General features: G+C 44.8%; 13 protein-coding genes and 1 long non-coding RNA gene across 24 annotated transcripts; 7 read left to right on the forward strand and 7 right to left on the reverse strand.

Moving 5' to 3' along the window:
• Window positions 1-1,792: 1,792 nt before the first annotated feature.
• Window positions 1,793-8,686, reverse strand: adat2 (adenosine deaminase tRNA specific 2). Its single transcript, XM_035422815.1, has 6 exons — window positions 8,390-8,686; window positions 8,120-8,224; window positions 7,175-7,325; window positions 4,534-4,640; window positions 3,583-3,655; window positions 1,793-3,079 (listed from the first exon to the last, which is right to left on the reverse strand). Exons 1-6 carry the CDS (start codon window positions 8,486-8,488, stop codon window positions 3,051-3,053), a joined length of 564 nt encoding a protein of 187 aa, XP_035278706.1. The 5' UTR covers window positions 8,489-8,686; the 3' UTR covers window positions 1,793-3,050.
• A 96-nt stretch (window positions 8,687-8,782) lies between these two features.
• pex3 (peroxisomal biogenesis factor 3) lies at window positions 8,783-14,091 on the forward strand. The gene is made up of 12 exons (XM_035422813.1): window positions 8,783-8,990; window positions 9,518-9,649; window positions 9,832-9,913; window positions 10,005-10,048; window positions 10,148-10,269; window positions 10,369-10,435; window positions 10,828-10,882; window positions 11,019-11,169; window positions 11,543-11,613; window positions 11,810-11,932; window positions 12,240-12,336; window positions 12,427-14,091. The coding sequence occupies exons 1-12, from the start codon at window positions 8,918-8,920 to the stop codon at window positions 12,508-12,510; spliced, it is 1,101 nt and encodes a 366-aa protein (XP_035278704.1). The 5' UTR covers window positions 8,783-8,917; the 3' UTR covers window positions 12,511-14,091.
• Window positions 14,092-18,784: 4,693 nt separating this feature from the next.
• Window positions 18,785-21,382, reverse strand: LOC118229296. Of its 3 annotated transcripts, none has more exons than XR_004765641.1 (3): window positions 21,219-21,382; window positions 20,360-20,476; window positions 18,785-19,028 (listed from the first exon to the last, which is right to left on the reverse strand). It is a non-coding gene; the product is annotated as an uncharacterized LOC118229296 (long non-coding RNA). The 3 variants fall into 3 exon arrangements; XR_004765639.1 differs by having other exon boundaries at window positions 18,785-19,068; window positions 20,070-20,476; XR_004765640.1 differs by lacking the exon at window positions 21,219-21,382 and adding an exon at window positions 21,012-21,131 and having other exon boundaries at window positions 18,785-19,068; window positions 20,070-20,476.
• A 5,447-nt stretch (window positions 21,383-26,829) lies between these two features.
• atf3 (activating transcription factor 3) lies at window positions 26,830-32,506 on the forward strand. Its single transcript, XM_035420891.1, has 4 exons — window positions 26,830-26,963; window positions 28,607-28,854; window positions 29,728-29,835; window positions 30,188-32,506. The coding sequence occupies exons 2-4, from the start codon at window positions 28,615-28,617 to the stop codon at window positions 30,443-30,445; spliced, it is 606 nt and encodes a 201-aa protein (XP_035276782.1). The 5' UTR covers window positions 26,830-26,963; window positions 28,607-28,614; the 3' UTR covers window positions 30,446-32,506.
• Window positions 32,507-42,013: 9,507 nt separating this feature from the next.
• On the reverse strand, window positions 42,014-43,753 carry batf3 (basic leucine zipper transcription factor, ATF-like 3). Its single transcript, XM_035421235.1, has 3 exons — window positions 43,470-43,753; window positions 42,874-42,978; window positions 42,014-42,584 (listed from the first exon to the last, which is right to left on the reverse strand). The coding sequence occupies exons 1-3, from the start codon at window positions 43,533-43,535 to the stop codon at window positions 42,399-42,401; spliced, it is 357 nt and encodes a 118-aa protein (XP_035277126.1). The 5' UTR covers window positions 43,536-43,753; the 3' UTR covers window positions 42,014-42,398.
• A 418-nt stretch (window positions 43,754-44,171) lies between these two features.
• Window positions 44,172-50,528, reverse strand: nsl1 (NSL1 component of MIS12 kinetochore complex). Its single transcript, XM_035424302.1, has 6 exons — window positions 50,299-50,528; window positions 49,857-49,935; window positions 49,088-49,218; window positions 46,736-46,790; window positions 45,275-45,342; window positions 44,172-44,869 (listed from the first exon to the last, which is right to left on the reverse strand). The coding sequence occupies exons 1-6, from the start codon at window positions 50,479-50,481 to the stop codon at window positions 44,618-44,620; spliced, it is 768 nt and encodes a 255-aa protein (XP_035280193.1). The 5' UTR covers window positions 50,482-50,528; the 3' UTR covers window positions 44,172-44,617.
• A 50-nt stretch (window positions 50,529-50,578) lies between these two features.
• On the forward strand, window positions 50,579-58,511 carry tatdn3 (TatD DNase domain containing 3). 3 transcript variants are annotated; one of them, XM_035424298.1, is made up of 10 exons: window positions 50,579-50,914; window positions 52,462-52,494; window positions 52,756-52,829; window positions 53,347-53,431; window positions 53,555-53,617; window positions 54,791-54,903; window positions 55,160-55,215; window positions 55,299-55,411; window positions 58,098-58,178; window positions 58,287-58,511. In XM_035424298.1, exons 1-10 carry the CDS (start codon window positions 50,858-50,860, stop codon window positions 58,428-58,430), a joined length of 819 nt encoding a protein of 272 aa, XP_035280189.1. In that variant the 5' UTR covers window positions 50,579-50,857; the 3' UTR covers window positions 58,431-58,511. The 3 variants fall into 3 exon arrangements, with proteins under 3 accessions (XP_035280189.1, XP_035280190.1, XP_035280192.1); XM_035424299.1 differs by having other exon boundaries at window positions 50,580-50,914; window positions 54,794-54,903; XM_035424301.1 differs by lacking the exon at window positions 50,579-50,914 and adding an exon at window positions 50,921-52,123.
• On the reverse strand, window positions 51,587-52,104 carry LOC118230880 (myosin regulatory light chain 2, skeletal muscle isoform-like). The gene has a single exon (XM_035424303.1). The coding sequence runs from the start codon at window positions 52,079-52,081 to the stop codon at window positions 51,587-51,589; it is 495 nt and encodes a 164-aa protein (XP_035280194.1). The 5' UTR covers window positions 52,082-52,104.
• A 1,439-nt stretch (window positions 58,512-59,950) lies between the features above and the next one.
• On the forward strand, window positions 59,951-70,197 carry flvcr1 (FLVCR heme transporter 1). 4 transcript variants are annotated; one of them, XM_035424294.1, is made up of 11 exons: window positions 59,963-61,020; window positions 62,025-62,169; window positions 62,936-63,076; window positions 63,409-63,477; window positions 63,806-63,873; window positions 64,662-64,765; window positions 65,576-65,686; window positions 66,359-66,464; window positions 66,801-66,912; window positions 67,397-67,464; window positions 68,229-70,197. In XM_035424294.1, the coding sequence occupies exons 1-11, from the start codon at window positions 60,358-60,360 to the stop codon at window positions 68,313-68,315; spliced, it is 1,674 nt and encodes a 557-aa protein (XP_035280185.1). In that variant the 5' UTR covers window positions 59,963-60,357; the 3' UTR covers window positions 68,316-70,197. The 4 variants fall into 4 exon arrangements, 3 of the variants coding, with proteins under 3 accessions (XP_035280185.1, XP_035280186.1, XP_035280187.1); XM_035424296.1 differs by lacking the exon at window positions 59,963-61,020 and adding an exon at window positions 61,672-61,909; XM_035424295.1 differs by lacking the exon at window positions 63,409-63,477.
• A 3,435-nt stretch (window positions 70,198-73,632) lies between these two features.
• Window positions 73,633-94,012, forward strand: vash2 (vasohibin 2). Its single transcript, XM_035424297.1, has 7 exons — window positions 73,633-74,796; window positions 79,086-79,174; window positions 79,665-79,721; window positions 80,401-80,475; window positions 85,055-85,436; window positions 87,746-87,864; window positions 93,123-94,012. The coding sequence occupies exons 1-7, from the start codon at window positions 74,485-74,487 to the stop codon at window positions 93,190-93,192; spliced, it is 1,104 nt and encodes a 367-aa protein (XP_035280188.1). The 5' UTR covers window positions 73,633-74,484; the 3' UTR covers window positions 93,193-94,012.
• A 3,437-nt stretch (window positions 94,013-97,449) lies between these two features.
• On the reverse strand, window positions 97,450-104,910 carry angel2 (angel homolog 2 (Drosophila)). Its single transcript, XM_035420172.1, is given in 10 exon segments — window positions 97,450-99,223; window positions 99,514-99,680; window positions 100,772-100,826; window positions 101,051-101,168; window positions 101,438-101,713; window positions 101,715-101,887; window positions 102,617-102,686; window positions 103,321-103,535; window positions 103,770-104,254; window positions 104,706-104,910. Coding segments are annotated over 10 exon segments (1,758 nt in total). The 5' UTR covers window positions 104,753-104,910; the 3' UTR covers window positions 97,450-99,071.
• A 2,152-nt stretch (window positions 104,911-107,062) lies between these two features.
• galnt14 (UDP-N-acetyl-alpha-D-galactosamine:polypeptide N-acetylgalactosaminyltransferase 14 (GalNAc-T14)) lies at window positions 107,063-182,015 on the reverse strand. Of its 2 annotated transcripts, XM_035423281.1 has the most exons (15): window positions 181,650-182,012; window positions 167,112-167,281; window positions 141,192-141,290; window positions 136,983-137,050; window positions 136,732-136,797; window positions 132,750-132,871; window positions 130,973-131,060; window positions 130,021-130,105; window positions 125,657-125,760; window positions 121,928-122,054; window positions 118,312-118,404; window positions 117,826-117,909; window positions 116,315-116,459; window positions 110,076-110,195; window positions 107,063-107,996 (listed from the first exon to the last, which is right to left on the reverse strand). In XM_035423281.1, exons 1-15 carry the CDS (start codon window positions 181,779-181,781, stop codon window positions 107,838-107,840), a joined length of 1,662 nt encoding a protein of 553 aa, XP_035279172.1. In that variant the 5' UTR covers window positions 181,782-182,012; the 3' UTR covers window positions 107,063-107,837. The 2 variants fall into 2 exon arrangements, with proteins under 2 accessions (XP_035279172.1, XP_035279173.1); XM_035423282.1 differs by lacking the exons at window positions 107,063-107,996; window positions 110,076-110,195 and adding an exon at window positions 110,210-110,382 and having other exon boundaries at window positions 181,650-182,015.
• Window positions 182,016-185,066: 3,051 nt separating this feature from the next.
• Window positions 185,067-214,398, forward strand: ehd3 (EH-domain containing 3). 2 transcript variants are annotated; one of them, XM_035422459.1, is made up of 7 exons: window positions 185,067-185,283; window positions 185,759-185,956; window positions 188,824-189,000; window positions 192,061-192,158; window positions 206,339-206,751; window positions 210,262-210,426; window positions 212,741-214,398. In XM_035422459.1, coding segments are annotated over exons 1-7 (1,581 nt in total). In that variant the 5' UTR covers window positions 185,067-185,281; the 3' UTR covers window positions 213,269-214,398. The 2 variants fall into 2 exon arrangements, with proteins under 2 accessions (XP_035278350.1, XP_035278349.1); XM_035422458.1 differs by having other exon boundaries at window positions 185,067-185,956.
• A 28,471-nt stretch (window positions 214,399-242,869) lies between these two features.
• On the forward strand, window positions 242,870-263,455 carry stum (stum, mechanosensory transduction mediator homolog). 2 transcript variants are annotated; one of them, XM_035420614.1, is made up of 4 exons: window positions 242,870-243,209; window positions 256,943-257,122; window positions 260,704-260,712; window positions 262,400-263,455. In XM_035420614.1, the coding sequence occupies exons 1-4, from the start codon at window positions 243,041-243,043 to the stop codon at window positions 262,432-262,434; spliced, it is 393 nt and encodes a 130-aa protein (XP_035276505.1). In that variant the 5' UTR covers window positions 242,870-243,040; the 3' UTR covers window positions 262,435-263,455. The 2 variants fall into 2 exon arrangements, with proteins under 2 accessions (XP_035276505.1, XP_035276506.1); XM_035420615.1 differs by lacking the exon at window positions 260,704-260,712.
• Window positions 263,456-266,384: the final 2,929 nt, after the last annotated feature.

A 266,384-nucleotide genomic window follows, 5' to 3' on the forward strand; every position in this document is an offset into this window, starting at 1 on the left:
TGCAAACCTGAATACATTTTACAGTAAAGCTGATGCTGAGTTTAAATATAGACATTTAACTTTTAAATATTTAAAAGTTAATTGTTTCCTGTGCATCTACAACTTACAAGCACAGTACAATAATCAAGGGGTCCTCAGAGGCGGCATAATACAAACACCCCAACCTTTTTCACACAGATCTGAAGACGATCCAATGATAACCCGATGGAAATCTTACTGCTCTGTCGCACGGCCTTTTGAGTAGCACTGTCCTGATAAGCAACGGCAATCTGGCAGGGGAGGTAGAGGTCAAAGACGGAGATATCGGACGCTTTTAAGAGCAGGAGGGGTGCGCCGAGGGGCAGCCCGCCTCGCGGCGCGTCACATGAACACGCGCTGTGGCGAACAGCGAGGGACAAGCGCACGCATCCACATCTCGGCGTTACACCCTCCCCCGAAAAAGCAAAAGGCCGCCGCCAAAATCCATTCAGGCTTCGTCCGGCCGGTTGCCATGAAACGGCAACATGAGCAATCCTTGATCGAAAGTTGACGACACCGAGCGGGAAGGTGTACACAAAGCGCTGAAAAGCACTTAAAATTGTGTGTGTGGGTGGGTGGGTGGGTGGGTAGTGGGGGTGGGGGCTGTTTTGAGCTTGCCTTTGTGCCTCAATGCTCCAAATACGTATAAATAGCCAGCGCTGCCATCAGGGGGGACAATCATGTACGGGCCCTGGAGGAGGGGGGGGGGGGGGGGGTCACAGTATGGTCTGCGGTAAATATTATTGTCCCAGGCCCGAGACTAATATAATAACATATAATTTTGTCCCGCACTCTGATAATAGCAGAACATACATTACGTAGTGGAGTGATGAGGGATTTCAGGTAGTAAACCAGAAGGTTGCAGGTTCAAATCCCAAGTCAAGGACTGTCATCACACGCTTGAGCAAGGCACCTGAACCGCAACAAATACCCAGCTGGGTAAAGTTCACGGGGGGCCCACCTGCGTGAATAGCACGTGCAGAGCAGGCCATGGCATTCACGCCGGATGAGGGGTTCCTGCTAATAAATAATTCACCGTAGCATTCAGACTTAACCTTGTCCCCGCAGAGACGCTTCAGCCGTTAGACAGGAAAAACATACGGGAGATCAGTGGGAATTATTAATGCGGGGGGGAGGGGGGGGGGGGGCTCGGCGAACACTGCGTCAGCAGCTGAAGCAGAGACCAGAAGGGAAGCCTTGGCGCGAGAGCCGGTCTTACGCGATACAGGCGTTTTTTTTTACGTCAACCGCCACTTTGGTGCAGTAGGTTTTAAGTGTTACGCGCATCAGACCGGGGGGGGAGGGGCGGGAAGACGTCGGAAATTTGGCACCTGCGGCGAAACATGAAAGGGAACGTGGGAGTCCAGCTGACGGGGCGGGGGGTTCGGTTTATTGTACGACTCAGAGCACCTTCCTGTCTTCCCCCCCGCGACTCGCGTCAGTGGGTAACGCAGGCATGCGGCGGGAGCTGAGGACCTGGCGACGCTTGGCTCCCGGCCTCCTTTCCATCGCGGCGCCTTCCAGCTTCTCACTGCGATTGCTGAACGTTGCAGCATCTCATCCCAGAGCCTATAACGCGCGCTACCGCTATCTGTGCGTCTGGTTGCATTTTTTGACGAAGGCATCTAGATATTACGGCACACGCAAAATATGTTCCTTTCCGTTTTGTAATTTTCCCCCACGCACCAAAGTGACCAAAATAATGTCTCTGAAGGGAAAAATTACAAAATGGAACACACATTTCAACTGAAAATAATGATCAACCAAGGAAAAAAACTGTTTCATCAGATTGAATTTCTTTTAAAAAATACAGAGTATAAGACACATGGGCCAACAAATTGCCTGTTCACTATAAGACTGGCATTTCAGTGTAGACAAACCCACATATCATACATACAAATGTTTCGCCATTTCCTAGTCCATACAAATATCACATACACACTCATATTCTCAGAAAGGGTAAGGATCTGAAAATTTGACAAGAACAAAATCATGCTCATGGTATTGCTTTGATCTGTACAAAGGAAAATATTCCCAGTCTGTCTTGATGACATAAATCGTGGCCTGTGTAATCAAGACCTTGTGGCATGTTGTCCGATATGTAGGCCCTCTTCCAGGAAGATTTCTTTTCCCTTTCATACACATCAACACACTCTACTCCCAGTTCTGAGCTGGAACCACAGCCAGCGCACAGAAAAAAGAAAAAGGAGAGCGAACGGATAGATTAGTCTGCAGGAAGAGCGCAAGCTCATCAAACTGCTACTAGTCCGCCCGTCGGGCTGTCAAAGGGATGACAGACCGCGCCCGTTCCATCGCAGGAATCGAACCGGCAGAGAGCAGCCATTCCAACGATCTGTGCACGCACCTGCACCGTTACCAGGGGAAACGGAGGGAGCCGGAGCCTGGGATCTGGGTCACACGAGGACAGAGGGGGGGGGGGGGGGGGGGGGGGAGGCGGGAGTAGGCCAGAGGCAAGTCCACACAACGATTCAGTGCCCCGCCAATTTGTGTCAGAACCGTTACCCCAGTAAAGCTGATGGTCCACTCGGCTATTCCCACAGCCTTGCAGGAAACCCACATTTGAGAGAGGTTCACGTACTGTACAACGCTGCTCTGTACAAAAACCTCCTTTTCCGCTCTGCAATCAAATTAAAATCACGTCAAATTAGATCAGCACTGTATTACACTATATTTTATGCACTGAATTTATGTGGCCTGCACAAGCGGCATTAAGACTCATAGAACATGGCATGACACACAAAATGCAGCCACACAATTACAACAACAAAAAAGACTTTCACGAATATTACAGGATACATTCACGGATCTCAGATAAAATACAGAAGAAGGCCTTAAATCGTTTTTCTTAAAAGAATAACGAAGAGTGATTTGTGCAGACCGCGGTCAAATCAAGCCTTTTTTCCAGTTCGTTTCAGAGAACGCATAGCCTCCGAGCCGCATGGCCCCTTGCCACCGACTTCATTGCTTGATGACTAGAGCCCCCTGGTGTACACATGTAGAACTTTCCTTCTTCAGTCTTTTCTTGCTTTCGGTTTCGGGGCTAAAAGAAATACAAAATAATGTATATGTTCATTTAATACACCTGTGTGACTGCAATACAGTTTTGCATGTTTATAAGTGTAATCACACCACGCTTAAGAATTGATTTTATGGGCACACTATAAAAATATAACTATAACTGTTTCTCTTTCATGTCACAGAGGTTTGGCAGTCATTGAACACAGCAAAAAATACACTATACGACCAGAAGTATATTGAAGAGTGGCGGTTGTTACAGCAAAGGGTGGACCTTTGGATGAGATGTTGGATGTCAGGTGTCCACATACTTTTGGCCATGTAGTCCATATACAGTTTCTTTATAAAAAACTATACTTGGTTGAAATTTGAGTTTAAAGTTCAGGACAAAGTTAAACAGTGGTCAGATGAACTCACCGTCTCATTCTCCAGTAATACACTGTGCATGTGCTACATCGTTTTGAACGACACAATGAATGCAGTAATTGTAAAAAGAAACAATAGTCATAAAATGTCATAGGCTTTTACCATTTGGGTTTTCCTGCTTGTAAAACAATTTCAGCAGCTCCACAGCCTCCTCAGACCTGAAGCCCGATATGCACTGAAAGGAAAAATTCCATATTAGATTTCATATTTTACTGCGTTTTAGCTGTGCTGAAGCCATCTGATTATCCGCCTACATGCCTAATGTTTCTAAAGTTATGGATGTGTTCACCCTGAGCACAATATGATTGATGAATCAAGGGAAAATTGTACAAGTCAGCGAGGCACATCATTCCTAAAACACTGTGACAGAAAGACAATATAGACAGCCGTTGAAAAGTCAATGCCTTTTTCCCCAGGTACAAAATGTGTTTGAGCGAGTCAAACAAGAAATGACTCCAGTACTGCTGGGGAAGACTCCTCTCCGTGTAAAGGTGCCCTGTAAAAGCAAACACTCAAGACACGGACAACGCAAAGCACACATTAACTCCTCAGGCTACTCACAATGGCTCTGAACAATTTGCTCAGGCGCAACTACACAGTCGTCTGAAACATACATGCTCGCATGAGCAACCAGGATTTCTAAAATCTGACCACCTGGAGATGGGACGTGTGAACAGTGCAGGAAAGAGGGGCTGTTTTGGGCTCACCGGTCTCCCACATGAACACTCGACAACAGGTAGCTGGTAAAATGTTTAATTAAAAATAAGAGAATTAATGAATGAATGTGCCTACTTTTTGTGTGCTTAACCAATGTGTTTTGTTATGCATAAATATAATTACCCTAATTATCCTGCTGTCACGGACACAAATGTTTGTTCAGTGTAGGCAAAAAAAAAAAAAATTTGTTTTGCCAAGTAATTTTTTAATTAGGTTTTCATGTTTTGGTCCAATCAAATTCTTCATCTCCCAGCCATAGTATCTTCCACATTGTCTGTACACTCAGTGTCTATGGAAAAGCAATAAAATACCGGAGAGGCGAACGCGCCGCCGTACCTTGAATGGCGCTCCAGTGCGCGGCAGCTCGTCTGCCGGAACGTTCAGCACCGACCCGCATCCGCCAAACCGCTCGTTTCGGCACCCGTACACCACCAGGGGGATGTCTGGCTCACAGTTAAGGCTCACAGACTTCGTGCTGACCGATAACCCGATTCTTCCTGTATTCTTTTAAAAGCCCCCATGGTCCCAAAAGAGACACTCGGGAGTGAACTGGACATTGTTATTTTAGCATTGCTAATATTGATGACTGAGACATGCTCGATGTATGCGACACCCAGGACTGCAAGGTGCCTTGTCCTAGCACAGCGTAGGTCATCGTGCAACTCAGCTCTGAAAACCAGTTCCAAAAAACTGTACTTTATTAGATGCCATTGTTATTTTTCTTGAGGTGACCTTTGTGACCTTTCTGATGCTCTTTCCCTCTTTTCAAAGCGATGTACCCAGGGGTTTTGCCGGGTTGTCCAAAGCTGCTGCTTGCCTCTGAAATCTCTGGAAAGGCATCCAAGCACCCCTCTGTTATCAGGCCACTTTCCTGCTATCTAAACAGCATTTCCACAGAGCACACACTGTCTGGCTTTGTCAGCACTGGGATCACAGGAGGTAATTAGGATCTGGCACTGGCCAGAACTGCCGACTTCCTCCTGAAGTCGACAAGGATACCCGAACGCTGCAGGAGGAAGAGGGAAAGAGGACACCGTAAAAGTAAAACCGAATGCCAAGAGAAACAGGGTCAAACAAAAGACACACATTCGAGATGGATGCCAAACAACCACAGGGCTATTATTGGAACAGACGAGTAATGCAGAAGAAAACCTGAACTTCTGGAGGAGTGCACGGGCACTTGGCCATTCGATCTTCAGAACACGATACATAACACAGCTAAAAATCAACAGATCAAACCAAGGAGCTTCACAAAAGGAGAGCACAGCTTTAACCGCCTGATACGCTATCTATGGTACCTCGCTGTTTCCAGTGTACTACAAAACACCTCCACATCTGCCCTGAACCTGGGTTTTAGATATTTATATCCTCTAATAACACCATGAATATCGCAGTGGAGGATTTCTAACTGGTCTAGCGTCTCAAACACAAATGAATATGTCGTAAATACAGTAGCAATGTAGTGCAGCTGCAATTAGCAAATGGGCAACTTCACATTTCAATGGATTTAACGAAGGCAATGAATTACAGCAGAGTTCAGGCAGCTGGTAAAATGTTTAATTAAAAATAAGAGAATTAATTAATGAATACACCAACTTTTTGTAGGCTTAACCAATGTGTTTTGTTATGCATAAATATAATTACCCTAATTATCCTGCTGTCACGAACACAAATGTTTGTTCAATGTAGGCAAAATAATTTTTTTGTTGTTTTGTCATGTAATGTTTTTATTTGGTTTTCATGTTTTGGTCCAATCAAATTCCCAGCCATAGTATCTTCCACATTGTCTGTACACTCAATGTCTATGAAAAAGCAATAAACTATCTGCTCAATCTTAATCAATTAACTAAACTAACTTTCTGTTTTTTTTATTTTTATCATTATTCCCACTTTAAAATGTGACATGTGCTTATGTTTGCCTGCCACCAACAGCCCCATATCTGAACATCTGTGATTATAATTACCATTAATCCAATGCAAATTTGCACAGATTGCAAAACTGCAGTTTACTTGCATGCCACTAATATCTGTAATTGCAATTAAATCTACCAACAGATTCTCTTGTTTTTGGTAGAGGCTAAAATTAATAGTAGGGACTACTGCTTGGCCCATCCTGGTAAGACACTGGTCAAGAGTGTGGATATCCACAATGCCTGGCATGGGATCTACTGGCATGGTAAGGATACCAGCCAGTGCCAGCACTGACTGTGGCTTGCATATAATTACCCATAAGGCTGCACAAGGAGCTTGGGTCTCAAGCAGTGGGTTTGTCTATGTAGTTGCAATTACCTCTAGGCTATCAGGCGCTTGCTGTCTGCCTGCACCAGTTCAGTATTAACAGTATCCCTGCAGTGCAATGACTGTGTGGCTTAGCTACTGGTGTAAGTGGCAGGGAGAACATTGGTGAAGGGAAGAATGAACGGCTGCCTACACACTCTTGGATTAATGGAGGAGGTTGCAGCAACCCTGTACAGAAATACTTCACTTTCTGCCATTCGAAAGGTGCTCTTATCTAGAACACCTGCCAATGCAAACATGAGTGCAAAGATGAAAAACCAAAGAGCAGTAATTCCTCAGAAGGGGAAGGTATAGACCCAAGACAGACAGAAGTGCAGAATTGACTGACAACTTGTGAACAAGCCTACTGAACATTAAATGAAGTGAAATAAGCAAGAACACATTTACCCATTTGAGCATTAAACTACATAGAACGAACAACAGCAAATAACCACAGGCACTGAATCCTAGAGAAAAAGGAAGCTGCACCCAATCAGGCATCAGGGCTTGAGAGGGGCAGGGAGAAGAGCCAAAGCGCAGTCTTGAGCATGTGTAAAAGCTGGTCAGACAAAAGCTCATTCCACCACTGAAGGGACAAAAACGTGACAAGGATGTTTAGGGTCAAAGAGTGAAATTCAAATACACTTAAAAATTTTGAAATGAGGCAAACAAATTGGTTCAAAAAAGTATAGTAGGATACTCAGCAGCCGTAAGGCCCCAGCACACATGATGCAGGGTTCCACTGTCACGTAGAGGACGGTTTCCTTAAACACCTCCTTGGAGTTCCTGTTCTCCTGGTGACACCATTGCAGCACATGGTCCAAAGCAACCATCTCTGCATGCCGGGTGGCCTGGAACACATAAAAAAGAAAATAATAATGGCCTTTCACAGGAATTCCTGTCAGTCAAATTAGCTTTAAATGAAAAATAGGTTTGTTTCTCTTGTTAAATGAGACTCTTGGCTAAACAATAGTCTGAATGTGACAACTCTCTCCAAGACCCTTTTTTGGCATAGCTAAAATCATGTGCATGTGTTTTGTGACATGTCCTGAGTCAATCAACACATAACTATGCATCCACATGTGCAAAAATTAACTATAAACATCAATTAGCAGTTTTATTTCTGATAACTTGTCCAGAACAAATAGTAAAAGATAACTGTCCACAACAAGAGCTGTCAGCTGAAAATTGTTCATCAAAATCACCACATAATACAAATGTAAATGTGTAACATCAATCTCTTTAACATTCAGAAATGAATCTATAATAATTTTACTGGTAGTGCTCTGGAAACAACCACACGTTGACATTCTGTGCACTTGGGAATGTTTTGGATCAAGTGTTGTATTGGTGCAAAAGTTGAGGTCATAAGACTTCCCAAATTATTTTTCTCTCCATAATGACAAGCCAGTTGTTATGGTCTGTATTCCACCGTGGTTTACAGCTAATTGTTTATTGTTCGATTATGGCAAAATAGCAATCGATGAACACACAAGTCACAGGACAGTTTTCAATTAATTTATTGCTAGCTAGCTCCAGTTAATAAAACAGGCGTACACAGCTTGGTCAGGTAGACAAATTAAGATGATCGAGACTGGCCAATGCGGTAGATGTATGATCTATTGATTATTAGAATGATACTTACATTTTTAGTTTCATTCACTTCGTTTCTCCCTCTGCCTAGGACCTCGTTGTTGTACACCATGAGACATCCAACAGGCACTTCGCCGTTCTCTAAAGCTTCTTTAGCCTAGAATAATAGCAAAAGTTTGCTGTAGTTACGAATTACCTAGCCTACTATAGATGCAAAACGTTACAGAAAGAATTAGACGCCGGCATAAAACCTTTAGTAAAGTAAGCAAATAGCTTGAAACCGACCGTGCATTTCTAGGGACCCAAACCAAAACTCTCTTACCATGTCAAAAGCCTTCTGCATCCAGTGTTCGAGCTCTTCTGGAGATGGTTGAAAAGTGTTTCTGTGATCTGCAGGGTTATCATCGGTTTCTGTCCCCATATTAAATTATCTAGCGTTACAACAACTGGTATTAAAATTTCCACTGGTAAATATTCGCTCACGAGATAATACACTGTATCGTATCAGTAAAGTAACTGAGCTCACTTCAATTAAATTATTACCCCGTCCCCGACAGTAACTAAACTTAAATCTTTCAGATGAATGGTTACATGAGTGAACTTTCAAATATTCGGAACGGTTGTCCTGTAGAAAACAAGTGGGGAAGATAAAGAGTACAGGACCGTTCAGGCAGTTCAGACGATCGCAGAATTACAGATCGATCAATCGAAAAGCTCTTTGCATTAAGTCTTGCTAGCTAACGTTAGCTTCCCGTGTAGTTCATATCATGCGCAACTGTGTCAAATGAGAAAAACCTCATAAATATTCTGTATTTTTTATTTTACATTTGACATTTGTTGTAGGTCTGAAATGTTGACGTCCACGTGGAATTTCCTCAAGCGTCATAAAAGGAAATTTGTATTCGCAGGGGCTTTTGTCGGAGGTAGGTGGCTAGTTAGCTATCTTAACTTGCTTCTTAGCTAAGTTAGCTTGATAGTTCGCCCAGCATGTCTGTGTTTGCTAGCTTATTATAGCTTGCTTGTGGTTCAGGGTGCTCTGGTAGCGAGATGCATTGTGCCGTAGCTGTATCATTATTTCTAGTTGACGTTGCGTTAACTAATAGATTAGTAACCCCAGCTGGCCAACTAATCTGACTTCTTCACTTCCATGATAGCATTCGTTGGCTTGAACGTTTCCTGTACCGTAGTGCGGGAATTCGGCTTGCTAAACTGTAAAGTGCTAGCTTGACAGCTGTTGATTTCTAGACAGCTAATGTAATTTCTTAAAATTATTATTATTTTAGAGAATTTCAGCGGGTGTCGTCACGCAGCTGCCTTGTATGTGTAGCTTTCAAGATATGTCTTATAAAATAGCTGTGGCATACTCGTGTGTAAATTACATTAGTATTGTCGTGGGAATTAACCAATAATCCTTAGAGTAACAATCATTATTCGACTCTCATTCCTCAAGGTGTATATCTTTTGGGTAAGTATGCACAGTGGAAAATCAGAGAGATACAAGAACGTGAAGCTGCTGAGTACATCTCTCAAGCAAGACGTCAGTATCACTTCGAAAGTAACCAGAGAACGTGTAACATGACAGGTAAAGGAAACATTTCTGCAAGGGTTTTCCCAACCGTTTTTCAATTAACCAACCAAAATTTCTGCAGGTGAGAGGAAATGTAACATTTGAGGAAGAACTGGTTCTTCACACCATTCATCAAAGAACTGGTATCTGAGCCGTCTTCTGTATTCCGACATGACATTAAAGTTTTTTTATTCCAGTTTTATCAATGCTCCCCACTCTGAAAGAAGCCATCATACAAAATCTGAACTCAGAGAGCCTCACAACACTACTTAAGAACAAGTGAGTCATTTACAAATGAGGAAAAGCTATATTTAATTTGAGTCAAGTGATGGAAATAGATATGCAATGGTTCTTTTTTCCTCACTTGTAGACCAGCCAACAAGTTGGAGATCTGGGAGGACCTAAAGATAATAAGTGAGTGGAAAATATTTTTTCCCCAACCTCACTAATACTTTTTCTGTCTGTTTTTGTGTGATTTATATTTGCAACCTAAACTTCATGGCCTTTCACCAGGTTTCACAAGAAGCATAGTGGCTGTGTACAGCACGTGCATGTTGATAGTTCTCCTCCGTGTCCAACTCAACATAATTGGTGGATACCTGTACTTGGATAACTCCATCGGCAAGAACGGAATGGTACGTCCCCAGTGTATATTATTCAGCTGTGATAGTTGGTCAGAACTGTCCTACTGTACTGTAATGTAGTTTTGTTTAACTGGGTTTTGTTTCTTACAGGCCCCCCAGGCCCCCCCTGATGTCCAGCAGCAGTACCTCTCCAGCATCCAGCATCTATTGGGGGACGGTGAGTGACCTACCAGAGCAGTGGTGCCCAATCATGGGCCGTGTAAAGTGGAAATATGCAGGTTTTCTTTCCAACCAATCGCAACACCTGCTGATTTAGCTAATTAACGTCAACCAGAGAGGACAGAACTAAATAGAAAAAGCAGCAGGTGAAGTGATATGTTGGAATGGTCTTGCATGGTCTTGGCCCTCCATGGCACATGATAGGGCATCACTGTACTAGAGGCTGAACTAGAATGACTATGACTAGGAACCTGGGAAATTTCAATCTCATTTTCATTTGCACTAGATGCTACAGTATGTCACCTCACTCAGAACAATAGGGACTTTTGTTTGTTTTGTTTTTATATACTTGGCTCATCTTTTTTACCCTGTGCTCTCTGTTCTCTGTAGGGTTACATGAACTCATGACTGTGGTGAAACAGGCCGTGCGTGAGGTCTTGGGCGGGTGAGTCCCGCTCTTGATAACCTGAGATAGAAGCTGGTCCAGAACCCAGCATCCCCACTCAGGTATCTAATGTGGAATGGGATGCAGCTGCCTGTCTGTAGGTAACACAGTGTGTCTTTGGTCTTTGAATCCACAGGGTCTCCTTGAAACACAGCCTGTCCCTGCAGGAGCTGGAACTGCACCTGGACCAGGTCCGAGCGCACGTGGAAGAGGGCTGCATGGCCTCCCCCCGAAAACCTCTGTCCTGTTACATGATGCCGGACGAGGAGAGCACGCTGGCCGCCCAGGTACCTGCACACGGCCTGTTTTGCGGGAAAGCCTCCCAGTCACCTGTAGCCCATAATGTCCTTACATTCACAGTTCTGATCTTTCATCTCTTGTATGCAGCTGGAGGTGATGAACATTCATTTTAATGTGCTTGAACATTACTCCCTTAGTGATGTCATGTCCGAGCATCCTTTGCAGTAGACTGCTCATTAACTGTAATTCATTTGGCAATCCCTCGTTTAGTGATGTCATATTCTCATGTGTGTGCTCCTGATCTTTAAACTCCTGAACGTGGTTCTGGATGATTAACGATGGCTATAATGATCAGGAGCATCCCTCATCCTGTAGTTTTGTAATCCCCGAGAGCTGATCGAATGTATTGTTTACGGACAGGCCTGCGGTCTGACGGAGAACGACGTCGCCACCATAAAGCTGCTGAACGAGACCAGAGACATGCTGGAAAGGTGAGTCAGACATTTCAGCTGCCAAGCTCCTTCGGGGTTCTGAGTGCATTCGCAGCCCGGAAAAGAGTGATGAAAGCAGCACTTTCTGTCGGGTGTCCGGCTGAGTGCTTTTATGTGCTGTTACAAGAAACGCTATAATGGCAGCGTTCCTGGTCGAACACACGTCCGCTAACAAGCGTGTTCCTTCGGTTCCCAGCCCGGACTTCCACACCGTTCTCAGCACCTGCCTGAGCAGAGGATTCAGCCGTTTCCTGGACAACATGGCCGAGTTCTTTCGCCCCCAGCAGGGGGACGCTGCCCACAGCAACGCACCTGATAGGTCAGAGATTCTGTCCGTCGTATTTCTCATAAAGCGCAGTACGGGAGCCTGTCAGTAAATTTTTGGACCATTCAGCACTTAGGATTGTTTGTTGTTGTCTGCAGTGTTTATGTGACGTGCCTAAAGGTTGTCATAATAAGTAGTGAAGTTCGACAATGTAGTCATTGAATATTAAGGCTGTTGTATCAAGTTGCGACTTGTTCATTGAGACATTGTTTGTTACAGATGGATAATCAAGAATTAACTGGTTGTCACATTTTGAAAATCAATATATTCTATTAATTTATGATGTTTTTCTCTGTTGCAGTTTAAGTCACGTTAGTCTCCCGCTTGCCAAAATTATCCCCATTGTCAATGGACAGATCCACTCGATATGCAGTGAAGTACCAAGTCACTTTGTTCAGGTAAGACTCCCTGTGTTATAGATGCCTAAAGCTGTCGGAACAATGAGTGTTTGATTTCTAAGGATATGCATCGTGTGCTTGACCGCGCAGGACCTGCTGATGATTGAACAGCTGAAGGACTTTTCCGCGAACGTGTACGAGGCGTTCAGCGCGCCGAACGAAAGGCAGAAATGAGGACCGGGCCCCTGATCGACCGCACGCGGACCGCGCCCGACCGCACGCTGACCGCTCGGAAAACGGGCCCGTCCGCGACATTCCCGACGGACCTCCTCATCGCGGGGCGTTCCGAGTAACCCGGCATGACCCCTCTGTGCTTCACGCATTCAGCGCGCGGGGGGCGGGGGGGGGGGGGCAACACAAATGACCTGCTTCGGGGGGACATCCAAGAAAAAAAGCCCGCTGGAGCCTATGGCCTTCACCTTAGAAATGGTTGAAGTTACCATGTTCCGCTCTTGGATGGAGTCCCTCTGAATTGCTGACATCACCAGTGGGTCGAGACCTTCAATCTCAAGGCACTCTGAATACCAAGAACCCCTCTGCCCTATTTTGTGTCTTTTTTCATTATTATTATTTCGGAACCAGGACATTCTTGAAATGTGAAGCCACCCTTCCTGAAGTTAACCCTCACATAATGGCTAGCTCTGATGTATCGGTTGTTCGTGCACGCAGATGCCAGGAAGCATTTTCCCTATTCTTCCGTTGCCGGTGTACACACACATACACTACAGCGTCCAGCGCAGTGGTTCAGGTGTTGAGTCTGCCGTGGTGCTAGGTTGCAGTGGCGCCATTTGGTTTAATTTACACATCATGACAAATTGTTAATATTCCATGTTGATCTTTGACACTTTAAGCTCAGCTAGTCAACCTAGGATCACTGGTACAACCTCGTCCACAATGATGTAAGTATATTGGATGTAAATTGTAAACTGGTATTGAGCATTGTATAGAACATCTATCTTTTTCGTACAGCCTTTTGACTTTTCCTCAATATTAGCCTAACTAGACATCAGATGTGCTGTATCTACCAGTCAGAGATGGAGTGTATCGTCAAAGAATAAAAAAGCATGATGGCCCTTGCTAATGATTTCCCTTTATTTCAGGATGAGCTCAGCTGGCTAGTTTTTTCTGTTTTTCCCCCTGAATTTCTTACTGTGGCTGTCATGTAAGAGGTTTCTTGTAGCAGTCAAATCTGTTAGCTTTCTTTGAGCCGCTCTATTACAAATTCCTTCAAGCACTCAGTTTGAGCTTTTTTTTTTTTAAACAAAAAAGTACATTTTAGCATAATGTGATGTAACAAATAAATAAAACCCGAGAATATTAATTCAATTTCTGAAGTATGAATACATGTTTCAGAGAAATAGCAGGAATGAAATATGAAAAATAAGCTACAACAGATTAGCAGCTGTTGTTGTTTTAAAATGTGTCACTTTTCTTTAGCTTTCCTGGTGATTTTCTTTAATTGGTATAGGAATTTTGCAGCTGCTTGTTTTCTTGTTATTTGACACAATTAACACACCTTCAAAAAGAATGCCTTCAGAAGAATAATTCTGTTGCTTTTAACTTTTCATGTTACCTTTTCACTCATGACTTCAGTGTTAATTTATTATCAAGCATCTGAAGGTGGAGGGGGTGGTTCTTATTCATTAAATGGAGCTTAGTATCACCACAGAAAGAATGTCAAAAAATGCGTATGATATTTCACCGATTATTGTTTGTAATTGGTGCCTGTAGCGAATAAATGTTCCATATAAATCATGTCTTGTTTTCCTTCAACAATCTTGTGATCAAAACGAATCCCTTATTTGTCAACTGTAAATAAGCAATTGAACACATCTGACTAATCAGAAGCACCTGTGAAGTCATTTGAATGATACATGAACCATATATGAGTGAAGCAGTAATGTGAACATGTACAGATTCACACACACGCAAGTCACATACTAAGTAATTATTGCTTTGTTGTGGTTTTCCTATTTGTTAACACGCCACAAGGCGATTCGCTGACCTTTCTCATTTATCAACGTGTGTTGCTCAACAATGTGAAACCGCTTCTGAATGTCAGAGTATTGTGAAAGTGGCACCAGCATGGCATTTTAATATTTGACTCATAATGGAATTACATGATGCAATTGGAATTGCATTGTCAAAAAAAGAACATTGTATTTAGGGCTAAAAACCTCTCAGTTTTTTTTTCATTTTACTTGACACATATCACAACAGATATAAATGGCAACCAAAAATGCAAAATATAATAGCAAAGCAGCCCGAAAAAAGTTGCTAGGTTTTGTTAAGCAAATTTATATTAAATAATCAATATAATGCTCTCAAAATCCTGAAGATCCTCTCAACGACTTCACCTTCAGAAGAAGCATATCACCTTGCACAAACAGGTGATATATAATAGAGGACCAGTAGACTACATAGACAATGTAAACTCCTTATTTTCAATTTCACTGAATCCATAAAGTAGTTATTTAGAAAAACAGCAGGTGGCAGTATATCACATACATAGAACAGCTGAGGCTGTAGTACACAGAGAATTTCATGATTCATCACTGCAAACCCATAAATATTTTAAGACTCAAAAGAATCCTAATTTTTTATCATGTACAGGCTTTATTCAATCTACTCACTTTTAGGCAATGCCTGAAATAGTCAAAATAAGTCAGAATCTTATTAATATGAAATGGACAATTGCATTTGTAAATTATGTCTGATTTAGGTTAGATTTATACGCTTTTTCAACGCACAACTAGTGTTCAATGAAACCCTTGAAACTCTCTGCATAAAAACAAGTGATAAACTCAGTGTGGTATAAGTTTAACCTGTTGGGTCTTTCTCATCAGGAAACAACCACATGGTTATAATTAATTATTATTGTGTGGGTCAAAGGCTTCTTTCTACATCTCAATCTAGCACGAAGTTCATAGCAGCTGAAGTCTATAAGATGGCACAAGGAAGCACATGATTTGCTGATTAACTTGCACAAGGTTCAGCTAAACCTCTGACCTTCAGTTTTTCACATTCCACTTTAACACAGTTCACCCGGGGCAAATGTAAAATTATACCTATGAACCTTCAGTATGATGTAATTGGATATCTAAAATAACTGTGTGTGTGTGTGCCAGAGAGAGAGAGAGAGAGAGAGAGAGAGAGAGATCTGACATGATGGTGATAAAGCTATTGTTTTCCATTACCTGGAATATTCTGAAAATGCTTATCACAAGATTGTCATGCATCACATTACACATTAGATATACATTTTAGGTTCTCTTACAGAATGGTATTTTGAGTCAATGACATTTCTGTTTGTATGGGTGTGTGTGTGTGCGCGTGTGTGTGTGATAAAACATGTGTACTTGCCCAGTGTTCTCTTTCCCGGTCCTTGGGATACGGCACAGAGACTTCCTTACTACATAGGAGCTATTTCCCTTTCCTGTATGGTTAGTTTTTTCCACAACATAACACCCAATCACCTGCCTTCTCTGGAAAGTACCAAGCACCACCTTAGCTGGCATATTTCCTGCTTCCTGGACCTCACCTGGACGTGCTCTATCTGTACTTCTCACAGTCCTTTTGCTGTCCTCCCTCTACCCTAAATCACATAGATTTGTTCATTAAACCCAAATGTAATGCTTCATAAACCCACAAAGCTGGTAACACTCGACTTCCTGGTCTCACCAACATTGTTCTACTCTATTTTCTTGCCAAATCCTCATCTTTTTACGATCGTTCGATAAATTTGATTTGTTCTTTGATGTCCCTCTCTTAAACCCCAAAAATATCAGTGTTACTCTCACTGGCCAGAATTGATGAGAGAATCGATCTTATCTGCAGTGACAGAATGTTTCTGCAAGTAAAAACACATTATCCACAGCTGCTGGTCCAGACCCTTTATATTGAAGGTTGGGTTGTCAGTAAATACAATATTAAGATATTTTTAAATTATTTGATAAGAACGTATTATTTTGTTTAGGTCCATCCACTCTCTTGGTCCCTATAGCCAGTGTCTTTGCGCTCGACAAAAATATTTAAAGTGTATTAATATATTTTAACACTTCAGTCCTGTGGTCCATGTCACCTAGAGTAGTGTGGAAACACAACATAATGCTTAAATAGGTTAAAAATTACACTGGTCACATTTAGTGGAATATTGCACTGTTACTCAGCAGATTACACTCACGCTCACGTGCACTATGAGTCATGTGGTGGAATGGTACACTGCTTTCATGCCCCATGGGAGCATGCTAAAAAATGAATAGTGAAGCCTCTACATTAAGCTACAGACATGCATAAGCCGTCTGTGAGTCATCTTGAAGCGGCCACTACATATATAATAGGGGGGAAAATAATAGTGGAAAAACTTCAGAAGGTGGTCTTTCAAAGCCATGTGAGAAGGCTGATGAAATGCTGTGGTCAGGTTGCGCTGTCAACCACGTTTCAGGGCAAACAGAAAGAGGCAGTGTGGAGTTCCACAATGGCATTATTGTAGCGTAAACCAAGTAAATATGCTGACTAACCATGAGTGTTTATCTCTAAACACTCAAGTAATCACATGACTGGTGTGCTTTTTCTGGTCAGCTACAAAAAAAAAAAAAAAAAAAAATCCCACAGTCACATGACTGTAACCTGCGAATCAGTCCCGACTTTAGGCTTGTACCGTCTGAAATTCCAAGGTATTTCACACCTTTCTGTAAAAGGTTCCATGGGTTTCTTAGGGGGGAAATAGGCATCAGCAAATAATGAGGAGACTCAGTATAAATGAAAATTAAAATCCCTTTTCTTCCTTGTGCCCTCTATCTTAACTGTGTGTATGTATGAAAGGCACACATTGCAAACTAAAACAAACACTCCCTGTAATACAATGCAAATAAAAAATCTACTGAATTTTCCATGTTAGAATTTGTATATACTGTATGTGGATAAACTGAAAATGTAAATAACTGATTTCCTTACGATAATGTACAGTGTGTGTGTGTGTTTGTGTGTTTGTGAGTGTGTGCATATAGTTATCTATAGGTTCAATGTTGTAAATCTTAACGGTGAGTGGTACGGCACAAGTACAGTTGGCACTAAAGATTTTTATTACTTCATGACTCATACCATCACGCCCAGATTTTAAATGTCAGCTTATCCAGGGTTTCAAGGTGACTCACACCAATTATGTGCCCTGATTCAATCAAAAATCAAACATAATTTTTGCAGGCTAAAAGGTGACTGCATATTTTATGCTCAAGCTCACAATGGGAAAAAAACTGGAATAAAGAACACATTAAAGAACTTTACATGCTACTTTTCTAAACTAAACTTGCTTACAATAGCCTGCATGTTGTAATGCCATTTGCCCACATACATATACTGAGCCACTTCACTCAAGACTGTGAACTTGTGTCTAAACTGCGTATCACAGCAGGAGATGAAATGGGCACTCACTAGAACAATAAGATTGCACTCTCATTGGCCAGTTGAGTAATATCATTACCTATTCAACATGTGACTTGATGATGTAAGCTTCAGTCACACCACAGAGTAGTGAGGTGATGTCACTACACCCGATCAATCCGATTGGCTCAAGGCCTAGCGGTCTTCCACTGAAGGCAGTATCTGTTTATCATTTCTCAGATGAATTTACAAACAATCACCTGACTTGCTTGAAATGATGTCATCCTGCAGATTGTGAGATACAGAAAACATGACCTTGTGGTATATAAAAATGTAATTAATGAAACAAAAATGAAGGAATTTAATTTTTCTAATTGTTATTCTAATTGTTCTGTTCAATAGTATAGCACGTATGCAGGGCATACAATTATAGGATGCCTGAAACAGTATTCTTTATTTAGAGCATAATAAATCTCCAGTTTATAAATATTGTTTTTGGTCAATTATGCAGAAAAGTATTTTTAATTTACTTTCTGTATCAAATAATCAGTAAAAGTAAGAGGACATGTCTTGTCAAAGGACCTTCCTTTAATGTACAACTAGCTTCTGCATGTTTCAAACCAGAACTGTTTAAAATGCCCAACCCAGTCTAGAACAACGGAGGTATAGGAAATCACGTGAAGCTCCGCGCAGAAAATGCTGGAGGCAAAATGTAGTCAAGTCACAGTTTGGTATCTTTACATCATACCAAATGTCAAAAGCTTTGTGTTCAAGATCATCTAAGGACAAATGTTTAAGTAGTTATCCTGTGTGTGTGTGTGTGTGTGTGTGTGTGTGTATATTCATCTCTCGTGTCAGATATACGCGAGTATTCATATACTCCTGGTTATCTGCAGTATTGTTACGTACATGAACAAACGACTGGCACCTCAGAAGCAACATCGTTCATTAGCCTATATTTAAATATTCTGTGAGTTTAAACAGGCCTTATTAACAATCACTGTAAGTTTTGAGGTCCAAAGATACACTTTCCTCCCCAGCAGACATGGCAGTAACATTAAACAAATCCACTTTTTAAACCCATTTATTTGTTGCACACATCACCAAGCTGCATAGTTCTTCATAGGTTGCATGCCCTTCGTTTGTAAGGAGAGAGCCGGTTGGTATGCGTCTGCCATGCTTAAGCACCACTTTACACACACGTCCAAAATAACACACTACATGATGCGCTCTTCAAAAAGGAAATGAGGTCAGAGTTCCTGAGAGGCCTGGGAGTCCTGTCCGTGGCTTTCCCGCTGCCATCTGAATGCCTGAAATGAAAGTCCATTTGGTGGCGGGAGGTTGCTATGGCTGCAGCCCGGTAAACAAATACACAACCAAGTCTGCGTTAAAGGGTGAGCGAAGAGGCAGTGGACCAACTTTATCCTGGTTCTAAAATAGCCGTGACTTATTCTGTTCTGAATGGCATGAGCATAATAAAGGAACTACAAGGGTATTATTTAAAGGAAGTCCTATTGGACTACGCTCTGACGTAACGATAACATCAGAGCTAACTGTAGTATGTAATATACTGAGTCACTGTACCTATTTTTACACCAACAACTACTTTTCGCCTACTTCCTTTGTCAGCCCCCTCACAGTACACACTTATTTGAAACCCCAATTGTAGTCCATTAAAAGGCCGTAATCATGCTAAGTTCCTGAATAATGATCAGAAGGAAGTGAGAATAAAGGCTATTAGATTAAGGATGGCTTTCAACCAAAGCCTACTTTGTAGTATAAACATTTTTTGTTTTACTTGAAACAATGGTGGCAAAACTTTATTTGTGATCTTTGATAAAAGTGAAAATATTTTGAGGATTATTCAATCCTCTGCTAGAGGGTGATCTACAATCAAACATGAGGTGTTTTACTCAATCCTACCTCCAAATTGGATTGGGCTGAGTGGAAGTCCTTAAAATAAAAGTATATATAGCTATTCATTGTAGGCTACACAAATCATCGTATCAGCTGCTTTCACAGATTTCCACATTCCCAAAAATGAAGACGGTGACTACTGCAATTTTCACAAAACCTATTAACATCAAGGGACGCCTGGAATATACTTTTCAAAAATATTGAAGTAGAATCAGTTTATATACTACCGTTCAAAGATAAAAAAATACATTTAAAATACCAATACGAGATCATGTATCGCGCTTATTTGAAACAAATATCCAATGTATATACCGGCATATTGCATGTATTTGTTTATTAACACCTGAACTGTTCAATATTAAGGTAATTTGATCTAGAATATGGTAAACAAAAGGCTAGAAAAAAAGATTAGCCTAAACGGTGACAATACTTACCGTGATTCCCCTGCGTTAATTAAATGAAGACATAAGCGATAGGCTATTAATGCAATAAAAAATGCAAATATAGGTAACGAATGTTTACACTTACTTATCTAACTCTAGACTAGGCTATAATAAAGGCACATAAAGTCTATTACATCATGGACAACAATTCCTGAGGTAGGCCTACATGTTTATCGGTTTCAAGGATGAGTCATGTTCTTCGCTTTACTGGAATGTGATGTGTCACTCGGATCGAAAGAGTAAATGATCACCATCGATCTCTCGCTCTTAATTAGCCGTACCTGTCCACAACAAAACTGCCGTTTCCCTGATCCTACACGTTTTCCCATTTCTCAGCTTGTAAAATTATGCGAAATCCTGGGTGAGTCTTCACTTCCCGGAAAGGATGACGTGTTCTCCTTGAAAAAAAAAAAAAGATGACTTGATTTCTTAAAGACACAGTATCATATTATACCTATCACAACTTGTTTACTTGTTTTAAAAACACGACGTAAAATATATTCTTATAACAAATTACTAATTCTATACGTTTTTCAAAAATAAATATAAATAACTTCTCCGTAAAGAAAAGTTAAAATATGACTTCTACCACTTTGTGCTATTATTATTATTATTATTAGTAGTAGTAGTAGTAGTAGCAGCAGTAGTAGTAGTAGTAGCATTGTTTTTTGTTTGTTTGTTTGTTTGGTGTTGTTGGTAGTAGTAGCATTGTTTCTTCGTTGTATGTTTGTTTGTTTTTTTGTTTGTTTGTTTGGTGTTGCTGTTTGTGGTTGCTAGTAGAAATAGCAGTAGCCATTAACATCACCCTCATTGCTATCATTATGAATAGCCCCTCTTTATACCATAAAAGCTATATAAATGTTGTATTTAGTTGTAATCCTGTATGTTATTGGTTAATATAAGGGTAATTTAAAAGTTCCATAAATTCCTTACTCAAGCAATGGTAGACAGTCAGACTTGCACACCCCAGGTTAATTATTGCTATGGGTCACATTAGAGGTGCATGGAATTAGAAACAAAAAGGAAAGCTGTGTGTCGGCGTCAGTGTGAAACCTAACCACCTTTAAAAAACAACAGGCTAAATCCAGCCTGTGCTTGTGTGAGATGAAAGTCAACAAGAAACTGATGGGGGGAATGTACCTAGCACATGATAAAAGAGCTAGCGAACTGTGAGCAAGAGCCATGAAAAACACGCTCACAAGCGTTTCCATTCTTCTCAGACGGCGGGTGTTTTGGCAAACAGCCAGCTTCATTCTTCACAGTACTTTCAGGGTCAAAATCGGACGTGTTATACTCTGAACAGCTTTACCTAGGACATATGGTTAAAAAATAATAGATTTTAAAGACAGTCTTATAATAAAAAATTTTGATAGTAACAAAATACATTTCATTTGCAGAATTATTTATCGGCACTAGAAAAAATGAGCTTCATGAGTGTTTATAGAATTCACCGTGTAGCACTTAGATATGTAGGTTAATCGCTATTACTAAAAGATTCATGGTTTATTATTAGTCATTGGGTCAGGTTTGACTCACTCCTTTTTCAGGGTGCAGAATGACCCTAGACCTTTGAACACCTGTCAGTCTACATTGACTATAGAGCAATTACTTTGTGATGATCATATCTGATGAGACTGGACTGCTAAGATTCATGGGGTGATAACTGTCAAATTTGAAATCTCATCTTAGCTTGGTTCAAAGTAATATACTGTGTTGGGTGATTGTTGGTTCACTGAAAACCATTGGTAGAGTACAAACAGGCTGTATAACCATGTCTCCACATAATTTTTAAACCACAGTTTGTGTTTTGGTGTGTGACAGTAACTGTTTGTGACTATGTAAATTCTCCCTATATACTGTACATTACAGCACAAGGGTTTTCCTTGGTTTACATTTATTCAGTTTCTCCCCAAGACATTATCCCACAGCTGACCAGTAGCTGCTAACACAACATACGCCATTGGCTCATTACATTACTACTCAGTGTTTAGCAGACACTTGTATCCAGAACTACTTACAAAAATTTCACAGTATTCAGCATTAATTCAACAGAGCACAAAATCCTTATTGGACTCATATGTACTCTGTTGAAGCTGAATTAACACTGGACATTTTACTGTGTACATTTTTATATACAAATAATTTATGTAGCTGGATATTTTTACAGAAGCAATATAGGTTGTGTACCTTGTTCAAGGTTATAGTGGCAGTGCTGCTGCAAGGAAACTGCAAACCCACAGCCTTTGGAGTTGCAAACTCAGTTCGGTCATTATTGTATCACATCCCACCTGGCTTACATGTATCAGAGAAGTGTACACACTTCAGCTATAGTGCTCTTGCAGTAACTCAAGAACCACAAGTACCAATTCCAAATTGAGGGGAAAATTAGGAATGTTTTGTCCTTCATGGGTCTGAATGTGCTGTGATAGACAAAGACAAGACATGTCTAGTTGAACTATAATCTGTGTAACAAAGTTATTAGCTTGTCATTTTTTGTCTATTTGGTGGTTCCAAATATTTGATCCTGTTTGTGGCAGAGACCAACCTAGCTCTATGTGTAGTAGTAATATTTTTCTTTAACGCTCCTGTTGGTTTTGGCTGGACGGCAACAGCGGGGCCGGCCCCACAAACACAAATGTCTGTGATTGAGTGACTGAGTGACTGAGTGATGAAGTTACACCGTTGGTCGGCCGAGCTATGAAGTTACACCATTGGTCGGCCGGATCACGTGTGTTAGCTCCAGCCATATATTGGGTTTTAATCTGGTCTTGTTATATTATGCATACACCCCATGTCCACAGGGTCAAATGTGACCCATGCTTGCTAAACCCCCATGTGATAAAGCTTCTTCATTGAATTTTTAAACCCCAAATCAATATTTTTTATGTAAAACAACCTGTTATTCATACATAAATTGGTCAATAACTGTTTCCCTGCTTCACAGTCCAAATAGGTTGTATTTCTTCAGCCTAAACAACTCATTTTTTACTACAAATCACAAATCATTATAGATTTTTTGCTGAATTACATGTGAGGCATGAACTTGGATCATGACTTCTGATTTCATAACTTCAGGGTTTAAAAGGCTCATAAGACAATCTTTGTACCTTGATAGAGTACCTCTTTTATAAAACTATTTTAAAAGGACAATGTTTAATGTTTTCAAATAGTAGGCTCACTCCAGGAAGTGTCATCAAATTTCATGCTGAAAAAAATTATATTTTGGGATTTTCGCTGCAGTGAAACTCAGGATAGGGCTATTTTTTACCCAGAGGACGACAGGAGGGTTAATGGGTTTTTATAACATGCTTAGTCATGCCTTTTTTACATCCATCATCATCTGCTTACTTATTAGCTATTAGCACCTGTGAAACTATTAGCCTGGTCAGAAATACACAGGACATTATAGGGATATTAATGCAATACGGAAATATGCATTTTATGCTAAAAATACTAAACTTATATGATCTCAATTACAAAATATATATTTGCAATATGTATAGCTAATGGTTGCCGTTTACCTCTGCTATATAGCATTTAATAAATGAAAGTGTTAATCATTTTTAACTGAAATTTTCAGTTTCAGTTAAATATATTACATCTTAGAATGTGTTCTTTGGGGAACTTACATAAGAATGACATCTGATGAATAAAGGTAGTACACAGTGTCTTGTTTCTGAGAAGAGAAAACAGTAGTTTTGAGTTTCTTACCATTGCTTTCTTTCAACATGAAGGAGCAAACCAATAAGGTTTTGGGTTTACTGGTCAAACAGCATGTAAAATATTAACCAGTTCACAGTCTAATAAACTGTCATCCAGTCACTATTTAATTGTAGCCTGTTGTCCTCAACCTCCGAGTATGGAAAGTCAACAGTGCAATGTTGTGAATTATCCGACACTGCACCTAGGTAACGTCAAGTGTGTGTATGTCTGTGCGTGTACACAGAAAAACGTAACCTTTGGGTTACTTGTGTGGGCGGCGGCGGAGGGTGGGTCTGGGATGTATCGGACGTTTCCAGAACTCAAAGGTAACAACTCAGATTAGAAGGGGTGGCACACTACAGCTGAGATTAGCACTTCGCATTTGACCGAGGAGTCAGCCTCTGAAGGAAGGCATTGCTTGAAAGCGACAGCTAAAATACAGATGTATCCATAAGGTATATCTGTCTGTTTGTATCTATGAGTTAGACAGACAGACAGAGACATTTACATGATCACATACAGTACATACAAATAATAATATGAATGTCATTAGTATGATAATTTATTATAAATATATAACTTTATAATAGGTTTTTAGATAACCACTTTAGAGATTACATTATTCCTAAGTTACAGTAAAGAAAATAATCAAGTAATTCATCTTTTAAAGCACTGCAGTCAGGTATTTTAACCTTGATAAAGTTGACTTAATTCTTTGCTAATGGGGACAACTTAATGATTGCATTTCAGAAAGCATTTGCACACTGACCTCCCATCATGACAGACACATTGTTAAACCAGGAAACTCCGAAGGCTCACTTTATATTGAACACACACCAAACCTACACTATCTATATTGAATGGAAGGAGGGCCATTTTATTACTCATTCACATTTTCACAAGCATGCAAAGTTGAAGTTGTGAATACAAATTCATTGAACAAAATTCTAAATTATAAGTTCATTTTCCCAATTAAAAGTCAATGTAACTACAAAACCACAGAAAAACAAAAGACTACACTGAACTATAAATACTTTTTGAAGGCATGTTGTTTAAAACATACTAACTGATTTTTGACTGACTGAGTCTAATGTGTGATGGGATAAGAATAATGCGTAAAGTGCTGGTCCTGTAATGTAAAGGTCACAGGTTTGATTCCTGGGTTGGACACTGCCGTTCTACCCTTGAGCAAGGTACTTAACCTGCATTGCTTCAGTATATATCCAGCTGTATAAATGGATACAATGTAAATTCTATTCTACTAAGTTGTGTAAGTCGTTCTAGATATCTGTTAAATTCCTGTAATGAATGAATAATGATACTGCTTCCTCTGTACCAATAAAACTGCCAAACTCTGATATATCAAAACTGATCATACTTTTTTATTCTTGTGCGAGACAAGAACTTTGGAAATAAAAAATATCCTTTATCAGATAGCCGTCAGAATGAAATATGTCCGTCTTCTGGGTTGTATTGTATCAGCATGGCCTACTTTTGAAGTCAGAGAACTATTTCACAGATGTTATGAATTATTACTTTGGATTTTCCATTGGTTTTATCAAATTTCCAGACAGCTTTGATTGGGACATTTTCCACAACATTATTAGGCATTTTACCAGATACGATTGTCAAATGGTCGGTTTATGGCATATTTTCCCTTATTAAATTTTTTTTTTAATCTTGTTGCTTCATACCCTGTTTTTGCAAGGTAAGTTTTTTTAACTGAAATAAAAATATTCAAACAAATCTCAAAAAACATCCATGTTCATTTTGTAGTGTCCTTATTATACCACAGATGTTATCATCATTGATTGAATACTTAAAGCCCAAAAATAAGAATTTTATGAAATATCTAAAAATCTAGCTGTAAAATATATTTTGTGTTCTCTACAAACACTGGATTGTAATGTTTCTAATGGTTCTGTATTTACAAAATAACACATACTAATAACTATTGAGACAACTTTATTAGTTGGATATATTACAGGGGTACTGTACTGTATAGAAACAAGAATTATATTACAATTAACTGTTGACCAGAACTACTACAACTTGACACGACTGAATATACTTGTGTCATAGACACAAAAACTGGCAAACCTGAAGCCAAACCATTGTACCCTAATAAATGACTTAATTGAATGAACTGCTATAAATGTAATTAATTTTTTGTTAATTTGTTCATATTCATTGTTCAGTTGTCACTATGAACTAAAACATAACTGATGTCACCAAGAATAGCATATTCACAAATGTTTATTTATATGAGCACAGCACACTAACCGATAGTGGTGCATGCATCAGTTAAAATTAATATTATTAATTAAACATTGACTATGAAATCAGACAACAAACTACCTTGAAAAAAGTACTTATTGCCTTCCATTCATACACCTACATAGCAAGTAATATTCAATAATATTTGTGAAATTATTGTTAAAAGATATTTACTACTTTTAAGCACTCATTATCGGTCGCCATTGTCACAATAAAATTATTCTCAACATATCACCAGAAAAAAAGTTTTTAAATGTAAGCGCATTACAGTACCTTAACTTGTTCCTTGCCCTCAGATGACATATATGTTCATAGAACAACAGAAATAATAATAATAATAATAATAATAATAACAATAATAATAATAATAATAATAATAACTTAAGTTCTACTATTATTACTGGTGATTAGTGAGAGGCGTATTATACAACCCCTTATTCTACTACAATTAGAGTAGATCGACCCAAACTGAGATGGAGACCGAATGGATTGAATCTTTCTTTCTCTCTGAAGTTGTATCAGACCTTTTTTTAAAAGAATTACATTCAGTGATGTGGAGAATACCCTGGAAAGCAAGTCATTAACCCGGTGTGTCTTTATTGGCTCATTAGTGCAAAATGTTACAAGTTGAATTCCCTCTGAGAATAGTTCTGCGCCTGTCCTGTTATGGTGCGCTACAAGGGTCCTCTGGATTGCATCATCGGGAAATAAGCTTCCCTAGCCTATAAATAGAATGACGTCACGTATGACCAGCCTTCTTTACTACGACTCTACCCCATATAAAGGGGTGATGCAACGCTACGCTGTTATCTGTAAGTTTCCTTTCAGAGTAAAGCCCTCAAACTGGAACCGAAGTGAAGCTTTTCGTGTTCTTCAAATTGCCTTAAACGTTATAGTAACTGAAAGGTAGGTGCGATGGAATTTTATTGTGGGCAGACTGTTTTTTAAAATCATTATAAGGCTAGCCTACGAATTCTCGTTGCTTCCACAGCGGCAGTTAATGTAACCGTAGCAGGCAACACTACGGCTACGGCACGGCAATGCTAGTTCATTCATTAATGAAAGCGTGATCGAAGTGTAGCCTACTGTTTTCGCGAATTATTAATACTTATTGTTGTATTATTTAGAAGTTGGGTAGTTCATGAGGTTAAAATATTTTGGACAGCGTTGGCCAATTTTCATTAAAAAATAGAGATTATATGACACCGGTTTCTCCTATACTTGACCCATATACAAGACTATGTAGGCTATAGTATTTGCTGGTATAAACCACATGACAAGTAAACGTATACCAATTTTTGCTGTAACGTTAAATTCCTGCAGACTAAGACTACGATTTCCAAAATATCTGAGTTTATTCTATTTCTGAATATAACGCTCAGGATAAACAACGTGGAATAACCCACCTTCAAACTGAGCAGGGTTAGCTATGGGTATTTCGTTTGTAATGACATTGTCTCATTTTCTTAGTTTATGCAAATGTGTACCACAATGTAGCCGTGCGTGTCTGAGGCATTCAGGTACAGGTGGGTGTACCAAATGGTAAATAGAACGATTTCACACGCTTACACTGGCGGGTTCGGGAAACTTTACCGAGTAAAGTAATACATATACGGTAACACTGTGTTGTGGACGATTGAATTAATGTTGTATATAGGCTACAGTCGCGTGGTTAATTTACGGATCTGATGTCAAATTCGAGAGCCGTTTAGCTCCGGCTAAACTGGAGCGCTAACATCCCCTAACTGTCAGCAGTCGGATTGACTTGAACGATTGTCCTTTGCGGATTGGACGGTAGGCTGCTTAACAGTGATGGCTCTTGCCTATGCCCATGCCTATGCATAATCAACCTAAAACCAGTTTTATTAAACGTGTGGCCGACTAGATTATTGATGACGTATTCTGACTCCATTTTTTTCTTCAAACGCCTTGTCACGGTGGTCAGTAATCCTAATCCAAATGCATGTTATTACAATGTTGGATGTGGAAGTGTCTGAATAAAAAGTAGCCTACTGTGCACTAGTAAGAGTGTGAATCAATGTGAAGAAATGGGCTCCGTATGTTTCTGTTGACTAAAGGCATTATTTGTAAACTATTGAACAGGAAACATTGGTATGCTTGAGTATTTTCCTAAAGCTTTTTGGGGAAAAGCATAGCCTAGTCCCCAAGCAGTCTGACATTGTCCTATTGAAATACGACGATACTTTTTCCATTTGTTCAAGGGAGATTACCTAGAATTCATCCACACAAAATAACACATCTTATTACACCATCCCCTTCATTATCTATTAAATCAAATTTTGGATTTCCAGATGAACTCGTGTATTAAGATTTGGCAACATTTTAAACCTAATTTTATTGTTTCAGGCCAAACTTTTAAATTATAGGCGAAATAGTTTGTGAAATGATGACTCGGTAGTCTCAATAATCTGCGATCTCGTGGCTGATTAATGAGGATTTTCCATTATGACGCAAGCGACATGCCCTACACTTTTTTCTTTTTTTTTTTGTATTGCCCGCATATAACGTGACATTTCCCCCCTTTTTAGTCAACATAATGATGCTTCAGCATCCTGGACTGGGTCCTTCGGAGATCAGCGCGTCTGCATTGGTGCCCTGCCTGTCTCCACCGGGCTCGCTTACGCTGGAGGACTTTACGAACTTCACGCCGCTGGTGAAAGAAGAGCTGCGCTTCGCTATCCAGAACAAACGGCTGTCGAACGGGCTGAGCGCAGTCATGAGCGACTGCCTTAGCTCGTGCTCGGAGAGATCCACCGAGCCCCCAGTTAAGAAGGAGGTAAGAAATTCTAACTACCGACTGCTGGCTGCTGTTACGTTAGACACTGTGTTATTTTTTCGCTAAATCGGGCATACTTTACTCTACACTTTTTTTTGTAACAATAAAAATGGTGAAAAATGGTAAGCTAGCGTGATTTTGAAACAGTTTTGGGACGAACTGATTGTTGTCTATCGCATCCAGCTTTACTCCAATCTGCCTTGTAGCCTACCCTAGTCAGAAATAACTTGCCCAGACATGAAAGGAATGATCAAGGGCAATTAGATTATATTTTAATTTAAGATGATTCCGTAATTTGATTGAAAGAGGTTTCTAAAGCTGGTCTTGTGTTAGCATGTAATATAACACATATGTTTAATTTCCAACATACTTTGGCTTTTAAGTCCTTCAAAGGGTGCTTCCAAAGTTCACAGAATGCAAGAAAATACCTCTTCCAAATTACCTCAGACTGATTTCCTGTTGAAACACGTTCTTTTATAATGTAGTAGAGTTTAAAGGTGGCAGCTGGAGTTCATGTGTAAGTCAGTTTTAGCATGGAGTGAATTACATACTTGTTGCTTCTTATTTGAAGTAGTTTTTAAAGGAAAATTCCCACAGTACATGTAACATGTAGTGTTTCTTATAATTTGTACTCATATGAAAGGCAATTATTAGGCATCCCATTCATTTTTTTCATAATTTATTATTATTATTATTATTATTATTATATGGTTATGGAACACAGACTGTAACACAGGCTGAAGGTTCGATTCCCAGATCTGACAATGGTACTTGTATCCTTCAACCTAAATTGCTTTCGTAAATATCCAGCTGCCTAAATGGATTGTATGTATATAAATGCCTGAAATGTATGTGATAATTTATCTATTTTAGGCGACCCCAGAAGAAAGTGAAAGGAGGAAAAGAAGAAGAGAACGGAACAAAATAGCTGCAGCTAAATGTCGGAATAAGAAGAAGGAGAAGACAGATGGCCTACAGAAGGTATGGCTAACATTTTATTTATTACATTGCGTCAAGGGTGGAAATGTGAAACTAGTTTTTGTGTCTTTGATCACAAAGTCCTTGTTTTTGTTTTTTGGATATGTCTGGCCCAAGGGGCTATAACACACCTATTCTAGTTTATAACTTCTATAATTATCTGTGGGATATGAATACTAAAATAAACCATTATAGCAAAGCAGTGTTATTGGATCCCTTTTTGTTATTTCATATACACAGTAAAATGTCTGTTGTTAATTCAACTCTGACAGTGTACATATGAGTTCAGTAGGAACTATGTAATCAGTGTCCGGGCAAGGGGGAAGAAAGGCTAACTCTACCTGGTTCTGCTTAGGAGTCGGAGAAGCTGGAGTCCATCAACGCCGAGCTGAAGGCCCAGATTGAGGAGCTGAAGAGTCAGAAGCAGCAGCTGGTCTACATGCTGAACCTCCACCGGCCCACGTGCATCGTCCGCGCCCAGAACGGGCAGACGCCCGAGGACGAGAGGAACCTCTTCATCCAGCAGATCAAAGAAGGGACCCTGCAGAGCCTGATGGCGCCCTCCCCCGCCCTCACCTACCCCTTGGTGCCCACCTCGTGCGGGAGCCACTGACTCGCGAACTGAAAGGGGGAAGCCTCCTTCCCCCTGTCTACCTGCCGGTGAAAGCCCTTTCCGCCACAAACCGGGGCACCGCACTTTCCACCCGTAAACTCTTAGCGACTGCTGCCGATACGCTGGGACAGGCGTCACAAGGTGATCCTCCCTTCCACGTCCCAGGTCACCCCGTGACCACAGCACGTCAAGGAACTGTCATGGCACTAAAGAAGAAAAAAAGTTTAGTTTTTTGTTTTTTTGTTTTTTTATTATCATGAATACGATCTTTTATTTTACTTAACTTTTACACTGTTGTCTATGGTTACTCACCGTGTGTTTGTTTGTATGAAGTTTTCGCAAATGTGTGATTTCTGGCTGACTCAAAGAGCAAAAGGGCATTGGGTTCGCAGGTCAGATGATTGTTTACACAGTGGGAAATTGCCTGTCAAGTTATAAAGCAAGCACTACACTGGATGATCTTCCTAAGGAACACAGTATGTTTGGAAAGATTGACGCGTCCGTCCTGAGTATACTGTGCGAGATGACTGTGATGTTGATGACGATGCTGGTAATGATGATGATGATGATATTGTTGACTGTTATTTATGTTATTATTTGTGTACGTACGTGGGACAGAGAGGCCCGGTCTCCCCTTCAGGCGATTTTTTGTACGAGTTCTTGCCCTGTGCGTCTTGCCTGCTGTGTCCTTTGTGGCTTTTCAGTGGATGCTGCCTCACTTTGCCTATCAGAAGCTGCTACTAATCCCTCAGGAAGTCTGTGAGTTGTAGGGGCCCCAGCCACGGAAGAGACAGTAGATTCAGACAGTGGGATCTCTCATACGGCAAGAGAGCTAGGCTCGCTGGTCCTGAAGCTCGTGGGTCAGCACGTCCACAGAGCAGAGACCCTATCCTCAGGACCCCACAACACCACCACCACCAACCACCCCACCCCACCCGCCAACCCCACCCCGACCCCCCACCCCATGGAGTAAGTGCATGCGCATTGCCAAGCCAGTCAGTACTCTAGCTGATAGACCCCAGAATGAAGATATTGGGCCTGTGTCAGTTTATGGATCGTTAGTATTAAAAAGCTGCATATTACAGTAGTCTGTGATGTTGTCCTCCCTTTAGTTTGAGATTAAAGTGAGGACAATTTAGTCAAGGCTCCACAACAAGAAGGGAATTGAATAAAGTACATGTAGCTTTGTGTCAGAATCATAAATGAACTGCCAGCCATTATGGTCTATAACAAGAGCTTGTAATACATTTATTCATTGTACCGTGTATAGACTAACGTTTTGTTTGATATATAGCTATCATGAGGTATCAACTGCTGTATTTGTGGGCAGTGTTTTTCATAGCACGCGCGATGCTGGACTGTCAATCTTTTATTTCATATGTTGTGAATACAACTGAAATAAAATGGCTTCAGCCTCTGTGGTGTTCCCCGTGCCAGGGTATTGGCCCTCTCTGTAATTTCCCTTGACCTCTGTCTGTGATATCAACACTTGTACAATTACACAACTCAAACAACTTCTGAAACCGTTGAGAAATCCATCCTTCAGCAAGGTGGAAAGATTGCCTCATAGCTTAAAGATGTTCAGAAAATGACCAATATTGCTGTTCATCAGTTTGTTTCTATTATAATTGTACTCATGAAGACATGCAGTACAATTCTCCTGCACAACTTAATCGGAGCATGGGACTGTGTGTGTGTGTGAGAGAGAGAGAGAGCGATAGAGAGAGAGAGAGGGAAAGAGACGCAGGCGTCAGATATTATGAAAATCATAAATAACGTACTACAGAAAATGTAAAGGTAAAACCTGCAATGTGATAACACTGTTCTTTGTTTTTATGGTCCTTGTCATACCCTCTGTGCAATTATTTGTTGTTTTATTTAAGCTGTCCTTGTTAAAGTATTTGGGAATATGCTATGGTGCAGGCCAAGGATTTGAGTAAAAAAAACCCATAAAGATCTATTCAGGTACAATTCTCATCTCAAAATACATTAGTCATTTCTACTCTGTCTGTGAATTTGTTTTTGATAACTTTGATAATAAAAAAAACTGCATTCAACTTATGTTTTGGTGTTTCTTTTCTATTGTTAAAGACTGTTTTGGAATGGCTGAGACCAGAAACTATCTCTTCAAGACAAAGCCTTTCACATCTCATACTGACAATGAGATTTTTGCATCTCATAAAGACAAAAGTTTCAAATAACACACGGCAATCAAAACACCCTCTCTTCCTATTTCAGCGCAACAGAGGCTGCTCATTTGACATGTCTCCACATGTCTCCTGCCGGTGGAACAAGCAGCTTCTGGGCAGAAACTATAACAGCCTTTTTCCTGTTGGGATTAGTCACATGAAGAGCTGTTATCGGATCGGTTGAGCTGTAAAAGTCGTTTTATGTGCCAAAAGGAAAATCAATTAGACATGACAGGTGTTATTTGAGTCTCGTGAGCTAAGCTCATTTCCAATAACGTCCCTTTTGCTGTGTATGCGTTTAAACACTTCAGTGCAATGCAGAATGAGTTAATGTGAGAGCAAAGCACTCAGACCACAATGCAATTTCAGAAAACAGGCTTGTTGGGGCAACACTGTATCCACTCTATAAAGCCTTATGTTTCATAAACTTAATTTCATAGCAATTCACTTTAAGAACCAACTATTGAATTAATTATTGCAATAAATATATGAATCCAATCATTGCAATAAATATATGAATCCAATCACACATCGTAATGGGAAATTATATGCAATTTTGCATCAACATCAAGTGAACAGAATAATGCTTAGCGTAAAAATAATTCCTTTTTTAATGTTTTTATTGAGATTTCCTCTGAAATAAATGTCTCAAATAGTGATGAAAAAACATCTGGATTTCATCTTTCTCTGAGGGGTATGTAGAATGCTGGGTTTCCATATGGCAATTGGTCTTTCATGACTGAAGAACAAGTATATCTACTATGGGAAAATCTTGGATATAATCAGGAACCAGCCTGGCTGCTAAAATTTGATTTGTCTGAATGAGATCTTTGTCTGGGAAATAAAGTCTGACATATCCTAAACATAAATAGTGAAATTTCACCTGTCAGTATAAGGTTAGGTAAAATGAAAGGAAATGACATAAAACTGCTTCCATGCCTTTAATGACCTATATGCTTAGTTACATTTGCTTACTCATGACAAAGGACATTTTTATCTTTCCAAATCAAATTAAATTTCTTCAACAACTCAATCACCGTTTGTCTTTAAAATTGACTTTTAAAAAGTTTTATTGTGATTGAAACACATTTGGCCAAGTACATTTTTGTGATTGTTCAAACTATGATGTTAAGATCAAATCAAAGGCTTGCATCATGTGACCAAGACAAATCTCAGAATAACAAAATCCAGGCCCAAATTAAATAAAAAGTATTTCCTCCCACATTTTTTTTTATTTTTCATTTTTTTGCAACTGGGCTCTTTTTTTTTTTTTTCAACAAAACTGATTATTGTGTAACTTATACTGTAGGTCTCAGTGTTGTGTGGAATTGCATTTCACTTCATGCTCACCGTACTACAGGAAGAAGGAGTTCATTCAAAGTTGAGGTTCATTGCTTCATGCTATTTTGTAAGGCATTTAAGCATCTCCAAGCTGATGAAACCACGAGTACTTCTGCCAATTCTTTGAAATAAGTCTAAAGATTCAATGGCAGGAAGTAGCTGCCCAGAAAGCATTTAACGGTTTGCACAATTCCCCAGGAATAAACATTAAGCAACTGAAACTCACAGTTCCTTAGAAGATGGTCCTCCCACATCGGAGGTGGGCAACGAGGGCTGTAACTGTTTCCGGTCTCCATGCCAACTTCCGAACAGTATGACTGTGTTCAGTGAGTTAAATATTGTTACAGTTATTGAAGTAATTTTTTTGTAACATTGTTCAAAATTAGGTGTATAATGTAAATGAGATTGTTTCCCTGGATTAGACAGCAGTTTTTTATAAGTAAAGTTGAAGTTGAAAATGTTAATTATTGAATACTAGTACACATTGAGGTGCAGAACAATACTTCATTCAGATTCTTCTCTCTTTGTCACTTCCCCTGTTACGGTCAACAGTAAATCAGTCTTATGCTGTGGCAAACAGGTTTGACCATTTTTGAAAGTCCCCCCCGCCCCTTCCCCCAACCTTCTTCCGAAAGGACCTAGATGAGAACTTGTTTCAGTGATTAAGTGTAGGGACGGTCAACTCAATGTGTTTCTGAGTTTAGGATGATGCAAGAGATTGACCACGCCATGTTCTTCCCAGAAATGACTCAACACTCAGGCAACTCTGTGCCCCAAAGTTCAGGGCTATGAGATCAGAGGAAACACACCAGCTCATCAAGAAATGGTATCAGTGCCCAACAGAATTTTTTATTTAAGCATTGACCTAGCCATGCTGTGTTGTACATAATCTGGGTAAAAATTCAGGGCAAAAATAGGATTGTGACTTTTTAATTCAGCAAGAAGAACAAAAAAGGGATGTTGAAGACAGACACACTTATAAGTAAGGATTGTCATGGTTTCCAAGGTCTTGTCCCCTGGCACTTTATCCCTTTCTATTTCTATTTATTCTAGAAAAGGAAGTTAAAATTTATGAGCCTGGTTTCCAATGAAACAAATTTTTGTGATTTCATTGGTTTAGCATCTTTTAGCCAATGTTGAGCTACAGGTCATTGGCTGTTTTCATTTCCATAAGTGCTTCCACCAGTTGTCTCGAAAGATTATGATTCAGCATCTAAAGTAACTGCATATCCCTGCACTTTGGGCATACTTATCATACACCAGTGTCAACCTGAGCAAGCTTATACTACCATAAGTATATGAACCCGACAAGTGAGATTTCCTTTTCACCAGTAATTTAGTCAATGCTGCATCAAGATAATTACTCGTAAAAAAAATGTTTTCATAATATATTGCAATTTGTCACATTTTTGGGCTCTGGTAAAATTGAATTATGTTACATTGATAAACAGAATTTAACTGATAGAGAGCTGATATTTCCCCATAATCAGCATTCATAAAACAGTATTATTAATTATAATTGTATATAAACTTAAAATACATCATAACATTTTCCATCTCAATCTACTCTGCTTTTACATTATCTTATTAGATCTTGAGAATTACTTAAACTGCAGCAACTGTTTACTTTCAAAAGTCAGCAAGTAATTGGTGAAAAGGATTGCACCTTTAGGTTAACAGCTCATGTCCATTGTATGAACTCTGAGAGAAAAAGTGAGATGATGTCATTTTAATTGCAGCATGGAATCTTGGGTGTTGCCATATAAAACTAATGGACAATGCTGTATGTTTCTTTGACTAGGAAATTCAACTATTTCATGTATGACATTGGTATTTCAGAAATCTTTAGTTACAAGAAGACACTTGGCAATATGGTAAACAATAGAAAAGACTGGGATTTTTCTAACAAACTTTTGATTTAATTATATTACCATCACTAGCTCCATTTTACATACAAATTACCCCATATCCTGGCAGAGGTAAAGTCGTGATGACAAATGGTTTAGGCAAATGCTTCTACTATGAATGATTTTAGCAAAACAATAAGCAATTGCATTTAATGCTATTTGCTCTAATGTTCTAATTAAAACAGATAATGTGCGAAACATAGCTAGCTAATAGATGCCACATTATAATTAACCGTGGGTTATTTGTTACTATTTTTAATATTTTATGTGACTCATTAAAAGTAACATACTGTATTTGCAATTTATATAAGTTAAAGTGTGTCTTAACACACATAACACACTCTATTTTAAGACTCACTGCGCTCTTCAGAGGAAGACTTGAAGTTATGAAGATATGGAAAGTACACACGAAAACATTCCAAAGAATGTTTATTTATATTCCCTTTGGAATTAACTGGAAGTGCTGCATAACTCAGCATGAAGACTATGTCCCTTGGGCATCATATCTCAGTATGAAGAAAGATAAGGGAGTGAATATAAATAAATAAATATCGGTGGTGAGAAAAACTGAAAGTAGCACTACTGATTAGTTTAATCTGATAATCTTATTTTACAGCCTTTGAGCATTTGTGTGGGTTTACTGCTTACCTGTACTTGTGTGTGTGTGTGTGTGTGTGTGTGTGTGTGTACACGAAAGTGCAAATATACTTGTCTGCACGTGTGTGTGTAGCCATGTTTTACATTTTTTTATTATTCATTATTTTGGAGCAAAGTTCACACTATGAAGGTTTCCCATACTGATCACTGATGAGCCTTTAAATTGTAATTGTAATTGTAGACATTTTCCAATGGGCTTTTTAAAAAGAAATTTGGTGAGGGTGCATGGAACTGAAAACTTTAATACTGAGTAATATATTAATCATAAATGAAAATTCATCCTTTGTGGAAAAAAAACAGAAGAAATAATAGAATACTCATGATCTAATTGCTTGTACAAGAGGTTTGTATGCAGTATGTTCAGACTAGTACACCGGAATTTTCCCTTCTCATGTCTAGACAACATCCCACTTTGGCGAATTGTAAAACTGCTCCTTTTTGCTTTCCTTAATCTTCTGTGCACAAAAGGAAAGGCAACGACTTTGTTACGCGGAAACATCCGGTTTTTTTTTTGTCAACACTTCCACTGAAAATGTGATGTCATTGCCTCAGCCTGAAACACCCCCAGATGTTGCAGTCAGCACAGGAAAAACAAGTTATCATTCCTGGCATCAGCCATCCCGGGTCAAAGTTTCTTTTAAAAGGTTTCCAGGAAAAGCCAGGATTGGTTGCTCTTCATGATTCTCGCATATCTGATGCATCAGTCTTTATTTGGCAGGGCGGCGGTGTAGTATATTGGGTAAGGAACCGGTCTTGAACCTAACGGTCACAGGTTTGATTCTTGGGTAGGACACTTGTACCCCTTGAGCATGGTACTTAACCATCAGTATATGTCCAGCCGTATAAATGGATGCAATGCAAATGGTAAATTGACTGCATTTATATAGCACTTTTATCCAAAGCGCTTTACAATTGATGCCTCTCATTCACCAGAGCAGTTAGGGGTTAGGTGTCTTGCTCAGGGACACTTCGGCACGCCCAGGGCTGGGATCGAACCAGCAAACCTCCGACTGCCAGATAACCGCTCTTACCTCCTGAGCTATGTTGCCCCAAATGCTATCTCTTTGGATAAGAGCGTCTGCTAAAGACCCGTAATGCAATGGCATGCCCATCTACAGTTGTTAAGCCAGTCCCATCGTTGCAGTGTAGGCTATCCTGCAGTTTGAGAGGGTGAGATCAGGAACACCCACCATCCAAGGTGCAGCCAGCTGTAAGCACCAGCAAAGTTGTGCAAGTATTGCACCACGGACCACAGGGACCAGATCAACCAGGGTGCCCGTTATTGCATCATAAGGGGATATGGCACGCATGACCACCAAGCTTGACTGGAAAGCATAAAAAATGCAGTAGGCCCCTTACTCAAACAGCATTAAAATAAAAGGCCAGCGGTACAACCCTCGAATGCTAATGCTCATTGTCCTCTCTTTAGTTTTAAAATGAGACACACCTGGAGGGGTGTTTCACAAAGCAGGATTACTGAGTTAGCTGGATCAGTGTGCTGAGTAAAAACCTGGAACGGCTCTTTTTACTTCAGTCCATGATCCAGATTTGGGGGGTTCCAGGTTTTACTCTGTGCCATTACCTAGCTAACTCTGTAACACTGCTTTGTGAAACAGCGACCTGGGTTGATTAGTAATCAGTAATCAGATTAGTAAACCTCTGATTTATATTATGAATAGAGGGAAGATGGGACAGCAAAATTTTACTGTATTTGCAATGTAAGGGTTGTGTGATAAGCTGTTAACGCTTGGTATGATCTTAATTTCAATAATTTGGCATACAGACCTATTTTATGATATAGTAAGTATGAAGTTATGGACATTCTGAATAAATAATACACCTTCTGTATATGTGGGAAATGTGGCTTAGTTATACATTTAATGGGAATTTTTTTTTTTCCTGAAAATGAGTTGCATTGGACAGGAAGTGAAAGATGTACGCATTTAAGGTGAAACACACTAGTGTCTACACAACTGACATATTTTTTTCCATATTATGGAGGAGCCACTAGAGGGAGGTAGAAAATTAACTATCGCGTTTCACTGTGGAAGTCCGGGTGTCCTACAGTATGCAAGAATTTTTCTCACAGTTGATCCAGTTAACTAGGATTTATTATTATGCTAATTGGATGCCAATCTAGATTTTACATTATATCTACAATACATACTAAGGATGGAGTGTGTGGTTAGTGTCTTTCGTGAAGAAAAACTAAATGTGAAGCACCTATTAAACTGACATTTGTCTTAATCAACTTGATCATATGCATTAAACACTCAATAATTGCATAATTAGTGCAACTGACTGATTTTCATAGACATAGATTTTTCAGGGTTACGGCAAGTCATACGATGATAGTTATGTCGTTTGCATTTTACCATTACAAATTTTATTGAATAGCCTTGGGTACAGCCCTTATTTCTTCAGAACATATGAGTTCTCTTTAGGACAGGCAATGTACTGAAACATCATTTTTACACCCTCGGGGTTGATAGATATCTGGCGATTTCAAAGCGAGAGCACAAAAACTGGAAGAGAAAATAAGAAGTGCTCGCTCGTGCCTCTTAAAATGTACTCATTGCAGCTTCATTGCAGAAGTGAGATGCACCACAGAGCAATGGCTAATTTGTGGTCACGAAATACCTTGCACACATACTGCAAGGTAAATGAAGTGCACACGGACATGTAAAACAGTACTGCCAGATGCGCCTGTTTATGAATATGTGCGTTTGGTTGCAGTTTTACTCTGTATTTCGTGTGTTTCTGATATTCAAAAGCATCATCAGTCACTCTGGTTGCGACTGGATCAGAAGTTTAAATCTCGTTGGTTTGATAATCTGGAGACACAGCTAATTCTAGCATACCAGCTAAGAGACCTCCCCACATTGTGTGTAATTTACATATGATAAAGTTTGGACTCGACAAATGAAGAATGGTGATGGAAAGTGTAATAAATTCTACAATCATGGTTATCATTGTGCTCCACGGATGCTACTCCCCGTTGGCCTTAGGGACTACACACTGGTACTGATGAGACCCAACTTATTGCTCTCTTGCGCCTGGTGGCTGAACACTCACTGATGGAAACTACGAATGTATGAGTTACAATAATGTTAAATACCATTCATGCATCATATTCCTGTTCAGAGAGTCTATATCAGAATCCAAAGCCGCCAGGTAAAGGCTTTACTGTTGAAAAATATTCATGCTGAAGGCCCAGATACATGCACAGAAATGTCAGTGTCTGCACTTAACACATTGTTAGTATCTGTATGCCAAAGACTGCAGTCATTGCGTGTACTTTTGCATGACTTACACTAAAGTAGAACCTGGCTTCCACATAGCATGAGCCACAGTCAACTGCATATGGTTAACCATGCAGCTCCTACGGTTTGTGGTTAATGTACTGCTAAATTCATGGAAACCCTGTTCCGCTTTTACTTATAAGAAAATACTGCAAGTCACAAGAATGTCTGAAATAGTGCTTGGACAGTGTTTGAGTAAAGAGTCTGTGCAAAAGAAAAAGGTTGGTTTATTGGTGCTACGTTGATTTATTTAATTCATTAACATATTTTATGAAATATACAACACCTTTACCTTGCTATTTCAAATCAGCAGATATGTGGAAAAAACATACAACCGAAAAAGCTCTCATTGGGTCTCATTCACCAACCGTTCTTAAGAAGAATTTTCTTCTTAAATACCACTTACGCAGTTTTCGCAAAGATTCTGACATTCACCAATGTTTTCTTATTTGGGATTTGTTCTTAGGTAAGAGCAGAATCTACACACACTCAAGAGCATACTTACGCACATTTGAGTGCTGACATGTTTGTGCAAAATAATTGGTTATTGCGTTTTCTTCAATTCTACAGTTGTATAATATTATAGGATTTAAATTACAATTATATTTTTATCATTCATAATATTTTTGAATAATTATTTTCATTATTTTACAAAGCATTAAGGTGCCAGGTACCACCTCAGAGGGTGGTTGCCTCAGCGGGAGTTCATCTGTAAATAAATGATAAAAAATTAAAAAAACATTGTAGTGACCTTTTATTTTGGGGGGTTTCAATTATGCAATGTTTGGTCTATACTGAAAAAGCAAATGTTTAAATTTTGAATACAAACTAAGCACTTAGGTAACACTTTTTAAGCACGTGGACATGTTGAAGAAGAGAACACTTATTCAGAGGCGTCACTAGGGGGGTGACACCAAAATGACTCGCAATACATTTTTTGTGCAGTGTTTTTTGCAGCGACGGATTTACTCCGATGCAGTTTACTGCCGGTTGATTTAATTAGCGGAATTAATGTGACGAGAAGAGCTTTGTCGTTTGAATGCATAACACGCAATTCTTTGCGCCCACTCCCACCAGCATTTCTTTTTTTTGCCTCATATTTGACATCAAACCATATTTTTTACTTCATCAGTTGTGCGCCCTTCTCCGGATACAGCGTTCACTGAACGAGTAATAGCATCCCATGCATCTTTTTTGTGTTATTCTATATCCACTACTGACCCTACTAAATATGACGGGTCGTTTACTGTTCACTTCCCGCAGCAATACCTCCACTTCAGAACTACTTAAGTTTTTCTTACGTTTGGAGTCCGGTGCTCCACCCTCTTTAGATTTTTGTTTGGGCATTATTGACTTCGTTCGCTCTCAACTTTTCTTTTCGATTTCTGTGTGCACACGGCCCTACAGTCTCATGCCCTTTTATGGGGATTGGTGGGGTGTTTACCTATGCTAATTAGGAACAACTGGAACGCGCTTTACATTTACGAGGACGATGGGATTCATCATTTTAATAACACGTGCGAACAATTCTGCGGTTTAAGAACACGTCGTGAATCTGACGTAGATTTTTCTTAGGACCTTTCTTAAGAACAAATTTAAGAAAAAACTTACGAAGATATTGATGAATGAGGCCCATTCTTTTTTGGAATGCCTGCTAATGTAAAAAGGGTCAATTCCACTTCAGTCTAGACAATTCAGGAAATTGAGTTTATTCATTTTTATTCTAAGTCAGGACTCTAGAAAACAATTGTTTTCAATTACTAGCAGTGATTGTTGCATCAGTTTTAGAATGTTCAGTTCATCAATGTTCAGAACATTCTAATCACCTATATGCTTTCCCACACCTTAAAAATACTCATAGCACACAATGCCTATTTCTCAATGGATGAACTGAAGTTCACTTCAGTTTCTGAATTGGTCAAACTGAACTAAAAATATTGGATTTTCTGGGGTGGCCTAGGATAGTGAGGCCCAATAAGAGATGCCATCATGGGGCCCAAAATAAACTGCATCAACAGCTCTACCCCACTGCACATGAGCAGTTCATCTGTGAGAGGGCACCTACCCAGTAATCTGACCATATGGACACCCAATGATCAATGTTCAAGATGAAATACACCGTTTATGTCACCCAAAGGCTTCAATAAAAAAAATTGCCCATAGGTTAAAGGAGGCAGCTTAAGAGACTGTTTATTTTTACATCACCTTCCAAATATCTGGCTTTATTTACATTTCACACAACAGGCTACAAGGTTATGTACCTGTACATGACAACAGATTCAGAAGCGCGCACAATCTGAAAGCTTGCGAGATCACTGTCTTTCAATCTGGAAGCTTGCGAGACCACACCAAGCTTGCGAGACCCGTGGGCTGCAGGTTTTTACAGAACAGTCAAAACCCTGGAATGTTCCGTTTTTCCAACTTTCCGGAATCCTCCTGATCATAGAGGCAGAGTCAAATGCAGGTGCAGCCCACGCCCTGTGCACCTCAGGGGGGGAGGGGGGACTCCTGAGATCTGTGTAAGCGCAAAAGGTCAACCTTGGGCCGAACTGCAGCCCTATCTGGGGAGACAGCTGGCCATGACCTCTGACCTCGGGCTGGACACCAGTTTCATGGCGCAGTGCAGGAAGGGGCACAGCGGCTCGTGGGCCTCCAGGGCCTCCGTCAGACTCCTCTGTTCCTCCCGCAGGGCTTGCACCTCCTTCTTCAGCAGGCTGTTCTCCTGCTCCAGGCACTCAAACTCCTGCGACACACGAGATCCTGTATATAATACATTCAGCTCCCTTGATGCTTCATTCAGGTGACAACGGCGAGGATTCAATCAAACTCACAGTACTATTTCTTATTAGGCTTTCTGAACAAAATTAAAATCTAGACCGCTGTATGCTTTCAGAACGGTTCAAGATTTAGCGTTAATAAATCGGCTGGTTACATTCCCAACACTTTCTACTCCATTGCTTAATAAAAATGTGGAACATCTGACAGTGGATGATGTGCTAGTTGTACAGAGCTCTTGGAGAAGCGACGCTAACCTTGTGCAGTAAGTCGGCTTTCTGCGTCTGTTTTTTCCGACTCCTTTGCGCAGCCACTCTGTTTTTCTCTCTTCTCTTCATCTTTTTCCCATCATCCTCTGAGCTCTTTTGCGAAACGCAAAGCGCGAAAAATCACATTAGCTGGCAAGTCAAGTACATCAGCCAGTGTAGGCTGCTTGTCTAGGTGACAGAGTATGCTGATTGAATGCAAACTTAGTGCTAACTGTGAATGAAAAGTTCATGAGGACATTAGGATGGAATACTTTCAATTTCAACTACATGGCTGCTGTTTACAGCAGACACTGGAAATTAGCCACCGTTCTGACTTGTTCCCCAAGTCAGGCAAATGTTTATATTGCAATAACAATGTAAGTAATGCATGACTATTGCTTTAACTGCACATACGTCTCTTTCCTTTAACAAACGATAATTTTCAAATGCAATGTGTAATCAAGTATTCTTAACATTACATTAACAATTTCACATTTAATATTGTCGCATTTCTGCATGCTTTCGACTAATTACAATTACAATGTAAAAAAAGGACAGCTACAAGTAGCCTACTGGCCTTAGGTTAGCAGACTAACGTACCGTACCTCGCAACTTTTAAGAATGTGCATGTCGTTGTCTTTTCTGTGGAAAAAGTCGATTTGTAAGTCCATCTTCAGACATGCCTTTCATGAAATAACATAATTCGTCGAGTCAATCTAGCTGCACACATTTACTGTCCACGCACTTTAACTTCAGGTGCACACTATAGTAGTAAGCAACCCATGCTTTAACCGTGTTTACGTAATTAGGAACGGGAAGCTTTCTTTTCCTTTTATCGGTCTCGGTGATGCAATGGAGACCGCAGAGAAGTTTCACTTTTTCTTGGTGAGTTCTTGAAATTGTCTCCTAACGTTCTTTTAAGTCACGTGTTGTATCGAAGCGGTACAGTACGTCGCTTCATGGCCGTAAATGCATTAAGCAGCGCTGCACGTATGCTTGCAACCTTGGGCTAGATCACTTCACAAAAACATGCAGTTAAATGCAATTAAAAACAAACTGATGGCGGGTTTGTGAAGACTGTTCTGTACATGGTCATTGACAGAAATTCGGAAAAGATCCGAAAGACATTGCAGACGGGTATTTTTATGTATTCCACTTGTGATGGCAAACAGTATTTGCCAGTATGTCATCTCAATTGTAAATTGAGGGTTACATACCTTAACTTTGCTTTCAGATTAAAAATTTAAAAACATATAAACCTTTCAAAAGGACATTAAGTTCAATCCACAAAAAAATAACTACAGCGATACTGCCTTTCATTTTTTTAATAGACAGGAATTAGCAGGACAGTACAAATGAGCAGTAATGGATTGACATGCATGGAATATTACAAATGTACATTTTCTCATAGTAAATACATATCACCGGATTGTTTTTCAGATCCACATGTGCGTAAAAACTAGCTAGGCGAACTTTTTATCCTCCTCCTTGAAAACAAGCAGGGGGAAAGGGCGCCAATCTGAAATGAAGTCGCCCCTGACGACTTGAGACAGAGAAACCAAATGCATCCAAGAATGCAGAATTGAGGCCATCATTTATAGCGATATTTACAAGTTCCAGAATTCGGTACTTGGACTGCTCAACAATCTACACCTGCTAAGTGGAAACATGGGATGCCAATGCCCTCATTCATTCTACATTCTCGTGCAACAGTAAGAGATTGCTGGCTTCAGCCCCCTGTTGGAACGGACACTCAGGGCTCCTCAACGTTCGCCGCGGCGGGCGGTTTCTTGACGGGAAGGGCGTAGGCGCTGCTCAGCTCCATCTCCAGCACGGCCCTCTTCAGCGGTTGGCCGTTCCTGGCGATGCCGCCCGGAACCAGCGGCGCAGCCTCGCCGCCCGGCGCGCCGAAGACCTCGGCGTGGATCTCCCGCGACTCGGCGGTGGGCTGCATGCTCAGCACCTGACACACCCCGGCCGCTTTCTGCTGCAAGCCCTGGAGGGACTGCAAACCGCAAGAGAACAAGATGTGCCGCTCGGCTGCGAAGTCGACGCTCATCAGCGCTTCTCCGGTTCATGTAAACACGGAGGCACGGGCTACACCGAGAGCAGTGCGCATTTGAAATGCCGAAGGGACATTGCGCGATATCACAGGGAAAATAAAACACAAATAAACCTTCGATTTTAATTTCTTTATTTTAAAAGAATCCGACCTATTCCTAACCCCCCCGAGACTTCGCCAAACCCAATTATTTGAAAGCATAGTATTAATAGCTTCTGAAAATACTGAACTGAAATATGACGTTGAGGGCAAGGGGAAGCAAAACGAGCGGCCAGTGGGATGCAGCAGAGCGTTTTTGCGCGGGCGAAGTGAGGGAAGTTTGCGAGCAGGTTTTGACAGGGAGTGTACCTTCATCACTGAGCTGGCTTGTCTGGTAATCTTGGGAGCAGCCTCCGACAAGTTCATCATTATGGTTTCTGGGGAAAGGATATATCAATGAAATATGCTTGCTGATCTACATAAAAGCAAAGTCTGTAATGTAACAAAGAGAGAGAGGGAAATAAAAAGTTGTGACATTTTAAGAGATTGTGAAACCCTACCAGTGGGAATTTACAGTTTTGCATACCCACATAAGTAGCCATGAAAAACATGACTCTAAGTGGGGAAATACACCGGCACTCAAAACTAATTAAACCCCACACACAGAGGTGAATACCTGAGCAACGTGTTTTGACCTTTACAGCTGAAGGCTTGCCTGAAATTAACACAGACAGGAAGTGTCGGGGTAAACAGGATGTCACTTGTTACCGCGCTGGCAGTGTGAGGGTGTGGTTTTGGATCACGACCGAGGTTACAAACTGGCAGTCAATCTCCTGATCCCCTTGTGATTCGCGTGAGACCAAGCGCAACCAAGGCACATGACCACAACTCCAGTCACCTCCAAGACCGCAGTGCATGCTGTCCGTAAAGGACGACCGCAGGAACACCTCCAGACTGTGTTCAGCTGCATGCCAAGGGGATGCTCAATAGCCATTTTTACAGTATTATGAACAAGACTCCAATCATAAGTTCCATGATCAAGCAATGGTCTTCTCAAGCGAGATTGTCGGTATGACTACTATTGTCAGGTGGATTGATAGCGAAATGGCTACTCTAAATATTTCCAGTCTACATTCTTAGGACATGGAAAGTTATCATGAGATTTCTATTGCATCTCCCTCAGCACCCAGTACCCCAAACACAAGTTAAATCCCTTACTGAAAACCTTTAAAAAAAAGGGACCCGTTTTTACAAAGGAGAAACGAACCCAGTATGTTGAACAGACACTCCTGTAGCAAGGCCTTCAGATATCAAAAGAGGAACAGTGAGCTTAACCAACATTTGTACACCACCCTACAGGCGTGGAAGACACCACAAACTATTTCATAGAAATTTTGAAGTTTTGCAACGAACACAACTAACCACAGTCTCCAAGTTCCTTGAGGTGACTAGCTGACTATTGAGTTAACCTCAAGAAAAATGTATGGCTCCCAATTAATAATGATAAGGGTGAAAATTCCAAAGTGGAGTATAGAACTACTGTTTATATGTGGACACACAGTCGTCATTGATGCGAAGCACCACTCTTAGGTAACACCACCAATTTTCAGCTGCTTGAGCACCAGTAGCTCCCCCTTGTGGAGAATATTCAGCCTGCTAAACATAAGTGAGCCAGCGAGTTACAAGGCAGGTACCGTCATGAGGTGCTGTGCATGTAAAAACTATTGCTGGAATGTGCCTCAGCTAAAGCACAACAACACCATTTGACTGGAACAGTATAATTCAGTGATATTAAATAATTCAACAATATCAAACTGTAAGCATATTTACCTTGAACTGGATCTTTTTTCATCTCTTGGGGCTTCACAACTTCCTTATACAAACCCTAAATACAAAGTCAGATATTCACATTCATTTTAAAGTATTATTTGTATATAAAGCACAATGAATTTTCTCTAAAAGATCTGTCCTCACACTTAAAGTTTAAGTGAAGACAACAGAGACATCTAGTGGGCATCTTTAAAATAACCATGTGGCTTCTCTGAACAGTGCTATGATATACAGTGCCCTCCAGAATTATCTAAATGTATTTGTCAATTATCAGCTTGATCTTATATTCAAAATAAGAGAGAAATCTAACCTTTAATTTGGGAAAAATTATTCAAAGAAAAAAACATTAAAAAAAAAAAAAAAAACATTTTTCTCAAAAACACATGTCCACTATCGGCAGCCCTAGAAATTTTTAGGAACAAAATGTACTTGACATATATTTCCATTCATATTTAACATTTTTAAAGCACACCCGAGTCTTTAGGAACACTGAAGGTGACACACAGGCCAAACTCCCTTAGTCATCCATCACCAGGCAGTGAGATCAGAGAATACACAAATAGAATCAGACAAAAGGCCACTGACCTTCACAAATCAGGCAATGCCTATATATGAACTTAAAGTCTGAAAACACCCATCTCCCCTAATAGTGTAATAATTAAAAAGTTTCAAACAACTGGAGCTGTGGAAAACCAGCCTTCATTGTATTTTACCCCCACAGAGAGTGAGGAGGGAGGATGGTTCGAGAAGCAGAAGCATCTCCAAGGCTCACAGTTGGAGAATCGCAGAAGTTGGTTGCATCCTGAGGTCACCAAGTCTCCAGAACTACAGTTAAACACCACTTCCATTCCAATAAGTGGTGCAAACTGATCCAGAGGAACACTCAGAGTTTATGGCAAGACAAAAATGAGTTTAATCAAACTATCAAGCTGTCATTAGACAGGAAGACATAAATTGCCATGAAATCATCAATCATAAAAGGTTATCATAAAAGTTGTATTAAAACTAAACAGAGTAAATAAAATGTGTAATAGATTTCAGCTTAATCATTAATAAACTAGTAATTTATTTCACTAATACTTAATTTAATCAAATATAATGCTGAACTAGTCATTAATCAACATTATTCTGGATTTCCTTGATAATATTCCACTTCACCACAAGCTATTTGGCAGGCTTACCAGAAGGAAGCCTCTGCTGTCATCAAAGCACAAACGTAAGCACTTTGCAAACTGTCAATGAAACTTTGGAACTGGGTGTTCCGGTTAGGTGAGAATAGATCGTTTTGGCAACAAACACCAGAGCTGGAAAACAAATAATGGTGTCGCAGTGCAAAAAGTGTAAAACCTCAATGAAGTTCAAGGCACTCTCATCGGAGGAAGAAGAAAAGTTTTAAAGACTGTATTAGATTGGCATATCGTGCTCAAACAAGTTCCACGCCTACACATTTTGGCATATCAGCATTCATCGGGGCGTGATAAGCTGTCCACATTGCGTCCTATTTATAAGATGCACAATGACGTGATAAATTATGTACATAATCAATTATCCAAACGCCGGACGTGGGTTTGGCATAAAAAGAGGCATGGTCATGTGGAGAAGAACCTCAACTCCACTGTGATGTATGATGGAGGATCTGTGATATTGTGGGGCTGTTTTACTTCCAAAGGCCCCGGGAACAGTGTTAGAATGCATAGCATCATAGGCTCCATCAGATACCTGGAGATTTTAGATCAAAATCCGGCTGCCTCAGCCAAGAGGCTAAAAATGGGGCGCGTTTGGATCTTCCAGCAGGACAATGATCCAAAGCATAGCTCCAAATTCAAACAAAAATGGCCATACCAGTCCCCTGACCTAAAAACAACTGAAAACCTGTGGGGTGAGCAGAAGTGGGGAGTCTACAAAGCAAGGACCAAGGACTGTGAGACTCTGAAGAAGAGATGCCGTATGGAGAAATGGCCTCCGATTGCTTCGTACGCATTCTCCCACATCATCAACCATTATAAGAGAAGACTCAGTGCTGCTATCATGGCAAAGGGAGGGAGCAGAAAGTACTAAATGTAGTGGTGCCAATAATTACAACACACAGCTTTTTCAGAATAAAAATGATTTTGTGTTAAAGATGGGTTTTTTTCCTCAGAACAATTGTATCACAATAAAACTATGTCATTTTCTCATATTGCGAAGCATAGAAAACATTTGAAAAACAATAAAGTGAATGTTATCCAGCGTTTTTTTTTGTTGCTCATATTAATTGAGGGTGCCAATAACTCTGAAGGGCACTGTATGATTAAATAATAATATTATTAATAATAACAGTAATTAAAAACAACTAGAGAATTAATATCATACCATTAGCTCTCGCTCTGCTTTCAAAGACCGAACAACATAGGGTAGGATCTTTTTTGGGTAGCTGCTGCGTTTCATGGTAGTTTCCAAAATGTTCTCATCCAACAAATCATCTAAAGCTTTACAATCTTCCTCTGGGAAAAAGAAAAGAAAAAAAAAACATTATCAGCAGCCTACATTATTTGTTAGATTTTGATATAATGTTGTGAAAATATGTTAAATATCAGGCACAAAACAGCAAATGTTCTATTTTCAAGAACCAGTGAATTATCCATCACAAATAGCCTACAACAACAAAATAATAATAATAATAATAATAATAATAACTTTGTATTATTTTTACATTTTACATTCATGTAAAATTGATATTTTTTGTCAAGTCAAGGTTCGTAACATTTGTTTAACGCTAAAAAACTACTTCTGGCAACTTTTAAACCTCGAGGGGTACATTTTAGTCCAACTGCTTCATTAACAATTAGGAAGACACTCACCTGGTACACTAACATCAAGTAGGCCTACCTGCTTCCTCACAGAACAATCTTTGCTTTGTAGTCCTACCCTGCCTTAGATAGAACCAAGATATGTTTCTTTCACATCTGAACTAAGATGTCTTACAAAATAGGAAGTAAAAAACAGAAATTTAAATCATGGGTCAAAGGATGAATAAACTTTAAAATGAGTAATTACTCTGGCTGAAAACTACATTCTGCACTTTGTACATTGCCCAGGTCCTTGTCTAGCACACTTTTTTTGTTTTTGTAGTTAATCATACCATCATCACCCTCATTAGGTGCATCTTCCCAAGCTTTCCCATTGATCAAAATGTTTTCTTGTACACCTCTGTCAAAGTCCTGTGAAAACAACAAAAACATGAAGTCTTATGAGACATAACTAACGTTTTCAGACCCTCTGTCAGACCGGGTAGAACTGAAGTGTAAATCAGAGGATTACACTCAGATTGTGAAGGCTATTGAGCCAGCTGCAGGTCACTTAAAAGCTTGCATTGGTGCCTAGCGAACAGCCTTGCTAACGTTATATCGTTTTTGAGATAGTCAGCGTAGACTGGCAGGCAATCCAACAAATATCAACCCAATAATAAAGGTTAGCTAGAAATGACTCAGAAAGGTACCTCGCTAAATTCCCACATACGGCCAATTATAATATGAAAAGTTATTTTAATTTAGCTAGCTAGGAAAGCATATAACATCACTCACCCTCAGTAATTCCTCCAGAATTTGCTGCTTGACTTCTTCAGTAATCGTAGACTGGCCATCTAATAGTTTCTTAATGAGTTCTCGATATTTTCCCAATTGATCTGTAACAACTTTTTTAGACTTCAACTTCACCCTATAGTCTTTCTCTGTTTCCATTTCTGCAACTCCCAAATTTTGCGCCATTTACTTTAAATTTCAACTTGGAAACGGAAAAAGAAAACAATGGTGGTTGCTGGTTCTACCCCACGGAGGGAAACATAACCATAATCATAACGTTCCGTTTAGGGAGGAAAGTACATAATTTCCATTGCTACAGTAAATAATTGCAATTCTGGCACACGTAGTTACAGTGTACACAAAACTGATATCCTAATTTGGATTTTTTAAATATAATGATACATGCACTTTTTAAATTATATTTTATCCAAGCATTTTTTTTAAATTACATTTTATACATGCACCAAATGGAACACGGACGTCACACTAGAGCGCCCTACGTTGCAAGTGGTGTAAAAACTACAGTTCTCAAATAAGTTCTCAATTCGTCAAATGTAATTCAATGGACGAAGGGTTTGTGGATTGTCATTGTCATATTTCTGCTCAAGAGTTTGACGAGGTAACTAACTCGAAGTTTATGTTTTATAGCCCAAACAGATCCTTATACTAGCTGATGAGTTGGACAGGTAGGCTTAAAATCAGTTTGGACTTAAAAACAATAACGTTAGCTAACCTTGCAAAGTAACGACAATAGCCAGCTACGGTAGTGAATATATGTATTTATAGCTGCCTTGATAACCTGGAAAAGTATTAGGTTATCTAGTTTTGACATTTAGAACAGTCTATTAGTTTGTCACGAACATTTTTATTAATTGCTTTGTGAATAAAAGAAATCTGCCATGTTATCATTTTCACCACGACCCTATCTATGGTGTTGTGGTCTTGGGTGCCTGATCTAACTGAATTAGACCTTATGAATCTCCTTTACGTTGCGAACCCCCGCTTCTCATTTTATTGTTTTTGCCGTAATGATCTCAGCATCCCTCATGTTGTCCACCAAATATGAGAAACATTCTTGTAAGCGAAATACAGTTTATTTCAAATCATTATTTTATACATTTCATTTGGGAAAAAAAGTCTTAATGTTTGTACTCAAAAGCATTATACTTAAAAAGACAGAGAGAGAAGCCTTGGAGATATCAACAACGCAAAAATTCATGAACCGAGTCATTCGCACTCAGGAGGAAGGAAGTCCATTTTTTAATTTTAACAGGTGACCAGCGGGAAGCTGTTACTCTTCCTTATCCTCCCCGTGGGTGATGGTGTAGCTGATGCTCTTGTAGTCAATATTCCCTGCCAGGTCGGGCGGAAAGGCGGACCACATGTTTTTGATCTCCTCTTCAGTAAAGCGGTTGCACTGAGTCATCAGCATCTCCTCCAGGTACTCCTTTTTGAGGGTGCCCATGCCCTCGGGGTCCAGGACCCTGAAGGCAGCAGTGATTGTGTCCTCCGGGTCTGAGCCCTTCAGCCTCTCCCCGAACATGGTGAGGAAGGTGGTGAAGTTGATCGGCCCCTTGGCCTCCTTTATCATGGCGTCCAGCTCCTCCTTGGGCACGTTGAGGCAGCCCATGGCGGCGTAGGTGTCCATCAGGTCCTCCTTGGTGATCACGCCGTCGCGGTTCTGGTCAATGACGGTGAAGGCCTCCTTCATCTCCTGGATCTTGCTCTGGTCAAAGATGGTGGTGAGGTTGCTGGCGACCGCTGCTGAACGTCTCTTCGGGGCCATGGCTGATGTGCTGAAGGGATGCCGTTTCTTCTCAGCTTAAAGGTTTCTCTTGTGCCTGCTTCCTCCTTCATCAACGGGTTAAATATCTTGCAGCTCATTAACATGCGAGACCGAAAGTTTGGGATTCGGTCACATTTGTCATGCTGTCGGGACAGACACTAATGGTGGGAGTGTCCATGGGCATGGCCTCTGAAATAGACCAGTTGCCATTGATTGCCGGGACAAATATGGTGGCATTGCTACATTGACATGCACTCAGCTGTTCTCCCCTGGTGCATAAGAGTGACAGACCAGCTGTAGGCTTGTCCTCGGTTTATGACACTACATGGTTGCCTGCTGGCAAATCTTTTGTAATCACATTTTTCTTTTGTGGTCTGCAGGACTTAGATGATGTGATACAGAGAGCCAAACAGGTTTGTTGTCTATCATAGTTCAGAATACATGATTAAGACTACAGACTGTTAAGCTTTGACATATGCCATGAATCCATTTGCTCATTTTTATACAGATAGAATATTTCTTACTGTATGCTGAATATTATGTACTGTACATTTCCATCTGTAATTTTTTCCTTTATTGCAAGAGAAGATCTATTTTTGTATCATTGCAGTTACTTATGAAGGCTATTTGCTAAATAAGAACTAAAATGTTGTAAAATTATTTTTCATTTTCAGGCTGGAGTCAAGACTCTGGTTTCAGTGACAGAAAAGGCCAGTGAGTTTGAAAGAGTTATACAGCTATCTAAAATGTAAGCCACTGTGTTGGGTACTACACAACTGGGTAGATAAGTTTCCATTTCAATCATCCAATGATACTTATCTTGTTACACTCAGTTGTCATGCATGACCTGATTTTTAAATGATAATATATTGTCATTTCTTCAATTTCTAATTTCACATACAAAGATGTTTTTGTAAATTTTACAATAAATCTTGCTCATATTTAAAACTCTGTGGTCCATATCCATTTGAGCTGTTTTTAGATTTAGTTCCCATTTGGTTATGTAAAGTTTACTTTGGAATCCTTGTCACCTCCTTCTGTCTCTCTTCATAAAAGAGGACATCAGGCAGCCTCCAATCTGCACCTGTCACTTCAGTCACCTGTTCTGTTCTCTGTATCCAAATATAAACACTGGCTTTACAATGCCTTGTTAAGCTTGCCAGTATTTTACTGTTTAACGAATATGGCATCTAATTTTCAAGGCACAAGGTGACACAGTTAAAATACCATCATTGTATTTAATTGAGCGTATCTGGCTGTTCCAGCTACCCTGGTCTGGTGGCACCATGCCTGGGAATTCACCCTGTTCAAGGCCCTGGGTCCCAGGATCTGTGCAGCGTGACAGTACAGGTTGTAATTTCATTATAATCGTATGACCGAGCAACACCTACTGACTTTACAATTATCATGTGACTTATCATATTTAATAATATTGTTTAAAAAAGCTTCAGTAACCACGTTGTGTTTTATAAGGACTTGGAGCCCGCCCTTCCCCTGTTTCAGAAGTACAGGGAAGACATTGTGGCAATTGGTGAGGTATGTACCATGAGGACCTCTGGAAACTGTCTCTGCACAAGCTACTTACTTAATATTTTTTTTTGCTTTAGACCAGAGCTGCCCAACTCTACCGTCCTGTAGGTTTCCACTCGAACCCTAACAAAGCATACCTTGTTCATCGGCTAGAGATCTCGTTTTGCTGGTAATTCGTAGAATAAGGTGTGCCAAATTAGGGTTGGAATGAAAAACTGCAGGGTGATGGATCTCTAGGAACAGGGTTGGGCAGCCCTGCTTTGGACCGTGAATGCCCTATACCTGCCATTGTAAGGCCAGCAGGTCATCAGAAACTTCAGTGAATATTTAAATATCCTTCATTGCACACAGACACTGTCTGGGCCAATCAAAAGCATGCACCAAAAATGATATATCTTTTTTAAACCCCAAGAATATGAACTGTTCGTTTCATTAAAATTTAAGTTAAACGGTCATATTTTCCTCTCGCATGTCATGTGATTTCCAGTTCTGCTCCTTACCCCCTGACAGCATAGCCAAGTACATGCTGGTAGCACTGTGTGCAGAACTTTTAAAATGCTGTGACTCCTGTAAGCCCATGGATTAGACTCACAAAGTTGTCTGAAACACGGCCAAGCCACAGGGACTGATTGAACGGTAACGGAATAACTTCTTAAACCCCCGACCTTTCCATCCTGCTGGCTAATTCCCTTTGAGCGTTCTAGACTTTATGAGCTTTGGAAGGAATGCAAATCTGTCAGAGGTATTATTTCGCCCCCAGTTTAAAAAAAGGCGCACAAAGCCGGTTGTTATATAGGAGAAGGCTGAACAATGTCAACATTTTTTTCGACGCCGATGGTTCCTTTTACAATGCCGCGCGGTAAGCCCACTGCGACCGGTTTGTTCCAGTTTGACATTCCTGGGGTGTGTTTTTAATTAGGGCTGACCAGCAGGCCTGTGAAACCTTTTCCCTTCAACCACCTGCTGTCTGACCAGCGGACAGCAAAGTTTACCTTTTTCCCAGGTCTATTTTTCATCTTCAATTCAAACAATGTGTTTGGCAGTGATCATAAAATGTTCTGTGCTGCGGCTGCTAAGCTAACCGAGGACGGGCAATCAGGCTTCTGGCGCGGTGGTTCTGCGTGATGCCCTCCTCCTCTGGGTGCGAGTGTGTTCTCTGAGTTGGTATCTCCCTGCCAGCAGATCGGTCTGGACTTCACGCCGTGGTACGCCCCCCACGCCCAGCAACGTGAGGAGCAGCAGGCGGTGTTCAGAAAGCAGCTGCAGATATCCAAAGAGCTCGACCTGCCTGTGTGAGTCAAGCGGATGCGTGCTGGTATGCTCGCGCCATCCTGCGTGAATTCGGCTTGTTTTTTTTTTTTTTGCCGTGCCATAAAATGTGTACATTTGACTGGCCTCGACATAGGTGGAAGCCATTATATCACGGCATACGCAACGTTGGTTTTTGTTTTAAACTGTGACAGCAAAAGCTGGCATTTGATACAATGAGTGTGAGCAAAACTGTGGTCTGACGTGACTGACGTGAGAGCCATTTCCTCCTCTTCACAGGAACGTCCATTCTCGATCTGCTGCGAAGGTCACCATAGGCATCCTCAAAGAGCAGGGTACGTAGCTCAGACCATTAGCGTGCCGTTACGCTGTTGGCGTGCTCGCGGTGGCTCATACGGCGCCGTGGATGTGTTTGCAGGTATTACCCGTGCACTGCTGCACAACTTCGCAGGGAGGCCGTCAGTTGCCCTGGAGGGGGTTCAGATGGGGTATTACTTCTCTTTCCCCCCAGCTGTCTGCAGAAATGAGCAGGTTAGGACACAGTATTATTATTATTGTTATTATTATTATTATTGTTATTATTATTGTTATTATTACTGTTATCCAGCGTGGTTTCACGCTTAAAATTACACAGGTCCTCCATTTATAAAGCTGGGTAAGCAATCCATGTTTATGTACTGTATCTTACTCAAAGGTATAACCTCATTGTATATCCAGGGATTCAAACCCACGTTCTTCTGGTTGAAAAGTGAGGTTACTTACCACTACACCGTACCGCCAGCTTTCCAGTCTTAGCATTATTATTATTAGCATCTTTGTTATTATTACTCATGTAGTTTCACACTTAAAATGACACAGGTCCTCCATTTAGAAAGCTGGGTAAGCAATCCAGTTTATGTATCTTTTTCAAGGTTACAAACTCATTGTTATATTCAGGTATTCAAATCCACTTCCTTCTGGATGAAAAGTCAGGTTATTTACAGTACCACCAAGCTTCCTCACAGCCTTACTCACACCTGTGTCCTATCAGCCCATCCCTGTTAACACAGTGCATGCAGTAGTAACATGTTGTAAAAATGCCTTACCTTGATCTTTGAACATGTACATTACACATTTACGGTATCGGTTCAGCTCATGTGTACATACATGTGCACGTTTTCCAGTTGCGTGGCCAAATACAGTGGCTGTCCAATGTGCATATATCAATGTACTGAGTGAAAACATTCTGGCTGAATCGTAGCATTAACTATGACAAAATATTAAGCGTTAAACAAAAACAAATGGCTTGTGTTGCAAGGATGGCAAAATATATCGCAGGCTTCAGTGCATCCACGTAAATGGAACAGATTCCCACATATCCCCAAAATACAAACAGTCCAGAGGTTTCGATGTCACTCATTTTAACTGTATTCTGCTTCAGAAAACATGAAGGAAGTACATCACTCCAATGATAACATCACACTTTGTTCAATCAGATTCAGTAACCCACCAAAGCAGCACCAACATCTTCTGCTATACCTTGAATATGAGAGTACTTTTCAGTGAATTTCCAGCCTACCTCATTAAGGCTATTTCAGTCATCTGTCAGCTCTGCTCAGAATTATGCTTAGTATATACTTTGTACAGTTGACAGAAACAGCATACCTTTTTCATATTAGGAAGGTGAAATGAATCTAAGTCAGATTTTAAAATAATTATTTACGGTGAGTATTTTTGTGCGTAGTGATCCAGCCAGGGCCGCAATTATGGATTCTCAGGCCTGGGACAAAATATACCAGGGGCCACCAACCCCAATCCCCCCCCCCCCCCCCCCCCCCCCAAGTATATCTTGTAACAAATTAAAAAGTTACATCATCCAAGCATCCCTCCCCCCCATCTGCGGCCCTGAATCCAGCCAAAGCTCATTTCCATTTGGTGTTTTGCTTATTTAAATCCACCCTTTTCTTTCCATTTCTTTTTTGTCATTTCTTTGATTTCTGATGGGTCCTGGCAGGCAGAATGATACACTGTTACATTGGTACAGCCTTGAGTCCCTGCCACACTATTTGAAACCGGAATTGAGTTTGAGTTTTCTTTTATTAGTTAAAAAATTCAAATAGCTTTAGCTTATCTCATTTCCCTGAATAATCCTGTATCTCTCTAAACTCTTCAAATAAAGCCAATTGTATGGGAGGTTATGCCAATTGGAGTACTCATTAAGTATCCTGACATCACTTAACATTCCAGTGGGAGGAAGATTGGGGGAGTACAATATTGTAATTGTATAACTCCAGATAAGGTGTGTCATAAATGAATTGAAAATTCTACACCATCCTGTTGACTGCCTTCCCACGTGTACAAGCACTAAGGTTGTCCTCGTGATTGTACTGGGTTAACGTACAAAACAATATATGGTTTCTATATTTTTGTATGACAGCTAGCCCCCCTAGTATCTAACAATAACCAAAATACTAACAAAAGTGCTTTTAGAGAAACAAACTATGTGGACTAGAATACTACTGTACATTGTGGGAAAAATACAGTGGCTTATTGTCCAATTAAATCCAGCCTAGCATTGTAACATAGGAGCAATTAGTAATATTCATATAATTAATAAAAATACAATGAATAATAATTGATTCATATAATCAGTATTATAATTTTGATGTGACACTTTCAGAACACAAACAAAACTGTCTTAGAAAGAGAAATAAACCACCTCTTAGTTGCACAGACAGTAAGGCAATATGGTTAGTTGTGTTCATATCAGGGAGCAGTTCTACAAGCTTAGGACTTCTTAGGAGCCTACCTGTTGCGGTAGAAGCTGCATTCTGGAGTCATCCATTAACTCCTCAGTAATTGCTCTGGCTTTGCGATCTGGCTAATTATCACTTTGTAATCAGCCCAGAGGCAGTGGGAAGGGGGGGGGGGGGGGGGGGGGAGATATTGTTTAAAAAGCAGTACTTGGAATGTTAATCATTAGGCCATGTTCTAGAGCAGCGACTTACCACTGCTGGAGGCATCGCTTTTACGTATTACAATAACAAACAGTCCTTTTGATATGCATATACGACAAGTCATGGCACGTATGTTTTGTAAACGTATATGTAGATATATTGTGTCAAAGCCGCCTCACAATTAAGGTTGTTGGTGATTTTGCTCTGTGGTTGTTGATTCCCTTTGGTAAGAGTTGTGAATTGTATTTATTTATTTTATTTTTATTTACTTTATTTTACAGAGAGTCCGGCTGATTAAACAGATCCCACTGGAGCATATCTGCCTCGAGACAGACTCCCCTGCTTTGGGACCAGACAAACATGTAGGTCCCAGTGCGGGTGATCATAAGAATCTTAATAATATGATTACTACTGTTATTATACTACTTATTTTCTTAAATTGTTTCCTCTGACATCGATATCTCTTTTAGGTGAGAAATGAACCCAAAAATATCTCTCTGTCGTCGGAGTATATAGCACAAGTGAAAGGAATCCCACCGGAGAGAGTCGTCGAGACCACGACACAGAATGCGCTCAAATTATTCCCAGGAATTAAGACGAGCACACCGAAATAATTGTCCAAAATGCTAGAATTGAAGCTGTATGAATCTGTTTAGATTAATGGTATTTCTAATAAAATGCCTTTGTATATGTCATCATTTTTGTTACTTTAATAATTATATGCCCTGAAATAAGTGCAAGATGGAGGGGAACCCACCGACGAAACAGTCCACACGACTAGGAAATTATAATTGTTGCAAGCATTTAGTATTTTATTAGCTATCCGATTAACAAAGTGGCTAGCCAATGGTGTGAAGGTTGATGGCAGAAGTTCTGATGTGATCTTCACACTAAGTGTGTCCAGTCTGCAAGAATGAACAGAATAAAAACCATATTAATTGTGCAAGCCATATTAATTGTTGAATCGTGCACGAGGCCAAATGACCATGTAACGGCTGCTTACTGTTTTCTTCGAAGTGTTTCCTCTCCGGCAACCGGACAACGCCTCCTATCCAGGAGGAACGCTGATCTGGTCTCTGCGCATGGGGCGATTTAAAGTTGTAGGTAGTTTGTAAATGACAGGAAAAATGTCTTCTCTCCGTTGGAGTCCAGAATTTGCTGTCTGCCTCCACTCGACACCAAGATTCTCTTTGCGCGTTCAACTGGTACAATGCATCGCCTTTAGACTTGGACATATTGTCTCCAACCCAGTAGCAATGAGTGGAATAAGTGTCCAAATTTGTTACAACGGGGTCAGTCTGTCGTTGCTTTCCAGGTGTAACCCGAGTGCGGACGTCTCTATAGCAACACAGTAGCAGAACCAGAATAACTTGATGCTTGTCGCTGAGCATCTAATGTTAGAAAGTTCATGTAAAATGCTAATCTATATTTGCAGTATGGTATCTTATTTAAGTACCACCACACGAAGGAGAATATGCATTTAAGACACGGGTTTCTCTGTGATGCCTATGTAAATGTTGTAGAAACGCTATCTGTTTAGTTACCAGTCACACCCACACCATGAGAATACTAGGTTAAACTACTATTAGCGGATTAGGAACGGAGGACGAAGACGCCATCTGTCTGACCATAAAGTTCGTTTCTACTGATTAAACTGACCTTGAGTTTGTCAGAAGAATAATTTAACCTTAAGGCACAGGGTATGCACGTGCCTAATTAACACCCACAACAATGGTCAAAGACGTACACTAAGCCATATCTTACCAAATTGTGACATTCTGTTTAAAGCTGCAATATGTAAACTGTATGCGAAAGTTTAATGCCCTATCTTATGTTCAAAAAAAGTAATTAAATGAGCCTAATTAAACGGCAGACTAGAAAATCATTTTTTGATTTATTTAAAAACGGTTTTATTAATGAACATGTCATGAAAACTACGCCTACAGATAGGCTACTGAACACAACTAGTGCTGATCGCTTACATGAGGCATAGGCTAGCCTACTTATCTTTTAACCTACGAGCTACTATTAAAATGGGAGAGCTTCATTTACATGTGGCTTTGCAAGAACCGCCTCGTCTGTATTTGATTGGTGGTTATCATCATCGGAAGGCCTGTGTGTGTGCAGTATTTGTGCCAATCCCAGTTTCTTCGTTGCGTAGTGAACAAAAGCGGTAGCGCGCTAATACAGATTTAGTCGATGAACAGCCCGCGTGGAAGCAGCAGGCTAACTGAATAGGATTATTTCGTGCGCGCCCATTTTCATTATGATGGAACTGTAGCTTATAAACGGCAAACACAAACTCACTTTGTCTAGTTTTGGCAAACGTTTTGAAACGGTAAGTACGTTTCCAAGTTTGCCTTTGACCCGTCGCTCTCCTCAGCATCTTTAGTTTTCTTTTAACGGAACGATTGCTATCCCGTTTAGAATGTTATTATTATTGGCAATGTGGAATCGTGAGTGAGGGCTATTGAGCTGCGACTTTAAATTGGACTGGGCCTTTTTACGCACAAAGCGTGGTTATCTGTACGTTGCGGCATCATGGTCGCTGGCGAGCTCGTTCAGGAACATCTCCGGTGTAGCGACGCGCACGACGAAGATAACACAGGTCCGGAGACAGTGGAGAAAATCGGAACACCGAGTCAGTATTTGGATGTAACGGATACACCAGTCCATGTGACCGTGTTGGATTCTAGGGAGTCCGAACGGGAGATACCACCGGATGAGAGACAGGCTATGTTGCCTGGTGGACAGAAAGCACTCCAAACCCAGCTCTATCACAGAAGATTTGCCGTTTTAGCTGTGTTCAGCCTTTACTCCCTCGTGAACGCCTTCCAATGGATCCACTACAGCATCATCGCCAACATATTCACCTTTTATTATGGTGTGTCAAATGATAAGGTTGATTGGCTTTCTGTTGTGTATATGGTGGCGTATGTGCCTTTGATCTTCCCAGCAACCTGGCTGCTGGATAAAAAAGGACTGAAAATTACTGTACTTCTAGGGGCCGGCTTGAACTGCATCGGAGCATGGGTAAAATGCGCCAGTGTAAAACCAAATCTTTTTTGGGTGACGATGACGGCGCAGATTATATGCTCGATTGCTCAGGTATTCATCCTGGGACTGCCGTCAAGGATTGCCTCCGTGTGGTTCGGACCCAAGGAAGTGTCAACTGCTTGCGCTATAGCCGTGTTAGGCAACCAGGTGTGTACAGTGTTTGTATTACTTTATGGAACAGCATGCAATGTATGCCTAATAAAGGGATGTAATTTAACCTACTTATCAGTTTTTAACACAATTGATGTGTATATAGGAAGCAAAATTGTACGTGCCGGTAATGTGCGTGAAAATAGGTTTTTTTCATGACGCCATTTTATGCTCTATATGGATAAAATGCTTTTTTGAAGAAATTCTATTGATTTAAATCTTTACTAATAAGGTAAATACTAACACAATTCACTATAGAATTGCATGAATTAACGACAGAGTTAACTATAAATATAATCTGCGAAGCATACTATTTTGTGTTTGAAACCAACTCTACTTCCTGGACTACAGGATATTCAAATACTGTTGGGCGCTGTATTTGCACGGATCTGATCGGTATTTGCCATGAGTAACTTCCCTTTTATTTTTTGCTTATTGCGGAGCCCTTGATTCTTTGATTCTTTGACACGCCTCTCACACGTGGACGGGTAATTTATAGGTCAATATGCTTAAATTGGGCTGAATATTCTTTATCGATGCACTGTAAATAACTAATTGCGCGTGTCCCCGAGTGAGGCAGTGACGTGCTAATCTTGGGTGCAGGTTGGCATAGCTCTGTCGGAGCTGGACTCTTTCAGATGAGTATGCATATGCATTTAATTTTGTTTTCATATGATAAATCTATGATTACATACTTAACATGTAATGAAATAACATATTTACAATTAATACATTATTTTAAATCTATTTAGGGCTCAATTATTTTTCATACATTTTGCACTGTGATAAAAAACAAAAATAAACGTATGTTTATGTTATATGTTTTGCATTGTTTCATACTGATACTGTGATGGCTGCTGCCTTGGCCAGGTCTCTCTTGAAAAAGGTATTCTGAATCTCAATGGGTCTTTCTAGTTTAATAAAGGTTAAAGATGTTTTTTTTAAAAAGCTCCATTGTATTACTGTAGCCTAAAATTAATCCCTGTCTGTTTCTTTCTTAGTTGGGCTGCGCCATTGGATTTTTACTTCCCCCAGTCCTGGTCCCCAACACCATGGATGACAAAGACTTGATGGGCTACAATATAAGCATCATGTTTTACGGAACAGCAGTGATTTCCACCCTGCTCTTCCTCCTGACTGCTGTGGGTGAGTACAGATGTTTCGACTCCTGACCGCGGTGCCATAAAATCATGGCGGACAGACGCCTGCAGGAGTGCAGCACGCAGAAGGCGCGTCGTGTTTTTCCTGTATCGTAGTTCTGTGCGGAGAGCACCGATGTACTGGACTTGCTGTTACATGTGGACCTGAAATTACTGCTCTACCTAGGAACAGGGTGTGTAGCTTTATGGTGTGGTGTGTTGTGGTACAGCCCAAGCTGGCAGATTGGACTGCCACCAGATTGCCTCCGGGGCATTTAGCAAACATTCAAACATTATGGAGACCAGCTCACACATAAACGAAAGAGTCCTGCATTTCCCCATTTTAGAATGTTGCAGAGAGGGGCGGCAGCCTGTGTGAACTACCCGTCTCAGAGCGACTCATGCTGGCACTCGCCTTGGCAGGCGATTCAACTCGTCTAATCGCTGGCGGCAAGTCCTAGAACGCCGCAAAGAGTCACGAGTTGCAGCTCGTGCCTTCGCGAATCTTTGCTCCGACCTGCGGTTTTAAGGCTTGTAAACAGGAACTTATGGCGAACGCATGTTTTTGGCTGGACCACAACAGCGGGGCCAGTGCTATAAACGCGAATGTCTGTGACTGAGTGAGTGATGAAGTTACACCATTGGTCAGCCGAGTTATGAAGTTACACCATTGGTCGGCCGAGTTATGAAGTTACACCATTGGTCGGCCGGATGAAGTGTGTTTGGCCCAGCCATATACTAGGTTTGGACCTGGTCTTGTTTTTTTCCCTTAGTTATCAAAGACAGACCTCCGCTGCCCCCGAGCCAGGCTCAGGCTGTGCTTCCCAGCGGCCCTGCCGAAGACTACTCCTACAAGCAGTCCATCATCAACCTCTTCAGGAACAAGCCTTTCCTTCTTCTGCTCCTCAGTTATGGTGAGACGGCAGGGGCTCTCCGAGTCAGTTGCAGCTGTCTTTCAAATACTTTTTTTCTGAAGTGTTCAGTTGAGTGGCTGCTCGGTTTATTTTCAGATGAGGTGTAGGGATCAACCAGGGAGACTTCCTGGTTTGTTACATTACATTACTAGCATTTAGCAGACGCTCTTATTCAGAGCGTCTTACTTTTTTGTTTTGTTTTGTTTGTATAACATGCAGTTATTGATTAATACATCCCCCTGCAAGGATAGCACTGTTTTGTGTGACAGTGTTAATTGATACTTTGCTTCTATTTCATTCTGCTCAATTTCTGTGTCTATCTTCTGTCCTAGTGTTTTTCTTGTATTGTTTTAGGCACTTATCGGGCATGTCGCTCTGGAAAGAGTGTTTGCTAAATAAAGGTAAATGCATAGCTGGGTATTTATTGAATATGTTATTGACTGGACTGGGGTGATCTCCCTTGATCTCCTAATCTTAAGTGTTCCCTCTAGAGCAACAGCCTTGCGAGAATAACTGTTTTCTGATCAATGCTCAATATTGTTATCCAATGCCCAGTGAACTATTCATTTTTTTTCCCCAGAGGATATTTACTTCTTTTTAGAGTATAGAAAGTTTTTGTCACACGTCCTTCACAAAATTAACTAAATGTGTGATTCAGCTTAGTATGAGTCACCTGAGGCTAGTTATTGCGAGTTTAACTCCTCTTTAATTTTTTTTCCCTGTTTGTAGGTATCATGACTGGCTCTTTCTACTCTGTGTCAACATTACTCAACCAGATGATCATGACATATTATGAGGTATTCTGAACTTGATTTACCAGACTCTTTACCATCAGCTCCATTTTCTCAGTATTAATAGTGTCATACTGTCCCATGCTATCCCTCTGAATACTGTGAAAAATGTAGATTCTTGGGCCTGGAATGAAAGTTAAGTTGTGGAATGTGCTCTGCTTCGTTCTTACTAACAAGTTAGCTCAGCAGGAATTCATTGTCAGGACAGTAATGTTATGCTTCCAAAGGTTTTGCATATATGAAAATACAGAACCTGTTAATTCTTCAAAAAAAATAATGTTTAAGATGATCTTTGGTTGGAAACCCACGCAACCGTGTTTGCATGGATTTCCTCCGGGTACTTTGGTCCTCCTCCCACAGCCCAAAGACATGCAAGTAGGCTAATTGGAGACACTAAATTGCCCATAGGTATGAGTGTGTGAGTAAATGGTGTGTGTGCCCTGTGACAGATTGGTGGCCTGTCCAGAGTGTTTTCCTGCCCCTGCCTCTCGCCCTACGCACGCTGGGATAGGCTCCAGCACCCTCTGCGGCCCTAACCAGGATAAGCAGGTTTAGATAATGGATGGACATTTTCTTGTGGCACGTGCAACCTGAGACCACTGCACTCACAGAAAGGAGTACTTCATCCAGGAAGGCCATCCCCTCTCAGTTTTCGGATGTTGCTTGCCAGCTAAACGCGCTAACTCGGCATGAGCTGTGCTGTGTGGGGTGTGTGCGGAGGTGTGTGGTAGTGTGGTACGGTGCCCCCCCCGCCGCTTTCCTCACGCTGACTAACGCGAGGACACTCCGCCCAGGGGGAGGAGCTGAACGCTGGCAGGATCGGCTTAACCCTGGTTGTGGCTGGAATGGTTGGCTCTGTCATCTGTGGGCTGTGGCTGGACTACACTAAAACCTACAAGTACGTACCCCGTTCACCCCCATCGCTTGCAGCTTCCCTCATACCCAGCGAATGGTGGTCTAACTCATCGACACAACCTCTGTCTGTTCTCATAATATCTAATGTTTTCAGTGCATTGTTATTTGTGTCTGTCATTGGGGAGTTAAAAAGTCCAGTGTCAGGAATCAGGAATCTACTTTATGATGCAAAACGTATGAGCTTTGGTGTCACTTCACTAAACCACCAAGGTACATGGAACAGGAAGAAGCAGCAAGGAGAATGGGAAAACATCCAGTGATGCTTAGGGTTGAATAGAAGAAATATTTTATTGTCCAGCAGGTGTCAACAATTAAAGATGACTTTTTTCTTTCATCTGCAATTGTAGCTGACATGTTTTATCCTCATTTGTTTAGAACCTGAACTTTGTCTTGGTCTGTGAGTTCAAGTGACCAAGGTACTTGCATTCCGTGACAGAATCCCTCCAGTGTAGGTCTTAATTCAGGTTTGTCATAATAAAGAGCTCTTAATGCAAGCGATTTTGACCAATCAGATTTGGAAAGATTATTTGCATTGTTGCAGCCACTGTGCTGTTCTCTCAGAGTACCTATACAGAACAGATTATCCTCATTACGTTTGTACAGCATGACTTGATAAGCTGCTCATAACTAATGTCATAATAAAGATAGAAGGACCAATTATTCTTGCGGTTGATGCCTGGGCTCTTGCCAACAGTCTTGTGCTGAGTGATATTATATCCATTCATCTTAGTGTTCAGCAATGATTCATGATCCAGGAGGATTCTAAGGCTAATTTTGTGTTTGCTCCTTTAAGAATCACCACTGTGATAGTCTACATCCTGTCCTTCGTCGGCATGGTGGTGTTCACGTTCACCTTGGACCTGGGACATCTTATCTTGGTGTTTTTCACGGCTGGTGCACTGGGGTAAGCCTGGGCCTTTTGCAAGAATGGGCGCGAAGTTTCAGCTTCCAGAACGAACTGTATGTCCTCATAAAAGCATATTTAGTGCCTTAAAAGCCACTGGCTTTTCTGTGGGAAAATATTATCATGTTAATGTTCAACATGACAGGCAATGGGCCTCATTCACAAACCTTTTCTTAAATAATTCTTACTTTTCTTCTTAAAAATGTTCCTACGAAAAAACAATATGAGATTTGTGACATGTACAGACTTTATGTGCAATCCTGTTCATGTGATTTGCATAAGAAGATAGCCATGAACAAATACAGATAGGAATAAAATGATGAATGCCAAAAATGTTTTACGATCAAATGATCGTACGCACGTTTCTTGAATGAGGCCCAATATGTTTTGTTAGAAGTACCAATCACAGACCAGGTCAACAGAAGGACAGTACTGTAGCCTCCCTTATTTTCAGTGTTTTTTGTCTGGTGCCCTTGCATTTGTTCTGTAACTGGGTACAGCTAAGCCGTCTGGCTGACTGTGTTTTTGTGTACGGTGAACTTTCGTGAGGACACCCAGCATTAAATTAGGACATGGGGAGACAGTCCCGAGTTACTCCTTATTGCCTCTTTGAATAATGCTGCTTATGTTTGATTCATGTTATTTTATTTTTAATATGCTTTTCCATAACAGGTTCTTCATGACAGGTTACCTGCCTCTGGGGTTTGAGTTTGGGGTTGAAATCACATACCCTGAATCTGAAGGGACCTCGTCTGGCCTTCTCAATGCATTTGCACAGGTAATTGCCGGCAAAGTGACTTTTAACATTGCAATTCCAAGATGGCCAAGCAGGTTTCTGTCTGTCCACCAAGATGCAAGCCTTCCCAGCTAACGTTACATATGGAGAGATACTCGATACTTTGGAATTTCATTGTTTTGAAATGTGCAGAATCCACGAGGGCCCCTATAGGTGTGAAACGTGAGATGGGAGGGCTTCGGAAAGGGAGTCTATTTGACAAAGGGATTTAAACCTGTCCCCCTGTTTATCCCTGTGGTCAGTTACAATACATTTCCCACGTTGTCTTCGCAGTACTGATGGAGTTCTCAAACCCCCAAATCCTCTGTTGTCTTCCAGATATTTGGGATCATTTTCACGTTGATCCAGGGGAAGCTGACCACAGACTATAACCCCCTGGCTGGAAACATCTTCCTCTGTGCCTGGATCTTTGTGGGCATCATTCTAACAGGTTTATTTGGGGGGTTTTCTTTGTGGTCATTGTTGTATGAATTAATTTCTTGTGCTGCAGCAGCCACCATGCTATTATTTTTCATGCTATAACAGCATACTATATGATATTGTTATTTACTGTCACAGTTACTCGATCTTGTGAAGGACTGTGGGCTTTCACTCAGAAACTAGGTTTGTTTTCTACTTTCTCCTGAAGAAACATGGTGTGAGGGTGTCCTTTGGGGTATCCATATGGTGGAAATATTGCACCATATGCACCTGCAATGGCCTAATGAAGCTGCAAAATCATGTTGTGGTTACTTAATTTTATAACTGACTGTAGAGCCACAACCAATGTTAAGATATCTTCAAGGTCAGGGCATTAATACCGGGCCCTCAGAATGATTCTTTGTGTAGATTTGCTTTTTCAATGTACAGGTGAGGAAAATCTTGTGCAGTTTCTTCAAACCAGCAGCATAATTTTATTTTTCTGTTTTGTGCAGCCTTGATAAAATCTGATCTGAAAAGACATAACGTCAATATGGGAGTGGAAAGCAAACCTCTTCAAGCAGTAAGTAGTTATATAATTTGTGTTCTCGTGCAAAAATGTCCTTCAGGCTCTGCAAATTTTCCGCCTGAATTATTTCTCATGTGAGAGCTGGAGCTGATAAAACACAAATGATATGAATATTAGAAACTGTAGGGAGAAACCCAGACTTACTGGCCTTACTGCGAGCTAAAGATTATCCTAGTGTCAGAGTAAGGTGGGAATTATTCAATACTGAGGACTTGTATACCTTGTATGTAGTATGGAATTGGTCATTTTAGATTCAGTTTACCTAAACAGTAATAATGTAATATGGTTGTGCATCCTTTTATTGGGTTAATAAAATACACAAATAGAAAATACACAAGTACAGTAATCATAACACTGACGGGCGGCCTCTCAAGTTATGTCCAAGTATGAGGCCACATTAATGAAATTTTAGTTATATTGGCGGCTGTTTGTGTGCATTTATTGTGAAGGCGGATTGAGGTAGTTTCTTTTAGTGTTCACCCAATTCATTTCACATTTGACCCCTATTATTATGTTATTGCTGTTCTAGCAACAGGCACCTGGACAGCTATTGGCGTGTCCTTGACTGTAGGTTACAGGGCAGTGGTAAAATAGGCCATTGAAACGCAGTTGAGGCAAGAACAGGCATTAGATGTCAGGAGATGCATTCTTCAAAGAACGATTGCAGGGGATGGGGGACACACAGAAAAAAGTGTGTCTCTTTTACTTGGCCTTCTTTTCTTTTACTCTTTCATTCTTTATTTCTTTTTCTTGCCTAGGTCACTGCTGAGTGCCCTTCAGACAAGTCTTCCAATGGCGTCGTAGTGGAATCGTCCCCTGAGTGTTCACATGAGACCTCCCTGTAGAGATCGTGGAGTCCAACATCACATCAGTGAGGCTGTCTTTGCACCTGAGCTTGCTTCAGATCCCGTTTTATTCTTATTACTGTTTCTTATTTATGATGATATTTTAATGTGATCTTTTTTATTTGTAGCGAACCCACATTTTGTTTACAGAGGTACAGCGTGATGCTGCAAAGCCGGCAAAAAGAGAGAAGTAAATAGGCTGAACTTTTTTGGATTGTCCAAATTTACCTGGCCACAGTACTCAGTGTTTAATGATCCGTTCCTGTCCAGAGGTGGACACAGCAACACTCACCGAAACGACAGCATTTCTTTAGGTGATTTCTGCCTAGTTCAAATTTCTTTGCATAAATGGCGTAAAAAAAGGCATTTGCACTACAAATTTGTGATGTGTACAAACGTGTGTGCCAATATATATTATATATATATACTGTATGAAGGAAAAATTCCTTGGATCTTTGAACAAGCAACATTATTTGCAATTTCATTCCTTTAATGGTGTTATTCATATGTTGCCAGTGTTTTGTGGAATTATGGAAATTTGAAATATTTATGAGATTATGGAAATATGGAAGTGCTGCCAGCAGTGGGAGATACAGATTGATCTGCCATTCTTTACAGAAATGTAATATACTGAAAATATGTTGAAATATATTACCAAAGTATTGATAATGTATTTATTACATAACAATATACGGGCAGATATACAAATTATTACCAATTCAGATGTTACTGTATATTACACTGCTTTTAGCGCCCAGCATATGTGCAATGTTCCTGTGAGGAATTTCTCATGTACTGGGTGTTACAAAGATGCTGCTGTCTGATAAAGCCTGCCTCTATGTCCTTTAGCCTAATTTTCAAGACATTTTGAGTTTCGCACAAAACACATCAATTGTCCTTTGTCAGCACTTTATTGTAGTTCAAGTAACTGAAACATTAGCTCTGTTATCAGCATTTGTTATTCACTGGTATTAGTAGATGCTGATGCAAGGTAAAATATGGATAAAAAGCACAAAGACACTATACCATGAAGCACTGAAAGTCCAGTCTCATACTGGGGAAATGGATTGAAATTTTTTAATGTGCAATTTTTAAAATGTATCATTTGTCAATCACAATTTATGTTGAGTTGAATTAGGCAGAATTCTGAACCTCTTTGAGTTGTTTTCGACTGATTTTAGTTTGTTTTGTGAAGGTGTGCACAATCACATAAAATCTTTTTTTTAGTCTCTGCATACAATGAGGACCAACTTGTTTAACCATATTTTATTTTCCAAATTTCTTGATGCAATTCATTTCATTGTTTAAATTGGCTATTGAATTGTCAATTGTTTTAGTACTTTAGTGTTAGTTTACCCATGTAACATTTTGTACCTAATGTAGAAAAATAATTAACAAAGAAAGGGCAGTCTTCATATATCACTTAACATTGCTGTCTTTGACGTGTCACTCTCTTCATTCTGCCCTGAGCACCGAAAGATTGTTGATATGCATGTATGTTCATAACAGCACCAAACACTGGATCTGACCTCACCGAGTGTAGTTTTGTTTGTCATGTCCATAACAATAGTTCTGGAGCCAGCTAATAATAATCTAACGTGCAAACAAATGTGGTTTCAGGGCTACAGAAAATGGAATCATTCGAAGTCACTGGAAAACAAAGTTTCGGTTTTTTTAAGTTCAGTTAATGTACTGGTATTTATGTGTGTTTGGTTTAACCATGCAATGATACAGCTCATTTCTGTTCAACTTCTCTTGTATGGCGCTGTCACAAAGACACTTCACATGGTAAAAATCAGGCATTTATGGGAACGATCATTACACTTTCATGTCAATCATAAACAAATCTGGAAAAAAATTAAATGTTTATTGACGCATAAAATGTGTCCCCAGAGGTCATTTTTAATCCCATTTAAAATCACGGAACATCATTTTAAAGCCTGGTTTTAAATTGTGAAAAAATGTATTGAATATAGAGACACCAACAGCCAGATTAATAATCAAGTGTGAAAACAATCAAGTGAAAAAAAATGCAGCAGGGAAACATGCATACGGATATGTTCAAAGAGACTGTGGACCCAGGATTACCTGATACACACAGACACCCTCAGGACTTGCAGAGGATTTCTCACACCCTACTGTACCTTTTGACATGTCGCTCCAAGAGAGTCAATTTTTTGCTGATCGGTTATGATGTTACCCAGATCTCAAGTGGCCTATCATACTCCCACACTAGAATAGCATGCAACCTTCAAACATCAACCACTGGAAAAGGAACATGCTTGCATATTAATAATAGTCATATGATAAGCACAATAACTATGCAGAAAAGCATGTAGCGTATGCGAAAAAAGACCAATAACATGATTACCCATCTGAGCTGATTCACACCAGGAGACCATGACACAGAAGGCTTAACACACTGAAGTTTGACTTAGTTACATCATCTGCTTACGTTAAAACATTCAAATAATCACATGATGAGAATGGACCTATCAGAAGTGACACATCATTTGCTTTGCTCAAAACCACATTTGTCTAGAGCAGTTCTAAACATGGATTGTCCTGACCCTGAAACAAATGGAATAACATAATCTCATGGCTAGTGCTTAAACAGTGTTGCATGTATGCTGATTGAAACTCCACAGTGGTAGACTGTCAGGTGACATGACTGCACAAAGTAACAAAGGGCATACACACTAAGCAAAATAATGAAAGCCATTCAGAGTACGTCTTTCATCAGTGACATATTTCTTCAAAATAAATTCATAAATTTGACGTGTCACGTTCTACACCACATATCTCTGTTCAGTAAAACATTGCTTATATCCTTGGTGGGGAAAAAAAATTAAGTCTCAACAGAAGTAGCACTAAATTTCTTTAAAGGTTCCACATTCCCCTCTGCTAAATATAATTGATGGTCCCCTGGCGCCCCCTAGTGGAAAATAGTTTTTGTGCTTTTGTGGCAGCATTTCAAAGCAGGATTACTGAGTTAGCTGGATAACCGCACAGAGCAAAACCCAGAAGCCTCCCAAATCTGGAACATGGACTGAAGTAAAAAGAATTGTTCCAGGTTTTACTCACAACAGTTATCTAGTTAACTCAGTAATCCTGATTCGTAAAATACCCCCCTGCTTTGTGTAACACTCCCCCGGACAGCTCAATCAGTTTATTTTCAGCTTGTTGCCTAATGAGGATGACAATCCATCAAATGTTCAAGCATCAAAGTGTATTTTATTTATACAATCCAGAATTTGCAAGTGCATTGCTTAGACAGTGCTTTATAATTGACATCCATATATTAAATGCTACAATAATATATATATATATATATATATACACACACACACACACACTTAGATTTGGACACAGTACAAGCATGCTAAAATGCTTGCTCTTTGGCAGGGTGACAAAATGTCCTGAAGGGGGCAGAATTTGACATCTTAAAATGCAAGTGTTGGAAACCCCTCAGTTCTAAATTGCTTTGCAGTCACTCTGTGTTCCTTCATCTATGAAAAAGCCATTTTATATCACTTGAAAATTGAAAATCAGTTTTTTCTTATAAATTTAAACCATGTCAAAATTGTTTTATGGCTCAAACTGCCAGAATATCAGTTCAGCAGTTTCAATACATTTTGTTAAAATATTTTGTATAAAAGATCACGAGGTTACAATATAAAGATCAATACTTCAAAATGTCAGCCATTCAGTGATTTACAGTTGGAGAGTGCTTTGCAAAAACAGCAACTTGGCAACGTTCAGCTTCATAGCCTTTTTGAGTTAACCCTTGGTGCCCCTCAGAGCAAAAGGATTCCCTCCCTTGTACGCTCTAGCTATGGCAAAAGTCACAAAGTCTCACAGTTTTACTCCTTGCTACTACTGGAATATAGCACTGTTAGTGCTTTCGGGGCTGTCTTTATATATTTATTTATTCTATTATTTGTCACACTTTTTGTTGTTTGTCTTTTGACCAGGGGATTATATTGTTTCTTTTTATAGTATTACTGTATAGTATATTGTTCTCTTTTGTGTGTGACTTATTTTTTAGTATTTCCTGTCGTTGTATTGTTTTCCCCATATATTTCTGAAAATTGTAACAAAGTGCAAATCAGAAAGAAAAAGATAATGTGAAGATCAATGTTTCAGCCACAACAATTTTACTGGGTTTAGATTTTCCTGTTTAGCGAGAAGCAAATACATTCAGGAGAATTGACTTTCACTAAACGGCTTATTGTGAGACTTAAAGTGATGCACTGATCCCGTGTCTTTAAGCATTGATCCACAAAACAGTGAAGATGGAATGAAATGTAAAGTATACCTGAAAATGGCTTCTTACTATTGAACGTGCACTCCAAAACTGCCTCCCTACAGTACATCACCTCTCCAGGCTGCTCTTGGAAAAAGTTCTCAACCCATCCAATTGTACAAGATTATGTCTCCAAGGACATGCTCAAAGGTATGCCCTGTATTAGCCTACAGGTGCATCATTGGATTTGGTCCGAATTATTAATGCATGGAATTTAATGGTCAGGTCAGAGATACTAAGAATCCTTCAAGATCATAATCACCAGCAAAAATCTGAAACGTGGTTTGTGTTTTGGAGACACTGCTTATTGGTATTTATTTAGCTATTTATTTGATAAAGCAGAAATATTAGATAAGATATCAATAAATTTGTGGATGTCAACAGTGAACCAGGACAAGAGGATATTGCTGAGTCTGGGGAAAGCAAGGAGAAATGTGTGTGATGCCTTTGTATTTGTTCTAACGGTCTTACGTTTATTGCTTTTTTTGAATTATTATTATTCATAAGAAATATTAACAAAATGTCCCATGGACCACTTGCGCATAAAACTTTTTAGAAAATGCGACTGAAAAAGTGATACCTTGCTTTGGGGGAATTATTTCTTGTTTTCACAAAATGAAATTGCTTTTCCATTTCCCTTTAAATTAATGCTGTATTAATAAAAGTAATTACCTGTGGGAGGTTGAACGGTATATCAACAGATTAACATATTTCACGACCTAAAAATAAAGCTATCTTAGCTCGCTATATGTACTGTATAGCCTACTCTATGTTTCTGTCTAGGAAAAAATAATTAATTTTCGTTTTGAGCATATGCGCGCTGTCCACAGCATATCGCCATCTACGCTCGCTAATAAGTGATTTCGCTTCCAAAGCGTTCTATTTACTAAATTCACGCCTTTTTCCGGAATTACAGCCAATGACAATAAGAAGCGTTCTCCGCATAATGGATGAGCACAAGAAGACCCGCCTCTCTTTGTTGTGTAGCCAATGAAATTGACCAGAATCTGGTTGGCTGCCGGGTTACGGTAGAGAGAATAACATTATGAATACATTTAAAATTAACCATCTGATGAATTGTACCATACACTAAGAGCGGTATGTAATCATTGCAAGGAAACTGCCACATCAAGAAGAAATCCTCGATTTGAAAAATATGGCAAGCCAAAGGACAGTAATAGCAAGCTAGGTAATTATCCAGCATTATTCCTGTTACAAGCTCCAGGAGGCTGTCGCCCCCGCAGCGTTTTGGGAAAGGCTGTTGGAAGTTAGCTAGCAACAGAGTGTATTCGCTAGCCGAAGCGTAGGTTAGCTGGTACTGTGCTATACCTAGCCAGCCAGGCAGCACATTATTGAGTGTGTGAAGGTCCTCTGAGAAAAATGCTTGTGTGCAGTGTTTGTGCGGTTTTGCAGCTTCTGGGTCGGTGTTCTCTGGTAGATTAGTTACGCAATTGTATTAACAATTCAGTTTACGCTATTGCAGGATTTTAAAATTGCAATGTGTAAAATACTCACAATGACAACATTTAGTTAGCCAACACAAACAGGTTAGCTAGCTATAGCATATCATAACAATTTTGTTGTATTTAGTACGTTTGCCACCTACCTAGAGCTTTGCAAGTGATGCATGGTACTTTTAGATAGCTAGATATTGTTGTTTATCTAGCCCGCTCGCTATTTTCGAGGGCTAACTTGGTGCTTAGTTACCTAGATATATTTTTAGTAGTTTTACCTGTTGTGAAGGCGGAGATTATAACGTTAATTGATTGCAAAACAACATGGTTATAGTTAACTGTCTAACTAAAAACTGAGGAAACGCCACTGGTTGTCTGTCTGGACAAGAACAGTCTTCCAGGGTGAACAATGACTGGACCAAGCTCTGCTGGCACCAGCTCAACAGCATCTAAAATCGGTAGACACGGCCGCTCAAAAAGCACCAACAACTGCAAGTCCACTTCGGGTGCCGAATCAGCCTCTTCCAGCTCCACAGCCAACACTGGTCGGTCATCGGGAGAGGAAGAGGAGAAAGATGGAGGTGCGCTGTTTTATGTGAACAGAACTGGTTTTCCCATTGAAAGTGTCACTTGGGAAAGAATGTGGACTCATGTTGCCAAAGTGCATCCCGATGGTCAAGAGACGGTGGACAAAATAAGGAACGCCGCATACCTCCCTAAAGTAAGTTGCCATCTTGCTTAACGCCTCTGAAACTGACAAAATCATGATTTATGCTAGTGAGCAATATATATGTAACGTTAGTCTTCTGTAACACTAATATCCAGACATAGCCGAGGAGTCGGGCAGTAATAATAGCTACCATTGGCAGCCGCGCGCTACGCGCATTCAGCCGGAAACTGTTAGCTGTTACCGATACATTCTCCAAGCGAACTCCAAGATTAATTATTTATTTTGGGTTAAAGACCGTCTTCATTGTTCATGGCCAGTGCCTAGACCGAAAGAAACAACGTTGTAATTGCATTCCCCCCCTGCTGTGATCAATATTATCTGCAGTGCAACATTGATATTAGGACTTCTTTCCAGTGAGTCAACCGCATGGTAAATTAAAATGGATAGTTGGCTGACTACAAACGGGTATAGTTTCCTAACTGAACTGTCACTTTCTTTCACCCTTTCATCTGTTGTACAATGAAAACAAGCGTGCGCTGTGAACCTGCAATGCCATCTGCAGGAGGCTAGTTGTGCCTCAGGAACTTTAAGTAGCCTAATTCTGTGCATTGTCTCTGTGCTTCAGTGTTTTTACACATAGGCCTACTGAAAGGTCATGCGTGGTAGGATAGTACATTCCGTGATAGTTCCTCAATTAATGTGATGTCCATTTACTGTGTGCGTATTGTTCTTGTTTTTAAGTGTGCAGCCTTTCATCCAGGATGTACATATTATCCAAGTAATATTAAGCCCCACTATACTGCTAGGACCTCTGTAAATTGAATACAGTTCAGTACTAAAGAACAGATGCCTCTCTGTGAAATGCACCATTGTTAAAGCACAGCATGTGCTCTCCAACATCTGATATTAAATAGCATCCCACAGCCAATTCTCGGGCTGTATGACACCCATAAGGAAAACGCTTTGAGGAGAAGCATATTCCTGAAAGTCTAGCGTCTGACCCAGTTTGCGCGCTGAAATGTAGAATTTCTTGGCTGGCAGACTGACTCAGCCAGCCTCGGGCGTAATTCAGGACGCAACGTTCGTCTCGGTGGGAAATGCTATTCCCGGTCGGGCATAGCCCAGTGCTGCACGCCACCAAGCAGGACGGTCTGCAGATGAAGGGCAGCTCGGTCTGTGGCTCGACTGTAGAGGCATTGCACTCTCAAGACAGAGGTGTTGAAAACAACACGCAACGTGTGCCATTTTTTAACACGACTCCATTACTTGTTAAGGACAACACATTTTGTGTTACTTCAAACACAGTCTGTGTTAAAAAGTCCTCCCTTTGTGACACATAAATGGTATACTTTAAACACAAAAGTAGTAAGTTTGACACAAAAAGAATGGAACAAAAGTAACTAACACATCCTTTTAAAAACTGTGAGTTTCCTGGGGCACCAGAGAGACGGGCTCTAAGATAATAGCAGAAATGTGAATTGTTTAAAATGAGCGTACCTCTGATTGTTTGGTGTGCTTCAAGCTGTTTATGTTTCCATTTGTAAAGACACTGATGTGGAGTCACAGGGGCTAAGTTGCATAGTTTATTAGGCCTGCCTGTGTGAGAGTACTGTGTAAACTGACTCGGGACCAACAAGAGCTCCACTGAGTAGCAACTCCTCATGACCATTCGGTTTTTCTTCCATCTGGTTTTGTTAGAGATATTTAAATCGGCAGTTCTCAGTATACGTTTGTCTTCTGTCACTGTCCCCCTGATAGTTAATGCTAAATTAAAAGAAAATGGTCTGCACTTAATGATGAAGAGTTATCGTTCTGTGTTTATTTGTAGCTTTACCATGCTTTTTTAGAGACGCTTCGCATACAGGGGAAATGGAGAACAATAGGGAAAAGGGCAAAATGTCTGCGTGGACTGAAGAAAGCCCTCAGAACACACAGTTCTTGTCAGGGCGCTTGATAAATGCTCAGTACAAACTGCACAAGTATTCCTCTCAGCTTATCAGAGAACGTGTTTACGGTTTGTAGGCTTTCCTCCCAGCCCCTTGTAAATGTAGTTCGTTCCGACAGCTACATCTTTATATGATGTCCAAATGAAAATTTTTTTTTTTTGCTATATATTCCCTAGTCACAGTGAAACTCTGAGGAAGGTTTTCCGGATCGCAGCTGAAATCAAAGTTTGGAGTTCCTCTGCTGTACAAAGTTCACCTTGATAGGCAGCCTGATCTCCAGGTCCTAGATGGCAGGCTAAGTGAATTCGTTGAGGGGATTTGGAGGGAGTTAAAGAGAGCTCAGGGATGATCTCCAGAGCACGTCTGTGCAGACGTAAGCGGGACCTGGCTATGCAGCCCTGCCAGACTGCTTTAAGCATGCCTTAAAAAAGACCTTCCAAAAATAATGGTTACGTCATTATGTGAAGTTAGAGCAGAGTTCTAGAATAGCCACAGCTGTTTACGTAAAAAAAAAAAAACACCTTCGTGAGTTCCAAGGAACAGTAAGGTGAAAAGTGAAAAGAAAGAACGTTTCCCCTTCGTTTTGGACATATCTAACTTAATATCTAACTTAACTTACATAAAAAGGCCCATTCAGTAACGTAGCTGTCTCCACATTTTGATTATGAATTCAGTTACTGCATTGGGTTGTGTGAATTAATTTATTTGAGGTATGAGGGAGAGAAACAATCACACTGTGAAATTGGCTTTAATCCGTCTCATTATAGCTTTGTTTTGAAGGGCTAGTTTTTTTTTTTGAACAGGCAAGTTTTCCATTAAAAGCAAGCTTTCAGTACTCAAACGGCGAACCATCCCTGCATCTCAATTCAGTGCTATTGGAGGATGAGAATGCACACACTTTTTTGATTACGTTGACCAACAGGAAGTCACAACACATGTAAGTGTGGCTAAAGTTACGCCTCTGCATTCAAGCACCTGTCTGGAGACAGATGTCCGTGGAGCTGTGTCACGTGACCCCCAGGTTTTGTGTCCCCCCCCCACCCCCCCCGGCTGTGGCTGTGGATCGGATTCAGCCCGGAGGACAGTAGTAATGCCTGCCTACTTCTCCTCCCGTGTTCCCCCTTCCAACCCACAAACAAGTGCCTCCACACGGGGAGCAGCTGGGGAGGCAGTCCACCCCCCCCCCCCCCCTCCATGCAGGTGCCCACCCCCCACTGCCGGGAGACCCCCTCCAGCCACGGCCCATTTGCAGAGCGCTCGGCCCGTAAATCGGTTAATACTGGGCTGGAGCGCTGAGGTCTGCGCTCCCGAAGGTGCCGTTTTCCGCCCGCGTCGGTTGCTAATTAAACGGCCCTTTTAGCGAGGAGGCGGCTGCGCGCCGCGCTCGTCGGCATTCCGCAGCGCTCCTCCTCGCTCTGCGGGACGTCGCCTCACCGCCTCCATCGGCAGGAACCGCACCGGAGGGGAATGCTGACGTGGGAATGGGGACCGGAAAAAAAAAAAATCAGTTCAGATTTGCAGTGTAGATCATATGCATGCAGTGGATACAAAAGCTGGCATGAATGAGATGAGATTTTTAAAAAAATGTTTTGTAGCCATGTGATTTGTGGTAATATATGATGGCATTATAGCCAAACGGAGGAAAATCCAGCATTGTGCAGGTTCTCCGATCCGTGTCCTCTGTACTGCGCGTCTGCAGTCTTAGTGAACCTACAGTAAGAGAGGGAGAAAGCTGCATAATCACTCGCGGTTTTCTCTGATGCTGTACGGCTTCTCTCAGGAACGGTGGAGCTTGAAGCGATAGTGTGTGGGATTACTGAAAATGAGACCCAATGCTGAGTTTTCCCCCCCGCGTGTAGTCTCGTTCGATGCGCTTTGATGCGGAGCTGCTGAGAGGTGCTTTCTGGGATAGGTGGAGGAGGCGAGCGCGTTCTTTTTCCTCTTCCTTTATTTAGGATTTGCTCTGTATCTGCTCTTCGCCAGAGCTTGCGTTCCTGTGCGGGTCTCTGATCACTGATGTCTGGTCTGTCCCTGCTGGATGGGCAGGGTCTGGGGTGACAGGAAGTCATCTGAAAGCTTTGCGCGTTTCCTGCCTTTAATGCCGCAGCTGATACTGATGCCATGTGTCATAGTGCCCAGTCTTCAGAATGAGAGGTCAGGTGACAGCACACCTGATTCGACTGATCAAGGTCCTTACCAAAGACACTAGTGGTTGATTAGTAGAATCAGGTGTGTAAATACTTGTTTGGAAAGAAAGTCTGCACCCACACTGGCCCTTTCTGGATAAGCTTGAGGACTTCTGTTTTGAAGGAACGGGCTGTTCTTCCTTTACCCAGGCGAGCTGCGTATCCCAGTGTCCCTGTGCTGAATTTAACCGTACCTATTCTCTTTCAGCACCCCGTGCCGTCGTTTCCGAACTTCAAGCCCTCCACGTCCGTCCCAGACTGGCTGCAGGCCGTCCAGAACTACATGAAGATGCTGCAGTATCCTTTTCACAGTAATCCCACAGGCCTGTGCTGTCCCTGTGCTCCTGTAGCAGCTTAGAACGGGGGGCGGGGGCGGGGGCGGTGGAGAGGGGGGGATGTATGCATAAGAGCTCCTACGCGTCCTGGTTTATTATTTATTGATGTGGCTCAGGGACACACGTCACTCTAGCATTATTCACTTTGGAACTTAGAGTTCTCCAAGCCACTCTGCGGTTGATTTGTGTCGGTGAGCGTCAGTTATTTTAACGGGGGGTCAGAGGTCTTGGGAAGGTGTGTGTGTGTGTACACGTACCTGTTGCTGCGGCAACCTGGAGTTCCATGGTGATGCACTTTATCCGCGAGTGGCCCGCTTGTGAAGAATGCGATGCGAGGAGCAGATAGGGTATCAGGCGTGTAATCTGATAGGATCAGCTGGCCCATTGTCCACGTGGCGGTGCCTGCGGAGCGGACCGCATTCCTCTGAAATGACCTCCTTAACGGCCGATAGATACAATCACACGGGCACTCAGTTCTTTGAAATTAGGAAGACAAGACCTCTCAGTGGGTAAGTGCAGCCATTTCACTGCCATTTTCATCTGTTTGTTTTTTTCTTTATCTTTTCAGCCACCGTAGACGACAAAAAAAAGAGTTTCCTTTTGAAGGAAGCTGATTGCGAGGTGGAACCAAATGTTCTTTGTCGCATCCTACGCACTGTAATGCCAAGCAGGGCCTTGTGGCTATCAATGTAAACATTTAACAGTTGGGAGTGGTTTACTGGTTGCTGTTTGTTTAATTACAGTTACCGCTGAGGTCAGCTGAACATTCTGATTATATTTAGTATAGCTCCATTGTACTTTTTGCCCCCGAGCTATGCTTCGGATATAAGAAGACTCTTTACATAAGGGTCATGAGTATCTGGAGGACAGCTCCCCCATTCAAGTGAGAGCCTTTTAACTGAGACAGCCCATTATTCACGTCGAGTGTCGTCGGTTACAGTGGCGTCCAGTGACCTGGCACATAATGCCTTCAGAAGCTTTTGAGAGGAAGAGTGATGGATATCCCTTTAATTCCCCCCCCCCCCCCCCCCCCCCCCCCCTTCACCAGGCCATGTTTAATTATCCTGTTATAATGAGATCGTTACCTCATGAACCTGATATCTGTAACCCATCCAGCAGGCTTGGCCGCGTTTGCTGTTTTAGGGAGTGGTTTCTGTTCGACTGACTTTCTTCTCCCTTCTCCCTAAGGTTAATGGAGACGGCCAGGGAGATGATTAGGGAATCCCTCCCCATTAAATGCCTGGAGGCGGTCATCCTGGGAATGTATCCTTTTTTACGTTTGGATGCGTTCGTTTGGAGAGCGAGCCGCTCGGCCCTGTCAGGTCCGTGTGAGCTGTGTTTATTTTACAGACCTCCAGATGGGGAAGGACATTAACGCTGAAAAGCCCCCCCCCCCCCCCACCCGCCCCCCAACTCCCCCTTTTTCTTCCCAAAGGCTGTGAAATACTGTGCGGTTGCTAGGAAACAGAGTCAGAGACTCGGGATCGTTAACCCCCCCCCCCCCCCCCCCCCCCCCCCACAACGTGTGTGTGTGTGCGTGTGCATGAGGAGCGGGAAGCAAACTTTCTGCAGTGCGACGCGCGTGGTCATGTGACGCGGGGCGGGTAGGCGGGCGAGCTTCGGGGGGGTCTTTCGGACGCCGTTACCGTCACGCGGGAGCTCCGTTTGCACCCGGTGCCGGGAGATCTTCATCGGCCCCGACGGAGAGCCGCGGGGTTGGCGGCGGCGCTGGGCTTAGCTTAGCGGTTTATGTCTAGCGACTGCGCTCGCAGCAAAGCGCAGAACCTGAGAAAAGCCTCTGACGCTTCAAACTGACATTAGCGATCAGATCTATGCTGCATATGAAGCCCTTTCCCATCAGGAATCCTGTCGATGCACTTTCAGTCCAACCATGGCAGCTTTGAGCGTTACATTTAAGCAGCAGTTGATGCTTGCTTAAATTTGAAAGTCAAGGGTGAGGCCAAAGTGCTTTGCCAAACTGATTGAAAGGAGGAAATGGTTAAAGTTCAGGTTTTATACTTGTTTTGGCTGGTACCTGGATTGCAGTTGATGCTTGAGGCATCCTTGCGTGCTAGTTGTTTATTTCTCTGCGTACACAATGTCCCTCATCACAAACGACAGACCTGTCTTGGTGGAGCTGCATACCATCGCAACCACAAAAATGATCCTTTCATTACGTGCCACAAGTGCCATTTGTACTGTTTTTGACATTCCCCTGCATTAGATTCATGCTTCAGATTGTTGTCATAATCTGTTTACCACAGCAGTGAAGCACAAGATGGTGCCAGGGATAAAAACAGTGGGTGACATGGTTCTTGATTTTTGCAATACTTTGGCTCGTTTTGAGTTTTGAAGATGGGAAATGAGCATAGAAGTTCATCATTATGACTCTTATCATTATCATTATGCAGCGGAAAGCATAGATCATAGATGCAAGGCCAGCCTCGGCTCGAACTAAAATCCAGCTGATGTCTTTACTATGTCCTGATTCGGAGGTTTAAAACGCTGTGCCAACAGGAGGCGGGTTTATTGCCTGAATTTCCCAGGAAACAAACGGAAATGAGGCGTCCCCAAATGGCACGCGCTAATTACTCCAGCAGGTGTTCTCGAAACGCTCGCCGCTTTATTTAGACGGTGAAAGTTGCCTCTTCTGCGGGATGATTGACAGCTGCTCCTTCTCCGGCGAGAGGGAGCAGATGGTTCTGTCGGTCGTAAAGCGCGAGCCTTCCTCTTCACCCTGAAGAGGAACAAAGTGGGTCTTTTTGGGGTGGGGTGGGGGGGGGGCGTGGGTGTGGGTGTTCATTGTAGTGTGTCCTGTACAGAGGATGCGCCTGTGGCTGCCTCAGCTGGCTTCCGTACCGCCCGTCTCTGACCCCCGCCTGATGAAACGCCGAGCCGACCCGAAGCGCTCGCACTGCACAGATGTGACCGGCGCTGTTGGGAGCTGGGGAGGGTAGCCTCAGCTGGTGCTCGTCCAAGCCCTCGTTTCCTGCGCCCACCTCCGGTTTAGTGTGGCGGACGGGCGCGGCTCGGGCGTCAAAAGAGCGAGGGAGGGAGGGCACAGGCGAGCGAAAACGGCGGCGAGGGCCGTAGGCCGTCTAATCTGGGATGCTCCGGGTTCGTTTCCACGGCAACGGTAATCCTGGAGGGTGACGGAAACGTTTGGGCAGGGGGCAGATCAGAAGATCTTTGACCGGGCCGTCGGTCACATGCCCCCACAGCACCACCACCCCCTCTCCCCCCCCACCCCCTGTACGCGTGTCGTGGGTAACTTGATCCTCCGCGGTGTCTTAATGGGCCATCCCAGAGAAAGAGAGGGGGTCCAGACCCAGCTGCCGCGAGGCAGGAGCCGGCCTTCCGGATGTTTCCGGTTTGCCCTGGAAGGCCGGCTGTGGAAGGGGCAGGCCTGCCTCGCTGTTGCCTGGCGAGAGCCTGACTTTAATAAGCCTGTGGTGGCCCGTGGCAGTGCTCTGAACGATCGCTCGCGTAAATTGAAAAGGGGAATCTGAAAAACGCGCCGCTTGCTTAAAATTGCTCGCTCGGAATTTAGGAACAGATCCCATTGCCGGAAGCTTCCGCTAATTGGGCCGATGGTGTTGGCGGTGAATACAGGAATGCGCTGCTCTGCGTGTGATTATTTAATGAGTGCCATGTGCCGAAGGAACCGGGCAGGCAAGTTTGTCGAGCTGACAGACAGGCGTCTGTGTTGGGGGGGGGGGAGGGGGGGGGGCTCTAGTGGAGGAGGGTTCTCGCTGGCTGGCAGATGGCTGCCGGAAAGCGAAACGCCGGGGTGCCAGCTTCACCCGTGCGTCTGTGAGCGCGCTCGCAGATCCTCCGCGTTCAGGCGCCAGACTTCGGGCAGAAGCGCGTCGTTCTCCTGACGTACGGGTGGCGGCGGTTGCGATGATGACGACTGCGGTTTGGAAGCGCGAAGACCGAAGGTCAAACGTTGTGAGCCTGCTTTGACCTGGCGGGAAGGCGTTAGCCGTCCCGTTGGCGGGCGACCGCCCCGTGAACGCTCGCCGACCGTGCTCTGGAGCGCACGCGTGCGCCGAAGCTCGGACTGTCCACGGAGTCGCTCCGTGTGAGCTCTCCTCCAATGTGAGCCTTGCTCTCCTCCCTACGGCCTCGGTGCTGATTATTCAACATAATGAATGTACTGCATCATGTGCAAAGATGCTGCAGTCGATAACAGCCGAACATATGGCGTGGCGCAGCAAGATCTCAGTTTATCAAGTTCATATCTCAGTGCATATGGCCTTGTGCAGTTCTGTTGCAGTTGATCAGATCCCTTTCATGTAAAGGTTGAGAGGATCACAGACACCGTCTGGGCTCGTAGACGCTGTCTGGGATTGGATTGAGCGGAGCCCAGCCCGTGCGTCTGTGGGGACTGTGGAATCTCATTCCACGTCCTCTACATTTCAGTGTTTCAAGAACAGAGAGGCGTCTGTCCCCGTTTGGTGGCTTGTAGCTAATGTGCACAATTGCAGTTTGTCAAAATGACAAATGTCTATTAATTAATATTGGGAGAGGGATGTTCCGAATGTTGCTCTTTCTTTCTTAAAATTTTGCATGCAGTAGTGCTGTTACACAGTCAGGATTTGATCATCTCTGCGGCACCCTGGAGTAATCTGCAGTGAAGCCACTGATAATTGATTGGTCTGCGATTGGAGAACAGCTTTCCTGTGGTGATTGAGCGTGCTCAGGAGTCTGCTTTTAATCTGCAGTTTTCCCTCTTGAGACCCCCTCTAACTCAGTGATTGATTCAGATATACCAGGACAGAAACTTAGCTGGCTTCAAAGGCTTCAGTGTAGGGAGGGGAGAGGAAGAGCAATAGTTGATTGGTGGGGAAGTTACTTGATGGCAATACCGTTGGTTAATAGGTCCTTACGTTGTCTGAAGTGTTTGAATATTTGACCAACAGCTATTCCTTTAATTTGGCACAAACCTTTTTCTGTTCATTTACTGTGCAACACTGAATTCTCCCACTGAAAATTGAATATTAAATGGGACGTGCTATTAAAATGTAGTTACATACTTTATATTCAACCAAAAATCTGAAATGTATTGGATATTACAACTGCAGTTGAAGTATTCACAGTGAAATGCTCTTACATCGTTTTAATAACCAATGTGATATAGCCTGCTAAAGCCCCTACATACAAACCCCCTAAATCCTTAGCTTTACTTTTTTTTTTTGCAGATATATGGGGTTGCTTGGCTTCAAGAATGTTTTTTTTAAGAAAAAAGATTAATGTTCAAGCCAAGTGTTTCATCAGCGTTCCCGGTCTTAAGTGCGTAGGACTGCCACCCGACAGGCTTTGACGGCGCTGGTGTAGAACAGGACGCGGCCGACTCTCGTCCCAGTGGGAGTTATAAATCCGGGGACGGCTGTAAATTCGGGGCCCGCTCGTCGGTCGCGCTACAGAGAGGGCGAGCGACGGCGCCGATCTCCGAGCGTGACATCCTCCTGGAAGGAAGCGGACAGCCATGTTTATTTACCCTGACAGCAATTACCTGCTTTTTTAATGTGCGCTGCATACCTATTAATCCGTTAAGGTGAAGGAGTACTTTATGTAAAGGTTTGAATTTTCAGTTGCTACCCCGTAACTGGGTTCCTGAGAAGCATAGAAACCTTGGGATGAAAAGTTCACCTCTTGTTTGAATGTACACACTGAAAAAAGTCATTCAGAATTTGGTTTAAAAACAAAAAAAATGTAAAAAAAAAAACAAACGTCATTAATGAAGTTGAATAGTATTTTATTCGCGGGTCAGTTTTCAGTGTAGCGCTTGCGGGAGAAACGACATAGCATGACGCTAACGCCTTAACCGGAGCCCCAGCTACCTGACCAACGGGCTGACCTCGGTGGAGCGCTTCCCCATCAGCTTCAAGACGCAGTTCTCAGGGAACCACTTCCACCACGTGGTGCTGGGGGTCTACTGCAACGGGCGCTACGGCTCGCTGGGCATGAGCCGGCGGGCGGACCTGATGGACAAGGCGCTGACCTTCCGCACGCTCAGCGAGCTGGTCTTCGACTTCGAGGACTCGTACCGCCGCTACCAGCACGCCATCAAGAAGGTGAAGATCGGCCTGTACGTGCCGCACGACCCGCACGTCTTCCAGCCCATCGAGTGGAAGCACCTGGTGCTCAACGCCGGCCGGCTGGGCCGGGAGGACATGCGCAAGGAGCTGGAGAAGCACGCCCGCGACATGCGCATGAAGGTGAGAGGCGGGCCGGGGGGGGAGGCGTGGGCTGCCAGTCAGGCAGAGGGGGCGGGGCGCCACCAATCAGGTGCAGAGGAGGGGGCGGGGCACCAAATGGGGCAGAGGGGCGAGGCACCAAGTCGGGCAGGGGGCGGGGCACCAAACAGGCAGGGGGGACGGGTGCAAAGCTAGGCAGAGGGGCGAGGCACCAAGTCGGGCAGAGGGTAGCAGGGCACCAATCTGGCGGAGAGGTGAGGCGCCAAGTCAGGCAGGGGGCGGGGCACCAAACAGGCAGGGGGGCGGGTGCAAAGTTAGGCAGAGGGGCGAGGCACCAAGTCAGGCAGAGGGTAGCAGGGCACCAATCTGGCGGAGAGGTGAGGCGCCAAGTCAGGCAGGGGGCGGAGCACCAAACAGGCAGGGGGGCGGGTGCAAAGTTAGGCAGAGGGGTGAGGCACCAAGTCGGGCAGAGGTGAGCGGGGCACCAAGTGGGGTAGAGGGGCGGGGAACCAACCAGGCAGGGGGGCGGATGCCAAGTTAGGCAGGGGGTGGGGTGCCAAGCAGGCAGAGGGGGCGGGGTGCCAAATCTACATGGAAACCCTGCCTATGATTAGCAGAAACCCTGGGGGCGTATAGTCCTTTGGCAGTAAATTAAATGAAATTTTTTTGGCATTAAAACAATGAAAGCAGCACTTTGCTGAAAAAGCCCTATCATCTGTGGAAAGTTGCTATACTACATTCCTGAGGTTCAATAGCATTTTGATCCTGTCACAACTTAAACTTAAATATGTACGCGTATGTTATTGCTGTGTCTGTTAATGTTTGTTGTTTTTGCAGACTCGTTGCTTGTGAGTGAGTGATTTTGTATGCTTTTGCCAATGCATCTGTCATCTCAGCATTCCCTAATATCCCGTCTCGAAAGTGAGGATTTGCTTTGGGAAACTGACGCAGCTGGTTGAAATTAGGGTCAGTGCGAATCTGAGTAGGTCGGGGATGGCAGAGAATGTGCTGGGACCGCATCTCCCAGGGTGCTCTAGGGCTGTGGTTATCAGGAAATGTAGGTCATGTCTTCCCAGCTGTTCTTCAGCACAGCGGCTGTCTCGGCCTCTGCTGTTGACCCCAGTCAGCTGTGCATAGTTGGCATTTCCCAAATGATTAAAAAAAGTGCCCGTGCTGTAAATATATCTTACTGCATTATTGGAAGTAACCCTGCACCTCAAAATATTCAAGACCTATTTTAGTATATGGGCACATTCGGCTGTGAGGGTTATTGTTTTTAAGAGTAAATATAGAATCACTAGTTATTGTGAGGGTTGTTGTTTTTTTAGAATACATATACAATCACAAATTACTGTGAGGGTTATTAAGAGTAAGTCATTTTAAATCCTACTTAAATGTTAAGTAATCTTAAAATGTTCAATATAATAAGCTACCAGCACGCTGTATTTTAAGTTTGTGTTTTGCCATTATAGACCATTTGTATGTTGTGTATATTCAAGAAATCGTTAGAGGTCATTTGTATTTACAAAACGAGGTCAGAATCCTGGGAAGCCAAACAAATTTGTTTCTGTAGAAACACTGTCCCCTCCATAAGAAATGAGGTCACATGAAACACACCCGTGACCGACAAACGGCAAACATCATCGCATTCTCTCGGCTGTGTACTGACCGAGCCTTAGCAATTACTTCCCCGTGCCGTTCAGTTAAGGCATTTAAGTTTCTGCTAGATGTAACCACGGGGTAATTCAATTGCGTGACATTGAGTCCAAAGTGTCGCAGATGGGAGTCGAGTTTTCAGAATGGGTCCTCTATTGGTTTGATTGACTCCCCGCTCACCACCATAATGAACGCCCTTGTCTGGGGGAGAGGGCTTCATTAACGCCCGCTAGCATTCATACTAATTAGCGGGGTGTTCAAAGACCGCTCTGTTCCACCCTCCCTGCTGAGTACGGTGTGAAACGGACCCGAAGCATTTTTCTGTGGTTTGAATGCAGAAACAGGAAGTTGCATCCTTTACAGCTCATGGAGAAAATGGGAAGATTTCCCAATAGCAAAAGCTACGATTTTGCGCTGTTTAAAAATGACCTTTTTGCAGCATTCATAAATATCACCAGGGGCAAGGTCCTGTCGTACCGTCACAGGGGCACAGAACTCACACCAACGGCGACGTTATGAATGTTTTCCAAGGGGGAGTAACTGCCACTGTGTTTATAGTGTCTGTGTGAATCCTGCTGAACAGGATTTTTTTATTTTCCAGATCCTTCTTGCCTCGGGGGTTGATTTATTATTTAATTAAACATTTTTTTGTTGTTGTTTGTTTTCCCTCACAGATCCTGAAGTCGTCGAGCGCACAGTCTCCCATCAAAGAGCGAACGAGGGGCAAGTCCCTCTCCCCCCGCCGCCGACAGACCAGCCCCCAAAGACGACACGTCCACAGGAGAGACAAATCGTAAGTCCTGCTCTCGCAGTGGAGCGCGCTCAGTGGGGGATGCGTGGGTCATTAACCCGGTAACTGTCAGGTGACTGGCACTTTGTCAAGGGCCAAACCGACATCATTAAACCTGTTTAAGTTTGGCCATTGTCTAAGACAATGGTGTTATCTATCCATCTGTTTCATATTCCTCTCAAGAAGCCAAGTGGAAAAAAGTCCACACTATTTTAAATTCTAGTTTGTATTTAATTTTGCTACATCTTGTGACTTTAATTAAGAATCTTTTCACGGATGTCACTTTGCCTCTTGAGAGTTCAAATCTACATTTCCTGAATCCTTGCCAGTATTCAATTAAAAGTGCAGTTCAGTGCCATTTAAAAATATAAAATAAAACTGCAGATTTTACAAGTTCAGCATTAGTACCAGAAGATCCCAGGAGTATGTAACACACACTGATAAAAATGAAGGAGCTGAGTAGCAGTAATTATGGTGCTTTGATTTAACTCTCAGTTGCAAATGTGTGCTTCTGCACTACATTTTAAACAAGCTCTTTCATAATGTGTTTCATTTAGGATTAATATATATAATCCCTATCACTAAGTAACAAAACCCTGAGCACATTTCATACAAAACCACTCACACAGAGATAAAGAATGCATTTAAGCATTCCCAAAGTAAAGACAACTACACTGCTCTGTGCAAAAAGAATAATGATAATAATATTCATCGTCATCATCATCATCAACAGTTTAAATGAAGAAGCATTTGTCTTATGACCAAAGCACTATGCAGAATAAAACGTGTGAATAAAATTGCTCTAAGGATAAATCAGAGATAAGATTATTTCTATAGTAAAGCTAGGAGCTTTAACTGCTGGTGTTAAAGTCTGCTGCGCCTGAACGATCGATAATGTAAGAATAACACAGCTGCACGGTGACCAGTTAATATGAATCAGCCGTGGTCTTAGCATGGCTAGCTCTCCCAGTAATGGACCCTTTGTGGCAGTCAACAGTTATAAAAATGATAATGGCTGAAGGTCCTCCAAAATGCTTACGCTGTGAAAATGTAAGGATTCGGTAGGTCACGTGAAATGGGACTTGTCAGCAGTATTTTTTTTTTTCATGTTAATGAGGTTCGGAGAGCGTAAAACCGCAAAAGCTAATATGCACACAGCCCACATTAAGGCCACCAGACACCCCAGACAGTCTGAATAGACGTCCGAAGCAGCTTCCCCTGACGCCCCATTGATTGGTCAAATCAGCGGTGTTGTAGATAATGCTTTGTCCAGCTGCAAATGCCCCCCCACCGTCCCCCCCTCCACGGCCGGCTTATGCCTGGAGTTCATACAAAGTTCACGGAGCTTTGCATCGCACTTTACTCCACCTTCCGTATAAACGAAGTGTCGGCCTGCGATGCGCTCTGTGGGCGGAGAGTTCGGGTCTCTCGCCCACGAGCTTCCGCGTAGCGGGTCGTGAACCCGGAGCCCCGCTGCCTGTCTCGGCAAAGAGGGTCGATGGCGCGGTTCGATGCCCGCTCTCGGCTACTGGCTGCTGCGCTGCGGTCCAGCCCCTTGCGGCCTGGAGATACTGGGTATTTTTGCTGAGGCGGTTAAACCCCCCCCCCCCGTCTGATCCTCTCCAGTCCAGCCCCGATAAATGTGTGTTCAGTCTTCATTTCACCACAGATCAAGCCCTTATAACGGAGCGCAACCTGCTTCTATACAAGCACCTTTACCTGCGTTTAAGACTGCCTCTGATCTTCTGATCTATAGGCTCCTGTCTTTTTGGTGACGGGTGTTTTTGGGTCTGTAATCCAGTCCCAGGTGCCAATACAGATTTATTCTCAAATCACCTGCCAAGCAATCATTAGCAGTCATCATGCCATTCCATTGTTGTTCCCGAATCATCTCAATTAGTGCAGTAATGAGGGCTAATAATTGTAGCTGTAGCATTGTTCATAGCTATTAGCACGCGTCTGCCATATTTATTTGTATTCGCGATGCGTCAACAATACATTGTTTATAGGTAATTTGTCGCCTGCTGACATAGCTCGCTATAATTGCTAGTTGATGAGGCTTATCCGCGTTCTTTAACCAATCATCTGCAAGCGTGGGGCTGCAGGAAAAGGAACCCGACAACACCATTCTACAGCGGTCCATTTAGAGGGAGGCTGGGCCTGGCTTTGCCGCCGTGACATTTAAATACAGGCTAGAGGCTGATAACTGCCCAAAACCGCCCAACTTCCCCGCCGGAATGCGGCTATTCTTGACTTTATTCTTCGACACCCACTGTTCCCCATGTCAGTTCCCCTGAGTTCTTAATTATACGGAGCTGGAAGTGCTCCTGCAGTCTCCTCCGACTCTCTCTCTCCCCGGGGGAAGGCCTGGGCAGCGTCCACACTTTGTTTATCAGCGGGAGAGAGGCGGTGAATTTGCACTCCGATGGTCAGAGCGGCTCAACTCAACGGAGAGCTCTGAGGTGTGAAGGGCGGAGCTGAAGACCAAGGTTACGTAAGCGGCCCGTCTGCACCCCTCAGGTGACCAAATGCATTTTGGCACATTTCAAAAGCACGGCTATTTTAGTCGGTGGTTTTTAGTTTTTTTTTTTGTTGAGAGTGGAGAGCACTTTTCCCTGTCCGTTTTGGTAAGGGCGTTTTGGGATTGTCTAGCCGACTCGCCTAATTAACGACGCTTGCCGTTTCTCCTTTTGACGGGGGCGAGTTTTCGCGACGCGCACACATCCACCTCAGCTCCTGGAGAGGAAACGCGGTGTCGACCGTGGCTGCGGCTTGCGCACGTTCAGGGGTTTAATTATACTCTGTAAATGCTGTGAATGTCTAATAAACGAGTAAGCGCTCTGTAAAAGCCTGGCTCCGCAGATATACTGCTTACCGTACTGAGCGGCGGTGCTCTTGGAGACCCCGTTTAAAAGATGAAAGCAGGCTTAAGCTGGTCTCGTGAAGCTCAGGATGCTGCGGGAGTCGCAGCAGTGAGCGATCAACGCTGTTAACGAGTGATTGGATATCAGGACGCTGACCATCGACTCGCACTTTTGTGTACTGATAGTAGCAGGTGAATTAATCGTTGAGCTTGTCCCTTGATTGTAAGCAATACAAATAAATATTATTTCCTTAACGGTATTTCTGTGAACTAGAAGATGGTGCTCAAGCCTGTTGCCAGAGTCCCTGGATTTTAAGACCAGTGTTACTGATCTCGAGATTGTTTCTGTATGTCAGTATAATCTCCATAATGTGCAGGAATGCAAATGGATGATGGGGATTATTATTACTGTATCCCATTATCAGAATATCTCAGGCATATTACTGGTTCTGTAATTCTGGCATTGTGTAAATACTACCATTGGATAAAAGTCACATGAGCGATCGCCGCTTGGTGATGGATGGGGGCCATAACTCTCGATCTGTAAGAGGGATGCTTTTCGAAAAGGGCAGGTGGGAAAACTACAGGGAGCTGAAGAAGCGCGAATCTAAGCCAAACCCATCATTCCGCCCAGCCCTCCATCTTGGCTCAGAGTCGCCTCTCCGGCCCGCACGCCGCCCCGCAGTCGCGCCTGTCGGTGGGCATTCTCCTCAGAGCCGCGGCTGTCTGGCTCCGCTGCCCTCGGCCTTCGGCTCCAATCAGCCGGCCTGGCCTGAGACGGGCAACGCAGACACACGGAGAGCGTCCCCCTGTCATTTTACTGAGCTCTGGGGCCACCGCCTAGCGCTACGATGCGCAAGGGCACTGCGACGCTGACCGGACGCCATTCCGTTTCAGCCTCAGCGGACAGAGATGTGTCTTTCCACCGACTGAAGGGGTTGTTTAAGGAGCTTTTTTTTTTTTTTTTTTTTTGCTGTTGCGTAACCGACTTTAAGCTCTACTGACGTTTTCCCTCTCATCCTTTGAGACTGAGTGACAGTTTCTGAAGGTATTTTGACTGGCTGACTTGATTAAAGATTATCTGACATTTTCTCCACATAGCCGTAAATGTTTCACTGTGCTCAAGTGTGCAGACCACCAAGGTCTAGACAAAAAGGCAAATGATGATATGCATACTCTTAAATAAACTATTTTAATTAGTCTACATAATGATAAAGGGTTTACAATGTATTGAGCTTGTTAAAATGAGTTTGTTATAGATTTAATGTCTTATGCATTTAATATGGTTTTTATACCTTTCATAAATATAAATATATATATATATATATTTTTTTTTTTCACCAATTGTAAAGGTTTTTTTTTAACGATTCAGCAAACCAAATTAAAATGTGTAAAAGGCACCGGTATATAAGAGGAATGAAGGTCTCTTCGGCTCGGAGCGAGGCCTTCTCCCGGACACGCTCGTCAGGGGCGGATTGCCATCGATCTGCTGCAGGCCTGGGAGAACGATGCCGCCCTCGGCCGCGCTGTCCGCCGGTTCTGGAGGCGGGCGGGATGACGAGCGCGCGTTTTGGGCACCGCGCCCCCAGCACCGTGCCCTTTCGTTCCCGCTCCCCCCCCCCCCCGTCACAGAGCGGGAGAGACGGGTATCGATCGAGAGCGAGATGGAACGCCCAAAACGCGCGTGCTTGCCGGAGGGAGAGACGAGGGAGGGCAAGGCCAGGCGGGATGGGGAGAAAGATTCAGGGGCTTGAAATGACATAGAATGCCTCTCAAAAAGCAATTCCCCTCCTGGAATGGAAAACAGATGAGGGATCTCTAGCCAGATGTGAGGAAAATGAGCCCGTGGAGACTCTATGTGAGAGCTGTTCCACTTCGTTTGGTCTGCTGAAGTCTGCTCTGCAGTAGCTTTTTTAACCTCAGTATTTCTGCGGAATGATCTAGTGAGAATATACTGATGAGGACATTTTTCTTCTGCGGGTAGCTGGCTCTTACTGTGCAGGAGAGAGGCCATTAGCAGGAGTTCCAGCTCTGTGGTATTACTATAATACCGTACATGGTGTTGCTTTATCTAAGGATTAAAAATACATGACTCAGTGAATGTGGCGTGTTTAAATTCTCCCAGTAAGAGGAGTCTCTTAAACTGTCACTATGACAAAAAACTTCTGAGTTGAAGCAGATTCCTCTGGCTCCTTGGTTCAAGAATGAAAGTCTTTTGGCTCCTTGGTTCAAGAATGAAAGCGTCTTCTGGCTCTTTAGTTCTGGAATGACAGATTCTTCTCGCTCTTCAGTTCCAGAATGAAAGACTCCTCTGGCTCTTTGGTTCTCCTTTGCACAGATGTTGGCCAAATGGGCCTCGACCCTTCACTCATTGTCCTGCATATGTGTTTCTCTTCAGGCCTGCCGCTGTGGACCGAAAACCTGCCGAACTCAGTACCCTGAACGACGGCTACCAAATCCGCATCTGAGGTCCTCTTCTCTCCTCTTCTCCTCCCCTCTCCTCTCCTCCCCTCCTACCCTCTGTCACCCTGTCCCCGGGTCAGCTCCACAAAGCTCTATTTTAAATGTATTTAATGGACATTGTGTGTATTTATGTACATATGTTGCTGGGCTCCTTGCTCTCAGCAAGACAATTTGTCCATGATGGAAAAGCATCACTGGAATGTTCTGGACTGTATGTTGGGACAACATATCATGGGACGTTATCCTCCCAATTCTGTTATACCTTTCAAATAGTTTGACCCAGAGTTCATTGGCTTCACTTACAGCAGTCCTTTTTGATGTGTACAAGTCAGGGCTGTGGCCAATCCGGGAGCTTGGAGAATCCCCAAAATATCTTAAGATTGAAGATAAACACATCCGTCCACAACCATCCATCCCTGCCACGGTAGTAAACTTTGGGTACACAGAGATCTATTTTTTAAAGCCCTTGCGCGGTGATTTTTTTACTATGATGTAGCGTAATCTAGGGGCCCGTGTTAAATGTCCTCTTAAACACGGCCGTTATTAATATTGTGCCAGCGGGTGTCGCCTGGAGACGTGCAGGAAAGTCGAACGTATCGATTTCTCCTCTGACAGACGGAAAGCAGCATCATCTGTGGATTCCGCTGCTGCCGTCTGGAGCTGTGAGGGAATGTGAAGCTGTTTTCTTTTCACACGTTCGTAGCTTTTAAAAGACATTTTTTAAGCGCCCCACACGGTCGGACCCGGTCCAGGACGTCAGTACGGACGATGGAAGCCAACGTTTTGCTCGAGCGGTAGAGAACGGTTGCGTGAGGAGGGGGGGGGGGGGGGTACTGAAGGGCACCCAAAATCGATTCCCTCCCTGTTTCGGTCCTGATGGGAATTTTAATCTAGCTCGCTGCTAATGTACCTGATTGGATGGGGGGAGGGATTGATGGGCTTTTTTAACAGGTCAAACAAAACATTAAAAAAAAACAAAAGTGGTATTTAGGTGCGTCTCGATGCCTTACAGAGCAGACGAAATGTGTGCATTACTCTCAGCCAGCAGAGTGTCGGCCATTTTGTTTAGGACAAAAACGAGCTGGTGAAAAAGGTGGTGCTAAGTGAAGGAAAACCATTGCTTATCAGAATGTCCGATTACAGTATTTGGGTAGATCTTAAGATCTCATTTGCCGAATTTGCAGAAAACATGTCCGTGGGTTAATGCCTGAGAACGGCGGAATACGATGAACCCTGAGCTCAGTTTGGAAATGAGATGACCTGCTCCTGAAACAAAGGCACACATCAAATCTGTGTTAACAATTTCATTATCAGCTCTGCACTGTTAAGTGTAGTGAGATTCTTTTTTTTTGTTTGTTTTGTTTTTCGCTCAAATGTGAATAACCCCTGCGGAGTATCTCAGTCGCTGGTTAAACAGTATTAGATCTGTAGCTTGGAGGTGTGGCTGCTAATTAAGCTATGCAAACCAACATGATTTAATCGCGGCCCACAATAAGGACCCTTAAGAAAGTGGCTCTACCTGTCTCTCTCTCTACCTACAATCCTGGTCTTCCTTCATCCAAATCCAGCATCGATAACTTCGCCTGTATAATAAATGTCATTTCAAAAAATCCAGTGAGGAACAATGTAAATGGATTTTATTAACCTTTGTGTTTTGACTTAATTGTACGATACGGACACAGTCACTGCTTTCCCCTGAAGTGACAATGTTCGTGTGAAGAAGTATCACCAAAGTTCACACTCAAGTCAAGCTGCAAATTCCTTAATTGTACCAGCTTTCCAGAAGCTATTTTAAACAGAGACGTGCCAGCTGTTGAACTTCTCCTTCTTTGTTTCCCTCGATCAGTTGGAAGAAGCACAGAGCTTACTTTACCTTTTGTATTAACATCTATCTGTCTAATAAATTATCACACAATGTATTATGGTGAACTGAAATGGATACACTAAAGAAAGAAGCCATTTTGAACCTCCCATATTATTGGAAAGGCCATATCAAGTGTTAATTTGAAAGTTTTTTTTTTTTTTTTTTTACTGTTAAACTAAAAAAATGAATGAAGGTGGACAGGCTCCCAAGTTTAACCATTGTGTTCTTTACCCCCAAAGTAGACGAACATTACTAAGTGCAGCGAGTTTATCATTCCAATTTAAATCAGTCTGCCATATTCATAAAAAAAAATGCCTCGTATGACTGTCGAGTGTGGTCAAAAAAAGCACAGACTGCCGTTTGTCATTAGCTCTCAGTGTGGGGATGTTGAGTTAGTGTTGAGTTTTGTGTTGAGCTTGACAGCTCTCATCGATTGTAGGATATCATTTTAATTAACTGCGTATGTGCAAAATGGTGTGTTCTCCAAGGTGTCGAATGAAATACAAGAAACTACAAAGTTAAAAGAAAATGAAACCACTGTTTACTACACGATATAGCCGATATCTTGCAGCAGCAATGCATAACATTTTTGGGACTGTGCAGTCTGTTGTACCGATGTAGCAGTGTTGTATATTTACCCGTTTTTAAAAGCATGTTGTGAACCTCAACACATAATCTTGCTGTTTTTACAATCCAGTGCAATCTTGTATGAAACCTGTAATACAGTGAATTTCGCTGTTTATCTTGGGAATGTATGCAAGTGGAAATTCCCGTCATTCCCGTTTTGACTAAGAACAAAGGGGTAATTAAGGGTCCTTTTTTTAAAGAATGAAGAGGAATTCTTAAAAAAAAAAAATTTAAAAAAAGAATTCCTCTCCACTTGTCCCCCCCCCCCCCAGCAGAGTGACTACTCAGCATGTGTGTGTGCAAAGCAGTGAGAACTCTGGTAGCATTTTGGTATTGATGTGGGGGGTGGGAGAAGCAACTATGAGAGTCTGAAATAAGTGTCACTTATTTTAACTCAGTGAAGTCTGCAGTCACATTTTACCACTAGGGGGCACCAGAGAGCAAAATGTCCAGCTAACTAGTTGGAGCCAATATGAGCAGTGCCTGTTCAGCCAATCCTCACATTTCTCAAAAGTTCAGTCATTTTTTAGCATGACTTGAGCCAGACAAGACTCTTAAAGGACCGTCCATTATTTTCTACATAGTGGAAGATGATTTTGTAATGCGAATGTGGAGAAATGTACCCGAGCTGAAATTACTGCTGTTAAAATGGTCAAGTTGACTTATGTTTGTACCTACTGTAGCATGTGTTTTATTAAAACAAATGAAGGTTTTAAATTTCTTTGTTGCATTGATTTGCGAGTAAAAAGCCAAAGGGGTCTGCTTTCAGAGACATTGTGGTTTTGGATGATTGTAGTAGACCGTATTTCGAAATTTGTAGTGTGCGTTCTCAATTTTATTATCTTAATGAAATTCTAATTTCATTTTCTGTGCTTTCTGTTCCCTAATTGACTTATTTCAAAGCATTCTTGTAATAGGATTTTGGAACTTTATAACTAACTAATAAGCCTACCTACACAGGCAACTGCACCTAAGTTAGGAAGACCAAAAAGGGGGTTACTTTTTGTAACACAGACCAGGCCGATGGCATATGAACAGAAAGCAAAGCATAATGCATAGATTCAGAGCCGAAGATCAGAGCCATTCTGCAGTCTGCTGTGGTGGAGGCTGGCTGCCTCCAGTAATCTGCTTACAGCAGCAATATGTGACATACAGGCAGTGAAAGAGCAGATTTACTCAACTAATCCCTCATTTCTCATCTGTGAAACCACTTGGAATTCTGGGTAAAACCCACCTGGTTTTTTTCACATCCCTCTCTCTCTCTGAAATCAAGTCTCGGTGTGTCCAGAGGATAAAATATGCTGGTCACAAAGCAACTGGCACTTTCAGCAAAATCCTCAAACAGTTCATTCATGTCAGATTAATTACAAAGCAGCAGGTTGTCGGCTAAATATATAGCGTATCCACCTAATAATGACAATCAAAATACCTCTGAACGGTTGCCCACACAACTGAGAAGCACACAGTGCTACAAAAGCAAACACTTGGCAGAGAAATTCAGGTAAAATATCAATGAATGGATATTAAACGAAATATGCCGTGGACATGCTGAACCACAGCTTCAGACTACCCCAACGGCACAGCTGACTAGAGATCATACCATTGAATTGTGCTTCATACCAACCGTGTATTTGTGAGAAACCAAAAACATAGGAGAATCAATAAAACAGGAGTACTTAAATAAATTAAAATATTACATATGAAAATGAAACATCCAACTTTTTTTACAGGAACTGTGGGTGTGTGCATCTTGATTATTATTATTTTTAAAAATCTGAAGCATAGATTGTGTAGGAATCCCCCAAAGTTGTACAGATTGAAAACAAATGTATTTAATTTTTTTGGCAGAAATCTCACCCCGTACTTTAGGTCCAGCCCTCCATGATGTTTACGCGGTATGAGCTAGGCTACCTAGGTTTGCATGGCGTAAAGGCAGAAGAGAGAGAACAAACCAATGTAGCAATTATGTGGTTCGGCAAACGCCCATAAGATCTGCTAGTTTCCAGCTTAAATGGCACTGGGCGATGTACGGAACTACATTTCCCATAGGCCCAAGGGTGGAGTTAAAAATGTGTAGTCTGCTAAGTGATGCCGGCGAGCTTCGGGCTTATACGGGCTTGATCCGCATAAATTTCAGGCAATAACAAAAACATTCAAGCATGCTGGGGAGAAATTGCCTGTCAAGAACCTGACGAAGGCTCATTCTTCACCTAAACGCACAGGTATACTTAATGAGATTTTTTCTTGTTTTTTTAAAAATATTTTTTCTGCACTGAACTATGGGTTCTTCATGCTTGGTCTGTTCTGTACCCTGAATACATACTAGATTTTTGCACCAGATAAGATGTGTTCCCTCAGCATCATGGGAAACATTAAATCCAGTTCAAACGCTGTTTTGCTTCAAGGACTGTCCGAATCCTTGGTTCTCTGCAATTTAATGACTGGCAATTCAACCGGTAAACAAAAGCAGCAAGACTGATCTTACATAAAGTGGTGAAACCTGCATCAAATCTTCAAGACAATAATGATTCGGTATACTGGTTTTAAATTGATTCTGTTCCCTATTCAATACGAAGATTTTGTCATCTAACAAAGCAAAAAAAATTATTCTCCTGCTTAGCAGTGGGAGATGGAGGGGAAAAAAAACCTTTTCATTTTATAATAAATACTTTAATAAAATCGGGTTTCCATCAGGCATCTTTTCAAATCATTTAATATACATGTTGCTAGGAGACACCACAACATGAATCATGTGATAAATCCTTCCTGCCCGCCATAATGCCAACATCAGTAAACAAATAAATTTATAAAACCTTTAAAATCTCAGATCATCCGCATGACTGCATGTTCAAGTATTTCATGAGAATAAAAATAAAACCTACACAGGTAAACATGTAAACCAAATAAAATACAATGCAAGAAATATGTTTTTCTTTTTTTTTTTTTTTTTTTTTTAAAGCCAGAAGCAAACCAAAGCAATATCTACACACAATGCTGGCACTAATTAAACATCCCTATGAATCTGTCCTCATAGATGCACAACTGGCCAGTGTGAACGTAGCACTCCAGTTGTATACATCTCAACGCAACTCTTCCCACAATGTGCATTCAACGTGACGCACAAGTCCTATTACAGTAAGTGAATGTTTTCATTCCATTTTTCCTGACTGACACAGCAGTCCATTTTTCTCCTGTTTCCTTCTGTCAGTCCAACTGTAAAATAAAATAAACCACGTCCCTGTTTTTCCAGCACAGAGACACAGTAAGCAAGGCCTGTATGAGTTTGTTTGTGCTGGTGTGACTGCTGCTGTTTTTGGCTGAGGAGGCGGGGCCAGGCCAGGCCGGGGGCGGGGTCAGGGGCGGAGGCGGGGCCAGGCGAGGCCGGGGGTGGAGTCAGGGGCAGAGGCGGAAGCGTGTGAGTAGGGGGAGGTGGTCGGACGAGTTGCGCTCGTTGGGCAGGCCGTTGGCTGTCCACAGGTCCCTCTTGTCCACCAGCGCCAGCCTGGCCAGGAGCTGCAGCCCCTGCTCGGGAGCCGCACTGCATTCTGGGAGACAGACCGCACCAAGGTCACCTCAGCGAAACTCTCGCTCTCGATAATCACCCACTCCACGCCCTGCAGGGCCCGTATCGGCAAGCTTCCAGCCCCGCAGTACGCACGCACACACCGTCTAATAATAAGCAGCTATGGAACCGTGTAAGTGCAACTTAATCGCTATAGAAAAGGCTTATTGATTGAAGCGCGGTCGATCTAGCTCATTCGCAGAAAGAGCTCCTGCAGATTCGTCCCAGTCTATCGGCCACCTGCGTTAGCGTTAGCGATAGCGTGCCGCTTACCTGGCTGTGCCACCGTGTCCCCCCGCGCCGCGGAGTAGAAGATGTAGTCCACGGTGATGGCGGTCCTGGAGTGGCAGGTGGTGACCTCGGGCCTCCCGCCCTCCGTCAGGCGGTGGGCGTAGGCCGAGGTGAGCCTGAGGCCGTGGGCGATGCTGGGCCTGTGAGCCCTGAGAGACGGGCACAGCGCTCAGAGCTCAGTCCCGGCACGGCGGCCATCTTTACACCCCGCTCCCACAGGAGAGTGCAGGCAAACGTGACCTCTTCACACCCGGGATGTGGAGCCTTAAGAAACTATCCTGGGATAAAATATAAATCCCTTCTCTGCATTCACACAGCAGCTTCAAACTTAATTCCAACTTAATTCGCAAAACAGCACATCGCGCTGAACTCAAGCAGGAGCGCTCCTTTATGGTCCACTCTCATTCTAGATACCCCTTCATTCTACATCCTGCACTGCATTCATTTTGTTCTTGTATTAATGTCTACTTAGCCCAGCAAAATAACCAGGTGATGTACATGCCCTTAGAAGACTCATACTTCTCCCTACAGAAGCAGGCAGCACTCAGTCGTGAAGGGTTTGCAAATGAAAGCGTTTGCATAGAACTAGTGACCTTCCTACGGTCGATGGCTCTCTAAGGGCGATGAGGAGACAGGGAAGGGAAATGGCTGACATTCGGCGACACCCCTACGCCTCGGGGCAGCTGAGGAGGCGCCGCCCTGTTGCATGGGAGGGGCTTGCAGAGCAGACAGGGCAACGAGAGGGGGGCGGAGCGTTCTCGTCCATCCCGCTGCAGACGCCAAACCGTTAGCAGTCCGGTGACCGCGCGCCTTCATAACCTCGTCCAGAAGCGTTAGCGCCGAGCCATCAAGCGGGTTTATAAACAAGACCTCCTACAGCAGGGGTCTCAAACTCCAGATCTGGAGGGCTGCAGCCTCTGCTGCTTTTCATGATTTCCTTTCAATCAGCAGCTAATTCAGGCAAGGAGTGCACACTCTTTAGCCAATTACTTAAATTAAGTAATTAAGTGGCAGGAACACATCAAAAACCAGCAGACACAGCAGCCCTCCAGGATTTGAGTCGAAGATCCTCATCTCACAGAAAACCTCTGGACACTGAAAAAAACAATAACAAAAACAAACAACAAAAAAAAAAACCTGCCCCACCACCGGATGGTTAATACCAGTGTCACCCAGCAACCTCTAAAAACACATTGACTCCATAGCTTCGGTTACACCCCTTATATCCCGTACAACTTACTCGTTGTGTGGGGCGTCTGTTCCCTCTGTGAGACAGGAGGCCTCTCCCTCAGCCTCTGTGGAAGAAGGCAGAAGAACAGACTTCACACTGATGGAAGTTAAGGAGAGCTTCTCTAGCCTGGTTTTCACCAGGCTGAGCTACTCGGCCTGCTGCGGTGCCACATGGTCTGGTGCTCCAGGCTAGGGCGTTCCACCTCGATATACAGTGCTTTGCAACGGCAAAAGGCGCTACATAAACGCTGGCGGGGTGTGCTGGCATCGGCATGGAGTGGCAGGTTACCTGCATCCGTCCCGGGCTGGCTCTCGTACTGGCAGTGCTGGCTGATGCCCACGCTCCGGGGCCAAATGGGCACGGGGAGGAGACGCTGCACTCTGTGGCTCTCCTCCTGACCGGACACCTGTAATCAAAAACCAAAACCAAAGCAGTGCTCACCCCCAGTGTCAAAGGGCATTAGGAATAACCCTCCCGTTCCCATAATTCATTCATTCTTTCAGGAACTAAGCTTGCCTTTCACATGACACCACAGACACTAGGACCAGCCCCTATAACTGCTGGATGAATGTGTCCATTAGCATTTCCCCTGTCCCTGCAGAAAGTGTGGTGTCAGTCATGAGGGTCCCTGGCAGATGGGTGTATTATTTTGGGGGGGAAGCACAGGGCCCTCACCATCCCGATGGGGATGCCCTCGTACTCCAGCCAGCTGTCCCGGATGAAGCTGTAGAGGGGGGACCCGGGCACGGAGTTGAAATCCCCGCAGAGGACAACGGGGCAGGCGCCGCCGCCCTCCAGACGGGACACGCGGGTGATCTCCGCCAGCAGCACGGCCAGCTGGGCCAGCTTGATGTCCCCCCGCCGCGGGTTGTACAGGAGGTGCGTGTTGGCCACGCACAGGACCTGCCCCGGACCGGGGGGGGGCGCGGGAGCCGCGGGGGCCGGGAGGGCCGAGCGGGCGCAGCAGGAGCACCAGGCCCACGTTGTCCCGGTCCAGGGTGGGGACGTCCCGCCGGAAGTACTCCACGGGGTGCCCAGACACCAAGGAGAAGCGGTCCCGCTTGAAGCTCACCGCACAGCCGTCCGATTTCCAGCCCGTGCGCCTCTTGTACTCACAATGGTACCCTGTGAGAAGAGAAGGGGACGGGCGGGACCCAGGGAACACGGTGAATCTCAAATATTACAACGCTGTACGAAACACTGTGCTACTGCGTGATTACAGGTAATAAGGAATACATTATCAGCTAATGAATAAAATAATTTGGTTATTTCTAAGCATCACAAGACAAAAAACTTTAGCCTAGTGCGCCCCCTAGTGGGAACATGACATTTCCTGAAAACCACAGACCTAAGGATCAATTGTGTCCACCTGTATCAGGTGGTAGGCCTTATCGGTTTCTGGATTTCAAGCACATTCTGCTCTTAATTATTTAATCAGCCCAATTACTCACATAATCGGCCATTTTACCCACATTTCTTGGCAAGCTCATGAATGACAGCTGAAGACTTTTCTTGTGTTCCTATAAACAATTTTACTGTGGTATAATTAGTGAGTGAACTGCTGTTGGTGCATACAGTTCATTAGCAAAATGAGCCAGGGTAATTAATAGAAATTAATAGAAACAAAAACCTGCACATACTACCATCCCTTCTCCTTGTCTAGAGGTTGCTGCACCATTCAAATAACTACATTAAAAGGTATAATTACCCAAGTGGCAAACGCAATTCAGATTTACTACTTTAATATGTAGTACACAAAGCACACCAAAATATTAATTATTTCTTTATAATTTGTTTTGTATCCATGGAGCTTTTGGCAACTAGAAAAAAGGAGGAAAAAAATAGCTTCAATACCTAAAGACTCTAGACTGGGTTTGAGCTGTTTTTGATAGTGGTCCTCTTGCACTTCTTGTAGACACAATATCTAAGGAGAAAAGGTTTTACAGGACACGAGAAAATCAAGTACAAAAGAACATCCGGTTTTGAAGTTTAGTGATGTAGAAGATCGATGACACCCAGCGTTTAACTCATCATTAACAGATATATATTGTATATATACAAATGACCAAGTTTGAAAGAATAGAACTAAAGTTGTTCGGAGAAAGATTGTGCGGAAAGGCCTTTGTGTTTGCAAACCCCGGCTTAAACTGAAGGCAACGATACAGTATTTGCCAGTTGTCGGTAAAAGATACACCTTTTCTCTGGCTAAACGTCAGGCTGTCTGCAGTGCTGGGTAGCCTGTAGGGCGTGAAATAGTCACTGGCTGGTGGGTGACTACAGCAGTGCACTGAACAGTGTTTTTAGCAAAGGGAGCCGGTAGCACAACAGTAACTCAAGACCAAGAGAGGGAGAAATGCATTTTACAAATCAAGAAGAAAACAGACAGCTCTCCAGCACCTGTGTTAAGCACAGAGTAGAAGGAATGTACTGATGGGACTGGGGATGATCTTCACTGTAGTTTTTCTGGCCTAGTTAACTCACCAAAGTCGGGTTCAATACCATATACACAGCGGCAAGCATATCCCTGTGGGAATTACATAAATGACCGTTTCACTTACATCTGCATTATGCAGCTCAAGTTCCTTCAGTATATTGGGGAAGCGGTGGCTCCAGTCAAGTACAGATGAAGGGCAGTGTTTGTACAAATAAGCGTTTTCCTGGAGGAGCTGCTGAGACAAGATGTTGTACGACATCACAGAAAAGTCAAAGGGCGGATCTGACTTTGATCTGCGCTTATAAAGGTGAGAAAAATCCTCCCACTGTCTCTTTATTTCTGCAAAAAGACAAAGAGGTATACAGTTAGCATTTGGACACACTGTCTATATGAAAACACGCAGGATGAATCATATTGTCTGGGTCTCAAAACACTGCATTCCTCTATCTCCATTTCCATCCCTACTGAAATCTGGTGAACACTACACTACTGCAGCAATTTTATCTTAATTGTGCATGGTCCCTGCTAAATAAAAAATGAACTAATGTAAGCAAAACTTGACCGCATAATTACCTGTGGGCGGTCTTCTCTTCGGAGGACTTGTCTGAATTTTCCACGCAGAAGGGTCATTTGGAATCGCGCTATTTGGGCTCTCTCGTGCTTGCCTCTCGTGACAGGGAAAATGACTGGGTGAACTTCGTGGCTTCTGCCCGGCCCTCTCGTCATCTGGGCTTCTCCTCCTCTTGTGCGGAGGATCAGTTTTTGCATTATCCATGATTCCGTGGGAAAGATGTAAGGCCCTTTGAAAACCAGTGAATAAGAACCTGGGGTGGTCTGTCGCCAAACCTGAGGTGCTTCGTCCCCAAGTTCCGATATCTCGAGCGCCTGGGTTTACCAGCAAGTTCCTGTTGTGGTGAAACTGCCGAGGCCAGGGGGGGTGCCCCATCCACCATGAGGGATTGAACGGGTACGGAGTCCGCCACCACCCCAGTGATGCCTGTGCGGAGGGAGACCAGCCGGAGCCCAAGACGTTCAGGTGCCGAGTAAACATGGGGAGGCTGTGAGGAAAACAGGTTGCGAGTAAGTCCCCAAATGTGAAGTCAGTGCTGGAGAAAGTCACCGAACGAACGTTATTGTTTGCATCTCTTAAACATCACGTTCGCAAGCTTTAAAACAGCTGCAGAAAGGAGACCGGAGAATACTGCAGTCTGCAGATGTCCCAAGTCGTTTGCCCCTACACCTGAACATTATTTGTTAAAACGTTCCCACAAGATTTATTTGAAGCGCCGATGTTAAGTGCTGTATTGTCTCCAGTCTCGGTCGCTGGCTAATTTATACTGCCGTAAGTAGTGCAGGCAACTACAGATGGTAGCATAAGCAGCTTCAAACAATACAATTTGCAAGCGAATAATACATAATAAATCAGCGGGAAAGAAACTGGCAACGTAGTCAGTTGTGCATATTGAACGAACGAACTCAAAATATCAAAACAGCCCATTGGCTACTTACTGGGGTGTACATGGATATTCATAATTGGAGTTGGGGCTTCGGTACATGTATGAAAACCAGCATAAAAAGATAACCTCTTTGGCTCCAATTTTACTTTTGTGATGCTCCAATTTCTGATAGCAACAAATTTTAATAGAAAAATAACAGATTCCCAAAATTATATCGTCCGCGTACCCAGTCCTACAGGCCTTATGAGTCCTGTAAATATGACGTCACACACTCAGGATTTGTTAGTTTCCAAATATAGTAGCTAATGGGAATTGTAGTCTTTACTGGTGTCCATCCCAAACTTTACAAACGGCATTTCCAAATAGATTAAAGGACGCTATTTACGGGGTCTGACGTGGTTTCAGATGTCTTAGCCACGCAATCCCCAGTTAAACGAACTATTTGGTAACAAGCCGTACTTTCAATATCAAATCAGATTACTGGAAAGCTAGCAGGCAAGCTAACACGTTACCTAAGTTAGCTACATAGCAGCGATTGAGGCAAGCCAGCTAGTTGTACGGACAGTCATGGATACAAGGTAGGCAGTTTTTGTAGGTAACATGGTAACGTCTGTCTGCATTTAAATAGTTGCATTCGCCGTTAACTAGTTCGGTTGTTAGATACGTACCTGCGTATGATTCTTCTACTTGACAGGATAGAGTTACAGAAGCAAGCAGGTAGAGTAGCGGTTACTTTAATGTGCAGCTCTTCCAAATTAATAGCGTTCTCTCACGAATGTAGTTTTGTCTTTAGCATCAAATCACAGAATGCATTCAGTCGGCTTCACAGCGTCCCTCCAGCGAATGTGGACCAGTAGCCGGTATTACAGGTTCTGTGTAATTTTACTGCGTTCGACGCCAGAATAGCCGCTATGCAAGATGTCGCAGTCTCAGCCGCAGGGTACTTCAATTCAGGGGTGAAATCATTTGGCTTTTTATACCTAAGTTGAACTCTCAGACGTTATTTACTTTAGCTGTGCATTTTATAAGATCAATGGCAAGGTATCGGTATCGCCATGAATTATGACAGTTTATGGACATTCACCTCCAGGGTTTGTTATTTTGAAGGGCATGAAAACAGTGTAGGCCTACAGCCCATTTACTGTTTGGTAAATGCACAATGACTGCAGGAGCAGATTTCTGGATGACTTCAAATGATGACAGTGATCGGTTAGAAACTTATTAGGCTGAAGGTTAATACGCCACCAGAGCCCAGGACCACTAACAGGAGAAACCCAATAAGATGGTAAATGGACTGCATTTATATAGCACCTTTATCCAAAGCGCTTTATATATATATAAGATCGCATACATTTTCTGAATGTTGGACATAAAGAATGTGAAATTCTGCAGTTATTAAAAAGTCTACATTGTCATGGTGATTGTGACACTAAGAGAAAAGTGTGCCATACTGCAGTCTTATTAAAGGCTTATTAACAAACATGTCAAATTCATTTAGTACTGAAGAAATTGAGAAAAAAGCAAAACCAGCATTAATATTACTGTAATTAACAAGGCGATAGTAATATAAGGTGGGGGGGGGGGGGGGACGGGGGGGGGGGACTTTTTGAAGGATTCACAAATAATAATAATAACAATAATAACTTTAATGTAAATGGTATGGGTTCCACAATGTAAGAATGTTTAAGAAGCTGAAGAATGAAGAAAAACAAATGCTGGTTATAGGGTGTGGCTCTTTAGCCTGGTCAATTTCTGTGGACAAAGTGACTAAGATCTTTTCCAAATAGTTGAAATAATCCGTTGTAATCAGCTGCAGTTCCTGTTTTATGATGACAACTGGTAACCATGGATTAGACCAATAAGCAGAGTAGCATAATGTCAATTGTGAACAGACCATTTAGCCTTACTGAAACCTGCAGGTTTCTTTGCATATGCTATACAATGTCGAAGGCAATACAGAAGAAACTCAAAAGATACAAACCTCATATGAACTTACTGGTCAAATGAACGTAAAATGTAATTTGTGTAAAATGCAATTCTGCCTCATTAATGTCTAGATCTTTACAGTCACTAGTGCAGCCATTAATCGTTTAATTATCTCATCAATCCCAGTCATCTTGCTTCCCCATTTCTCTGGTTTACATCCTACATTGATTATATCTTAGCTATTAATTTCTTTAGTTGTCTTTGGCTTTATTTTTTGTTAGTATAGTGGTATTATAATTAATTGTATGTTGGTGTGATGGATTATTTAAATGTATGGAACACCTATTTACCAATATGGCAATTTTTCCCATTTCTCACTGAATTTCCTTTGGCAACTTCCAGGGGAGCTAGAAACATATTATTATTGAATTGATATATACATTAAGAAGGTATACAAGTTCAAATATATTAGCAGACAAACACTTTTTTTCATACTTTAATTTTAATTTCTGTAACCAACACATCCATCTGCAGTGGATCAACATCGCCATGGAAAGTCTGTAATCTTCATGGTATTCAGGAGCCAGTAGAAAGCGAGTTAATGCACGTGTCACAAGTCCTCGTTTTAAAAAAAAGAAAGAAAAAAGAATCACAATCATGATAAGCATTCAGGCACATGGCCAAGCCTGTTTGATGTCCTGTAAGCCAATTAAATATTCCCCCCCTGACTGAGTTCAATGTAAATTTCAAACCTAAAATGCATGTCAGTTCTTTAACCCACCATAATGAGCCACTTGTTTAATGGCTTTTCACATTATGGTTGACATCCACTACAGGACTGAGGCAGCATTAATTCTTCCTCTTGCTGGTAATTAATGCCGCAACAGATTATAAGACTTATAAGGCTTCAGTGACCACTGCAATGAAACACGAAATCTCCCGTGTCTTCCTGTCCTGTGACATGACACGAGACTTCAGTCCCGCTAATTACAATGTTGATTGTAATCGTAGTAAAAGAGGAATCTCTCAAGTATCCAAATCACACTCTTAAAATAGTTAGAAATCTCTGTCACTGACAGAGTGAAGGAGGAGGTATCCCCCCCCCCCCGCGTGTCGGCCATCTTTGGTGTCTTGTCCACTGCTTCCCTGGCCTCCGAGTCTCCACCAGCAGAGTTCTGAAGCCAGGAGAGTGTCTTTTGGTCCCGCCCCTTGCGCGCGCGCGCGTCTGACCGCGGTGGCGTTCGTCGACCGCCTGCGATCACGAGAAGGGCACCTCCCATCTCTGAGTGTAGGCGGACAGTTCGCAGGGGCTTATGACGAGCATCTTGCTGCTCTCGATCCCGTCCAGCGCCATCTCGCTGTCCAGGCAGTAGTGGGAGGCCAGGTGCTCGATGTGGGTCCCGGACTTCTGCCATTTCTGGGGAGCGAACCACAAACAGGTGCGCAGAATTACCCGGGTGCCAACTGGGGCAGTTTTGCTCAACTGGTTTTTGGTGTTTTGTGTGCCTTATGGCCAATGTGCTGTTTTCTGCAGGGCGGTGTGTAAGTGGATGTATACTAATGTATAGTGTTATCCAAGGAAGGAGTGCTTCAGTTGGCAGGCTCTCCCCGGCTGACACAAGACATTCTCCCAATGTTACAGCAATGTAGTGGCAATGTTATAACACCGACAGAACATTCCAGTAACATTGTGAGAACATTTTGTCTTAGCTGGGGTCTAGTTAGTAAGCTTTGAGGGCATTGCATATTGTACACACAAGCTACTGAAGGTAATGTATGGTGTAGTAACACGGCCTATGGATTTATGCCATCATTGTCACCCCTAATGCAACCACTAGGTGTCTCTGTTACCTCACATATTCACACATTTGTGCACTGTGTATAAACTGGGTCGTGGGTTTACAGGTAAATCAAATTCGTACATTGTCTGGGTCTTAAGATCTCGATTTTTAATGCTAAATGTATCACGTTAAAAATACAAATAGAAATGACATTTTTAAAATCATCTAGAGCTGCAGTTGCTTCAGCAGTTGTTATTCTCCACACATTTTTACTCTCTCACTACAGAAAATCTTAAACCGATTCATCTTATCTGCAATATCTACCTTGTGCCTCTGTCTTGGAATAACTCCAAATAGATTATGTAATGCACAAAAAAAACAAAATCACCGTTCACCGGTTTAGTTTATGCATATTTTTTAGAAGTAACTGAATAGAAACCAACGCTCCGCTTTTGTCCCTGATCAAAGAAAATCCCTTCAGATTGCCATGACACATTCATAGCAGTGGGAGATCGCTTCTCTAATTGAAAAAGAAAATAGTTAGAGCGAAATTAATTAGTATTCAGGGCTTGGAGGGCCTCAAAGTCATTCTTGTTACTGGCTGTTGAATCGCAAATTATATTGAGACACGCTCTCGGGCTCTACCTTGAATTCAGACACCGCCTGAGGGATCATATAAATGTAGCTCTAATTAGCTATCGCTGTACAGTTTCCAGTTTCCCTCTGTGAGCTGGAGAGAGCACACTGCTACGGGGAGAGCTTTTTTTCCAGCAGGGGAGATGCACCTGAAGAATCCACGGCTGTGTGAGAACCGAGCCCACAGTAAGCAAGCAGGAACTGTTTAAATTCGACCGCTGAGATAGTGTTCCTGGCAGCGCCGGCGAGAGAAAGCTCATCTGCAATTCAGAAAAGGTTAAACGGAGCCCTCCACCTCCAAGCTAACCGATCGATTCGAAGATGGTTTTGAAAACGGCGAAATGATAAATATGTCCTTTCGGCAGCGATATACGATTAAATGGCCCAGATTTATCCTCAAGGTAAGCCCTGAAGGCCAACGCCACCAAACACAAACCTGCAATTTGTCGACTCGCATATGTGCGAGCCTCCAGGTTCTGCCGATGTAAACAGACAACTTAAGAAGGTTAGAGACATCTCATTACCTTTAATTTAACTTTCTCTCGCTCGCCTCTTGTTTTCCCGGCTGAAACATACCAGCAGACAATCAAGCCTCCTTTTTTTCTCCTCCAAAACACAGTCATGCCTAATGCATAAACACTCCCACACACACGCTGATGGATTGCGCCAGCAGACGGTTCAATTTATTCCAGTTTTTAAAAATAAACAAACCCCCTACGTTAACCGGCTTCCTTGAAAGTCGTGGCAGCCTTCTGCTACCTCTCGTTTGCGTTCTGAAACGTACAGCAAATTGCATATATAGGTGTGTGGCCAGAGAGAGAGAGAGAGAGGCAGTGGGAAAATGCAGTAGCAGCTGCCTGCAGAAGCCAGAGGACAGAGAGCTTGCAGGAACGATCTTGGGGGGGTGGAGGGGGTGGAGGGGATTTCTCGGGCAGGCAATCAGAGGCTGTAAGTGAAACTTGATTTATGGGTTGTCAGAAGCGTCTTTCTGGGTCTGTGCCTCTGGGGTGCGGCGGGCGTTAGCGCGCGGCGCGGAGCAGAGCGGCGCGGTCGCGGTTTTCGCGGAGCCCCTTCCTCACCTGTTTCCCGTCGCCGATGTTGCAGGGCACGAGCAGGACCTGGGAGGCCGGGAAGGTGGTGGCCAGGGAGAGGCAGTGCTGCTGCTGCCGGATCTGCTGCCCGTGGGTGTACAGCCACTCCTGGAGGGGGGGATTATAGAGTTAGCACACTGCACTATGCACTCTGTGGGTGTACAGCTACTCCTGGGGAGTATTATTGAGAGTTAGCGCACTGCACTGTGCACTCTGTGGGTGTACAGCCACTCCTGGGGGGTATTATTGAGAGTTAGCGCACTGCACTGTGCACTCTGTGGGTGTACAGCCACTCCTGGGGGGTATTAGACAGAGTCAGGGCACTGCACTGCACTGTGCCTGTGACTGTAGATCCAATCCTGAGGGACATTACCCAGTGTTAAAACACCTGCTGTGCAATGTGACAATCTATGAGCCTACACACATTCCTGAGGAACATTGCAGTAATAAAAGACTAACTGTACACTGCCACTAAGAGTGTAGAGCCACTCCTAAGGGTTGTTACACACCGTTAACACACTCCACTGTACACTGTGTCCGTCTATGAGTGTAGATCGATTCTTCAGGAATATAACACACTTGAGTACTCCGTGGACTGTGACTACATAGTGTGTGTACATGTGCTTCTGAGGACCATAATATTGTATATATCTATGCATCTCTGTGCCATGCTCCTGAGAAGAAAAACAGTGGGCACATTCCTTCATCACATACGTACGTATGTACCACATAGATGGCAGGGCTGCTGGGTGGCTCACCCCGCTAAGGCCCTGTTCTCGTGTGTTGCGGACGGGTTCTGCTATGGAATCTGCACTGTGTGCCAGTGACTGGCAGCCGCGCAGGGCGCCACCTCGCCCGCGCAGGGAGCATCTCGGCCAGCCGGGACTTCGTCAGCCGCGTCTCGTCACGCTCGGGCGCCGGCGGCCCACGCCGGGCCGAGCGGCGCGCCCACAGCCAGCCTGTCGCGCTCCGAGCCCCCGTTTCGCGGACCGCGGCACGAAAAGAAGCGGCGCTTTGGCATCGCACCGCCTTAGGCGGAGAGCATGTGCTCGTCCGCGCCACCCCGGCTCGGTAAAAATAGCACGCTTCTGAGAACGACGGGGCGTTCCAGATTGGGAGAAAGAGGGCCAAAGCATCCAAATAAATTAAAAATAGTCTAGATACATGTTTTTTGTCATTGAGTCATTGAATTGGGCATCCTTTTCTAGAGAACATGCCAGTAGGGAAATGGGTAACTTCTTTGGGAGGGGCCATAATGCAATAAACAAGTCAAAACAAGTCATGCAAGTAAGACTACTGTGGTCAGCACCAAGCCCTGTGTGTGCAGCATTTTTGTGCCTTAGTTCGAAAGAACTGGGATAATTGGCTTGCACACAGGATTTATTATGTTGATTGGATCCACAAGGATCCAATTACTTACATATATTAAGCCACAGTGTAGTGTTTAACACTACAATATAAGGCAGAAAGTCTATTGTGAAGACACCGTGATATATTTTCTAAAGGAATAAATGGTTTTGTGGAAAGCCCGATATTCCTATGAGATTCTGAGACTAATGTTTCCATGGCTATGCACAAGCATTAAATCACAGTAAAGCAGTAAGCTTTCCCTGATAACATATATTATTATACGCATTATGTACGCAATGTACACGCACCCATACATTTAAATATACATCTGTAACACCTATCTATTAACGTATTCCGCTTCTCGAAACATTTATTCATATAATTACCTTTTGAACAATAAATCCCTGCCTGGTGCAACTTCCCATTAGAAATGTGCGGACAGCCAAGGACACCGGAGGCCATAAGCAGACACGCAGATGATAACTTGAACGTAATTGAAAGCAATTAGGCAGGCATCTCCTGGACCCGAAGCAGTAATGAGATCCTTCCCTTCTCCTGCACCCAGGCTTTTAGCTGTCAGCAAGGTCAAACAGTGGGAGTGCACCCATGGCAACTGCGTCTACCGGACCCGGGGGTTGCTTTATATTGCCGTGGCCCACGCAGCGAGCGTCTGGCGCTGCGGCTCTGTGATTACGGCGCTCAAAATCCGTCCCCTCCCGCCTCAGTTCTGGTCCTGTTCGCGGAGAGGGAGACTTCATTTCCGCATCACATTTTCTACAGCGATTTACGGCTTCAGCCGTCGCCGAGCGCCGGGCAGGCATCAAATATTTAAATGCGTCCTGGAAACGGCTCGGGAAAAGGAGGGCAGCGTTTCCGTATGTGGGTCAGCGGGGCTCTTATCTCAGGTGCGTTCAGCCCGCTGCTTTCCGACACATTCTCCTGACGGTCAGGTGACCGAAAGTCTGCGCGGAGCCGGGTCAGCCGGGGATTTACAGTCAGCGCGCAGGAGCTCCTGTCTGCCAGCGATGCAATATTCACACTCTTTTCAAAGATACTTTACTTTAAGTATTAAAAACTTTCTGAAACCCCAGGAGAGGGGAAAAAAAAAAAAGTGCAGGAAAGAACATTCTAGAAACGTAAAAAAAAACCGTCAGGACGGGACTCGATACCGCAGCGGGAACGCGATACACCGCGGCGCATTCGTAATTAATTCAGCGCCTCATCTGCCTGGCGTTCGCTCGGAGATCCGCGCTCCTGAGAACGGAGCGCACGCGACGACGCACGTCCGCGGGTCGCCAGGTCGGCCGGCGCGCGCGGGGGGGGGGCTCGCCGCTCTCTCGAGGCGCCACGGTTACGTAGGCGTTCAGCTCATCGCGCGCTCTCTCGCCTCGCCTCGCCTCGCCCGGGAAGAAAAAGAGGGGGAAAGGCTCGGCGAAACGGGCCGCTGGAGACGCGTCGGCTCGTCCGCCGCCCCGGGCCTCGGTGGCGGGGGGGGGGCTCAAGAGGCCGCGGCGAGCCGGCGGCGTGGGCGTTCAGACCGAGCGGGCCCCGTTAATGAGACGCGGCGGGATCGTGGGATACGCGGCGGGTGGGCCGCGGCGCAGCGGGGCGCATTAGAAGGTCAACGAGCGGGAGGGCGTTAGCATATCTCTGCTCTGAAAGGGGAAACGCGGCCCGCGGTCAATATAATTAGGCCCAGATTATAGCCCTGCTTTACGACTGCCAGCGGGGGCAGGGATATATTAATTTAATGTGGGTCTGCCCAGCTGTGTTCCCGGCTGCAGCCGTTCACCGACAGTGCCAAGCTCTGGTCTGCGAGTGAGGCCGAACGCAGCACGGAGGACAGTCACGCCTCTCGAATGCTCTTATAGATCCGACTCGGTCAGCAGACCTTCTGCTCCGCCCACTAACCCGGGGGTGTCTTCATCAGGGTCCCCGTCAGGGGTGGGGGTGGGAGGGGGGGGGGGCATCAATCGGGTGTGCTGTCCTGGGCCCTGGAGGGGGGAGGGGCCCATTGGTCCCATTTAACTTGTGTAAATATTACTGTACTGTACCCAGGAATGATATAAAAATATAATTTTACCCGGCAGCCCTGGTCTTTGTTGCAACATCGAAAACAAACAGGTGTCAATCATCATTTCATTTCAATCAAACAGCAGCTGTGACCCTTCCTCAGAAACAAGTTTTATCAGTGGTAAGCATAGTGAAATCTGTTTTACTTTTAGCTTTTGGATTTTTTTTTTTATCTTCCTGATTTCAGGCTCTCAAAGTAAAATTTTAAATGAAGAAATTCACAGTTCTTATCTGTACCAGCATGAATGTTATGGTATTTAGTCTCTCATCTGTACCAACATGAATGTTACGTTATTTAGTACACTAGGGTACATCCAGTAATATACACAAACATCCAGTAATATACAAAGATGCAGGATATTATGCAGTTTGCTTAGCAAATACTAACAATGCTGTTTAAGCCATTATAAGCTACCAGTACTACTCATCGCAGAACAATGTCTTTATTTCTGTCAGTATTAGCCATAATAGCAATAACACTGCGAGCAACAGTACGATCCTCCACATATTCTCTCATTCTGTCATATCCATTCAGGAAAACAAACTGCAACAAACAACAAAACATGTTTTGTTTCCTAAGTATATGGAGACAGCCCTTTCCTTTGTGTCTTTTTTCCTCCCATCTAAGCCACTGCCAGTAAAAGTGGCTTTGGGAAGGGTGGTAGTTAGAGCGCGGGGTAAATATCTTGCAAATGACCACTTAGAGCAGCGCCGCCTCTCCAGCAGACAGCCGAGAGAGAGAGAGAGAGAGAGAGTGGGTGAGATGAACTACATTCCGAAAGTACATTCCGAACTTTACTCTACGCCCTCGGCTGGGGTGGGCGGGCGGGCATGCTGTTTGGGATTCAGCCGATGCATTCCTCTACAGTCTGTAAGTTCAGTTGGTGCCACTCAGACGCTGGACTAGATTTCATTATCCATCCATCCATTTCCTAAACTGCCTTTTCCCGGTCAGGGCAGTAGGCGGAGGTTTGGGGCGGGGGGGGGGGGGGTGGGCCGGGGGATGGGGCATTGGGATAGGAAGGCGCTGGAGCCTATCCCAACTGACATTGGGTGATAGGCAGGAACACACCCTGGACAGATCAGCTAGAGTCTCCAATTAGCCTACGTGCATGTCTTTGGACTGTCGGAGGAAACTGGAGTGCCCGGAAGAAACCCACATGGACACAGGGAATACATGCAAACTCAGAAAGGCCCCTGGCTGGGATTCAAACTCTTACAGTGAGGCAACTGTGGCTATTCACTGCACCACTGTGCTGCCCCTAGACGACATCATCCACATAATATATGAACAAATGTGTCGTCTCATCTTCGGACCTGCTGAAGACTCTTAACCTCATAAAACACTGTATGTGCTATTTGTTTTCCATTGGATAAGCAAACGTTTAAAGTGATATCATCGCTGCAGTCGATTTTGTGGTAGGTGCCATAAATGCTTCAAAAGGATGTGTTATCTGTCGGTCACCCTTTTCCTTCCTACCACAGACTTCACAGGGTCCAGGTCATTCCTGCAGATGACACAGTGTTCTCATTTTCATCAGCAAACGTGGAGAACAGAAAACAAGACCACGGCATCTTATTAAATTATCATGCCCAATTAAATTTTTTTCCATTTCATCTTTCAGAAAAAGAAAAAAAAAAAAAGGTGTCCTAATTAGGTTGCTTGGTGAATTAATTCCCATGGTAACACTGTGACAAACAAGCCTGGCCGTCTGAACCTCTCGCTGCCTCTGTCATCGCCCTTCCGTTTCACCAGTGTCTCATTTGCATCGGCTAATTACCCGTCAGCAGGTGGAGCGCAGGTCCCGGGCTGGAGCGGAGGAACAAGGCCTTTCTTCTCCACGTCGCGGGGATGTTACATTTCACTAGGCGAGCGGGGAGATCAGCGCGGGGCCCGCGGGCGGAGCGTGATAGCCCAGCGCGCGGGGGAGGGGGGGGGGCCCTGGAACGGAACGGAAGGCTCGACAAGGCGGCTGACATGACAGACAGCGCTCCGGAAAATGCGCTTATCTGCAGAACTAGCGATCGTGCGTTCGTCTGGCACGCCGCGCCGCAGCACGTCTGGGCCCCGCCGGCGACACTGACGGCGGGGAATCAGCTGTTTTGCCGGGCGGAGCGTGACGGCGGCGGCGGCGGCGGACGGGCGGGCGGGCGGCGGGCCTGTCGGAAAAACCGTCGGCTCCCGTGGAAACTCCGCCCGGGCAAGACTCGGAGCGTGACATGCCAAGGGGCGGAGGCGAACCGCGTCGCTCACTCCTGAGAGCGCTCGCTCACTCCTGAGAGCGCTCGCTCACTCCTGAGAGCGCTCGCTCACTCCTGAGAGCGCTCACTCACTCACTCCTGAGAGCGTTCGCTCACTCCTGAGAGCACTCACTCACTCCTGAGAGCGTTCGCTCACTCCTGAGTGCCTGTTCAGCGTTTGCCGTGGCAGATCACTGATCTTATTATGAACAGGATGGGATGATGTTACGCAGGCGAGCACTTTACATCATCCAGATAACATACATGCACAGCTGCTTACCTTCTTCAGGCTCTTACTGCCTCATAAGACATCTTGAGTTCCAAATGTGTTTTCATATCTGTGGGTAATGCATTTTCTTCATAATAGACTTCAGAGGGCCATGGTCGCACCTGTACACAAACTGTGTGTGTGTGTGTGAGTGTATGTGTTTCTCCCTTTGTACTTATGCCTTTGTGTGTGTGTGTGTGTGTATATGTGTGCATGTGTTTGTGCATGCATGTGTGCGTGTGTGTATGCGTGTATGTGTTCATGCGTGTTTGCGCGTGCGTGTGCTGTGCAGTACCTGGTTAAAGGCAGGCACCGCCTTGGTGCCCATGCAGGGTCCCAGAGTCAGCACAGGCAGGTCCTGCCCCTCCACCTTACGAGACTCCAGGCAGTTCTGCCTCTGTCGGATTACGCCCGTCTTGATGTCGGAATCATCAGGAATTCTGGGAGAAAGAGGAGTGCTATAAAATATTCACACTCTGCTAGGCAGAGGTACAGCATTCATTAAACTGAATATTTATTAACTTTACAATAAAAGTTGTATTAGTTTTTTTTTTCTTTTCTCCAGATTTTCAATGGCCAATCACATTTCTAGGCCCATCTCGTCACTGCCTGCTGCTAGCTCTTGCTTCTCTCCACACTGCAGTGCACCAGTGAAGGTTGCAGACATTTTAGAGGAGTGCACTTCATGTGCAGCTGGTGCAGGCACCCAATTGGCCGGGGTGCAGTTGGTGCAGGCACCCAATTGGCCGAGGTGCAGCTGGTGCAGGCACCCAATTGGCCGGGGTGCACAGCTGGTGCAGGCACCCGATTGGCCGGGTTAGTCGATCTAGTGCGATCAGACAATGACAACCCAGCTGACTTATACCAACCTTCCGAGGACCACGTTACGACCAATCACACGCTGCCCTGCGTGGGCGAAGGCCACAGGCGGCGCTGACATAGTCGCGAGCGTAGCAGGATACGGCTCGCGTCACGACGGGCTGCGGGAGGCGGCGTCTTTTAAAAAACGACGGGCGCAGCTTTTCCGCTCATCATCCTGACGGACTCATAAAGCCGCCAACGCCGCGCGCGGAGAGGGGACAAAGCGCTTAGCGGGCGGCGGCGCGCGGGTGTCACATCGTCCCGCCGTCCGGCCCCTAATGTTTTGTCAGATAGCGGCGGCGCTGAATTACGGCGCGTATTAAAACGCGGCGTTATGAATCGCGCTCCGGGGCGGACGCATCCATCAGCGGGACGCCCCGCGCACCGCCCCGCCGGGGAGAGAGAGGAAAACTCTGTGTAAATAATGAGGGAGCTGCCAGTGCGCCCCGCTCATTCACTTACTCAGCAGAGAGGGTCCCGGAACCGGGGGGGGGGGGGGGGGGGGGCAAATTCATCAGGCACCCCCCCACCCACCCTCTCTCCAAAGCACAAAGCCATTTTTCATTTTCTATCAGCATGCTGATGATTCCGCAGTCAACAGACTCCGCTCCCGCGCTACGGCTGGGTCAAGCTGTGCACGCAAACACACACCGGGGGGGGGGGGACCGTCCCCCCAGACACAAAGAAAAAAAAGAAAGGACGACGTTCATACGACGCCAATCAGACCGCCGTTATGGATGAACCAATTTCACCAAGCGGCCACAATTTCGCAGGGAATTCTGGGAGATCTATTGAGCCATCGACCGACCCGGCCAGTGTGAGTGTGAAGTGAAACGACAAAAATATATAAAATATAAATAAAAAAACGGCGAAAAAAGATGAAAGGAGTTATTCTGAACGCTTCGTAAACGGAAAGCGTGTGTGGTGCAGCGGGGGGGTCCTCACTTCAGCTCGGGGTAGACGTTGTCTAGATACCACTTGAAGGATTTGCAGTTCAGGCTCCTGCGTAGCTCCTCTCTTCCGTGAACGCTGATAAAAACAGGGGGGAGGGGAGGGAGGGCGAGCAGAGTGAGGGAACAGCCACTTCCATAACCCGGTCCACCTCTTATCATACAACAGACAGCGGAGGGAAAAGGAGAAAAAAAAAATAACAATCAAGACAAACCACGGCAGCGGTCATTGGTATTCCACGCCAGGCAGAGAAGCGCTTTCTTTCTTTTTTTTTCCGGAACTATCTGGCCGCGTCGGTTGGAGCCCCCGCACCCTCGGCTGGTTCCCCCGCTCTTTCATGTCACGCTCGCTAATTACGTTCGGTAATCAGCGGCGGGCGACACTGCCTCCGCCGCGCCGAGTGTCATTTCGCCACGCTCTCCGTCTAAGGTTGAAATTCAGAGGCGTCGCGTAGAGAGTCGGAGAGAACACGTCACTCACTCGCCGTAAGGCTTTCCCCGGGCGGCCGGTCGAGCCGAGTAGTAGAAGAGCTTGAACTCGTCCATCCACACCTCCGCCGTCCGCCTGGTGTTCCTGAAAGAGAACGAACAGCAATGAGGGAGAGGCCTGGCCTTCGTTTCCTGGTTCGGGTGAGTCTGTGGACCTGTGGTCTGTGGAGCTCTGCACCTGTGTGGATGAAAATGGCTTCCCAAGCTGTGACTTTGTTAATGTCTCACATCCATACTTAACAGCCTTTAAATGTTACAATTTGTTTGGCTGAAATTATGAAATGGAAAAAACAAAAAAAAAAGGTTACAATAAAAGCTATTTCCAAAGCCCTGGCGCAACCTTTCCTCTACTGATACAGAAGTGTGTGTGCAAGCAGCCCGAGTTTTCAGTCCCAAGGCTCTGAACATCATGTACTGAGCTGCAGCGTGCTCACAAACATGGCCTTACCCGTGGTCACCCGCCGAGACTCGACACGCGTACACACGTGCCCTTAAACCAGCTCCGCTACCACTATTTACGATAGGAGAGGTAACTAAGGCTCCGAGGTCCAGGAAGCACTTCAAATTCCATTTCGGTAATTCGAAAAAAGAAAAAAAAACGGGCTCCAGTTTCACTTCCTTACAGAATTACGCTTTGCCTACGAGGGGAACTCATGTGCGCCTCCCCACCTCCCCTTGTGCTCCCAGGGCTGGAGTCGCATTTTCTCGACTGAGACGCAACTGCTGTGCCGAAATAACCCCCATCCACCCCCCCCCTCGCCCACTCAGGCCAGTGTTTACGCACAACAAGCCTTCTGAAGGCCCTTGCTCTGCTGTGCAGGTTTTCATAAAGGCTTTTAAAAAAAAAGCAGCGTTCCATTAGCCTGGATACAAATGAATAGGTGCCACGTTTAATGTGACGCCAGGTTGCAGGGGGGGGGAGTAAATAATATTCGCACACATAATAACCTGCTTTATTTCTTTATTCTCCCCCCCCCCCCGGATGCAGAAGCCTCTCAGACAGTTAGCCGCGTAGCCCCCTACTCTCCCCCGGGAGAGACGCACAGATCCTGTTAAACGCATCGAGGGGCACGCGCGTGCCTCCGTTCGCCTTCTGCTTGGCCCTGGAAAGCTAATTAGGCTAATTTTCCTCCTCATACCCCCCCCGATGCTCGCAGAGGCGGGAACAAAGTTTCTCCCGGCCTCCCTGCCGACCGGCGTTCCTTTGAAGCGCGCGACGGCTCACTGCACCTCCGACTCTGCCGCGAAGCGCCACGACACACCGCGATACGCCACTACGCGCACAAACCTACGCCAGCGCCACGCCCGGCGAAACAGGTGGGCTCTGCTGTCTAAAGCACCTCGTTTTCACAAATAAAAGAAGTGAAATGTGCCAAATAAAGCTTTTAATGTATTAATTCCGTGTTCATTTGGTATGGTGATCAAATGTAAAGGGTCCTTTTCTCATACGGTTTTCTAGATTTCAGTTGAGAGGAATCTATATGTTATAACATGTTTATAAGAAGGTTCATTTACCATATAGCATATATAGTGCAGTGTGTAAGTGTTTGGACAGTGGCACAATTTTAGTTTTTTTTTTTTTGGCTCTGTGCTCCAGCAAATTGGATTTGAAATGAAACAATGAATATGAGTTTAAAGTGCACCAGACACTGGATATCTTCCCTGATGATGCTCTATCTGGCCTGTACTGCAGCCATCTTCAGCTCCTGTTTGTTTTAGGGGCATTTTGCCTTCAATCTTGGCTTCAGGAAGTAACATGCATGTTTAGAAGGATTCGCGGTGGCCAGTCAGAGAACATGCCACGTTTTGAAAGTCCTTGGTTGCTTTAAAAGTTTGAGGTCATTGTCCTGCAACAAGGTGAAGCACTGTCCAATGAGTTTTGAGGCAATTGGTTGGGTCTGAGCAGATAAGATGTTTCTGTACACTTCAGAATTCATCCTGCTGCTGTCACACCATCAAATGAAGACAAGTGAACCAGTTCCAGTCGCTACTGCTGAGCTCGCTAGTGTGTTTTTGCTCCTTAACAATGAACCAGACAGTTGGTTTTGACACACCCAATGTTTGGTCTGTCTCTGATTGATTTATATGGATTTTTCAGCCTCGTGATAGCCAACTTTACTGGCAGTGACACTTATTTAGAGAGAACAGCAACAGCCTCCAAATACGAAATCCACACCATTAGAAGCAACTCTAGACCTTTTGTAAGCTTTCTTTTGCATGAACTAATGACGCAAAGACAAGACACACAGCTGGCCAAGAAACAGCTAAGCAGCCAACTATCCAAATACTTTTGCTCCCCTAAAATGGGCTCTATGTCTTAAAAGAGCTTTAATTCCTACACGGATCGCCCAATATGGATGTAAATACTCTCATATTAAAGCTGACAGATTGAAATTTAATCTCACATTCACTGTTTTATTTCAAATCCAATGTGCGGGACTAAAGAGCCAAAACAACAAAAATTGTGTCAATGCTTGCGTACTGCTATGTATATATAACTTCTTCATGTTACATATATTGTCAACTGTAAACTTTGAGATGTACCTCTTTCTGCCAGGTGAACTGATAAATAGGCAGCTGGCAATAATATAAAACCTTTCGTCCATTGTCACTTATGTCAAGTGATTATTTCTGAATTTATGACATATTTGGATATTTTCAGAATATATTTAATAACCATAAAAGGGTTGGACACTGCAAAAAAAGATTCTTTTTCATGGAATAAAAACCCTCATTCAAATACCTGCTGCGACAAAAAATTCTAAGTAGCCTAATACATGATTTAAAAATAGGTTCTAATTCTGGCCCACTTATTTTAAAAGGTTGTCACCTGATTATAAGAAACCATCACAGAAAGGAATGGTCCTTTTAAAATATGATTTAAACTCTCCAAGTTCTTCAGAACGTCATTTACAAGGTTGAACTCTTCAGTAAAATAGAAACTTCCTCCAAAAATACACTGAATAGAATGGGTTTGTTAAAGTGAAATTATTGTTCGTGCATTTCAGGGCCTTGCTTAAATTTAATTTGAGATTTACATAACAAATAGAATACAGAATTACCTTCCATGTTCTCTGCAAGACTTTCTACTCGTACGCAAGCTGTGCTACTTAAATCTCCTGCAAGGTAGTTTTACATATAAATATGAATTACGACAGATATACAGTCCAAATTCTCCTCTTGGAAATAGAAGTGGCTCCATTCTGATTTCTCCCAGAGCGCACAGTTGAACAGGGCAGACTGATAAGAACAAGAACAACCACCAGCAAACCGCTTCTCTTTCTCAAACACGTCATGAGCGGTGTTACGCATTCATCATTTTTGCTGGCTCGTGACTGCCCCACAATGCAATTTACTCTACACAACAGGACCATACTTTGTAGTTGCCCTTGTTATTTGCACTTGCGATGGTGCTGTTCGCCATAATGATTTCTGAGAAAAAACAAACATCAGCCAAACAAATACATTTAAATGTGGAATGTATATCTTGGGATAAGACTTTAATGCTTTGCTGATACTGCTTTTTGGATTTAGGCACCCATCTTATTCTCTTGCTTTCATGTGGGCTGGCATTGTGCCGGAATAGAGGGGGGTACAGCCAAACTTACTTGATGTAGGTGTTGGCGTTCCCCTCCGGAAAGATGTACGGGTGCTTCTTGCGGAAGACGTGGCCGACCCTGCTGCAGGGAATGATCTCCAGACTCCCTCCGCACATCCACACCCGGAAGGAGATCTCTGCAGGGGACCGACGCGGGAGAGAGCAGCCGTTCATTACCGCCGTTATAGAGACCGGCGCGGTCAACACCCTCGCCATGCCGCGCGGAGCCCAGGCCTGCGAGGGAACCAATCGGGAAGAGCGCAGGCCCGTTCTCCTGGGAGCACAGGAAGGGGGTGGGGGGGGGAGTGCATTTACTGCAGCATCACAGCAGGTAGCCAGCTCGCCTCCCCCACACACCTCTGTGTGTGAGCAGTTTAAGTTTTTCTTCTTAGGGGATATGTGGGCTTTAGAGTGTGCTAGATACTGGGAGAACAAGTGCTTACATAATGAACAGGAAATCAATGGAAATCTATCCATCAAGTAAATGATCCCCTCGAAAAGAACTCCAGGTAGATTTTTCTGGTCCAGGGTTAGCTAACACAACTCTGACCCCAACTGTAACTACCATGCAAACCTCTGATGCTGATCCCAGATCAGTATTTATGGATAAAGTCTACCTACACCTACACAAGACTTACATTTAACAGCTTGGAATATCAGACCACAATTCTCCATGGCTTTAATATTATGTAGCAGGCAAACAAGGGCTTCCTTTAATGACAGTAACACAATCGCAGTGCTGAAACCAGATACAGAGAATAAAAGGAGAAATTTGTAATTATCTGGTCTCTTTCAGGTTTCAGGCATTACTATGTGTGAAGAACACATGGCCTGTAAGGTGTTAGAATCTCTTAACACACATCAGGCTTTTTGATTAATATTCAGCACTACTGATTACAGTTCGAGACACAATGACCTGGATAGAGATGGGTGTTCCACTGCACGGTGTGATCCAGCACCACACACGCGTACCTAATTTTTCTCTACAAGCCCACATAAAAGAAGTCTATCTGCCTGGCAGGCTATGTGTAGCTTAGCAATCTGTCCATTTCCGGAAAGTTCTCCACTACATTCTGTGCCTTTTCCACCCTGGGAGCTGTATGCATCCCCATCCGCAGAGACACAGAACATTCTGCAGTTCTGTCTGCTCCTCAGTCTCTACCTGTGACTGACACATAGATCAGCCAAACGCTCATGCTCACGCGCAGGCACAGGTTGAGTTCCCCAGAGCCCCCCGATATTTTCCTCAAGATAGGGGTTTCGAGGGGGGGGGGGGGGGGGCGTCTGTTCCACAGGAGCCGGCTGTGGAAGGATGTCCAAGCTCTTTTCTGAGAAGGGACCACCGGGAGCCGTGAGCCACAAGCATCCAACAACAAAGACGCCAGAGAGAGCTCAACATGAGATACAGGGGAACAGAGAGGGAACACAAACCAGGCAACAGGACGACTCCAACTCACTGTGCTTCTGGGCTTATTGTGGCAAGACGGTGAATTGATACTGCTCGCATTTCTGGATTTTACTCAGGAATGTGGTAAAAATGTCTGTTCACCAAACACAACGTCAGCACCTGATATATAAAATTTTAACTTGAATAAATCTTACGTTCACAAACCCATTTAAAAATCGAAGGACAGGAGCCCGTCCTGGTAGGATGTATCGGGGGCACGGAGGTCACGTTCTAAATTGCTCCCTAGCAACTAGCCATCTTCTGCAAGCGATCGTTTGCACACTCTCAGAGAGTGATTGCATGGGTGGCCAGGGAGTGGGAGTGTTGAAGTAATGCACTTTAGTATTGGCACTAAGCAAAAAAAACATTTCCAGCGAAACTATTCACAGTATTGAAGAAACAGGTGAAATGAATCTCTTTTTCTATTCTCGCTCATACGCAGAAAAAACCCAGAACCCAGGGCCCAGAATTCTTAAAGTGGGTGTGTATGCAAGTGAAACAGGATATGACATTTTTCTAAAGAATCCCTCAAGCTCTCAGCTTGAAATGAATCACTTTAATGTCCAATTAATGTGCCGTATGAACTGATAAGACTGAAAATCCAAAGTCTGAAAAGTCTGTTTGCATTTCTGAAAGGGTAGCATCAAAGTCCTATCCTTCCTGAAATGTTAAAAGATGCATGCAACCAAAAATATTCCTAATATCTGTGTATACACATCATTGTTAGGATCAATTCCTTATTTTCTTACAACTCACATGTATAGAATTTTTAGAAAGACATTCAAATATAACCTAGATAAACTTACTGTAACACTGTCACCAATGAAAGTAATATCCACAAATCAAAATGACTGTGATATGTCTGAACTAGCTTTTCTTAGTAACCAATATCTGCCTCACTAGAGATTAAAAGATTTCATTTCAAACCATGAGTCACTTGCAGTCCCACAGACACCGAAAAAGCAAAAAATCTTGTAAGAGCAAAATTTTTCCACATTTTCTATCTCACTTTCTGGCAACACAGTTTTGATGTGCTGAGATTCAAAGCCAAAAAGAACATTTCAGGTCAGACACTGCGAGCTAACTGCAGAAAAATCTCCATTAGGGACCCACTGTTCATGAGTACATCCATCAAAAACACAATTGCTCCAACAACAAACCAAAATCTCTCTGACCTCAAAAATTCAGTGGAAAAAATCAATAAAACCATAAATCACAATCTAACACAAAACAAACTCTTCTCTAGTCCAACCTAAAAGTTCTCATTAATAAAAAAAACTCATTTTTAGAAAATCGTGTAAACAAAAAAAGTGATTGCTTACGTTCAATGTTATCCATGTGCCAGTCGGAGGCACTTAAAATAAATATAACCCAGAAAACAGGCACTACGTTTTCAATACTTGAACTCAAAAAACTACCAGCGCTCTCAAATGACAACAAATTATTCTGTGAAAATGATTTGGCAATCCCTTCAATGAGAATCTACAAGAGCGCAGACAACGTTGCGCAACAACCTTACAGCAACGCTCTGCAAACATTTCAGAATGAGAAAATCCAACAGATTGAATACAAAGTCACTCGAAGAGCACGCCTCACCCAGCACAGACACTGACACAAGCTTGGTCCATAACCGATAATTATTTTGCATCCCTGTCGATCTATTCATCACATTAAGCGCTCGTGGAAAGCGGTAATGGATAAACCGTCATTTATTTTGGGTCACCGCACAGCTTTTAAACCATCTGCGTCCGTCTTTAACCCCCCCCCCCCCCCTCGAAAGAATCGCTCGTTGGCACTACGTCTCTCCTTAACCGCTGGCAGGAGAGTAACTGAAGTGAAAAAGAACAGATTATCGCTTCTGAAATGGATCCACCTTACGATAAAACCGTCCTCTCCCGCCCGCAAATGGAAATCCTTTCATAACCACAGTTATGAATATTTTCTGGGAATCGCTCGCTGAGTGAACACGCTGGACAGTGGATGCCCTGACGTAACGTGATACACCCTTTTTTTAATTTCAAGATTATTCTTTCATATCAATTTCATAGCAAAATTCACTGTTAATTCAACACTTACATCATTTATATGAGTCTTCTAAGGATCAAATGTACATACATTCATACATTCTTGACATAGAATGCATTCATACAGTAGAATGTTCTAATAGCATATTAACATTCAAGGCATTGAAAGTTATTGATCGTGACATTTTAAGCTGATCGCCCATAAACCTCTCTCTCTCTCTCTCTCTCTCTCTCTCAAAGGGGGCTCGTGGACAGTCAGGCAACTCACCAAAGTTCTCACCACCCCAAATGTCCATGGCAGTATCATATTTCCCCAGGTGATTAAACCAGGACTTGTCAATCACGAAGAGGCCTCCGGCAATAATGGGGGTCCTGTAGGCGAGAGAACTCGAAATACCACACTGGCTCGCAAAACACATGACTAATGATTTCTCCCCTACTCAAATGACAGGACCTTGAAAGCAGCTCATTTCCAGCAGCTGTTGTCTCTGCATTGTAATGTTTTACAAGCCGCAGCCAAACACATCAGCAGTGTGAACGCATTGGGCGCTGAATTTGTAAACAAATAGAAAAACACAGGGCACAAAAACATACTCAACCCGATCAGAGCCTTTAATAGCTATCATAATCATAATTAGACTGAAATCCAAATCTCAGTTGAACTACTTTGTCCAACATGAATTTTTCATAATTCTAATAATTTTGATTCCATTTAATCTTTCAACATTAATCTGCACACAGTTCTATTCTACATTTCCCACGTTCCTCAGTAAAGCCAGACACTCTCGAGCACTGAATGAAGTGTAAATGATCTGCATCGTAAGGGCCAGGCTACGCTACAGGAGCACAGCCAGCAGCGCGGGGCTACAGAGACCTGTAAGAAGATACATCCTCATTATCCGAGGACAGAAACACGAGCCTTTCTCATTCGGCCTGAAACAGGGCGGACACGCCCGGGGCGTGGGACGGGCGATGCTCTTCGGGTCCCGTGCTTTTATTCCGTCTTTTGCAGACAAATAATGCAAAATAAAAGCCCTCGTCTCCCTCCCTTCACCCGAAAAAAATCCGCTTTGTTCATTCACGGGCGAAGAAAGCTGCTCTTACAAATTCATTTCTTCACACGTTTTTTTTTTCTTCTTCTTCCTTTCTCCCTCCCGCCTCTCCCCGTCTTCGCTGGCGCGTCTCGTTCGGACCGACCAATGGCGTCGGGGGGGGGGGGGGGGGGGGGGGGAGAAAGAGCAGAAAGAGCGGGAATTGATTCCCGGGGCAACCGCCAACCTGGCGTTATTTATAACTCCTCTGGAGGAGTCCGGGGGCGATACCGTAAAAGGCAGAAACTAATAGACACATTGACATCTGATAAACTGCCAACCCCCCGACCGTACAAAACATGAACTTTGCCTCCGTTCTGAGGGGGGCTGGAGACAAATATACGGCCTCTGCCCCCCCCCCCACCCCCCCGCCCCCCCCCCCCCCGCCTCCCCCCCCTCGGTTCTGGACGGTCCGTTTGTAGAGCTGACCGGCGTAATGGCTCATTAAATTAGACCGCCTGGATACCGAGCAGCGGTTCCCCGGGGCAGCCGCCGCTGCTCCCGTCGCTGCTCTGACACGGGTAGTGGTGCCGCGGCCCGCCGCTGTTCCTAACAAACGCCTCCTTTGTTCTTCTCTGCCACGCGTGTGTTTGCCAGGCTGAGCACAAAAAAAAATGCCCGAGTGTAAAAATACAGCTTTCAAAAAGGAGGCCAAAATAGCAAAAAAGCTTAGCCGGGTGCCGCTTAGAGACCCGGGGGGGGGGGCTGAATGTATCACGAAGCTCACGCCATTTAGAGTTGTTTTTCCCATTTGGAGACCCTACTGCAGTGGCTCATGGGAGTGGAACAGGCACGGTTAGATCAGACAGTGGGGCATGTATGAACAATTAAATAAAAGTATTACATATAAATTAAAATATGTAATAATTATACAAAAAATTATGAAAAGCACAGCCTACAACAGGGGCATGACAGGGCTGTGCAGTGGAAGATGAGACCCGACTGTGCTCCTGAAGCCAAGACTCTGCACTTGATGCAAACTGTTCTCCTCATCTGGGCCGAGCTCAGTTCTGTGTTATTAACCACGACCATTACTTCAGCTGGAATCCGAATGTGGCTAAATGAGTCTATCTACCCATCACTTCCCCGCACACATTAACCGCAGTACGAACGCACCTGAGAATCGCTACTGTAAGAGGAAGAGGAAACCTCTTTCGCTGCGGTGATCGTCGCCTGCGCTCCTTCGCTGAAGGGGGCATTAAAAGCGTACTCTGCCATCCCCCGCGGGACTGGGACAACCCGGGAGGTGGGCAGAGCGCCAGCGGAAAGTCTTACCGAGGGTGAGAGCGGCTGGCGAGCGGCTCCTCCAGACGCGCGCGCCGTTCTCACGGCTCATCTCACCCCGCGCGGGCGACCGCGCGCGCATCTGTAGGCGTGCGAACGAGCGCACACGCACACGAGCGCACACACACACGCACGGCACACACACGCACGCACTCGAGCTCCGAGCCAGCCATCTGTGCCCCCTCTCTCACGCTCTCCCTCCTCCCTCCACACTCATCCCCCGTGAGCTCGTCTCAGTCACGGCCGTGCCAGTCTTCCCCCCGGCTTCTGCTTCCTTCGCTGATAAACAGCCCCGACTGCCCGCCATTCCGCACCAACTAGCCTCGAGCGCTGGAGCTGTGGGGGCGGGGTCTAAACGTGAGCTGTGGGGGAGGAGTCAAACGTGAGCTGTAAACGTGAGCTGTGGGGGAGGAGTCTAAACGTGAGCTGTGGGGGAGGAGTCAAACGTGAGCTGTAAACGTGAGCTGTGGGGGAGGAGTCTAAACGTGAGCTGTGGGGGAGGAGTCAAACGTGAGCTGTAAACGTGAGCTGTGGGGGAGGAGTCTAAACGTGAGCTGTGGGGGCGGGGTATAGATGTGAGCTGTGGGGGTGGAGCCTAAACGTGAGCTGTGGGGGGAGGAGCCATAATGTGAGGCGTGGGGGCGGGGTCTAAAAACGCTCCGCAGTCGAGCTGCTCGCCTGCCCCTGCTTTTGGCGGATTTTGTAGACACACCGCCGGCATCACCGTGGAGCCGGTGAGGGAGCGGAGGGGGCCGAGGACTGGGCTGGGGGGGGAGGGGCGGGGGAGAGCAGGCAGACCAGGGGACGGAACCGGGTGTGGCAACGCCTGGATTCGGCACGTCCGACGGATGGCAGCCAAGGCACGTCCATGAGGAACCGAGCGGCTCCCGGTAACGCGCCGCGGCGTGGACGAAGATGAGCGTCCGAGCGATGGACGCGGCGGCGGCCCATTTCTGACACGGGAGCCGAATGCACCGCAGTGCCCATTTTTTTCACTGACAGAGAAATAAACCACCACTGTCATTCCCATTCAGACATATAAATGCACCATAAAAAAATCACTCTCTCTCCCTGCCAGACAGAGGAATGCAATATAGCCCCATTTTCCCTCTGACATAGAAATGCACCATGAACATCATTCTCTCTGACAGAGAAATGCACTATAACCTGCATGCTCCCGCTCACACAGAAATATGCCATAAACACGACTTTATCCGACAGGAAAAATGCGCAAATATCCCACGTTCTTCTCCCGACACAGAAACACAGAAATCCACCGCGGATATCCCTCTCTCTTTTCCCGATACAGAAAGGTGCACTTAATGCCCCCTAATCGGAACTCTCTCTCTCTCTCTCTCTCTCTCTCTCTCCGTGACCATCCGGGCTGGATGAGCGACGCTGCTAATCCGCAAACAGAATCAGAAGGATCAGTGTCCGACGATGTCATGAAGAGGGAGCGGGGGCCGGACGGCTCTCTCTCTCTCTCTCTCTCCCGCGCGGAACCGCTGTCGTCGGCGTTCCGCAGCGCCGACAGGATCGCCGTGACTGACGCGCGCTGTCAGGGGGACGGCGAGCCGCGCGCGGTAAGCAATCTCGCCGACGAGAGACGGTCATCCGCGCCGAACGCCCGCCATCCTAAGCCGTTCGGTGAGCTTCGCCTCCCCCCCCACCCCACCCCACCCCACCCCCCCGACGAGGATGCCTCTGCTTTCCCGTACGGCTGAGGACTAACCTGCCCCCCCCTCCTTAAGCGGAATGAGCCGGCATTAACCGCGTCTCAAAGGAAGAGGGTAATAATCAAAAAGAGGCGGGGGAGCTCAGTCAATCGTGCCGCGGCTCAGGCCTCATAATCAGACGATGGTCTCCTGCGCTGGCCCGCTGTTTAATAGAACGGGGGGGGATCCTGGCGTCGGAGATATTGAGAAGCTGCTTAATTGCCTCTCATTTCTTCTCGGGTGACTTTTCTCATTATGCACCTTGGTGTTCCTGCCAAGATCAATGGCCATGCCGCTTCTTCCAGCTGCTTTTCTTTATCAAACTTCTCCATCCCCGGCGAGGACTTTACATCACGGTGTGGCAGTTTGGAAAAAATGAAGGCTACTGGGAGAGGATTTATGTCGTTCTGGTCTAGTTTTCGTAAAAAGGCGGGATTGGCCCCTGGCTGCTCCCCCCCTCCCTCCCTAAAATAAGGCCGGGATTGGTTTTGGCCCAGCAGCTGGCCACTGAGCTGACAGTCTGTGTGCCCTCACTCACTTACCTGATGGGTTCGGTGGGGTCGACTCTCCTGGCTTTTTGTTCAGCAGACAGTTGCTCCCACTTGAAATGCAGACTCCAGTCAAAGCCTGCAGTCGAGAGGGATGGACCGTTAGAGCCAAGATTCAGGAATGGAGAGGGCAGACTAGGGAGGAGGGATTAAATCCACTCAAAGCCAAGGGATTATGGGAAATGGAGTCTGTGACCTAGGTGATGAGGGTGTAATTGCAGAGAGACCACACTTCATCAATCACACGGTCTGTTAATCTCATGAAGAACATGACCACAAATTAGCACAGGCCATCAGCTAAAAACAACTTTTCCCCACCACACAGATAGGCTTTTAAAGTGCTAATAATGAATCCCAATACTTACTTTTACTCATTGCCTGTGCATTTTAGACATTCAGGGGACGCCCATACTGAGAGAGACTTACGCAGCTTAAATCCGTTTAGTTTACAATCCATTTATACGGCTGGATATTTATTGAAGCAATTCAGGTTAAGTACCTTGCTCAGGGGTACGACAACAGCAGCCCACCTGGGAACGGGATATACACCCTCCTCGTTACAAGCCCATTTCCCTAACTATCACGCTACTCAGATCACCCCGTATATTTGAGGAGCTCCGCTTTATTTGTTGAATCGCTTAATTAAGCGCTTAATTGAAGATTTCCAGCACATCTGGGCGGCCGGGGCGGGCTGAATTTTTGATTGGCGGGAACGCCGCGCGCTGCAGCAGCAGGGATCGACGCCGCACCTCAGGGGCGTCCATGCGGCACCATCGACACCGAAACTTTTCCTCGTTACGAACTGAGACGTCGTGAATAATTGAGAAGTTTGCGCCGAGAGTGGCGGGTTGGCTTCCTGGAACTGCCTGTCCATCACTACCGCTGTACCATGTTGGCAGGGGAAGGGAGAGTTCAGGGTGGGGGGGGGGGGGGGGGGCGGCTTTACCTCCACGCAGGTCTGACGAGGCCGCCACATAGGCAAAGGAGTCCATGTTGATGATGTCGATGACCGGGCTCACGACGCACGTCGGGTCCTTAAACATGCAGAACAGAGGAGGAGTCACCAGCGTTTCAAGAACACGCATTAACCCTTCAAGGCGTGAGGTCACAAATATGTGATTAGAATGTCCGTAAGTGAACACTGTAACGCTGATGTAACAATCACTAATTGAAAGCAAAGGAGTTCTAGAACACTGACTTTTACATTTAACGTGTTTTTTGAAACATCCTAAAAACCTTCAAAGAGTTAATGCTTGTGCACCATTATACAAAAAAAAATTTTGAAAGGAAGGTTTTGGTCTAGGCATGGAACACACTCATCTATTATGGGACATCATTTTAATTAAATTTCTACTTTAAGTTTTTCCCCTTAATTATACATCTGCAGAGAAGACAGCTGATAGACCTTTATCGTCAGCCTAAGCTGAAGACCGTTACCCATCAATCTCAGCAAAAATAGAGGCAATAAGACAGAATCAGATTATGAATAATCTTGACACCCGCCATTGAGTCAGAGCACGAAGCGAGAGAGGGGTGCAAAAAAAAAAGCAAAAAAAAAGCCTTTGACGGCAGTCGGCAGGACAGCTTGAGCCGGCGGCGGCGGCGGCAGCGGGAGATAGCCGCGCTCGGCCAGACTCCGCCCCCGGCTTCGCCAACGCTCCCGAATTAGACGCGCCAGCCCTCCTCTCCTCCGTTGACATGCTCCGCCCCCACACCTCTACCCCACACACTCAGCCCGCGAGCGCGACGGTTGGACGCTCCGCGTCTTTCGGGCTAATTAGGCGAAGACGAGCCCCGCTCTTCGCCGAGTCGGCGGCGTCTGGCTGGCTAGCGGGGGGGGCCCGTGCCAAACCGACAGAGGGGCCGCCGCCGCGTGATCTGGAAGGTTCCGCTCGCAGACGCGACGTCAGCCGCGCCGCGCGAGAAACATGTTGCCGTGGGAAGAGCCGTCGGTTACAAAACAAGGGCGCGTCACGCTAATGATGTATATGTGTTTGTGTGCGTGCGTATTTTTGCGTGGGTCGATAAATAATGCGTACAGAAATACACGTGCGCGCGGACACTGGTGCATAACTCCTTGGTAAAAATCAATGCCTCTCACTCTCCACATTATCGACCGCTCGAAGAAAAAGGGATTCCTATAATAACGCATAGATTACACAACTTGATAGTTTGACAGCGATGCCCGGCTGCGGGAAATTAAAACTGATGTTCGAGCCACAGTCAGATCAGCTTGAACCAGATCCAGACGTGACTTCGAGAAAAAGGCTGAAATGCACTCGTTAATGCTTGCGCATAGGCCTCACCTCTTGCACTTTTTTTTTTTAAAACAGCATTTTCCAGAACAGTCCACAGCACAGGCTACGGATTATAAAATCTTTTCTGTGGACTGTACCCTCGTCATTTCTACACGGCAGGGTGTGTTTTAGTTCCTGGCCTGTCAACAAGGAATGAAAAATGACTGCGCTGCTGCAAATTGTCAGAGTGCTGAATATTGTCAGTCTATTCCCATCGCAGTCGGTTTCTAGAAGCTACTATAACTGCGATAATAGGTCTCTTTCAAGTTTCGGGAGATGGTTTACTAGTGGCCTGACAGCCAATCACGAATGGAAAGAAATTCTGGAAAATTCTACAAGTAAAAACAGGCCTGGGGGACAGCTGCTCAGAAAAATGTCCAATTGTCAGACGCTGAGGGAAAGGGGGGGGGGGGGGGGGGGGCGTACCTCTTTTATTCTGTGGAGCAGTGGGGGCAGCCAGTCTTTGTTCACCTCGCAGTGGCTGTCCAAAAAGGTCAGGACCCCGGCCCGAGCAGCATCCGCACCTCGAACCCTGGACCGGATCAGCCCTGGATGTGGCAAGAGGTCAAAGGTCACCTTGTTCTTTTTGCTTCTGTGTCCGCAATGACATGATCTACTGCCCTGCCCTTCCATGTATGCGAGCAAAAACATTATTATCATTATTATTATTCCAAATAAAGAGGAAATCATTAGCTGTGGACAACACGGTGGCCCTGCTCGCCCCATGCATTAACAAGATGTGTAAAGGTTGTTTGCATCTCATTAAAAGAAAGAGCAATTAAGGATGCAGGCACAGAACCCATCTAGAGGACGCAGGATGTTTGAGAGGGCTGAGCGATTAAAGGCCTTTTTGCTTTGGATTAAATGGTTAGATCAATAGTTCCTTGCTTTGGTGGGAAAGTCACTGACGAAAAAAAAAATAAAAAGCACAGGACTTGTCTGACGTTTTGGCACCACAGTGCTACTACAGCCAATTAAAAAATCCCATCGTTTCATCCTCAATAACACTTTATTCTTGGGGTGGGTAAATAACCCCCCCCCCCCTTTTCGCAGTTGCTAGGTGAAAGCAGACAGCGTTCAGAACGCAAGAACAGAGGAAGGCCTTTATTAACTACATTCACCTCCAGTTAATAAAGGCGTGCTGTACGTGGTATTAAAGAGACAATCCGTTTTTAAATGGCTTACGCTTCTCCAGTTCTGCAGCTCAGCTGAGGCCTGTGGGATTGTTTAAGTGCACACAGACATCAGGGCGTAAGCGTACCTCCCGCGCGGCTCAGCGACAGAGACAGCTCAATCAAACCAGCCACAGGACGAGGACGCCGAGACAGGTGAACAGCATAATGATGTCCATTATTTACGCGGGAAACCCTGCCTTGGGTACGCGGGACGATACGATCAAATTAAGCTGCTAATGATTTTTATTTTATTATTTATTTATTTTTTACAGCTGATTTGAGACAAAAGCGAGGCTCCTCTCCGAGGCACGGAGCATGCGGATAGCGTGCGAGAATGCAAACGAACGGCTGCTATTTTCGACCGCCGCAACGCTGCAATTTGTCGAAATTCCTGGCAATCTCGTCCCTACCTCATTATAAATCGTGGGTACGCACGAGCGAAAACAATCCTGTGGCGTTTTAACGGCTTTGTGTGTTTTTTTTTTGCGAATCCCCGCTTAAAGCCGCGTTATCGTTTCGGTCAAACCCGCCCGGCGCGATCTAGAGCCGACCGCGGCGAAGAAATGTGGAAAAAAAAAAAAAACAAAACGACAAAAACAAACTCTATTTAATAAAAGCTCATTTTATAACCAGCACGCATCCCAGCTCATTTGACAGTCGGGGAGTCACGCTGGCCCCCTCGAAACCGCGGCGTTCAAAAACACCTCAGACCGAAATGAGAGGACGCGGGGAGGCCATCAGTAACGAAGCGGCCGACCCGCGGAGCGGCGACAGCGCCGCGGAGAGCTTCTCAAACGGGGCTTTCATTAAACTGTAAACAGTGTCGTACATTAAACAAAGCCCCTCCCCAAGGCCCCGTCCCCCACGCAGGCCCCTGATCTAGCGCAGAAGGGGCCGGCCAACGGAGAGAGCTGCTGAGCATTTCTTAAGAGGGCCGATCGATACCGTCTGCAGATGTGCAAGCTACGTATTTTTTTTTCTTCTTCTTCTTCTCCTTCGCCAGACTGTTATTGAAATGCTTTATCAACTGATTGATTTTTTTTCCCATACCGTGTGTCCTAATGCCCCCCCCCCCCCCCCCCCCCCCGGCCTTCCCCATACAGGGGGGTTTACAACATAATCCCCGCCCCGCCCCGCCACACTGCGGCTCCGACACCAGCGTTTGTCCGCCTGTGATGTAATCGAGATTTATTCGAAGGGGAGGCTTCCCCTTAATGAAAGGCGCAGATCAATCTTTCGTGGGCACAGCTCATAAAGCGCAGGATTAAAACTCATCTCCTGAGTTCCCTCCTGAAATAGCATCCTGTCGATGTGGGCGGGGGGCGGGGCGGGGTAGGCAGCTGCGTCAGGAGTCGCCAGACTGCGGAATCAGCGCTAGGCCTGGAGTTATGAAGTTTAGAGACACAGCGTTACTTTGCATTTCAGCTACATACAATGTAAGAGAGCATCTAAGACCATTCGTCAGAGTTCAATGAAGTGTCCGTCCAGCCCAGCAACATCCCAACAGAAGCATGCATGCAGGTTCAGTTCTGTGCTAGGCAAGAACCAGGATACTAAACCTGAGTAGGCCCTATGCAGAGACAGTGTCCATAGCAAGCCACAAAATGTGTCGTTATCTTAGTTTGTGAAGGGAAATTTCAAAGCTGAACTCACACATCCCTTTTACACCGATCTCCTTATCTGCGTAATACTGACTATCCTGAGATAAAACATGCGTTATGTACAGAACACTGGATAGCAGCTGCCAGGCTACAGTGTGCTGGTACTGCAGCTACAAGTAGCTGTAAAAGACAAAGAAGAAATTACTCCTGCTTAAATACAAATTAAATACAGAATGGCACTTTGTGATATTATAAGTTGCATCAACATACAAATACAACTAAAATATCATATATAAACATCATGACATATTCTCCTAAGATGCGGCAATTCATTTTTGTCCCCTGTAGGGAATCTGGTCTCAATCTCAAGAACCATATATTCTACTATGCTGAAACCTTCACTATAAATTGACATTCAATAAAAATGAAAGAAATTATATCTTTGATTTTGTCATACAAGACTCTTGTATTATGTCAAAAAAAATGTAATACTTTAATTTTTTTTCTGCCGGGCCTCAGACGGATATACTGCTGCAACATCGATGAGGCGAGAAAGTTTTCAGCTGAGGGAAGTGTTTCAAGAGAAAGCAATGTGCTGCTGCCAACGCAATGCCATTTACAGACGCTTCGTTCAAAATCGATGTATTGACACCGATCCACAGACAAACCGTTCCAAATGCTGACCTTGCCTTCTCGTGTAGAGGCTTAACGGCGCTGACTGCTGACGCATCAGAAAAGGCAGGACCGCCGCCCGTCAAAATCAGCGCTGCCCCGTCACTTAGTGGAATCCGTATCGACACGCCGCACTACGCCATCTTCAACTTTTAATCGAATCAGAACGACGGACTTCCCGGATTCTCTGCCAGCATAATGAAGGCAACTACAGCAAATTCAAATTTAGGTCCTGCAATTTAGGTCCTGCAAAACAACTGATCAGAGCCAGCAGAGGTTTTAAAGATATTTAAGAACAACGAAACGGACAGCCAGGTTTACAACCATTATACATGCGTGCCAACTACAAGTGTTTTGCAGCGAATTATATTCATATTGTGTAACGTTAGTATTTTTACAACATAGATCTTTTTTTTTTTACAAGCTCATATGGTGACTAACTATATGAATATGGAACAGACCAGGGGTGGATGTCCAGGTGTCAGACAGTCCTGCCATGTGTTACTGCCACCCATGAGCTCAGCCAGCTGATTTCACTAATTAGCTCTACCTCCTGGCAGAAGATCTAGGGCAAATCTAGGAGACTGGAACAAAATACTGGGGAGGACTATTTCTTTCCAGACCTGGATTTTCCAGCTGTGGAAATAACACTGACCCCCAGGGCCTGACTGAAGCCTGATACATGGGGACTGGCAATGTTCAGGGTTTGGAAATGGACACAGGGTGCTTAAGCTGCACCTGATCACCGCGGGCCAGGTGGGCTGGCCCAAGCAATGGTTAAGATACCACAACATGCGTGGTGTCACTAGCTAAACAGACACACGCATGTAGAGATCTATATTGCTGGGGCATGGTGTGTTTTTATGTAAACAGACACACAGACACACACATACACACACACACACACACGTGCACATACACAAGCCCAGCGCACACACGCTCACACATCCATTTGTGTACCTTCTCGCCGCTCATTCCGAAGACACTTCACTTTGGGCAACTTGGTGAGAAGAAGGCAGTCGTCAGCTGAAAGAAGGCATCATTCAGAGTGAGCGTGACGTACACATCGCACGTTACACGCGAACGTTAACACAAAAGACGCAGAAGAACCGGGTCCTTTTATTCGGCGGTTGACTGAAGGGACCGTTTCATGTGAAAGATAAAGATGTTGTAACAGTGACAGATCTTCCTCAGAACCACAGGCTACTCACGGTCTTCACTGAAGTCGTCCACCAGCAGGATCTCGTGAATTAGGTGAACGGGAGTTCGATTGAGCACGCTGTAAAAGAAGACACACAAAAACCTCAAATATATTACTTCATTTCTAGCTACAATTACGTGTGTTCAGTAATTTCTTATTAAATAAAAAAAAAACTTTATACCATTTTTTTTAAAGCATGTGTTTCTTTACTGAATCAAGAAAAAAAATGCGTTCCCAGGATAAATATATCAAAGAAGAGAAACAAATATGCTTAAGAAAAACGGGCATCAGTTCAATGCCCTCTTCGGAAACCATTTTTTAAAAGAGAAAATTGAAGGATTAACCTGAGGCGTCCTTATTTCGAGAATAAATAACTTCCTAAAGGAGAAGAATGTTCTTTTATTCAGCACACATGAACAGCAATCATCTGCAGGTGCAGAGGGAGGATGGGGAAGTGGGGGGGGGGGGGTGAGGATGTAGCCAGAGGTACCTCACCCCAATTCGAGTTTCAAAGCCCGGACGCCCCCACGGCTCCTCGATCCCGCATTCCATTTAATTTTTCATTCCGCGTTCGCGTGAGGCCGCTCGGCCGCAAAAAACTACTTTCGCTTTCGGCCGACGCGACTTCCTGGAAATTGCCGGTGTGTGAAACAACGCGCTCGATACCTCGGCGATCGATAGCGCAATCCCCCCGACCGCTAATAGGCCAGAAGTACGTTAGCGAATAGCGAAATAATCATTGGAACATCGCGTTAATTGCAAAGTTTCTCTGTAAACATCGGCGGCGATTTGCGCGGCTGGCTGAAGCCGTCTCCCCGCGGTCGCGCGGTGCTCGCTCGGCGCCCCCTGTCTTCGTGAATAATCGCGCGGCTGTCAGACGTGCGATTCCGCTTTTTTTCCAACCGCCATGCAGACCAGGGACATTCATCATTTCGCCTCCCTGTGTCCCTCTCTCTCTCTCTCTCTCTTTCTCTCTTTCTCTCTCCACCGTCAACACACTCCATCACTCCTTTAGTACCCCCATGCCTTTATTAAAGCCCCTGACAGAAATCCTTTTCTATTGGAAAAAAGGGGGAAGCGTCCACAGTGAGACAACTATGATTTCAGCTCTTAATTACCGGACCAAACGTTGCTAGGCAGCGATACGGTAACGTCTAATGGCGAAACATCTGACGATTAAAAACCAGGCCTTTGGTGTCTTAGGGTTTCTTCACTGGTTCCCATTTCAAAGGAACATTTCAAAGTTTCCCTTTATGTTAATGTTCATCATAGTTTCTTATTGAAAAGACACTTAAATATACATCCACAGGGCAGCACACAACTAATGTTGTGGATGCAGTACAATCACGCTCAGCTTCAATTCAGCATATGAAAATAACTATAACTATATAAAGCAGCGACGAAAGAAGTACAGTATGTGATCCACAGAGCTAGCTGCGAGCCCGAGGTCGAGCGCTACAAAAAGCTCCAAAGAAGCTATGAAAAAATGTCTCACTTTCTGTTCTAACAAGGTCGTTACAGCGATTTCACGCGGTGTTTATTGGCCTACACGCCACTCGGTGCACTGCGACTTTGAAGTCTTAAACTAATTAAACAAACAGAGAAAGGGTCTTTGACGAGCTGAAGTGCTTCGGTTTTCAGATCAGACGCGTTCCCAAATTAATTTGATTTGCGAGCAATTCCGAGTGGGAGGCATTCATTAGAACTAAACGTTTTCACCGCTCTTCCCCGTGACATGTGGAACAAGCTCTCCGCAAAGTTAAATCTAATTAATGCATTAGTTCACTAAAATATAGGGGATTTTTTTTGTGCCAGGTAATAGAATTAATCCTCAAAAGTGTGGGTTGGAAACATTACGGAAGTTGACCCCCCGCTTGCTAATGAAGCCTTCGCCAACCATTTGCTGGAGTTACGGTCACCTTCTGGCCCGTAACGACACTTAAGCAAAGGGACCTCCGGGATCTCCAAAGAGAAAAGTAAAATATGGCGTCCCTCTGCAGCCCGTGACAAACGACCGCACGCCCTGTTCATATTCCCCGCCCCCCCCAGGGAGCGAGAATAAGGGCGGGCCTCCGCTCTGTATTCCTTCAGTCCACCGCAGTTATCGGCGGCCTTAATCTATGGCTCCCGGTGCTGAGTGAGGAGCCAGGCTTTCCAAGGATTTCCAGGCCGTGGCCCCCCCCCCCCCCCCGCACCTCTGGGGGCTCCGCTGCGGTAATGGCCTCTGTCAGCGCTTACACAAATCAAACTGGGGCCCGGGGCCCCGTATCTCAGACCTATTTTACATCACGGCTCGGTCCTCCAGTGTCCCCGCCGCCGGGGCGAGTCTAGGGGACGGCGGAGGTCGCGGCGGGAGGATCCGCGGGGCCCGGGCGCCGGGGGCCTCTAGCACCCGACCGAATCCCCGCAACCCCTCCTCTCCCCGGACCCAAGCACGACGGACGGACAAACAAACGGACGACCTGTGAGAGACACCTGGAAGACTTCACGTTTTACGCAAGAGAAAAAAAAAAACCGCGTCGTTCTTTTCTCCTTGAGCTGAGTCACCGGCGGCCGCCGCTCGCGGGGATAACATAATTAAAGTCGTGTCACACGGCGGCTGGCGTGACACAAATGCGCCGGGAGCGATGAGATTGAGGGGCTAATTAAACCCCTCCCACAGAGCCGCCGCCGCCGCCGGGCCTCGGGGACCGCGCTACCTCAGGAGACGCTTACCCACAATGCCGAGCGGGTCCTCGCATGCGGCGGGAACGACTATGTATAAACACACACACACACACACACACACGCACACACAAACTAAAGTTACAGAGACAGAGAACCAGACAGGGAGGGCATTTTCAGCTGAGCGCAGGCGTTTTTTAAAAAAATGTTTTTTACAGGAAACCGCACTGCGTCACGCCGCAGCCCAAAGACTTCCGAGTTGTAAAATCGAAAAGGGAAAGCAGCCCGCGGACGTGTCGGGGGGCTGTAGGCACAAGGCACTCTTCCGCGGCGGCGCAGGTACTTGAGGCGGAGTGACAGACTGCGCCAATAAGGATAAGCCATCCAGGAAACGGAGGCAGGAAACCAACTGGGAGCGGTGGGGTTTTTAATCGTCCCAAACTGCCTGGCCGCGAGACGGTTTCCTGGGCCGTTTCTCACTCGGGGACACTCCGCGCTCGTAAAAAGATGTGGTCTGTCTCTAATGGCTGCTAAAGGTGGAACGAGGCTCAGCCCGATGCAGACAAAAAGGGCTGATTGGCAACCCTGCCGATGACACCGCCGTCGCCTGAGCGCTTAATGAGACTGCTTGAAGGGGTCAAAGGTCACGTTGCCGTCTCAGCGAGGGTAATTAGAGCATATTACAGTACGCATCCGTCAGCCACTCAGCTCTGTACTCTTAACACTGACAGCACTCTCCAGTCTCCTTTCTCTCGGTGCAAAAAAAAATTCAGCCCTGTTGAGAAAAATACACTACATGGCAAAAAGTATGGGGACACCTGACATCCAACATCTCATCCAAAATTATGGGCATTAGTATGGAGTTCGTCCACCCTTTGCTGCTATGGCCTCCACTCTGCTGGGAAGGCTTTATACCAGACGATGGAGCATTGCTACAGGGATTTGCTTCCATTTAGCCAGAAGAGCATTAGTGAGGTCGGTCACTGATTGGGCGATTAGGCCTGGCTGGCAGTTGACTTTCCAATTAATCCCAAAGGTGTTGGATGGAGTTGAGGTCAGTGCTCTGAGCAGCCCAGTCAATTTCTACAGCACCGTTCTCCACAAAACCATTTCCTCCAAACTGTTGGGGAAGCACAGAAGGTGATTGTATGCTGTATCATTAAGAATTGGAACTGGAACTAAGGGGCCTAGCCCAAACCATGAAAAACAGCCCCAGACCAAGGGGTGTCCAGATACTTTTGGTTCGATGGTGTACTTGATGCATCTTTTAAAAATGTAATAAGGGGAGTGACCAAGTCCAGTTGCAATGCATATTGTGAAACAACAGAAATTTCTGTTACCAACCAGAACTCTCATTGGTTGAGAAAAAGGAGGGACTGAAGAAATGCAGGAGATGACCATCTAGGTAGACTATTATCATAAAATTTGATTTACCCTCAGATCCTAGCTTTAAAGCTTACACAGACAAACTCTGGTGGAGCCTGGGAGACGAAACAACCTCATATGGGATGTGAAGGTGGAGATCTGTGACACATTGACATATTAGCTGCCTTACCTCCTTACAGTGCGCAGCAGTGTGGATCTGGCCTCATTGTGGAAGGTAATGATGATGGACGTGGGCGGCAACTCCGGCCCATAATGCAATGCGCTGCACCTGAAACAGACAAGACGCAGCCTGCATATTAATCCAATCGCAGGTGGGGGCCTCTCCTCGCCCCCGCCCAGTGTGGAATGCCCAACTGCGAGGTGTGGACCCGCCCCGCCTCCGGAGCACCCTCGGTCGATTCAGGAGGGCGTAGTCCCAGCACAAATCTCCTCAGAAATGTGCACAGTCAGCTACTTCTTCTTTTTACCCTGCCATTCAAGACCGGAGCTGCTACACTTGCTAAAACCCCAGGGCTGCCCAACCCTGTTCCTGGAGATCTACCGCCACTCCAACCCTAACAAGGCCACATCTCGTTCAACAGCTAGAGAATCTCCCTGAGCTGCTAATTAGGAGAATCAGGAGTGCCAAATTAGGGCCAAAATGAAAGCCTACAGGACGGCAGATCTCCAGGGTTGGGCGGCCCTGGTCTAGATGAACCGGTGAACTGCGACGGGCTGCCTCCAGGGGGCGCACCGCCGGCGAGCCCCGCGGCGCTGAATATTAATGAAGTCTGCATTTTTTCTAACTGACCTGGCCTCGATGCTGTTTCCTCCCTTCCCACCTGTGCCTCCCCCTTCCATGAATTAATTTATCATGCAGAACAATAACGACACAAAATATCAGGTCAGGCTCGCCATAAATGCCACGGCCAGAAAGACTGGCGCGGCTCACCGCGAAACGAAAACCTGCCTTTATAATTGGGAGCACTGTTGCCGGGGTAACAAGACAAAAGCATCCCGTCGCGTAAGGATGGAACAAATGTGTGATAAGAATGATAAAGGAAGGTTATAAATTATAGATGAACGCCGGCTCATTAAAAAAAGAGAAGAAGGAGGAAAAAAAACGATCACGCAACCCGTGGTAACCTCTGACCGCGAGCGGTGTGGGAGTTAGCGTCTGCCCCCCTGCGTCAGGAATATTTGGCTCGATGCAGAGAGGGCTGCTACGCAAACAAGGCTGGAACACACACAAGAGATCGGAGCAGCACTTTAAAAGACAATTTGTCGATCGTTACGCAGCGACTGCTAATTCATCATATTCACAATTCATTCATAAGTCAATATAAACTGTCATGTCCAGCAGATCTAATGGATGGTTGAAACGGACTTAAAGTTAAGTGGAAACAGCACTTTCTGCACGCGCACCAAAAGCCTTGCAATGGTCATTTCAAAGCAGCCCGATAAGCATGTAGCATGTTCAATCAAACCCTTACCATGGGTTTTACTGTTGTAATAGCATTTGTGTTATCAGAAACATACTACAAGCAGGTCACAGTGAAGCTGTGGGTCCCAGACACCGTGCAAAGCCAGTCTTTCACTGTACCGAGTAGTGTTGTGATATGACAAATGTGCACATTACATGGATTTTTTTATTTTATTTTATTTTAAAAATGTATTTAACAAAACAAATGTATTGATACAGTGATCACCTTTGAGAAAAATGTGCCCATTTCGTCTGAGAATTAGACTAAAGCCTCAAATTCTATGATGATTCTCAAGGCAGGCTTTTGAGAAAGACGAGCTAAATACCGTCATAAATGAGGCAAAAGCATTGCCGAAATATTCATCCTTTTGTTCTTAAAATCTGATCATTCATGAAATGTTTACATTGCACTGGCATTCAAAGAAGCAATATTAGCTCCCTTCTAAATACTGACTTCCCCTCCACACGAAATTCTCATTCTCTGAATAATCCATCACAAGTGGATGTTTTCCTTTCCGTTTCCGAGCAGCCTTGGGAGAATTTGTTTGGCTTTCAGGCGCAGCGGCAAACCGGAGTCATTCATATTTGATCATTTGCGTTTGGGGGACAGCGATCCGTTTCATCTTTTTTTTTTTCGCAGGACTTTTGAAGCTGTTTAAAGATTCGCCTCGCGGTGGGAAAAAAAACCCGCGCGGATCAAACGGATCAGACGACGCGGCGTCTCCGGGACGTGGCGGTTCGGCTCTCCCAGCCCGTTACGGGACCCTTTTCCCCGCTCCTGCCCCGTTTCCGCGGGAACCGCTGGCAGCTCGAAGCGCCCGTGCGGAACACCTGTCACAACCTTTGTCTCCGCGGAACGGTGCCGTCCCCTGGCGATGAGGAGGCCCGCGGATGCTGTCAAGATTTGGGCTACTCCCCCCAAGCAGGGCGGCGGCGAGGAATAGAGAATGAGCTTTCTCCTCTCGGTCCTGGAAGTCAGCTCTCTCTCTCCCACACACAACAACAGCACCTTCGCTCAGCCATTAGGGTTCTGCAAATTGCTCTTCTCAGCTTCCTGAATAGGGATTTTATTTTCTCTGCACTCTTATTTTGAAGGTGTGAAGTATGGTGAGATGGGAAGAGTGAGGTACATTAACCTCAGAGGCCTGTTCCAATGCATAAATTCAGCCAGAGGGTGGAATTTCAAGATGGGGAAAACCTCTGCCTTTTTTCCTTAACCTGACCCGATGGCCAATCTCAGATAGAAGCTTCCAGAAAAGTAAAAAACCGAGACGAAGTAATTAAGGTGCCTTGTGCCACTGCAGAATCCCATTTTGGGTCTGGCACTTTTACGGGCTGAGTGGCACCGCAGTTCAGGGCCAGGGCACAGAGAGAGGGGTGCAGGTAGTCTCAGCTGAGAAACGGTGCCCCAGAAGTGGGCGCAGGTCCGTATCAAAATTCGGCCAGTTCCAGGACGGGCCGTTGGCACACGCCGGACGCTCACTCACAACAACTGCACAGGAGGGCTTCCAGATCAGATGCTGGCATCTCACATGAGGACAGGCCTCTTCAGCTGGGTTTTTCTGAGCGAGATCATCAGTCTTTGAACGGACGGCCTTCCTGGAGGAAACCGTCACCAGAGGGCAAAAGAGAGATCGGCTCTTTGTGGTGCATCATCATTAGATGATCTCTTAGCGCAGATTCATCGCTCGCAAGAAAAAGTCCCTCACTCGCTCTGTTCTCTATGCAGCTTTCAAAGGTAGACACAAGGCTGCATACACAGTGGAGACAGAAAAGCCTGAAATCACTTTGCAGTCAAATCTCAGTCAGAGGTGCATGTCAGGGCACTCAATGGTTTCTTTAATATGCCTATGCTTCAACATACTCGCGCACCTCTGTCTGCAGTTTCCAATAATTCCTCATACATAACTCATACATGCAAAACCAGCACGCAGCACATCTCCTCCAGGTCTGACGTACCATCTAATCTGAAATCATATTAATTCCCTCGTTCACAATGCAGAAACGTCTACGGCGTGACATAAATAATTGCATTCCCGCAAAAAGCGAAACTTTCGACAATGCGAATTTCCACCAATCGCAGCAGCGAAAGATAACGGCTGTTTCTCGACAGCGGACATACAGTTTCGACGGTCTGACCGTTCCATTTAATCGCCTGCTGAATTTTGAGGCGCAGAATTTGGATGTTGAAAAATTGCGAGCCACGGGAGTCAACCTTCCAGCTCCACGCCGCAACGATCCTCTGCGTTCCTTTTTTCTGCATCTGCGCACACGTGTAGTGTCTGCTCACCAGAGAGGTTTGAGGATAGGAGATACAGCGCTTTAAAGCATTATTCGCAGCATGGGTAAAGGTAGTGGAACAGGATCTTTATCAAGACCGACTCGCTCGGGCCTGAGTCACAGACAACACAATCAAATTCCACAGGGAATAGCTAAGAAATAGTTCTTATCATCCATCTTGCACTTTAATGGTATTTTAAACATTCATTAAAATTCACAGCTGCTCTCGACAGAGAGCTGAAATACTGATTTATTATCCGCGACAAGTGGCAAAGAATGCCGTCCTTTGGGGACAGTGCCACGGATGTATCTGAAAAAGATCCATCTCGGAAGTTGAATGATTTCTATGGCGGCGGGTGATATCAAAGATGTTCTAAACAATGAACAGATATTCAGTTCCTGTGTTCTTATGTGCTTCTTTATTCAGAAGAAGTTCTGGTTGGTAACAGGAGATTCCCGTGCTCTCTGTGTTGCTCTGCTCATAATGGATGCTCTCTCTTCAGCCACGCCCAGCATGAATATTCATAACAAGCCAGCCTACCAGAAAACTCTGATGTTCAACAATGGCAGACGCCAGAACGTGAGAACATTACAGCTTCACTGGGTAACTGAATTAAAATCCACAGTTATTAGTGAAAAACATGTAACAATAATGAGATTTTCCAAGCTACTGAAACATTTTGCAACTGACTATTCCTTGGATGAGAAAAATATTGGCTTGTGTTATTCAGTGATGAGAGTTAAAGGTCAAAAAATGGGTTTATACATGTAGGTTTATACATTTTTCACTCTTAGAAATGTGTAAAAATATCAGCATAATCTGTAATCATAAAAATTTGAATAAAGAATAAAGTCTTTTGAATAACGTCTACTGATAAACAGTTACTGTTTGTGGTCACAACTGTTCCATCTGCACATTATGGACAAATACATAATTCCTTATGGACTTATGGATTTAATTTGTTTATTTGAGAGCGCCATTTATGACGTTTTGATGTGTTTATTAAAGTCTAATGCATCTCTAAAAAGACATTACTGGGAGAATAAAACAACTGCATTGGCTGAAAGTTCTATTAGATTAGTATAAATCCATCCTGTCCAGTTTCCTGTCAGTTCGGCTTCCATCACAGATAAAGTATTGCATTACAAATATTCTCATTTCAAGGAATCGCCATGGGGACGCCAGGCGGCAGACGCGTCTGATCATTAAGCAGAGTAAGCTTATATTTACGCCGTCAGAAACAGTGTTTGCAAGGCAATTCTTACAGGGGCATTAGAAATAGAAAAGTAATAGCAAGTCCCAGTCATGATTTATAATTAGCATATAAAAGAATCAGTGATTCTTTATCCAAATGTAAATACCTTTTACCAAAATGCCAAAGCACTTTTTACTGTTACCATGGAAATGTACAGGAGCACAGTTGGCTGTTTCTGGGTATCATGAGAATGGCTTCCTATGCAGTGAAGACCATTTGGAATCATGGCGAACTGTACAGGATGTGAATGAATAAAAACAATGCTAGTTCATTTTAGCTTAATACTGTAGAGAGGTATACACTGTACCATGTAATTCAGAACACGATTTCCTGGCGAAAAGATAACAGCACTGTGCTACCATGATATGGTTTACTGCTTCTTTTGGTTGCTTGTTTTAAGGCATACTAACTAACATCAAATGGTAGCCCTAATGAGCAGATTCGATACTCCAAAAATGCTCTGTATTTTTATTCAAATTGATAGATTTTAAATAGATAAAAACACACTTGAATATATGAAAACAGTTCCATACAGTATGCTGTGGAACTAAATAAAACTAAAGAACTTCAGGCAATGAATAATTTACACAAGACTAAAAACGTAGATTGTATAACAGAAGTAAAATCCTTGGACTGAGAACTGTCTTATTTCTCAAGTCTAACTACTATGCAGCTGGAAGGCCCAGAGCCTGCTAAATCAAGGGGCATTAAACGATTTCCGAGCAGAATTAAACACAATCTACAGACGTAACATTCTCAATGAACTGCTAACAAGCCAGTAATAACGACACAATACACAAATAGTCATTTTAATTAGTAATGCCACACTAATAAAACAGCAAGAATGGTTCCCTGCACTTTAGGAGCTGAACACGCTAAAAAGCCTTGAACGCTGAACTGCAATTAGCCAAACGAGACAGCCATATTGCGAATGCTGATAGACAGCAAGCTGCAGCCAATAAAAGCGACCCGTAAAAGTCTAATCTTTACGCGATGGCCGCTCGAACTGTGTGCGCACATTATAATGCATGGAAAACTGCCCCATTTGTGTCCATCATACCTAGGATGCCAGCACAGGAGCGGCGAACGAGCGGCGGACGGGAGAGGCGGAGAGGAAGTGACAGTTGGCTTCGCTCCAGTCGCCGAAGACGACGGCGATGAAGGAGCGACTGGGGAACCGGAACAGATCATTACTCCCAGGCGCTGCCGAGGATCTATTATAGATGGGGATCTTTTAAATAGTATCCATACAGCACATAATGAGAGTCTTCGTCAGCCAAAACATCTGTGCAAAGGAGCGCGCCGCTACGTGAATGGGATTAACGCAAGGATTGGCTGCTGGAAGCACCCTGAGGCGTGGGACAGTGCCATTTTTGGATAGGATTTTTTTTTTTTTTTTTTTTAAATGACAGGTTGTTATGTTATGCCCGTTCTCGTTTCAAAAAGTAGATTTCTGAGCTTCCGCTATCCCTATCTTAATTTGCGAAGTTGTGTATATACGTAATCCCATATGTTTGGAGAGAAAAAAACATCCGCATGTACTCAGCTGGTAGATGCGAAATTGGATTCCCACAAGGAAAACGTGTTTGATCCACCATCCGAGCATTCAGAGAATAACATCAATATTTGACTGAGAAATGGATGGAGACGGCTGCCTATTATTTCTAATTATCGACATTCCGTTCGCTGCCAAACTGGCGCGAAGCTTAACATGTTGGGGTTTTTTTTTTTTGCCGTTGTGTTTCGGCGAGGAAGGCGCTATGCGTTACAGGCTCATTTTACACCTCATTAAAAAGGAACACCTTTTCTATTAATCAGGTTGCGCCATATGTTCTGTTTCTAAATCCGTTGATGCCTCTCCCTCTCTCTCTCTCTCTGTCTCTCTCTCAAGGACGGGTTCGGATGCTGCGCCGACGCGGTCGGGGTCACGTGACGGACGTCAGACAGCCTCAGCTGAGGGAACGTGGTTTATAAGGTGAACGCGAACGCTCTCCCTTGCCCGTGCCTCCCTCTCTCTCTCTCTCTCTTCCCCGATGCCTTTTCCCCCGGCTTCACACGGAAGATGGAATCATTCCCCGACTCCTCCGGAGAGACGGGGGAGCAGACGTGAAAACCGAAAGAAGAAGCGAGCGGAATGTTCCGGAGAGGACACCACCAGGGGAAAGCAGAGGCGGGGGTGGGTGGGTTGGTTTGGAATTAGCCTGGTCTGGCTTTCTTTTGGGGGGGTGGGGGGTGGGGGTGGAGGGGGTGAACAAAAATAAATAAAACAGCAACGGCCTTCTCCGCGTGGCTGGCTGTGACGAGCCTCTCTCCTGGCTTGCTGTTCACCGGGCCGGGCGAGGAGAGAGAGAGAGAGAGACAGAGAGAGAGAGAGAGGCAGAATGAGCGAGCACCCAGCTGGGAACACCGGCCATTCTCTCCCCATCTGTCACCACGGCGATGGAGTCCGCAGCCCAGAAAAAAATAACCAGCCCTCACAAAAAACGCGCCAGAGCACGCCGCTGCGTTTAATTGCGTTAGGCGGGACCCTCTGGTTAATCGGCCCCTGCCATCCACTGCAGCCGGAGCCGCCCGCACCTGAAAAACAACCGCGCACAAGCCACCCTTTCTGTTCCGCGGGCAGGTACTGGCACGGCACGGGATACAGAGCTCCTCCGTTTCCGCGCTGGAACGGAAAAATACTGGGAGCGAAGGTTTGAAAACACATTTTCCTAAATGTGTAGCCTACTCAGATACATACACAAACACACACACCCACAAAAACACACACACAGATATAAAAACAAGTGCATACACACACACACACACACACACCTCGGGACTGACAGCACAACTAAAACAATTAGCAACAGATTCTTCTCGCGGGTGTGTCGATTTTGCGCCTCCGGTTTTTTTGTCTGGTCTTATCTGACAGCTATTGGTTTTCTGACAATCACTCCGGCGCTGCACAGAAAGCCGCTTCCTCCCCGCGAGGCGTGTTGCCGTTGGCCCCTCCAGGTCATTTTTCCTTGTTTGTTTTCCACACATGCCTCCACTCAGGAAATGGCTCGCGGACAGACAGAGGCTTTACGTTTACCAACACCGACATTATCGGAGGTCTGGTTCATGGAAAAACGTTGGCTCCTGGTTGCCATGGCGCTTCATTGGCACGGTTTCCAGATTGGGGTTTTACTCCCCACCCCAAGTGTATAGTAGCTTACTTGTGAATAATGCAAAAGTGCAAATATGCAGAGTCAACAGCAGATGGAGGATTATTTAAAGGGTGAACATTTTGGGGGGTATCTGGCAACACTTTTCCTGGGGGACCTCTCAAACTTTCAAAACAGCCACAGCATTCTTTAAGCAAGGCTACACATAAATACTGAAAATACTGACTGAAATGACATAGTCTGTGCATTTCATTTCTTACAAAGAAAATACCAACAATGCCATTCCCTTCCCCCTATCTGCTCTGTAAATGTTGTGTTGCACCAGGTTTGCTGTGAACTTTATCTTCATCTTCATCTGTGAAGACACAGCGTGGCCCTGCATGTTCGCTGCCCAGCTGAAGCCCCTCTTCCACTGTTAAATGTGAATCAGAGGTTCTGACAGGCAATCTCTGCTGAATCATCCAATTAGTGAAAATGTCACCACCGGCAAAAAAAGAAGGAAAAAAAAAAACTGTCGGACGGGAAGCTTGAACTTAGAACGCACTCTGAGTGTTTTTGTCTCCTCGCTGAATTAGATTGCCATTTTAACCCGCCCTCACCCCCCCCCCCCCCCCCAACACACACACACACACACACACACACACATCCCCCCTCCACCCCTTCCCGCCATCCGCTCGCTCCGGCTTAATGGTGCTGTCTGATGGAGGGGCTTAGCGTCAGATTCTCCATTACATTAACCACCCCCACGCTTCAGACAGCATCCCCCCGGAGGGCCAGTTCAGACCCACACAGCCTTGTCCGGCCTGGAAAAAAAGAAAAAAAAAGTGTCAAAGACCAATAAAATGTTTTCTTTTCTTTTTTTTTGTTGCCCTAATTGAGATATCGCTTGCGAGGAGAGACGGTTCTCTCCAGAGCGTGACTAAACCGCTGCGTTTCTCTGGAGCTTTCGTTCGTCCCCTGGACTCTCGCAACAGCGGTTTGCGCGGGTCATTTGTTGAGCTTCTTCACCGGTTTGTTACTGTCGTTTGTGCTGTTTTTTTTGGCGGTTTGCGCGAGTCGTTTGTGCTGGTTTTTTGAAGGTTTGTGTGAGTCGTTTGTTGAGCTTCTTTGGCGAATTGTGTGTGTCGTTTGTGCTGTTTTTTTGGCAGTTTATGAGAGTCATTTGTGGCGCTTTTTTGGCGGTCTGTGGGAGTCGCGTGTGGAGCTTTTTTGGCACAGTCTGGGATCCTCATGCATTACACCGCCTGTCCTGATTTAGTGGCCAGTCAGTCGGCGAGCCGTGTCTCTGCTCCCTAATTGGGCCCTGTCAGCACACTGAAGCCTCCCTCTGCCAGGCCTTTGATGTATCTGCATTGACAAAATTAATTGGTAACCAAATCCAACGCTTAAACTGTCCATAAGGGAAGGCAGAGGGGTGGGGGTGGATGCTCGGCACTAAGTGGCCGGATGACCATTAAATATAATTTGCCGTTCTGTTGAGAAACGGGTCCTGACAGCTATCAGAGCTTCATCCCTGAACAGATGCTGAAATCAACATTAGGTCCCGCACTGGAACGGTGCCCGGGCCTGAGACAGATGTTTGCTGGCCAGCCTTTCGGTCGACACCGTCCGCCACTGACATCCAGACTGCGGACCCGCCTCTCACAACACCCTGCTGAATGACTGGCCAATACCTGTGACCTAAGCAAGCGCCTTCCAGTTCCACCACACCTCCTCCACCAAAGCAATGCACGTAATGCAGCTAACGCTAAAGCAACATGCCGCGTTTTTTCTAGCGTATACATTCTTAGCGTGGTGTAAGTACGGGTGGATCTGTTCCATTTTGGCACTCCGCTACGATCCTGACGACTCCCCGTCGGCCGAACCCGACAAGAGAAAGAGAGAGACGCTCAGCTCGTTGGGCGAAAGCCGGGAAAACAGCAGAATTCACAGACTAATTACAAAAATGCACAATGCGAGACGTGCGAGGCGGCGGCATGCGCAGTGAACACCGCGCCGCACTCGTCAAACGCTGCTTTGTGCATGCTCGTCGGGGCATGGAGACGTGCTCTCCTGTAGCTTATGAGTGATTACATCCCCCGGGGGACGACTGCTCTATGCAGTTTTTTTTTTTGCGCCGAAGAGCTCGCGTTTCTGTCAGCGCTGCAAGGTCTGGCTTTTTTTCCCCCGAAAATAAAGACGGTCACACCTTCTTTATAGAGCAGCTCCGAGCCTTCGGCACGGGGCCCTCACCCCCACCGGCAAGACATCAGCGAGTGACAACAGTGTCACAATTTCACCTTTAAATTCGCTCGCTTAAATTGCTTAAGGTTAACTGCTTAGTTCCCTTACTTGGAAAAAGAGTAAGAAACTAAAAAAACAAGGCACGGTCCTACCTTCAAAACGTATATTTGTGGGTTATAAGGGAGAATGTTGGTCAAATCTTAGAAAATTCTATTATATGTGCAATACCAATTACTTGCATAATATGTAAAAACATACGTACTGCGATGTATGTATGTAGGATTGAGCATTCCAAGCCACATCATATAAATAAGACCCCAAACTTCCTCTTCCATTGATGATGCAAGTCAGCTTGACAACTAGCCAGAGATTCTCAAAAGAATGAGTATTCTTTGCACGACTCTTGTTTACTAAAAGAAGCCTAGAATCATCTACACAAATGCCTTGCGCATGTGTCAGTCGGGGTTCGTGCAAAGTACCAACTTCATTGTTTAGAAACTGAGAGAAAAGCAGGCTTTCAGACTTCACTGAGTCATCTGCCATTAAAACTGCCAGCAAAGTCTTCTGCTTTTTGCCTTTGTATTTCTACCTTTTCACGCGGCATCATTTGAAATTTGGCCAGCACAGCAGTACCACATAAGCCCTCATAAATGTGTTGGTGCAGCTGACAAGTTGGATTGCAGTTCAAACCAATTGTGTGTCTCCTGTCTACTATTAACCTCCACTGCATTAATTGATATTTAATTGGTCCCTTTGGTCTTGCCATTGGACAAACTAAGCCAACAAATGAAAACATTATGCCAAATCCCTACCAATCCTGCTCTGGATTCCTAGTGAATATTTTTCATGTTCAAAAGAGGGATGGTGATGAGAGGCATTTCTTTCAGACAAAACATCCATTTAGTGTTCCTTCTCAGGTATGAATTATGGATGTGTTTTGCAGAGAGAAGCCGAGGCACCGACAGACTCAGTTAAAGCCACGCAGAGGGATTGGTGTGGAGTTTAAAAGGAAAGTTTCCAGATGTCAAAATTAACTTTCTGAGAAAAACATCATCAATTAAGTATTAGCTAGCACCGCACCCTGAATAATGATATTCAGTCTCTGAGAAGCTTCAGTATGAAATTAGGCATGGTATTAGGGGCTAGGAAATATGCCCCAATAAATACCAGCCACCATTATCACTACTCACTCCTCTGCTTAAGACAGGTCAAGCAGTATATCAGAGAACCATAACTATGTAACTTCTGTTCAGTAGTGGGCAATCTATACATATGCTTGTCATCACAGACAGCATTTATAACCCATCATGACTAAGTGTAGCGATCTCTCCGTGATCATTGTGAGGGGCATGAGCAGGCAGGCACCCGGTGAAGCCCTGTAGCCAGAAGGACTCTGTCCTCCACGGCATCGGCACCATTAACGTTCAGTCCGCAGCGATGCCGGCAAAGGTTAGGGACCGATCGGGGGGGTGGACTGGCTTTGCCGGGCATTCATGCGTAACCAGCGCCCGCGAGGGTGGAGGAACGTCTGCATCTCTGCGTCCGCTCCTCAGTGAGTCAGACAGCTGTCTGGGCCGATTACGACCCAGAATGCCTCGCAGGGCCAGCTGAGCCGCCGGCCGCATCAGTGAGTGTTTTCCTGTTAAGGTCAACGGAGCCAGAGTGATAGGGCTGACAGGAACACATTCGACCCTCGATGGCCAACCGTGGGGTGCTTCTGGTGTCCTTTGTGCAGTGGAATGCGACTATGTGCCCCCTGCAGCTCCAGGGGGGTGAATCACTAGCCTGGGCCTGGTACTCAGGAGATACAAGGTATCTACATTAGAGGTGGCCATTTCCGGGTCCTGGAAGGCCAGTGTGTATGCAGATTTTTGTATCCACCCATTACCCTGGCTAAATGAGTCAACTGGCTGTATACACCAACACGGGTTCGCTCGTGGATTAGATCACAGTAAATTGTTTCATACAGGGACACAACAACGGTCTTTGGCTCTCGTTCATGCAATCACCAAGAAATGTAGCTAAAATGTCAGATGGCATAATGGTGAGAGCAAATGAACTAATTAAGGCCAGAAGTTGGCATAAAAACCAGAGACACACACGGCCCTTGTTGTCCACCTCTGGTCTACAGCATCACAGGTGGCAGACAAATGCCTGCTGAAGCAGACTGGGGTCCAAAATGTCTGCTTGTGCTTCTAGAAACGCGTCAAATAAACCCTGCTGTGTGGCTCCCAACTGTCAAGCCATTCTCACCGCCTTTAAACCTGCTCTCCTCTGCAGGTCTGAGGGCAAAACAACCCCCGAGGCATCCAAACTTAATCCAGGGTCCTCTCCACTGGGAGATGGTATTTAAAATCACAGGACTGCACGCAGAATGGGAGAAGTGCTGGATCCAGTACCACCAGTGGTTCAGAGGTTGTGCAACTAGACCTTTCTCAGGTTGGCCCTCGGTCCACAGTCACACCTGTAGCGGGAGTGCCTACGGTCAGGGCGTCCTTGGGATGACCAAGAGACACACAGAGAGGAGTGGTAGCTGAACCCTGTTTACGGTCACCGAGGTTATGAGCCAGTCTGGTTATTTCCACAACAGGGAGTCATAAAACCTACACACAACAGAAATGTCACGAGTCCTAAAAAAGGACTCAGGAGGCACTCTACCTTGTACAGGGGAGAAAGTCTGTAGTCTAAACTGTAGAAACTAAAACTGGAGCCTAGAGCTACAACTAGAACTGCATAGTTTGTCGGTGGTACAGTAGTTTTGCTCTCCTTCTACATTGAGGAAAGCACAGGGAATATAACTGCACAGGTTTACGTTTCCCTTCAAAATATGATGGAAGCAAAACACAGTGCGGCACTGTATCCATTCAACAAAGTCCACTTTGTCCGTGTCCATTCAGTTAGACTGGGCTGTACAACCACGCCCTTGAATTTACAGCAGGTCGTCATTTACTTCCTGTTCAACCCAGAACACAGCAACATCTTCAGTGAAACATGAACTCTGATAGTACTATCAGCCCTAATAGAGTGCATATTGTCCCTACTGTGGTCTGTGTTTATTTAACACTAGTAATGTTGCTGTGAGACTTTACAGAGCTTTAGCGTGTGATTTTAGCCGTTCGCGCTTGTTGAGTTTGTATTCGAAGACATTATACGCACAGGTAGAATGCTGTCAGCTCTAGCTTCAGCAATGTCTGAACTGTGTCTCAGTAGTAGACTGCTTTCAGACTGCTTGCTTTTACCTATGCATTGGAAAATGTCAAGCTCTGTAATTGATATGTGCACCTGAATAAATTACATCAATTTACTTTTTATTGCACTGTCTTCGAATTGTTAAAAATGGTCCCCCCGTTCAGCATAATGGTTTCCTATCATTAACGAGATCTATTGATTGCAGGCAAGCAGGACACCGTATTGATTTACAAATTTAGAATTTCACTACAGCCGTGTAGGCCATTTGGACGCCATTAAGTAGTCCAGTCATAACTTACAACATAATTGGATCAGAGGGCAATTTCAAATGCTTGTGCGGGGGCTCCAATTGAATTCTACATTCATCAATGAAAAAAGAGATCTCACCGTATAAGATTTACAGGATTTATATCCTCGCCTGTGTTTAAATCATAGAAAATGTTATCCTTTCACCCAATAAAGCCAAGACCGATCGTTCCGTCCACTACCAGATCCTATTCCGGCTGACTTAAACGATTAGGGGAATAATTAGAAAGGAGAGCGGCCCAGCAGGATACATTCTCCATGGGCTGCTGACGATGGCCTTAATACACTGTTAACTGCCGTTTAAAAACGAAACCAAAAAATTCACCATCTGCGGCAACGGGAGGTTGCCGACACTTAATTCAGAGGACAAGTCCACCGGTTCAGTGGGTTAGAGAGGTCGGAGCGCCGCCTTAACTCCATTTACGCATTTAAAAATGGCTTCGGAGACGTGGCTGGTCACGTGCGGAAACCACGCCGAAAAAAAAATTCAGGAGGCGATTGTCTGCCGAAGAAACGCCGGCTTCAATTAACGGCACGCGCGGCTCCCGGTGACCGCGCGGCTTATCAGTTAATAGCCCGAGAAAAGGTGCCTCCCTCCGTGGGCAGCCACGCGCGAACGCTGCGCTCCTCCTGCCTGCTCCTCCCCCCCCCCTCTCTCTCACGCCCTCGCGGCGTAGCCCCCATAGGCTGCACCATCTGACACGGTGGCGAGGGGTACGAGGGTGCCGCGGCAGATGTTCGAGGAAGTCTAATTTTGCATGTGATTTAACACTCCGCTGGCTAACCTGCGGCCCGCACATTTATTATATCGCTCCCGTGTGAGCAAAAGGGCTCAGAGACACGGAGAGGAATGCGCATGCCGTGCTCCAGCGATTACGCCGAATTTATTTCCATAATGCAAGTCCCGTTCTCTCATCGCGCTGTAACCCTTTTAGGATGTTGGAATTAATATGTTAATTTTGATGACATGTATTAACTCTCCCATCAGTACGACCCACTTAAAACACGTTTTAAAATTCAAAAGCTGATTTTTTAAATGTGAAACTATCAATTAACTGGAAGTGGGCTATTTCATACAGTGGTACATCTCTGTGTCTACAATTAGAATCATTCATACTTTTACATGGCTTTTTAATTCTTCTTGATAATAACTCACCAATTAGGCCTAGTTATTTTACATTGTTTGTGTTTTCAAAAAGCATGCATGCAAAACTGTTGAGTTTTGCATGCCAAATTTGAAAGTACCAATTTTGAAAGTACCAAATCCTTTTGTACTTTCAAAGCCAAACGGGCACCACCATGAATGTTTATTTATGAATACAGTGATGTAATCTTCTTAATATCTGATCTGAAAGCAGATCCTAGCCTAGGAAAAAAAAAGGTCTGATTTATTTAGGCTTGGGCAGAGTAACCCGTCCTATCCACAAGAAGTGACAAATCACTTAGAAATCTGACACCCAGCCGTCGATGCCAGCAGCAGCACCGCCTCAGACATGGCGTTCGGCGAGGCGACGTGTCTGAAAGAGGCTTTTCATGTTCCGTGACGACTATTCCCACTCACAGTGACTATTCCCATGACCCCGCCACCGCGCCCGAAGTGCGCTTTTTCAGACTCCAAATAGCGTGTGCTGCACGTTGCTCCAGATATTCCTTAGCTGTCACTTCCCATTTTGTTAATTTAGGGGGTTATAAACATTATCCTGTGCAAAGATCACTGAGCTGGAACATGAGAATTTTAATGCAACTGGAAACTATCAGCAAAAAAGACATTTGTAAAATGTAATTTTTTTCCCCTAGTACATTTATTTGAGACATTTTTTTTTAGTTCTCACTTTGAACTATACCTGCTATTTGTAGCGAAATGTAAAAAAAAAATGCCTCATTTGAATCTTGAACTTTTGTTCTCTGCAAAAAGGCTTCGTCGGCTAAGAGGCATCTTTTTTTCCGCTGCATTTGACAGTCGTCTGTCTCAGCTGCAGCCCCGGCTTATTATTGTAAATCAAACGCACGTGCTCGGCAGGCTGTGAAAGCGCCGAACGCGTGGAGCTCCTTAAAGCGCATTATCAGTTGACTGTAATCCGTTTAAAGGATGCAGTCTCGTAGACAGCCTCGCGAAGGACACAACCGAGACAAACTCTCCTCTTTCGCAGGACGGATCTGTAACGGGACGGGAGTGCAGGCTACTCGACAAAAAGCGGCTAGGAGTTGAAGGAAGTAATCTTTCACATCGATCCCATCGAAACATGTCAGAATGAAAAGATCTGTGATTTACCCGGAGATTTGGATCTTAAGTAGCTGGTGCCGTGCCTTACCTTGTCTTTGAGGGGGCATTGAACGTTTGTTGCTTATTGGCAGCAATGCAGTGTTCACGGAAACGGATAATCATCCTTACTTTAAACGGCCACTTATATCAGACGAGCTTCGCCGCTAATCACGTTGGACTATTAGGAACGATGACAAAGTGACAGACTCTACATCCTGGATTCAATCAAGGTTTATATAGCGATTTCACAACTTGTAAATGCAAGGGGTTTATTATTTTCTTCACAAATCCAGTTTGATGAGTTCATTTTGGTGGGCGTTGAACTCGCCCAACTGTACTGGTCAAATAATTTCATTATTATCATTTGCAGGTCTAGTAGCATAGTGCAGGTCTGATTGTAGCTTTGCTTACCACTAGGTTTCCTACCCTTGTTTAAATACACCTTCTGTGAGTTGCTTTTTATAAGCATCTCCTAAATGTCTAATCTGCACATAAAAATAATTAATTACGAGTCAAAGTTAAGGAAGAATGTCAATCGAATGTAGGCCGGTATTGTAATCGCGTTCCTGGCCCATATCTGACCCTCGGTTTCCTGGGTATTCACACTCCCCCTCTGCCTGGGACTCTCCCGGCCTTCCCCATCTGGAGAGGGTCACAGGGCGCCTGAGCCAACTCACGGGGAGGCGGCCGTCTGTCCCTGCGGTTTACGTAGAAGGCCAGAAGCCCCTGAACCCGACAGCCTGACGCTCGTATGGTCTCTTCCATAACAAATGTAAACAGTACAGAGCAGGTGGTCCGAGCGCTTTATAAAGTCAACTCCGTGACATCGAGTTACAACGATTAGCTAAAAAATAAAACATAGCGTTGCAAAGATGCAAGAATTCTGCAAATACGAAACGTTACTTTCCGTCAGTTTGGCCAACTCGCGCTGAAGTCGCCCCCGGAAATGCTGTCGGTTTGTGCGAACGGGCGGTGAAGTGGGGGGGAGGGGGGTATTAGGTCTATTCTGAATTCAGAAAATCGGAGAGCGGCGACGACGGCGCGGAGTGCCGTCGGGGGAAAGCGTAAACGCGGGCCGGCTTTATCGCACATCTCGACACGGCGAATTCAGGCGGGCCAAACGGAGCTGAAAATTGAATACACATGACGCATAATGCGAACAGCCATTGGAATATGCAGCGGCGGCCCGTGTCACACCGAAGAGCACAATGGATTAAACCGCATGTTCGCCTCTCGAAAATAACTTGCAAATAACTCCGGTGGCGCATTAATATTTATAAGCTGTAAAAAAAAACGACTTGTCTGCGATGGGTCTGGGCAATACAGGTGCTAAGCCATGTCAGCACGCAAGAAAAAAGAGTTTAAAGTTTCAACATTTCACTGTTTTTTTTTTTTTTTGGTTTTTTTACCAGACTGCCTTAGACTCTTAGTTGGTAAACATGGCATAAGTTTGCAGCGTGAATGTCACACGGTGCGTTTTAGACGCCGATTGACTCGAGTTGTAAAACGGTCAAGTGACTGAGGCGGCAGTTCCTGTGGCATTTGAAGCAAGGAGAGGAATAAATAGAGCGGTTCCGTCATGGAGAGCACAGGAATAGCAGAGGACCTGTGGGGTTGGGCGTGAGACGGCAAGGCTGTAATTCAATAGGCCTATTAATGCTTTGGCGATGCCCCCCGCTAGACGGAAAACGATCTTCCGGCGCGACCCGAGGTCTTTTCGGGCGGTCCCCCGACCGACATCCAGGACGTCGCGTGCATTCCTGCGGCCTGCTAATGAGAGTTAAATATACGCAACTCCGGCCACACACAACCCGGCAGCTATTTTGCCGCACTGGCGTAACCGTCCCTGAACTTACAAAACGCGGCTTTTCGACCGGGCCTGAAACGCTCCTGCAGTCCCGCCCGCCTCTTTTTTAGGGCCGCTGTCCACGCCACATAAATTACGCTGTTAAAAAAGGGGCAGTGATCTCACAGAGGAGACCCTTAGATCTCCCGTGTGCTCGGACACGGAAACGCTCGCTTGTTCAACGATTGCCTGTCAGGGAGAGGGGAGAGATAGGAGGATGTGAAACAGACACCAGACAGGAGGGAGGAGGAGGAGGAGGAGGAGGTGAGAGACACCGGGCAGGGTGTATATCAGCCCACTCACGAACCATAACGCATCCCTGGGATGGAAACGCGACAACAGACGCGACCAGCCAGTCCAGGCTCTACGGGAGGCCGATGCCCGAAGGCAAGCCGCTCTGGACCGCTAAATGAACACGATCTAATGTAATGCTGGTGGTATGCTAACCTGCTGGTGGTAAGACCTGGAGCGGCTCAAACCGCCATACATTAGCAGTGCTATTGCCATCTCTGTATCTGCAGCATAGACCAAATGAGATGCCAGGTTCTCTTGTTTCAAACTGCTGTGTGACCCAGCACTGTGCGTGGGCTCTACCAGAGCTGGGCGGATCTGGCAGCCCAGACCAGGGGAGCCACAGGTCAGGCCACACCGGGCCAATAACACTTGACCCAGAAAAAGGGGGAGGAGATAAAGTCAGATCTGCAGGTTTGGCGATGGGTTGCGATGGGACGGGTACAAGCCGACACTCTGAAAGGGGGAGTGGAAGGGTTATGTGACCCCCCTGGTTGGCAGGATGCCTGAAGGTTTCAAATAAGACCGGCTGGGATTCTACACAGGACTTACACTATCTCTCACTGCACTGCAGTAACGTCTCTATCAAACAGACCACTACAGAATACACTTGACTGAACAGCTGTCTTTGGATCTCCGTATGGTGAATTGAAGGACACTACATTTTTTAAAGCAAACGTAAGATACTGTGAGATTTAGGGAGTCATGAATATTATATTTGTGCTAGCGATTTGATTAAATGGACATCATACAGGAGCTGTTACTTACATTTCCAATAATTGTTTTGCAAAAAGGCACATTAGATCATAACCTCATACCTTATTGATTTTTAAAAAAATCAAAGTCAAGCTGATATTATTTGGTTGTGCTTCAACTACTGCAGCTACATCCAAGAACTGAGCTGCCATTAAATAAAGTTGTTTAGTTGTTTGGGGAGGTTGAAAATTACTTTGTGTTTCCCCGAAATCAAAAAAAAAGAAAAAAAACTCCCTGGCTCACTAACTGCCCATAATCTATATACTAACATTATATAACTCAACTTAATAACTGCACAACAGCACTACTGTTATAATAAAAATCCCCAAAAGGTTTAAAATGCCAGGCAGTAAAAACGTGTGATGCAGGCCGCGGGAAAGCACGCGACATAGATCAAAGCGGGAGCGCGCTACCGCCAACGCTAAGGCCGCCGAAGCCTCCCGCGACTGCGGGGGCGGGGGAGGGGAGGGGGGGGGAGGAGAGGCGCTCGGTCGCTCCACCTCCGCTCCTTTCATCTGGGGAGAGCTCCATTATCCCGCGCCTCCTGCATGAATTATCTCATTAGCGCTCCGAAAAAACAGAGACGGGTCGAGGGGCCCCCGCGGGAGCGCCCCCCCTACGCCTCCGCAGCTCCCCCGGCAGCGCAGTGGAGTCCCGCTCATGTACGGGGGAAGGGGGGGAGATGGGGGGGAGGGGGGTCACGTTCGGGGCTGTCTGACCGCTGTGGTCATAAAGGCCGCTTCGCTGATCCATCTTGCTGTCTCAGCCATCTTGAAAGTCAAACAGAGACGAGAAGAGGCCCGAGGTGCAGGGGTGACTGCAATGACTGGTTTGGGCCAATCAAAGTGTTTCATTTTGCAGAGAATTATGATTGGTTCTGAGGTGCGGGGGGCGGGAGACGTGTTCAGTGCTGTGCCAGTGCCTGCTCTCCAGGTCTGGGATCAGAGAAAGGACTTTAGGCCTCTGGCTGCTTGACAGTTGTCATAAGTCCATATCCTGAGCTAATGAAATTACTTTGGTGTCCTTCAGTATAATCATTTCCAAATTCTTCTGTACATAATTAAATGTGTACACAAATAAATATGTCAATAGTTTAATATTTTAGTTGATAAGTGTAGATTGCACAATATCATATGTTGTAGGTGAAAAACTGTTATTTAAAAATAAATTACAGTGGATGTTTTAGGAAGATAGGTACTAGCGTTCAGTATCACAAATGCAAATCATAATAGGTATAAACGATTGCCTTTCATGTCACACTGAGACAATTTTGTATTCAGTCCTTGCAGCCAAGTACCCAGCATGCATTTAACATCCCAAAAAATCTTTCCCTTCTATTCTCATAAAAAGAGCAGGCGGAAAGAACAGCCAAGGAAGAGATTTTTAACATGACTAATCTGTATACGAGGGTATTAAAAAAAAATCAGCTTAATAAGGCACACAACGCTTCAGTGATCCCGATTTTAATATGCCTCTTTTTTTTAATCAAAGGTGAAAAACGAGCCACCTTAAAAAGAATGTAATCCCTTCAATCTGTCCCCACTGCCTTTTTAATCAAGTCGACAGAGCAAGGAGCAGGAGCAGTTTTACCGGAGCTGTGAATGATTCATACTTGATTTCACGTACAGTGGACCACCGGTTTCTCAGAGGACAAGACGGTGTGCGGAGGGGGGAGTGATTGATTGGCCTTATTATTATTTCTTTATCTTGATTCCAGTGAGCTGTGGCTTGTTTGTACAGACTGTAAGTGGTAAAAAACCTGGTGTGATTCAAAGCTTCATTTAGTTAAGCAACAAAAAAGGAGAAAAAAAAACCCAGAGAGGCAGCGAAAGTGTAATTATCTCTTTTCCTGCACTGTATTTTCTCCACAATCACAAAACCCCTGAGGCGTAATAGAGATTGGTGTTCGCCTGAAAAGCAGAATGAAGACTCGGGGAAAAAAAAACACCCAAGCACAAGCACTTCCTGTGAGAAACAGCTCCAGGAACAGTCCTAACCGAAGTATGAAATATCTCGGTACATGCTGCTTCTACGAGGGAGACCGAGGACGAGGCGGTGGGAACAGTCGCGAAAAGACTTTTCGCGTTTTACCGTACGCACTTCGGGAATCTCAGTTCGATTTCGGTGAGGCGACCACAACTCCGCTAGCACGTTTCCCCGCGTCCACGTTCCGTGTGCGTTGCCGGTCTAAATGGTGACTTGCAGCCGTTCTTGGACTCCTTCTCAGGAAGAACGCGACGCGGCACCTGTATGAGGAAAGACGCATCGCGGTGACGGGAACGCATCGGACGAACAGACGAGGGTCCCTGTGGCCGGCTCGTTAAGGCTAGTCATGCCGCAACACTGTGTTGTGTCTTCGGAGAGGAGGCTGGATATTCCAAATTGGCTCACCGTCAAGACAAATATTACAGCGAAGGGATGCTTGCCAACCAGCGGACAGATATTTCCAGCCTTGCTGATGAGGCACGACAAGGGCCGACGTTTCAGTTTTTTCTGCAAATACGACTTTTTAAACAAAGGCCGCGTGCCAAGAATGGTTTGCTAATCTCTTAGTCCCTTTCGCTGGGAGCAAAAACCCGTTGGCCCTAACCCTGCTGATCAGCAGGGCTCGAGCACCAGGACCAAAAGGCAGCACAGCGTGAGCTTTCCTACCTCATAATCAAACCTGGATTTCAGGAGAATATGAATGCACTGTCGCGTCTGACTCAGGAACGCAGGGGGTAATACTAGGTGTCACCAGATTCGCAGACAGCATCAGGCCTAGTCAACAGGAAGGACTTCCGCAAAAGGGGAACTTTCCCCTTAAGCACAGTGAAGGGGAGACATGTCAGGCCAGATCTATCGTGTGCATTCACTGATTGGCTTCAATGACTGGTTTGGGCCAATCAAACAGATTCCTTTTGCAGAGAATTGTGATTCGTTCCTATGAGACAGTGACTGGCAGCGTGTGGTAGCCCCGTACCCTACTGGGTTTGTGATGCCTCACTGTCCCAACACGAACTGTTAACCTTTGACCTTTTCTCAGGGGAGCCCAATTCCACAGAGAACACTTGGCAAAAAATTTTTTTTTAAAAACCGTCTGCCCTTTCCAAAGGGATCTTTGTTTACCTTCGTAAAACACTCGAACCGATGAACCGATGCTCAAAGTTCATGTTTGTTGGTCTTGAATGCAAACAATGGGCAATCTTGAAGAACACTACTCCTCTTTCTGTAAATATGACACAACTTTCCTTTATTAATTTTTAAACCCTCATTTCTGTTTTCTCCCTGAAGTTCAGGAAGGTGCAAACTAACACAAGTGTCTCCCAACCAGGTGGAGTCAACCAGGCCACCAGCTGAGCTGAGCTCTGGGCTGATAATTCCTGCTAAGACCAGCTAGGATTCTGAGCTGGTTTAAGCTGGTTTAAGCTGGTTAAAGCTGGCCTATGGCTGGTCAAAGCTGTCTGTAGCTGAACAAAGCTAGTCAAAGCTAGATAAGCTGCTAGACTAAGTCGGTGGTCAAACAGGCTGGTCAGCTGGTGAGCAGCAGCTCAAACCAGCTTAACCAGCTCAGGCTGGTTTAAGTCGGTATTTTCTCAGCAGGGCTTGTTACTGCTCTGGAGACCCGCTGCAAGCAGATCACAGATGTCTGATGGGCCAGAGGAGTCAAATGCGACCAATAACCTGCTGACAGAAGCCCTCACTCCCAGGGTAACGCTCTCGTAAATGATTACCACCCCGCAGGGTTTGCTGGCCTCTGACAGGACAGGCACATTCTGGATAGATGCCAGTGAGACTCAGAAGTGTAGGCTGTAATGCATATTTAACTATCATTGCAACTCCCTGAAGTGAGAGAGGAAAATAATAAATGCCCTGTTAGAAAAGGTCAATTTATAATTCAGTTTTTAGATCCTTCCTTTCTGCCACTATCCAATGCGCTGGCATTAGTGGCACAAGAAGGAAGCAGAAAATTTGTCATTAAAATTTTTTTTTTCTTCGCCCGAGCTGAATAACCCCAGTGGGGTACCGAAATGTATTATTTCGTATGCAGCGCAAGATGTACGAAACAATACTTTGAGAGAGAGTGATGCTTTCAGAGTGCTTTCAATCTGGAGCTCGCTGCTGACAACTGATGTTCAAACTAGCTCTAGGCCATTTCAGCAAGTCAGGGACAGGAAGTTATCATTAAAAGAAGTAGGCCTACTTATACAGCTATATTGTACAAATTCCCGAGTTGCATAAGGGTTATATTCCTGGGACCGCATTTATGCGTAACTCTAAAATTAATGTATAACTAAAGGCACTATGGGTCAGAAAAAATTATGAACCTTAAGTAATGTAAACCACAACCATAGCACAATATTTAAACCAAATGCAAATGCTATTTTACAGTTGGAATAGCAAGACTTGCTTAATAACACAGTATGAAGGAACAATATGAACACTATTACTACAGTACACATACGCGTGGGGAGGAGCTTTGGGCATCTCACCACGCTCATGTTCTGTGAGCTTAAGCTCCCACACAGCGACGTGTTGCTTCTCCCGTATTGATTTCTCAATTTCTCAGAAAACAATTTACCTACGTGCAGATTTACATAACTCGAAGTGACGTAGGTCAAGGGCCTGTCAGAGCCCCTTAAAGAGGACCCACGTCTGATCTCACCGGGGTAAACAAAACACAAGTTGACAAATTTTTAAAATGGAAACAAGGTAAAAGGCACTGCCCCCGCGGAGGCATGCGGCCTCCGATGAGACGGGTTTTTAGCAGGACGGGAAGACAACGGCGGATTAGAGGCCGTGAATATTTGAACAAATGTCTTTGCAGCAGCCGTAAAATTCACCTTGCCACAGCACATAATCTACAACGTCCCGTTCACCCGACCTCGCACAGTCAGGCTCCACCATCCCGCTACGATTTAAACAGGGGTGGGGGGGCATTAACCACAGCTACGCCTCGCCCACGCTGGTCTGGGGGGGAAGGTGGGAGACTTTCCAAAATCCACGCAGGGAGTCCGCATTCCTCCCACTCATTCACGCAGCCTGTCACGGGGCAAGCCGGCTCGGCTTCGTTATAGCGAACTGAAAGGGCGATGAGTACGAACGCGAAACTCACACGCCGACCGGGGAGGGCAGAGAGACGTGGTGAGTCTGGCCTCCGTGCCAGTGTCGACAATGCAACCCCACGTCTCCGCCACCAGGGCGGCGCCATTAAAAGACCGCCCTTTTTTTCGCCCTTCCTGCTTCCAGCCGACCCCCGGCCGCTCGGCGCAAACTACGCGAGCGGCGGCTAATGAGCGGCGCGGCTAACGAGAGGCTCCGAGCACTCGGAAGACGAAGACAGCCACAGCCGGGGAAAAATCAATAGAGACCTCCTGTTCTCGCCCTTTCAAACCTGACTCAGCTGATTGTGCACGGAGCTTTGGGAACGGCATCTCGCCCCCCCCCGCGCCCCCCCCGCCACTCTGTTCTCTTTCAGCGAGGGGGGGCGTTAGGCTGACCCTCTGAGCCTCATCTCCAGCGGATGAGCACTTCCACGCCCACGCAGTCGACGGCACACTACCTACCGACTCCCACCAGATCCGGCAGACACCCCGGCCTCGTCTCACCAATTATTTCAGCATGTGCAGCCACAGCGCCGAGCCCCCGTCCTCCATGATCGGCGTGGGGGCGGCAACAACAGGAATCCATATAATCGCATTCATGTTCAGCAGACAGCGGGGCCATCTCGTATCATCAGAGTATGATGGACAAGCATGCTTTCGATTCTGACACGCATCTGATATGCGCAGAATCAATAAACACCTTTTGCATGGGTAGGCCTACACCAGCAGGTGTCAAAACTGACACATTCTGATCCCAGGTCCAGTACCCGAAAGACTGTGTCACTTTGACTATACACCAAGAATAGAACAGCACCTTCGCACACATGACTTTGCCATCAGTAGGAATTACAAGGAGCGTACCTTCACATTACATGCAGCACAAATATTTCCAAGCTAACTTTAATTTTTTTTGTGTGTGTTGATGCTGTTAGTTACACGATACATTTAGAGAGATGCTAATGAAGTGCAATCTAACTGTAAAATAAAAGGGTTATTCGTTGAGCTACAGTACATGTACATGGTCCAAATGTACAGTGCTGGGAATAATGTCCTCAAGAGTACCGAGGCAGAACACAACTGGTCCCCAGAATGACTGACTACGAGACCATTAACCCCACCATAAATGTCTCACTTAGTCAGCACTTAGTCAGCAAGTTGAGCGCCCCTCGCAACAGACCCTCTTTGCATACAGTCGGCTTCCTTGTCAAGCGGGGCAGATTTTTTCTTTTTTTTTTGGGGGGGGACTACAGCGGGGTAGTGAAATGTGCAATCATTTCCACTTTAAAATCTGGAGGAGCGCGGTTCAATCGAGGGCATCAGGATAAAAGAAAGTTAATGAGGAGATGGAGCGAGGGGGTGCTGTATGCACACACTGGTGCGCGTGTGCCCCAATTATCTCTTTCCACGCTCGTGGCGTCAAGCCACGACTTCCCCCCCGACAGATAAATCTGCTGTCATCTGTTAAGAGCTATATCCTCCTTCTTCAGCTGAGCTCGGAACAATGTGGAGAAACAAGCAATCCTTCAATTCAGAGGCAGCGCGGTCTGGCAGCCTGAGAATAATCCGGAACAATGCGAGTCATTTATACAGCGACAAGTCTTTCAGTGGAAAAGGCAGGGATTCGTACTTGTGTACACAGAGACAAATGTGCAGATTCAACAAGACAAGCCCACGCACACGAGAAAGCACTCAACGGCAAAAGCGCACACGGACGCACGTATACAAAACACCGAACAAACACACGCACGCGCATACACAAAACCACTCAACAACAAACGCACACACCTACACATTCACGCAGGCGCACAGATGCATGCATAACCACACAAATACAGGAACACACACACAATAAAGGTACAGAAAAAGCCAAATTGATAAACGATTCAATTGCAGATTTCCGTTTTTGCACAACTTCCTTCCTGTTCCACGCCGCAGAGCCTGCGACGCAGCCTCTCCGCGGCGAGAGCGCTCGCCGTAGCCCTACCTGTAATGGCGGGTGTCTCGGAGGGCGCGGTTGCTAGGGATCCGCTCGCACTCGCGCTGATTGAAGGCGTACAGCCTGTAGGGGTCCTGGCCCGGCTTCCATCTGCGGACGCTGAGGTAGTGCTTCTCTTCGAACTGATCCAGGAGGTCGTCCCATTCGGCTTCAGTGAGCTGAAAAAGGGAAAAAAGCAAGGAGATGCCATTGCTGTCCGAGAAGAAAAAAACGCCAAGCCGAGACTCACTCAAGCCGTCAGTTTTATCTTTTTATCGGGTTATTTTGTCAAGAGGGAGCGATGTCTGGGTTATGGTCTTTTACAAGACCTGCAAAACTATAATGCCTCGAGATATCGTCTCACTTGAATTAAGACTGCAAAACATTGATCGACACCTTTTTTTCTATTTCAGCTTTTAAGGCGCTTAAATACTGCATCTGACACTGTAGACACCCGGTTCTGTAGCTCAAGTATTTAAATGCTGAATTAAGGAGAAAAAAACAAGAATTGTGTATGTGAGGAGAAACTAACCGGGGGAATTGTAGGATTTGACTCCTCATTGACACCTCTCATGTCAAACCGTGAAAAACCATAAAATGACCATCCTGTTTAGAAGCAGAATGTTAAGATAATATTTGTCTGTGACATTCGAGTTCATGAACGTCTGTCAGCGTACTCAGTTTTGACAACGCGTCTGTTGTTACGGAAACTGCAAGCAAGCTGCTTACACTTTGAAAATTGGCTGTAAGACACGAGAGGGTGAATAAATAACAGCCTGATACAAACAACAACGCCGGGCTCCATTTTCTGCAAAGACAGCAGCTTAAAATCACTAATAAACTGAAGCATCCGTCGCCAAAGTGCCAAAGAGTCCCTCCTTTCCTGCGTTTTGTTTCACTGATGCAACACATTTTATATCAGGGTCTATTAACAGCACTAGCAGCTGACTCCAGCATCCTGGCGGGCTACCGCTTGTAATTTACCAACTAACTGGTTCCTGCTTTCCCCCTGGTGACTGTTAGAAAGTGGGAGTAATGATGACTCCCCGCCGAAAACCCAGAAGACAGGAGCAGTGCATTGTGGGAAAGGCTGTCAAGTCCCAACGCCGGCTGCTGGGAAACAAAAGGCAGCCACCCCCCCCCTAAACCAAAAGCCTAAAGAGAACATGAATCATCCCCCCGCTGATGTAATGTGATTAAACTTGATTTTCATGCAACGCTGCTTCGGTCGAGCTAATAGCCAGCCGACGACATAATAGTAATAAAGGCCGCTAATATGTTCAGTCGGGTTGTAGCAACAATACACCTCAAACCTAATCCACCTGCGGGAGGTTCTGCTGGAGGATGCGGCAAAGGTTATTCTCTCTTCCCCGTCGGAACGGCTGTGAATTTCATTACCTTTTCAGACATAAGTCCTTGGATTATTCCGCTCGTATGGGACAACGGGACCGCGATAGCTTGCTGGAGAATAATGTGCACAATATAGCGTTCCACACTGTCTCCTTTAATATATTTTCACTCCTTTCTTACATTTATGACACGTAATGCCTTGCCGAAGTCTGCAGATGGATTATTTTCAAATCACGTTTTCAGTTTCTTTTCTAATGATGCGCTGCAATGTTTACCTGCTTTTTCTCTCCCTCTCCGGCCCTGTTTTATCAGCCACAAACCTGGCAATGAAAGCAATGTCTTCACGGTCGTACAGAAATAAAGTTTCACTTTTTGTATCTTTCTTATGGCGCAACACATCAGTTCTGCAGTGTCAGCAATAGAGGAATTGATGGCCGTTATTACCCGAGAGCAGATGTGACCCTTCACCCTTTCCTAAGAATAGAGGGGAGGACTGAAGTGAACTGAGCGAGTTTGTCATTATTTGAGGTTTCTAGATTATTACAAACCTGTAGGAGCTGCAAACTGCACTGGGGCTTTTCACAAAGTTTTGATGACTGAAAGAGATTCAAATTCACGTTTCTCATAAGGATTGCGCAAATGCGGCCGCATTAAAATGAGAACACGCAGCCAATCAGCGTCAAGGCCTCTTCAAACCCTTCGTGTCATCTGGTGCTGCTCTCATATTAAAGTCTGTCTCAAGGAGCCCTCTGAGGAAGAAGCCATTACTGCGTTGAGGAGACGCAGCGTGGTCAGAACAAAAACAACGCCGGTGATTCCGCCGCTTGGGATTCTGGGCGAGAGTGCGATAAATCTGAAGGTTCTGGCAAAGGGGTCCGCAGGCTCGAGCAAACTGCCAACACCCAGTCCAGCTCGCCGAGAGGAAAAAAACACAGGCCTGGCAGAAGCCTCCGCATTATCTGTGACCAATATGGCACAGCCTAATGTTTACACAAACAGTGTCACGGAGGAAGTCAAAATGGAACGGACGTGCTTGATGTAAACACCGAAGCAGACACAACACATTGCAAGCTCGAGTAATTTCAATCTAGTGTTTTCTCTGACTGCTTGTTTATCATATCGCTAACACTACAGAAAGGCAGCAAGGTAGCATGCAAATTATGCATTTAGAGTTGCTGACTAGTGAGGATCAGAATAGCTCGTTTTTGCTACCTATTTGGCTAACACTGTGTCCCAATTATATTGTTGTTAATGACCATCCACTCACACACACCCATTTTTAAAACAGTAATTTTTGTCTTCATCCTCTTCAATAATATAAATCTTCTCCTATGGAGAGAGAAAGAACTCCTCTTCAGTTACTGAGATAAATCCAGTAATATAACACATTTTTTGCCTTTTTGTCCGGGTGAGGGGCTCTGAATCAGCAAAGGTTGAAAACCCCCCTGCTGTAGGATAAAGGAAGAAAGTCTCCTTTTCTGACTCCACAAAACAGCCCAGGCAGATAGTTTCTCCATCTGAGGCTGCGGTGTGGGAATCAAAGATGGTTCCCGGGAGCTTTCGCGGTAAGACATTCGCGAAGGCGCGTTCGGGGTGCCCCCCAGCACTGACGACGGGGCCGCGGCGCAGCGGGAAGCTCATTAGAGCGCGCGTACAAACAGCCACGCGCGGCAGACTGCATCTGTAGGTCCGCGCGGGCGCTCAACGGGGACCACAACAGGGACCACAACGCACGGCCGCCGCGTAAACCAAGCGCGTCGGAAACGCGACTTCCTTCTTTCCACGTTCTTAAAAAGAGCAACGGTAACGAGCCCCCCCCGCCACCCCCCACACACCCTCCACCCCCCCCCCCCCCACATCGAGACTACATTAACGGGGGTTTCGGGCCTTCAAAGCTTTTCTGCGCCAAGAATCCTCTACCACTGCAACATTCACTGACCCCTTGAACCCCACACTGAGATTCATCACCGACTTTGGCAGAAGTTGCAGCAGAGACCTCTGCCAAGAAAACATGTCTTTCAAAGAACGTGGACGAGGACACAGCATAACGTTGTGAATTTAGCCGATTTCGTGAGCGCACGGCCTGGGCTTCCATCAGAAAGAAACAAAGAGGAGGTGACTGATTTAAGCTCAAGAGCAACGGTAACGGTAACGGTAACCAAGCCACACCCCCCCCCCCCCACCCCACACCCCCCGCCCACATCGAGACTACATTAACGGGGCTTCGGGTCGGCGAAGTTTTTCTGCGCCAAGAATTCCCTTCCTTTTCGGGCGCTGTCAATCAGAGGCAGATGTCATGCCCTGCCGATTTACAAGAGGCCCAACACCGTCCCCGCAGCCCGTAATGGGGGCTGGTAATTGCAGACGTCTGCTTCTGAAGATAGACTGTTTAGCATGATAATGGTTGGAGTGCGGCAAGCGCCGGCATAACTTATGCCAGATGTCTCTGAGTGCTTTCGGTAATGGAAAATATTAATAAAATGTTTTCGTCGCGGCGCTTCATTATCAACCTCCTTCTGCAATAAAGGAAACAAAAAACTACGCAACGAGAACATAGCAACGAAGAGGTTTACGCGTTAACGCGGCGATAAATTAATTCTATACTGCGTTCTCCCCGTAACAGAATTAACTAAGAGAGTAAGATCACCTTAAAACACCTTTAAACGCTTTTCAAAGCTTTAAAAGACTACGAATGGCCTCGAAATGCCTATTCCTGATTTACTTTGTAGAATGCTGAAAAAAGCGTATAAATGAATACAGACGAGCACTGCGGAAGCACATATTCACTTAAGAAATGACAATAAAGAACATTTTACTGCTCAGCTGCCCATTTTGGCACACCAATGGCCTATTTAGAAAAAAACAATACATTTTAGTTGTGGTTTTTCTCATGCATAAAAAACATTACATTTGCTCACACATTTATCCATAATCATTGATTACAGCATGTTGGAAGAGATGCATTTAAAATTTTCTAAATCATAAAAAGCGTTTTATAATTTTAACAAAATCTATAACACTGGTGTAGCTTAATATATTGGCATAAGATCGTAAAAGTTACAATTGTACTCATACATTGTGAAGACTGTTTAACTTATTTGTCCTTAGGGTGAGGATGTGTGTACGCAGCTAGTACAGAATGATTATTTTAAATTTACACGATTGGTCATTCACTGTACTCTACTGTGTAAAACCTAATCAAGACAGGAAGACAGGGCGTCAAAACAATTTATAACCTGCTCTTCTAGGAGAGGCTACAGATTGCATTAAAAGTATTTTTGCAACACATGTCAGATCTTGTTAAAGATTTACATTTCCTGATTTAAAGCACAGTGCTGGGTTATTTAAGGGAGAAAAAAAATTGAAATATCGGCATGCTGTGGTTGCTTGGCCCTGATGGCTTTTCATCAAAATAATTTGCAACCACCCCTTATTCAAGGTGACATGGCTGACTTTTTATACGTCATTACCATTTTCCTATTTTGTAGGCTAGACATTCACTGAAGCTGGTATTCAGCTAAATATTGATGGTTCAGGTTACCTGCCTAACTCAAGAATATGTACTGAACCACCAATGAAATAAACCCATAGGTCTGTGACTAAGGGCCCAGTTCTTTAAAACAGCTATTGTATGCCACACGATCCGGATTGGATCTGATGCTTTGATAGTGGAAGTCCACAAAGTGACCAATACCCAATGCAACTTCAGTAGTTAAGGATGGTTAAACTCTTGCATATAGAGCTCTGTCTCCTGATTATATGTGTGACCGGGACATCAGCAATTTGACAGAACCCCCCCCCAGCAGCCCCTAAATCCCCTGCCCCCCCCCCCCAACACAGACACACACACACAAAAGAAAACACACACACTCACTGTCACATTCACTTAGCAGACACTCTTATCCAGATTACACTCAGGATTACTTGCGCTCTCTCTCTCACACTCTCTCTCTCTCTCTCTCTCTCTCTCTCTCTCTCTCTCTCTCTCTCACAAACACACACACACACACACACACAAGCACACTGGAAACCGTCACACATGCGTTGGAGCACATCATATGACTTCTTAAGGGACCCCTTACCATCGCAGTCCTCTCTGTCCGGTCTTTCCATCTACCTAAAAAAAACCAGCAGTGCTGTCGGACGTCAGGCCTGCCGATCTGCCCACCGGCCTGCGACACGGACCGCGCCTCCGCCGCGCCACAGACGCCGCCGTACGGACCCGTTCTCCCCTCCCCTCCCCCCCCCCGCCCGAGCTGCTCGGTGTAACCCGCCACCAAATCAATCTGAACAATCTCCGCTGACGGCTACGAGCTCCATGATGACACCGCGCAGAAAGCCTGAGCAATAACGCGTTCTGACTGTGCCACTCACTGGCGCCCCGTGATCTACGGCTGGTCCGTGCGTGCGCGATAGCGGAGCGTGACAGTACGTCCAAGGCCTCGGCTGACTTATCGTTAGCCCGATGACAGCGTCTTCCAGATGCTTTATTGCATTAGGCGGCTAATGTTTAAGAAATGAAAAATAGCAAATTCCGTGATGCGTGCCAAGATGTGCCACTGCAGTTTCATCACAGACAGCTCAAATTTTTCTTTCACGACAGAAACACAATTTTAACCCTGCCCTTTGGACACAAACCTTCTGAAGGGATGTTTTCTCTCAATATTTTTTCCAATTCTTCCACCTAAGGCTAGTCAATTCATCTTTTACTTCTAAGGCTAACAATAAGATGCGCATACAGTTACCATCACGGCCAGACTTTCCCCTTCTGTGGAGCAATTGTACTCTCTAAGTTAAATAGATTTAACTTAGGAATAGAAAATAGATTTCCCTCTCCCAGAATGCAGTTCACAGCACCTTTCATATCTGTGGCCTGACATAAATGTATTTTAAACTCAAAAGCTAAAACTAGTCAGAACGACCCACTTGCTCCCTCAGTTTCTCCAATGTCACGATTTCTCTACCACTGCAACATTCACTGACTCCTTGAACCCCACACTGAGATTCATCACCGACTTTGGCACAAGTTGCAGCAAAGACCTCTGCCAAGAAAACATGTCTTTCAAAGAATGCGGAAGAGGACACAGTGTAACGTTATGAATTTAGCCCCGATTTTGTGAGTACACGGCCTGGGCTTCCGACAGAAAGAAACAAAGAGAAGGTGACTGATTTCAGCTCGCTTCCTTATTTTCTACCCACACTGCTGCAGATAACAAGGACAAATCAGTATTGGTGAATTTAATCCTGCGGAGAAATTAAACCAGCCAAGAGACTGAGAAGACTTACCAATTAAGGGCAGGGTAAATGTATCACTGCCAAATTAACAACCAGTTTTAGATTGTTTTCTGTTTAAGCAAATTCATCTATGTCCAAGCGAACATAGATGCACGCGAGTGTGTGTGTGCGCGTGTGTGGTTGTGTGCTGTGTGTGTGTGTGTGTGTGTATGTGTGTGCGCGTGGTGTGGTTGTGTGTGTGTGTGTGTGTATGTGCGTGTGTGTGCGGTTGTGTGTGTGTGTGTATGTGTGTGCGCGTGTGTGTGTGTGTGTGTGCGCGCGTGTGTGTGTGCGCGCGTGTGCTGTGTGTCCGTGTGTGTGTCTTTGTGCAGTTCATTGCCAGTTGTTTGGCTGCTATCATCTTTACCCAATAGGGTTCATCAACCATCTATAACTAAAGCAAAATGAACAAGTAACCTTTGTTTAAGCAGTCTATGTCCTTTAAGTGTATTTGTACCATTTCAGTTGGTTAAAGTGCATTATTAAACTGATCTTGTGATTACAATTTACTTATCCTTGTAGCAGACGCTCCAAATGCCCTATGCTACTACCCACGAAAAGGGAAATACGGTATTAGTTACTGTTTCCGGGCACTTAATTTACTATAAATAAACACAGTTCAAAAGTTGAAATGCTTGAAATAAAATGAATAAAATCTAAAGTAATAAATAAGCTAGTCTGAATTTAATTTGGTCAGGTGAAATTTGCCATGATATGAATTTATGAGATGCATGTATGATTTTATCTGTTATTATTACACAATACACAAATGTGTCTTGTTTTACACGTTTACAGTTGGAAAAGTGGATTGCCACACACTGAACTCCTACACAGTGAAATGTCCTGTGTTAATTAAACTCTGTAAGAGTGCATATGAGTTCAATATGGACCATATATACTCCGTTAGAGCTGATTTAACACTGAACGTACTGCACAGAAGTCATGCTAAACAAAATGTAGGTTCATGTTGTACAGTAGGTCATCATCACCAGACACACAGGTCTACTGTGATACTCTGAGAGGGAAGGTGGCACAACAATATTTAAAAGGTGTATGGAATTGTTGAGTGCACTTATCTCTGTGTTTCCGACGATTAAAAAGAGAAATTCTTCTCACTGCAATGCAGTAATAACAACATATCATGCTGGCACATCCATATGGACAACGCTACACAGACAATGCAATCTTGCTGCACGAGAGAATTATACAACCTGCAGTACCTACTAAATTCAGCACTACAAGCTGTGCACCCTGATTTGCATGGAATAAACAATCAACATCATGTTAATGTCTCACATAAAAATATAACCAATTAATGGTGTACCGAAACACATATCCATGCTTGGAGGTGCATGCGCAATCATTGTACAGGTTTATGTAAATATGCAATACAATTAAAAATTTAAATGATATAAAGCAAAGCAGATATAATATTGATACGATAACACACACAGGCTGAAAATGAAACAAGCAGTGAATATGAAATATATGACTGCTTCATTTCTAGAATAAACAATGAATTCTTCTATTATGAATTATAAATGAACAACAGAGTAATGATCTTGCTTTTCACATGGAAGAACCAAACATCCAATACGCATTCTAATCAGCGACCAGCGATTTAAAGCAGTGATTTGCCATGGTCTTTCTGCGGCTTTTTTCCTGAAATCTGAGTCTTCACTTGAATCACAGATGTGGTGGTCACTGAAATCAACAAAAAAAACATTATTCATGAGAGCAGCCACAGCTGGTACAACTGCACATAATAACCCTTTTTTTACCTTGGAGGTAAATGCTGTTTGATGCTGACTACGCAACCGAAGTTCTACCTGCACAGAATGTAGTTCACTTAATCAAAGCTATTCAGAGATGTGTTCCAAGTCTGCTTTCCCTCTACCTCTGCTGAATATGTATGACCCATTCCTCTCAACTACTCTTATAAACACAGTCATGTACATGGGTTGTAAGCAAGAAATATGCTCCCAATATTCCCTCCTTTCCTCAGGTCATGAAATAAAACAATAAAAACGCATTAAACTTTCTCGGCGCGATCAAAGCAATCTTGGACTTGAAATTCTGTGTGTCTGGCTGTTGAAGCAGCTGCCTTTGTTCCAAATTGAATTATATAGCATGTCGTTCAGCCGAGGGGGAAAAAAATAAAACCACAGAAAATAACACGCCCCACTGACACACGCACGCACTCACACACACACACACACACACACGCACATATACACACGCATGCACACACACACACAGACACACACACACACGCACATATACACACGCATGCACACACACACACAGACACACACACACACACGCACATATACACACGCACCCACACACACACACAGACACACACGCACATATACACACGCATGCACACACACATAGACACACACACACGCGCGCATATACACACGCACGCACACACGCACACACAGATGCACATATACACACGCATGCACACACACGCACACATATGCACACACAGACACACACACACACGCACATATACACACGCATGCACACACACACACAGACACACACACACGCATGCACACACACACACACACATACACAGACACACGCACACGTACACACACAGACACACACACAGACACACGCTCACGCACACGTACACACAGACACACACAGACACACAGACACACGCACACGCACACGTACACACACACACATGCACACACATGCACACACACACACACACACACACACACACATGCACACACACACAATCTACCCGTGCTTCCAGCAGGCCCGTGAACATCAGAGTAGAGGTTATCAGAGCGACTGCAGGTACCGGTGGAACCTTAATTACTGGAATCGCCTTCTCTGTGAAAGCAAGCAGCCGAGTATTTTTTTTTTTTTTCAGCAGAAGCCGAGAAGAAATTGATTCAAAAGCAATAAGCTGAATACTGCTATTACCACAATTCCCAGAAATACCAGCTGACGCGGCGGCGTAGCCTGTGTGCATTTTTGAAAATCCCTTTCATCAGAGCAACACCTAAGACACTGGACTGATCAAACGGGAAAACCTCTGCTTTGTTTTATGTTATTTTTCTCCACAAAAAAGACACACGCGCTTTGGCCCTCGCCGGCACCTCTGACACTGTGACATTTTCATTACGGCTTTGACAACACACTGCCACAGCAACAAAAGTAACCCGCGAACGGAGGAATTGATGGAATATTAAAATACCATAAAATAATATTCAAATGCACACTAAAATAATTGTTAGTGAAAACGCATCTGTAAGGCACACGTGTATATCTGTGTGGTTGTGTATTACTGTGTGTGTTTGTGTGGAGACCTCTTGTCCGTTAGCCCAGTTCAATGACATATAACACTGTATCATTTATGTTATAATACCAATCTTACATGACACAATATATGAATCATTAGATTCATCTATTTAATTGACCAACTGAACAAAGATACAATAAGGATGTTTTGCTTTTAAGCTTTGAAAGGACACATCCCACCAAGCTCTATCCACAAACACACAGGTTGCAGTGCTACAGCCTATTTTCATGTTTTGTTTTGTTTTTTCATCCTGATACTGTCCCGCACAGAAAATCATCACTTCGCTTCAACAGCTGTCACGGATAATTTCAACAAATTCATGAATTCATAAATATTTCAGCCTTTTATTGTGCCGCTGCTGCAGAGTTCTGTCGTCGCTCGCATTATTACACGGCACCGGCTCTCCCAAAGCGTTGCATGTTGAAGGCAAGGTTTATTGACCCGTTCCTCACAGCGAGAGGGAATTACCCCTAAGGACAGCATAATCTCAATATGACAACTGTTCCGAAGCACTTAGCGCGAGAGTTACAATTAAGCAAAGCCCTTCCTTCGCCTCCCAAATTGTGACGAACAAACAATTAGCTTTAAAGTGATAAGCGATGCGTGGAGGTGTTTTCTCCTCGCTGGAAAGCAGCTTTATAAAAGCACGGCGTAGACGAATATTAAACAGGCGCATATTTTGCTGGAAGGCTCCGGCAGGTTTGAACAAGGACTAGATTCCGTGAAACCAGATTCGCGCTAAACCGTAGCTGCAGGGTACGTGTACTTTCTGAATGAGTGAGCACCACCCTCCGCAAACTGCCACATTACACTTTGGCCACATAGGAAGCTGCTAATTGTATGCTGTACACAGTCCACATATGTTACAACACACCAGTCTTTACTGTGATTGCACATGGCGGGGAAATATGTGCGTGAAAATGATAGACTACTGTCGACACCTGTGAAGACTGTTGGCCCACTGAAGCATATTTTGCTTTACAATAAGTCAAGCATGCAGCGCCCACGTTCCCGAAAATGCACATCTGCCATAAGAAAACAGATGGATTCCTCAAACTTGCTTATCCTCTTTCTTTGGGTTTGTAATGGAAAGCTTGCTAACATCCTTTTGCATGTCTGACAGTCCGGAAATCCAACTGTTGCCAGGTTGCACCCATAAACTGTCGATTGGTTCATGGTCCCTAAAACATAGTGATCATCTTCAGAATGTAAGACCACCAACGCTAGAAAAAATGTGCTTTCTTTCAAAGGAAAGCATTCTTCAATATATTTCATTATTCCCATTGGATTCATATCCTCATTCCCCTTGCATAAGAGCAGAGACTGATGAGCCTTATTGATTGAGAGGAGTCGATATTGAAACTGACCACTGAAAAAAAAAACATGTTTTTTGGTGTTGCCAAAAGCATTATTGAAAAATAGAACCAACGAGAGTTTCCCTCATTCAAAGAGTCAGCTGCCTATTTAAAAAATGAGTATAAATCTTTAAACACCATACAAATGTGAGCTTTTTGAAATTCCACTTCTGAATCTGCAAGATTTTGAATTATGTTACTGGTAAATTGTAGCCTGCAGGGCAAAATGGTTTCAGTAACTTACATGCTAAAAATGCTTTTCATATTCCGTTTTGTTCTGTCAACACATAAACGCAGTACTGCTGTAGAGAACAGGAATAGCATTTTGTGTTGCGTAAAAAATGAATAATTGGAATTGTGTCAGCCGTTTGAGACCCATTGGTGCTGTGACACACAAGCTGAACACGGTGATTGGAACATCTATCTTGTTTGTTCACAGAGCAAATGTTCCGTTGAACAAAGATGTGACTTACGAAGGAATGTACAGGTTTTGACTGCTGGGGCAGCCAGAGAAAGCAGGCGTTTGTGCCAGAAAACAATTTAAGAAGCAGACTACTGTTGAGACAAGCGCAGGCAGAATTTCATTGAAAGGTCACGCCAAAGAAAAAAAAAGAACATGAGACCAAATTGATCAAGGATAGCAAACAAATGGCTAATTGTGAAGAGGGAAACAGATCTTCAGGTATCAATATAACACCATGAATTGAGCACTGCTACACTGAACAAAGTGAACTGGCCTAGTTCAAATAGGACAATGACAAACATTACACAAGTTTCACTTCTACGGCCAGATACCGTCTCACATTTAAAAACAAGTCTTTTCTATATCCCTGGTCTCACAATGCCCTGATCAAGGCCTTTCAATGATCTTTTCTCAGATATTGAAAATCTATCTGCAGCAGCAAAATCAAAGCAAGCAATTGCATAAGTTATGGTTTCCACCAAAGATTTACCTCCTCCAATGTACCACCAAAATACAGGAAGAGCTATCATCTAAAAAAGCTAAAAAATAAAATAAAATAAAAAAACATTGCACAAAACCAATCACCCCAAGTATTACCACAAAGTACTGTTGCTCTGGCAGTAAAGTGACTACGACCGACTGTAACCCAGTCAGCAAATCATTCATATGCTTCACATCTATGCAGAGTGAGGTTTTAAGAATTTAGATATGTAAAAAGTACCCACTGCACAGAGCGCAATGAAAATTCACCATCAGAAGACAAGACATTCAACCCTAGAAATCAAGATATTCAACACAAGGGTAACCGGAGGTGGCTATAGCGAAGCCCCCTCAGCCTCTACAGACAGATTCACCAGTGATATTCTTAAAACATGACCACCCTGTGCCCAATCTGATTCCGATATCACTGCATCTCTGGATCTGCCGCCACAATAAATAGCACCCTCTACAGTCCAGTGCAGGAAGGGGAAGCAGGCTGTGATCTTCAAAGGTGAGCTCGGTTCAACGTCTGTTATGGAAATGCACACCACTTTTACACCTTGAATTACTGCCACGTTATCACCACTGTGCTAATATGGAAAATGATGTATGCTGCATGATGTTTTATGATGTTAGGACTGCTTTCATTTTTGAACAAATTGACGCAGTCCTAACATGCACACGCGCGCACACACACACACACACACTTTTTTTTTAACATGCTAGCTCAATACTCTTCATCTTAGTGTATTTTAATGGTTTCTACACTCTAACACATTTCCATATGGACAGCCTTATCTTTCCAAACAGAAAGAAATCTCACATTAAGCAAGGCCTGTCTTTAGTTTTTGGCACCAATCAAAAACTGAGGTCCCACTTCACACACCCAACATTCCATCAAGCCTATGCTTTAAACTTTTAAGCACACCAACAGAATGCTTACTTTAAATATGTTTACTAAAATATGAAGGTGAAGCATTTGGTGAACTGTGCATGAATCCTTACAAATGAGTAATATTCAGGGAAAAACAAAGTATTTATTAAAGAATGAATAGAATTTAATGTACCACTTTCAGACCACTCAATCCTCCAATAGGCCGTGCACAGATGAGGACTTTAAAATAAATACTGCAACGATTATTCTCTCTCTCTCTCTGTGTGTTTGTGTGTGTGTGTGTGTGTGTTTATTTCATAACAGTCCTGTTGTCCATCTCACCAATAGAATTGTCAGTTCCACCGTAACCTCCTAAAACCTGGCAATTCATTTTTGTCCCCTGTAGAGGACAGTCTAGTCTTAATCTCAAGAACCATATTTTCTACCATTCTCACACCTACACTACATAGGACATTCAATAAAAATAAAACAAATAATATTTTTGAAAATATTTTCACTGCAGCATGTTTTGTCTTCCAAGACACTCGTATTATGTCAAAAACATTAACATACTTTAACTTTCTTTCTTCATCGGGAGGATAAAAGCATTAGAACCACCCATATTAATTACAGCAACAAACTACTGAAATTATCGTACTAACACAAGATCTAAACGTTGACCGAGCCCTCAGCCACCCTTGATGCATTTACAGGTGCACTTAACAATACTATACAACTAATAAATGCAACACACTTAGTTGTACAACTAAATTTAGATCATTCTTGCAGTCGCGTAATCTTTGGTACAGAAGGTCTTCTATGACACTCACACCAAAGAGGACACAGTCGTATCGTGTAGAATTTATAGAGCGAGGCTGTTTTTACATTTTATGTTTGCGCAACATTTAACTAAAATGTCCAAGAGCGATATGTCCCACAAATATCCATGAATTGCATTTTAGTGCTCTCTAAATATGCATGTATGAAATGATACGTGAAACGCATACCTGGACATCTACATTTAAGAATAATTACAAGATCTCTTCCATCTCCCATTGGCACTGACACACAGATTCCAATAATGAATCAAACAAGAGTGTTCGGCTCAGATGTGTTTAACTACAAAGACCGTCAACACGTACACATATTTTCTATAAACACAAACTTTTCAATGACAGCTGGATTGCGAAGTGAACGTAACCCGTCGGTTGTATCCAATGTTTTAGGTAAATAGGAAATTGCCTTAGGAACAGTCTATAGTCTATTTAGCCTAAATGTTTTATAACCTGTGTTAACAGATGTCAGCGTGCCAGAATGACGAAGATAATCACTGATCTCACCTTCAGCAAATTCGAAGTTACGTACTAGGCTACATGCAGATGGAGAAATGTGTTCGCGCAAGTCAGCTTGTTAACGGTCTTACCTTCCTGTCCTGAGCGTCTTCTGTCTCCAGATCAGATACTTTCCTTCTACTTAATAGGAGTAAATACAGTAGAGCGGCAACCCAGAACAAAACTGCCAAAGCCAAAGTCAGCTTTCGAGAAAGCCTTTTCATTTTCCAAAACGTGTAATATGTGCTGTACAAGCCCCTGTATTGGCGGGGCAACCTACGAGTGATTCATTTCGAGAAGAAAGCTTCACCCTCGCACGTTTCTCCGTAAGTCCGCAGCTCTCTTCCTTTGCAGCGCGCGCTCGGCGAGCGACTACAAGGCGAGATTTCCAGAGCTGGAGCGGGACCTGACTGCGTGCGTGCAGCGATGACCCACTGGAGCTTCGAGGTACTGCGCTGGAAGCCGTCCAGTTTGATTAAAATCACCCAGTTTGGGATACTCGCACTGGTGGGTTTAGCACCACCTACCGTGGAGATCAGAGCACGCGGCGCCAGGTTCATTATAGATACATCCCAATGTGTCCGCGATAAAAACAAGTCATTAGTAACATTGGAACAACGGCCAGGTTTGTTCAAATTTAGCACGATTAAATTAGTTTATATTAACCTAAAATCTCACGCATAATTGCACTCGTTTGCATTCAAATGCAATATTATAGCACCCCCAGCTGTAGGCTACAGGAATGTGTAGGCTAAGGTAATTTAAAACCTATCTTGCGGATAAATTACCTGTGCTGTGTTGTTCCGTCTTATCGATAACACGCATCTGTTCGTTCACGTCTGTATGTTTGGTGAGGAATTTGTGGACATATTGGACTCCGTGCGCCCATTCACGCTTATAATGTATTTCAGCTCTTAAATTTGCTGTTTAAAATGCTACAACATGAACGTGACATCATTAGCCTACATTAGAGCTTCAGACCTCAGCTCCACTCTCCCTGACCTCCTCGAGCTCTTTTATTTAGCTTTCGCGCCTAATTAGGTGTAACTTCTCATCTTTTCAGCCTGGTGTTCTTTGTCGCTGTTCATTTAATGTAGTTTAATGCTTATTATTATCGGGTTCTTTCTTGGTTTTAACACTTAGTCTAATGTTCAATAGGGTAGTTGACAAATTGTCAATCTAGTCTGCACTTCTTGTACGTACTATCTGGGGCTATGTTTGTATTCTCTGGGTTATTACTGTGTTTCAATTCTTGGTCCTTGCACTTGCACCTGATGTTTCCAATGTAAATCGCTCTCGATAACATTCGTCTGCTAAACGGCAATACATTATACTGGAGTATTATTATCCAAATATATGCTGTTGATTACTGCTAGCATGACAATAGAGCACTGTGCACGTTTTTTTTTTGTTTTGTTTTTTGTCACACTACTCGTTGCAGGCTTTATGAATTTGAATGTTTTGCGAGAATGTGTGTCCCTGTTATCTTGCACAACTGGCAAATTGACTGTTGTTCTATAGCTCAGTGATGTAGTGCAAATTAAACCTGACCCGGAGAAATCGATGCTCGGTGGCCTAAGTGACATTAACATTTCTTTCAACGGGGTTTAATAGGGTTACTGTGCAATAGACACATTTCCCAGTGGCAATTAGGAGTAGTGGCAACAAAGTGTGTTTCATGCGAGGCATGTCTGTTTCTGGAACAGCTGGTAAGATTTTACTGTAGTATGAGCACATTCCTTGTGTACGACACATTTGAGGTGTGCTTATCAGTTGGATGGATGGATGAAAACAGAGAGGTAGAAAGCCTGATAATACAAGAATGATGTGAACTTGCACGGTCCTATAATGTTAGATGGCGTGCCCATGTGGAAAGTTATTTGCAATTTAATCCAAAAGCATAGCACAGACTTATTATACTGTAAGTGCCCTGGGGATGGAAGGAAGAGCATGAAAGAAAGCTGAAAAGCAATTCCTGATATTTTTTTAAAAACATATGAAAGGACATAAATTCAGGTTGAATTTTAATCCACATGCCGAGCCGAATTTAATTTCTTGAGGGCGTGAAATAATGAATTCAGGGGCTGACTTATATGTCATGCATACTTTTTGTAATCAGTGGGTTATAATAGGCTATACATGCAATAACATGAATTTAAAATGTAATAAAATGTTAAAGTAGGTACAAAGTACTCTGTGGACTGGACAACAGCGCGGTCCGTCGGCGCCCTCTAATGGTTAATTGTAAGATGCAATCTGAGTGGGGACCAATGATCGGTAGCCTACAGTGTCAAAGCTCAGTAATAAAACACAAAATAAATTTTAAAACATATTTTAATTAATTTAAGGAGGCTGGGAAGCCATATGGCCAAATCTGCACTGATGGTCCTGTGGAGCCGTATTTTTTGTGGCGAAGTGGAAAACTGTAGCAAGTTTGCTTGATACATGTGAACTGCTTGGCTTAATTTTTACAATGTTCCATTTTTTTTTAAATTGATAATGTTCATATTATTTATTTTTCTATTGTAATAGCAAGATCTAAATTGTTACGTTGTTATGTTTATAAACTATACCAGCTGCTTGAAGACAGTACTAGGCTTTTGTGGGAAATTTTGACATGGCCTTAAGAATCATGTTTTTTCTTTTAAATTAAGCAATTTAACTCAATTTGAGAGTTCGCATTTTATGTTATCAATTATAACAGAATCTAAAAAGTGTAGGCATGCTATGCACAAGCACTATTATGTGCATTATGAATTGCCTCCAGCAGGTGTCGTCAGGATGCCTTAAGTGAATTTAGAAATCAGAATTCAAGTAGGTCTAAATTATCAATACCGTTATTTTAAAATTATTTACAACAAAACATGATCCTTACGTCTGCTTTGCTTTACTGACCCCAATAAGTAAAAATGGCCTCAAAATCTATAGGACAAAGACAAGAAGCACAGTTAAACGTTCAAACACTGTTCAACGTTAAAATTCCAATAATTACACCTACACTGATTCAGCAGCTTGCCGTTAAGCAATGACAAGCAGGCACATATTAATTTGTTCCAAATACTGCTTCTCCACCGATGTGTTGACCATAAACCACGCCGGCGCCATCAGATGATTCACAGGGGAAAGATTTAGAATACAACTTAGTCATTGACTGTCATGCTATTATTTGGACAATGGGTTGTTGGGTAATGTAATGAGTGCAAGATATGGCAAAGTATCTGGTTTATGACATCAGATTTAACTGGCAATACTAAGGTGTCTTTATTTTATTTCTCTTATGGCGCAGGTTCTGGAGTGTATGTGGAGGGAAACAAACAGTATTACCGGAAAAGGAAAAGTACTGGCATGCATTTAGCTTGTCTTTCAACCAATTTCAAACTCGCACATTCGTAAACGCAGTCGTTACAACGACCGCTGGGGGAGCCATACATAAATCGTCACGCTTGTCTACCAAGATGGCGCTGCCATCACTGACTTCAGTTCCTCCGGTTGTTGGGTGGGGCTTTGCCAGGAGTTGGGCATTTCCTTTCGGGTCAGGTTTCTAGAAGGGCTGGCATTTAAATCTGCTGCAGTGAAGAAGCCGGGGAGACCCGTGGTCATCCGAAATTTCACCCTGCAGTAGGAGTATCCGTTTTATGACATTTCTTTTTATTGTATCATTCGTAAAAAAGAGAAATCAGCATTTGGATAGTGTTTTGTGTTGAAAAAGCGCTTCAGTGTTCCAATGTAAGAGATCTTATTTTGATGGCTAGGTAGCAACGCGCATCATCTTGTGGGATTCAGCTAGCTAACGTAGCAGTTTGAATGAAAAGCCTCCCTTAGGCATCTAGTTAGACGCCATGAATACACGCATGTAAATATCAGTATGAGTCGTTGATACGTGCGAAGAAAATTTGTTTAAAAAATTATTCGAATGTATTTTCGTTCTTGCTTGGCCTTGAACACCCTGGGAAGATATCGCTTCCAATGAAGAGAATTTCTGATGCAAAATGCTATGACTGAAATGAAAAACATCTAGGAATTTCCGTCTGCTAAAGCAATTGTAAATTTAAAAATCCACGTTAACAGAAAGCAGGTTGTAGATAAACACTCATATTTTGTAGAGCATAAAACACTACAGTCTACAGATCATCTGTATAAAGTATTAAGGTTATCGATTATCGAACTGCATCATGTTCAGCTGGTTGGGTACCGATGACAGGAGGAAGAAGGATCCCGAGGTCTTTCAGACAGTCAGCGATGGACTCAAGAAGCTGTACAAAACCAAACTCTTGCCCTTGGAAGAGCACTACAAATTCCACGAGTTCCACTCGCCCGCCTTAGAGGATGCCGACTTCGACAACAAGCCCATGGTACTGCTCGTGGGCCAGTATTCCACTGGAAAGACCAGCTTCATCCGGTACGTTCATTATCAAGCTTATTGGCTTGCCACTGACCGGCGGTGTTCGCTGCTGAGAACCCCGGTGGTACAGCCTAGTTTTCCGCCTGGGTGTTTCCGCTGTCATTATGGAAAGTTACAGCAAAATACAATAAATTCGTTTGTTTGATAATTGTGGTAAATGGCGAAGATGTGTGCATAATAGGATCCAAGGTTGTTTTGGTGCGCAGTATGTCAGCTATTTGTAAACAAGGTTGAAGTGCTAATCGGATATATTAACAAGGGAGGAATTGTGAACATTTTCTCATCAGCGTCTGCCTGCAAGCGGGCTGATGTTTACACGCAGAGGGCTTGTTTGCTCTCTCAAGTACAGCGTGCAAACTTGACATTCCTAGAGTCTGGCATCCCTTTTCATATTCTATATTCCATGCCATTATACGCGTTGACACGTCCTGAATGTCATTTGTTAGAGAAAGTCCCAGCGATGAGAACATTCCGGTACATAGCCTACTGTCTGTAGAAAAATCAGCGCGTGCAATCAGTCGAAGCAGAAATGTCATACAGTGAGATAGCTAGTCTGGGAAAACGCAGGACCCCTACGTTTAGAAAAATATGCCAGGCCAAATTCCTGGAGGTCCCGATGGGCTGGACAGTCGCATCATGACCCCCTTCCGTATGTTCATACAAGGACTGGAACGTAGGCATTCTGTAATGCCAGGTTTAACATTTTTATTGCCTAACCCTGTGGGGAAATAAGCTATATACTTTGTATTTTTTTGAACATTAAAATTAAATTATGCTGACATTGAAGGTCACACAGTTTTATGTCATTTGCGGTACATTGTATATTTCAGAGACAACAAGCAGGCAGTCTTAAAACGCTTATAAAACAGTCGAAAAGAAAAACTACTGTAATAGTAAGTTAGTCACCGGGCGCCGTTCGCAGTGAGGTGCTTGTAATATGATACCTCGTCTCTTATCTGAAACCAGTTTACTGCGTTTCAGTCTGCAGTGGACCGGCACTTGGCACTTTTGGCTGACATCTATACATTGACACTATCTCTGCACTACATACCTAATGTGTGTGACAAATGTTCCCTGGCAAGCTTTGTTAAAATGTTGAAAGTATAGGAACACACAAATTATAGCCAAACATATGCTAATATCAATATTTGGATTTTCTGTGGCTCATATTTCACATAAATTTGTAACTGACTCCACAAGGGGTCCAAAAAGCATCACAGGCTCCACGGCGTGTCTCAGAGTTGTTGTCGGGGTGCCCCCGCGAGCTGTCCACCGTGTGACTGGTGTGCGTGAGGCTGCGCAAGGGGCGTGGCCTCTCTGCCTGGACAGCAGCGTGGAGCGCGCCCCCTTCAGCCGCCGAACACCGTCCGTTGCCGTGGGGACACGTAGGCCCTGCTCGCCGCGCCGTGAGCTGACAGGCCATCGCCATTAAACCCCGTGTCTTCACCGTGGCCGGTCTGCTACTGCTGCTGCTGCTGCTGCTGCTGCTGCAGCTTCCCCTGTTTCTATGGCAACCTGTCGCTAATAGCTTCCAGGAGCTGTGATCATAAGAGAAGCGGGAGATTCGCCGGGACGGGGAGGCGGGAGCGCGGGTCCGCAGGCGTGCCGGCGAGCGCTCGTTATCTCCGGTCAGGGAGCAGAGCGCCACGCAGGCGTAGTCATCGTTTCATAATCAGAAAACTTTTCAGAATAACAAAAACTGCCCTGTTTTGGGCACCGGATTTCCAATACGTCAATTCTTCAGGGAGGCAGGATCAGCGGCGGGTCTGTCTTTCTCTGCGTGAACAAATTGGGCCAAGACGCACCGGCCAAAAATACCTCGTGTGACCCGAGAGTCGATGGGTTCAAGTAAATATGAAAGCACGAGAGGCAGCCATGTTGAAGCGGCCTTTCCCATGTGAAATGGGTGTGTCTCTCTTTAAAAGAAAGAAAGAAAAAAAAGAATAAATTTGATTCAGCTTCAATATCATTCTTTGGTTGTGAGGGACGGCATCCTGTCCGGTGTTTCCTGGTGGCGTGTCTCGCTCGCTGGATGGGGGCAGTGGGACGGAGGTCTGGCTTGTTCTTGTGCGTCTGCGGTAATGCTTGTGTGAAAATGCCTGTCCTGCTAAAGAGGACCGGCCGGGCATCTCCAGTTTCCTCTCCCTTTTCCTGCGGTGCATTATTCATGTGTGACTCAAGGGAGGCCGTCGCGAAGCTGAGGCCCTCTCCGTCTCGGGTCCTGCGCTGTCCCGCGAAAGCAAAACAGCCTCTCCTTTCCCCCCTCCGAAATTCCTCCTGTGTCCCAGGAGGCCGCGTTTAAGTTGTGCATCTTGGACGAAGAGCAGCACCCCCCTCCTGACCCCAAATGGCTCTTATCATATAGGGCTGCTTCTCTGTCCCACGGACCCCATCAGTAGCAAATGGAGGGAGTAAACATTTGGGTGTGTGCTCAGTTTCTACCGCATGATCTTTCTCTGGTTTTTATCAGTGCTCCTGGTTATCGTTAGAGTAATGGAGGAATGACAAGGCTTTAATCTGTTACATAAGAGCAGGGAGAGTTATATGGGCCAAAATATTAGGAGTGTCCCACTGCGGAAATTCATTTTTCAAATTGATTCCTTATAATACAAGTACATGGGTTATAACTTGTATTATGCATTCAATATGACATGTAGCCTACTTGAGGAAAAGTATCAGTATAATACATTACTGTTACCGTAATTAGTAGGGTTTATAACGTTGTATATTTTGATGTATGTAAGCATGTTATCCATATATGAAAATTGTGTTGTTTTTTTTTATATCCATATTGTGTTGCCCATATTGTGAATGTATTTATGCTTTGCCTGAGAACACTCGCCTGTCTCCCCGCCTCCCTGCAGGTACCTCCTGGAGCAGGACTTCCCCGGCATGCGGATCGGGCCGGAGCCCACCACGGACTCCTTCATCGCGGTGATGCACGGCGACGTGGAGGGGCTGATCCCGGGGAACGCCCTGGTGGTGGACCCCAAAAAGCCCTTCCGCAAGCTCAACGCCTTCGGCAACGCTTTCCTCAACAGGTGATGCCCCCCCGCCCCCCCTTAGCCACTGCCCAATCCGTCGCTCTCTTTACTCTGTGTGTTGGGTAAACCTAGATTTAACCTGGAAATCAGTTGGACACCATGTAAGGTCCACACGCATAGATAATGTTTAATTAAGAACCCCTTAATTTCATACTAACGTGTTCCTGGCTTCCTCAACATCTGTTTGTTGTTCTACTGTGTCAGGGAAACATCCCAGGCTAATTTCTGATCAGGAATTTCATTTGATGACTAGGGGATAAACAGAACGCTCAGATAGAAAGTGTGAGAATTTGACTTGAATACTCATTTAAAATGTAAAAAAAAAGTCATCCAGTTAGGCTATGTTGAAAGTTTTAAAAGCTGGGGTAAAATTCTGCCTTAGCTGACAACCAGGGGACCAGATTTATGCAGGCATGGTCTCAGTTGTTTTGGCATTGGGAGCAGTATGCAGTTCATGAATTGCTAGCAGAGCTGGAGCCCGTCCCAGTTTTTTGTGCTGAGAAACAACTTGCGTCTTCAAATGCCCTCCCTGGGCAGGACACCCGTCCTTGCTTTTAACTCTGAGTGCCAGTCAGGCACTTTTTTTGGCAGGCGAGTTCACCCCAGGTTCAGGGCAGCTGGTCTAACCACAAGGCCAGTGCACCAGTTTACACACCGCTTTCAGTTTTTAAATTTTTATTTATTTATTTAAATTTCTGTATGTAGATTTATTTTTTCCCCCTCAGCAGTTATTGAATGCACTCACTGGTCCTGCTGAAATCCAGGCAGTGTTTGAGATTTATATGGGAAATCAAAGCACACTAGCTGGGAGTATGAAAGGTATAAAATATGTTAATCCATTGAAAGGCTTGTTACTATCGGAAAAAACGAATTTGTAGTTTTGTAGCTTATTGACGCTGGCAGCTTCCGCAATGTACTCTCTCACTCTCCCTCTCAGAGCCTTTCAGTGCTAAAGCTTGCCATGCATACAAAGGGGCAAGATTGTTAGGGACACAAACATTTGGCAAGTATGTGACAATCGGTGGTACCAAAAGCAGATACCCACACGACATACTAGCCAAAAGGAACAAACCCAGCTGTAGCAGCCGGTGATTTCCGTGATTCATTGCTGAAGCATGGCCTAGGGGGGGTCTTTGCTTTTTCAGATTAGTGGTCTGTTCAAATTCCTTTGTTTGGCCGTGACTCACAGCTCGCCATAGTGCCCCAGAGTGAGAAACACAATGGGAAACGTGCTGTGGTCCCCGCACACAGAGAGGGGACAGGGTAATTACATGCGCACGGGCATATCCACGTTAAGCGTTGATGACCACGCCCGTTGTAGCGGGCACCCGTGAAAGATTCTCAATGCCGTGGGTGTTCCCCTCACTTATCCACCACTATACGCCAGCCCTCTGTGGTACCGTGTGTCTGAGACAGACAGAGACAGGGAGAGAGAGACAGAAAGAGAAAGAGAAAGAGAAAGAGAGAGAGAGAGAGGTACTTTTCCACGGGACTGTAGCTCTACTTGGGCTTGTTTTTTTTGTCACATTGCAGGGTGACATGATGGCGTAGTGGTGATTCTTGAACCTGATGCGCATTCCAAAAGCTCTTTCTTTGAAAGAATTTCCTTACTGCTGGTTCGGTTTTTCCCTTTCTCTCTCTTTCTTTGTGTGTGTGTGTGTGTGTGTGTGTGTGAGAGAGTGTGTACTGTAATAGCATGGCAAAAATTGTACATCCCAGGTCTGACAGTCGGTAGATGTTCATTTGATTTGATTACAGTAAAGGAGGCAGCAAATTAAGAATGAGAATGCTGTACAGAATTCCCCCAGAAGGATGTAAGGTTATGTATATATCTAATGTCTTTGCATTGGTTTGAGAACAGTAAGGAGTGGAGGACATGGACTGAGTGCGAGTTTGTAGTGCGAGTTTGAAGTTTTGCTGTATAAATCATCCTTGTGGAATCCTGTAATTAAACACAAAGGTTAGACTGGCAGTGCCAAAAGTTTGCAAAAGACAGCTGCGTTTAGTAATAGTAATGTCTAAAGCCAGCAGGCCTCGAGAATGCAAGACATTTAACTTATTCATCTTGAAATTATTATCTTTAAACGCTATGTTGACACCATGTTTCAGAAACTGAGTGAGGGAAAAATGTTCTGTGTGGCATATGCATGAGATTAACATGGCATTATGGTAGTCAGTGCCTTTATGATGTGTAATAGTGAGCATGGTTTTTTCAGTGAGTTCTCACAGGAAGTTATCACCAGACTATAAATGAATAGTGGCTTTATTTAACGCTGCCCTAATGGCTGTTCCCTTGCTCAAGGCCACTGGTGCTCATTCATGTGCCATGGAGGGCTGAGACTACAAAGGTTTTCAATCCAACCAATCACTACACCTGCTGCTTTCACTGATTAGCTCCCTCCTCATTAGCTCCCTCCTCTCTGGCTGTAATGTAATGTTCCCTCCTCTCTAATGGAATGTATTGCAGGTGTGTTAATTAGTGAATTCGGCAGGAGTAGTGATTGGATGGAATGAAAACATGCGTACACTCCGTGGCCTGTGACTGGCAGCCACTGGGTCTTTCTCTCCTAGGTCACGTGACCTCTTGACCCCTGACGCCTGCCTTCAGTGCACCCCGCAGAGCCTGGCCTCGCTGTGTCAGCAGGGAGGGAGAGGACGGTCCTAACTGCCCGGGCGGAATGTGCCGGAGCTTGTAACGCTGATATGGATTGTGTCCTGTGCTGTTTGCTTTAGGGGAGATGTGACCAAAGGATGCTGAGCTTCCTTTTTATGCCGTGGTCTCATACCAACCTATTGTGTTCAGAATGCTGAAAGAGTCTTTGGTAATCGTGAATTATCCCCCTTTTTATATGTCGGGACGTGTTGTGCATCATGCCTGTAAACCGGCTGAATTGAGTGGGATGTTCTCCTTTTCGTTCTGTTGTTCCATGGACCTTCTCCCCTGTAGTGACATCACTGAGAGAGGGCATGTACAGCACAGGCACAGCATGACTGACTGTCACGTTTACCCCCTCCCACCCCCCAACAACACCCCACCCCCCCCCCCCCTTCTTGCAGGTTTGTGTGCGCCCAGCTGCCCAATCCCGTGCTGGAGAGCATCAGCGTCATCGACACCCCCGGCATCCTGTCCGGAGAGAAGCAGAGAATCAGCAGAGGTAGGAAACCCCGCCCTCTCACCTTTAGTGCAGGAAACGAGAGTGCTTCCTGTATTAGCATACATGTGTGTGTGCCCATGTGTGCCTGCCTGTGTGTGTGAGTGCACGTGCCTGCATATATGTGAGTGCACGTGCAATTCTATCCTGGTATGTCATGATAAAAACAAAGTCTTCATGTGAAATGTGTCTGTTACATATATTATATATCTATATAACATGCCTGTACCTGTATGTATAGTATATAGTTGGACAGGTAAACACACAGCAGTTCACTGCAGCATAACATGCATCTGTAAAGCAGAGTGCAGACATCTGTCTGTCATCCTCTCCATTGTGTTCGGTGTGGGTGCGGGCGTGTGGTTGGAGACGGTTGTTTACCCCACGACAGAACATGGAAATCCTGACACCTGCGCCTTTAGTGACTAAACCCCTTTTCGCGTCGAGGTTGTCGTGTTTGGGCAGGGGCGCGGACGGGCCCTGTCCTCAAACCGGCGCTGACCCCGTCCGTCCCCAGGGAGGAAGGCCCGGTTTGAGCGTCAGCCGTTTTGTGCTGTCGCTGATTTCCGCCTTCGCCTGACGATCCCTCTGACGGATATTAAAGCGTGGGAGACCTGAGATTGCCCTGCTTCTTATTATCCCGAGTCCAGAAAAAAAAAATCTCTCATTCAGGAATCTGTAAGCCGTTAAAGGTCAACAAGCCTCCTTCACTGCTCAGCCGGTCGGATAAGCGGTGAATAATGGCTCGGCCTCGCGCGCCGGGTATTACACGCTACTCTATAACACGGGCCTTTTATGAACGGCTGCCCGCTGGAATGGCCTGACATCACGGTCGATTTGTCGTACCAGGCTCTTAAAAGCTTCGCGCTTTTGCGCTCGTCTTGTACGTGCTGCGAAGTTCGAGGTTATCGCCTTTCCAAAGGGCAGCTTGGAGAGGGGAAAAAAAAAAAAGGCTTCCGTCTCAGACTAGGTTTCGTTTCCGGTCGTGTTTAACGCGAGCGGTCTGTGCTGGTGACTCCGGTAATGTCGCTGAAAGCGTCGTTCATCGATTTAAAGATTTATACCCGTCGTGTTTATGTGTGCGTTACTGAGTATGGGAGGTTATGCGCAGATTATTTTGGCTTCGAGGAGGCGAACAAAGAATACTTGCGCTGACAAGCACGCCATCTGTTTTTGACTAGTGGACACAAGCAAGCCAGCCAGCCGGCTGCAGTTCTGCCGTTTTAGCTTTTAAATAGACAATTTGCCTCCAGTGAACCGTGTGCGCGTTAAACTTTCATGCAAAGCGAGGCGGGGTCTTGTGCCTTTTCCTCCGGGTTTGATGACCTCACTCACTGGAACCTATTTGCATAACCAGTTGAGTACTTGTGTGTTTTTGGGTGCTGTGAGTCATACTGTGCCCCTATACTTGCTTTTTAAGTAAGGAAAGTATTTTACATTCCTTTCCCAAGTGCCTCCTCTGTTTGTTGTGAAAATAGCAAGCAAGCTGAGCATACCGCACTTCTTGGCGACATATTTCTGGTGACGACAAACGCCCTTACATGGAACTGAAGTTGGAATACCCTTTTTTTTATACATCAGATTTAATATCTTTTAATATCCATTTGTTGGTCTGATTTAATTGTCCTCAGTTCATGGGTGTATTTCTGTTTTTGGGTTTTTATTACGTGCAAGTGAAAGTAAAATATTCGCAGCTGTGTTTGCTGTGTTTGGAATGTAAGCGAACAATACAGGTCATTGTGTCCCGTCTTCTCCCAGGAGCAGCAGAACTCGGGTTTGAATTTGAATTAAAATTCTGCTTCTCCCCTCTCGATCCCGAATGGATAATGTTTCCACATTTGCTGTGCGAAATATTCACGCTGCAGTCCATTCCCTGTAACTGCCAATGTACACCAACCTATCTGCAGCGTAAGGATATGCAGCGGCGCAGAAGGAATTTGTATCAATGGGTGTCGTCACCTAATTTTTTTTTTACCGACAATCACGGCTTATTTTGGATCATTAAGCAGAATTCTGGAAGCGGTTAGCGTCGTGGTGTAAATCCTGTTCGAGTGCCGGGCTAGCCGTTGGCAAACACGAGCCGGCACCTGAACCGCCTGGCTGGAGTTGTATCGTCGACAAAAATTTGTATGTTTTTCTCAGATATGCTAATGCGAATTTTTTTGGACGAATTCCAAATCGCGGGAAGGCAGCACAGCTGCAACAACACGCGGCCCTGAATTCAAGCCATCCGGAATTCGATTCGCGGGGGGTTAGCGGGTAAGAGTGACGCGTAAGCGAGCGCTGTCTGCTGCGCGACTGTTTTGTCGTTTTTCAAACGTAAAAGTGAATATTCGGCGGTAAAGCGGAAGGCCTCGCGCCGCTTCTGCATCTCTCTGTGTAAAGTAAGAGATGGCGGTAAGCGGCGTTTCCTCCTCTCTAGAGTGACGGAAGTTGGCTCACTTGTGGGTGAAGGGGTGGGTGCCGTTTCCTGTGTGGCTACAGGGGTTCATGCGAGGGAGGGGGTAGCTGGTTGTTGTTGTATAGAGTATGTTGTTGTGAGTATAGAATGGAGCAGCCCTATTCTGTGCCCTTATGCCAGTTTGCTTGTCATAGCTCTTTAATTAACAGAAGAATCGGAACTCTGTGGTGAACAGATAAGGGCCTTATCGGCTCACTATTAACCCCGGAGGGGGTGGGGTGCAGGGCATGCGGCTGGTCATGTGACTGCCTGGGCGGTCTCAAGGTTACAGACGAGGCGCCAGATCAGGTTTCCTGGAGAGTATATTGAGCATATTATTATTATTAGCATTTCTCAGGTGTTCTTCTTGTTTAAACGTTTGACCAGCTCGAATTTAAAAACATTTTTAAGAAAAGGGTAATTTAGCAGTGAAAACCCTGTGCTTTCTGGCTGGTCTGCACAGCTCTGTTTGTTCAGAGATCTTGGCCTTGCATCTCTGTCTCACTGTGCGGGATGTGGATGCAGTGGACACTAATGAGAAGGAAGATAGTATGCAGCACGGAATCCATTGTGGCTCGAAAACAACTCCGATGCCTCAGAGGAAGAGCCTCCGATTCATTCTCATAAGACAGGAATGCCTGTCCCTGTTCCCGGAGTTCTACTGCCCTGTAGGTTTTTCACTCCGGCCCTGACAAAGCACACCTCGTTCAAACGCTAGAGATCTCGTTGAGCTGCTAATTGGCAGAATCAGGTGAGCCAAACCAGGGCCGAAATGAAAACCTTCTGGACGGTCGATGTCCAGGAACAGGGTTGGGCAGCCCTGTCACAAGGAGATAATCTCCCTGACCCCAGTTGAACCTGCCTGCTCATATTCCTCCCACAAGTCACCTGCTCCCACCTGCTGACTCTACAGGAGCCTCTGGGGGGAGGACGGTGTCGGGAGGGACACGCGGGGGAGGGAGGGGGGGCTTGTCTGTGCACGCGTCGCGTTTAAACCCTTCCCGAAAAACAGCCGGGGGCACTTCCCCCCCCCCCCCCCCCCGCGGCCCCCTCTTTCTCGTCGCCCTGTTTGTTTAGCGAGCGGTTACTTCATGTCTCGTTGGGCGAGCCCGTCGGACGGCCAGCCGGCCGCGGTAATCGCCGGCCGCGCGGCTCGTCAGCACTTTCCATTGGGCCCGTTCGTCCGCTTCTGCGGGGGGCCTCTTGAAACAACATCCACCCGGAGGCCGGCCGACAAGGCCCTGGGATTAGCCTGCATTTAGACTGGCCCCCGCTGCGGGCCCGGGGAGGCACAGGAGAGCGGGCCCTGTTTTAGGATTCATCAACACAGATAAGCACTGGAGACGCAGTCAGCCGACTCGGCCTGTTTTCGGCTAACGTGCACTGAGGGCTGCGTACGTGATTCACAGGCTGGGAATCTCCTTTTCCAAAAACATGCCCCTTATAAAAAAAAAAGAGAATGAAACCAAAAGTTATCCGAGGTGAATTTGCTCAGTTGAAGAGCTCACATTTGATTATTGGAATTGGCAGGATTGGCGATCATGGCTGTTCCTCTTTAGTTTACCAAAGAGCCAAAAATGTATCTTTTTCTTCCATTTTAAGGTATAGCTGAGCTGACAGTGGTGTGAAATCAGCAGGCAGGCAGAGCAGGCATGAGAGGAAAGAGCTGTTGTGTTTGTGTGAAATAAAGCCCTCTCTGGAAGAGGTGAGGGCCTGAAGAGACTTGTGCAGTAAACATTTCCACACAAGCGGTTATCTTACCCGGCCTTAGCGGGAGAACACTCCAGTGCCTCTGATTACAGGTTATGGGGTTTGTTTTTTTTTTGTTTTTTTTTGCCCCGGACCCTTTAATTTGCCCCTGTTTATTATTGCAACTTGTCTTTTTATTCACACCCTCTGGGCCTTAATGACAGGAAATGGGTGTTAACCAAAAAAAAAACAAACAAAACAAAAAGAAATAAAAAATAAAAAAATGATTTAGTCTCCCGCCGCCCTTATCCACAGAACTCGATCCTGCACCCTCAGTGTGAACTTTCGCGCCGCTGCAGAGGAAACCAGCGGGATCACATAAAATTCAGAGAAGAGGACATGTTACGCGTAGGGTGACGGTGCGGGACGTGACTGTGGCTCAGCGTCTCGTCGGTCCGACGTTTTTGGAACGCGACTGTTTTTCACTGGGAAATGAAATGCAAATCCGGGGTCGGCCGAGTTTACCCCGTCGTTTACCCCGTCTCCTCTGCCCCGGGGGCGGGGGGGAGGGGGGGTTGAGGCAGGGTGGTGCGTTGGGGTGGGGTGTGGCAGGGGTTAGTTCCCTGTTTTCCAGCTGAGTCATACCGGTTTACCCCCTCCATTCACTCTGCAGTCGTCCCCGTGGCGTGTGACGCTGGCCTTGTTGAGGGGCGTTCGTTGGCAATCGGGACCCGCTCTTCCTAGGCCCTGGGTGTTCGGAATGAGCTCCGTCGTTCCGGAATCCCTGGACGAGCGAGCGCCTCGTTTGTGTGTCGTAGTGTGGAAATGCTGCTACATTCCCCCCCCCCCCACTCCCACCCCCCCAGGTCTCTAATGCGCTGCGTGGCGTTCCTGGCAGGCTCCCCCGCTGTCCCGTGTCCCTGGGTCAGGACGCGCTCTCATTAGCACGGGCTCGTTACAGCCGGATTTAGCGACGGGGCGGACCCCCGGCCCTTAATGAGCGAGGCACACGCCCCGCCTACGGAGCCCCGGGCCCCGCTGGCGACACGCCGCGAAATGCTTCTCTCAGACACCGGGGCGCGACGGGTTTCGCTATCCGGCAGTCGCTTCATCGGCGCCCCCTACAGGACGAGGCGCGGCATAGCGTCGCCGCGGCCGAGCTTCGACCCTGAGAGGTTTTCTAAGGCCCGTGTCTGTTTCAGGGTAAATGTAATTACAGCTTGAAAATGGCGTGTGTGCCTGTCCAAGACTGCTCACAAGATGAAGCTTTGAATCGGCTTCTGGGAACACTTTCAGAACCTACCAGTTCAGACTTCAGAGCCCTGTCTTGCCCTTTCTATGAACTCTGGGTAAAATATGATGCTGTGTAAGTTTAAATGAAGTTCATTTCAGGTGTAAGGTTCATTTAAAGGTGCTTTAAGCACGTCGGAACCATTCAAAATAACGTTTCTCTCATTTGCTATTGTTTGTCACCATGAAGCGAACGCTCTTGTGTAGGCTAAGCCAATTTAGGTTTTTATAAATCAATGTTAAGCACTTTAATGTCCGTGTAATGCTCGGTGTTATTTCTCAGCTTCCGCTCGGTCTCCGTGTAACTGGCCCATCGCGTGTCACCGTTCCCGTCGGTCTGGAAGCGCTTCGCGTGTAGCCGTCTAATGCGTCTTGCCTTAATAGCGAGTTACTCCGGGTAAGGCCGGCCGCATAGTAAATTATAGTAATAATATAGCGTCAGCTTTGCAGTGGCTGTTGAAATTAGCGATGCTGGGTAATGTGTGCTTTGCAGGTTTGGCAGAGGCACTGTTAGCTGGCTCTGCGCACTAGGGAGTGCAGGGATGTCCTAAAGCATTCTGGGCATGGAGAGCTTCTCTCCTGTGGTTCTTCTTTACAGTCACTGAGCGAGTCCTCTCTGCTGGCTCCTCATTCCACATTCTCAACATGTCCGTTCATTTCCTGCGGGAGTACGCCAAGTAACTCCAGTCAGCATTCAGGTGAAACTAATTTTAAAAACGGAACATGATAAATGACACTAATTTACTGCTATATATATATTCCGCATTGTATGTAGAGTGTGCACTTTTCTAATCTTCCTATTGTGGATTTAGCCTTTACTTTTGCTGTCGATCTGTGGTGCGGTGGAAGTTTTTCTCTCTGTTTTGGTGAGAAGGTTGTGTTATGTGTTGTCGCGTGCAGCAGCTGTTTTCCTAAACAAGTGACTTGACGAGGTTTGATTTAATTCATCTCATCGGCCAGTTCATATAGGAGGTTTGAAATTTTTTTTTTTCCCCCGTTTTATTTCAGTTCAGTTCCCCGATGGCTAATTTGTTAGCAGTCAAGGTAAAAAGGCGTACATGGATAAGTATAATGGCACGCTTTAGATGAACTTGAATAAATAACTTTGTGACTGAAACCGGAGAGGTGCAACATCCTGTTGGTTACCTACAGGAAGCGTTCTGTCTTTTGTCTTTTGGTTCTGCAGAAGTAGGATCGTTTTTGCTGTGTAACTTTTCATACACAGTCATGACCTGAACTCTCCAAATTCAAAAATTATCTCCTAAATCCTCTTATCGGAAATACCCATAATCCCTCAGGCTGTGTCGGAGCCTCCCAGACTGAGAGTGCTGTTAAGGCCTAGTATAGAGGGAGTCTCATGCTCATTCATCACGCTCACACTCTGTGTGTCCTTTTGTGACACGTGTTCGGGGAAGGGAGTTGGGGGGGGGGGGGGGGGGGGGGGTTGAGGTTGAGGAACGTGTCGACATCAGTAGCCAAGGTGCAGCCATCTGTGCTCTGGTGCTTAGACTCATTAAGACTTATTGGCCTAGCACAGCGGCCAGCAGATTGAAATGACTCTCATCTGTGACCCCAGTTAGGGCACGTATCAAGGCCATGAAGGTGAGAAATTTACAATACACACACACACACACACACACACACACACACACACATGCACACACAGACAACACACTCACGTCCACACAAGCACACACATACACACACACACACACACACACACTCACTAGCATGTGCACACACACACACAGAAACACACTCGCGTGCACACACATACACACACACACACATACGCACACTCACTAGCATGTACACACACACACACACACACACACACACAAACTCAATGTGGATGGAGGTACGGGGGGGCATCAGGACGCTACTTCCCGTGCTGATCTCCTTTAGGTTGCAGGGGTGTTGTTTTGCGTCCACCTCGCCCCTCTCTCTGAGCGTCTGGCTATGCAGCCCGTTACAGACGGCGTTAGAAGGGAACAGGCAGCTGGACGCTGTCGCTCCGCCAGCTCGTCTCCCTGGAGACCCAGCTCTGCCTCGCTTACATTCCACCAGAAAAGCCAGTGCCTTACGGCCGCTTTTATTCGTCTTTTTTTTTAACCATCATTTTAAAAAATTGCTGCTCGAAGAAAAGAGCCTGGTACACGTTTTCCCCCACGTTGTTCATGCGCATGGCGGAAGTCAAGGACGCCTCGTAACCGCGTCTGCTTTCGCTGCGCTCGGATTCACAGCTGGACGTGCACTGGAACCGTTCTGCTGCGGGACGGGCCACGGAGTTTAAGAGCAGTACCCCACCCAGGGTTCACATCTGTGGGCTTCCGCTCACAGCTGGGCTCTCCAAACTCTCCTGCTCCGCAGCGCTGGCTGCAGTATGTCGCTGCGCAGAGTACCTCCGCCTTTCTGGGGGTTCGTGGGTCTGACGAGCTTTGCAGCTGTGTGGCTGTAGGAAGAGGTTAGGAAGATACCATTTTAAGAAAAAAGCTTTTTTTGGGGTGGTGGGGAGGGGTGTCGCATCTGGTTACTGTGCTGTTTGTAGTGGTTGAAAAAACTGTCTTAATTCAGCAATTTGAACAGAATGCTATGACTGCCGCCTACACTTTAAGAACCGCTCATCGCTGTCACCAGTGTTCACCCCTCACCTATATTTTTAAATTCCACCATTTTAGCAAACATTGCAAGAGAAGCTTAAAAAAAAACTCAGTGCTTGTTTGCAAACACTTGCATTGCTGGAGTGGAAAGGAACACATTGCAATACATTTATTTGGCAGACGCTTTTATCCAAAGCGACATACAATGAGTGCATACCGAAGGTCACTGGAACAACTACAAAACACGGGTTCGATAAGGTACAATACTCATTATGTAACAGTTACTCATAGCCATGAACCCATTAAGCCCAGTTTACACAGTAAGCATAGGCTAGGTCAGAGAGTAATGTCAAGTCAAAATAGGGGGCACGACAACAAGCTACGACATCAACACAACGATACGGACAGATGGCACGACGAAGAAAGGCAATGATATTTCACTCGTGGAGCTCTCGCTGACGCAAATCTACCCTGACCCTGACCGAAAAATGAACAATCGTCCCCTTCTGCAGCGCCCTTCTTCTGTTCACGCTGGGCTACCAGCGTAGCACAGGGCCTGTGATGGCCTGACTGTGGTTCACCGCCCGAGCTCCTCAGAACTGACTTCACTGACTGAAGCTAATTCACTGTTTCTCGCCTCATGCATATTGAATATTAGCCGTTATTCGCATTAATTAATGAGTGGAGGTATTGATGGTACAGTCTGGCGGTAAATGTCCTAATATAGCGCAAATGACTGTTTAATCCCAGAATCCTTTGAGGCTGGAATAAATTTCCTTCTGCTGTCGGTTCAGTGGAATCACTCACCCAGTGCTGCCGGGTAAGATTCCCAGCCCCAAGAGAAAATTATATTATCATATCATTCCTGGCCTTGGACATTAATATTTACCAGAAGTACATAGACTATTGCCCCCCAAGTGGCCGTGCACTCACCAACCACAGTGTATAAAGCCGTGCATTACTTTCAATGAATCTGTGTTTCTTTAACATCTGATTGGTCAGGGTTTGCAGTCTTCACTAGGGCACTACTGGTATAGGAGTCATTATGAGCTTGACTTATGAATACTTTATTCTCACTTCATGTAGGCTATCATATGTTATGCTGCGTAGTTGTATCCGTCCACGTTCTCCACAAATAATAACCAGCAGCATGATCTGAATGTGGTTACTTAGGAGGGGAGAAAGGACCTTTTGTTGCCGGAACTTCATGAATAATTACAGTCCTAATGTGAATGCGGTATTGTAGGACAGTCCTGGGATTCAGAGGTCAGAATTGCAGGGCTACGCTTCTGTACTCCGTAGGTGGCTGTCCAGGGCCTCTGGGTCAAGTTGCAATCAAGGGGCTTTGTGTCGAGCAGCGAAAGCCTTTCAGATCCCAGACGAGTAAACAAACCCATGCGAACTTCTTTTTTTGTGAAAGAAAAGAATGTGGGATGATTTTTAAACCAGGTTGCTCCCCACCCGAGTGAACAATGGCCCTCTTTCACAGGGCTGCTCTCCGCACCGAGCGGATTACTCGCTCGATCGCTGTCTCGTCTGGTAACTGAGAGGCCGAGCGTTCATATCGGCCAATTAAACGATTAGGGCTCCCAACGTCCTGATGGCCCTGCATTCCATTGGAGGGAAGTGGACTTTCTCATGGAGAAAGGGTACACTTCCCTGCAAAAACCTTAAATGTTTTATCTTAAAACTTTTAGTCTTGTAACGAGACTTAAAATCATTTTTTTTCTTTAGAAAGTGTTTGATTGTTTTAAGTTACCGTTTGCTTGTCAAGTGAAATTTTCCTACCCTTCTGGCAAATCATGAAATGAGTCAAACTGTTTCACCTCACTGGCAAACTGTTAGCAAAAAAGTAATGTAAATCTTTAAGTGTAAATATAAGACTGAAATACTTTGGGTTTTTCAGTATTCATTCTATAGTATCTAATGAGCCAAAAACAAATGCTCTCAGAATCTCATTAAGCAGTGCACGGGTCCCTGGATGAGAGTGTCTCTGAGTCGAAATGTTTTCATGTAAAAAGGTTTTTTATGAAGTCTTCAGCCAGATGAAGATGGGAGGTGTGCGGTGTTCCTGTTGGCGCTGCTCCAGGTGTCCGCTCACTGGTGTGGAACCGCAGGCAGGTGAAATATGGAGGCGATATTGGCCCGAAGCTCCAGAATGAGGCCCATGTCCGCACCACCTGACCATAAACAGCTACATTAAACATTTCCCATTTATTTAATGGTTAAACTAGCCAGACATTGTGTCCCAAATAAACTCTGCAGTCAAATGATCTTATTACAAGCCTAAGATCATGTAGCCTGTAGCATATACAGTATGTATGGCACACTTTTTTGTTTTAATAGCCTAAATCGGTCAAGAAATGCATACATTTTTTTGATCAGCTTATATATTGACCAGTCTTATCATGACCACCTCAGTGCAGAGATTAGTTGTCATTTTCTGTACCGTAACATTCTTCCTTCTGAATTTCAGTTCAAAGCGACTGTCAAAACTGTGAAACATGCGGAGAGCCGTGTTTGTATAACCAGGACTTTTTACCCACTTTGCGAGGCACAAGGTCTCAGAAACTGGCGCGTTGCCACAGTAAATAAACAGCGCGCCCCGTACGGCCTTTGAATGTGTTTTGATTGAGCGGCGAAGCCCGGCTCGGCGGCCGCCCCCTCTCTCGCAGCTGTGTTTACGCTGACACGGTGCCGCGGCGCGGCGCGGCTGGCCTCGCGTCCGTCTGAGGCCCCGCCCCCCGGAATGTCGACGGCGCGATTCCGTCTTTGTGTAGCGCTGCCACTTCAAAGGCTCTCTGAGCTTCAGTTCAAAGATGCACTTCCTGGTTCGTGTTCTCCGGCTGCCATGGCGATTGAGTCTGTCGCAGGTGGAAAGTGCGGCAGACTCAACTTTCAGAATGAAATCGCTTTAATGTGAATCTTGAATGAAAGGTGTTGTTTATTTATTGTATGAATTTTCTAATTTGCATAGATGATAATTAGGCTGTTGGTCACCTTTTGATCTGCACCTTCGTTCTCCTCCCTGAATGCTCTCTGACAGTGTTTAACGTTTTACTTGTAAATTCTCCCTGCTGCGGAATAGTCCTTGCAGTGAAACAGCATTGCACGGAAATCCGATTTGTCTGCAAGCATAATGTCAGAAACCAGAGTTCGCACAGGAAGTTGAGTCACCGATTCAAAGCAGACGTACACATTGCCGGCTCTCTCAGCTGGACCGGTTAAACCCCCTTTCCCTTATTTTTCAGAAGGCGAGCACCTGAACATCGTCTATTCATCTGCCGTTTTCATTGCTGTTTTGTCTTTTTTCTCCCCCATGTACAGCTGCCCAGGAAGAGGGTTTTAGCTTTCTGCGTAAATGTCCGTATGGAGGTATTGTACTGGAAGCCAAATGCTGAAATAGCCCTTGCTGTGTTAACACCCGCAGCTTGCCAACAGAACCTGCCCTGAAATAACTGGGTCCCCCGACATTAACACAACCTGGCCCCAATTTCAGTAATCACTGCTGTAATGAAAGCCCCCCCTCCACACCCCCCCAGTTTCACTGCTCATATTGTCCTGCCTCATTCAGCACGGTGGATCTTATTCAATGCATCCCACTTATCAGTTCAGCGAGACCTTCCCCACTGATCAGTTCAGCGAGACCTTCCCCACTGATCAGTTCAGCGAGACCTGCCCCACTGATCAGTTCAGCGAGACCTTCCCCACTTATCAGTTCAACAAGACCTTCCCAGCTTAGCAGTTCAGCGAGACCTTCCCCACATATCAGTTCAACAAGACCTTCCCCACTTAGCAGTTCAACAAGACCTTCCCCACTTAGCAGTTCAGCGAGACCTTCCCCAGATTCTCATCTGCAGTAGCTTAGCCTGCTGCAGAACTCTATTCCCGGTGAGCAAACGACCTGACCTCCTTTAGCCCTGGCACTGCAGGCCGCAATACAGCCCTCACGTGAAACTGCCAAATCGAAAGGGATGAGCGTTCATCCCCGTTAGCGCATGGAATCCCCCGAGGAAACATGGCCGCCGACGCCATATTCCATGCCGCTGATTTGAAGAATTAACACACTAATTCACCCCCCCCACAACTAAATGAGCACTTGTTGAAATACTCTGTGACTCCCGTTCTCTTGAATGGTTTGCTAAATTGCACCAAGGTAAGGATGCATATCAAAGGGTTTTTTTTTTTTTTTTTTAAATAAGAAAACTGCAGGAAAGTGCTGAATGTGACAGGCGGTCACCTCAATTGACCGAATCACTTGTAATTTGAATGAATCACGTTCAGATACAACCCAGCGTCGAGGTGAAACGACGCGGTGAATTTGATTCACCGAGTTTCCGCACCCCAGCTGTAACAGACTGCCCCGCGGCACGTTACCGCCGTCAGGGCGGGGCAGGCCCTTCTGTCCCGTGGTCTCCACCTATTCGACAGCTTTTCACGTAGCCACGGCGACCAGCGGCCACGTAACCACGGAGATCAGACGGAAACATTGTTTTCCGTTGAGATCAGGAGCTGGTGCCGTTTGGTGCGGTTTTAAAAGCCCGTCTGTGATCATCGCATTGGAGTGTGACATTACTGGCCACGCCCACGTGATAGAGCGCAGAGCTCCAGGACGAGGTGAAGATTTTTTTTTTATGGGGGGGGGGGGAATTAATTTTCCTCACTGGTTTAAAGCCAAGGAAAGCACTTCAGCTGTCACGAGTAATCCCCAAAAAGGAGAAAAAATGTAGGGAGATAGATCATCGATTCAAGGCCTGCTTTCAATCAGGGCTTGCATTATGAAAGTATGAAGGAAATGAAATTCCATCACACTCAAGCTGAATACACTTTCTGTTGAGACGTCAGACATTGAGATGTTCCCAGTGCCCGTTAATGTGCGTAATATTCATAAGCACATAATCTTCTGACAGAGATGACACTTACGGCTATTGAGTCTGTTTTGACGGTCCAGACTTGCGGCGTTTGGGGTTAACTGAAATAGAGTTAGCTGAAATAGGGCGTGTTGCTTGAACGTGCGCTGTGGTGGCTGTTTCAGAACCATGTGGCATCAATTTCACAGAAGTAGAATGTGACGGTTACATGGCTGCTGTGCTTACATTCCGAACTGTTTTATAATTCACATCGGCTATCGCGCTGCAGCGGCTAACTGCTTTATAATGAGCATTTCTCATTACACTGCAACGGCTACATTCTGGACTGTTTTATAATTAGTATTGCTTATGACAGATGTTGGACATATCTTCATTTTTCAAAGAAATTCGAAATAAAATGTATTCGTTTTTTCTTACACAATGTTTGGACCGTCAGAATAGAACCAATTATGTAAGGGACAGAGAAGTTTATTACTGTGTGTTACTTCATTCTGCTCAAGTTAAAGGCTTTGTATTAAATTCTGTTCCTGTTCAATCAGCAAGATGACCAGTTGTCTCTCTGAGTCATGCTCGGGGTTCACGGCTCGGTCTCTGTGGTTCCTGTCGGTGTTACAGTAATGTGGTTCCCCTCCATTTGGCGACGTTTCATGGTTTCTCCACAGCTGCGAGAGGAGCAGGCCCCTGCGTCACGCGAAAGCTGTCGGGTTCGCCGCCATGTCGGCTGACTGCGTTAACCCAGTCCCGCGGTCACGCAGGGATTCGAGAAACGAGTCTGCTTTCTGCTCTTTATGAGTTGGGGGGGGGGGGGGTTAAAAAAAGAGAAACCTTGTCAGGGTGCAGTGACAGGCGACCTTCAGGGAGAACTCCCCACTCCATTCGCACAGTGCGAAGATTCACGGGAAAAAGGAAGTATTGCTTCCAACCGTTGCAGCAGTACGGTAAGGGGGTTTGAGCCGGAATGGTGACGACTGTCACTCAGGCGTCACCGTTTCGACGCGAGCGCCGAAGTCTCCCACGGTCGGTTTGGCTGCTCTTGCAGGAGCTCTGGCAGTTCAAGTGAGGATAGTCTGCTTCCTCTTCGTACTTCCCCCTAAATTAATGAACGCTGTTGAAAGATGCGTCCAGTAATGAGCCTCAAAAGTTCATTCCACTCCATTGTTTTCTTTACCAGAAGCAGATCCGTAAACATGGCTGTTTCCAAGGACTGGTCGTTAACAGAAAAATGAGTGCCCCATTGGGTTGTTGATTGTTGACCGCTCTCACCCCCCCCCGCACCCTCTGCCCCCCTCCCAGGTTACGACTTTGCGGCGGTCCTGGAGTGGTTCGCCGAGAGGGTGGACCGCATCATCCTGCTCTTCGACGCCCACAAGCTGGACATCTCGGACGAGTTCTCCGACGTCATCAAGGCCCTGAAGAACCACGAGGACAAGATCCGGGTGGTGCTGAACAAGGCCGACCAGATCGAGACGCAGCAGCTGATGCGCGTCTACGGCGCCCTCATGTGGTCGCTGGGCAAGATCGTCAACACGCCCGAGGTCATCCGCGTCTACATCGGCTCCTTCTGGTCCCACCCGCTGCTCATCCCCGACAACCGCAAGCTGTTCGAGGCCGAGGAGCAGGACCTCTTCAAGGACATCCAGTCCCTCCCCCGCAACGCGGCCCTCAGGAAGCTCAATGACCTCATCAAGAGGGCGCGGCTCGCCAAGGTAGGCCTCAGTCCAGAGCCTGACTCAGTCCTGCGTCTACACACGAGAGCCAGTGGTTAACACAAACTCCATGCCATGACCTATTTAGCCAACTGACTTGTGATCTATGAGCAATGATTGGAGTCCCATCTCACACAATGTAACAATCATCCTTCGTTGAACACCATGTGACTCATCAATTTTCACCAGCAAATTGGTAGTCTTGCTATTTGTCTTTCCTCTTGCATTCAAGTCATCTGTTAGCTCAAGTCAAAACATCACAACACAATGAAATGTTTGTGACACGGAGTACAACGTTAGGCAAAAATCAATACTCCAACCAGGTGCATGGGTGAAACATCTTTTAATGCTGGAAAACAACAATGCATCTCACTGATCAAATTCTATTTTCAATGACCCAGAACTGACATTACGGCGGTGTAGTAGGTAAATATTCAGTAATGTACTATCAGATTCATTTAATGAACAGGTATAAGGGAACTGTGCTTTGACCTATTATGATGGAGTTTCTGAGAGTTTGTTTACTGTTTTCCACGCAGAAACGGGTGAGGGATTCGAGTGAGAAAGTCGTGTGAAAGTCGGCCACATCGTTTTGGTTGCTGCTGCACGAGAGTCATTTTGCAACCCGTGTTAAAAATCCCCTTCTTTATAACGGTATGATGGTGAAGGGGAAAAATCCCCTTCTTCAGAACGGTACGGTTCCCACGGCAGTCAAAATTACGTTGTGCTGGTCTCGTCTTTTACGTGCAGCAAACCCTTTGTGGCTGCTCTGCAAGCAACCCTGGGACACCCTCACTGAACCCGCTCGCCGAAACACTTTACCCCCCCCCCCCCCCCCCCGCCAATACCGCCACCGCTGCCGTAGCTGGGGCCTCCTCCGCAGGACGCTCGCGCGGGGCTGTAGCTCGTCAGCGAGCGGCGCTGTCGTCCGCGTCGCGGCGGCCTGCGTGTGGGCGGGGCCTTTGATCAGAGGCGCGGGGGGGGGTCTCGTTCTCACAGCCGGCCCGCCGAGAACCGGAACCCCGCCCCCCCTCCGAGCTGAATCGATCCCCCGCGGCTGCAGCCCGAAAAGCCCATCGATTGGCGTGGGGCGTAGAGAGAGGGGGGAGGGGGGGGTCCTACGTGCGCTCAGTCGTCAACTGCCGCCGCCGCTGTGGGGAGGCGGGGGGGGGGGGGCAGCTTGTGAAGGGCCCCGCCCCGTTTTAAAGGCATCTGGAGGAACGCTTGTGCAGAAACGGTCGCGCTCAGCCGTTAGCTTGCCTGCTCCGTCGCCTCTCCATCTGTTAGCTCTCTGAACTCCAAGGGCCTCTTTCAGGTCTGAGCTGTAGAGTGAAATATGCTGAGGGGGTTTCGAGCTCCCTCACAGGACGGGGGGGGGGGGGGGGGATGGTGATGCTCCCCCAGTCATTACAGTGACTGCTGGCCTATTGAGACCACCCTCCCCCCCCCTTCCCTCCAGCGTCAGGGCAGTGGTTATATGCGGGGGATGGTTATTTAGTAGTGTGGCCCAACATGCACACTGCCCAGGGTTTTAACTAACCTCTCAGGATCAGCAGGAGTCTACCCCCTCGCTCTCTCTCCACCCCCCCTGGCCCTGGCCCTGTCCACGGCCCCCCGCCCCCCGTCCCCCGCCCCAGGTCGTGCCTCTCCAAAGCAGCCCAGCTTTAAACGCGTTTTTCTCCGCAGTAAATTATTGCAGCTTTTAAAGGGGGGTTGGCCAGCTCTGCGCGTCTGTCTTTGACCCGTCTCTGCTGATTGATGAGCATCAGAATTCCGGGCATGTCTCCCGCCTCCCGCCTCCATCCCGGCCCGGAACCACACGTCCACACTTCGCCACGGAGGGGGGGGCGGACCGGGGGCGGACCGGGGGCGGGCGGAAGGGTGGCCCACCAGGCCGTCATCGAGCTCCAAGCCGAAGGGACCTTGAAAGGCTTCGGGACTCGGTGACATCAGCAGTATTTGTTCCTGCGGAGATGAAGCAGGGCTCCAATTTCAGTCCCCCCTGGCTCCCCTTTTTTCCCCTCTCGCTGTTTGCGGAGTAGATGATAGACTTGGTTATTGTAGGCCTCACTTTGCAGTCCCCTGTTCACGACACGGTATCGCCTGCCTCTCATCCGTAGAGGTCACTTTTTTCAGCAGAAATGACATAATTGGCCGTAATGAGCGTGAGACCGGACGCGATCGATCGGAGGGAGCGATGAAGGTGGGTGAAACTAAACAAAAGGCCGTGTACTGAGCCATTGACCGTGCCTGGGACTCTGTCCTGTAGTGCCCAGGCCCTGTCTCCTGTTTGCCCAGAGCAGAGCAGCGTCCCGGGGGGGGGGGGCGTGCAGGGGGGGGCAGATCCTGTGTTCCAGCGCCACGGTGACGTGCCGTGCCCGTCCCAGATGGGTCGTTCCGGGCCGGGAGGAAACATTGGGAGAGCTCGTGGGCGGCTTCTCTTCTCAGAACAGGACGTTTGCTGCCCTTAAACCTCCAGCGTCCCCCCACCCCACCCGCCCCATTTGCTCACGGCTCCATCCCCGATGCCTCACACTGTCCTGGGCAAAGATATACGCTTTCCCCCCTGTCAACAGCGACGTGATATTATGAGGAGTGGTGTTTTCCAGAGGAACGAGCGGTCAGCTCGTTACCGTGCCCTTTGGCTGCGGCCTTCCTCTACCCCTACAGCCCTGTCATAGAGGCTCTCGCTAATGCTTCCTGCTCCTGACATAAAGCGGTCTGTCATAAGGAAGCAACAGGACCGAAGGGACCAAGAACTACAGTCAGGGACAAGCACACGCCCTCGTAACCACGCTGTAACTAAGGTGTATACATTTCTCTCCGTATGTGAAAGCGCTCAGTAGTTTTTTCTCATACTGTTTTATGTTTCCTGTCAGACTCTGGCTAGTCCTGGATAAAGTGGCACCAAATGTCATTATACATTTGATAGTGATGAAGGGTGATGGATCACTCAAGCTTTTGTTTTACTGTGTCTTCCTTGTGCTGATCACTGGAAATGGATAATACCATGCTGCCCTTGCGTATATTGCATCACAGCAAATGTCGCTCTGAACGTACTCTTGCGCCTGCATGTGTATTTAAATTTGAATTTTATAACTGTGTATCTGTAAAAGGTTAAGTGGCAGTTTCATACCTTACTTATAGGAAACTGTGATGCAAGAGGATTGCTTGTAGTACCACAGAAATTACTACCAACACTGAGAGAAAATTATTCAAAACCTTTTTGAGAGTTCTCCTGATTGAATGACTTGTCCTCTTGGTTCTTTCCATCATGTAACATCTGTAGCTTGTTTTAAGTATTGAATCATGGAGTTAATCCTATGTTAATCCTAATCATAGAGGGAGCAAGCTGTTAATTCTGTGTGAACTTTAATGGCCAGTAAACTGGATTTGAAGGCCTTGTCATAGACTCTATTCAGGAGACATTCAACCTGCTTGCATTCCCGCGCATAAGCACTGTATGGGTCTGTTTTATTTAGTCTCGGCATGTTTGGTCTCCTCCTGCAGGTCCACGCTTACATCATCAGTTCCCTGAAGAAGGACATGCCCTCCGTGTTTGGCAAGGAGAACAAGAAGAAGGAGCTGATCAACAGCTTGGGAGAAATCTACGGGCGCATCGAGAGGGAGCATCAGATCTCCCCCGGGGACTTCCCCAACATCAAGAAGATGCAGGTGAGAGCGGGGGTGCTGTAAGTGGGGGGCTAGATAAAATGTTTATCCTCCGTGTATCATAGACGTGTCTTGGAATGCTGATGCATTTTGAATGGGGGAAAAAAATGTACGCAATCACCTTCACATATATATACCTTGATATAACACAACACAGCATGGTGTACTAGACGTGTCAGACTCCAGTTACTGGAGCACCACAGTGTCTGCTGGACTGTGGTGCATTTCAGCACTTCAGTGGTTAAGTCATTGATTGGCTAAAGTCCACACGCCTAAATCGTCTGCTGACTGAAGGGAAATCCGCAGACGGTACAGGACGATAGTGCTTGAGTTTGACACCCGTGTGATGTACATGTACCCAATCACCCTGTAGTGTACGAGCACTGCGGGGGGGATTCTGACACGGTAAAGAATCGGTACTCCGAACAGCAGGTTATATCTGGTACCCGCATCTGAAGGCCAGACCGCGCCCGAGAGTGCATTAGCAAGCCCGAGCCAGATGCACTGACGAGGGAGGCGATCCTTCTTCCTTCAAGATTTACGGCATTGCTTCCTCCAGGAGGAAGTGATTCAGCACTCGGGTTAAGGGCTGCTTTCCTCCTCTGCTCTGTGAGTGTGTGTATTTGCTTTTGTTTGCTTTGTGTGTGTGTGTGTGTCTGTCTGTGTGTGTCTGTGTGTGCATGTGTATGTGTATGTGTGTCTGTCTGTATCTGTCTGTCTGTGCATGCGTATGTGTCTGTGCATGTCTGAGTGTGTGCATGTGCGTGTGCATGCGCGCGTGTGTGTGTGCGTGTGTTCGCGCGTGTGTGTGTCTGTGTGCGTGCATGTGTTTGTGTGTGTGCATGTGTTTGTGTGTGTGTGTGTGTCTGTCTGTCTGTGTCTGTGTGTGTGTCTGTCTGTCTGTCTGTGTCTGTGTGTGTGTGTCTGTGTGTGTGTGTGTGTGTGTGTGTGTGTCTGTGTGCGTGTGTGTGTGTGTGTGTCTAAGTGTGTGCATGCGCGCGCGCGTGTGTGTGTTTGTGTGTATGCGTGTATGTGTGTGTGTGTGTGCGCGTGTGTGCATGTTTTGTGAGTGTGTGTGTGCGTGTTTTGCGTGTGTGCGCGTGTGTGTGTGTGTGTGTGTGTATGTGCGCGTGTGTGTATGCGTGTGTGCGTGTTTTGTGAGTGTGTGTGTGCGTGTTTTGCGAGTGTGTGTGTGCGTGTTTTGCGAGTGTGTGCACGCTCCCATGAGCATTTGTTTGGGTGGAAAGAACCGCAGAACAGTTCATTTTTCATCCAGATCCTGAATAATTAAGTGCTGATTTTTGGTCCCTCTCCTGATGAAGTGTGGCTCCGGTACTGATGGGCAGTGAGTGGAGTGAGTGGGTGTTCCCGCTTATCACAGGCCAGTCATAGGATAGCCGGGCTCCTCTTCAGCAAAGTACACACTGCAGTTTATCAGCAAACACAGTTTAAAGTGACAGGTCCGGTGGGGACCAAACAAGAAATACTTTAATTGGTTCATAATCCCTCCGCTGGCTTGACAGATGACTCCCCTTATTGAAAATGATCTCAGACTATTAATATTTGTAATGCGAAATGACAGCCTTCCACTCAAGAGACTTCTTGTCATGTTGGTACACGATTTTAGTGTCTGCTGTGGTCCTTATCTGGGGAAAATTTTAACAGCTTTTTTAAACTCATGTCTTCGTGTTCCTGTGTTATTTATTATTTTAGTATTGAAATAAAATTGAATTTTAAATGATGGAAAAATGATCTTATCACTGTGTGTTACATTATTAAACATTTTTTCACTGTGCTGTAATGTACTTTGGGCAAACCTTAACTATTGCATGAAAGGTGCCACATAAATTAAGTAGTATTATTATGATGATGATGATGATGATGATGATTATTATTATTATTATTATTATGGTGGCATGGTGATGCAGTGGTCTCTGTGTTGCCTCACAGTTTGAATCCCTGCCGGTGCCTTTGTGTGTGGAGTTTGCATGTTCTCCGCATTTCTTCCACCCCCCCCCCCCCCCCCCCCCCCCCCAGTTCAAAGACATACAGAATCTAAACCCATAGGTATGAGTGTGTGAGTGAATTGCGTATATGTTCCCTGAGATGGATTGGTGAACTGTCCAGGGTGTATTCCTGCCTCTCGCTCCAGTGCATGCTGGGATAGGCTCCAGCCCCACAGGGGACCCAGGAGTAAGCTTTCGCCCAAAGCATGCTGGGATAGGCTCCAGCCCCCCAGGGGACCAGGATAAGTGGGTTAGATGATGGATGGATGGATGGATTATTACTGAGCACGGCTTCTCCTCCCCTGCCACAGGAGCAGCTCCAGGCCCACGACCTGAACAAGTTCCAGCCGCTGAAGGCCAAGCTGCTGGACACGGTGGACGACATGCTGGCGCACGACATCGCCCAGCTGATGGTCCTGGTGCGGCAGGAGGAGACGCAGCGGCCCAACCAGGTGGTGAAGGGCGGGGCCTTCGACGGCACGCTCAACGGGCCCTTCGGCCACGGCTACGGCGAGGGCGCCGGCGAGGGCATCGACGAGGTGGAGTGGGTGGTGGCGCGCGACAAGCCCATGTACGACGAGATCTTCTACACCCTCTCGCCCGTCAACGGCAAGGTGACGGGCGCCAACGCCAAGAAGGAGATGGTCAAGTCCAAGCTGCCCAACACCGTGCTGGGGAAGATCTGGAAGCTGGCCGACATCGACAAGGACGGCATGCTGGACGACGAGGAGTTCGCCCTGGCCAACCACCTCATCAAGGTCAAACTGGAAGGTCACGAGTTGCCTTGCGACCTGCCAGCGCACCTGATACCCCCCTCCAAGAGGAAAATTCCAGAATAAAATGCAGAGTGGGATGTGTTGGTTTGGGTGGGGGAGGGGGAGGGGACGGGGGGGGGAGGAAGGGGTGCGATGAAGAGGAGGCAATAAATCGGGGTTGGGTGACGAGGCTTTGACAGGATACAAATAAAAATCATCACGAACATTTTCGAGACTGTGACCGTTCTGAGCGGGAGGGACTGCAGACGTTTGCTTGCCGTTTTGCTTTTGCGTTATTTTTGGTTTTATTTCTTTTTTTTTTAAAGGGACTTGTCCTGCTGAAAAGGAGTGGGAGGGGGTTCAGGAAAGGTTTGTCTGGGGTAAAGCTTTTGGGGAACTCATGCGCACATCTGCACATACATACATCCACAGGTCAAGTGAAGATTTTGGGTCAAAGCCATGAAACGTGACTCCAAAAAAAGCTCAAAAACTGTAGGAAACTGTTTAACAAAATATATATATTTTCTGTTTGTCAAATATCAAAGGATCCCTCTGATGGGAGGGACATGGCATGCTTAATGACAAAGAAAAGAATAAATGTCAAGCTTCAGTCTTACTTCTCCTTGTACTGGTAGATATTATCCTTAATATAAAATTGTATTGGAATAATGTACTGATATGAACCCTTTTTTTAAGTAGGTCTAGTGAGATTCTCTTCATGTGAACAGGCGGCATCATGATCAATGCAAGGCCTTTCTAGCCTGACCGAGAGACTGTTAAAATGTACAGCTGTCATGTCGGAAAAATTTCCAGTCGAGACTTTTAAATGTGTAGTGTTTGAAATTGACATTAGAACTATAGTATCCCTGTCTGATGACTGTGTTAATGCCTATTTAGCCTCTTACAGTAATGTTACTTATACAGTTCAGATCAAGTCGGATGGAGGAAAAAGAGAGAGACCTTACTACACAGGGAAGGCAAAGGAGAGTGGCATTTGTAAAATTGTCTGGCATTCATTTGGTCAAAAAAGTAGAGCTTTGCAGTGCCTGTATTGATCTATACTCATTGGATATTTGCTTAATTAAAAAGGATGATGTAATCAGATATCATTTGGCCTTTCTGTTCAGTATGTAGAACATGGTTACCTGTATTGTCTATGTACTGTTTTCAGAAGAAATAATTTCAATTAAACTCCTCATCTCCCCTCCCAGTGACACCCAACCTAGCTCTCCCCTACTTAAATTTACTGAAAAAAACGATTATTGCTACTTTCTTTTTTTCAAACTGTGTGCTTGGACTCTGGTATTTGTAGTTTCTTCCTGAGTAAATGATGTGGCCTGCTTCTCCGTATTGAAATGTATGTGTACTTAATGGCTGACACATAACGACTGTCAGTCCTATCACCGAGACTGTGAGATCAGAAGGAAGTTGCTGTGGTCCAGCGGTGGCGTAACTGGCTGCAATTTGTGTGCGATGCTCTGCGTTTGAGAATAAGCCAGAAGCTTAGAGTTTGGAGGAGATCACGGGATAGCCTGTTTGTATTTGTATTCCTAATCATGTTTCTGGTAGTCTTCCACTACTAGACGTGGACTACTATACATCAGTTTGGATTGGCCGTGGTGTGCAGTACATACGAAGGAAGGAAGTGTACGGAGCCAAGGTGATTATCAGACTAATGTACTTTGGGTGGGGGGAGGGGAGGGACCCAGAGGATAATTTTGGCGGGTGGGGGGCAAACCCAGAGGATGATTTTGGCGGGTGGGGTGCAAACCCAGAGGGTGATTTTGTTTTTGATCCTGAGTGTATGTGGAAGTCTGTGATTCTGAAAGACTATGAAGGAGAGGCTGTTTGTCTCGTTTAGTTTCTTTCGCGTAGGCACTGTTTGGATAGCAGAAGTTGGTGGTCGGTGTTCTTGCTTCTGGTATTTTTATCGTCAACAAAGAGGTGTTAAATGTCCCGTGGAGTGCTTGTCAGTGCCGTGGTAATTGGACAGATGTTCGCAGCCCGTTTCTTTTTCCATACATTAGCGCACGTTTCAGCTAGCAGCTGCAGCTAAACTGGGAATAGCCCAAGCTGTGAATGTACTCATTGGCCATTTGCAGGACCCATATTGTAGCAAACTGCCCAGAATACAAAACCGCTCGCTTGCTTGCTTGCTTGCTTCACTGAAACCAATTAAAATTTCCATTTTTCAACAGTTACACTGTGGAAAATTAAATAAATGTTAATACGTTCGTACTCTGTGTGGACGGTGGAACACACTCCGCAGTCTGCGGCGTAATGTTAATGTGACAGCGTTTCCTTGTCTCGCCGTCGATTCTTGGTCGAGATTGAAAATAATTTTGCTTTGTCTTTTTTTCTTTCTCTCTACTGAATTGCTGAGCGGTCTTTCCATTAGTGTGGAGTGACCTGCTGGACTGTGTTCTGCGTTAAGGGGCTGGATCAGAACTTCCTTCTATCTGCAGTGAGCACGCTCATTTCTGGATTTCTGCAGGGGGGTGGGGTGTGTTGGGGGGGTGGATGTGGGGATGTGGGGATGGGGGGCGGGGGGGAGTGGGCAGACGAGCAAGGCCGAGCTCTGGGGGGCTGCATTGTTCATAACTAACTGTGTGCTGTCTGTCTGTCTGTCTGTCTGTCTTTCGGGCCTTTTCCTCTGTAGCTTAGTTATGTCTCCACCCAATTTCTGTGTACGTGTTTAACCAGACTATGTATCAGAAGCTGATGACCGTGTGCTCCTTGTAACCTTTCCCTGAGGGTGAGAAACGGGTTCCGCGAATGTGCGTGTGTTTGTTGGGGTGAGGGGGAGGTGGGGGCGGTGCGGGAGGGGGGTGGGGGGGAATGCTCAGCTTTCACAACCGAATAAAATAAATGCCGTTCATTTAAACCAGACTTCCCCCGCCTCGCTTTGCTTGTGTCCTTTTTCCAGAGCGCGTTATTCCGTTCGATTGAAGCCGCGTGGACGGGCGTGACCTCACGAGAGGCGAGCGGATCCGCCGCGCGACACGCTCCTCCGCCCTCCCCTCCGCTCGGCCGCTAACGAGGGAGGGGTGCGGGGGAGGGGGCACGTGTTTTTTAGCGGCTTTCTGACATTTCTGTCGATGGGGTTTCCCCCCACCAGAAATGTGGGATGTGCTGCGTTGTTTTGGCCGCATGCACGGCAGGGGGGAGCCGGAGCAGGAGGCCTCGTTTTCGCCAAACAAAAAAAAAATGTTGGCTAAAGTGTTTTTTTTTTCCACTCATTCCTTGGAGTTTGTTTAGCGAGACGGCTGTAAATTTGAACCTCTGCGGCTCAAAAGCGTTCGGGATGCTGCCCTCCGTCTCCTTAGACGCGGAGGTCTTCACAGACATAACTCAGGAAGACGAACAGCCCATGACCTGGAGAACTGATGTGTGAAGAATTCACTTCAAGGGTAATTCTTTAAATTACACACTCAGCAGGTCTGGAAGCACTAGAAAGGGGTTAAAAAAAACTTTCAAGTGCAGTAAATACTTATTTTTCGAACCGAACCCGATGCTAAATGTGCTGCTCATGCAGAAAATATGACACTTATCATCACAGAAGTGCTGCTGCAGATGTTTTCAATTGTATGAATCGTGTTTGCACATACTAAAATGTTCCTGCCTTGAATGTGACATTTTATCTCTTTTGCCTGAAGAGTGTTGTACGCAGCATCCGTTTGTCTGTCTGACGGTGTGACGTACAGCCTGCTGCAGATCCTCTCTCGCCCCCTCAGCTCGGAACCCTCCTGTTTTCGAACGGTGCTCAGGGGTGCCGTCTCTTCACATGAACACCATGTTCGGGCCACCTCCCCCCCCCCCCCCCCCCCCCCCCCGGTTCCTCTCCCCGTTAGGATGAACCCCCCATGATTTCAGACCCCTGGGGTTTATGCAGGGCAGGAAGTGTAAGTCAACGGAGAGCCTGCCATTCTTGTTTGTTTGGAAGAGGTGGACAGTTGTTGAATCCTCCTCTTCCTGGGTCAGAGTTCATCGTGAGCTCAGGACATTTCCGCACGCCGTGCTCTCCACGTCATTTGGAGGTGAGGCAACGGGGGGGACAATCTCTTGTTTCCCACTGACATTCACCTCAGTAGGGTACATGATTATCAGAGGGTGTTATGAATGTCCCCAAGTGAACCAATCTGTATCAGAGGGTGATATAAATGATCCCAAATGGACCAATCCGGAGGCTGCAAGTTTATGGTGTTCTGTCTGCTGATGGTAGGGGTGAATGGGCTCTGTTGGATTGGATGGAACACCACTGGGCATTTCTCCAATCAGGACCAAACTGATGTCTATCACAACAGTTGTGAGATGGCGAGATTTAAAGCATCTACTTGCCATTTTGCAGCACTGAAATTAGTCAGTCAGTTAACCAATAAAAATCCAGAGTCATAATTTATCTGAAAATGCAGCTGTGGCTGCTGGTTCTCGACACTACGTTACATTACATCACTGACATTTTACATGTGCATCAGAATGAGATATGTCGCATCATAGCTCAATTTCCTGAAATTAGACAGCGTGATGGACAGTGTAGTTCAATCGTAGCCTGTCATTTGTATGGATTTATGCAGCTTCAGTGTTATCTGTGGAGAACGTTTGCGCGGTTGATGCAAAAATAAATGGGCTGCAGTGTGTCCATCGATCATTTCCCATCTCAGGAGCATAACGGTTGTAAAATGCACGCTCAATCACACTTGGTAATTTTCACACAAACTGAGGCGCGTGTAACATTATGTCCAATGAACAATTCTCCACGCAGGCTAACATGACAGACACCGCAAGCAGAACCTCAACACCTCCCTGAGCAATGTTAACAGGCTTTAATTTTTTTAAATATATTGCTTCGTCATGCCTTCCTTCTGGTTACTACCAGGTATACTGCTAAATGCCCATGTAAGACATGTTGACAGTGTTTAGGGCTGTAGCAGTCTTAATATTAGCTCTTTACTGCACATTGAGAACACAAATGGCAACAAAAAGTGTTTGAAATCACTTTTGTTGCTTATGGGGTTTTTTTGTTGTGTGGCAGTGAGGTTTGATGGGGACTTTGACTTTTTTTTTTTTTTTTTTAAATCCTGGGAGGCCAAGTGTTTTTTCTTCTAGGTGGAAACTACAATTGTGTAATTCTAAATTATCTTACAGAGAGGCAGCTGATTTGAGGGTCTGATATGGGCGAATGAACACTTGTCATCACTGAAAATACAAAGCCAACACCTTTTGTTTCTTTTCACGGGCTGCATTCTCTGAATTCTCTCGAAATGAAAGAATGATGGCCCACATCTAATTCGGTATGGTGTGGATGAAGGGAGACAAAAGCAACAGATATCTGAATAAAGAACAGGTAATACCAGACCCCTGAGTAAATCGGGCTCGGTCAGGTGGAATGCACTGTAACAGGAAAATTAATGGATGCTGGATTGCTGTAAATTGAATTACAGCAATTTACTCCTGTGGGGGTTTAGGCCAAGGTTGTCTGTGAAGCGTATTGTGACAATTGTTCGTGAGATGAGCTGTATAAATACGTTTTGATTTGATTTGATTTGATTTGAATTTTAAAATATTTCAAATGGGTTTCTCAGGGACTGAGGGACCCACAAAAAATGGGGCCATAGGCAGGAAATGACCTTGCATGGTCAGGGTGCCGGGAAGTTCCCCTGAAAGGTCACAGAGAAACATCCCTTAGCTGGGAAGGAAATGAATCTCTCCCTAAGCTCCCGAGGACCTCGTCATTTCAAATCAGCTCTTATTTTAAAACCGGCATGGGGCACACGAGGAGACCGTTGCTATCAACTCCGCCAGAGGTCCATGGAGTTGCGGTCTGTTCTCACGGTGCGAAAGAAAGGAAATAATGTCCTTTGTCACGGGAGCTGTCCTTCATCCACAGTGCGGTGCGCTACGCTTGGCCGCCACCCAAGGGGGCCGGCTCCTCGAGAGGGGTACTCGGTTTTCGATTCCCGCGCAGGGACGGAGGAAAATGCGCGACACAGGACGCGCCGAAGTAACATCCGCCACTCTCTCCATTTCCCTCAGGAAGAGCCGCGCATATGCCGCCGGTTCCCGGCACACTCTGACCGGGCATAGGCCAGGGTCTTTCCTTTCACGCCCAGCCTTGTTTGTTTTTTTTTATCCCTCCCCATCCCTCCATCCTCCTCACCGTCTATGTCCCCGCGGAGAGGTGCGTATCGCTAGGCAGTGCGCTTTACTAACGGGAGCTCGTTATAAAAGCAAACGTTACAGAAACATTCCCTGATACATATGAACGAACGAAGAAAACAGGGAGGGGTGGCTTTAAAATGCATTTTATAGTTTAAATGTGCATTATGTACTGTGCATTAATTGGAAGACTAAGGGCCAGTTTCTAGTTTATGTGCATTTGACCCTGTGCAGAATGAAGCAGGTTAAATCAGCGCTAAACGGCATCTGCCATTCTTTGACAGCGGCAATGCAGATGGCCATTAAGTCATAGTCATTTTTTCCCGCAAGCACATTACAAAGCCTCATTATGGGTATCATTGTTGCTTTGAAATATAAATAACACAGAGGTTTAATTTTAGAAAGGTTTTATTACCCTGGTGGGGCTTGGCGTGAAACAATGCTCCCAAAAACAATACAAACTGTACGGTACATTACATGATATTTTAGACTACTACTATTTCCTGGAAGCTGGGAAGCAGAGGATTCTTCAACAACAGGAATTTCTTATCACTTCCAGAGGAAATTCTTATCCTATCACTGAACCTTAAAATGGCTGTCACATTTTTTTTTACCACAAGAGGTTTGAGTAAATATATGCTTTTTCAAAAAAAAAAAAAGGAAACAACTGAAGGAAACAATAAAAAAAACATTCAGTGAATGTCACTGACAGTTCCAACAATGAGGGCATATCTGTAAAGGAATGTGCGCACGTGAGAGTGTGTGTTCACGCACGCGCGTGTGTGCGTGCATATAGGCTGCAGTATTTTTTTACTGACTGGTCTAAACATTGTTGACTGGCAGTCTAATTGTCATTACAATAATTTTAAACAAGGCCAATCACAGTTAAATGTGTCAGACAAAGCTTGTCTCATAAGGCATGGAGATGACATTACGGACCCTCAGTTCATAGTCTCTCAGCGTTATCTCACCTGGAGTTCAGCACAGTTACTGCAGAGCCGTTCCATCTGCTGTACGCCTGATAAAGACCTCAGTAATACCAGTCACTTCATTAACGTTGCGAAAGACCACTTCGCACAAGTGATGACAGGCGTGTGGGGCACGATAGGGACACAGAGGAATAGTTTTTCAGCAGTTACTTTATCATCGCTAAATTGTCAGTTTCTTGTGTCTTTTTCATAGTATGGGCCTTGTATCGTTAACCTCTTTAGACATTTTCCTGAATACAGCCTACATGAAACATCTCACTCAAAGCTAGACTGTGTATTTATTCGAGACATGTTTGTATTTAAATAATATTTATGTAAATTATTTCATTACATTACATTACATTACAGGCATTTGGCAGACGCTCTTATCCAGAGCGACGTACAACAAAGTGATACCAACCAACCATACAGATTGGTATTGATATCTGGGGAATACTGTGCTTTTTCATTTTGCCCTTGTAACTTTATTGCAGAGGTCTTACTTTTCCGGACAATGCTGACTATCACTCCCGTACAGTGAGCATACATTTTGATTTTTGTGCCCCACAAAACAATTAAACGGGGTTTGCAGAAAAACGGTAAAGCCACTGAATGCGTTTCACTAGATCTCGCAACCAAAATTCCATCGCCATAGCGATGCTCTCCCTCAGCAGGACGTGCTGTTCTTCTTTCTCGCTCTCTGACCGGGAGGTGTTTTAATCAGCCCGCTGCATCTGTGACAGCACTTTGAGCGATGCCCGGCGTGACAATGGAGCGCCCGTGCCGTAAATGGGAACAACTAGCGCGTCGCGAATCTGCTGGTGTATAAATCTCTGCCCTAGACGGTATCTGAGATTGAGTTTCTCAAATGAAAATAATCATTCTGCCAAGGTCTCTATGATGGGCCAGCGCAAACCGAAATGGCTCCTCGCTAATGACTCCATCTATCACGCGCCTGAGCGCCTCACGAGCGCTTTCCCGTAGCTGCTGGAAGCTGCAACCCGCGTGTCGCAGATGCTGTGTTGGTTGGGAAAGTCCTCTTCCTCGCAGCTCGGCTCTATTTCGCGACAAACGCGCACCCCTGGTTCGTGTCAGATGGGAGGATGCCGAGTCACGCGGCCGGTTTTATGCGCTACTATGAAACCTTACACCAGGGTCCTAATTATTTGTCCTGGCAACGGGGAAACTTCGGAAGGTGAGTCAGTCTGCAGTGTAGTATGTGGTTGTGCTGCCCGTTCAGCGGGAGGCGAGAAACCACGTGATATACAGACAGTCATATTAACTCGCGTCGTGACCTTACAGCGAGTGTGGAATTGTGAGTTTTATGGCGCTATTTTCCCAGTTCTTTGAAATGGCTATATTTTCCTGAAGAAAATGACAGCTGATCTTTTCTTAAATTACTGCAGGGGTCCAAAGAAATATACCTTAACTTGCTGAACACAGCCTACGAGCCACTATCAGACTAATCTCGCCATTGTATTTACATAATACAACGCCAGCATCATTCCACAGATAACATAATTACACTCTGTTGTTCAATAAACAGTGTGCCAAACTTCCCCACGAAAATTCCCCAGGACCCCATAGGTTTCATAGGTGTGACGTCAGTACACTTTTAAAAGATGTGGCAAGAACAAGCCTTTCACTGTCCTGTAGTACCGGACCTCTGTCGCCTCCTTGTGTTTGCGATGGAGTTGAGCACATGAGGGGAAAATGGGAAGACACGAGTCCGTCAGCAGTATGGGCGTGCAGCAGGGAGCACGTTGCGGGAAAGGTGAACTATTTAACACTGTGGTTAATTAAGCTGTGATTTTAGCAGTGTTCCCCCACGGTCACCCGCCTTGCTCCATACGCAATGTCCCCATCCAACCCAGGTGATGCTCTCTGTCTCCAAGCCCTGGCTGGATAACCTGTTGGAGGTCAACAGAGTTATCATTCTGAGAATCTTTGACACGTGTGCTGGGGGCCCTCTCTGCTGTCTCCTCACCCACCTCCAAAAGCCCCAGCCCCCCCCACCCCCGTTTTGCCGGGACACGGCTTTGGGTGTTTGTTGTTCCAGCCCGTCCCGGAGAGTGCGGTGTGTCCCGTTGGGGACCTGGGGGCGTTGCAGCTGTGGAAGCAGCACCCGCTATTACACCACCACCATCAGAGGAATTCTGACCCCCCGCCTCCAGAAACTGTGCTCTCCCGACTGTCAAAATAAAGACGCTGAAACTCTCCTTGTGATGGATCATGGAGATCAGTCACTTACTGGAGTCCCTCTCTATTACTTGTCCCGTGCAAGAATTCTAAAATTTTAATAAAGTCCATAATTCCACTTTTTCAAAAAAAAAAGTGCCTTTGAAAGTTGCCTTTCAAAAGTATATTTACGGATGTTCCACTCATTTCAAGACCGAATAAAAACATTCCTTCATTTAGCTTTTCAAATGAATGCATGATCTTTGTGTGTAGTGCTTTTTATAGAGACACTGTCACAAAGGGTGCTTTGCTGAAAAACAGGAAATAGGAAAAATTGGGCAAGACCATGCTTGAACCCCTAAAAAATCCGGCCAGCGAGCAAAGAAAACTCCCCAGTTAGGAAGATAAAACGTTCAAAATGGGAGGTCATAGCCAAAACTCTGGAAAGATTGATTAGAAAGATAGGGTGGAGACAGGCAGTCGGAATGAACATTTGGTATGTTCTCTCATGGGTGATTTAGAGGCTATGCACATTTCCACTGCATGTTTAGGGTAAAAAAAAAATGCAGATTGAATAATGAAAAGTAGGTTCCTGTGTACAAGGTGAAAGACAACTGCCTGTGACGACCTTCGTGTGACCTCACTCTTTGTCCTGAATGAAGAGACAAAAATAAGGGTGGGGTAGTCTCTGTGTGCCCCTGGGATCAGTTCAGAACGTTCCCAACTGCCACAACTGCAATCCCGGAGACAGCTGCGTGCCCTGCTCTCCAAAAACACGACTATAAACTGAGCACCTCTGGCCAGAGATTCTGAAAATGATGATTTATTTCTCCAGTAATGCAGTCAGAAAAGTTAATGATAACCACAACAGCAAGCCTAAAAATATAATAACCATCAACTGGTTATTATTCTATTAGGCTTGCTCCATATGGATGGAATGGCTTTTATTATTATTATTATTATTATTATTATTATTATTATTATTATTATTACTCCAAGCACCTGAATTTGAAACATGCTGTCAGTTTTCTAATACATAAAGCCATCATCTTAATGCCCTGTGCTGGCTGTTTGCAGGGGCTTCCTCCCAGGTGACGCACATTCGGTGATAGTGTTACTTTGGGGGGTCACCCCTCTGCTGAATTGGACACCTGCTCTCTCGGCTCTCTGGGCTGCTACTCAGTGTAGAAGTCCTCCAATGCTGTGGCTTAGCTGGTATCTGCATGATAAGCAAGAAGCTCCTGAGTCACCATTGGCTGACTGAACCTATGCACGTGCATTTGCTTTTGCTTATTTTGACAGTAGTTACTCTCTATATTGTGTTGCTATTTTTTAATGTGTTTCCCCAAAGCAAGTCAGTGCAATCATGCAAGCTGAGAAGTGTCTCTGAACTCATGTTATATATTTTGCATGTATGAATACTGTAGTGAATAAATTCATATTAACTACATTGCTAGAGGGGACAATGCCTGTGTTGCACCAGGATTAGAATCTACCCTCTGTCTATAATCCCACAGCAAACAAATTCACAAATGACTTCCAGTCCCCCTGGAATTTCTTTCACGGAGGGCAAAAGGGACTTGAGGCCACGAACATCGGTCCCGACCTTGACGTAACAGAAGTTTAAAAAGAACAGTTCCCAAATCATTCTTTGTGTGGTATTTTTGCCCTGTGTGTTACCCTCCCTGATTGATCGCCTGTCAGTTGGATATGTATAGTAAGGATGTGTGTGACCGAGATGTGAGGATAAGAACAGAGGATCTATGTCCTTTGTGACATCACTTAGAAGGGAGGTGGCACAAAGTTGCCGTAGCGACTAACAATGGCCAGAGGTTAAGAAGACACCTAAAAATAAGCTTTTGGGGAGGCTGGTATTTGTTATGCATTGATTGCGTGCGCTAAGTATGTGTGAACTTGGTTTGACCCAGCTGATTAAGAGGGAGAGGAGTAGTGAGGCTATCTAGCTGTGGCTGTTTTGTGAGTTCATGCATTCTTTCAGTGACAAATATACATTGGAAATCCTGCTGCTCAAAGATAATTTGCTGCATATTTCTACTGTTCAAGCATCAGAGTAATTCCTGAAGCGATTCCTGCAATGATCTCCTGAATTATGATACAAAAACATGTACATTATGTGTGCTTAGGCCACTACAGCAACTTTCAGTTTTCTGGAAGAGGAAAACAATTGCAAGAAAACATGGACCGCCAGAAAACCCATTAGTTTGAAATAGTTTGAATTATGGAATTATGGAATTATAGAATTATACTTCTAAGTACTTATACGTTTCTAGGTGTTGATTTTCGTCACAAAGTGGACCGTGGTGCCTTAAGGACAAACATCTGTTTTCTCCTGCAGCACAGAAATATATTATAATTTTCATTTTTATACTTCACAATAAAACTCTGCAGTGATGGTGAAATAGATTATTGTGAGCAAAGCAAAACAAAAACATGGAGCAAAGGCGAGTTGGAGGGGGGGTTTAGAATGTAAACAGCAGGCATGCACTGTTGACCCTTATTTTTTATTTTTATTTTTTTCAGCCGATCTTTTGTTAGGCACTTTCATGAAGTGCTCGAAAGAGACCGAGGGCCACTCAGAAGTTGTGCAACTTCTTTTCAAAAGTTTGCATAATGGCAACACACAGCAAAGACCATAATCCCAAGGTATTGTGTCCTCTCGCATTTTTTCGGGGCAGTCAAGGCCAGGTCGTTCTTCTGGTTCCGCCAATGGGAAAGTGGGACAAATCGTGGAAAAAATGAGGGGTATCTTTTTGGTGATTTTGTCTCCTTGGAGAGCCGGTCGCAGGCCTAGAAAAACAAGCACTTCCACGGTCCACAGTCACCACGGGGTGCCGAACAGCTGGAGCAGTGCACACTGCTCCGCCGCTCGTGAGCATTAGACAGCACAAAGACAGGCCCAGGGCATGCTAAAAAACCGAACCCCCCGTGGTCGTTCCCATGGAAATGACCTCAGCTTTGCCTTGCCGCCATCGTTCACCATTCGCGCGTGCTCCGCTGGATATCGAGACCCCACAAACGATCTGAAGGCAGCACATCGAGCCCTTCTATGGATGTGCCGAGCACATGGCATGTCCCTGGAGTGGAGCGGATCGGGGAACACACAGTTTGTCCGGCTAACATTTCCCTGGGGCTCGGTACTTTCTGAGTGGGTGAAGAACTCCGTCGGAAAATGTCGCCGGTTTCTCACCGGCAAGAAAATGGTCGTAGTTGCATTTCTGCGTTTGTCCAGCTAATAACTTTTCTTTATTTTCCAGCATTTTCCTGAAATGGTAAGCTTGGTAACCACAGTGATTACTAAGCCTGACTATGGACATGGATTGTGCAATAACAGGAATTTTTTAATGGCATTGTGCAATACTTTCGATGATGACTGTGTATGACGACTTGCACTTTTTATACATAACTTTTATTTATAACTCTTTTCTATTCTTATTTTTATTAACTTATTTTGTTTTGTTTTTGTGTTTTTATGTCTGAAACTGTCTTGGAAGTGTGCTTTTTTTAACTGTGTCAGTGTCTGCAATGTTTTTATGTGGCACCAGAGAGACTGGCGAACAAGGATTTTTGTTATTCTTGAATGGTATAATGATAAATTGATTTGAATTGAATTGAATAGCTTTCATTCCCTGCTTACCCATGCCTCTGGAATGGAGAGTGAGTGTGAGAGAGAGAGAGAGAGAGAGATTGCAAGAGAGAGAGAGAGAGCTCACACTGAAGTGAAATCTAATGGAGTGCTCTGGCCATGTTTGCTGGGAATGTCGTGAGAATCCAATAAGGAGGCTGGCCTACAGGCTAGCCTCGCGGTGACCTCCTGCCTCTCTGCTTCGGGCAGTTTATTTGATTCATTGGGGCTCTGCTGTAGAAACACACACACGAGCTTCGCTGAACCCGACTGTGTGGCATCAGGAACCCTCACTGTTTCTGCGGCTTAAACGACAAGAAATTACCAACAAAAAGCCTGGGATAGTGCTTTCCTTAAAATCAGATGCTGTTTTGTTGATCTGGGAAAGCCCGCCTACAGTAATATTGTATCATCGGTTAGATATCTGATCAACATCGGTCATGGAGGTCAACGTAACGTTGATTATAGTTGAAGACGTTAGATTTTTCTTGAAGATGCCAGTCGGGGAGGGGCTCTGAGTCCCCATCAGTGACATTCAGGGACAGTTCTGCACTCCTCAGTGAGGCAGCATCCGCTGCGCACACGAAGACGGTTTATGCTAAACAACGCAGCACTGAAGTCACCCGATCTCAGCTCAGTTTCAGCGTTTCAAATATTTGGTGTTTTCCCATGATACGCCTTGGCAGAAAAATATATCTTGCGTGGAAGCGAGTGACCTGGAGCAGTTGAATTTCCAAAACAAAGACAGAACAGAACGGCCCTTAAAGAGAAACCTTATCGAACCTGTGTTTTGTAGTTGTTCTAATGACCATGATATGCACTTTTGTACATCACTTTGGATAAAAGCATCTGTTAAATAAATGTAAATGTAAATGAAAGGGCCGTCCTCTTTTTACCCTTTTAGAGATGTCACACAAAATCCCAGAATCCTTCGCTGGTAATCGGGATGCGATTTGTCTGTGAACGGGTGAGATGATCCATAATTATGCAATAGTGAATTTCAGTTAGATTTTTGGTCATTAAATGGCACTCTTACATATACCGTAGGAATGTATCTACAAATTGAGTTTGGTTTTGCCGGCCCTCAAGTGCGCTGAATGAATTCAGGCAGAGCGGATATTACATAGGAAGTGCAGGAGAGACGTTACAGTGGGCAGTCAAGGAAAAGAACACAGGAGGCGATAATAGGTAATGAATGAGGAGTCCGTCTGAGATAAGATGTGCTTCCCACTGGCGCGATATCAAGGGAAATTGATAGACTCGATGAACGATATCTGCACAGTGACAAAAAAAAGAATACAATGGCTGAGATACACTCCCGGTACCTCGGTGAGCCTGGCGCCAAATTTGACAGAAATGGGAGAAAGGCAGAAAGGAAGAAGCAGATTAAATTGCAGCACGCACACAAACACACACACGCACATACACACACACACGCACATACACACACACACATGTATACATATGAGGAGTGGACAGCTGGCTTCTCCCTCAGACGAGCCTCATCTTCCTGTTTCCTCCGGTTGCTATCGTGTCCTCCGGTGGAGCAGGGGGAAGGCATATCCGAGCGCGCGTGGCAGGATGTTTTTCGGCGGCAGCCCCTCGTCGCCGGGCGGGGAGGTTGGGGGGGGAAGCGGACTCACGCGTTCTCGTACGCGGACATCCGGGGGGGAAGCGGACTCGCGGGTTCTCGTACGCGGACCCCTGGGGGGGTACGTGAACCTGCCAGCGTCCCGGTTGTGGAGGTCATAGGGCTCATTTCGTAAAAACAGAGGGGCAGGTTTATTTTTGAAACACGGTGACAGTAGTTCATGAACAAATTACAGCAGCGGGGACCACACACAGGTCCCCACTCACGTTTCACGTTCTGTCCTTGCTAAACTACGCGGGTCGAACAGGATAATTCCTGAAGCAGACTATTATAATTTTGGGTAATGTGTGAGATATGATGAATGAAATGCAAATGCTTGAACCTACTGGCTTGTTTGGTGATTAAAATTATATTTAATGAAGGCTTTCAGCCAACTGTTAGGGGTGAGGGTAGGGTGCTGCTGAGTGCTCTGGAAGGCAGTGGGTCTAACTGAGCCAAAACTGTAAATTGGCACTTCCTGTTTTAATCTGGTCCTCTGCACTGTTAGGCTGTCATAATCCTTCAGGATTAAAGTCACGTCAAATTTCCCCTGCACACAGACCTTCACACCAGTCAAGTTTTACCATGTAACATGCATCCAGTCTTACTTTGTAAACAACAAAAATGGCCCTTTGTGAGTTTTTGCCTCCACAGGTAGAACATCAAGGTTCAGAAAGCTAAAGCCTTCCCTAGTATTTTGTTCCAATCACCTTATTAATTAGCACAATTCTTCATCAAGGAGGTAGAACTAATAAGTGACATCAGCTGGCTGAGGTCATTGGTGGAAGAAACACCAGGTAGGAGTTTTACTTTCTGACCCCTGGGCTTCACACCTCTGTCATGGTAAATATTTGTTGAATATAAAAATCTAATTTAGCAAGTGAAGGCCCTCAGATGCCTTTTGAACTAACCTATGCATGCTTATTCAACACAGATTTAGGAAGATCTGCTTGTTTGAGTTGAGGTTAGTTGGTGTGCACTGCTGCTTCAGGCCCAACTACTGGTGTGATTTTATACATTATTATGGCTCTACCTAGTGGCCAGGAGGAGAAATGCAGCATGCTGGTGTGGTGTGATCTGGTACTGGTATGTATTGTATGTGCTGGGATTAGTTCCCTGAAACTATAAGCTTTCTAACAATTTCTCCTCCATTTGTGTCCTCCATTTTTTTACCCAGAAGGGAGGAGTCTCAGGTATAAACCTATACTACAAGTGGCTTTCAATAAAAATAAAATATAATATTTGAGAAAATATTTTCACTGTAACGTTTTTGTCATCCAAGACACTTGTATTAAGTCAAAAAATAAATTCAATGTTTACATTTCTTTTTCTGCCAGGTCTGAGGAGGTTAAGATACAATAACTGATTTCTCTAAAGGTGAGAGCTAAGAGGTGGCCATTTAAAAGGTTTAGCAGTATATCAGCAAAATGTCTTGTATAGTTCTGAGGTGAGGTTTTTTGAATTTAACTGCCAGATGTATTCAAATTTGTCATCTAAGGATAGAACTGCAAAAATTCCAATTTCTTACAGCAACACGATGTGATTTTACAGCTTAATAAAAAAAACAGGAATGCAAAGCTCAACAAAAAACAGGAATGCAAAGCTCAATAAAGAATAGAAATGCAAATGTTGCTAACACCTTGTTAGGTGTTCAGCGACAGCTGTATCGAATACAGCACATTTTAGTTCTCATGGTTCTCACCTTGTGAGACACATGCTCTGTGTAGTATGGAAGACATGCTCAAAGTTTTGCAGGTGCTTCAAAGTCTATAGTTTTAGAAGCGTATGATTTCAAGCAACCTTTGAGTAAAAATCTCCACAAAAAAATGATCCAGCGTCAAAACCTACTATTATAGTAATGCATAACACTTTTCAAAAAGAGGCTTTGCTTTCCACAGGGATAATACGGAATGACATGGTGACCTCTGGCACGGGTCAGCAGACAGTAAATTACAAATATACCCTTCAAATTTCCCATGGAAGAACGCCCTAGTGAGAAATGCCTCGCAGGCCAGTCACAGCGTGTGGCCCCTGCGGCAGTATTGGACCCTGACCTTTGCTAAATTTGACAGACGCCCGTCATTATCTGAGCTTTCCCCGTCCTTATACAGGTCTGCGTGCGTACAGTAAACCACCGGCGGGCATGCTCGGGAATAAATGAAGGAGGTAGCAAAAAAAAAAACTGGTTTCTCCTCTCAGGAATGGATTTCTAGAACAATCCGAAACCTCGCTCACGCTGTTCTTATCAATGCATTTAGATGCTCTTATCCGGGGCGACTAGCACAGATTGCCATTTAATTCCCCTTCGACGGTCGGCGATATGTTCGCTCGCCGCGTTTGTGAAACCACCGCCTCATCTGTGAGGAAATGTACCATCGGACCCGATCGGTCACTGCACAGTGGAGCTCTATTATCACAGAGCGATAGCTATTACAGTTTAACTCTCCATCCATTTCTCGTTGACACCGTGGTGCCCGTAGAGGTTAGGGAACCAGGGTTTGTAATGAAAAGGTCGCACGTCGCATTACCAGATAGACCACCATGGTGCTGTTCCTGCTGTGCTGTGCCTGACTTGCACAAGTAAATGCACACAGAAAAAGGACACATTTTTATGTAGAAACATAACCTGTGTGACACAGCAGGGGGTTGATTCTCTGCCACAGAAATGTCTGTAGTATAATCTCATTTATGTCTGTAACTCTCTCTATTTCTAAATATACCAAAACAGGCCAACTAGCTTGTTTTCTGGCAAATTAGTGGTGTTCATATACATTTAACGCTGCCATTTCAGTAAATAAAACCCCTATGGGCTAGTATAAAACGCCGATGTGCTCTTATAAAACTCCTATGTGCTAGTATAAAACTCCTATGTGCCAATATAGAACTCCTATGTGCTAGTATAAAACTCCTATGTGCTCTTATAAAACTCCTATGTGCTAATATAAAACTCCTGTGTGCTAATATAAAACCCCTATGTGCTAGTATAAAACTCCTATGTGATAATATAAAACTCCTATGTGCTAGTATAAAACTCCTATGTGCTATTATAAAACTCCTATGTGCTACTATAGAACTCCTCTGGGTGACGCGGAATTGCCGATTGCGTCGCTCAGCGGTCGGTGGTCCGCGTTACATTACTCTTCAGTGACCCCTGCTGGTCAACCAGGTGCCTGTGGACTGAACGTCAAAGCCGCACACGACAGGTCCTCTTCCAACGCCACTCTGTGTCAGCCTGGTTGTGGGCAGCGGTGTGAAAATGAAGCAGGCTGGTGACATCACATGTATCGGAAGAGAACCACGGATGTCTGCGCTCTCCCAGCTAAGCAGTGGATTGCGCAAGAACACGGCTGCGCTCGCAAATAGCCAGTTGGACCTTCCAAATCAGGATGGGAATTGGACCTGTTCACGCATAATATTTTTTTAAAAAACATTAATTCAGTCTGAATTATTTGCATGTTACAGTTCCCTTGCTGCGTTTATCTGTAAGCACCCCCCCCCCCCACTTTTTAAAAAATAACGCCCACAGTACCCTGTGCCACCTGCACCGCCCTCAGGCACAGTAGGGGGGACAGTTTAGCTGACGAATTGTGGGACTGTAAAATAAGAATTGGCCAAGTTCATTCCTCCCCCATAGCTCGTCGCCTTGTGAGTACTGGAGATAGATAACCGTGTGGAGTGCAGTACTCACACTCAAATTCAAAGGAGCAGGGCTTTAATCACTGAGACCAGATATGAGTCACGTGATATTCATTTTGGACGGGTCATATTCCAGGTACCTTGCACGGGGGAAACTGATCACTTTTATCGGCTTATATTGAACCGTGGATAGAAGGTCAACGGTGATTTTAGCTTTGCCCGGTGAAATTCCAGGGCACAAAAAGCATCAGGGATAAGAAAGCAACATCCAGCCAAAATTGTGAAGGTTTGGTCAGAGTATGGTGACAACTTAGCACGTAAACGTTAGGGACTGTGGAGAAATTCAAAAGACATACAATGCTGGTTTTCACACCAAAAATCAATCGTTTCTTCCACATCCTTCATATAAGGAGACATATTGTAATGACGGTATCTCTTATCTGGTTTGTTTGTTAAGTCCTTAAGTCCATTTCCCGTCAGTTCTGTTGGCAGAGGTAGTTGCATAAATTGAATTACACTAGAGAAAATGCTATCACAGGTCCACTTGCCGTTAAAAACTGGGCTAGTGCCCACTGTGGTTATAATGCTTGTTCCTCTCAGTAGATAAAAATGCTGTGTGTCTCCCCCACCACACCTGTAGGTGGCGCTGTTTTTTCACATATCTGCATCGACCCAGCAATGTAAAATTTCCTGTTGCTTCCTCACCTCTTTGGATCTGCCCCAGAATTACGCAGTTTAATCAGTATGTAAAACACTTCAATGAAATTGTATCATATCTTTATTTTATTTCTCCATTATTATTATTATTATTATTATTATTGTTGGTGTTGTTGTTGTCGATATACCATCACTATCACCACCTTTATCATCATCATCCCTTCTCTAAACCACTTACTCCTGGTCAGGGTCGTGGGGGGAGTGCTGGAGCCTATCCCAGCAGGCATTGGGTGAAAGGAATATGAACAGGTCACCAGTCCAGTGCAGGGCCCCCCACACCATTTGCTCACACAGTCATACCCCAAGGACAATTTAGACTCTTCAGTTAACATAACCTGCATGTATTTTGGACTGTGGGAGGAAACCAGAGTACCTGGAGGGAACCCACACAGACACAGGGGAGAACATGCGAACCGCACACAGAAAGGCCTTCGGCTAGAGTTCAAAGCCGGTACCTTCTTTCTCTGAGGCGACAGCACTGCACACTGCATCACCGTGCCAACCGCATCTTTACTTCCAAACAGAAAAAAAAATGCATTTTTATTTCAATCAATATTCAAGCAATTTAAACCAGCTCAGGTTAAAAATAAACCAAGAGCCTGTAACCTTTATGCCACAGTGAAATGTCATTGGCTTGTGGCAGAAAAGAAATGCATCATCTGGGCTCGTGGAGAAATTCAAGAGCCAATAAATCTTGACGGAATTAGGTCCTGCTTCTCCAGAAACAACCACTGCGGAGGTACAGCTGCCCTAATAGCCAGCTTCCATAACAAAATGATAATCAGCACAACGTGTTACTGAGCCAGCAGTGACCCGGGTTCTACGCAAAGTGCAGCGGGGATCTACAGTCTGATGTCGGCACATTTACATGCTGGGTTTGTGTGATCTTTCCTTTGACTGACAGCTGGGGCAAATAAATGAGCATCTTGGAGATTTAATTGCAGGCAGATCCTTTGTGTGCCCCGAGGAAAGGAGCGGCTTACCTTCTGACAGCTTGCGGCGCGTGCCAGCGCTGTAGCTACTGACGAGAGGGGGCCCCCGCTGGATCCGAGCGGCTATTTTTAGGAATCGTGGCAGAGGCTGGGGACTTCGTTATTCGCGCACGTAGGCTTAATTATGCCTGGTATTGGAGACAAAGGCTCTGCCACATGCAAACGTGTTCAGATGTTCTCATAGAGCCCTCCAATTTAACATCATTATTCCCTCTCTTTCATGAGAAACACAAGGTAGCAACAATGGTAGGTTTTTTTAAGGCCTACCGCTTGGATAAACCCACACTCGATTGCATGCTCTGTACTTGAATTGAGTGCTAGCTAATGGGACTTAGATTATTCTTAATTGTTTATTATAGTATTCTGTTTGAAAGCTTCAGGAAAAACATTACAAAACTAGTCATGCTGGGCAGTTGTAAGAGACAGGAAACTGAAAAGACTCGGGGGCCTGAAGCAGCCAATCACGCAGGGCCTAATCCACAAAGCAAATAGTGAAATTTGTTCCGGAACTTTAGTGCACAGATTAAACTCAATGGGGATTGCCATTAAGCCGTCAGCATTACATGCACTAATTCTGTGATTATATGAACATTAACTTGTTTACTGTACAGCTTTTCAGTTTAGTTTAAAGTGCCTCTCTTCAGATACGATGACATCGGTTTGATTTCTTTGCACTTACTCCTAACAAGATATTCATAATTTGACTGTGATGCTGACTAATCTCAGTCATATAGATTAAGGGTTTAGTTGAATGATTTGGCAAGATGATAAATAGGGAGAAATTCCCCCACTGCTAGGAAATACTACTTTTAAGGAACATAAAGAGAAAACATATATAGAGCTATATATAAAGCATAAAGGAATCCTGACAGGAAAGCATCAATTATGATTTACTGTGGGAAGTTATTTTATATATAAATCAATGCTGTTATGCAGAGCAAGATGCACTGAAGGCTAGTTTTCCAGCTTCATGGATGGTTGATGTTCTTTCTCCTTCAGCCGCAAAGTAATATGAATCGTCTTGAATGCCTTTAAGTGAAATAGCTTTTGTTATTGCTATTGTTATTCTTTTTTTAGCTTGCAGCGTAAATTCCCAGCGCACTTACTCTATCCGATTGAGTATATGCTCTGTAGAATTTAGCCTTACCAGCTCCACTACTGTGCAGAGTAGTCAAAATCTCCAGAGACCATTGCAGAATACCGGTAATTTAGATAATTAGGCAGTAGGGGAATAAGTAATGTAATTAACTTTCTGAGCAGTATAACACAGAGAACCATGTCAGTACACAAGAAAATGGAAATGAATGAACAGAGTTAGCCACACTAACAGAATGCTAACAGAGATTTTGTCTTTTAAATTGATAAGTCAGAAAGGAGAACAAATGGGACAAATGTATAAAGTGTATAATTAAGAAATGACAATTCTGTATATTATAATAATTTTGCTATTACTAACATCTCGACAAAAACACAAAAGACTTGCTAAGCTATTCCCACTAAACACTGCTGTAGAACGTACCATCCTGATAATTTTAGGAATTTCACAATATCTTAAAGCTGTTCCCACTCAGAATTTCAGGCCATCAATGCTGAGTGATGCGATGATGTATTCTGACAGAAAAAAATAGAAATATGCAATATTACCAGAGTGTCATTTGGCACCACTTCAGTGTGTAACAGCTGTTTAGTCATTTTAAAGGAGCGTAATTTACAAAGGTAGGAGAGCAAGATAACTTCCATTTGAATGCTTTCATTTACAGATCAGATTATTTCAGCATTCTCGGTTAGCACGGTGCATAATCAAAGGGGAAAGAAAAGCTTTAAGAGCGCTGAATAGTGAGCACATGAAAGAGAAAAGAATTGCTTTTTCCCTCAATAACCCCTTTTCCTCATTGATGAATATGAGCCATTAATGTGTGTAGGAGTAAGACATTACACCGTAAAATGCAGCTAAAGTTTCAATTAAACCCTAACAGAGTTTGTATGAGTCCGCTCTGGCCAAAGTGGGGGGAAAAGTGGGACTGACTACCCAGGGCCCGAACGGGGGGAGGGCCCTCGAAAAGCCTGGAATGATGCGTGAGAGACATGGATCAAGAGAGGAAGGGGGCCCACAGAGACTGCTTATGTATAGGGCCCAGAATTTTGTGCTGCACCCCTGTAAACTGTGCAAGAGTTACTTTAACACTGAACATTTTGCTGTGTACTGTACAGGCAGTTGTGGCAGACAATGCAGACGAATCTGTGTGTGTGAAGGAAGTCAAACGATTACTTTGAAAGGCGTGCTCTAGTCCTGAGTGACAGGCAGACTGTAGGGCTTTGAACCCCACCCCGGCTCGCTGTGAGGTCACAGACTCGCTGGCCCCAGCTTGCCCTCCGCGCAGCTCTTGATCTCGGGCTGATGTTTTATTCAGAGCAGCCAGCACAGCAGGGCGTCCCGTCAGCGCGTGGGACCCTCGGCGGCGTCGGCCCCAAAGCTCCCCTCTACCCAGCCCACCCCCCCCCCCCCCCCCCCCCCCCGAACCTTCAATGTCACTCATTCAGCCCGATGGGAAAGGCCGTTACAAACCTCCCCAACCCCCCACGCCCCCCCCCCCCTCCTCCTCCCGTGTTCAAAAGGAGATGCTGCTTTAAAATGGGGCTTTTTACTGTGCAAATGCTATTGAAATGCATCTGGCCCATACTAATGCAGGCTTATGTTACTTATTGCATTCTTTATTTGCTTTCGGCATTCAGTACACAGTGCACTGTGAGGGCGACCCGCCCAGTTCATATTAACCGCCACAGATATTTTTTTCTTGAAAAGCACTTTGGCCTTTTCACAGGTCTATGGAATCCATTATGTACATGAGTCTGATTGCCTTCATCCCATTGAAATGATTTTTAAATGCCTAACCTTAAGATAATATTAGAACATCAGACTTAATTGAGTGCATAAGGCATCCAGTTGCTTTGGAGAACTGTCACATATAGCACTGGAGTGAGGAAAGAGTGAAATAATCACTAGCTCCAAGAGGAGTGTATCAGGGAATGCATGTGTTTTGTCATATATGTGATGTCACACAGGGTTTCACAATGGAAATTTTCCGGTGGGAATTAAAAAAAAACAGGAAAACCCCAGAAAAAAGGAAATAAACTTAAAAATCCAGCACTCTTAGCAGTGACACAGAGACTCTGTCAGTCTGTCAGTTATTTGCAAAAATGATTCTTATGAAGGCTGTGAATTAGCAGTCAGTTCAGGCATTTGATGGGATTCGTGAACACGGTACACAGCCGCTTCTCCTCATGTACTGTAGGTGTGGCTGAAACAGCAGATATTCCAGAAGCACAATTGGCAGCTGACACCTGGCGAACAGAAATTGTCAAAAACCGCAGGCTACGGGAAAAAAAGGAGAGAGATGAGTAATAACTGAAAAAGAGGAAGGAACAACCTTGGAATTGCAACAAGCGAAACTTTATTGACTCCCCGGTGCTGGATGTGCGCACGGTGATGAATGGAGCAGTTTTCTTTTTATCATTAATAACCCCTGTACCTCGGGTTCGCCTTGTTTTTTATGCAGCATACCAGCTCTCCTTGCAGCAACATCCATCAGTCTGGGCGAGAGCCGATCACACACCATATTGCGCGGTGGCTGTATTGGCATCCTGCAAGTCTTTTTTATCTCACAGTTTTCAAAAGAGCTGTCTGTGTCAGAGGTGTGAGCTCAGCATGATCGATGTGCAGGGAGATGTGGACACTTCCACCAAGTCCTCCAGCCAATTACCCATCGCCCTACAGGGCTCCCAGCTCAGTCAGCACCAGCCAGGGACATCTCGGGGGGTAGGGGGGAAGTGGAACTGAGTACCCAGGATCCAGGCAGGGGGGTGGGGGGGTGGGGGGTGGGGGGTGGGCTGAGGTGCCCTCAAAATGCCTGGCCTAAAAAGAGGAAGGGGGCCCACAGAGACTGCATTTGCACAGGACCCAAAATTTTGTGCTACACCCCTGGCACCAGCCAGAGGTGGAAAATCCAGGTGTCACAAAGTAAAAGTCCTTCTTCCACTTATGAAATCAGCCAGCTGTTAGTTCTACCCAATTGGCTGACGAATTGTGCTAATGAGCAAATCCAGGTGATTGAAACAAAATAACTGGGGAGGACTTTTACCTTCTGAACCTGGACTTTCCACCTCTGGCTTTCACTATCACAGTCAGGATGAGCATTCAAGAAATTTACGAGGGTTTATCATTTGTGTACAGTTTTTATTAACATATAAATTACCAGGCATAGCATACGTTTTAAATAAAACATCAATGAACAACCTTTATCTGTAATTAGGAATTACTTGCCAAAACACTTGAAAGGTCATTTAATAGCAAAGTAAGGGCATAATGGACAGTCATACATTTGGGTGAGAGGTACACAGAGTAACCACACAATGGCTGTGTACCGTGTGATATTTACAAAAATCATTTTTATTGCACAATCAACCACCAACAAATAACCAACCTCAAACTGAAAGTCATGTATGTCACATGAAGCAAGTTAATACTTCCCTTTTCCCAGAAAAGTAAGCTTTGCCATACATCTGTGCTCAGGGGGTTTTGCCCAATTCAATAGCAAAGTTTAACGCTTTAAAAACTTGATAAATGACACTGATTTGATGAGCCCTATTAATTCTCAGTGGCCCGGTCGGACGTGACATCTGGTTGAAATGTGCAGGAGCTCCGCGGCAGTTCCTGTAAGGTGATCCATCTCTTTGTCACTATAGAGATGTAGCCTGCTCTCCTTGTGCTTCAGCAGTTACCATGCCGAAACTGAGTCAGGCGTAGATCTTTTTTTTTTTTTCATCTGTACAAACTGCAGGGTCAAGCACAGCTTTATCACAGTAGTCACACGTACGCTGTGGTGTCAGCGCGAAACTGACCTCTTACTCGTTTACACCCATGATTTATTTCTTGCTCTTCCGATAGAACTGTATTTCAAATCCCTTTATTGGTGACCTTAAGAAAATCGAATCAGAGTATTTTACTGAAACTAAAGAGAATAAGTGAATGAAGTCTATAATCATAACTTATGATTGATATGAGAGTCAAGTGTTGGTGGCTTTCTCTGTACTTGTCCAGTAACTACTGGGTACTGCTCATATTGCAGTGCCCAGCAGGGCTGGTTTTAGGCCCCGACGACGAGGGCAGTGGCCTAAAGGGGCATCCGTCTGGTGGAGGTGCCAAACAAAAGGGTAAAAAATTGAAAATAGAAATCCACGTGTTGCACGCGTCCATGATAGTCCACGGGTCCACAATCACTGTCTCATCCCCCCCCCCCCCCTCCACCAGTCCACAATGTCTGATGCCCTGACCTAAACACGGTGCCTTGAACGTGCCCTGGCACTGCCCAACACGATATGGGCAGCAACATTCCAATAATGTGCTGTTGTATATTCCTTTGTGTTATTTTGAAGAAAACTGATGTTCCTGGTTCGTAATAGTACTGATATCCTTTGAAAGGCCAAGGGAAAACACAGAAGGACAAAGACATTTTAGTCTTTTTAGATTAATCTTAAATATCATGCATGCTTCAAAATTATACGGTTTTATGCATAAAATGCACAATACTGAACCATGCCAGACAAATGTGAATGGGATCATAATCACACAAAGGGAAAGCTATATTTTACATTTTGATTGAAATGGTTTCAAGATATTTTACAATGGCAATCGAGTCACCAGATGAAATGAGCAGATTGCGAACAATGATTTTAATTACTTACTCATGGAGCCTTTCTGATCCGCGGTGAAGGCCTCAATGCCAAATGATATATGCAAGAAAAATATCAAGAGAGAAGAATATGTATTATTCATAATTGAATCATATTAGACAGGAAATGAATGGGGTTAATGTAATTATATGTGAGCAGACAGCAGAAAGGCTAGGAGTGCAACAGAAATGCAAGTTTAAATGCTGTGTACACATTTAATCATCGTGCAAAGATGATTTTATCTGCTGGTCAGAACATGCCTGCAGCTGACCAGTTTGTTCATTTAACTTGGTATAGAGAAGGTTACATACACTGTCAGAATAAATGTACAAAAATTATATGTATCGGGGTACAATGGCTTGTCACTGGGGCAGTACCCTCAAAGGTATGCCCATTGTACCCTTTGCGCTTTTAGATTAGTAGGCTAAGGTTCAAACATGAGCCAGTAAGGGAACATTAACAGGAACTGTACCTTAGAGAACAAAAACGGACCGCTACCATATCCATTCTTCTGGCAGTGTGGCTCTCCTTTCATCTCAGACCATACCCATCACAAACTGCCCACTATCCCACGCCACAATGCTCAATGCAGAGGCAACTTCAAAGTGTGTTCAAAACCCATCAACGATCTTATCGCGGTAATGAAACCCTTGATGATTTTCTGCAGTTAAAGTTATAAAAAAACCAAATGGATATTTCAAAGCAATCGCACTCAGCACAAAGCCAAAGTATGATGAGAATTAGATTTTTGATCAGGGTGACCTTCTACCCAAAAAAAAACCACCTCGCTAGGCCCATCTGGCCCCCAGACTGGGCAAATTTTTACCGAAGGTTCGACTGAGTGGGGTTCAGGTGGAGTTGAAGGCCCCAGGCCCTTGTCCGTACCGGCTGCCCATCCCACAGTCACTCTCGAAGTAAGCGTCTTTAGTTTCATCTCCTCGGATCAAACGGCCATCGGAATGGCTGCTGCTTACGTTTCCCATAGAGATTCAGCTCTCTCAGTCAGCAGTTTCCCCTCATTTAGGGAAAATATCACAAAGAGGATCAAGAGGATCAGCCATGATGTTCCGTGTCCCCCCCGGGGTTACTAATGGACCTGCTGGACTGGCTTCATTGCAGAAACAGGAGAGAACAGAGAGATCTAGAGCGAGCACATGGTCCCCTCTCTTACCAGAGGTGAAGTTACAGTCAGCGGAGGTCTTACCACGTGTGAGGATGCCCTTATCCAGGGTTTCAGTGGAATGTACAAGTGACGCACACTAGCATGTCTGGTAGGCCAGTGTGAAGAACATTCCGGAGGGCTTCACAGTTTTACGGTGTCAGGAGCATTACTGAGGTTGATGAAGCATAGATAAAGCACATATGAAACATCTGTGGTCTCTCCATAATCAGCTCGTCGGTTTCACAACCGCCTCGGTATCATTTAATATTTTATTAAACAATTTATACGACACTGTTATAAAAGATAGCAATTTAAATTAAATCAAATTGCTTGCATTAGTGCCAAATGCTCAAAGCACAGATCGTAACCGTCGTTCTTTGACTTTCCCAGTCAACCTGAAACGTTAGACTGGAGAGACATTTTGCTGCAATTTTCCAATACGCAATTTCATCATAAGCACAACCTCTACAGCTCTTGCTGAAATTATATGGGGGGAATGATCCAGCTGAGGACAGCTAAAATGAATGCCCAACCTGGCAGGCCAAGTAGGGAGACACTGTCATTGTCTTTATAGTGTGTTCTGAAGCACTGGTTTTTAAATAACTGTAGACACACACCACATGGGCACACAAAAATCTTCCATGGGTTGATATAAATGTTCATCAGTTTCCAAGGAAACATGATGCAGTAATGCCATTCAGTACTACTACTACATTGTGAAATATAGCAGTAAATTAAAAAATAATTTATTTGAAAATCACATGTATCCAATCATATATACTAAGCAAATATATACATACAGTACAGAACAGAGAGAGAAACACTTTTCTAAAGGAATCTAATGTCAAAAATCCAATTTGATCTCACATTAGAACACCCACGTATCCAACTGCATGAAATATAATTATTGTGAATCATGTTAGACATGTCAACACTTATATTCTTAATCTCTAAAATGTTCTATACAATTTCAGTATCAGGCTACCTTCCCCAATATCAGACTGTGAAATATCAACAATTAAATAAAAACGTTGCGTTTTCAAAATGAATTTTAAAGATAAACACATTCAACTAATTGAATCTGTGGAAATCCCACATATCTGATATGAAAATATATCTATAACACACACACGTACAAAAAAAAAAAAAAAAAAAAAAAAAACAGCGCACATTAATCAGTTCCATTAGGCCCTACTCACCGTTGCTAAGCGACCTGGTGGTGATAAAGAGTGACTTAATCTTTTGGGGGTCAGACTGATGAATATTTATTGGGCAGCGGCGATTGCATGTTCCCACTCTTCATTGAGGCGAATTAAATCTACAGTTTTGTGAGTTCATATTGTGTCTTTTAAAGAATACACATTCAAGTGCCACCATAGTCTAAGTATCTCCCCAGCCGCTATTCATTTCCAATTATTTGGATGTAGATGTTTGTGACAGTGCTTTTAAAGCAATTGCAGACTTTTGCATGATACACAGTTGTCGGATTCTCAAACAACAGTTCAGAATAATAATAATAATAATTGTGAATAATAAACGCAGTGTAGTTAGCCATTTATTTCAAATGCCTATAGGATATTCTCAAATTACAATCACTGTACCAATTATCATAGTTAAAGACAGACACGATATTATAAGCTATTTTGTATCACACGTAGATATATAGATCATACTCCACCATTATTGTATTCTTGCTGAGCAGACTCTTAGAACAACGGTTCTATGAAAATGCCAAGCATGTCCAAATGAAACGACCACCCTGATATCTGATATTTAGATGTCTTCAGCAGGAAGATGAAAATAAAATAGTAAGGATGGAGATTAGTTATGTATTTGCCTGGCATTCAGGTCGGCCCAATTGTGGCAAATAATTGTACACCTCTGTGTCTCTGTCGTTTTTGCCCTCGTAGTAGCCTATATATTTTTAATGGAGATGAACAGTCAGTGGTAAGAAATATAAATATTAACCAACCAATGAATACCTAATTATATTCACTGCCAAAAAAAACATTTGGAATGGATCAAAACCTAATGTGCGGTAACGGGTTTTTTTAAGAAGCGGGAACGGCACGGCGGCATGGTGTTGCTCTGGGAATTGGCTTAAATTCTTGCCGCTGAGCAACAGTTCACCGTTTTACTTTTACGTGTGCTCATACATGCAAGGACATGAACTACAGTAAAGTATATTGTGCAGGAGCGTTCAGTAGCGTAAGCCAATGGCTCTCGATGTGAATTGCGAACCATACTAACATTTGACCACTAAATTAATTTCAGCGAGATTACCAGGGATGCGAGTAGCCTACATAGCAAGCATGGTCATTCTCCAAAATTGATATTGATCGGATTCTGCCAAACGCTTATTGTCTTTGTCATTGATTGTGAATAAATCAACTGTAACCCTCATTAACAAAACATACGGTACAATGTTTTTTATTTATTTATTTTTTTAGATAATGTTAGATAAAATAGACATTTCAACGCTGTTGGTTTTGTGTGACTGGCCCTGGATGCTTGAAATCAACCATTTGATCTGGGCTGCATATTGTGTAATGTGGTTAAACAGATACATTAGATATACTTGAACTTTAGGCGAGTTTTATGGTTTGGGGCCACCTTCATATTCATAATTGCGATGACATATACTCATACCTTACCATGAAATATTAAAATAAGTCCGCTTTACCATGCTTCATCACACAAATTGCCAGTCCAAGCTTCATGTAAAGATGAATAACACTTCTTTTTTCATTATTAAACATTGAAGAAAGATAAACAACAAACGTACTTTTCGGTCAAAATGAAGCTTTTTAACATGTCAGCGCAGCAGGATACTGTCGCTTTAAATCCATCCCGCAAAATTAAAAGTCCGCTGGCCGCTAGTAAATCTGAGCAAAGGAGGAGACGGTGCGCGTGCATGCATAGCTAGTCCAATTCGCGCAGTTGGACAGCGTCTGTTGAGCGGAAGCTGTCGTCGGTTGTAGTTTACAGGATTCACCTCAACAAGTCGTGAAGGGGGAAATTGCAATATTTTCCCCTCTGTGAAGATGGACCAGAAAGATACAGAGATGAACGAGAAAGGAGTGCCTTCCTCAACCAGCGGAGTTGTGGTCCAAGTGCGGGAGAAGAAAGGACCTTTACGTGCAGCCATCCCTTACATGCCTTTTCCGGTAGCAGTAATTTGCCTGTTTCTCAACACATTCATACCTGGATTAGGTGAGTTAGTTTTTGATAAACTGTTTCCTGAATGCTTTGCGCGCACATGTTTCTAGCCCTGACAGTTATGCATGCACCCCATTCTCTGCATAAGCTACTTAGTAAACTAGCTATCGGAAAAACAATCTATGTCTATATCTGCATGCAAACTCGTTACGTTTACTATATTTCTTTAGAAAGAACTGCACTTTTAATTAACAGACTGCCATGTCTACTTCTGTGTGAATGTAACATGTTTTGTATACATTTTTTTTTCTTCTCATTTCACTGGCATGAGTCCATTGGTAACATCGTGAGAAGCTATTCTGAGGGTAGGGACTGCCTACTGAAAGGACCGTTAAGGCAGTAGTCAGGCAGTAGTCGGGCTTCTTTGCACACAACGGGTGTGGTTTTCAGTTCAACACAAGAGAAGCTGTGTGTGCAACTAAATGAATTATTTTGCACTCGATGGAGAGCAGATATAGTTGCGCAACACCGCTCTTAAACTTTACTCCCCCTCGAAAGCAAGGAGCGCACTGGCTAAATCCATGAGAACCAGGTGGCTTCCCTCTCCTAAAGCCCCTTTGCACTTGCTCATTCTCTCTGATTCCGATAAAATGACATTAAGCCCGCACGTCCGTTTGGGGACCGCAACTGAGCGCGTAGCAAAAGGCACGCTGATCCAATTTCTCTTTGTTTTGGGTCTTTGTTTTTGAGTATATGCAGGAGGTATTTTTATATTTTTATGGCATTTTCAGTAGCCTATATTGGAAACACCTATTTATTTGTTCAATATAAATATTTAATTGTAAGATTGAGTTTAGCCCATATGACTTCTCCCCAATTACACGTTTTTTATACTATAATATATTTTATAGGCTAATGGGATCCGATCTTTGGTTTCTCTGTAACCACGTTGAAACGGGTAGTCTACATAAGCCATATACAATATATATATGGGTTTTTTTTTTTGTCTATGGCAGGATTGTCTGTGGTGTTATATAAATATAAAAACGGGATTATCTTTGGCAAGTTTTGTAGGCTATTTTCCACCAGTTATATTTGATTTTTTTTATCAACCTAATGTAAGCGACAATCGTTGAACCGCTTATACAAGCAGCAAGTAGGCAGCACTTTTATCTCCGTTGTAATTACAAACAACCTTCACCTGCTCTGCTTTGGTCATGTTGTACAGTCTCTCCTCCACTGACATCAGAGTGTCACTCTAGATCTAGAATTTGACTCCATGCCCCCGGCACCATGCACAGTAATTGGACCAGTTTTGGATTTTCTTTCGGTTTTTGTATGTATTTATGCCACCCCCTCCCCCCTTCCCCCCATTTCCACATTCCTCCTTCCTTCTTGGTTCCTAATTGTCACGTGCCGACGTTATACTGTTCTCTCAAGGGAATTCCCAAAGGGTATCTACTCTCCACCGACGCGACCGCCTCGAGTACAGATATCAGATGGCGACGGGGGCCAGTAGTAGCCTATCTCTAGTGTTTTTTTTTTCTTGTTCTGCATGTAATATTGTACAAGGCACCGGCAAAGCATTGATCTCCCTCCACCCGCTTGCCTAATGAGCCCCGAAAAGCGCGTCCCCAAGGGAGCTCATAAAGCAAACCTGGATGTTCGATGTTCCTTTCATAGGCTCGCGCAAGGTGTCGTGCTGGAAAGTCTTGTCGCGTTTCTCTTTTGCATATTTTATCGTTATTCTCGCGTGAAGCGCTTTCACGTTGCATACAATACGTGTGCGATGTGTAGATGTTCGTTTTCTATGTTCAGCTATGACAGTGTTAGAGATCACTCCCTCCGAGAGTCTACCTTGTGGCTAACATGAGTCCATTTTTCCTTTGGCGTTCTAGGTAAACGGATATTTTTGTGTGACTGAGTAAGACGTGTGGATTATGTTGTCAACCGGGGCAGCACATTGCGTGTGACGGTGTGACTGGGTGGTCATTTATTGGCGGTTGGCCACTTGCATTATGCATTATGGTTAAAAGATACAGCCAGCTGGCATCACGGGATCGCTTATCACTTAATGATGGCTGTGACGGCTCCAGGCGTCAAGCCTGTGACTTTTGGGGAGCTAGATTTTTCCAAACCCCAGGGGGCAATCCATCAGCCTATCCTGGTATCTCCCAGTCCAGGAGCTACACATCTGACAGTCCATTGAAGAATAACAGATGCATCACATCTAGTGACAGACGTACAGCACCATGATAAAATAAAAAAAAATGCACTAATATGTTTGTATGATGTAAACAGATGAGAGGGTAGAAATGTAAGAAATTATTTAGATATATGCCATGTGATGGTTCTAATTATTTCCTTCCTTAAATGGCATTCCTCTACCATAGATCGCTGACAAAAAAATCTGCATCTGGGATCAATTGGGAAATTCACACAAAAAAATAGCACCAGCAGCCGCTATAATTCATTAGCAGGCTCTATGAACTTAGAACATGGATATTAGTCAATGTTTCTAACAAGCTTGTGTTTTGTTTGACCTTGTTTTCAAATCCACTCAGGTGGGAAGACACAGGACAGTAGGCGTGCTGTGCATTTATACAACTCTGCCTGCAATCTTGTCACCCTCATGATGATACCATACCTGTTGTTGACAAGTGTGTTGCTATATACCTAAATAAAGCAGCAGTGAAATTAAATTAACAAGCTCTGAATGTTTTACTACAGAGACGAAACTTGTTGGCACCATTGTCTTTCTCACTTTCCACAGGAAATAAATTGGTGCAAGGCAAAGTTGGTGTCTTATAAGCGCACAGAAGTCTGCTCTTCATTAGAGAACCTCGTTTTATGTGGGTCAGGTTTTGCATAGACAAAAGTGCGGTATTAAAGGTGATGGTAGGTGGCATGTTAGTTTTCATCCTTTGTGATCCTTGTCTGTTTAATAGGACCGTGAATGGGTTGGCGTTCAGCCTCTCTGTTTGGTGATATTTTTTATGTTTCAGCAGAGATCAAGGTTTATTGCTGCGGCTGTTATTAATGTAAGCAGCTGCGGTTGCCGAGGTTTTGAAGAGAACCTTGTAGCTTGTCGGAGACCGTGAGTGAATATTTCAAAATATTTAACTGACCATTAAAAAAGGCTCACTGTTTGTCGAGCAGAGAACAATAAAAGACGTGCATTTTACCCAAAGCACTTATGTTCCAGCCTTGATACTTAAGTGCAAAACTGTTTAGAAATGAAAACATCTTCAGTCTTCTTTTTAAAATGATTTATCCTTGTCATTTTATTTTGTTTTGCCAATACTATTATACTATTATACTCCATGGAGGACAATGCATTAGTGGGATGTTGTAAACTAAGCAACAGGTGTGTAGTCGGAAAATATCTTTTTTTACAAATGGAGAAGGCCATTGTTATTGCTCTCCCAGTATAACCTGAGACCAAGAGGCAGTGTGCTCGCAGATCCAACGCTCACAGTGGGCCAGGAGGCATGGTGTGTTGGGAGTCGGCAGTGGGTCTCGGCACATAAGATATCATTTAGTCTGCTCCTGTTGGAAACAGCCAGGCAACGACTACCAGACCCAGTAAAAGCCAAATGGGAGTTTCTGTACAGCCCTCCCCCACCTCGCCCCCCAGGACAGATCAAAGTGGATCTGTGGCGGATTTCTATATCAGAAGGTTCTCTGACGGCTTCATGAGCCTTTTGTGGTTCACCCTACTTTCAGTTGTGCTTGAGCAGTTTCCATGGCAGCAGATGATTCCAGAATGCTCGTTTCAGAGCCATTATTTCCCTTCTTTATTGTTGCAGTTGTCTAAGATGACAAGCGGAACAAGATGGTATCCGCTTAGGACCTGAAAATTACCATCATATTAACCTGGTTTATTTCGATCTATTGCTTAGAAAATCAGTTCTTACTCCTATCATTCTTCGGTCTTCTTTTATCTCTGAGCAGAAGAAGACCTGAATAAAGGTATTAACCCTTTGAAGAGTTGGTTTTTTAGAATCTTTTTCCAAAATTCTAAGACCATCTTCAAGAACTCAGTTGCTTTCAATTACAAAAAAGTGATTGTTGCGTCAGTTAACAACATTCTAATCAGATATTTGTGATGGTACACCTTAAAGGGTTAATGGTTTTAGCTTTCCTGAGCTAAATTTCTCATCAAAACCTAAGACACAGGTACTACATTTCCCAGCTGTTGTGTTTTTACGAATCGTAGTCTCATTATATCATGTTGTGTTTTATTGGTTTCCCAGTGAGTAACCACTCGGGACAAATCTTTTTATTGCGACGCTACTCGACGGCAGTTCTGGAGGGTACTAACCCAGCAGTTTTCCCCAACCCTCTATCAAACACAGAGCTAAGGAGAGGAGCCAAATTGCTTTGTTGAAGATGGTCATTACATTCAGGTTGCTAAGTGCCTGGGGGGGAAAAAAAGGCCGTAGGCGCCCTGGTCTTTCTGGGCTCGGCCTGCGTTGCCTCTGTTGAGCTGAAATCCTTTCAGGCTTTGAAGTGTCTTTCAGTTAGAGACCTGGGCACTGTACAGCACTGCAATGATTCAAACTTGATGGTAACCTCACATGAAGTGTCTTTCAGGTGGTGACCTGGGTACTGTACAGCACTGAAATGATTCAAACTTGAAGATAGCCTCCCATGATGTTTCTTCCAGTTAGAGACCTGGGCACTGTACAGCACGATGAAATGATTCAGACTTGATGGTAGCCTCACATGAAGTGTCTTTCAGTTGGAGCCCTGGACGTTGTACAGCCCTGAAATGATTCAAAGCTTGATGATAGCCGCTTGTGTACAGCGCGGGCACTGGTGGGGGATGGCGTTAATTGCTCAGTTGAAGCAGCGGAGGGGTGAAATGTGCAGTACACTGTGTGCGGAGTGATGTAATACCCTGTAAGCTCTGCGCTGTGGCACAGTTTGCAGCACAGATGTTAGTGAGCGAAAAACATGGGGCTCCCATGCACATGCATGGGGGAGACATACCTCCCACTGACCTTGATAGGACATGACTGAAATAGACTTCCTCCACAGCGGGGATACATGCACTGACTCCGATGACACCATGATTTACTTTATCAATAACCGATGCCATGGCCTTTCTACCGGGTATTTGATCTGTATTTCTTCCTTAAGTGACATGAAAGAGCTCCATTCGTCTTTGTTCACCTGTCCTGATGCTCTGAACTGCTTGCCAAGGCCTGTATCCTAACTTTTTTGTTTGTTAAATCCCTTGGATTATTTTCTTAATTGCTGGCAGCCAGCAGGAATCAGTAGCAGGTTAACTTTCAGAAACATTGTGAAAACTGATGATTGAACACAGTCGCTAGCTAATTAGCCTTGAACAGCTGCTCACTGGACGTGCTGAACAGCTGAAGTAACACAGTGTGCTGCCATGTCCAAAGAACACAGAGGCTGAGTAAACAGTCACTGTGGCCAGTCACTGCTGCTCCCATATTTACTTTGATGTTAAATGGAGGGGCTCTGGGGTTCACTAACTCTAGATCAGTGGTGCCCAATCATGGAGGGCCACGGAGGGCTGAGAGTATGCAGGTTTTCATCCCAACCAATCACTTCACCTGCTGCTTTCACTAATTAGTCCCTTCCTCTCTGGTTGAAGATATGTTAATTAGGGAAATCAGCAGGTGTAGTGATTGGTTGAAATGAAAACCTGCATACTCTCGGCCCTCCATGATTGGGCACTACATATCAACTGAGCCCCGACTCACGACCTGGTTACTGTCAGCAAAGCAATGAGTTGATTTGACGTCACAGCAAAGCAGTAAGGGCTAGATGTTTGGGTCACCTGCGTTTTGGCCAGAGGTTGCAGGTTCCATTCCCAAGTAGATTAATTAAAGCTGTGTCACCCAGGATAAGGGGCATCTGTCAAAGAAAATAATGAATTGTGTTAATAATGTAGTGCCTTTTATGACATTGTTCAATTTCTTAGAGTGAGAAGCAGTCTGAAGCATTTGAAGAAATGAAGCCATTTTATTTACAGCAAAATGTATTAATCGTTTTTGGACTGGGTATCCATTCCATTACTGGGAAAGAGGAAAATGTAGTGTGTCAAGTAATGACTTCCATTGAAAAACGATCAATCTTACACAGTGTGGGCTGTGGGGAACATTAACACACATTAATGTGTACTCTGCAGAATAATCCATTGGTGTTTTGTTGGGAAAAGTGTGAAGCATATTCATTTTTCAACAAAATTATCATTGGTTCTGTTTGTTTATTCAGTAAAAGCAGCTCAGAATGGTCCTCAAATGTGTTTTCATTGTGTGTGATGGGGGAAAAAAAATTGGATTTGCTTTCAGGGGGAAGTTCAAACTCAAAGCTGTGGGGGATGCTGTTGAGGTCACCTTGCACTGATGTGCTTATGACATCACTTTGCAGAACCTTTGTCTGAACACGGGTGACCTGAGGGGGCCACCACAGGCTGCTTCTCAGCACGGGTTACAGAGAAAAGCGAACGCGCCTCAGTGTCGCCCTTTTGGCGAGCTGGAAGCCGGTTTTTAGCGTGCGTCCCTTCTCCCCTGACTGGCGTCATGATTCACCGTGTCTTAAGTGCTCTGAGACATCCCTCCTCTCTCTCCCCGCTCTGAGACATCCCTCCTCTCTCTCCCCGCTCTGAGACATCCCTCCTCTCTCTCCCCGCTCTGAGACATCCCTCCTCTCTCTCCCCGCTCTGAGACATCCCTCCTCTCTCTCCCCGCTCTGAGACATCCCTCCTCTCTCTCCCCGCTCTGAGACATCCCTCCTCTCTCTCCCCGCTCTGAGACATCCCTCCTCTCTCTCCCCGCTCTGAGACATCCCTCCTCTCTCTCCCCGCTCTGAGACATCCCTTCTCTCTCTCCCCGCTCGCTCCAACGCTCGATCCCGTCCAGATGACTGTACATCCTGCTTAATCTCTCCATGTCTGTCCCCCTCACAGGTCTGCGTCGCTCCAAGGTCAGATTAATTTAATGGGGCTATTTGACCCCAGTTAAAGCCACCTGTTCTTATTTATGTCCTCTAAATTGTATATATTATTTTTTATGAAGGCAACACTCTTCACTCTTCTCGGACATAATTTGAGGGATAAACGGAAGGTGCTGGAATAATTCTAGTTTTTAGAATTATTAGACTGTAATAATTTAGTTAATTAATTTCAAGGACTTACAGTCTGTTTTATGAAAGCAATTTGAGGTTTTAAAATGTAGTATGTGCAATCTTCATTGGCTGGAGAGTTCTGTGCTTTGAAAACTTACGGCTTGTTTGTACAAATGCTTCTGTCACTGACCGTATCGGGTTCCATGGTAGATTTAAGGGACGTTCAAGCTTTATCTAATCAATAAAAGTGGTTCATCTTGCACTGCTTATTCTGCAGATCCATTACTCTTAAACCTGGCTGAGGCATTTTTTTATTTATGAATTATAATTTATTTATTTACTTATCTTAATTTGGTGCCTAACATGGGGCTGAACGTGTTGAATTACTATCCTAATTTGGGATATCCAGTTATCTGCAACCCAAGCCACGTTCTTGCATGATCCACTGCCTGGTTGGGAGAGCGTAGACTATGGTTCTCCTGCGAAACATGTGCTGTCACCAGCTACTGCTTTTCACACTGCGTACTGCTAAGCTCGCGTAGAGTGGAGTCGGAGGAAGATCTTTCAGACGTGGTTTTAACCTGCAGTCCACGGGCTCCCGGTCGACCAGCGGGGGCCATTGGAGAACAATGAAACGTAGTCCCCTAACCGACTGAACCCTCTCATGCCCTGGGCGACGCAATCGCCGATCCCGCATCGCCCTATGGAGCTGCCTGCCGCAGTCGGCGCTGGCGCGGTCTGGATTCCGTCCGAGACCGTGGAGCTCATACGAGCCACCCAGAAGCTGGACGTGCCATTTCTGAAGAATAACCCAGCGTGGTCCTCGCGTAGTAACATTCAGCACAGTCCTGTCGGCAAACGAAAACCAGACACTGGTAGTGACGTTTCAACCTTCCAAACCAGTGCAGTTGCATGCGTGGTGTAACAGTACAGAAACAGTACAGTGGCTGCGTGCACGCCTCTCTAAGCTCCATTTGTCAAAGAATCCTGGCCTGTTTGTCTAAAGAGCTGCTGCTGTTTTTTTTGTCCTTTGGCATTTGCCCCTTTTTTTAATGTCACAAATTGAAGTTTACCATATTTGGTAAAAAAAACGATTCAATTTATGGTTGAGTGCCAGGCTGTTTTTCCCAAAGCAGAACGGCAGTGCTCGACAATGCCTGTCCAACATCAAGGCCTCTCTCTCTCTCTCTCTCTCTCTCTCTCTCTCTCTCTCTCTCTCTCTCTCTCTCCCTCCCCCGGCTGGTCTCCCGACGTCTCCTTCAGAGATCAATCTGTCGGGCCCAGACATTATTTTGTACAGGGGGGGGGCGTGGGGAGGGGGGGGGGGGGAGCGGCTCACGGGGACGATATGAGGATCATCATTTGATTAGAGGTTTTTCATGTCTTGCGTTTCTCTCATCATCATCCTGCCTGCTCCGAGCCGCCTGTAATAAACAAATGCCATTCACGGTCCCAGTTAGCACGCACGTATTAGCGTAGCCCTCGCAGAAGGAGCACAGTTATATAACCGCCGCCCTGTTCCCTGCGTCAGAGAGGGGCGGGGCCTCGATGATTGATTATGTGTGTATCTGCTGCGGAGACCCTCGCAAGTGATACGGGAGACGGGGGCAGCGGGGTAATGTCGAAAATCTGCGACCCGTCTCGAGTGGTGAGCTGGGATATGTTTAGAGACCGAGAAGTTCAGCGGAGGAACTTTTGCTATTTTGGTCTCGCTCTCTCCAGTTGTCCCAGGACGGTCTCTGCTCCGCGGTTTGGATCCAGTTCTGTTATTTCAGCATGGGAGACGGTACTGTGCCAGCTAGTTTGCAACGTCTATATCGGTACGCACAGAGATGTAAAACATGCTGCTTATTCCACAGAAGACTTGCTGTCAGGGTTCTCTGTATAATGAGGAAGTTGTGTTGGGAGGGTAGTTGTTCTTGACTTAGAATTTTGCAATTTGTTCAATGATTTGTTGAAAACAGTTGTGGGTCCATGGCCAGCTGTGATGTCATAGCCTGCTGTTTTGGGCTGTCTATCGTAATTGGTCAGGACGCTCTGAATTGTGGCTGTTGTCTGTGGGTAGCGTGGCTCTCCCACACCCAGTGATGAGGTACATGGTGGCTCAGTTGGTATTTTCAGGATCAGGCTTTCCAGTCTGAGGATGAGGCACAGATTGATCTGGAAACAGTTTCCTAGCAGGGCTCTGGCTGTCCCATTGGTCCATTGCAGCTAGGTTTGGTAAATTGGCTGTTAGAATAGTTGCTGGTAATCCAGGGTTGAGCTTCAAGTGCTTTAGATCGACATGACATTCGAACAACCATTTGAAGGGATGGAGTGCTTGAAAGCATTCATTCACGCTCCCATCCCATGAAGCATTTGAACACCATTTTCCACTGACAGTACATGCTGCTGATAATGTTGCTCGTATCAAAAAGAAAAATAGCCAAGTCCAAATAATTAAGTGGTCATGTTCAACTCCTGTAAATAGCCTGACTTCGCCTTGTATTTTGGTCTTTGTCACCACGGTCTCTTGAGTTAGAATTCTGGTCACATTTTTCAGAGTGGGGAAAACTGTAGCGCGCAATTGTGCGTTTTCGCCGAAACCTCAGAAGGAGAGCCCACTTATTGGCTTACAAGTGTTTCCAAGCATGTGTGCAATGAGCCGTTCCACTGTTCACACGCAGTGCGCAGACGGTGAAGCAATCCAGCCGCGAGCGTGCTCTCCATTCTCAAAAAAAAGAGAATAAAACGGGGTAATTAACCTCCTTTTTTCAGGGGACAGTGAGTGTGGACGCTTCAGTAAATTACAGTTATCCTGAGAGTAATGCAGGAGGAGGCTGACATTTGCCAAACCCCGTTGTCTCTCACTCTGGCGGAGCGTGTAATTATTTGCGGGACGGCGGTTGGTGGAGCTCGGCGTCCGTTTATTGGTCGCGCGGCGTCGATGGCGCCGCAACGAAGCGCGGCTCGGCGGAAACTCTCCGCGGGGCTTTCGGGCGCCGTGGAGACGCTCGCCCCCGCCCGGGAACCCGGTCGGACCGGGGCGGAGAGAGGCAGCTGCGCAGCTCGTTGGCAGCTTTGTGTCACGGCGCCACGGCAACGCCCGGTTCGCCGAGGACAGCCGACGCGCTGTAATCAGAGTCCTCTTAGCACGCGACCTTTGACCCGCAAAGGTCGGGCGCGAGCCAATAAATGCGGACGCGAGCGGGGGGTCAGTCGGAGAGGGCCCGCCCCTCTTGCCCTCCCTATTGCCGTTGTGTGCCTAATGGCACCAGATTTTAGTGAAGGGCTGTGAGGAGAGGTCCCTTTGTGGCCTGAGGCGAGGTCGAAAACAGCGCTGGGACAGACGTCCCCGCCGATGCCTGGTGGAGTGCGTTTGGGCCGAGGGCGGGGTCAGATCGCCTTTCCCCGCCTGAAACGCTCGGTGTTCCTGTAGGGTTTTCCTCCCCCCCCCCCCCCACCCCACAAGCTAGACTCGGTTTTTTTTTTTTTTTAGCCCTGTCGTAAATGGTCTCGCTGGAGATACGCTGCTGAGGAGAAGGCGCAGGCGTTCTCAGCGTAAACACGGGGGCCATAGGCACCGCGTTTGATTTACGGGGGGGCGCGGCCCCGTGCTGTGTAATTCGCTCGTTTTTATCTTGCGGGCTGCGGACACATCGCGCCTCCCCAGAGGGCCGTTCGGCGTCGGGGCGAGACGCCTCCGGGGCAGAGGGCCCGCCCACACAAAATTGGCCGACGGTTGATTTAGAGCCTCGTAATTACGGTCGGTAGTAGGTGAGACGGCACCGGATTAACACTCCAGCGCGGTGGGACGGGCCGATCGTGCCCGCAGTGATACGAGAACAGACCCTGGGGCGGCGGTTTAACGAGAGCGCGCGCGGTCGAGTCGTGAAAAGGGGCGGGACGGGGCCTTTATTACGGTGGGAACCGCAGCGGGTCCCAACCGACGGCCGCTCGTCACACTTGATCTCTCGACCGCAGCAAAGCGATTTAATGAGCTTCTGAAATCGATACGCTAAGAAAGCTTACTTGCAGAGACCGGCTGAATCTCCCAGCTGATAATCCTGCCGTTTGTTCTCCGTATACTTTATGACTGGGGATTTGGAGGCCGCGACTGCGGAAGGGTAAGATTTATACTTTTTGGCTGAAGTCCTGCCCGCCTCCCAGGATGTGCAGGGGTGTGTGTACATGACCCCGTGACCCATGATCCACCACTGTTTTGATTTTGGGGTAGACAGGACAGCGTGCGTGGTTGATGGGCTTTTTGTCATGTGAAATTGCACTGCTTTTGGCAATGCTGAATTAGTCAGCTCAACAGGAAGTGGCTGGCATTTGACCAATAAACACAAAGATTGGCTTTCAGCTGCCTGTTGACTGCTGTCAAGTGTATCCGCCAAATAAGGAATGGCTATTCTTGGCCAAACTGCCTGACGTTGAAGAGGCTGTCTGATTTTTGTCAATGTGAAAATTATTACTCTTTTTTTATGTACTAATTTATTAGTATGGTCTCATGGAAAAATCAAAAATAAACCTAGAGCTTTTTTTAAATATATTTTTATCTGTAAACTTCCTGTGTTCTTGTTTTTGGAATGTGATATATTACTGACAGTCTGGCTAGGCTGTTCACTAGAGTAGATTACAGTCATGCCTTTTGTGTTTTCCATTAATGAATCTTAAGGGGTAATTGAATCTATGAGTTAAGTTATTGTTTTTGGAATTTAACTGTGATATATTACTGACAGTCTGGACAGGCTGTTCACTAAAGTTGATTACAGTCATTGTCATTTGTGTTTTCCATTAATGAATCATAAGGAGGTAATGGATCTGTGAGTTAATCAATCTGTGCACATTCACAAACTATAGAAAATGCAGGCAAAAGGCCATTGTTGTAGGCCTATATTTCTAATCACATTTAGCATAATGGCTGACGTGATTAAGGAGCTAATGGAGATTGCAGTTCATCACATATGTCATACATGTAGTACAGAAGATATTGTGCAGCGCACTACGGCACATATATTTTAATTAGCCTAGACTAAGCAGGTCTTTAGTCACTTCAGATTCTTGATGCTGTGTTTTGTCTGTATTTTTTTGGATGTGGTCCAACAATCTAGACCCACGGCGTGGGCCTACTCCCCGGGCTGGCAATAAAGAGCCAAAATGGCGTCTCTAAAGAGCCAGATTAATTTCAGTCTGTGAAAGGCGAATAATGAGGAAATCTGGCCCAGTTCTGTCAGGCACTGTGGAGGCGCATTTTGAAAAGGGTTGGGAGTTTGACTTGGATTCCCACAGGCAGACGCCGCGAACCTCGGCTGTAAGCTTCAGCGGGTGCTCTCAGTCTCCGCGCGTCAAACCTACAGCAGTTTGTGTCACGCGGTAAAGATTCTTCTCCTGGACTTGGGTTTTGACTGGGATACCCACAGGCAGACACCGTGAACTTTGGCTGTTGGTGTGTCAGCCGTATTCTCTCTTTGTGTCGTGTGGTACCGATTCTTGTTTCTTGGACTGTTTCTTTCTGAGGCAGTCCCAGAACCAAAGGGGCCTCACAGGGTATTGAGACCCCGCAGCTGAGGCCCCTTTCCCTCGGAACAGGGGAGTCAGTGGAAGAGGAAATGTTGCTCTAAAACTCCTCTGAGTTTGGCTGCTCTCTGTCCGCACATGTTTACTTTTGTAAGACGTGCTACTGCTGTACAAGCCGTGTTTATGCATAATTTGTTAGACTAACAATCTCCTCTGTCCTGGACAGCTTGCATTGCATATAGCCTATATGACAGATTACATATTTGTGCAGCTCGATGTAACCACGTAGGCCAGATGCTTTACTTTTTCATTTGGTTTATCCTGAGGGGGAAAATCATTCTTAACTATGGCTTGAATGGCCATATTTCGCTTGGCTTGTGTTTAGCCAAGCAGTTTCTAAATGCTCTCCCTGGTGTCTGTTTTCAAGTGTCTGTGACTTCTTCTAGTCTATATATACAGCATATACATGCACAATATAGCCTATAATTGTGTGCATTCATGTATATAACATACATACATGCATGGATGCAAAAGGAATACTTAATTGCATACAGGCATATATTTGTGAGTGTAGAGCTGAAGAGAATAGGGAGAACGGGAGAATATTAATTACTGTGTAGAGCTGATCCTGTGGAGCAGGTCCTTCCCCTTGATTGGATAACTGACTCTATGTGCGCAGTGTTTGACTGTTCCTTTCCTTGGATCACTGACTGTGTGTACGTGTGTTTGTGTGTGTTTGTTCCTTTCCTTGGATCACTGACTGTGTGTACGTGTGTTTGTGTGTTTATTGTGTTGATTGGATCACTGACTGTGTGTACGTGTGTTTGTGTGTTTATTGTGTTGATTGGATCACTGACTCTGTGTGCGCAGTGTTTGACTGTTCCTTTCCTTGGATCACTGACTGTGTGTACGTGTGTTTGTGTGTGTTTGTTCCATTGATTGGATCACTGACTGTGTGGTCGTGTGTGTGTATTTGTTCCGTTGATTGGATCACTGACTGTGTCTGCGTGGGGTTTGACTGTTCCTTTTCTTGGATCACTGACTGTGCGCACGTGTGTGTGTGTTTATTGTGTTGATTGGATCGCTGACTGTGTGTACGCGGTGTTTGTCTGTTCCTTTGCTTAGATCACTGACTGTGTGGGCGTGTGTGTGTGTGTGTTTGCCTGTCGCCCTCTCCGCAGGTACCTTCGTCTCGGCCTTCACGGTGCTGTGCGGGGCGCGGACGGACCTGCCGGACCGCCACGTGTGCTGCGTGTTCTGGCTGAACATGGCGGCCGCCTTCATCCAGATCCTCACCGCCATCGTCATGGTGGGCTGGATCATGAGCATATTCTGGGGGATGGACATGGTCATTCTGGCCAGTGAGTAGCGCTTCTTACGCCGTTCCGCGCCCTCTTCTGTAAGCGGCCGCGTTCTAAAAGCCTCCCTGGAATGTCCTTGCAATCCTGCTGTGTTCTCAACATGCTCAAGCCAGGGGGGTCACAGTGTGGGGGGAATAGTGGAACTGAGTGCCAGGGGTTCAGGCAAGGAGAGGGGTGGAGGGTGGTGGGGGGTCCTCAAAAGGCCTGGATTAAAAAGGGGAAGGGGGCCCACAGAGACTCCATGTCCAGAATTTTGTGTTACACCCCTGCTCAAACCTAGGCACAAAAAGGAGTTTTCATATTATGGCAACCCATGTTATGAAAACCAGATTTATTGTAGGTATTACATGTTTAATGGTTTTTAAAAAAAATAATATTGTAAGTAAATGTATCAGCTGTTATAAAAATATGAAATATGGTAAATATGAAAACATTCCCATATTTAGGGTGCTAATCTTTATGATTATGGATGATGGCCACTGGATGATAGTGTTTGGTGACATATTTGGCTTGTATTGCCTATTACTTATGTGAATCCGGTATTTAGCTTTCCTTTGTGTGGTTTGAATTATGATAACATCAGTTGCTACAGGGGAACACCAAATCCAGAACAAAGCAATGCTCAATTTTTGCATGAGATTGGATTAGTGGTTTAATTGAATATTCTTTTTTTGCTTGGAGTCTAGTTTATTGTAGAGATCCTGCCTTTGTGTGTTTTGTAGAAAAAAACCCTTAATTGTATCTAAAAAACAAAAACTAAAAAAAACGTTGGTTTCAAGGGAGGAGCTGAGCTGTGATTTCTCTGTAATAATTAAGATGACAGGGTACAAGCAAATCTCTTCGGTACAACAATTTTTTTTAATGTGACGTGCAAAGTTAATGTTACCACATTACACTTAATTAAATATGAAAGGAGACAGCTGCAACTGACTGACCCTTATTAAATTTGCAAGCTTGTGAATCTTGGAGAGAGAAAAAAGCTGATTCAGAACAATTGCCGTAAAAGCAGGTTTCAGAATAAGTATATTTAATTCTCTGCCTCCCCTGTTGGCAACTCAGTTTTCCCTCTAAATTATCTGCTTGTGTCTTTCCGACAGCCCTGTATACGCTGCAGAGAGTTGAGGGGTGGGATGTCTCTCTGTATGTGTATGAAATGGGCAGTGTTGTTTATATTTCCTGTGTATATGAGAGATAGTCAACATGTCGATTCCAACTGCACTTGTGGTATAAACCGTATTCAGAATTTTCAAAAAGAAATGGACAGGGTACCATATGTGTGACTCCTTATCCAATAGAAAGCTAATTGAATTAGTTTTGCTAAAGTGGATTCAAAATTGGCTTATAAAATACAAAGGGCAGCAAGAGATGGGGCTTAACCAGGGTATTGTGGGAAGTGAAGTCCCCCAGAGCTCAGTGCTAGGAGGAGGATTTTTTTTATGTCGTTCCACAGCAGTTGAAAGTTGCTAAAATAGTTAAAGAATATTTGAAAAAGAATCCAGAAGTATGCAAGTATTTTACTGTAATATATTGATTTTATACAATGTCTTAATCAGGCGTGGTATAGTCCCAGTTTAGCATAAAATAATGATATTCCATGCAGTATTTTGCAGTGAAAGCCCATAATACCAAAATACCAGTTGGAAAAATGTTTTTATGATAAAAAATCCTTTACTTTATAAGCAGTTCATGTGTTAAACTTTTTCATTGACAATGGCTGTAATTATTCAACAATGTCACAGATGGCATCCAGGACTGCAATCAAACTCTGGCAGCAACATTAGTTTCAGATACTGTATTTAAATTATGGAAACCAGAAAATCAGTCTCTTTAGTCTCAGTAGAGACAGACTGGGAGAGGAGGTATTTGGAAAAATGTTGAAAAGGATTTAATGAAGTTGTTTACAGAAGCTATTTACTGGGTGAGTGAGTCCAGTCATATTCCGGCATCTGTCATACTAAATTATGTTCTGACTCAATGTCAAATGGTTTTACTGGCCAGATATTGAGCTGCAGCAGTGCCGAATTAAACGACAGATGTTCAGTTAGTTTGACTTTAGCTTGTGTATCTTTGGGTAGCTGGAGTCACACAAAATGGAAGGATATGAAATAGGAAGCTGGGAAATTGTGGGGATGACAGGTGTTGAGTCCCAAAGTGTCACCTTCATCCTCATTTAATACATCTCTCTGATTTCACCGTCATTTACTGTAGTTGTGTGTGTTTGTGTGTGTGTGTGTGTGTGGATGTGTGGCATGCATGTATTATGTCTATACAGTGTAGGCTATATATATAACACTATCAGAGATATAACACATATATACTGTATGACATGTAACATTTTTCATTACTAATAATCATTCCGAAGTACGCAAAGGAAAGTGCTATCTAAGACATATTAGCGAACAGAGCTTGACATTTGTACCCGCCACTCGCCGAATGTGGGTAGAATTCAGCTGTGGCGTGTAACTCTGTCAGTCTTACCAGCTACTTTGGCGGGTGACCTTTTCGTAGCATTTCCTATAGAAAGAAAAAGAAGTCTGTGTAGTTTACAAAAGGCATCTGAACTAATCAAGTCAGTCTGAGGTGATACTACATGATCCTACAACTCCCATGAGCACTGGGTGTACACTGTGTGCTTGTCCTTTTGGCCCATCCAGTTCGCTCGTGTCTTGCCTCCGCAGTTGAGCTGGGAGTATAATTGATGAGAAGGAGAACTTGGCCGAAATTGAACCACTGTCGAACATGGCTCTGCATACTGCCTATACTCATTATGGCTTTCCACTTTTCATTTAGTGACACTCCACACCAGTGGAGATTCTGCGGTTGGGAAAACACAGAATCTTAAATGATTTCCACACTGAACACAGAAAACAACAACGGCTGGGTGAAGGAGCATAAACCTTGATAGATGGACGTACATGATTTGAGTCGCTTTCATGATTTCAGAGTTTACTCAGGTTGGATAGCTATAATAGTTTCTGTTCAAATAAAAAAAGGTGGTAGGGGATTTTGGAAAACCACTAGCCACAGTGGCTGGTGAGCCAAAATGTTCATGTCAAGCCCTGTTAGCGAAGCTCATTTATCTTCATGTATGAGCAACATTTTCATCTGTCTTCACCTTTACATCGTCATAACACCTGACTTGGAAAAATGTCATTGTTTTATGAGGCGATGACGTGACCACGGACGTGAGTGACGTCTTCGTCAGCATAACTGTGACTCTTCTTTGTTCTGGAGGGAACATTTCTATACCACCGTATTTCTTGGTGGTTTCAAACACGAATGAGTCATACCTTATCTGCGCGGTCGGTCCTGGCATTTCTTTTTTCTTTTTCTTTTTTTTATTATCAAAGTCTCTTTTTCTCATGAATGGAGACCTTTTGAATAATTGCATTTATCGCCATTGAAGTTTGTCGGCTCTGGTCTTCCGAGCGCACAAAAGAATGAGTTACGGGTGGGCGGCCATCGGCCAGGGCACTGTTTTTCTGCTTCCTGTTTTCAATTAATCTCTGTGTTCCTGTGTTAATTGTCAAATTTCTTCTTCTTCTTTGTTTTTTTGTGCTACATCTCTTCGTTGGCCCCAGTTTCCGAAGGTAGGTGTTGATCAGCGTGGTCCTCCCCTCGTCTGTCTTTGATCCGCACGCCTTGCTCCAGCGCACGGCTCACCGCTGCTTTTAGTTCAGACCGTCCACTAATGCGCCTCCCGCCACTTCCCTGTGTGTTTGTCCTCCTTTTTTTCTCCCTTTTGATTCGTCGACATCAGTCACCCTGCGGTGACACGATCCATTCTTCTGCGACGCTCCGCTCTTCCACGTGTCGTCTGTCTCTAACTCTCCGTCTCCGTATCTGTCTATCCGTTCATATTTGCACACGCATATGCATGAGCACACACATGTACATGGATATCAAATACGCACAAGCTATATTTAATGCACGGCACGTGTGCATCCCAGTCACCGTGTCTGCATGTCTGTTAATGCAGGAATTCCAAAGTGGCACCAACAGCATTTACTGCTTGTAACAACACAGTGGAATGAATCGCCCGCTTTTTTTAAGGGGTACCTTGAAGACTGCTTGCTGACCGAGTTACAGCATGTGCGCTGCTGAGAATGTGCATTCTGAATGCAGTGTGATTTTAGCACCCAGAACTTGTGTGAAGCATTCTTTCCAGTTCACTGCACAGTTGAGCGCTGACTCCCCATTTGTCACTGTGATCTCAGAAACTGAAAAAAAAGTGGGTGGATGTAGGACCTGTGTGTGTGTAACGATTAAGACACACAGAAGATTGCGTATACACAGTGCATTGCGTATTTGCGACAGTGACACAATTTCTGTTTTGGCTCTGCCTTCCAAGTACATTGGATTTAAAATAAAGCAATGCATGTGTGGTTAAAATGCGGACTGTCAGCTTTAATGTGAGGGCATTTACATCCATATGGATGTAAATGTTGAGCTACGACAAAATTCAAGGTTTTAGGTTTCACAGGATACCGGCTGACAAGATGACCTGTAAATGCCTGGACAGATTCTGTTCGCTTGTTAATGTATTCATTACATGGATAAATAGCCCATATTATTTCAGAGAAAACTTTATAGGCCTGCCATTTGTCAAGAGCCCCTGTGTGGGCTGTGCAGATACTGAGGACGTAGAGCAAGACTGTTCTTGTGTCCCTCTATGAAATGTATTACTTTGATCTAATCCACAAGTGAACCAGTGTTGGTGTATATAGCCAATTAGCTCATTTAGTCAGTGTATTTGGTGGAAACACAAACCCGCATAAACACTGGCCTTCCAGGCCTGGAAAACACCCCCTGACGTAGAGGAATTGTGTGACAGGAAATCTTACACTTTGCCACACTTAAATTCCTCATACATGTGGTGAAAGCTCATTGGCTCAAGCTCAGTTTAGTGGACACACAAACGTACCGAGGTGGTCATGCCCAATGTCCTAGACCCGCCCAGTTTTTGATTGGTACACCCAAAAATTGGAGGTTCCACCCACAATCTGCGATCACAGTCTCTGTCTCCTGTCTGGTCTGCCATCTCCCATCCCAGTTCACCCAGTAAAATGTTCAGTGTTAAGTTGACTCTTACAGAGTACATGTGGTCCCAACTGGACTTGCATGTACTTTGTAGGAGTCGAATCAACACTGGATATTTTACTGTGCAAATTTATTCTATACACCCATGACTGACACTCTGATGCTGCTTCCGGTCATGGTTGATAATGGCGTCATCGGTGACCTCACGCCTCTGGCCCCTCCCCCCTCTGTGTGCAGGCTACAGGGATCAGGGCATTCCCCAGCAGCTGTGAGGCTCCGCGGCCAATCTGAACGCGAGAATGTACAGTCGTATACTGGTCTCCCGGCAACAGCCCCGCCCCGCCCCGCCCCGCCCCCGGCATGGGGCCCGGAAGCACAGACACGCCTTCACCATCACTCCCAGGGGGGGCGGGCTCCTATTCCAGACTCCGCCCCCACCCCAGCCCACCACCCAATCCCCCGGATGCCTTGTACTTCACGGCTCAGAGTGAGTACGAAGATCCTTCGGAAAGGAGGGGATGAAGTTTCTCCACGCGCTGTAAATAAAGAAAACAAAAAAAAAAGCAAAATCTGTGGGAAAGAAAAAAACCACCGTGACAACCGTGTGTGCCGTGTGTTATTGACATTTCCATCCTGTCAGGGGTAAATTCAGTGTTAACAGATTTTTAATGACAAATATTAAAAAGTGTAGTTTTATTATGATTTTTCTTATCTTTTTTTTTTTTTTTTGGCTGTACAGATGGGTTTTGAAGTTTTCACTAGCTGGATTTGGTGGTACGGCACGGTGTCTGTTGTCCTTCCCTGAAGGTTTATTACTCGATGTCAAGCCTTATTTTACGTGGAGATGAACTTGTTTTTATATACATATTCTGCATGGTTATTAAATTTCCACTTACCCAGCTGAGTCTGTGATCTGTAAACACTCAACCACACAGAGACAACCACACAGGCCGATTATCTTTTATGACTTTTGCATCACTATTTATTGGTTGTTGTTTTGGCGAAGCATCATTATCATAAACCTCAATGTACTGTTTATCGAATTTCGCTGGGCCAGTTGCCATAGATACTGTCCATTTCCACAAAGTCAATGTGTACTCATGGGATGAAATAAACGTAATTGGTATGGGAGTGAGTTTTGCTTTATTGAAGTTACAATGAGAGCTGAATACCGTGGGCAGAAAACAAGCTGGGTCATTTGAAAGGCGGCTGGACTTTTGTTTCTTAGCCGGGAGGGTGAAAAACACGCAGTCAAGAAGAGAATGGTTGAAATGTGAATTGTGATTTTTTAAATTTAAAAAAATTTTTTTTTTTTTTTACTGGCGTTCATTTATCACAGAGCATTTCTCACTTGTATTCCCCTCAGTTGGAACCAGGGAAGGCATCTGCGGATATGTATTTGCTCATATCTGCATACATATTTTCATTTTAATGGAATCTCTCAGCTGTTCATTAAAAATATTATGCTGTATTCCGTATCAGTCGGTGATGGTTGCGCTGGAGAGCTACAGAGATGAAAGAGCTGGAAAATATTCAGAATGAGAAAACAGGCTGCACCCCAACAGTGGACTTAAAAAATTAAGCCATCTGGCTGACAAACAAGGAAAATTAAAATATCCATTAGAACTTGGTTTGGAGGCTGCTGCACATGTTTTAGCAGTTGGATTCAGCCTCATTACAAAAACCAAAAACCAAAACAGGAATATGTATTGGACGTTCTTCTGGGGCGGGGGCGGGGGGTGGGGGGGGAGTATGCTTTTTTGCTGCATACGGCACTAGTGTGTGTTTCAGGTCTGAAGCCAGGTCGTGCAGACAATGGCAGCAGGTGTTGAGCCCGGTACTATAGAATGAAAGGTTTCCCCCGATGCAGAAAGCGAGCTGGGCATTTCGTCCTCATAAGCGGATCTATTGTTGAGATGTTTCTGGTGCTTCCAGTCCAGCTGTTCCAGCATCACTTGAACAAAGACTCCGGGGGGGGGGGGGTGGGAGGGGTGCGGGGGGGGTGCGGGGGGGGACAATAAGGGTTCTGACTCAGGCCGATGTGGAGCAGGCGTTATTTTTGTGTACGTGCGGGGTGCGGGAGGGCGAAATGGAAACAATGCCCCACGCTCCCGGCTGTCACCGGCACGTCACGGTGGGGGTGGGGGTGGGGGTGGGGGGTTTGGGGAGGCACTGTTTGGGGCGTGGCCCTGACCAGGTGACCAGGTAGGGGTTTCAGTGCTGAATCCACCGCCTCCGCGTTCGGTCCGGGGGCTGGCGCGGCTCGCGGGAAAACGTATTCCTTTGCAGATGATGCACAGGAAATGTATTCTGGTCTTCAGGGGTTCTCCCCTATCTTCCTCATTAGCATCCTCACCTTTAACACCGAACATGGCCCCAAAAACCCTGCAGTCATGATTATTATAATTTTGTTGTCTTGGCTGTAGTATAGTATTGTAACACATTGTAATATTGTAATGTACCTTGCCATCTAAGGGGCCTCAAGTCAGTAAAAAAGGATTCAGAGTGTATGACAATGTGTAAAACTACTGTCATTTGGTCTTTGTTATTGTTATAGTATCGCTGCTCTTTATTTATTTCTTCTTTTTTTTATTTTTACATGGATTTATATCATGTTTGAATTTTATATCCCAATTTGGGAGCCCAAAATGGTGCCTATGGCCAGAGTTCAAATGAAAGGAAAACGCAGATCTTATAATAATTTTACTCTCTTCTGTAACTGTGTCATGTTGCATTGTCTGCTCTCAACAACTGCAGTACTCCAAATAAATCAGTCAGACATGTTGGATATCAGTCTGTTCATGTTAATCAGTCACACATCGTATAGATATATTGTCACGTTATATTTGAAAGTGTTTCACCTAATAATTTTCTCACTTGATAACAGCGGTAAATGATGAGACAGAATAAAATCTATAATATCTGCTATGAATCACTCTGGCAACATTTTGGACTGAATATTGTCAGTTTTGTATTAAAACCTTGTCACCTTACGTTGTTAACTTGTTTTGGTGTCCCAAGTTGCTGTAATGTGGAATGTACCCATTTTTTTTCTTTTTTGAAATCTCTGAAGTAAACTTGCCTCTTGTCTGTGAAATTGTTGTCTGTTTCTCTGCCACAATAATCTTCTTTCAGCTTCACTTACCCCGTTTGGCTTTGTTTGAAGTGAACAATGTGTTCTCTGGTCTGCGGCAGATAAAGATGTTATTCATGTCTGGGGCGGGTCTCCTGTCAGTCTCTGATTGGCTCCTCCTTGACCCTGGAGAATGGCGTGCCATCTCGCAGTCTTTGAAAAGGATGCGCCCTTGTTCTGTGTTCATCCCATAGGGTGCTCACTGAGCTACTGTGCTTTCTGCCAGATCTACTGTACCATCCTGTAGGTTTTCACTCCGGCCCTAACTAGGCCACTCCTCATTTCACAGCTAGAGCTGCAAATTGGTAGAATCAGGTGTGAAATCAAATTAGGGTTGAAATGAAAACCTACAGGATGTTATATCTTCAGGAACAGGGTTGGGCAGCCCTGCTTCATGTTGTATAGCAGGTGTGTGCAACCCCTAGTCCAGGGGTGGCCAAGCCTGGTCCTGGGGAGCCGCAGGGTCTGCTGGTTTTTGTTTTCACCTTAAATACAACAACCACTTAGACAAAAGAAACCAGGTGAGGTGAGTTAACTGTGTAATCAACTGCTTTAATTGATCAATTAAGTGCCGAGTAAAAACAAAAGCCAGCAGACCCTGCGGCTCTCCAGGACCAGGGTTGGCCACCCCTGCCCTAGTCCATAGGGCAGTGGTAACCAGCCCTGTTCCTGGAAATCTACCATCATGTAGGTTTTCATTTCAACCCTAATTTGGCACACCTGACTCTACTTATTAGCAGCTCAGTGCAGCTCTTTAGCTGTTGAATGAGGTGTGCTGTATCAGGCTTGGAGTGAAAACCTACAGGATGGTAGATCTCCAGGAACAGGGTTGGTTACCTCTGCCATAGGGTCTAGTGCAGCGATAATCAAATCTGGTCCTTGAATGCTGGTCGTATTACTGCCAGTTTTATAATTACACATGATAATTGATTGATTAATGCCACTGCTTAGCCAGAGATATAACTCACCTGGTGTGCCCGGATCTAAATCAGTCCTGATTAGACGGGAAGAATGGAAACCAGCAGCACCGCTGGTCTCAAGGGTCAGATTTCAGTACTGCAGGGCTGGTGCTTTTTTTTCTTTTGTGGC

This window comes from Anguilla anguilla, chromosome 6 (genome assembly GCF_013347855.1).
Source record: "Anguilla anguilla isolate fAngAng1 chromosome 6, fAngAng1.pri, whole genome shotgun sequence".
Classification (NCBI taxonomy): domain Eukaryota; kingdom Metazoa; phylum Chordata; class Actinopteri; order Anguilliformes; family Anguillidae; genus Anguilla; species Anguilla anguilla.

Coding starts and splice junctions, on each gene's coding strand:
- adat2 (XM_035422815.1), bottom strand. CDS start 8,488: ATGGGGACAGAAACCGATGATAACCCTGCAGATCACAGAAACACTTTT. Junction 8,225..8,389: donor TGCAGAAGGCTTTTGACATG/GTAAGAGAGTTT, acceptor CTATTATTCTAG/GCTAAAGAAGCTTTAGAGAA. Junction 4,641..7,174: donor TGGGGCCTTACGGCTGCTGA/GTATCCTACTAT, acceptor ACTGTGAGCCAG/ACATCCCCCTGGTGGTGTAC.
- pex3 (XM_035422813.1), top strand. CDS start 8,918: ATGTTGACGTCCACGTGGAATTTCCTCAAGCGTCATAAAAGGAAATTT. Junction 8,991..9,517: donor CGCAGGGGCTTTTGTCGGAG/GTAGGTGGCTAG, acceptor TCATTCCTCAAG/GTGTATATCTTTTGGGTAAG. Junction 9,650..9,831: donor GAGAACGTGTAACATGACAG/GTAAAGGAAACA, acceptor TTTTTATTCCAG/TTTTATCAATGCTCCCCACT.
- atf3 (XM_035420891.1), top strand. CDS start 28,615: ATGATGCTTCAGCATCCTGGACTGGGTCCTTCGGAGATCAGCGCGTCT. Junction 28,855..29,727: donor AGCCCCCAGTTAAGAAGGAG/GTAAGAAATTCT, acceptor TATCTATTTTAG/GCGACCCCAGAAGAAAGTGA. Junction 29,836..30,187: donor AGACAGATGGCCTACAGAAG/GTATGGCTAACA, acceptor GGTTCTGCTTAG/GAGTCGGAGAAGCTGGAGTC.
- batf3 (XM_035421235.1), bottom strand. CDS start 43,535: ATGGACTTACAAATCGACTTTTTCCACAGAAAAGACAACGACATGCAC. Junction 42,979..43,469: donor ACATTCTTAAAAGTTGCGAG/GTACGGTACGTT, acceptor GTTTCGCAAAAG/AGCTCAGAGGATGATGGGAA. Junction 42,585..42,873: donor AAGCCGACTTACTGCACAAG/GTTAGCGTCGCT, acceptor CGTGTGTCGCAG/GAGTTTGAGTGCCTGGAGCA.
- nsl1 (XM_035424302.1), bottom strand. CDS start 50,481: ATGGCGCAAAATTTGGGAGTTGCAGAAATGGAAACAGAGAAAGACTAT. Junction 49,936..50,298: donor TTCTGGAGGAATTACTGAGG/GTGAGTGATGTT, acceptor TTGTTTTCACAG/GACTTTGACAGAGGTGTACA. Junction 46,791..49,087: donor AAGCAGAGCGAGAGCTAATG/GTATGATATTAA, acceptor CTTTGTATTTAG/GGTTTGTATAAGGAAGTTGT.
- tatdn3 (XM_035424298.1), top strand. CDS start 50,858: ATGGACGAAGGGTTTGTGGATTGTCATTGTCATATTTCTGCTCAAGAG. Junction 52,495..52,755: donor TGATACAGAGAGCCAAACAG/GTTTGTTGTCTA, acceptor TTTCATTTTCAG/GCTGGAGTCAAGACTCTGGT. Junction 55,412..58,097: donor CTGTCTGCAGAAATGAGCAG/GTTAGGACACAG, acceptor TTTATTTTACAG/AGAGTCCGGCTGATTAAACA.
- LOC118230880 (XM_035424303.1), bottom strand. CDS start 52,081: ATGGCCCCGAAGAGACGTTCAGCAGCGGTCGCCAGCAACCTCACCACC.
- flvcr1 (XM_035424294.1), top strand. CDS start 60,358: ATGGTCGCTGGCGAGCTCGTTCAGGAACATCTCCGGTGTAGCGACGCG. Junction 63,478..63,805: donor AGAGTGTTTGCTAAATAAAG/GTAAATGCATAG, acceptor CCCTGTTTGTAG/GTATCATGACTGGCTCTTTC. Junction 65,687..66,358: donor TTCACGGCTGGTGCACTGGG/GTAAGCCTGGGC, acceptor TTTCCATAACAG/GTTCTTCATGACAGGTTACC.
- vash2 (XM_035424297.1), top strand. CDS start 74,485: ATGACTGGACCAAGCTCTGCTGGCACCAGCTCAACAGCATCTAAAATC. Junction 74,797..79,085: donor ACGCCGCATACCTCCCTAAA/GTAAGTTGCCAT, acceptor ATTCTCTTTCAG/CACCCCGTGCCGTCGTTTCC. Junction 80,476..85,054: donor GAGGCGGTCATCCTGGGAAT/GTATCCTTTTTT, acceptor CCGGAGCCCCAG/CTACCTGACCAACGGGCTGA.
- galnt14 (XM_035423281.1), bottom strand. CDS start 181,781: ATGAAAAGGCTTTCTCGAAAGCTGACTTTGGCTTTGGCAGTTTTGTTC. Junction 136,798..136,982: donor GGACGACTTCAGTGAAGACC/GTGAGTAGCCTG, acceptor GCCTTCTTTCAG/CTGACGACTGCCTTCTTCTC. Junction 116,460..117,825: donor AACGTCTACCCCGAGCTGAA/GTGAGGACCCCC, acceptor TCTTTCTCCCAG/AATTCCTGATGATTCCGACA.
- ehd3 (XM_035422458.1), top strand. CDS start 185,730: ATGTTCAGCTGGTTGGGTACCGATGACAGGAGGAAGAAGGATCCCGAG. Junction 185,957..188,823: donor GGAAAGACCAGCTTCATCCG/GTACGTTCATTA, acceptor GCCTCCCTGCAG/GTACCTCCTGGAGCAGGACT. Junction 210,427..212,740: donor CCAACATCAAGAAGATGCAG/GTGAGAGCGGGG, acceptor CCCCTGCCACAG/GAGCAGCTCCAGGCCCACGA.
- stum (XM_035420614.1), top strand. CDS start 243,041: ATGGACCAGAAAGATACAGAGATGAACGAGAAAGGAGTGCCTTCCTCA. Junction 243,210..256,942: donor CACATTCATACCTGGATTAG/GTGAGTTAGTTT, acceptor CCCTCTCCGCAG/GTACCTTCGTCTCGGCCTTC.